At 44.4% G+C, this 273,264-nt stretch overlaps 4 protein-coding genes, 2 long non-coding RNA genes and 122 other non-coding genes across 128 annotated transcripts; 114 read left to right on the top strand and 14 right to left on the bottom strand.

Annotated features, from left to right (window-relative positions):
* The first annotated feature begins 1,278 nt into the window (after positions 1-1,278).
* On the top strand, positions 1,279-1,393 carry LOC127980732 (U5 spliceosomal RNA). Its single transcript, XR_008159741.1, has one exon. It is a non-coding gene; the product is annotated as a U5 spliceosomal RNA (small nuclear RNA).
* A 1,917-nt stretch (positions 1,394-3,310) lies between these two features.
* Positions 3,311-3,425, top strand: LOC127980731 (U5 spliceosomal RNA). Its single transcript, XR_008159740.1, has one exon. It is a non-coding gene; the product is annotated as a U5 spliceosomal RNA (small nuclear RNA).
* A 1,921-nt stretch (positions 3,426-5,346) lies between these two features.
* Positions 5,347-5,461, top strand: LOC127980730 (U5 spliceosomal RNA). The gene has a single exon (XR_008159739.1). It is a non-coding gene; the product is annotated as a U5 spliceosomal RNA (small nuclear RNA).
* Positions 5,462-7,384: 1,923 nt separating this feature from the next.
* On the top strand, positions 7,385-7,499 carry LOC127980729 (U5 spliceosomal RNA). Its single transcript, XR_008159738.1, has one exon. It is a non-coding gene; the product is annotated as a U5 spliceosomal RNA (small nuclear RNA).
* Positions 7,500-8,870: 1,371 nt separating this feature from the next.
* Positions 8,871-8,985, top strand: LOC127980727 (U5 spliceosomal RNA). The gene has a single exon (XR_008159736.1). It is a non-coding gene; the product is annotated as a U5 spliceosomal RNA (small nuclear RNA).
* A 1,926-nt stretch (positions 8,986-10,911) lies between these two features.
* On the top strand, positions 10,912-11,026 carry LOC127980725 (U5 spliceosomal RNA). The gene has a single exon (XR_008159735.1). It is a non-coding gene; the product is annotated as a U5 spliceosomal RNA (small nuclear RNA).
* Positions 11,027-12,406: 1,380 nt separating this feature from the next.
* LOC127980724 (U5 spliceosomal RNA) lies at positions 12,407-12,521 on the top strand. Its single transcript, XR_008159734.1, has one exon. It is a non-coding gene; the product is annotated as a U5 spliceosomal RNA (small nuclear RNA).
* Positions 12,522-13,902: 1,381 nt separating this feature from the next.
* On the top strand, positions 13,903-14,017 carry LOC127980882 (U5 spliceosomal RNA). Its single transcript, XR_008159883.1, has one exon. It is a non-coding gene; the product is annotated as a U5 spliceosomal RNA (small nuclear RNA).
* Positions 14,018-15,933: 1,916 nt separating this feature from the next.
* LOC127980723 (U5 spliceosomal RNA) lies at positions 15,934-16,048 on the top strand. The gene has a single exon (XR_008159733.1). It is a non-coding gene; the product is annotated as a U5 spliceosomal RNA (small nuclear RNA).
* A 1,376-nt stretch (positions 16,049-17,424) lies between these two features.
* Positions 17,425-17,539, top strand: LOC127980722 (U5 spliceosomal RNA). The gene has a single exon (XR_008159732.1). It is a non-coding gene; the product is annotated as a U5 spliceosomal RNA (small nuclear RNA).
* A 3,060-nt stretch (positions 17,540-20,599) lies between these two features.
* LOC127980720 (U5 spliceosomal RNA) lies at positions 20,600-20,714 on the top strand. Its single transcript, XR_008159730.1, has one exon. It is a non-coding gene; the product is annotated as a U5 spliceosomal RNA (small nuclear RNA).
* A 1,380-nt stretch (positions 20,715-22,094) lies between these two features.
* Positions 22,095-22,209, top strand: LOC127980719 (U5 spliceosomal RNA). The gene has a single exon (XR_008159729.1). It is a non-coding gene; the product is annotated as a U5 spliceosomal RNA (small nuclear RNA).
* A 2,962-nt stretch (positions 22,210-25,171) lies between these two features.
* LOC127980718 (U5 spliceosomal RNA) lies at positions 25,172-25,286 on the top strand. The gene has a single exon (XR_008159728.1). It is a non-coding gene; the product is annotated as a U5 spliceosomal RNA (small nuclear RNA).
* Positions 25,287-26,665: 1,379 nt separating this feature from the next.
* LOC127980717 (U5 spliceosomal RNA) lies at positions 26,666-26,780 on the top strand. The gene has a single exon (XR_008159727.1). It is a non-coding gene; the product is annotated as a U5 spliceosomal RNA (small nuclear RNA).
* A 2,965-nt stretch (positions 26,781-29,745) lies between these two features.
* Positions 29,746-29,860, top strand: LOC127981047 (U5 spliceosomal RNA). Its single transcript, XR_008160039.1, has one exon. It is a non-coding gene; the product is annotated as a U5 spliceosomal RNA (small nuclear RNA).
* A 3,062-nt stretch (positions 29,861-32,922) lies between these two features.
* On the top strand, positions 32,923-33,037 carry LOC127980716 (U5 spliceosomal RNA). Its single transcript, XR_008159726.1, has one exon. It is a non-coding gene; the product is annotated as a U5 spliceosomal RNA (small nuclear RNA).
* Positions 33,038-34,412: 1,375 nt separating this feature from the next.
* LOC127980102 (U5 spliceosomal RNA) lies at positions 34,413-34,527 on the top strand. The gene has a single exon (XR_008159140.1). It is a non-coding gene; the product is annotated as a U5 spliceosomal RNA (small nuclear RNA).
* Positions 34,528-38,596: 4,069 nt separating this feature from the next.
* On the top strand, positions 38,597-38,711 carry LOC127980714 (U5 spliceosomal RNA). The gene has a single exon (XR_008159724.1). It is a non-coding gene; the product is annotated as a U5 spliceosomal RNA (small nuclear RNA).
* Positions 38,712-40,088: 1,377 nt separating this feature from the next.
* On the top strand, positions 40,089-40,203 carry LOC127980101 (U5 spliceosomal RNA). The gene has a single exon (XR_008159139.1). It is a non-coding gene; the product is annotated as a U5 spliceosomal RNA (small nuclear RNA).
* Positions 40,204-41,579: 1,376 nt separating this feature from the next.
* On the top strand, positions 41,580-41,694 carry LOC127980100 (U5 spliceosomal RNA). Its single transcript, XR_008159138.1, has one exon. It is a non-coding gene; the product is annotated as a U5 spliceosomal RNA (small nuclear RNA).
* A 3,206-nt stretch (positions 41,695-44,900) lies between these two features.
* Positions 44,901-45,015, top strand: LOC127980959 (U5 spliceosomal RNA). The gene has a single exon (XR_008159956.1). It is a non-coding gene; the product is annotated as a U5 spliceosomal RNA (small nuclear RNA).
* A 1,355-nt stretch (positions 45,016-46,370) lies between these two features.
* Positions 46,371-46,485, top strand: LOC127980713 (U5 spliceosomal RNA). Its single transcript, XR_008159723.1, has one exon. It is a non-coding gene; the product is annotated as a U5 spliceosomal RNA (small nuclear RNA).
* Positions 46,486-90,645: 44,160 nt separating this feature from the next.
* Positions 90,646-96,139, top strand: LOC127979573 (uncharacterized). Its single transcript, XM_052585108.1, has 9 exons — positions 90,646-91,081; positions 91,175-91,258; positions 91,334-91,414; positions 92,095-92,623; positions 92,721-93,048; positions 93,153-93,954; positions 94,280-94,486; positions 94,602-94,948; positions 95,630-96,139. The coding sequence occupies exons 1-9, from the start codon at positions 90,646-90,648 to the stop codon at positions 96,137-96,139; spliced, it is 3,324 nt and encodes a 1,107-aa protein (XP_052441068.1).
* A 2,728-nt stretch (positions 96,140-98,867) lies between these two features.
* On the top strand, positions 98,868-98,939 carry trnap-ugg (transfer RNA proline (anticodon UGG)). Its single transcript has one exon. It is a non-coding gene; the product is annotated as a tRNA-Pro (tRNA).
* A 97-nt stretch (positions 98,940-99,036) lies between these two features.
* Positions 99,037-99,110, top strand: trnai-aau (transfer RNA isoleucine (anticodon AAU)). The gene has a single exon. It is a non-coding gene; the product is annotated as a tRNA-Ile (tRNA).
* A 2,002-nt stretch (positions 99,111-101,112) lies between these two features.
* LOC127978592 (uncharacterized) lies at positions 101,113-101,687 on the top strand. Its single transcript, XR_008158560.1, has 3 exons — positions 101,113-101,195; positions 101,303-101,380; positions 101,503-101,687. It is a non-coding gene; the product is annotated as an uncharacterized LOC127978592 (long non-coding RNA).
* Positions 101,688-101,731: 44 nt separating this feature from the next.
* Positions 101,732-106,730, top strand: LOC127978814 (uncharacterized). The gene is made up of 6 exons (XM_052583729.1): positions 101,732-102,254; positions 102,365-102,692; positions 102,824-103,625; positions 103,749-103,958; positions 104,287-105,389; positions 105,499-106,730. Exons 1-6 carry the CDS (start codon positions 101,833-101,835, stop codon positions 106,624-106,626), a joined length of 3,993 nt encoding a protein of 1,330 aa, XP_052439689.1. The 5' UTR covers positions 101,732-101,832; the 3' UTR covers positions 106,627-106,730.
* Positions 106,731-107,744: 1,014 nt separating this feature from the next.
* On the top strand, positions 107,745-107,816 carry trnaq-uug (transfer RNA glutamine (anticodon UUG)). The gene has a single exon. It is a non-coding gene; the product is annotated as a tRNA-Gln (tRNA).
* An 857-nt stretch (positions 107,817-108,673) lies between these two features.
* Positions 108,674-108,746, bottom strand: trnaa-agc (transfer RNA alanine (anticodon AGC)). Its single transcript has one exon. It is a non-coding gene; the product is annotated as a tRNA-Ala (tRNA).
* A 936-nt stretch (positions 108,747-109,682) lies between these two features.
* trnap-ugg (transfer RNA proline (anticodon UGG)) lies at positions 109,683-109,754 on the top strand. The gene has a single exon. It is a non-coding gene; the product is annotated as a tRNA-Pro (tRNA).
* Positions 109,755-109,851: 97 nt separating this feature from the next.
* trnai-aau (transfer RNA isoleucine (anticodon AAU)) lies at positions 109,852-109,925 on the top strand. Its single transcript has one exon. It is a non-coding gene; the product is annotated as a tRNA-Ile (tRNA).
* A 106-nt stretch (positions 109,926-110,031) lies between these two features.
* Positions 110,032-110,104, top strand: trnaf-gaa (transfer RNA phenylalanine (anticodon GAA)). Its single transcript has one exon. It is a non-coding gene; the product is annotated as a tRNA-Phe (tRNA).
* A 135-nt stretch (positions 110,105-110,239) lies between these two features.
* trnaq-uug (transfer RNA glutamine (anticodon UUG)) lies at positions 110,240-110,311 on the top strand. Its single transcript has one exon. It is a non-coding gene; the product is annotated as a tRNA-Gln (tRNA).
* Positions 110,312-111,168: 857 nt separating this feature from the next.
* Positions 111,169-111,241, bottom strand: trnaa-agc (transfer RNA alanine (anticodon AGC)). The gene has a single exon. It is a non-coding gene; the product is annotated as a tRNA-Ala (tRNA).
* Positions 111,242-112,177: 936 nt separating this feature from the next.
* trnap-ugg (transfer RNA proline (anticodon UGG)) lies at positions 112,178-112,249 on the top strand. Its single transcript has one exon. It is a non-coding gene; the product is annotated as a tRNA-Pro (tRNA).
* Positions 112,250-112,346: 97 nt separating this feature from the next.
* trnai-aau (transfer RNA isoleucine (anticodon AAU)) lies at positions 112,347-112,420 on the top strand. Its single transcript has one exon. It is a non-coding gene; the product is annotated as a tRNA-Ile (tRNA).
* Positions 112,421-112,526: 106 nt separating this feature from the next.
* Positions 112,527-112,599, top strand: trnaf-gaa (transfer RNA phenylalanine (anticodon GAA)). The gene has a single exon. It is a non-coding gene; the product is annotated as a tRNA-Phe (tRNA).
* A 135-nt stretch (positions 112,600-112,734) lies between these two features.
* trnaq-uug (transfer RNA glutamine (anticodon UUG)) lies at positions 112,735-112,806 on the top strand. Its single transcript has one exon. It is a non-coding gene; the product is annotated as a tRNA-Gln (tRNA).
* Positions 112,807-113,663: 857 nt separating this feature from the next.
* On the bottom strand, positions 113,664-113,736 carry trnaa-agc (transfer RNA alanine (anticodon AGC)). The gene has a single exon. It is a non-coding gene; the product is annotated as a tRNA-Ala (tRNA).
* Positions 113,737-114,672: 936 nt separating this feature from the next.
* trnap-ugg (transfer RNA proline (anticodon UGG)) lies at positions 114,673-114,744 on the top strand. The gene has a single exon. It is a non-coding gene; the product is annotated as a tRNA-Pro (tRNA).
* A 97-nt stretch (positions 114,745-114,841) lies between these two features.
* On the top strand, positions 114,842-114,915 carry trnai-aau (transfer RNA isoleucine (anticodon AAU)). The gene has a single exon. It is a non-coding gene; the product is annotated as a tRNA-Ile (tRNA).
* A 106-nt stretch (positions 114,916-115,021) lies between these two features.
* trnaf-gaa (transfer RNA phenylalanine (anticodon GAA)) lies at positions 115,022-115,094 on the top strand. Its single transcript has one exon. It is a non-coding gene; the product is annotated as a tRNA-Phe (tRNA).
* Positions 115,095-115,229: 135 nt separating this feature from the next.
* trnaq-uug (transfer RNA glutamine (anticodon UUG)) lies at positions 115,230-115,301 on the top strand. Its single transcript has one exon. It is a non-coding gene; the product is annotated as a tRNA-Gln (tRNA).
* Positions 115,302-116,158: 857 nt separating this feature from the next.
* trnaa-agc (transfer RNA alanine (anticodon AGC)) lies at positions 116,159-116,231 on the bottom strand. The gene has a single exon. It is a non-coding gene; the product is annotated as a tRNA-Ala (tRNA).
* Positions 116,232-117,167: 936 nt separating this feature from the next.
* On the top strand, positions 117,168-117,239 carry trnap-ugg (transfer RNA proline (anticodon UGG)). Its single transcript has one exon. It is a non-coding gene; the product is annotated as a tRNA-Pro (tRNA).
* A 97-nt stretch (positions 117,240-117,336) lies between these two features.
* On the top strand, positions 117,337-117,410 carry trnai-aau (transfer RNA isoleucine (anticodon AAU)). The gene has a single exon. It is a non-coding gene; the product is annotated as a tRNA-Ile (tRNA).
* Positions 117,411-117,516: 106 nt separating this feature from the next.
* Positions 117,517-117,589, top strand: trnaf-gaa (transfer RNA phenylalanine (anticodon GAA)). The gene has a single exon. It is a non-coding gene; the product is annotated as a tRNA-Phe (tRNA).
* Positions 117,590-117,724: 135 nt separating this feature from the next.
* On the top strand, positions 117,725-117,796 carry trnaq-uug (transfer RNA glutamine (anticodon UUG)). Its single transcript has one exon. It is a non-coding gene; the product is annotated as a tRNA-Gln (tRNA).
* Positions 117,797-119,663: 1,867 nt separating this feature from the next.
* trnap-ugg (transfer RNA proline (anticodon UGG)) lies at positions 119,664-119,735 on the top strand. Its single transcript has one exon. It is a non-coding gene; the product is annotated as a tRNA-Pro (tRNA).
* A 97-nt stretch (positions 119,736-119,832) lies between these two features.
* Positions 119,833-119,906, top strand: trnai-aau (transfer RNA isoleucine (anticodon AAU)). Its single transcript has one exon. It is a non-coding gene; the product is annotated as a tRNA-Ile (tRNA).
* A 106-nt stretch (positions 119,907-120,012) lies between these two features.
* On the top strand, positions 120,013-120,085 carry trnaf-gaa (transfer RNA phenylalanine (anticodon GAA)). The gene has a single exon. It is a non-coding gene; the product is annotated as a tRNA-Phe (tRNA).
* Positions 120,086-120,220: 135 nt separating this feature from the next.
* Positions 120,221-120,292, top strand: trnaq-uug (transfer RNA glutamine (anticodon UUG)). The gene has a single exon. It is a non-coding gene; the product is annotated as a tRNA-Gln (tRNA).
* An 856-nt stretch (positions 120,293-121,148) lies between these two features.
* On the bottom strand, positions 121,149-121,221 carry trnaa-agc (transfer RNA alanine (anticodon AGC)). Its single transcript has one exon. It is a non-coding gene; the product is annotated as a tRNA-Ala (tRNA).
* A 936-nt stretch (positions 121,222-122,157) lies between these two features.
* On the top strand, positions 122,158-122,229 carry trnap-ugg (transfer RNA proline (anticodon UGG)). The gene has a single exon. It is a non-coding gene; the product is annotated as a tRNA-Pro (tRNA).
* A 900-nt stretch (positions 122,230-123,129) lies between these two features.
* trnap-ugg (transfer RNA proline (anticodon UGG)) lies at positions 123,130-123,201 on the top strand. Its single transcript has one exon. It is a non-coding gene; the product is annotated as a tRNA-Pro (tRNA).
* Positions 123,202-124,101: 900 nt separating this feature from the next.
* On the top strand, positions 124,102-124,173 carry trnap-ugg (transfer RNA proline (anticodon UGG)). Its single transcript has one exon. It is a non-coding gene; the product is annotated as a tRNA-Pro (tRNA).
* A 97-nt stretch (positions 124,174-124,270) lies between these two features.
* trnai-aau (transfer RNA isoleucine (anticodon AAU)) lies at positions 124,271-124,344 on the top strand. The gene has a single exon. It is a non-coding gene; the product is annotated as a tRNA-Ile (tRNA).
* Positions 124,345-124,450: 106 nt separating this feature from the next.
* trnaf-gaa (transfer RNA phenylalanine (anticodon GAA)) lies at positions 124,451-124,523 on the top strand. The gene has a single exon. It is a non-coding gene; the product is annotated as a tRNA-Phe (tRNA).
* Positions 124,524-124,658: 135 nt separating this feature from the next.
* trnaq-uug (transfer RNA glutamine (anticodon UUG)) lies at positions 124,659-124,730 on the top strand. Its single transcript has one exon. It is a non-coding gene; the product is annotated as a tRNA-Gln (tRNA).
* Positions 124,731-125,587: 857 nt separating this feature from the next.
* trnaa-agc (transfer RNA alanine (anticodon AGC)) lies at positions 125,588-125,660 on the bottom strand. Its single transcript has one exon. It is a non-coding gene; the product is annotated as a tRNA-Ala (tRNA).
* Positions 125,661-126,596: 936 nt separating this feature from the next.
* Positions 126,597-126,668, top strand: trnap-ugg (transfer RNA proline (anticodon UGG)). The gene has a single exon. It is a non-coding gene; the product is annotated as a tRNA-Pro (tRNA).
* A 97-nt stretch (positions 126,669-126,765) lies between these two features.
* trnai-aau (transfer RNA isoleucine (anticodon AAU)) lies at positions 126,766-126,839 on the top strand. The gene has a single exon. It is a non-coding gene; the product is annotated as a tRNA-Ile (tRNA).
* A 106-nt stretch (positions 126,840-126,945) lies between these two features.
* trnaf-gaa (transfer RNA phenylalanine (anticodon GAA)) lies at positions 126,946-127,018 on the top strand. The gene has a single exon. It is a non-coding gene; the product is annotated as a tRNA-Phe (tRNA).
* A 135-nt stretch (positions 127,019-127,153) lies between these two features.
* trnaq-uug (transfer RNA glutamine (anticodon UUG)) lies at positions 127,154-127,225 on the top strand. The gene has a single exon. It is a non-coding gene; the product is annotated as a tRNA-Gln (tRNA).
* A 1,866-nt stretch (positions 127,226-129,091) lies between these two features.
* On the top strand, positions 129,092-129,163 carry trnap-ugg (transfer RNA proline (anticodon UGG)). The gene has a single exon. It is a non-coding gene; the product is annotated as a tRNA-Pro (tRNA).
* A 97-nt stretch (positions 129,164-129,260) lies between these two features.
* Positions 129,261-129,334, top strand: trnai-aau (transfer RNA isoleucine (anticodon AAU)). Its single transcript has one exon. It is a non-coding gene; the product is annotated as a tRNA-Ile (tRNA).
* A 106-nt stretch (positions 129,335-129,440) lies between these two features.
* Positions 129,441-129,513, top strand: trnaf-gaa (transfer RNA phenylalanine (anticodon GAA)). Its single transcript has one exon. It is a non-coding gene; the product is annotated as a tRNA-Phe (tRNA).
* Positions 129,514-129,648: 135 nt separating this feature from the next.
* trnaq-uug (transfer RNA glutamine (anticodon UUG)) lies at positions 129,649-129,720 on the top strand. The gene has a single exon. It is a non-coding gene; the product is annotated as a tRNA-Gln (tRNA).
* Positions 129,721-130,577: 857 nt separating this feature from the next.
* Positions 130,578-130,650, bottom strand: trnaa-agc (transfer RNA alanine (anticodon AGC)). The gene has a single exon. It is a non-coding gene; the product is annotated as a tRNA-Ala (tRNA).
* Positions 130,651-131,586: 936 nt separating this feature from the next.
* trnap-ugg (transfer RNA proline (anticodon UGG)) lies at positions 131,587-131,658 on the top strand. Its single transcript has one exon. It is a non-coding gene; the product is annotated as a tRNA-Pro (tRNA).
* Positions 131,659-132,558: 900 nt separating this feature from the next.
* trnap-ugg (transfer RNA proline (anticodon UGG)) lies at positions 132,559-132,630 on the top strand. The gene has a single exon. It is a non-coding gene; the product is annotated as a tRNA-Pro (tRNA).
* A 97-nt stretch (positions 132,631-132,727) lies between these two features.
* On the top strand, positions 132,728-132,801 carry trnai-aau (transfer RNA isoleucine (anticodon AAU)). The gene has a single exon. It is a non-coding gene; the product is annotated as a tRNA-Ile (tRNA).
* Positions 132,802-132,907: 106 nt separating this feature from the next.
* Positions 132,908-132,980, top strand: trnaf-gaa (transfer RNA phenylalanine (anticodon GAA)). The gene has a single exon. It is a non-coding gene; the product is annotated as a tRNA-Phe (tRNA).
* Positions 132,981-133,115: 135 nt separating this feature from the next.
* trnaq-uug (transfer RNA glutamine (anticodon UUG)) lies at positions 133,116-133,187 on the top strand. The gene has a single exon. It is a non-coding gene; the product is annotated as a tRNA-Gln (tRNA).
* An 830-nt stretch (positions 133,188-134,017) lies between these two features.
* Positions 134,018-134,090, bottom strand: trnaa-agc (transfer RNA alanine (anticodon AGC)). Its single transcript has one exon. It is a non-coding gene; the product is annotated as a tRNA-Ala (tRNA).
* Positions 134,091-135,026: 936 nt separating this feature from the next.
* trnap-ugg (transfer RNA proline (anticodon UGG)) lies at positions 135,027-135,098 on the top strand. The gene has a single exon. It is a non-coding gene; the product is annotated as a tRNA-Pro (tRNA).
* Positions 135,099-135,998: 900 nt separating this feature from the next.
* Positions 135,999-136,070, top strand: trnap-ugg (transfer RNA proline (anticodon UGG)). Its single transcript has one exon. It is a non-coding gene; the product is annotated as a tRNA-Pro (tRNA).
* Positions 136,071-136,167: 97 nt separating this feature from the next.
* On the top strand, positions 136,168-136,241 carry trnai-aau (transfer RNA isoleucine (anticodon AAU)). Its single transcript has one exon. It is a non-coding gene; the product is annotated as a tRNA-Ile (tRNA).
* A 106-nt stretch (positions 136,242-136,347) lies between these two features.
* On the top strand, positions 136,348-136,420 carry trnaf-gaa (transfer RNA phenylalanine (anticodon GAA)). The gene has a single exon. It is a non-coding gene; the product is annotated as a tRNA-Phe (tRNA).
* Positions 136,421-136,555: 135 nt separating this feature from the next.
* Positions 136,556-136,627, top strand: trnaq-uug (transfer RNA glutamine (anticodon UUG)). The gene has a single exon. It is a non-coding gene; the product is annotated as a tRNA-Gln (tRNA).
* An 830-nt stretch (positions 136,628-137,457) lies between these two features.
* On the bottom strand, positions 137,458-137,530 carry trnaa-agc (transfer RNA alanine (anticodon AGC)). Its single transcript has one exon. It is a non-coding gene; the product is annotated as a tRNA-Ala (tRNA).
* Positions 137,531-138,466: 936 nt separating this feature from the next.
* trnap-ugg (transfer RNA proline (anticodon UGG)) lies at positions 138,467-138,538 on the top strand. The gene has a single exon. It is a non-coding gene; the product is annotated as a tRNA-Pro (tRNA).
* A 900-nt stretch (positions 138,539-139,438) lies between these two features.
* Positions 139,439-139,510, top strand: trnap-ugg (transfer RNA proline (anticodon UGG)). The gene has a single exon. It is a non-coding gene; the product is annotated as a tRNA-Pro (tRNA).
* Positions 139,511-139,607: 97 nt separating this feature from the next.
* On the top strand, positions 139,608-139,681 carry trnan-auu (transfer RNA asparagine (anticodon AUU)). The gene has a single exon. It is a non-coding gene; the product is annotated as a tRNA-Asn (tRNA).
* Positions 139,682-139,787: 106 nt separating this feature from the next.
* trnaf-gaa (transfer RNA phenylalanine (anticodon GAA)) lies at positions 139,788-139,860 on the top strand. Its single transcript has one exon. It is a non-coding gene; the product is annotated as a tRNA-Phe (tRNA).
* Positions 139,861-139,995: 135 nt separating this feature from the next.
* On the top strand, positions 139,996-140,067 carry trnaq-uug (transfer RNA glutamine (anticodon UUG)). The gene has a single exon. It is a non-coding gene; the product is annotated as a tRNA-Gln (tRNA).
* An 857-nt stretch (positions 140,068-140,924) lies between these two features.
* On the bottom strand, positions 140,925-140,997 carry trnaa-agc (transfer RNA alanine (anticodon AGC)). The gene has a single exon. It is a non-coding gene; the product is annotated as a tRNA-Ala (tRNA).
* A 936-nt stretch (positions 140,998-141,933) lies between these two features.
* Positions 141,934-142,005, top strand: trnap-ugg (transfer RNA proline (anticodon UGG)). Its single transcript has one exon. It is a non-coding gene; the product is annotated as a tRNA-Pro (tRNA).
* Positions 142,006-142,102: 97 nt separating this feature from the next.
* Positions 142,103-142,176, top strand: trnai-aau (transfer RNA isoleucine (anticodon AAU)). Its single transcript has one exon. It is a non-coding gene; the product is annotated as a tRNA-Ile (tRNA).
* A 106-nt stretch (positions 142,177-142,282) lies between these two features.
* Positions 142,283-142,355, top strand: trnaf-gaa (transfer RNA phenylalanine (anticodon GAA)). The gene has a single exon. It is a non-coding gene; the product is annotated as a tRNA-Phe (tRNA).
* A 2,422-nt stretch (positions 142,356-144,777) lies between these two features.
* On the top strand, positions 144,778-150,628 carry LOC127979572 (uncharacterized). The gene is made up of 10 exons (XM_052585107.1): positions 144,778-145,256; positions 145,349-145,527; positions 145,621-145,704; positions 145,780-145,860; positions 146,543-147,071; positions 147,169-147,496; positions 147,601-148,402; positions 148,728-148,934; positions 149,050-149,396; positions 150,119-150,628. Exons 1-10 carry the CDS (start codon positions 144,778-144,780, stop codon positions 150,626-150,628), a joined length of 3,546 nt encoding a protein of 1,181 aa, XP_052441067.1.
* Positions 150,629-152,846: 2,218 nt separating this feature from the next.
* Positions 152,847-152,918, top strand: trnap-ugg (transfer RNA proline (anticodon UGG)). The gene has a single exon. It is a non-coding gene; the product is annotated as a tRNA-Pro (tRNA).
* A 97-nt stretch (positions 152,919-153,015) lies between these two features.
* Positions 153,016-153,089, top strand: trnai-aau (transfer RNA isoleucine (anticodon AAU)). Its single transcript has one exon. It is a non-coding gene; the product is annotated as a tRNA-Ile (tRNA).
* Positions 153,090-153,195: 106 nt separating this feature from the next.
* On the top strand, positions 153,196-153,268 carry trnaf-gaa (transfer RNA phenylalanine (anticodon GAA)). The gene has a single exon. It is a non-coding gene; the product is annotated as a tRNA-Phe (tRNA).
* A 135-nt stretch (positions 153,269-153,403) lies between these two features.
* Positions 153,404-153,475, top strand: trnaq-uug (transfer RNA glutamine (anticodon UUG)). Its single transcript has one exon. It is a non-coding gene; the product is annotated as a tRNA-Gln (tRNA).
* Positions 153,476-154,332: 857 nt separating this feature from the next.
* Positions 154,333-154,405, bottom strand: trnaa-agc (transfer RNA alanine (anticodon AGC)). Its single transcript has one exon. It is a non-coding gene; the product is annotated as a tRNA-Ala (tRNA).
* A 407-nt stretch (positions 154,406-154,812) lies between these two features.
* trnap-ugg (transfer RNA proline (anticodon UGG)) lies at positions 154,813-154,884 on the top strand. The gene has a single exon. It is a non-coding gene; the product is annotated as a tRNA-Pro (tRNA).
* Positions 154,885-154,981: 97 nt separating this feature from the next.
* Positions 154,982-155,055, top strand: trnai-aau (transfer RNA isoleucine (anticodon AAU)). The gene has a single exon. It is a non-coding gene; the product is annotated as a tRNA-Ile (tRNA).
* Positions 155,056-155,161: 106 nt separating this feature from the next.
* Positions 155,162-155,234, top strand: trnaf-gaa (transfer RNA phenylalanine (anticodon GAA)). Its single transcript has one exon. It is a non-coding gene; the product is annotated as a tRNA-Phe (tRNA).
* A 135-nt stretch (positions 155,235-155,369) lies between these two features.
* trnaq-uug (transfer RNA glutamine (anticodon UUG)) lies at positions 155,370-155,441 on the top strand. The gene has a single exon. It is a non-coding gene; the product is annotated as a tRNA-Gln (tRNA).
* A 10,464-nt stretch (positions 155,442-165,905) lies between these two features.
* On the top strand, positions 165,906-165,977 carry trnap-ugg (transfer RNA proline (anticodon UGG)). The gene has a single exon. It is a non-coding gene; the product is annotated as a tRNA-Pro (tRNA).
* A 97-nt stretch (positions 165,978-166,074) lies between these two features.
* trnai-aau (transfer RNA isoleucine (anticodon AAU)) lies at positions 166,075-166,148 on the top strand. Its single transcript has one exon. It is a non-coding gene; the product is annotated as a tRNA-Ile (tRNA).
* Positions 166,149-166,254: 106 nt separating this feature from the next.
* On the top strand, positions 166,255-166,327 carry trnaf-gaa (transfer RNA phenylalanine (anticodon GAA)). The gene has a single exon. It is a non-coding gene; the product is annotated as a tRNA-Phe (tRNA).
* A 135-nt stretch (positions 166,328-166,462) lies between these two features.
* Positions 166,463-166,534, top strand: trnaq-uug (transfer RNA glutamine (anticodon UUG)). The gene has a single exon. It is a non-coding gene; the product is annotated as a tRNA-Gln (tRNA).
* An 857-nt stretch (positions 166,535-167,391) lies between these two features.
* Positions 167,392-167,464, bottom strand: trnaa-agc (transfer RNA alanine (anticodon AGC)). Its single transcript has one exon. It is a non-coding gene; the product is annotated as a tRNA-Ala (tRNA).
* Positions 167,465-167,871: 407 nt separating this feature from the next.
* Positions 167,872-167,943, top strand: trnap-ugg (transfer RNA proline (anticodon UGG)). Its single transcript has one exon. It is a non-coding gene; the product is annotated as a tRNA-Pro (tRNA).
* Positions 167,944-168,040: 97 nt separating this feature from the next.
* On the top strand, positions 168,041-168,114 carry trnai-aau (transfer RNA isoleucine (anticodon AAU)). Its single transcript has one exon. It is a non-coding gene; the product is annotated as a tRNA-Ile (tRNA).
* A 106-nt stretch (positions 168,115-168,220) lies between these two features.
* trnaf-gaa (transfer RNA phenylalanine (anticodon GAA)) lies at positions 168,221-168,293 on the top strand. The gene has a single exon. It is a non-coding gene; the product is annotated as a tRNA-Phe (tRNA).
* A 135-nt stretch (positions 168,294-168,428) lies between these two features.
* On the top strand, positions 168,429-168,500 carry trnaq-uug (transfer RNA glutamine (anticodon UUG)). The gene has a single exon. It is a non-coding gene; the product is annotated as a tRNA-Gln (tRNA).
* A 1,553-nt stretch (positions 168,501-170,053) lies between these two features.
* Positions 170,054-170,125, top strand: trnap-ugg (transfer RNA proline (anticodon UGG)). Its single transcript has one exon. It is a non-coding gene; the product is annotated as a tRNA-Pro (tRNA).
* A 97-nt stretch (positions 170,126-170,222) lies between these two features.
* trnai-aau (transfer RNA isoleucine (anticodon AAU)) lies at positions 170,223-170,296 on the top strand. Its single transcript has one exon. It is a non-coding gene; the product is annotated as a tRNA-Ile (tRNA).
* Positions 170,297-170,402: 106 nt separating this feature from the next.
* trnaf-gaa (transfer RNA phenylalanine (anticodon GAA)) lies at positions 170,403-170,475 on the top strand. The gene has a single exon. It is a non-coding gene; the product is annotated as a tRNA-Phe (tRNA).
* Positions 170,476-170,610: 135 nt separating this feature from the next.
* On the top strand, positions 170,611-170,682 carry trnaq-uug (transfer RNA glutamine (anticodon UUG)). Its single transcript has one exon. It is a non-coding gene; the product is annotated as a tRNA-Gln (tRNA).
* Positions 170,683-171,539: 857 nt separating this feature from the next.
* Positions 171,540-171,612, bottom strand: trnaa-agc (transfer RNA alanine (anticodon AGC)). The gene has a single exon. It is a non-coding gene; the product is annotated as a tRNA-Ala (tRNA).
* A 390-nt stretch (positions 171,613-172,002) lies between these two features.
* On the top strand, positions 172,003-172,074 carry trnap-ugg (transfer RNA proline (anticodon UGG)). Its single transcript has one exon. It is a non-coding gene; the product is annotated as a tRNA-Pro (tRNA).
* Positions 172,075-172,171: 97 nt separating this feature from the next.
* On the top strand, positions 172,172-172,245 carry trnai-aau (transfer RNA isoleucine (anticodon AAU)). The gene has a single exon. It is a non-coding gene; the product is annotated as a tRNA-Ile (tRNA).
* Positions 172,246-172,351: 106 nt separating this feature from the next.
* On the top strand, positions 172,352-172,424 carry trnaf-gaa (transfer RNA phenylalanine (anticodon GAA)). Its single transcript has one exon. It is a non-coding gene; the product is annotated as a tRNA-Phe (tRNA).
* Positions 172,425-172,559: 135 nt separating this feature from the next.
* Positions 172,560-172,631, top strand: trnaq-uug (transfer RNA glutamine (anticodon UUG)). The gene has a single exon. It is a non-coding gene; the product is annotated as a tRNA-Gln (tRNA).
* Positions 172,632-183,610: 10,979 nt separating this feature from the next.
* trnap-ugg (transfer RNA proline (anticodon UGG)) lies at positions 183,611-183,682 on the top strand. Its single transcript has one exon. It is a non-coding gene; the product is annotated as a tRNA-Pro (tRNA).
* Positions 183,683-183,779: 97 nt separating this feature from the next.
* trnai-aau (transfer RNA isoleucine (anticodon AAU)) lies at positions 183,780-183,853 on the top strand. Its single transcript has one exon. It is a non-coding gene; the product is annotated as a tRNA-Ile (tRNA).
* Positions 183,854-189,743: 5,890 nt separating this feature from the next.
* Positions 189,744-191,762, top strand: LOC127979556 (uncharacterized). The gene is made up of 2 exons (XM_052585090.1): positions 189,744-190,369; positions 190,479-191,762. Exons 1-2 carry the CDS (start codon positions 190,367-190,369, stop codon positions 191,604-191,606), a joined length of 1,131 nt encoding a protein of 376 aa, XP_052441050.1. The 5' UTR covers positions 189,744-190,366; the 3' UTR covers positions 191,607-191,762.
* Positions 191,763-192,525: 763 nt separating this feature from the next.
* trnaf-gaa (transfer RNA phenylalanine (anticodon GAA)) lies at positions 192,526-192,595 on the top strand. Its single transcript has one exon. It is a non-coding gene; the product is annotated as a tRNA-Phe (tRNA).
* A 135-nt stretch (positions 192,596-192,730) lies between these two features.
* Positions 192,731-192,802, top strand: trnaq-uug (transfer RNA glutamine (anticodon UUG)). Its single transcript has one exon. It is a non-coding gene; the product is annotated as a tRNA-Gln (tRNA).
* Positions 192,803-193,747: 945 nt separating this feature from the next.
* Positions 193,748-206,300, bottom strand: LOC127978723 (uncharacterized). The gene is made up of 3 exons (XR_008158625.1): positions 206,018-206,300; positions 195,402-195,479; positions 193,748-194,312 (listed from the first exon to the last, which is right to left on the bottom strand). It is a non-coding gene; the product is annotated as an uncharacterized LOC127978723 (long non-coding RNA).
* Positions 206,301-219,383: 13,083 nt separating this feature from the next.
* Positions 219,384-219,454, top strand: trnag-gcc (transfer RNA glycine (anticodon GCC)). The gene has a single exon. It is a non-coding gene; the product is annotated as a tRNA-Gly (tRNA).
* A 3,440-nt stretch (positions 219,455-222,894) lies between these two features.
* Positions 222,895-222,965, top strand: trnag-gcc (transfer RNA glycine (anticodon GCC)). Its single transcript has one exon. It is a non-coding gene; the product is annotated as a tRNA-Gly (tRNA).
* A 12,221-nt stretch (positions 222,966-235,186) lies between these two features.
* On the top strand, positions 235,187-235,257 carry trnag-gcc (transfer RNA glycine (anticodon GCC)). The gene has a single exon. It is a non-coding gene; the product is annotated as a tRNA-Gly (tRNA).
* A 9,587-nt stretch (positions 235,258-244,844) lies between these two features.
* trnag-gcc (transfer RNA glycine (anticodon GCC)) lies at positions 244,845-244,915 on the top strand. Its single transcript has one exon. It is a non-coding gene; the product is annotated as a tRNA-Gly (tRNA).
* Positions 244,916-273,264: the final 28,349 nt, after the last annotated feature.

Below are 273,264 nucleotides of genomic sequence, written 5' to 3'. Positions count from 1 at the left end.
GCATAGCTGCCTTCCAAGCAGTTGACCCGGGTTCGATTCCCGGCCAACGCATGTCCTTTGGCTCGGGCTGACGTCGAAGCAGAACTCCTTCTGTGACCTGCGACTCCAACCAAACATTTTGGATGGATCATTCTGAAGACGAAAAGAACCAGCTCTCCCCGTCGGGGAATCGAACCCCGGTCTTCGGCGTGACAGGCGGAGATACTGTCCACTATACTAACGAGGAGCCGTGCATGCTGCCGTTTCTCCCCCAACTGACGGCACTGCACTGACATAACTAAACAATGCATGGCTTCTTCTGACGCAGACCCAGCCCTAGCACCGTAAAATTTCTGATGGACCCATCATTAGCTGAAGTCGCATAACACTTGGAACACTACCCGTAGCAGGGGTCATTGTTTGGACTCTTTTTTTTTTTTTTTTTTTTTTAAATTGCGCTTTAAACAAAAAGTATTGCGTCAATGCAACTGAACAACATTAATTAGGAACACAGTGCGTCAAAAAGCAAAATGACAGTTAAAGGCATTTCGTTATTGAACTCTTTGATGACATCATTCAGCTAAGTTCAGTTTAAATAGTATCTGTGCAATAATTTGCAATCAAGTCAACGATATCGCTGTACATGAAGTGTCCCCAGCTCCGCCTGCCAGAAGCGACAGAGGCAAGAAACCAAAACTCGATCGGTGAAAGGATGGAGAAAAAACCCGGTGAGAAACCAGGCTCAGTCGGGGAGACAGTTCTCCCATTGTCAGACGAAACAGGTAGATCAGCTCCAGGCTGCAGGAATGTCAGACTGTGCAGAAGAATCATCTGTTTCCTGTGGTCTTGTCCAGGTGGTCTTTACAGGGGATTTGTATCTGCGGCTCATCTAGTTGTCACGGTCTCCGCTGTGTTTCTGGGCCATAGAGGTCCTTTCTAGGTGTTGATCCACCATCTTCTCTGGATACGGACTGGATCCGGGTGACTGAAGCGGATACAGACTGGATCTGGTGGCTACGGTGACCTCGGAATAAGGGATTTCTTTAAAAGACTTTTTTTTTCATATAAGATTTTATCCAACTTTTCAGATAGAGGCTTGAGAAAGAGATTGCCTTGATTGGGCTTTTGGTTATTGGTGGACCGAGGGGACTTTTTTGAGTTTTACTCCTCCCTTTTGGAGTAGGGGGGGGGGGGGGTGCTGACGAAACACATGTGGGCAGGCATTGTCACCCTTGATGACCCTTGGCGAGCGTAGTAGTTTAACAGAGGCAGCGCACAGGCCCGAGGGTTTGGAGACACAGCTCGAGTTTCTCTTCATTGTCGCATAAATCTTTCGCCTTTTACTAAAGATTTCCGTGGAGGGGAACTTTTGCGAGTGACCTGTATTTTTGGGTGCTCTGCTCACAGCAGAGCTACATCGAAATGTCAAGAGCAGAATCAGTTTGACCGTCCGGCAGCATGCTGCGAAAGGGCTTGCCACAGGTCATCGTCTGAATAGGCACTCTCTGCGTTTGACCACTTCGTGTTTATTTAGCCGGATGGGAAGGCAGCGCTTTCTTGTACGTGACGGGATGCAAATTCTTGAAGGCTCTCTTTAGTGACGGGTCCAAACAAAGATCTCATCTGCTCCTCTAGCCCTATCGGCGACTCGTGCACTTCGAGCCTTCTTAGTGACGGCGCAAGTTGCTGACTGCGTTGGTGGTATAGTGGTGAGCATAGCTGCCTTCCAAGCAGTTGACCCGGATTCGATTCCCGGCCAACGCATGTCCTTTGGCTCGGGCTGACGTCGAAGCAGAACTCCCTCTGTGACCTGTGCCTCCACCCAAAACTTTTGGATGGAATAATTTCGGATGGACCCATCATTAGCTGAAGTCGCATAACACTTGCAACACTACCCGTAGCAGGGGTCATTGTTTGGACTCTTTTTTTTTTTTTTTTTTAATTGCGCTTTAAACAAAAAGTATTGTGTCAATGCAACTGAACAACATTTATTAGGAACACAGTGCGTCAATAAAGCTACTGACTTCCGCCTGCGTTGGTGTTATAGTGGTGAGCATAGCTGCCTTCCAAGCAGTTGACCCGGGTTCGATTCCCGGCCAACGCATGTCCTTTGGCTCGGGCTGACGTCGAAGCAGAACTCCTTCTGTGACCTGCGACTCCAACCAAACATTTTGGATGGATCATTCTGAAGACGAAAAGAACCAGCTCTCCCCGTCGGGGAATCGAACCCCGGTCTTCGGCGTGACAGGCGGAGATACTGTCCACTATACTAACGAGGAGCCGTGCATGCTGCCGTTTCTCCCCCAACTGACGGCACTGCACTGACATAACTAAACAATGCATGGCTTCTTCTGACGCAGACCCAGCCCTAGCACCGTAAAATTTCTGATGGACCCATCATTAGCTGAAGTCGCATAACACTTGGAACACTACCCGTAGCAGGGGTCATTGTTTGGACTCTTTTTTTTTTTTTTTTTTTTTTTAAATTGCGCTTTAAACAAAAAGTATTGCGTCAATGCAACTGAACAACATTAATTAGGAACACAGTGCGTCAAAAAGCAAAATGACAGTTAAAGGCATTTCGTTATTGAACTCTTTGATGACATCATTCAGCTAAGTTCAGTTTAAATAGTATCTGTGCAATAATTTGCAATCAAGTCAACGATATCGCTGTACATGAAGTGTCCCCAGCTCCGCCTGCCAGAAGCGACAGAGGCAAGAAACCAAAACTCGATCGGTGAAAGGATGGAGAAAAAACCCGGTGAGAAACCAGGCTCAGTCGGGGAGACAGTTCTCCCATTGTCAGACGAAACAGGTAGATCAGCTCCAGGCTGCAGGAATGTCAGACTGTGCAGAAGAATCATCTGTTTCCTGTGGTCTTGTCCAGGTGGTCTTTACAGGGGATTTGTATCTGCGGCTCATCTAGTTGTCACGGTCTCCGCTGTGTTTCTGGGCCATAGAGGTCCTTTCTAGGTGTTGATCCACCATCTTCTCTGGATACGGACTGGATCCGGGTGACTGAAGCGGATACAGACTGGATCTGGTGGCTACGGTGACCTCGGAATAAGGGATTTCTTTAAAAGACTTTTTTTTTCATATAAGATTTTATCCAACTTTTCAGATAGAGGCTTGAGAAAGAGATTGCCTTGATTGGGCTTTTGGTTATTGGTGGACCGAGGGGACTTTTTTGAGTTTTACTCCTCCCTTTTGGAGTAGGGGGGGGGGGGGTGCTGACGAAACACATGTGGGCAGGCATTGTCACCCTTGATGACCCTTGGCGAGCGTAGTAGTTTAACAGAGGCAGCGCACAGGCCCGAGGGTTTGGAGACACAGCTCGAGTTTCTCTTCATTGTCGCATAAATCTTTCGCCTTTTACTAAAGATTTCCGTGGAGGGGAACTTTTGCGAGTGACCTGTATTTTTGGGTGCTCTGCTCACAGCAGAGCTACATCGAAATGTCAAGAGCAGAATCAGTTTGACCGTCCGGCAGCATGCTGCGAAAGGGCTTGCCACAGGTCATCGTCTGAATAGGCACTCTCTGCGTTTGACCACTTCGTGTTTATTTAGCCGGATGGGAAGGCAGCGCTTTCTTGTACGTGACGGGATGCAAATTCTTGAAGGCTCTCTTTAGTGACGGGTCCAAACAAAGATCTCATCTGCTCCTCTAGCCCTATCGGCGACTCGTGCACTTCGAGCCTTCTTAGTGACGGCGCAAGTTGCTGACTGCTGACTGCGTTGGTGGTATAGTGGTGAGCATAGCTGCCTTCCAAGCAGTTGACCCGGATTCGATTCCCGGCCAACGCATGTCCTTTGGCTCGGGCTGACGTCGAAGCAGAACTCCCTCTGTGACCTGTGCCTCCACCCAAAACTTTTGGATGGAATAATTTCGGATGGACCCATCATTAGCTGAAGTCGCATAACACTTGCAACACTACCCGTAGCAGGGGTCATTGTTTGGACTCTTTTTTTTTTTTTTTTTAATTGCGCTTTAAACAAAAAGTATTGTGTCAATGCAACTGAACAACATTTATTAGGAACACAGTGCGTCAATAAAGCTACTGACTTCCGCCTGCGTTGGTGTTATAGTGGTGAGCATAGCTGCCTTCCAAGCAGTTGACCCGGGTTCGATTCCCGGCCAACGCATGTCCTTTGGCTCGGGCTGACGTCGAAGCAGAACTCCTTCTGTGACCTGCGACTCCAACCAAACATTTTGGATGGATCATTCTGAAGACGAAAAGAACCAGCTCTCCCCGTCGGGGAATCGAACCCCGGTCTTCGGCGTGACAGGCGGAGATACTGTCCACTATACTAACGAGGAGCCGTGCATGCTGCCGTTTCTCCCCCAACTGACGGCACTGCACTGACATAACTAAACAATGCATGGCTTCTTCTGACGCAGACCCAGCCCTAGCACCGTAAAATTTCTGATGGACCCATCATTAGCTGAAGTCGCATAACACTTGGAACACTACCCGTAGCAGGGGTCATTGTTTGGACTCTTTTTTTTTTTTTTTTTTTTTTTAAATTGCGCTTTAAACAAAAAGTATTGCGTCAATGCAACTGAACAACATTAATTAGGAACACAGTGCGTCAAAAAGCAAAATGACAGTTAAAGGCATTTCGTTATTGAACTCTTTGATGACATCATTCAGCTAAGTTCAGTTTAAATAGTATCTGTGCAATAATTTGCAATCAAGTCAACGATATCGCTGTACATGAAGTGTCCCCAGCTCCGCCTGCCAGAAGCGACAGAGGCAAGAAACCAAAACTCGATCGGTGAAAGGATGGAGAAAAAACCCGGTGAGAAACCAGGCTCAGTCGGGGAGACAGTTCTCCCATTGTCAGACGAAACAGGTAGATCAGCTCCAGGCTGCAGGAATGTCAGACTGTGCAGAAGAATCATCTGTTTCCTGTGGTCTTGTCCAGGTGGTCTTTACAGGGGATTTGTATCTGCGGCTCATCTAGTTGTCACGGTCTCCGCTGTGTTTCTGGGCCATAGAGGTCCTTTCTAGGTGTTGATCCACCATCTTCTCTGGATACGGACTGGATCCGGGTGACTGAAGCGGATACAGACTGGATCTGGTGGCTACGGTGACCTCGGAATAAGGGATTTCTTTAAAAGACTTTTTTTTTCATATAAGATTTTATCCAACTTTTCAGATAGAGGCTTGAGAAAGAGATTGCCTTGATTGGGCTTTTGGTTATTGGTGGACCGAGGGGACTTTTTTGAGTTTTACTCCTCCCTTTTGGAGTAGGGGGGGGGGGTGCTGACGAAACACATGTGGGCAGGCATTGTCACCCTTGATGACCCTTGGCGAGCGTAGTAGTTTAACAGAGGCAGCGCACAGGCCCGAGGGTTTGGAGACACAGCTCGAGTTTCTCTTCATTGTCGCATAAATCTTTCGCCTTTTACTAAAGATTTCCGTGGAGGGGAACTTTTGCGAGTGACCTGTATTTTTGGGTGCTCTGCTCACAGCAGAGCTACATCGAAATGTCAAGAGCAGAATCAGTTTGACCGTCCGGCAGCATGCTGCGAAAGGGCTTGCCACAGGTCATCGTCTGAATAGGCACTCTCTGCGTTTGACCACTTCGTGTTTATTTAGCCGGATGGGAAGGCAGCGCTTTCTTGTACGTGACGGGATGCAAATTCTTGAAGGCTCTCTTTAGTGACGGGTCCAAACAAAGATCTCATCTGCTCCTCTAGCCCTATCGGCGACTCGTGCACTTCGAGCCTTCTTAGTGACGGCGCAAGTTGCTGACTGCTGACTGCGTTGGTGGTATAGTGGTGAGCATAGCTGCCTTCCAAGCAGTTGACCCGGATTCGATTCCCGGCCAACGCATGTCCTTTGGCTCGGGCTGACGTCGAAGCAGAACTCCCTCTGTGACCTGTGCCTCCACCCAAAACTTTTGGATGGAATAATTTCGGATGGACCCATCATTAGCTGAAGTCGCATAACACTTGCAACACTACCCGTAGCAGGGGTCATTGTTTGGACTCTTTTTTTTTTTTTTTTAATTGCGCTTTAAACAAAAAGTATTGTGTCAATGCAACTGAACAACATTTATTAGGAACACAGTGCGTCAATAAAGCTACTGACTTCCGCCTGCGTTGGTGTTATAGTGGTGAGCATAGCTGCCTTCCAAGCAGTTGACCCGGGTTCGATTCCCGGCCAACGCATGTCCTTTGGCTTGGGCTGACGTCGAAGCAGAACTCCTTCTGTGACCTGCGACTCCAACCAAACATTTTGGATGGATCATTCTGAAGACGAAAAGAACCAGCTCTCCCCGTCGGGGAATCGAACCCCGGTCTTCGGCGTGACAGGCGGAGATACTGTCCACTATACTAACGAGGAGCTGTGCATGCTGCCGTTTCTCCCCCAACTGACGGCACTGCACTGACATAACTAAACAATGCATGGCTTCTTCTGACGCAGACCCAGCCCTAGCACCGTAAAATTTCTGATGGACCCATCATTAGCTGAAGTCGCATAACACTTGGAACACTACCCGTAGCAGGGGTCATTGTTTGGACTCTTTTTTTTTTTTTTTTTTTTTTTAAATTGCGCTTTAAACAAAAAGTATTGCGTCAATGCAACTGAACAACATTAATTAGGAACACAGTGCGTCAAAAAGCAAAATGACAGTTAAAGGCATTTCGTTATTGAACTCTTTGATGACATCATTCAGCTAAGTTCAGTTTAAATAGTATCTGTGCAATAATTTGCAATCAAGTCAACGATATCGCTGTACATGAAGTGTCCCCAGCTCCGCCTGCCAGAAGCGACAGAGGCAAGAAACCAAAACTCGATCGGTGAAAGGATGGAGAAAAAACCCGGTGAGAAACCAGGCTCAGTCGGGGAGACAGTTCTCCCATTGTCAGACGAAACAGGTAGATCAGCTCCAGGCTGCAGGAATGTCAGACTGTGCAGAAGAATCATCTGTTTCCTGTGGTCTTGTCCAGGTGGTCTTTACAGGGGATTTGTATCTGCGGCTCATCTAGTTGTCACGGTCTCCGCTGTGTTTCTGGGCCATAGAGGTCCTTTCTAGGTGTTGATCCACCATCTTCTCTGGATACGGACTGGATCCGGGTGACTGAAGCGGATACAGACTGGATCTGGTGGCTACGGTGACCTCGGAATAAGGGATTTCTTTAAAAGACTTTTTTTTTCATATAAGATTTTATCCAACTTTTCAGATAGAGGCTTGAGAAAGAGATTGCCTTGATTGGGCTTTTGGTTATTGGTGGACCGAGGGGACTTTTTTGAGTTTTACTCCTCCCTTTTGGAGTAGGGGGGGGGGGGGGTGCTGACGAAACACATGTGGGCAGGCATTGTCACCCTTGATGACCCTTGGCGAGCGTAGTAGTTTAACAGAGGCAGCGCACAGGCCCGAGGGTTTGGAGACACAGCTCGAGTTTCTCTTCATTGTCGCATAAATCTTTCGCCTTTTACTAAAGATTTCCGTGGAGGGGAACTTTTGCGAGTGACCTGTATTTTTGGGTGCTCTGCTCACAGCAGAGCTACATCGAAATGTCAAGAGCAGAATCAGTTTGACCGTCCGGCAGCATGCTGCGAAAGGGCTTGCCACAGGTCATCGTCTGAATAGGCACTCTCTGCGTTTGACCACTTCGTGTTTATTTAGCCGGATGGGAAGGCAGCGCTTTCTTGTACGTGACGGGATGCAAATTCTTGAAGGCTCTCTTTAGTGACGGGTCCAAACAAAGATCTCATCTGCTCCTCTAGCCCTATCGGCGACTCGTGCACTTCGAGCCTTCTTAGTGACGGCGCAAGTTGCTGACTGCTGACTGCGTTGGTGGTATAGTGGTGAGCATAGCTGCCTTCCAAGCAGTTGACCCGGATTCGATTCCCGGCCAACGCATGTCCTTTGGCTCGGGCTGACGTCGAAGCAGAACTCCCTCTGTGACCTGTGCCTCCACCCAAAACTTTTGGATGTAATAATTTCGGATGGACCCATCATTAGCTGAAGTCGCATAACACTTGCAACACTACCCGTAGCAGGGGTCATTGTTTGGACTCTTTTTTTTTTTTAATTGCGCTTTAAACAAAAAGTATTGTGTCAATGCAACTGAACAACATTTATTAGGAACACAGTGCGTCAAAAAGCAAAATGACAGTTAAAGGCATTTCGTTATTGAACTCTTTGATGACATCATTCAGCTAAGTTCAGTTTAAATAGTATCTGTGCAATAATTTGCAATCAAGTCAACGATATCGCTGTACATGAAGTGTCCCCAGCTCCGCCTGCCAGAAGCGACAGAGGCAAGAAACCAAAACTCGATCAGTGAAAGGATGGAGAAAAAACCCGGTGAGAAACCAGGCTCAGTCGGGGAGACAGTTCTCCCATTGTCAGACGAAACAGGTAGATCAGCTCCAGGCTGCAGGAATGTCAGACTGTGCAGAAGAATCATCTGTTTCCTGTGGTCTTGTCCAGGTGTTCTTTACAGGGGATTTGTATCTGCGGCTCATCTAGTTGTCACGGTCTCCGCTGTGTTTCTGGGCCATAGAGGTCCTTTCTAGGTGTTGATCCACCATCTTCTCTGGATACGGACTGGATCCGGGTGACTGAAGCGGATACAGACTGGATCTGGTGGCTACGGTGACCTCGGAATAAGGGATTTCTTTAAAAGACTTTTTTTTTCATATAAGATTTTATCCAACTTTTCAGATAGAGGCATGAGAAAGAGATTGCCTTGATTGGGCTTTTGGTTATTGGTGGACCGAGGGGACTTTTTTGAGTTTTACTCCTCCCTTTTGGAATAGGGGGGGGGGTGCTGACGAAACACATGTGGGCAGGCATTGTCACCCTTGATGACCCTTGGCGAGCGTAGTAGTTTAACAGAGGCAGCGCACAGGCCCGAGGGTTTGGAGACACAGCTCGAGTTTCTCTTCATTGTCGCATAAATCTTTCGCCTTTTACTAAAGATTTCCGTGGAGGGGAACTTTTGCGAGTGACCTGTATTTTTGGGTGCTCTGCTCACAGCAGAGCTACATTGAAATGTCAAGAGCAGAATCAGTTTGACCGTCCGGCAGCATGCTGCGAAAGGGCTTGCCACAGGTCATCGTCTGAATAGGCACTCTCTGCGTTTGACCACTTCGTGTTTATTTAGCCGGATGGGAAGGCAGCGCTTTCTTGTACGTGACGGGATGCAAATTCTTGAAGGCTCTCTTTAGTGACGGGTCCAAAGAAAGATCTCATCTGCTCCTCTAGCCCTATCGGCGACTCGTGCACTTCGAGCCTTCTTAGTGACGGCGCAAGTTGCTGATTGCTGACTTCGTTGGTGGTATAGTGGTGAGCATAGCTGCCTTCCAAGCAGTTGACCCGGATTCGATTCCCGGCCAACGCATGTCCTTTGGCTCGGGCTGACGTCGAAGCAGAACTCCCTCTGTGACCTGTGCCTCCACCCAAAACTTTTGGATGGAATAATTTCGGATGGACCCATCATTAGCTGAAGTCGCATAACACTTGCAACACTACCCGTAGCAGGGGTCATTGTTTGGACTCTTTTTTTTTTTTTTTTTAATTGCGCTTTAAACAAAAAGTATTGTGTCAATGCAACTGAACAACATTTATTAGGAACACAGTGCGTCAATAAAGCTACTGACTTCCGCCTGCGTTGGTGTTATAGTGGTGAGCATAGCTGCCTTCCAAGCAGTTGACCCGGGTTCGATTCCCGGCCAACGCATGTCCTTTGGCTCGGGCTGACGTCGAAGCAGAACTCCTTCTGTGACCTGCGACTCCAACCAAACATTTTGGATGGATCATTCTGAAGACGAAAAGAACCAGCTCTCCCCGTCGGGGAATCGAACCCCGGTCTTCGGCGTGACAGGCGGAGATACTGTCCACTATACTAACGAGGAGCCGTGCATGCTGCCGTTTCTCCCCCAACTGACGGCACTGCACTGACATAACTAAACAATGCATGGCTTCTTCTGACGCAGACCCAGCCCTAGCACCGTAAAATTTCTGATGGACCCATCATTAGCTGAAGTCGCATAACACTTGGAACACTACCCGTAGCAGGGGTCATTGTTTGGACTCTTTTTTTTTTTTTTTTTTTTTTAAATTGCGCTTTAAACAAAAAGTATTGCGTCAATGCAACTGAACAACATTAATTAGGAACACAGTGCGTCAAAAAGCAAAATGACAGTTAAAGGCATTTCGTTATTGAACTCTTTGATGACATCATTCAGCTAAGTTCAGTTTAAATAGTATCTGTGCAATAATTTGCAATCAAGTCAACGATATCGCTGTACATGAAGTGTCCCCAGCTCCGCCTGCCAGAAGCGACAGAGGCAAGAAACCAAAACTCGATCGGTGAAAGGATGGAGAAAAAACCCGGTGAGAAACCAGGCTCAGTCGGGGAGACAGTTCTCCCATTGTCAGACGAAACAGGTAGATCAGCTCCAGGCTGCAGGAATGTCAGACTGTGCAGAAGAATCATCTGTTTCCTGTGGTCTTGTCCAGGTGGTCTTTACAGGGGATTTGTATCTGCGGCTCATCTAGTTGTCACGGTCTCCGCTGTGTTTCTGGGCCATAGAGGTCCTTTCTAGGTGTTGATCCACCATCTTCTCTGGATACGGACTGGATCCGGGTGACTGAAGCGGATACAGACTGGATCTGGTGGCTACGGTGACCTCGGAATAAGGGATTTCTTTAAAAGACTTTTTTTTTCATATAAGATTTTATCCAACTTTTCAGATAGAGGCTTGAGAAAGAGATTGCCTTGATTGGGCTTTTGGTTATTGGTGGACCGAGGGGACTTTTTTGAGTTTTACTCCTCCCTTTTGGAGTAGGGGGGGGGGGGGGGGGTGCTGACGAAACACATGTGGGCAGGCATTGTCACCCTTGATGACCCTTGGCGAGCGTAGTAGTTTAACAGAGGCAGCGCACAGGCCCGAGGGTTTGGAGACACAGCTCGAGTTTCTCTTCATTGTCGCATAAATCTTTCGCCTTTTACTAAAGATTTCCGTGGAGGGGAACTTTTGCGAGTGACCTGTATTTTTGGGTGCTCTGCTCACAGCAGAGCTACATCGAAATGTCAAGAGCAGAATCAGTTTGACCGTCCGGCAGCATGCTGCGAAAGGGCTTGCCACAGGTCATCGTCTGAATAGGCACTCTCTGCGTTTGACCACTTCGTGTTTATTTAGCCGGATGGGAAGGCAGCGCTTTCTTGTACGTGACGGGATGCAAATTCTTGAAGGCTCTCTTTAGTGACGGGTCCAAACAAAGATCTCATCTGCTCCTCTAGCCCTATCGGCGACTCGTGCACTTCGAGCCTTCTTAGTGACGGCGCAAGTTGCTGACTGCTGACTGCGTTGGTGGTATAGTGGTGAGCATAGCTGCCTTCCAAGCAGTTGACCCGGATTCGATTCCCGGCCAACGCATGTCCTTTGGCTCGGGCTGACGTCGAAGCAGAACTCCCTCTGTGACCTGTGCCTCCACCCAAAACTTTTGGATGGAATAATTTCGGATGGACCCATCATTAGCTGAAGTCGCATAACACTTGCAACACTACCCGTAGCAGGGGTCATTGTTTGGACTCTTTTTTTTTTTTTTTTATTGCGCTTTAAACAAAAAGTATTGTGTCAATGCAACTGAACAACATTTATTAGGAACACAGTGCGTCAAAAAGCAAAATGACAGTTAAAGACATTTCGTTATTGAACTCTTTGATGACATCATTCAGCTAAGTTCAGTTTAAATAGTATCTGTGCAATAATTTGCAATCAAGTCAACGATATCGCTGTACATGAAGTGTCCCCAGCTCCGCCTGCCAGAAGCGACAGAGGCAAGAAACCAAAACTCGATCGGTGAAAGGATGGAGAAAAAACCCGGTGAGAAACCAGGCTCAGTCGGGGAGACAGTTCTCCCATTGTCAGACGAAACAGGTAGATCAGCTCCAGGCTGCAGGAATGTCAGACTGTGCAGAAAAATCATCTGTTTCCTGTGGTCTTGTCCAGGTGGTCTTTACAGGGGATTTGTATCTGCGGCTCATCTAGTTGTCACGGTCTCCGCTGTGTTTCTGGGCCATAGAGGTCCTTTCTAGGTGTTGATCCACCATCTTCTCTGGATACGGACTGGATCCGGGTGACTGAAGCGGATACAGACTGGATCTGGTGGCTACGGTGACCTCGGAATAAGGGATTTCTTTAAAAGACTTTTTTTTTCATATAAGATTTTATCCAACTTTTCAGATAGAGGCTTGAGAAAGAGATTGCCTTGATTGGGCTTTTGGTTATTGGTGGACCGAGGGGACTTTTTTGAGTTTTACTCCTGCCTTTTGGAGTAGGGGGGGGGGGGGGGGTGCTGACGAAACACATGTGGGCAGGCATTGTCACCCTTGATGACCCTTGGCGAGCGTAGTAGTTTAACAGAGGCAGCGCACAGGCCCGAGGGTTTGGAGACACAGCTCGAGTTTCTCTTCATTGTCGCATAAATCTTTCGCCTTTTACTAAAGATTTCCGTGGAGGGGAACTTTTGCGAGTGACCTGTATTTTTGGGTGCTCTGCTCACAGCAGAGCTACATCGAAATGTCAAGAGCAGAATCAGTTTGACCGTCCGGCAGCATGCTGCGAAAGGGCTTGCCACAGGTCATCGTCTGAATAGGCACTCTCTGCGTTTGACCACTTCGTGTTTATTTAGCCGGATGGGAAGGCAGCGCTTTCTTGTACGTGACGGGATGCAAATTCTTGAAGGCTCTCTTTAGTGACGGGTCCAAACAAAGATCTCATCTACTCCTCTAGCCCTATCGGCGACTCGTGCACTTCGAGCCTTCTTAGTGACGGCGCAAGTTGCTGACTGCTGACTGCGTTGGTGGTATAGTGGTGAGCATAGCTGCCTTCCAAGCAGTTGACCCGGATTCGATTCCCGGCCAACGCATGTCCTTTGGCTCGGGCTGACGTCGAAGCAGAACTCCCTCTGTGACCTGTGCCTCCACCCAAAACTTTTGGATGGAATAATTTCGGATGGACCCATCATTAGCTGAAGTCGCATAACACTTGCAACACTACCCGTAGCAGGGGTCATTGTTTGGACTCTTTTTTTTTTTTTTTAATTGCGCTTTAAACAAAAAGTATTGTGTCAATGCAACTGAACAACATTTATTAGGAACACAGTGCGTCAAAAAGCAAAATGACAGTTAAAGGCATTTCGTTATTGAACTCTTTGATGACATCATTCAGCTAAGTTCAGTTTAAATAGTATCTGTGCAATAATTTGCAATCAAGTCAACGATATCGCTGTACATGAAGTGTCCCCAGCTCCGCCTGCCAGAAGCGACAGAGGCAAGAAACCAAAACTCGATCGGTGAAAGGATGGAGAAAAAACCCGGTGAGAAACCAGGCTCAGTCGGGGAGACAGTTCTCCCATTGTCAGACGAAACAGGTAGATCAGCTCCAGGCTGCAGGAATGTCAGACTGTGCAGAAGAATCATCTGTTTCCTGTGGTCTTGTCCAGGTGGTCTTTACAGGGGATTTGTATCTGCGGCTCATCTAGTTGTCACGGTCTCCGCTGTGTTTCTGGGCCATAGAGGTCCTTTCTAGGTGTTGATCCACCATCTTCTCTGGATACGGACTGGATCCGGGTGACTGAAGCGGATACAGACTGGATCTGGTGGCTACGGTGACCTCGGAATAAGGGATTTCTTTAAAAGACTTTTTTTTTCATATAAGATTTTATCCAACTTTTCAGATAGAGGCTTGAGAAAGAGATTGCCTTGATTGGGCTTTTGGTTATTGGTGGACCGAGGGGACTTTTTTGAGTTTTACTCCTCCCTTTTGGAGTAGGGGGGGGGGGGGGGGGTGCTGACGAAACACATGTGGGCAGGCATTGTCACCCTTGATGACCCTTGGCGAGCGTAGTAGTTTAACAGAGGCAGCGCACAGGCCCGAGGGTTTGGAGACACAGCTCGAGTTTCTCTTCATTGTCGCATAAATCTTTTGCCTTTTACTAAAGATTTCCGTGGAGGGGAACTTTTGCGAGTGACCTGTATTTTTGGGTGCTCTGCTCACAGCAGAGCTACATCGAAATGTCAAGAGCAGAATCAGTTTGACCGTCCGGCAGCATGCTGCGAAAGGGCTTGCCACAGGTCATCGTCTGAATAGGCACTCTCTGCGTTTGACCACTTCGTGTTTATTTAGCCGGATGGGAAGGCAGCGCTTTCTTGTACGTGACGGGATGCAAATTCTTGAAGGCTCTCTTTAGTGACGGGTCCAAACAAAGATCTCATCTGCTCCTCTAGCCCTATCGGCGACTCGTGCACTTCGAGCCTTCTTAGTGACGGCGCAAGTTGCTGACTGCTGACTGCGTTGGTGGTATAGTGGTGAGCATAGCTGCCTTCCAAGCAGTTGACCCGGATTCGATTCCCGGCCAACGCATGTCCTTTGGCTCGGGCTGACGTCGAAGCAGAACTCCCTCTGTGACCTGTGCCTCCACCCAAAACTTTTGGATGGAATAATTTCGGATGGACCCATCATTAGCTGAAGTCGCATAACACTTGCAACACTACCCGTAGCAGGGGTCATTGTTTGGACTCTTTTTTTTTTTTAATTGCGCTTTAAACAAAAAGTATTGTGTCAATGCAACTGAACAACATTTATTAGGAACACAGTGCGTCAATAAAGCTACTGACTTCCGCCTGCGTTGGTGTTATAGTGGTGAGCATAGCTGCCTTCCAAGCAGTTGACCCGGGTTCGATTCCCGGCCAACGCATGTCCTTTGGCTCGGGCTGACGTCGAAGCAGAACTCCTTCTGTGACCTGCGACTCCAACCAAACATTTTGGATGGATCATTCTGAAGACGAAAAGAACCAGCTCTCCCCGTCGGGGAATCGAACCCCGGTCTTCGGCGTGACAGGCGGAGATACTGTCCACTATACTAATGAGGAGCCGTGCATGCTGCCGTTTCTCCCCCAACTGACGGCACTGCACTGACATAACTAAACAATGCATGGCTTCTTCTGACGCAGACCCAGCCCTAGCACCGTAAAATTTCTGATGGACCCATCATTAGCTGAAGTCGCATAACACTTGGAACACTACCCGTAGCAGGGGTCATTGTTTGGACTCTTTTTTTTTTTTTTTTTTTTTTAAATTGCGCTTTAAACAAAAAGTATTGCGTCAATGCAACTGAACAACATTAATTAGGAACACAGTGCGTCAAAAAGCAAAATGACAGTTAAAGGCATTTCGTTATTGAACTCTTTGATGACATCATTCAGCTAAGTTCAGTTTAAATAGTATCTGTGCAATAATTTGCAATCAAGTCAACGATATCGCTGTACATGAAGTGTCCCCAGCTCCGCCTGCCAGAAGCGACAGAGGCAAGAAACCAAAACTCGATCGGTGAAAGGATGGAGAAAAAACCCGGTGAGAAACCAGGCTCAGTCGGGGAGACAGTTCTCCCATTGTCAGACGAAACAGGTAGATCAGCTCCAGGCTGCAGGAATGTCAGACTGTGCAGAAGAATCATCTGTTTCCTGTGGTCTTGTCCAGGTGGTCTTTACAGGGGATTTGTATCTGCGGCTCATCTAGTTGTCACGGTCTCCGCTGTGTTTCTGGGCCATAGAGGTCCTTTCTAGGTGTTGATCCACCATCTTCTCTGGATACGGACTGGATCCGGGTGACTGAAGCGGATACAGACTGGATCTGGTGGCTACGGTGACCTCGGAATAAGGGATTTCTTTAAAAGACTTTTTTTTTCATATAAGATTTTATCCAACTTTTCAGATAGAGGCTTGAGAAAGAGATTGCCTTGATTGGGCTTTTGGTTATTGGTGGACCGAGGGGACTTTTTTGAGTTTTACTCCTCCCTTTTGGAGTAGGGGGGGGGGGGTGCTGACGAAACACATGTGGGCAGGCATTGTCACCCTTGATGACCCTTGGCGAGCGTAGTAGTTTAACAGAGGCAGCGCACAGGCCCGAGGGTTTGGAGACACAGCTCGAGTTTCTCTTCATTGTCGCATAAATCTTTCGCCTTTTACTAAAGATTTCCGTGGAGGGGAACTTTTGCGAGTGACCTGTATTTTTGGGTGCTCTGCTCACAGCAGAGCTACATCGAAATGTCAAGAGCAGAATCAGTTTGACCGTCCGGCAGCATGCTGCGAAAGGGCTTGCCACAGGTCATCGTCTGAATAGGCACTCTCTGCGTTTGACCACTTCGTGTTTATTTAGCCGGATGGGAAGGCAGCGCTTTCTTGTACGTGACGGGATGCAAATTCTTGAAGGCTCTCTTTAGTGACGGGTCCAAACAAAGATCTCATCTGCTCCTCTAGCCCTATCGGCGACTCGTGCACTTCGAGCCTTCTTAGTGACGGCGCAAGTTGCTGACTGCTGACTGCGTTGGTGGTATAGTGGTGAGCATAGCTGCCTTCCAAGCAGTTGACCCGGATTCGATTCCCGGCCAACGCATGTCCTTTGGCTCGGGCTGACGTCGAAGCAGAACTCCCTCTGTGACCTGTGCCTCCACCCAAAACTTTTGGATGGAATAATTTCGGATGGACCCATCATTAGCTGAAGTCGCATAACACTTGCAACACTACCCGTAGCAGGGGTCATTGTTTGGACTCTTTTTTTTTTTTTTTAATTGCGCTTTAAACAAAAAGTATTGTGTCAATGCAACTGAACAACATTTATTAGGAACACAGTGCGTCAAAAAGCAAAATGACAGTTAAAGGCATTTCGTTATTGAACTCTTTGATGACATCATTCAGCTAAGTTCAGTTTAAATAGTATCTGTGCAATAATTTGCAATCAAGTCAACGATATCGCTGTACATGAAGTGTCCCCAGCTCCGCCTGCCAGAAGCGACAGAGGCAAGAAACCAAAACTCGATCGGTGAAAGGATGGAGAAAAAACCCGGTGAGAAACCAGGCTCAGTCGGGGAGACAGTTCTCCCATTGTCAGACGAAACAGGTAGATCAGCTCCAGGCTGCAGGAATGTCAGACTGTGCAGAAGAATCATCTGTTTCCTGTGGTCTTGTCCAGGTGGTCTTTACAGGGGATTTGTATCTGCGGCTCATCTAGTTGTCACGGTCTCCGCTGTGTTTCTGGGCCATAGAGGTCCTTTCTAGGTGTTGATCCACCATCTTCTCTGGATACGGACTGGATCCGGGTGACTGAAGCGGATACAGACTGGATCTGGTGGCTACGGTGACCTCGGAATAAGGGATTTCTTTAAAAGACTTTTTTTTTCATATAAGATTTTATCCAACTTTTCAGATAGAGGCTTGAGAAAGAGATTGCCTTGATTGGGCTTTTGGTTATTGGTGGACCGAGGGGACTTTTTTGAGTTTTACTCCTCCCTTTTGGAGTAGGGGGGGGGGGGTGCTGACGAAACACATGTGGGCAGGCATTGTCACCCTTGATGACCCTTGGCGAGCGTAGTAGTTTAACAGAGGCAGCGCACAGGCCCGAGGGTTTGGAGACACAGCTCGAGTTTCTCTTCATTGTCGCATAAATCTTTCGCCTTTTACTAAAGATTTCCGTGGAGGGGAACTTTTGCGAGTGACCTGTATTTTTGGGTGCTCTGCTCACAGCAGAGCTACATCGAAATGTCAAGAGCAGAATCAGTTTGACCGTCCGGCAGCATGCTGCGAAAGGGCTTGCCACAGGTCATCGTCTGAATAGGCACTCTCTGCGTTTGACCACTTCGTGTTTATTTAGCCGGATGGGAAGGCAGCGCTTTCTTGTACGTGACGGGATGCAAATTCTTGAAGGCTCTCTTTAGTGACGGGTCCAAACAAAGATCTCATCTGCTCCTCTAGCCCTATCGGTGACTCGTGCACTTCGAGCCTTCTTAGTGACGGCGCAAGTTGCTGACTGCTGACTGCGTTGGTGGTATAGTGGTGAGCATAGCTGCCTTCCAAGCAGTTGACCCGGATTCGATTCCCGGCCAACGCATGTCCTTTGGCTCGGGCTGACGTCGAAGCAGAACTCCCTCTGTGACCTGTGCCTCCACCCAAAACTTTTGGATGTAATAATTTCGGATGGACCCATCATTAGCTGAAGTCGCATAACACTTGCAACACTACCCGTAGCAGGGGTCATTGTTTGGACTCTTTTTTTTTTTTAATTGCGCTTTAAACAAAAAGTATTGTGTCAATGCAACTGAACAACATTTATTAGGAACACAGTGCGTCAAAAAGCAAAATGACAGTTAAAGGCATTTCGTTATTGAACTCTTTGATGACATCATTCAGCTAAGTTCAGTTTAAATAGTATCTGTGCAATAATTTGCAATCAAGTCAACGATATCGCTGTACATGAAGTGTCCCCAGATCCGCCTGCCAGAAGCGACAGAGGCAAGAAACCAAAACTCGATCGGTGAAAGGATGGAGAAAAAACCCGGTGAGAAACCAGGCTCAGTCGGGGAGACAGTTCTCCCATTGTCAGACGAAACAGGTAGATCAGCTCCAGGCTGCAGGAATGTCAGACTGTGCAGAAGAATCATCTGTTTCCTGTGGTCTTGTCCAGGTGGTCTTTACAGGGGATTTGTATCTGCGGCTCATCTAGTTGTCACGGTCTCCGCTGTGTTTCTGGGCCATAGAGGTCCTTTCTAGGTGTTGATCCACCATCTTCTCTGGATACGGACTGGATCCGGGTGACTGAAGCGGATACAGACTGGATCTGGTGGCTACGGTGACCTCGGAATAAGGGATTTCTTTAAAAGACTTTTTTTTTCATATAAGATTTTATCCAACTTTTCAGATAGAGGCATGAGAAAGAGATTGCCTTGATTGGGCTTTTGGTTATTATAGGCACTCTCTGCGTTTGACCACTTCGTGTTTATTTAGCCGGATGGGAAGGCAGCGCTTTCTTGTACGTGACGGGATGCAAATTCTTGAAGGCTCTCTTTAGTGACGGGTCCAAACAAAGATCTCATCTGCTCCTCTAGCCCTATCGGCGACTCGTGCACTTCGAGCCTTCTTAGTGACGGCGCAAGTTGCTGACTGCTGACTGCGTTGGTGGTATAGTGGTGAGCATAGCTGCCTTCCAAGCAGTTGACCCGGATTCGATTCCCGGCCAACGCATGTCCTTTGGCTCGGGCTGACGTCGAAGCAGAACTCCCTCTGTGACCTGTGCCTCCACCCAAAACTTTTGGATGGAATAATTTCGGATGGACCCATCATTAGCTGAAGTCGCATAACACTTGCAACACTACCCGTAGCAGGGGTCATTGTTTGGACTCTTTTTTTTTTTTTTTTTTTTTTAATTGCGCTTTAAACAAAAAGTATTGTGTCAATGCAACTGAACAACATTTATTAGGAACAGAGTGCGTCAATAAAGCTACTGACTTCCGCCTGTGTTGGTGGTATAGTGGTGAGCATAGCTGCCTTCCAAGCAGTTGACCCGGGTTCGATTCCCGGCCAACGCATGTCCTTTGGCTCGGGCTGACGTCGAAGCAGAACTCCTTCTGTGACCTGCGACTCCAACCAAACATTTTGGATGGATCATTCGGAAGACGAAAAGAACCAGCTCTCCCCGTCGGGGAATCGAACCCCGGTCTTCCGCGTGACAGGCGGAGATACTGTCCACTATACTAACGAGGAGCCGTGCATGCTGCTGTTTCTCCCCCAACTGACGGCACTGCAATGACATAACTAAACAATGCATGGCTTCTTCTGACGCAGACCCAGCCCTAGCACCGTAAAATTTCTGATGGACCCATCATTAGCTGAAGTCGCATAACACTTGGAACACTACCCGTAGCAGGGGTCATTGTTTGGACTCTTTTTTTTTTTTTTTTTTTTTTTTTAAATTGCGCTTTAAACAAAAAGTATTGCGTCAATGCAACTGAACAACATTAATTAGGAACACAGTGCGTCAAAAAGCAAAATGACAGTTAAAGGCATTTCGTTATTGAACTCTTTGATGACATCATTCAGCTAAGTTCAGTTTAAATAGTATCTGTGCAATAATTTGCAATCAAGTCAACGATATCGCTGTACATGAAGTGTCCCCAGCTCCGCCTGCCAGAAGCGACAGAGGCAAGAAACCAAAACTCGATCGGTGAAAGGATGGAGAAAAAACCCGGTGAGAAACCAGGCTCAGTCGGGGAGACAGTTCTCCCATTGTCAGACGAAACAGGTAGATCAGCTCCAGGCTGCAGGAATGTCAGACTGTGCAGAAGAATCATCTGTTTCCTGTGGTCTTGTCCAGGTGGTCTTTACAGGGGATTTGTATCTGCGGCTCATCTAGTTGTCACGGTCTCCGCTGTGTTTCTGGGCCATAGAGGTCCTTTCTAGGTGTTGATCCACCATCTTCTCTGGATACGGACTGGATCCGGGTGACTGAAGCGGATACAGACTGGATCTGGTGGCTACGGTGACCTCGGAATAAGGGATTTCTTTAAAAGACTTTTTTTTTCATATAAGATTTTATCCAACTTTTCAGATAGAGGCTTGAGAAAGAGATTGCCTTGATTGGGCTTTTGGTTATTGGTGGACCGAGGGGACTTTTTTGAGTTTTACTCCTCCCTTTTGGAGTAGGGGGGGGGGGGGTGCTGACGAAACACATGTGGGCAGGCATTGTCACCCTTGATGACCCTTGGCGAGCGTAGTAGTTTAACAGAGGCAGCGCACAGGCCCGAGGGTTTGGAGACACAGCTCGAGTTTCTCTTCATTGTCGCATAAATCTTTCGCCTTTTACTAAAGATTTCCGTGGAGGGGAACTTTTGCGAGTGACCTGTATTTTTGGGTGCTCTGCTCACAGCAGAGCTACATCGAAATGTCAAGAGCAGAATCAGTTTGACCGTCCGGCAGCATGCTGCGAAAGGGCTTGCCACAGGTCATCGTCTGAATAGGCACTCTCTGCGTTTGACCACTTCGTGTTTATTTAGCCGGATGGGAAGGCAGCGCTTTCTTGTACGTGACGGGATGCAAATTCTTGAAGGCTCTCTTTAGTGACGGGTCCAAACAAAGATCTCATCTGCTCCTCTAGCCCTATCGGCGACTCGTGCACTTCGAGCCTTCTTAGTGACGGCGCAAGTTGCTGACTGCTGACTGCGTTGGTGGTATAGTGGTGAGCATAGCTGCCTTCCAAGCAGTTGACCCGGATTCGATTCCCGGCCAACGCATGTCCTTTGGCTCGGGCTGACGTCGAAGCAGAACTCCCTCTGTGACCTGTGCCTCCACCCAAAACTTTTGGATGGAATAATTTCGGATGGACCCATCATTAGCTGAAGTCGCATAACACTTGCAACACTACCCGTAGCAGGGGTCATTGTTTGGACTCTTTTTTTTTTTTTTTAATTGCGGTTTAAACAAAAAGTATTGTGTCAATGCAACTGAACAACATTTATTAGGAACACAGTGCGTCAAAAAGCAAAATGACAGTTAAAGGCATTTCGTTATTGAACTCTTTGATGACATCATTCAGCTAAGTTCAGTTTAAATAGTATCTGTGCAATAATTTGCAATCAAGTCAACGATATCGCTGTACATGAAGTGTCCCCAGCTCCGCCTGCCAGAAGCGACAGAGGCAAGAAACCAAAACTCGATCGGTGAAAGGATGGAGAAAAAACCCGGTGAGAAACCAGGCTCAGTCGGGGAGACAGTTCTCCCATTGTCAGACGAAACAGGTAGATCAGCTCCAGGCTGCAGGAATGTCAGACTGTGCAGAAGAATCATCTGTTTCCTGTGGTCTTGTCCAGGTGGTCTTTACAGGGGATTTGTATCTGCGGCTCATCTAGTTGTCACGGTCTCCGCTGTGTTTCTGGGCCATAGAGGTCCTTTCTAGGTGTTGATCCACCATCTTCTCTGGATACGGACTGGATCCGGGTGACTGAAGCGGATACAGACTGGATCTGGTGGCTACGGTGACCTCGGAATAAGGGATTTCTTTAAAAGACTTTTTTTTTCATATAAGATTTTATCCAACTTTTCAGATAGAGGCTTGAGAAAGAGATTGCCTTGATTGGGCTTTTGGTTATTGGTGGACCGAGGGGACTTTTTTGAGTTTTACTCCTCCCTTTTGGAGTAGGGGGGGGGGGGGGGGTGCTGACGAAACACATGTGGGCAGGCATTGTCACCCTTGATGACCCTTGGCGAGCGTAGTAGTTTAACAGAGGCAGCGCACAGGCCCGAGGGTTTGGAGACACAGCTCGAGTTTCTCTTCATTGTCGCATAAATCTTTCGCCTTTTACTAAAGATTTCCGTGGAGGGGAACTTTTGCGAGTGACCTGTATTTTTGGGTGCTCTGCTCACAGCAGAGCTACATCGAAATGTCAAGAGCAGAATCAGTTTGACCGTCCGGCAGCATGCTGCGAAAGGGCTTGCCACAGGTCATCGTCTGAATAGGCACTCTCTGCGTTTGACCACTTCGTGTTTATTTAGCCGGATGGGAAGGCAGCGCTTTCTTGTACGTGACGGGATGCAAATTCTTGAAGGCTCTCTTTAGTGACGGGTCCAAACAAAGATCTCATCTGCTCCTCTAGCCCTATCGGCGACTCGTGCACTTCGAGCCTTCTTAGTGACGGCGCAAGTTGCTGACTGCTGACTGCGTTGGTGGTATAGTGGTGAGCATAGCTGCCTTCCAAGCAGTTGACCCGGATTCGATTCCCGGCCAACGCATGTCCTTTGGCTCGGGCTGACGTCGAAGCAGAACTCCCTCTGTGACCTGTGCCTCCACCCAAAACTTTTGGATGTAATAATTTCGGATGGACCCATCATTAGCTGAAGTCGCATAACACTTGCAACACTACCCGTAGCAGGGGTCATTGTTTGGACTCTTTTTTTTTTTTAATTGCGCTTTAAACAAAAAGTATTGTGTCAATGCAACTGAACAACATTTATTAGGAACACAGTGCGTCAAAAAGCAAAATGACAGTTAAAGGCATTTCGTTATTGAACTCTTTGATGACATCATTCAGCTAAGTTCAGTTTAAATAGTATCTGTGCAATAATTTGCAATCAAGTCAACGATATCGCTGTACATGAAGTGTCCCCAGCTCCGCCTGCCAGAAGCGACAGAGGCAAGAAACCAAAACTCGATCGGTGAAAGGATGGAGAAAAAACCCGGTGAGAAACCAGGCTCAGTCGGGGAGACAGTTCTCCCATTGTCAGACGAAACAGGTAGATCAGCTCCAGGCTGCAGGAATGTCAGACTGTGCAGAAGAATCATCTGTTTCCTGTGGTCTTGTCCAGGTGGTCTTTACAGGGGATTTGTATCTGCGGCTCATCTAGTTGTCACGGTCTCCGCTGTGTTTCTGGGCCATAGAGGTCCTTTCTAGGTGTTGATCCACCATCTTCTCTGGATACGGACTGGATCCGGGTGACTGAAGCGGATACAGACTGGATCTGGTGGCTACGGTGACCTCGGAATAAGGGATTTCTTTAAAAGACTTTTTTTTTCATATAAGATTTTATCCAACTTTTCAGATAGAGGCATGAGAAAGAGATTGCCTTGATTGGGCTTTTGGTTATTATAGGCACTCTCTGCGTTTGACCACTTCGTGTTTATTTAGCCGGATGGGAAGGCAGCGCTTTCTTGTACGTGACGGGATGCAAATTCTTGAAGGCTCTCTTTAGTGACGGGTCCAAACAAAGATCTCATCTGCTCCTCTAGCCCTATCGGCGACTCGTGCACTTCGAGCCTTCTTAGTGACGGCGCAAGTTGCTGACTGCTGACTGCGTTGGTGGTATAGTGGTGAGCATAGCTGCCTTCCAAGCAGTTGACCCGGATTCGATTCCCGGCCAACGCATGTCCTTTGGCTCGGGCTGACGTCGAAGCAGAACTCCCTCTGTGACCTGTGCCTCCACCCAAAACTTTTGGATGGAATAATTTCGGATGGACCCATCATTAGCTGAAGTCGCATAACACTTGCAACACTACCCGTAGCAGGGGTCATTGTTTGGACTCTTTTTTTTTTTTTTTTTTTTTTTTAATTGCGCTTTAAACAAAAAGTATTGTGTCAATGCAACTGAACAACATTTATTAGGAACAGAGTGCGTCAATAAAGCTACTGACTTCCGCCTGTGTTGGTGGTATAGTGGTGAGCATAGCTGCCTTCCAAGCAGTTGACCCGGGTTCGATTCCCGGCCAACGCATGTCCTTTGGCTCGGGCTGACGTCGAAGCAGAACTCCTTCTGTGACCTGCGACTCCAACCAAACATTTTGGATGGATCATTCGGAAGACGAAAAGAACCAGCTCTCCCCGTCGGGGAATCGAACCCCGGTCTTCCGCGTGACAGGCGGAGATACTGTCCACTATACTAACGAGGAGCCGTGCATGCTGCCGTTTCTCCCCCAACTGACGGCACTGCAATGACATAACTAAACAATGCATGGCTTCTTCTGACGCAGACCCAGCCCTAGCACCGTAAAATTTCTGATGGACCCATCATTAGCTGAAGTCGCATAACACTTGGAACACTACCCGTAGCAGGGGTCATTGTTTGGACTCTTTTTTTTTTTTTTTTTTTTTTTTTAAATTGCGCTTTAAACAAAAAGTATTGCGTCAATGCAACTGAACAACATTAATTAGGAACACAGTGCGTCAAAAAGCAAAATGACAGTTAAAGGCATTTCGTTATTGAACTCTTTGATGACATCATTCAGCTAAGTTCAGTTTAAATAGTATCTGTGCAATAATTTGAGAAAAAACCCGGTGAGAAACCAGGCTCAGTCGGGGAGACAGTTCTCCCATTGTCAGACGAAACAGGTAGATCAGCTCCAGGCTGCAGGAATGTCAGACTGTGCAGAAGAATCATCTGTTTCCTGTGGTCTTGTCCAGGTGGTCTTTACAGGGGATTTGTATCTGCGGCTCATCTAGTTGTCACGGTCTCCGCTGTGTTTCTGGGCCATAGAGGTCCTTTCTAGGTGTTGATCCACCATCTTCTCTGGATACGGACTGGATCCGGGTGACTGAAGCGGATACAGACTGGATCTGGTGGCTACGGTGACCTCGGAATAAGGGATTTCTTTAAAAGACTTTTTTTTTCATATAAGATTTTATCCAACTTTTCAGATAGAGGCTTGAGAAAGAGATTGCCTTGATTGGGCTTTTGGTTATTGGTGGACCGAGGGGACTTTTTTGAGTTTTACTCCTCCCTTTTGGAGTAGGGGGGGGGGGGTGCTGACGAAACACATGTGGGCAGGCATTGTCACCCTTGATGACCCTTGGCGAGCGTAGTAGTTTAACAGAGGCAGCGCACAGGCCCGAGGGTTTGGAGACACAGCTCGAGTTTCTCTTCATTGTCGCATAAATCTTTCGCCTTTTACTAAAGATTTCCGTGGAGGGGAACTTTTGCGAGTGACCTGTATTTTTGGGTGCTCTGCTCACAGCAGAGCTACATCGAAATGTCAAGAGCAGAATCAGTTTGACCGTCCGGCAGCATGCTGCGAAAGGGCTTGCCACAGGTCATCGTCTGAATAGGCACTCTCTGCGTTTGACCACTTCGTGTTTATTTAGCCGGATGGGAAGGCAGCGCTTTCTTGTACGTGACGGGATGCAAATTCTTGAAGGCTCTCTTTAGTGACGGGTCCAAACAAAGATCTCATCTGCTCCTCTAGCCCTATCGGCGACTCGTGCACTTCGAGCCTTCCTAGTGACGGCGCAAGTTGCTGACTGCTGACTGCGTTGGTGGTATAGTGGTGAGCATAGCTGCCTTCCAAGCAGTTGACCCGGATTCGATTCCCGGCCAACGCATGTCCTTTGGCTCGGGCTGACGTCGAAGCAGAACTCCCTCTGTGACCTGTGCCTCCACCCAAAACTTTTGGATGGAATAATTTCGGATGGACCCATCATTAGCTGAAGTCGCATAACACTTGCAACACTACCCGTAGCAGGGGTCATTGTTTGGACTCTTTTTTTTTTTTTTTAATTGCGGTTTAAACAAAAAGTATTGTGTCAATGCAACTGAACAACATTTATTAGGAACACAGTGCGTCAAAAAGCAAAATGACAGTTAAAGGCATTTCGTTATTGAACTCTTTGATGACATCATTCAGCTAAGTTCAGTTTAAATAGTATCTGTGCAATAATTTGCAATCAAGTCAACGATATCGCTGTACATGAAGTGTCCCCAGCTCCGCCTGCCAGAAGCGACAGAGGCAAGAAACCAAAACTCGATCGGTGAAAGGATGGAGAAAAAACCCGGTGAGAAACCAGGCTCAGTCGGGGAGACAGTTCTCCCATTGTCAGACGAAACAGGTAGATCAGCTCCAGGCTGCAGGAATGTCAGACTGTGCAGAAGAATCATCTGTTTCCTGTGGTCTTGTCCAGGTGGTCTTTACAGGGGATTTGTATCTGCGGCTCATCTAGTTGTCACGGTCTCCGCTGTGTTTCTGGGCCATAGAGGTCCTTTCTAGGTGTTGATCCACCATCTTCTCTGGATACGGACTGGATCCGGGTGACTGAAGCGGATACAGACTGGATCTGGTGGCTACGGTGACCTCGGAATAAGGGATTTCTTTAAAAGACTTTTTTTTTCATATAAGATTTTATCCAACTTTTCAGATAGAGGCTTGAGAAAGAGATTGCCTTGATTGGGCTTTTGGTTATTGGTGGACCGAGGGGACTTTTTTGAGTTTTACTCCTCCCTTTTGGAGTAGGGGGGGGGGGGGGGTGCTGACGAAACACATGTGGGCAGGCATTGTCACCCTTGATGACCCTTGGCGAGCGTAGTAGTTTAACAGAGGCAGCGCACAGGCCCGAGGGTTTGGAGACACAGCTCGAGTTTCTCTTCATTGTCGCATAAATCTTTCGCCTTTTACTAAAGATTTCCGTGGAGGGGAACTTTTGCGAGTGACCTGTATTTTTGGGTGCTCTGCTCACAGCAGAGCTACATCGAAATGTCAAGAGCAGAATCAGTTTGACCGTCCGGCAGCATGCTGCGAAAGGGCTTGCCACAGGTCATCGTCTGAATAGGCACTCTCTGCGTTTGACCACTTCGTGTTTATTTAGCCGGATGGGAAGGCAGCGCTTTCTTGTACGTGACGGGATGCAAATTCTTGAAGGCTCTCTTTAGTGACGGGTCCAAACAAAGATCTCATCTGCTCCTCTAGCCCTATCGGCGACTCGTGCACTTCGAGCCTTCTTAGTGACGGCGCAAGTTGCTGACTGCTGACTGCGTTGGTGGTATAGTGGTGAGCATAGCTGCCTTCCAAGCAGTTGACCCGGATTCGATTCCCGGCCAACGCATGTCCTTTGGCTCGGGCTGACGTCGAAGCAGAACTCCCTCTGTGACCTGTGCCTCCACCCAAAACTTTTGGATGTAATAATTTCGGATGGACCCATCATTAGCTGAAGTCGCATAACACTTGCAACACTACCCGTAGCAGGGGTCATTGTTTGGACTCTTTTTTTTTTTTAATTGCGCTTTAAACAAAAAGTATTGTGTCAATGCAACTGAACAACATTTATTAGGAACACAGTGCGTCAAAAAGCAAAATGACAGTTAAAGGCATTTCGTTATTGAACTCTTTGATGACATCATTCAGCTAAGTTCAGTTTAAATAGTATCTGTGCAATAATTTGCAATCAAGTCAACGATATCGCTGTACATGAAGTGTCCCCAGCTCCGCCTGCCAGAAGCGACAGAGGCAAGAAACCAAAACTCGATCGGTGAAAGGATGGAGAAAAAACCCGGTGAGAAACCAGGCTCAGTCGGGGAGACAGTTCTCCCATTGTCAGACGAAACAGGTAGATCAGCTCCAGGCTGCAGGAATGTCAGACTGTGCAGAAGAATCATCTGTTTCCTGTGGTCTTGTCCAGGTGGTCTTTACAGGGGATTTGTATCTGCGGCTCATCTAGTTGTCACGGTCTCCGCTGTGTTTCTGGGCCATAGAGGTCCTTTCTAGGTGTTGATCCACCATCTTCTCTGGATACGGACTGGATCCGGGTGACTGAAGCGGATACAGACTGGATCTGGTGGCTACGGTGACCTCGGAATAAGGGATTTCTTTAAAAGACTTTTTTTTTCATATAAGATTTTATCCAACTTTTCAGATAGAGGCATGAGAAAGAGATTGCCTTGATTGGGCTTTTGGTTATTATAGGCACTCTCTGCGTTTGACCACTTCGTGTTTATTTAGCCGGATGGGAAGGCAGCGCTTTCTTGTACGTGACGGGATGCAAATTCTTGAAGGCTCTCTTTAGTGACGGGTCCAAACAAAGATCTCATCTGCTCCTCTAGCCCTATCGGCGACTCGTGCACTTCGAGCCTTCTTAGTGACGGCGCAAGTTGCTGACTGCTGACTGCGTTGGTGGTATAGTGGTGAGCATAGCTGCCTTCCAAGCAGTTGACCCGGATTCGATTCCCGGCCAACGCATGTCCTTTGGCTCGGGCTGACGTCGAAGCAGAACTCCCTCTGTGACCTGTGCCTCCACCCAAAACTTTTGGATGGAATAATTTCGGATGGACCCATCATTAGCTGAAGTCGCATAACACTTGCAACACTACCCGTAGCAGGGGTCATTGTTTGGACTCTTTTTTTTTTTTTTTTTTTTTTTTAATTGCGCTTTAAACAAAAAGTATTGTGTCAATGCAACTGAACAACATTTATTAGGAACAGAGTGCGTCAATAAAGCTACTGACTTCCGCCTGTGTTGGTGGTATAGTGGTGAGCATAGCTGCCTTCCAAGCAGTTGACCCGGGTTCGATTCCCGGCCAACGCATGTCCTTTGGCTCGGGCTGACGTCGAAGCAGAACTCCTTCTGTGACCTGCGACTCCAACCAAACATTTTGGATGGATCATTCGGAAGACGAAAAGAACCAGCTCTCCCCGTCGGGGAATCGAACCCCGGTCTTCCGCGTGACAGGCGGAGATACTGTCCACTATACTAACGAGGAGCCGTGCATGCTGCCGTTTCTCCCCCAACTGACGGCACTGCAATGACATAACTAAACAATGCATGGCTTCTTCTGACGCAGACCCAGCCCTAGCACCGTAAAATTTCTGATGGACCCATCATTAGCTGAAGTCGCATAACACTTGGAACACTACCCGTAGCAGGGGTCATTGTTTGGACTCTTTTTTTTTTTTTTTTTTTTTTTTTAAATTGCGCTTTAAACAAAAAGTATTGCGTCAATGCAACTGAACAACATTAATTAGGAACACAGTGCGTCAAAAAGCAAAATGACAGTTAAAGGCATTTCGTTATTGAACTCTTTGATGACATCATTCAGCTAAGTTCAGTTTAAATAGTATCTGTGCAATAATTTGAGAAAAAACCCGGTGAGAAACCAGGCTCAGTCGGGGAGACAGTTCTCCCATTGTCAGACGAAACAGGTAGATCAGCTCCAGGCTGCAGGAATGTCAGACTGTGCAGAAGAATCATCTGTTTCCTGTGGTCTTGTCCAGGTGGTCTTTACAGGGGATTTGTATCTGCGGCTCATCTAGTTGTCACGGTCTCCGCTGTGTTTCTGGGCCATAGAGGTCCTTTCTAGGTGTTGATCCACCATCTTCTCTGGATACGGACTGGATCCGGGTGACTGAAGCGGATACAGACTGGATCTGGTGGCTACGGTGACCTCGGAATAAGGGATTTCTTTAAAAGACTTTTTTTTTCATATAAGATTTTATCCAACTTTTCAGATAGAGGCTTGAGAAAGAGATTGCCTTGATTGGGCTTTTGGTTATTGGTGGACCGAGGGGACTTTTTTGAGTTTTACTCCTCCCTTTTGGAGTAGGGGGGGGGGGGGGGTGCTGACGAAACACATGTGGGCAGGCATTGTCACCCTTGATGACCCTTGGCGAGCGTAGTAGTTTAACAGAGGCAGCGCACAGGCCCGAGGGTTTGGAGACACAGCTCGAGTTTCTCTTCATTGTCGCATAAATCTTTCGCCTTTTACTAAAGATTTCCGTGGAGGGGAACTTTTGCGAGTGACCTGTTATTTTGGGTGCCCTGCTCACAGCAGAGCTACATCGAAATGTCAAGAGCAGAATCAGTTTGACCGTCCGGCAGCATGCTGCGAAAGGGCTTGCCACAGGTCATCGTCTGAATAGGCACTCTCTGCGTTTGACCACTTCGTGTTTATTTAGCCGGATGGGAAGGCAGCGCTTTCTTGTACGTGACGGGATGCAAATTCTTGAAGGCTCTCTTTAGTGACGGGTCCAAACAAAGATCTCATCTGCTCCTCTAGCCCTATCGGCGACTCGTGCACTTCGAGCCTTCTTAGTGACGGCGCAAGTTGCTGACTGCTGACTGCGTTGGTGGTATAGTGGTGAGCATAGCTGCCTTCCAAGCAGTTGACCCGGATTCGATTCCCGGCCAACGCATGTCCTTTGGCTCGGGCTGACGTCGAAGCAGAACTCCCTCTGTGACCTGTGCCTCCACCCAAAACTTTTGGATGTAATAATTTCGGATGGACCCATCATTAGCTGAAGTCGCATAACACTTGCAACACTACCCGTAGCAGGGGTCATTGTTTGGACTCTTTTTTTTTTTTAATTGCGCTTTAAACAAAAAGTATTGTGTCAATGCAACTGAACAACATTTATTAGGAACACAGTGCGTCAAAAAGCAAAATGACAGTTAAAGGCATTTCGTTATTGAACTCTTTGATGACATCATTCAGCTAAGTTCAGTTTAAATAGTATCTGTGCAATAATTTGCAATCAAGTCAACGATATCGCTGTACATGAAGTGTCCCCAGCTCCGCCTGCCAGAAGCGACAGAGGCAAGAAACCAAAACTCGATCGGTGAAAGGATGGAGAAAAAACCCGGTGAGAAACCAGGCTCAGTCGGGGAGACAGTTCTCCCATTGTCAGACGAAACAGGTAGATCAGCTCCAGGCTGCAGGAATGTCAGACTGTGCAGAAGAATCATCTGTTTCCTGTGGTCTTGTCCAGGTGGTCTTTACAGGGGATTTGTATCTGCGGCTCATCTAGTTGTCACGGTCTCCGCTGTGTTTCTGGGCCATAGAGGTCCTTTCTAGGTGTTGATCCACCATCTTCTCTGGATACGGACTGGATCCGGGTGACTGAAGCGGATACAGACTGGATCTGGTGGCTACGGTGACCTCGGAATAAGGGATTTCTTTAAAAGACTTTTTTTTTCATATAAGATTTTATCCAACTTTTCAGATAGAGGCATGAGAAAGAGATTGCCTTGATTGGGCTTTTGGTTATTATAGGCACTCTCTGCGTTTGACCACTTCGTGTTTATTTAGCCGGATGGGAAGGCAGCGCTTTCTTGTACGTGACGGGATGCAAATTCTTGAAGGCTCTCTTTAGTGACGGGTCCAAACAAAGATCTCATCTGCTCCTCTAGCCCTATCGGCGACTCGTGCACTTCGAGCCTTCTTAGTGACGGCGCAAGTTGCTGACTGCTGACTGCGTTGGTGGTATAGTGGTGAGCATAGCTGCCTTCCAAGCAGTTGACCCGGATTCGATTCCCGGCCAACGCATGTCCTTTGGCTCGGGCTGACGTCGAAGCAGAACTCCCTCTGTGACCTGTGCCTCCACCCAAAACTTTTGGATGGAATAATTTCGGATGGACCCATCATTAGCTGAAGTCGCATAACACTTGCAACACTACCCGTAGCAGGGGTCATTGTTTGGACTCTTTTTTTTTTTTTTTTTTTTTTTTAATTGCGCTTTAAACAAAAAGTATTGTGTCAATGCAACTGAACAACATTTATTAGGAACAGAGTGCGTCAATAAAGCTACTGACTTCCGCCTGTGTTGGTGGTATAGTGGTGAGCATAGCTGCCTTCCAAGCAGTTGACCCGGGTTCGATTCCCGGCCAACGCATGTCCTTTGGCTCGGGCTGACGTCGAAGCAGAACTCCTTCTGTGACCTGCGACTCCAACCAAACATTTTGGATGGATCATTCGGAAGACGAAAAGAACCAGCTCTCCCCGTCGGGGAATCGAACCCCGGTCTTCCGCGTGACAGGCGGAGATACTGTCCACTATACTAACGAGGAGCCGTGCATGCTGCCGTTTCTCCCCCAACTGACGGCACTGCAATGACATAACTAAACAATGCATGGCTTCTTCTGACGCAGACCCAGCCCTAGCACCGTAAAATTTCTGATGGACCCATCATTAGCTGAAGTCGCATAACACTTGGAACACTACCCGTAGCAGGGGTCATTGTTTGGACTCTTTTTTTTTTTTTTTTTTTTTTTTTAAATTGCGCTTTAAACAAAAAGTATTGCGTCAATGCAACTGAACAACATTAATTAGGAACACAGTGCGTCAAAAAGCAAAATGACAGTTAAAGGCATTTCGTTATTGAACTCTTTGATGACATCATTCAGCTAAGTTCAGTTTAAATAGTATCTGTGCAATAATTTGCAATCAAGTCAACGATATCGCTGTACATGAAGTGTCCCCAGCTCCGCCTGCCAGAAGCGACAGAGGCAAGAAACCAAAACTCGATCGGTGAAAGGATGGAGAAAAAACCCGGTGAGAAACCAGGCTCAGTCGGGGAGACAGTTCTCCCATTGTCAGACGAAACAGGTAGATCAGCTCCAGGCTGCAGGAATGTCAGACTGTGCAGAAGAATCATCTGTTTCCTGTGGTCTTGTCCAGGTGGTCTTTACAGGGGATTTGTATCTGCGGCTCATCTAGTTGTCACGGTCTCCGCTGTGTTTCTGGGCCATATAGGTCCTTTCTAGGTGTTGATCCACCATCTTCTCTGGATACGGACTGGATCCGGGTGACTGAAGCGGATACAGACTGGATCTGGTGGCTACGGTGACCTCGGAATAAGGGATTTCTTTAAAAGACTTTTTTTTTCATATAAGATTTTATCCAACTTTTCAGATAGAGGCTTGAGAAAGAGATTGCCTTGATTGGGCTTTTGGTTATTGGTGGACCGAGGGGACTTTTTTGAGTTTTACTCCTCCCTTTTGGAGTAGGGGGGGGGGGGGTGCTGACGAAACACATGTGGGCAGGCATTGTCACCCTTGATGACCCTTGGCGAGCGTAGTAGTTTAACAGAGGCAGCGCACAGGCCCGAGGGTTTGGAGACACAGCTCGAGTTTCTCTTCATTGTCGCATAAATCTTTCGCCTTTTACTAAAGATTTCCGTGGAGGGGAACTTTTGCGAGTGACCTGTATTTTTGGGTGCTCTGCTCACAGCAGAGCTACATCGAAATGTCAAGAGCAGAATCAGTTTGACCGTCCGGCAGCATGCTGCGAAAGGGCTTGCCACAGGTCATCGTCTGAATAGGCACTCTCTGCGTTTGACCACTTCGTGTTTATTTAGCCGGATGGGAAGGCAGCGCTTTTTTGTACGTGACGGGATGCAAATTCTTGAAGGCTCTCTTTAGTGACGGGTCCAAACAAAGATCTCATCTGCTCCTCTAGCCCTATCGGCGACTCGTGCACTTCGAGCCTTCTTAGTGACGGCGCAAGTTGCTGACTGCTGGGTGGTATAGTGGTGAGCATAGCTGCCTTCCAAGCAGTTGACCCGGATTCGATTCCCGGCCAACGCATGTCCTTTGGCTCGGGCTGACGTCGAAGCAGAACTCCCTCTGTGACCTGTGCCTCCACCCAAAACTTTTGGATGGAGTAATTTCGGATGGACCCATCATTAGCTGAAGTCGCATAACACTTGCAACACTACCCGTAGCAGGGGTCATTGTTTGGACTCTTTTTTTTTTTTTTTTTTTTTTAATTGCGCTTTAAACAAAAAGTATTGTGTCAATGCAACTGAACAACATTTATTAGGAACACAGTGCGTCAAAAAGCAAAATGACAGTTAAAGGCATTTCGTTATTGAACTCTTTGATGACATCATTCAGCTAAGTTCAGTTTAAATAGTATCTGTGCAATAATTTGCAATCAAGTCAACGATATCGCTGTACATGAAGTGTCCCCAGCTCCGCCTGCCAGAAGCGACAGAGGCAAGAAACCAAAACTCGATCGGTGAAAGGATGGAGAAAAAACCCGGTGAGAAACCAGGCTCAGTCGGGGAGACAGTTCTCCCCTTGTCAGACGAAACAGGTAGATCAGCTCCAGGCTGCAGGAATGTCAGACTGTGCAGAAGAATCATCTGTTTCCTGTGGTCTTGTCCAGGTGGTCTTTACAGGGGATTTGTATCTGCGGCTCATCTAGTTGTCACGGTCTCCGCTGTGTTTCTGGGCCATAGAGGTCCTTTCTAGGTGTTGATCCACCATCTTCTCTGGATACGGACTGGATCCGGGTGACTGAAGCGGATACAGACTGGATCTGGTGGCTACGGTGACCTCGGAATAAGGGATTTCTTTAAAAGACTTTTTTTTTCATATAAGATTTTATCCAACTTTTCAGATAGAGGCATGAGAAAGAGATTGCCTTGATTGGGCTTTTGGTTATTGGTGGACCGAGGGGACTTTTTTGAGTTTTACTTCTCCCTTTTGGAGTAGGGGGGGGGGGGTGCTGACGAAACACATGTGGGCAGGCATTGTCACCCTTGATGACCCTTGGCGAGCGTAGTAGTTTAAAAGAGGCAGCGCACAGGCCCGAGGGTTTGGAGACACAGCTCGTGTTTCTCTTCATTGTCGCATAAATCTTTCGCCTTTTACTAAAGATTTCCGTGGAGGGGAACTTTTGCGAGTGACCTGTATTTTTGGGTGCTCTGCTCACAGCAGAGCTACATCGAAACGTCAAGAGCAGAATCAGTTTGACCGTCCGGCAGCATGCTGCGAGAGGGCTTGCCACTGGTCATCGTCTGAATAGGCACTCTCTGCGTTTGACCACTTCGTGTTTATTTAGCCGGATGGGAAGGCAGCGCTTTCTTGTACGTGACGGGATGCAAATTCTTGAAGGCTCTCTTTAGTGACGGGTCCAAACAAAGATCTCATCTGCTCCTCTAGCCCTATCGGCGACTCGTGCACTTCGAGCCTTCTTAGTGACGGCGCAAGTTGCTGACTGCTGACTGCGTTGGTGGTATAGTGGTGAGCATAGCTGCCTTCCAAGCAGTTGACCCGGATTCGATTCTCGGCCAACGCATGTCCTTTGGCTCGGGCTGACGTCGAAGCAGAACTCCCTCTGTGACCTGTGCCTCCACCCAAAACTTTTGGATGGAATAATTTCGGATGGACCCATCATTAGCTGAAGTCGCATAACACTTGCAACACTACCCGTAGCAGGGGTCATTGTTTGGACTCTTTTTTTTTTTTTTTTTTTTTTTTTAATTGCGCTTTAAACAAAAATAATTGTGTCAATGCAACTGAACAACATTAATTAGGAACACAGTGCGTCAATAAAGCTACTGACTTCCGCCTGCGTTGGTGGTATAGTGGTGAGCATAGCTGCCTTCCAAGCAGTTGACCCGGGTTCGATTCCCAGCCAACGCATGTCCTTTGGCTCGGGCTGACGTTGAAGCAGAACTCCTTCTGTGACCTGTGACTCCAACCAAACATTTTGGATGGATCGTTCGGAAGACGAAAAGAAACAGCTCTCCCCGTCGGGGAATCGAACCCCGGTCTTCCGCGTGACAGGCGGAGATACTGTCCACTATACTAACGAGGAGCCGTGCATGCTGCCGTTTCTCCCCCAACTGACGGCACTGCACTGACATAACTAAACAATGCATGGCTTCTTCTGACGCAGACCCAGCCCTAAAAATTTCTAAAATTTCTGATGGACCCATCATTAGCTGAAGTCGCATAACACTTGGAACACTACCCGTAGCAGGGGTCATTGTTTGGACTCTTTTTTTTTTTTTAATTGCGCTTTAAACAAAAAGTATTGCGTCAATGCAACTGAACAACATTAATTAGAAACACAGTGCGTCAATAAAGCTACTGACTTCCGCCTGCGTTGGTGGTATAGTGGTGAGCATAGCTGCCTTCCAAGCAGTTGACCCGGGTTTGATTCCCTTCCAACGCATGTCCTTTGGCTCGGGCTGACGTCGAAGCAGAACTCCTTCTGTGACCTGCGACTCCAACCAAACATTTTGGATGGATCGTTCGGAAGACGAAAAGAAACAGCTCTCCCCGTCGGGGAATCGAACCCCCGTCTTCCGCGTGACAGGCGGAGATACTGTCCACTATACTAACGAGGAGCCGTGCATGCTGCCGTTTCTCCCCCAACTGACGGCACTGCACTGACATAACTAAACAATGCATGGCTTCTTCTGACGCAGACCCAGCCCTAAAAATTTCTAAAATTTCTGATGGACCCATCATTAGCTGAAGTCGCATAACACTTGCAACACTACCCGTAGCAGGGGTCATTGTTTGGACTCTTTTTTTTTTTTTTTTTTTTTTTTTTAATTGCGCTTTAAACAAAAAGTATTGCGTCAATGCAACTGAACAACATTAATTAGGAACACAGTGCGTCAAAAAGCAAAATGACAGTTAAAGGCATTTCGTTATTGAACTCTTTGATGACATCATTCAGCTAAGTTCAGTTTAAATAGTATCTGTGCAATAATTTGCAATCAAGTCAACGATATCGCTGTACATGAAGTGTCCCCAGCTCCGCCTGCCAGAAGCGACAGAGGCAAGAAACCAAAACTCGATCGGTGAAAGGATGGAGAAAAAACCCGGTGAGAAACAAGGCTCAGTCGGGGAGACAGTTCTCCCCTTGTCAGACGAAACCAGTAGATCAGCTCCAGGCTGCAGGAATGTCAGACTGTGCAGAAGAATCATCTGTTTCCTGTGGTCTTGTCCAGGTGGTCTTTACAGGGGATTTGTATCTGCGGCTCATCTAGTTGTCACGGTCTCCGATGTGTTTCTGGGCCATAGAGGTCCTTTCTTCGTGTTTATTTAGCCGGATGGGAAGGCAGCGCTTTCTTGTACGTGACGGGATGCAAATTCTTGAAGGCTCTCTTTAGTGACGGGTCCAAACAAAGATCTCATCTGCTCCTCTAGCCCTATCGGCGACTCGTGCACATTGAGCCTTCTTATTGATGGCGCAAGTTGCTGACTGCTGACTGCGTTGGTGGTATAGTGGTGAGCATAGCTGCCTTCCAAGCAGTTGACCCGGATTCGATGCTCGGGCTGACGTCGAAGCAGAACTCCCTCTGTGACCTGTGCCTCCACCCAAAACTTTTGGATGGAATAATTTCGGATGGACCCATCATTAGCTGAAGTCGCATAACACTTGCAACACTACCCGTAGCAGGGGTCATTGTTTGGACTCTTTTGTTTTTTTTGTTTTTTTTTAAATGCGCTTTAAACAAAAAGTATTGTGCAAACATTTTGGATGGATCGTTCGGAAGACGAAAAGAAACAGCTCTCCCCGTCAGGGAATCGAACCCCTGTCTTCCGCGTGACAGGCGGAGATACTGTCCACTATACTAACGAGGAGCCGTGCATGCTGCCGTTTCTCCCCCAACTGACGGCACTGCACTGACATAACTAAACAATGCATGGCTTCTTCTGACGCAGACCCAGCCCTAAAAATTTCTAAAATTTCTGATGGACCCATCATTAGCTGAAGTCGCATAACACTTGCAACACTACCCGTAGCAGGGGTCATTGTTTGGACTCTTTTGTTTTTTTTGTTTTTTTTTAAATGCGCTTTAAACAAAAAGTATTGTGCAAACATTTTGGATGGATCGTTCGGAAGACGAAAAGAAACAGCTCTCCCCGTCAGGGAATCGAACCCCGGTCTTCCGCGTGACAGGCGGAGATACTGTCCACTATACTAACGAGGAGCCGTGCATGCTGCCGTTTCTCCCCCAACTGACGGCACTGCAATGACATAACTAAACAATGCATGGCTTCTTCTGACGCAGACCCAGCCCTAGCACCGTAAAATTTCTGATGGACCCATCATTAGCTGAAGTCGCATAACACTTGGAACACTACCCGTAGCAGGGGTCATTGTTTGGACTCTTTTTTTTTTTTTTTTTTTTTTTTTTAAATTGCGCTTTAAACAAAAAGTATTGCGTCAATGCAACTGAACAACATTAATTAGGAACACAGTGCGTCAAAAAGCAAAATGACAGTTAAAGGCATTTCGTTATTGAACTCTTTGATGACATCATTCAGCTAAGTTCAGTTTAAATAGTATCTGTGCAATAATTTGCAATCAAGTCAACGATATCGCTGTACATGAAGTGTCCCCAGCTCCGCCTGCCAGAAGCGACAGAGGCAAGAAACCAAAACTCGATCGGTGAAAGGATGGAGAAAAAACCCGGTGAGAAACCAGGCTCAGTCGGGGAGACAGTTCTCCCATTGTCAGACGAAACAGGTAGATCAGCTCCAGGCTGCAGGAATGTCAGACTGTGCAGAAGAATCATCTGTTTCCTGTGGTCTTGTCCAGGTGGTCTTTACAGGGGATTTGTATCTGCGGCTCATCTAGTTGTCACGGTCTCCGCTGTGTTTCTGGGCCATATAGGTCCTTTCTAGGTGTTGATCCACCATCTTCTCTGGATACGGACTGGATCCGGGTGACTGAAGCGGATACAGACTGGATCTGGTGGCTACGGTGACCTCGGAATAAGGGATTTCTTTAAAAGACTTTTTTTTTCATATAAGATTTTATCCAACTTTTCAGATAGAGGCTTGAGAAAGAGATTGCCTTGATTGGGCTTTTGGTTATTGGTGGACCGAGGGGACTTTTTTGAGTTTTACTCCTCCCTTTTGGAGTAGGGGGGGGGGGGGGTGCTGACGAAACACATGTGGGCAGGCATTGTCACCCTTGATGACCCTTGGCGAGCGTAGTAGTTTAACAGAGGCAGCGCACAGGCCCGAGGGTTTGGAGACACAGCTCGAGTTTCTCTTCATTGTCGCATAAATCTTTCGCCTTTTACTAAAGATTTCCGTGGAGGGGAACTTTTGCGAGTGACCTGTATTTTTGGGTGCTCTGCTCACAGCAGAGCTACATCGAAATGTCAAGAGCAGAATCAGTTTGACCGTCCGGCAGCATGCTGCGAAAGGGCTTGCCACAGGTCATCGTCTGAATAGGCACTCTCTGCGTTTGACCACTTCGTGTTTATTTAGCCGGATGGGAAGGCAGCGCTTTCTTGTACGTGACGGGATGCAAATTCTTGAAGGCTCTCTTTAGTGACGGGTCCAAACAAAGATCTCATCTGCTCCTCTAGCCCTATCGGCGACTCGTGCACTTCGAGCCTTCTTAGTGACGGCGCAAGTTGCTGACTGCTGGGTGGTATAGTGGTGAGCATAGCTGCCTTCCAAGCAGTTGACCCGGATTCGATTCCCGGCCAACGCATGTCCTTTGGCTCGGGCTGACGTCGAAGCAGAACTCCCTCTGTGACCTGTGCCTCCACCCAAAACTTTTGGATGGAGTAATTTCGGATGGACCCATCATTAGCTGAAGTCGCATAACACTTGCAACACTACCCGTAGCAGGGGTCATTGTTTGGACTCTTTTTTTTTTTTTTTTTTTTTTAATTGCGCTTTAAACAAAAAGTATTGTGTCAATGCAACTGAACAACATTTATTAGGAACACAGTGCGTCAAAAAGCAAAATGACAGTTAAAGGCATTTCGTTATTGAACTCTTTGATGACATCATTCAGCTAAGTTCAGTTTAAATAGTATCTGTGCAATAATTTGCAATCAAGTCAACGATATCGCTGTACATGAAGTGTCCCCAGCTCCGCCTGCCAGAAGCGACAGAGGCAAGAAACCAAAACTCGATCGGTGAAAGGATGGAGAAAAAACCCGGTGAGAAACCAGGCTCAGTCGGGGAGACAGTTCTCCCCTTGTCAGACGAAACAGGTAGATCAGCTCCAGGCTGCAGGAATGTCAGACTGTGCAGAAGAATCATCTGTTTCCTGTGGTCTTGTCCAGGTGGTCTTTACAGGGGATTTGTATCTGCGGCTCATCTAGTTGTCACGGTCTCCGCTGTGTTTCTGGGCCATAGAGGTCCTTTCTAGGTGTTGATCCACCATCTTCTCTGGATACGGACTGGATCCGGGTGACTGAAGCGGATACAGACTGGATCTGGTGGCTACGGTGACCTCGGAATAAGGGATTTCTTTAAAAGACTTTTTTTTTCATATAAGATTTTATCCAACTTTTCAGATAGAGGCATGAGAAAGAGATTGCCTTGATTGGGCTTTTGGTTATTGGTGGACCGAGGGGACTTTTTTGAGTTTTACTTCTCCCTTTTGGAGTAGGGGGGGGGGGGGGTGCTGACGAAACACATGTGGGCAGGCATTGTCACCCTTGATGACCCTTGGCGAGCGTAGTAGTTTAAAAGAGGCAGCGCACAGGCCCGAGGGTTTGGAGACACAGCTCGTGTTTCTCTTCATTGTCGCATAAATCTTTCGCCTTTTACTAAAGATTTCCGTGGAGGGGAACTTTTGCGAGTGACCTGTATTTTTGGGTGCTCTGCTCACAGCAGAGCTACATCGAAACGTCAAGAGCAGAATCAGTTTGACCGTCCGGCAGCATGCTGCGAGAGGGCTTGCCACTGGTCATCGTCTGAATAGGCACTCTCTGCGTTTGACCACTTCGTGTTTATTTAGCCGGATGGGAAGGCAGCGCTTTCTTGTACGTGACGGGATGCAAATTCTTGAAGGCTCTCTTTAGTGACGGGTCCAAACAAAGATCTCATCTGCTCCTCTAGCCCTATCGGCGACTCGTGCACTTCGAGCCTTCTTAGTGACGGCGCAAGTTGCTGACTGCTGGGTGGTATAGTGGTGAGCATAGCTGCCTTCCAAGCAGTTGACCCGGATTCGATTCCCGGCCAACGCATGTCCTTTGGCTCGGGCTGACGTCGAAGCAGAACTCCCTCTGTGACCTGTGCCTCCACCCAAAACTTTTGGATGGAGTAATTTCGGATGGACCCATCATTAGCTGAAGTCGCATAACACTTGCAACACTACCCGTAGCAGGGGTCATTGTTTGGACTCTTTTTTTTTTTTTTTTTTTTTTAATTGCGCTTTAAACAAAAAGTATTGTGTCAATGCAACTGAACAACATTTATTAGGAACACAGTGCGTCAAAAAGCAAAATGACAGTTAAAGGCATTTCGTTATTGAACTCTTTGATGACATCATTCAGCTAAGTTCAGTTTAAATAGTATCTGTGCAATAATTTGCAATCAAGTCAACGATATCGCTGTACATGAAGTGTCCCCAGCTCCGCCTGCCAGAAGCGACAGAGGCAAGAAACCAAAACTCGATCGGTGAAAGGATGGAGAAAAAACCCGGTGAGAAACCAGGCTCAGTCGGGGAGACAGTTCTCCCCTTGTCAGACGAAACAGGTAGATCAGCTCCAGGCTGCAGGAATGTCAGACTGTGCAGAAGAATCATCTGTTTCCTGTGGTCTTGTCCAGGTGGTCTTTACAGGGGATTTGTATCTGCGGCTCATCTAGTTGTCACGGTCTCCGCTGTGTTTCTGGGCCATAGAGGTCCTTTCTAGGTGTTGATCCACCATCTTCTCTGGATACGGACTGGATCCGGGTGACTGAAGCGGATACAGACTGGATCTGGTGGCTACGGTGACCTCGGAATAAGGGATTTCTTTAAAAGACTTTTTTTTTCATATAAGATTTTATCCAACTTTTCAGATAGAGGCATGAGAAAGAGATTGCCTTGATTGGGCTTTTGGTTATTGGTGGACCGAGGGGACTTTTTTGAGTTTTACTTCTCCCTTTTGGAGTAGGGGGGGGGGGGGTGCTGACGAAACACATGTGGGCAGGCATTGTCACCCTTGATGACCCTTGGCGAGCGTAGTAGTTTAAAAGAGGCAGCGCACAGGCCCGAGGGTTTGGAGACACAGCTCGTGTTTCTCTTCATTGTCGCATAAATCTTTCGCCTTTTACTAAAGATTTCCGTGGAGGGGAACTTTTGCGAGTGACCTGTATTTTTGGGTGCTCTGCTCACAGCAGAGCTGCATCGAAACGTCAAGAGCAGAATCAGTTTGACCGTCCGGCAGCATGCTGCGAGAGGGCTTGCCACTGGTCATCGTCTGAATAGGCACTCTCTGCGTTTGACCACTTCGTGTTTATTTAGCCGGATGGGAAGGCAGCGCTTTCTTGTACGTGACGGGATGCAAATTCTTGAAGGCTCTCTTTAGTGACGGGTCCAAACAAAGATCTCATCTGCTCCTCTAGCCCTATCGGCGACTCGTGCACTTCGAGCCTTCTTAGTGACGGCGCAAGTTGCTGACTGCTGACTGCGTTGGTGGTATAGTGGTGAGCATAGCTGCCTTCCAAGCAGTTGACCCGGATTCGATTCTCGGCCAACGCATGTCCTTTGGCTCGGGCTGACGTCGAAGCAGAACTCCCTCTGTGACCTGTGCCTCCACCCAAAACTTTTGGATGGAATAATTTCGGATGGACCCATCATTAGCTGAAGTCGCATAACACTTGCAACACTACCCGTAGCAGGGGTCATTGTTTGGACTCTTTTTTTTTTTTTTTTTTTTTTTTTTAATTGCGCTTTAAACAAAAATAATTGTGTCAATGCAACTGAACAACATTAATTAGGAACACAGTGCGTCAATAAAGCTACTGACTTCCGCCTGCGTTGGTGGTATAGTGGTGAGCATAGCTGCCTTCCAAGCAGTTGACCCGGGTTCGATTCCCAGCCAACGCATGTCCTTTGGCTCGGGCTGACGTTGAAGCAGAACTCCTTCTGTGACCTGTGACTCCAACCAAACATTTTGGATGGATCGTTCGGAAGACGAAAAGAAACAGCTCTCCCCGTCGGGGAATCGAACCCCGGTCTTCCGCGTGACAGGCGGAGATACTGTCCACTATACTAACGAGGAGCCGTGCATGCTGCCGTTTCTCCCCCAACTGACGGCACTGCACTGACATAACTAAACAATGCATGGCTTCTTCTGACGCAGACCCAGCCCTAAAAATTTCTAAAATTTCTGATGGACCCATCATTAGCTGAAGTCGCATAACACTTGGAACACTACCCGTAGCAGGGGTCATTGTTTGGACTCTTTTTTTTTTTTTAATTGCGCTTTAAACAAAAAGTATTGCGTCAATGCAACTGAACAACATTAATTAGAAACACAGTGCGTCAATAAAGCTACTGACTTCCGCCTGCGTTGGTGGTATAGTGGTGAGCATAGCTGCCTTCCAAGCAGTTGACCCGGGTTTGATTCCCTTCCAACGCATGTCCTTTGGCTCGGGCTGACGTCGAAGCAGAACTCCTTCTGTGACCTGCGACTCCAACCAAACATTTTGGATGGATCGTTCGGAAGACGAAAAGAAACAGCTCTCCCCGTCGGGGAATCGAACCCCCGTCTTCCGCGTGACAGGCGGAGATACTGTCCACTATACTAACGAGGAGCCGTGCATGCTGCCGTTTCTCCCCCAACTGACGGCACTGCACTGACATAACTAAACAATGCATGGCTTCTTCTGACGCAGACCCAGCCCTAAAAATTTCTAAAATTTCTGATGGACCCATCATTAGCTGAAGTCGCATAACACTTGCAACACTACCCGTAGCAGGGGTCATTGTTTGGACTCTTTTTTTTTTTTTTTTTTTTTTTTTAATTGCGCTTTAAACAAAAAGTATTGCGTCAATGCAACTGAACAACATTAATTAGGAACACAGTGCGTCAAAAAGCAAAATGACAGTTAAAGGCATTTCGTTATTGAACTCTTTGATGACATCATTCAGCTAAGTTCAGTTTAAATAGTATCTGTGCAATAATTTGCAATCAAGTCAACGATATCGCTGTACATGAAGTGTCCCCAGCTCCGCCTGCCAGAAGCGACAGAGGCAAGAAACCAAAACTCGATCGGTGAAAGGATGGAGAAAAAACCCGGTGAGAAACAAGGCTCAGTCGGGGAGACAGTTCTCCCCTTGTCAGACGAAACCAGTAGATCAGCTCCAGGCTGCAGGAATGTCAGACTGTGCAGAAGAATCATCTGTTTCCTGTGGTCTTGTCCAGGTGGTCTTTACAGGGGATTTGTATCTGCGGCTCATCTAGTTGTCACGGTCTCCGATGTGTTTCTGGGCCATAGAGGTCCTTTCTTCGTGTTTATTTAGCCGGATGGGAAGGCAGCGCTTTCTTGTACGTGACGGGATGCAAATTCTTGAAGGCTCTCTTTAGTGACGGGTCCAAACAAAGATCTCATCTGCTCCTCTAGCCCTATCGGCGACTCGTGCACATTGAGCCTTCTTATTGATGGCGCAAGTTGCTGACTGCTGACTGCGTTGGTGGTATAGTGGTGAGCATAGCTGCCTTCCAAGCAGTTGACCCGGATTCGATGCTCGGGCTGACGTCGAAGCAGAACTCCCTCTGTGACCTGTGCCTCCACCCAAAACTTTTGGATGGAATAATTTCGGATGGACCCATCATTAGCTGAAGTCGCATAACACTTGCAACACTACCCGTAGCAGGGGTCATTGTTTGGACTCTTTTGTTTTTTTTGTTTTTTTTTAAATGCGCTTTAAACAAAAAGTATTGTGCAAACATTTTGGATGGATCGTTCGGAAGACGAAAAGAAACAGCTCTCCCCGTCAGGGAATCGAACCCCTGTCTTCCGCGTGACAGGCGGAGATACTGTCCACTATACTAACGAGGAGCCGTGCATGCTGCCGTTTCTCCCCCAACTGACGGCACTGCACTGACATAACTAAACAATGCATGGCTTCTTCTGACGCAGACCCAGCCCTAAAAATTTCTAAAATTTCTGATGGACCCATCATTAGCTGAAGTCGCATAACACTTGGAACACTACCCGTAGCAGGGGTCATTGTTTGGACTCTAGGTGTTGATGCACCATCTTCTCTGGATACGGACTGGATCCGGGTGACTGAAGCGGATACAGACTGGATCTGGTGGCCACGGTGACCTCGGAATAAGGGATTTCTTTAAAAGACTTTTTTTTTCATATAAGATTTTATCCAACTTTTCAGATAGAGGCATGAGAAAGAGATTGCCTTGATTGGGCTTTTGGTTATTGGTGGACCGAGGGGACTTTTTTGAGTTTTACTCCTCCCTTTTGGAGTAGGGGGGGGGGGGTGCTGACGAAACACATGTGGGCAGGCGTTGTCACCCTTGATGACCCTTGGCGAGCGTAGTAGTTTAACAGAGGCAGCGCACAGGCCCGAGGGTTTGGAGACACAGCTTGAGTTTCTCTTCATTGTCGCATAAATCTTTCGCCTTTTACTAAAGATTTCCGTGGAGGGGAACTTTTGCGAGTGACCTGTATTTTTGGGTGCTCTGCTCACAGCAGAGCTACATCGAAATGTCAAGAGCAGAATAACTTTGACCGTCCGCCAGCATGCTGCGAGAGGGCTTGCCACTGGTCATCGTCTGAATAGGCACTCTCTGCGTTTGACCACTTCGTGTTTATTTAGCCGGATGGGAAGGCAGCGCTTTCTTGTACGTGACGGGATGCAAATTCTTGAAGGCTCTCTTTAGTGACGGGTCCAAACAAAGATCTCATCTGCTCCTCTAGCCCTATCGGCGACTCGTGCACTTCGAGCCTTCTTAGTGACGGCGCAAGTTGCTGACTGCTGACTGCGTTGGTGGTATAGTGGTGACGGCCAACGCTCGGGCTGATGTCGAAGCAGAACTCCCTCTGTGACCTGTGCCTCCACCCAAAACTTTTGGATGGAATAATTTCGGATGGACCCATCATTAGCTGAAGTCGCATAACACTTGCAACACTACCCGTAGCAGGGGTCATTGTTTGGACTTTTTTTTTTTTTTAATTGCGCTTTAAACAAAAAGTATTGTGTCAATGCAACTGAACAACATTAATTAGGAACACAGTGCGTCAATAAAGCTACTGACTTCCGCCTGCGTTTGTGGTATAGTGGTGAGCATAGCTGCCTTCCAAGCAGTTGACCCGGGTTCGATTCCCGGCCAACGCATGTCCTTTGGCTCGGGCTGACGTCGAAGCAGAACTCCTTCTGTGACCTGCGACTCCAACCAAACATTTTGGATGGATCGTTCGGAAGACGAAAAGAAACCGCTCTCCCCGTCGGGGAATCGAACCCCGGTCTTCCGCGTGACAGGCGGAGATACTGTCCACTATACTAACGAGGAGCCATGCATGCTGCCTTTTCTCCCCCAACTTACGGCACTGCACTGACATAACTAAACAATGCATGGCTTCTTCTGACGCAGACCCAGCCCTAAAAATTTCTAAAATTTCTTATGGACCCATCATTAGCTGAAGTCGCATAACACTTGGAACACTACCCGTAGCAGGGGTCATTGTTTGGACTCTAGGTGTTGATGCACCATCTTCTCTGGATACGGACTGGATCCGGGTGACTGAAGCGGATACAGACTGGATCTGGTGGCTACGGTGACCTCGGAATAAGGGATTTCTTTAAAAGACTTTTTTTTCATATAAGATTTTATCCAACTTTTCAGATAGAGGCATGAGAAAGAGATTGCCTTGATTGGGCTTTTGGTTATTGGTGGACCGAGGGGACTTTTTTGAGTTTTACTCCTCCCTTTTGGAGTAGGGGGGGGGGGTGCTGACGAAACACATGTGGGCAGGCGTTGTCACCCTTGATGACCCTTGGCGAGCGTAGTAGTTTAACAGAGGCAGCGCACAGGCCCGAGGGTTTGGAGACACAGCTCGAGTTTCTCTTCATTGTCGCATAAATCTTTCGCCTTTTACTAAAGATTTCCGTGGAGGGGAACTTTTGCGAGTGACCTGTATTTTTGGGTGCTCTGCTCACAGCAGAGCTACATCGAAATGTCAAGAGCAGAATAACTTTGACCGTCCGCCAGCATGCTGCGAGAGGGCTTGCCACTGGTCATCGTCTGAATAGGCACTCTCTGCGTTTGACCACTTCGTGTTTATTTAGCCGGATGGGAAGGCAGCGCTTTCTTGTACGTGACGGGATGCAAATTCTTGAAGGCTCTCTTTAGTGACGGGTCCAAACAAAGATCTCATCTGCTCCTCTAGCCCTATCGGCGACTCGTGCACTTCGAGCCTTCTTAGTGACGGCGCAAGTTGCTGACTGCTGACTGCGTTGGTGGTATAGTGGTGACGGCCAACGCTCGGGCTGATGTCGAAGCAGAACTCCCTCTGTGACCTGTGCCTCCACCCAAAACTTTTGGATGGAATAATTTCGGATGGACCCATCATTAGCTGAAGTCGCATAACACTTGCAACACTACCCGTAGCAGGGGTCATTGTTTGGACTTTTTTTTTTTTTTAATTGCGCTTTAAACAAAAAGTATTGTGTCAATGCAACTGAACAACATTAATTAGGAACACAGTGCGTCAATAAAGCTACTGACTTCCGCCTGCGTTGGTGGTATAGTGGTGAGCATAGCTGCCTTCCAAGCAGTTGACCCGGGTTTGATTCCCGGCCAACGCATGTCCTTTGGCTCGGGCTGACGTCGAAGCAGAACTCCTTCTGTGACCTGCGACTCCAACCAAACATTTTGGATGGATCATTCGGAAAACGAAAAGAACCAGCTCTTCCCGTCGGGGAATCGATCCGAAATGCACCCGGGGAGCAGTTGGGGGTTCGATGCCTTGCTCAAGGGCACCTAAGTCATGGTATTGAAGGTGGAGACAGAGCTGTTCATGCACTACCCCCACCCACAATTCCGTCCGGCACGAGACTAGAACTCACAACCCTTCGATTGGGAGTCCAACCCTCTAACCATTAGGCCACGACTTCCCCTTAACGAGAGAGAGAGAGAGAGAGAGAGAGAGAGAGAGAGAGAGAGAGAGAGAGAGAGAGAGAGAGAGAGAGAGAGAGAGAGAGAGAGAGAGAGAGAGAGAGAGAGAGAGAGAGAGAGAGAGAGAGAGAGAGAGAGAGAGAGAGAGAGAGAGAGAGACTTTTTGACTTTTGAGGTCTTCTTTAATAATTCAATAAAACAAAAGACCTATATTTTTTAAATTCAAAAACCTTCAAACATACATATATGTACAATTTTCACATACATAAAAACAAAAAAAAGATAATAAAAAAAAAAAAATAATAATAAATAAAAACCTTAAACACTCAAAAATTAAACACTAAATCTCCCTGATCATCAGCTTCACATAAAAAACCATCAACACCCCACACATGAAAAAAACAATTGACATTATTAATGAGGCTATAAAAAGCATATTCCATAATTAATCTTTTCTTTATAAACCCTCTCATCATCAGAATAGCATCCACATTTTCCCTCCCTTCTACTTTATTTTTCCTTGTACACCAGATTGCCAACTTTGCTGCACCAAATAAGAAATTTAATAAAACAACTTTAGATTTTTTTTGTTTTAAATATTTAGGACCAAAAATAAACAATTCTTGATTAAAATTTCCTGTAAACTGTACACTCCAGCTTTCCATTAAGCCCAAAATTTGATCCAAACGTGGACATTCAATAAAAATATGGAAAACAGTTTCAGACACCCCACAAAAAGGACAACCCTCATCATCTGAACCATTAAGGAGTGCTTTGTGTCTGTTTGTAGCTAAAATCCCATGTACAACTCTCCACTGAAGATCACCCACCCTCTTTTCAATGGGTCTTTTGTACAGGGACCGCCAACTACCTTTCGGGGAAGAGCCTGATTCAAACACGGTTGTCCATTTAATATCTCTTACAGTTTTGAGATGTTGATAATTAATGGTTTTCACACATGCTCTGTAAAGTGTTTGTCTGTTCAAAATACTAAAATGATTCAGTTCTGGTGTGTCCAAGGACAGTAATTTTCTGTCATCTTCTTGCCAGTCTTCTTTTTTTATGGATACATGCAATTCAGGAAACCAAGCTTTCCCTCCATCAATGCAATTCTCCACATGAGAAACTTTCATAAAATCCCTTATTGGAGCAGGGAAGACCTCCTCAAGATCATGTAACAACTTCTCAATTATGCGTTCAGACCTGAATCCCAGCATACGTGTCAAAACCTCTGCAGGTATCCAGTTCAGTCCCCTTCGAAGATGGCATATTTTTGAGACTCCTGCCTTCAACATTGCCGACCTAACAGTGGCAGAACACAGCAACTCAACAGAGATAAGTGGATTGAAAAACAGAGGCTCTTCATATACCCAGTGATTGGATTCATCCCATTCTCTTGAAAAGGATAACGTCTGCCAAGCTTGCAACACACCCTGATAGAATATTGTCAATCCTTCTGAATCTATTCCTTCAAGGGACATGACAAATAATTGCTTATCCAGACCCATTCTTCTATTTTTCCGCAACAGAGCACATGCAACATCCATCCACTGCTGATGCTGATAGTACAAAAGACGCTGGGCTACTTGCAGACGGAAAACAGCAATCCTAGAAAAAATGTCAATTAGTCCTTGTCCTCCCTCATGAACTGGAAGATAGAGGATGGCAGCTTTTAGCCAGTGCTGTCCTGACCAGAAAAACTTAACAAGATTCTTTTGAATGTCTTCAATTATGTTTCTTGGAAGATCCAAAACCATCAACTTATGCCAAAGGGTGGAAGCAATAAGATTATTAGCTATCAGGACTCTTCCCCTATAGGATAACTGGGGTAGCAGCCATTTCCATTTAGACAACTTAGCAAGCACTCCCTCTACTAATCCTTCCCAATTTTTCATCCTATATTCCTCTTTTCCAAGATATACTCCTAAGAATTTAATACCTGTCTTCCCCCACTTTACATTTTCCGGGAGTTCAGGTAAAGGGCTTCTTTCAGAGCCACACCATAGAGCCTCTGTTTTTTCCCAATTTAGTTTGGCTGATGAAGCCCCTTCATAAATCTTTAAAGCTTCCTTTAAAACTTGAACATCATATTTATTTCTGACCATAACAGTTATATCATCTGCATAGGCTGAGAGCTTAATAGCTTCAGCTTCTGGCCTCTCACTTACTAAAATACCTGTTAATTTAGTTCTTAATAAATTAAGTAGAGGCTCTATTGCCAAAGCATATAGCTGACCAGACATAGGGCACCCTTGTCTTATCCCTCTTTTCATTAGAATTGGTACACTTAAACCTCCTCCAATTTTAACCATACTTACAGCGTCGGTATATAATATTCTTATCCATGATAAAAAATGTTCTCCAAACCCATAACACTCAAGAACCTTGAAAAGGTAATTATGGTCCACACGATCAAAAGCTTTCTCCTGATCTAGAGAAAGCACACCAAAATCAACATTGTATATTCTTGCATAATCCATAATATCTCTCATTAAAAACAAATTATCATAAATAGACCTTTTGGGTATACAATATGTTTGGTCTTTCTGTATTAACACATCAAGAACACATTTAAGTCTGTTTGCCAAACACTTTGATAAAATTTTATAATCAGAACATAAAACAGCAACTGGTCTCCAATTTTTTAGCAAACAAAGATCACCCTTCTTTGGAATCAGAGAGAGCACTGCTCGTTGACAACTTTTCGGTAGAACCTTTGCTTTGTAACTTTCCTGTAAAACTTGTAAAAAGTCTCTTCCAATTATCCCCCAAAAAGTTTTGTAAAATTCTGCTGGAATTCCATCGATTCCTGGTGCACGACCAGATGAGAGTTGATTCACTGCCTTTGTAACTTCCTCAAACGTCAGATCAGAGTCTAAGTTATTTGCATTTCCTTCATCCAGCGTAGGTAAGTTATTAAAAAGTTCATCTGCAACAACGTTTCCGGTGCATTCTTTAGCATATAAGTCCACATAGAAATCAACAGCCAGTCTCCTCATTTCCAAAGGATCTGAGGTCAGATTTCCATCAGGTGTACGTAATGCATGCATATAATTAGTAGTATGATTAAACTTCTTATTCAAGTTGAAAAAATATTTTGTAGGAGCATCCATATCCTGTAAGGATACAAAATGTGAACTAACAAGAGCACTTTTAACTCTTTTATTTAACATATTACTTAACTCTTGTCTCCTCTGACTAAGATCTTCTCTTAGATTCATAACATTTTGATCAATTAACATATTCTGAATCTTTGAAATATCATTCTCCAATTTTTTTATTTCATATTTAATTTTACAGGAAGTGTGTTCCACAAACTGTTGACAGAAAAGCTTAATCTGAGTTTTTCATATCTCCCACCACTGAAGAAGATTATCATAATCATTTTTTGCCTCAACCCAACAATTCCAAAACAATTTAAAATTCTCATAGAAATTTACATCTTGAATTAATTTAATATCAAAACGCCAATAAAAGAACTGTGGTTTTGTTTCTGATAAAATAACATTCACAGTAATAAGCTGATGATCAGAGATAATACATGGTGTGATATAAGCCCCTATAACTCTATTACACTGATTATTATGTAAATAAAATCGATCTAAACGTGCTGCACTAATTCTACCTACTGCTGCTTTAATCCAACTATATTGCCTAACATTTTTATTTTTTTCTCTCCACACATCTACTAACCCTAACTGAGTAATCATTGCTTTTAAAACTTTAGCAGAAGCAGGATGTGGTTCTTCTCCATTCCTATCAATAACAAAGTCAAGGGTGCAATTAAAGTCTCCACCAATTATTAAAAAATCCTCTTGTGAAAGGGATACAAGAGTATTTTTTAGCATCTCAAAAAGCTTAATTCTGTCCTTACCAATATTTGGTGCATAAATATTAACAAAGACAAAACTTCTCTCTTTTATTTTAGCTTTAATTAAAAGGAGCCGCCCATTTTCTAATTCATTAATAGATAAAATTCTTACATTTAAATCAGCAGAAAACAATATTGCCACACCTGCACTTAAATTTGTTCCATGACTAAGAACAAATTTACCATCAGACCACAAACCCCAATCTACCTCATTATTTACATCGCTGTGTGTTTCTTGTAGAAACATCACACTAATCTCTTTTAGTTTTATACTTTCTTTTAGTAATAACCATTTGTTTCTATCCCTTATCCCATTTACATTAAGAGACCCAACTCTTAGGACATCCATAATAAGATAGGAAAAAGGAAAAAAACAGTAGTATGAGAAGAAAACCAAAACAAAGACTGAGACCCATTGTGCACTTATTTCAGTCTACACTTCACTGCCCGGCGTTTCGCCCTGACCGGTTTTGCTCCTTGCCTAATTGCGGTTAAGTATTTTTTTAACCTAAACCTTTTCTGCTGAGATAACACTTCTAGGCTACATTCTTGTCTAACTTTCATAACAGATAACACAAATTTATCTAAATCTGGAAAAAACTTACCAATTTCAACTTTTTTACCCTTTGTCTCGTCCAAGAATGCATTAATCTGCTCAACCGAATACAAATCACTCCCACAATTAGCCACATCAAAGTCAGCACATGAATCATCATCTCTACAGCTTTCTACCGTCGTTTCTGACAAATCATCAAATTCTTCACTTTGCCCATCATGTGTCTCATTTTCCTGGATCATTTGTTCTGGATCACAACAAACATCTCCCTTACTAACAACATCGCTACAACTTGGAAGCTCAGCATCATTCACAATACTATCAGAAGCACTTTGCCTTACCTCAGTGATAGTACCTGCCTTTTCAGGTTGTAGCGGTGTATTCTCCGTCGCAATCTGTGGCCTATTGACTGGGCCTTCAGACGAGCCTTCCTCTTCATGATTACGCGCTTTGTGCGGACAAGTGAACCGTTTGTGACCAAAATCCCCGCACTCAAAGCACCGTAAAGTCTCCGTACTAGCATACACCATATATGAACCTTCTCCATGAGATACCCGGAAAGACACATCGAGCGTTTTAGCGGGAGAGCTCAAAAACATGTAAACATGTCTTCTAAAAGATAGCACATGTTTAAGTGCAGCGTTCTTACAACCCAACGAAATTTCTTTTACAGCACGGGCAATTTTGCCGAATCTAGTCAGCTCTTTAACGATACTCTCATTACCAACGAACGGGGGTACGTTAGATATGATAATTTTAGTTGCCGGTGCGGACAATGGTGTAATAGGCACGTAGGTTTCATTGATCCATATTCCGCTTTCAATCAAGGTTTTCACCTGATTTTCATTTTTTTTAAAAACGACTACTGCCTTATTCATTCTTGAAGCCGAGCTAATATTTTCATGGCCAACTTTGGCTCCAACGGCAAGGAGAACATCCTCAATAGACGTGTTCGCCTCCGGTGTACACCTGAAGCCATTCCGGAGGGTGAGAGGCGACGCTACCCCCGCAGGGGTGGACGTCATGTTGCCTCACACTCGCACCCCACACGAAATAACAATAAAACCTTCCCTAAAAAAGTGTTTTGAAAGGTGAAAGAAAATGGAAAAAAATAATAATAAATAAATAAATAAGAAAAAACGAAAAAGCAATTATATAGCTTAAAGGAAACTGAAAAATGCCAGACGCTCTCACACACGTGTCTCTCACACACGCACTCGTTCCCAGCATCCACTCCGATAGAGGGAGAGAGAGAGAGAGAGAGAGAGAGAGAGAGAGAGAGAGAGAGATTTTGATTTTTACAATTACTTTATTAAAACAGTTGTAAGAACAACATTCAATCAAGTAAAATCACATTAAATCAACACACTCTTGAAAATGAGATTATTCTCTACAATAGAGCAAAGCACATCCATGTAACACCAAATAATGGAAAACTTTCCCAAATCGTTCATCAATCTGTAGTAATTAAAATCGATTCGTAAACGTGATTTCACCATTTTCACAAATACAAAAACAGCATCATCATCTGTAAATCCTTCAACCTTATTTCGTCTACTCATATACACAGCCATCTTTGCTCTTCCCAAAATAAAATTAAAGAGTTGACACTGCTCCCTCTTTTTTTGGGAATACCTGTACCCTAAGATAAACAACTGTTTGGAAAAACTACACCAAACAATTTAAACAGCTCTTCCAACATGGAGAACAGTGGCACAAGACGACAACAGTCTATAAAACAGTGAAAAACTGTCTCACGAAGAGTGCAAAAAGGACAGTCATGATTAACATCAGGGTTTAAAACAAAGATAAAAGAGTTAACAGCCACAGCGGTGTGTAAAACTCTCCACTGCAAGTCTGCAACCTTCTTCAGCAATGGTGGTTTATACAGCGATCTCCATTCAGGTCCAACACCGTCTATCAGACCTAAGCGAGCTCTCCATGGAGTGTCAGTTTTTCCATTTAACTTATCTTTGTTCAAGATTTTTACAATCAATCTGTAGATTATTTCTTATCGGTATCATGAATAGACAGACAGGGATTATTGATTCCTAAAAAAAACCCTGTACAATCCTTAAAGTCTGGGAGAACCTTCATCAAGGGAAAGGAATCATCAACACTATGTTGAACAGAATCACCACCATAAAAATGCAGCAATGTGCGCTCTGCATCTGTTAAAGCCTCTTTCCACTTTTTGAGCATCAATTCTATCATGCGAACAGAATGCACCTTTAAATGAGAAGCAAGGAGTTGAGCATTGTCCATGTTTGCACCTGTAAAGTGAATTACATTCCCCAAAGTCACAACATTGGACAAACAGAACTGTTTGAGTAAACTGGGACCTATTGGACAGGCCGCACTCAAACGCGTCCCATACACCACTGGCTCTTGAAGAAGCCAATAGAGTGATGTGTGATGCTCTGTCCTCTCCGTTTTAAACAGATTCCAGACTCTGAACAGCCCACGGTAGAAACTTGGCAATCCACTGGTGTTGAGCTGCTTTAAGTCCATCAGAAACAGTGTTCTGTTTAGGCCAAGTCCACCTAATTGGTTCAAGATCGTACATGCCAACGGTCTCCACACTAGGTCTACGGGACCACACAGAAACCTCTGCACGAACTGAAAACGTAAAGTTGCCCCTCTACTGTTCAGATGAATTAAACCTTGTCCTCCTTCATCCTTCGGCAAAAATAACACACTTTGAGGTGTCCAATGCAGACGATCCCAGAAGAAGTCAACAAGAAGTGCCTGAATCTTTGACAGCAAATCTGGGGGAGGATCTACACATGAAAGACGATGCCATAATGTGGATGAAATCAGATTGTTAATGACAAGAACTCTACCTCTATAAGACATTTTCGGTAAAATCCACTTCCATCTGGCAAAACAACCTTTAGTCCTTTCAAGAACATTATCCCAGTTTTTAAGGACAAAGGTTTCATTGCCCAAAAAAACACCTAAATATTTTAACCCCCCGTCTGTCTTCCAATTTAATCCCACCGGTAACTGAAAATTGTTTTCCATCACTCCTATACGGAGAGCTTCGCTTTTGTTCCAGTTAACTCTGGCTGAAGAGATGACACCATATTGATCTATAACATTAGTTAGCATATCAATATCCTGTTGGTTATCCACCATGACAACTAAGTCATCTGCATATGCAGATAACTTTAAAGGTAAACTGCACCCTGGTAAAATCACACCTTGTAAGACAGATCTAAGCTTATGTAAAAACGGTTCAAAAGCCAGAGAGTATAACATGCCAGAGAGGGCACAACCCTGTCTAATTCCCCGCTGGACCTGAAAAGGAGTGCTCAAAACACCATTGACTTTTAAAACACTCTGAACATCACAGTACAAAGTCTTGATCTTGTTGATAAAACCAGAAGTAAACCCAAAGGCGATCATTGTTTGCCATAGATATATGTGTTCAACACGATCAAAAGCTTTTTCCTGATCGATTGAAATAATTCCCATTTTAAGACTAAAAAGCTTAGAGATTTCTAACAAGTCTCGAATGAGAACAATGTTATCAGAAATCAACCTGCCAGGAACGCAATAGGTCTGATCAGGCAAAACAATTTGATCCATCACTTTAACAAGCCTATTTGCCAAAACTTTGGATAGTAACTTATAATCAGTACAAAGCAGGGACACAGGCCTCCAGTTTTTTAAGAGCTGCAGGTCACCTTTTTTAGGTAGCAAAGTAAGAACTGCCCTCCTGCAACTTAAAGGCAGACGTCCATTGGCTAAGCTATCCTTTAGCACTGCCAGGAGATCTTCTCCAATTATGAAGCAAAAACACTTGTAAAAATCAACAGGTAAACCGTCTAGTCCAGGAGTTTTCCTGCTCTGCATACTCTGCAAAGCTACATACAGCTCCCCCAGGGAAATATCTGCTTCCAACACCACATTACTTTCCTGTTTAACCTGGGGAAGACCAGAGTAAAAACTCTGAGCTAACATCTGCTCTTCTTGGTGTTCACATTTATACAAATCACTATAAAAACTGACAGCAAGCTTACGGATAGCAGCATGATCAGACAGCACATGTCCGGAGTCAGACTTTAGACTGTGAATATACCTCTTTTGACCATTTTTCTGCTCCAATCCAAAAAAAAAGTGTGAAGGAACATCCATTTCTGCCACACTCTTAAAGCGGGACCTAATAAGAGCTCCTTGAGCTGATACACCAAGCAGGGACGTTAACACAGACTTTTTTATCTCAAGAGCTTCAAGATAACATTGATCCTTTGTGGCTTCAGCCAAGACCTGAAGCTCTTCTACTTCAGCCTCCAGAGCTTTTACTGATTTCAATAAACCTTTGGTAACATTACAATTATACTGTTGACATAACTGTTTTGTTTGAACTTTTCCAAAGTCCCACCATTGTTGTAAAGACATAAAATCATTTTTTGTACTTTGGTGATTTTTCCAAAAAGAGACAAAAGTGTCTTTAAAATTTGAATCTTCGAGTAGAGAAGTATTAAAATGCCAATAGGCGCTACTGGGCTTTACACACTTCAGAAAGACACAAATCACAACAAGTGAGTGATCAGAAAAACCGGCAGGGCTAATAAAGCTATTTTTAACAACACTAGAATGATGCTTAAAACAATAAAAACGATCAAGTCTGGCCATAGACAATAAATTGTCTTTACAATGAGTCCAGGTATACTGCCTGTGATTGTCATGTAACCCTCTCCACACATCATGTAGCTCATGAGTCTCTAACATCCGAATCAGAAGAGTACGAGAGGCAGGATGAGGCTCTACATGATTTCTGTCAAGTCTACTCTCTGTGCAATTCCAGTCTCCACCTAGAAATAAAAACTCTTTATCATTACAATCTCTAATGACATCATTTACCTTTTCTAAAAAAGTCAATCTCTCTTTACCAACAGCCGGGGCATATACAGTGATAAATACAAATTGTACATTTTCATATAATACTCTGACTTTTAATAGTCGACCTTCAATAAACTCTTCACATTCAACAGATTGAGGATTGAAACTTTTGGAAAAAAGAACACCCACTCCACAACTGTTGCTAGTTTTGTGACTTAAAAAAACATCACCCTCCCATTCTCTCTTCCAATCGACTTCATTATCAACAGTACTGTGTGTCTCTTGTACAAAGATAACATCTAATTTTTTAAGGGAGCACAGTCTGAAAAATGTAGCTCTTTTTCTCTCATCTCTAGCTCCATTCAAATTCAGACTGCCTATTTTTAACTCACTCATAAAACAAAAGAAAAAAAGAAAACCAAAAGAGAAACAGGAAATAAACAAATATGAAAAACTAAACATAATTGCCAACTTCTAACTGTCTTCTAACTTTTAAAACAAGTTTCTTTAAGCGAAACCTCTCTTGATCAGTAAAGATTTTGTCCCCTGCACTTTCAGAACTTTTCTGAAAATTCTTAACTGAATCAATAAAAAGTTGCAGATCAGGAAACACATTCTCAAGTCTAACATTCCTAGCTCCTTTAGTGCTCTTAAGAAACTTCTTAATACTCAACATAGAGTAGCCCCCTCTTTCCAGGGGCAAGGATTGTGAGGAAACTACAGATTCTGCATCAGAGTCTACCTCAACGTCACTATAAGAAGTTTGGGAGCAATCATGAAGAGAAATCTTTTCCTGAAACTCATCTCTTGCTTTTTTTTCCTTAACAATATCATCGTCATATTTGTCATCTACCAGCATCTCACTTTCTTCAGTCAAAGGACATTCCACTTCCTCTACTCCTTTCTGAGTGCTATTTCTGGCCTTTTCCATATCATGCCGTCGACTGTTTTTAACTGGAGATGGGGCCTGAAAAAGCTCTTCATTCCTCTGTCTTGATCTTTTATTTTGTTCAAGCTTCTGAGCTTTGTGTGATTTTTCAGTTTTTAACCCGTCTGATTCATTACGTTTTAGTCCCTGAAAAAATTGTAATTCATTCTGTTTTTTCCCCTGAGTTTTATCTGATTCACTCGGTTTCTGTCCCTGAATCTCATGTGATTCACTCGGTTTCTGTCCCTGAATTTCATGTGATTCACTCGGTTTCTGTCCCTGAATTTCATGTGATTCACTCGGTTTCTGTCCCTGAATCTCATGTGATTCACTCGGTTTCTGTCCCTGAATCTCATGTGATTCACTCGGTTTCTGTCCCTGAATCTCATGTGATTCACTCTGTTTCTGTCCCTGAATCTCATGTGATTCACTCGGTTTCTGTCCCTGAATCTCATGTGATTCACTCGGTTTCTGTCCCTGAATTTCATGTGATTCACTCGGTTTCTGTCCCTGAATTTCATGTGATTCACTCGGTTTCTGTCCCTGAATCTCATGTGATTCACTCTGTTTCTGTCCCTGAATCTCATGTAATTCACTCGGTTTCTGTCCCTGAATCTCATGTGATTCACTCGGTTTCTGTCCCTGAATCTCATGTGATTCACTCTGTTCCTGTCCCTGAATCTCATGTGATTCACTCTGCTTTTGTCCCTGCGTTTCAATTAATTTGCTCTGCTTTTGCCCCTGTATTTCAATTAACTCACTTTGTTTTTGCCCTTGATTTTCATTTGATTCACTTTGTTTTTGTCCCTGAGATTCGTTTGATTCATTGTTTTTTTGTCTCTGTGGTTTACTTGACTCACCCTGTTCTATGGTATTATTATTAATCACAACAGGGAATTTCTTTGGGCATGATCGTATAAGATGGCCCTCCATTGCACATCCTAGACATTTCATTCTTCCAGACGTTACATAAACATTGTAATCATAATCATCCACTCTGAACTTGAACACTAAATTTAATTCTTCACTGTTGTTTTTAAGGATCATGAAAACCTGTCTTCTAAAAGAGACAACATGTCTCAAATGGGGAGATTTACAGCCAAGGCCAATTGTTTTAATCGGCGACATTAGCTGTCCATGTCTCGACAGTTCTCCCTCTAACATTTCATTACTTATAAATGGAGGGACTTGCGACAGAATTACCTTTTTTGCCGGATTAACGAGCGGCACCGCTTGAATCAAGATATCTTTGATCGTTACTCCTTGTTCAACAATTGTTGCAACTTTATCAAAACTATCAACAAAGATCACGACGCCGTTGTTCATCCTTGACGCGGATTTAACACTTTCATAACCAACAATCTCCCCGACTGCCAAAGCGCAATCCTCCACAGAACAGTCAATACTTAAAGTTTAAAAGCATGTCTACGCGTGAGCGTTTCAAGCCCCGCTCCTCCTCCAACACCGCGAACCGGCATGACTCCCGGTTACACCGGTCGACGCCTCCACTAGAACCACGAACCCACTTAAACTACACCACTAATAATGAACTAAATAAAACTAAAACAACATAGAAGAAAAAATAGAAAAGTAAAGATAGAGAAAAAAAGAACCACGCTCCCAATCTCACATTTACTCACGCAAACCGCTCTCTCCCACGCACCTGCACCTGCAACCACACCCTCGCGCAACAGTCACACCGGAAAGTGAGACAGAGAGAGAGAGAGAGAGAGAGAGAGAGAGAGAGAGAGAAGAGAGATTTTTTTTTTTTGAGATTTCAAACCTCTTTATTTTTCAAAACATGAGTTCTCTACAACACAAATAAACCCATTTCTGAAACGAAAAAGAAAAAAGCATGATTTAACTCAGAACAGTCCCAAAAAACAAGACATTTTCCACTACAGAACATAAAACATTTTTAAGACACCAAATGTTTATGAACTCCTCTACATTATTTGTGGTACTGTAGAAATCAAAATCAACTTTCAATCTAGCTTTCACCATTCTAACAAAAACAGTATTTATGTCAAAGTCTAAGGACTCTTCAATCTTATTTCTTCTACTGAGGTAGATAGCCATTTTTGCTTGACCAAATACAAAGTTAAACAATTGACATTTCACTCTCCTTTTTTGACTATAACTAAAACCAAGAATAAATAAATTCTTAGAAAATTTCTCTCCAAACATCATGAACATTTGTTGCAACAACTGAAAAAAAGAGCACAATCTGCTACAATCTAAAAAGCAGTGGTAAACTGTTTCCCTCTGCAAACAAAAAGGGCACTCTTCACTTACATTAGGATTAATGATGGAAATAAAAGCATTAACAGCCACACTACCGTGTAGGATTCTCCACTGTAAATCCCCAACCCTTTTGGTCAACGGTGGTTTGTAAATCGCTCTCCATACTGGTCTGACCTCATTGTCAAGCCCCAAATGGGCTCTCCAAGGAGTGTCAGCCCGACCACTTAATTTGACTTTATTTACAATTTTTACAAACATTTTATACATAGTTTTTCCTCCCATGTCTTCAAATTCATTTGTGAGAGTCTCTCTGGACTCTAACAGTTCACCAGTACAGTCTTTAAAATCAGGAGATAGAATCAATGCAGGAAAAGAATCATCAACAACTGGTTGACCTTGTCCATTACTGTAGTCATTTAGCAAAGATAATTCAGTCTTTGTGAGTTCGCACTTCCAAGTGCTAAGCATTTGATTTATGATCCTGATCGATCGAACTCCAACACGAGAAGCTAGAGCTGCAGTGTCGATCAAATTTGGTCCACACAGATCAACCACATGTCTCAGTGTAACAATCCCAGCCGTACAGAACGACTGCATCACAAAAGGTCCGGTTATGTGTTTTAAGTTGAAACGAGTGCCATTCACCACTGGCTCTTTCAACAGCCATGACAGGGACTCACAGCTTGCCACTCTCTTTTTATGGAACATCCCCCACACGGTGAACAGTCCATGGTAGAACTTTGGAAGGTTAGACAGCTTTTGAGCACTCAAGTCCATTAAAAACAAAGGCTCAGCAAGACCCAAATTCCCGCCTCGGATCAATATGGTTCTGGCTAAGGGTCTCCAGACAAGATCTACGGGCCCAACAAGAAGTCTCTGGATAAACTGAAGTCGGAAAGTGGCGCCCCTACTGGCGAGATGAATAAGTCCCTGCCCTCCTTCCTCTTTTGGCAGAAACAGTACACTCTGTGGGACCCAGTGCAGCCGGTCCCAGAAAAATTCCACCAACACTGCCTGTATCTTAGCCAGCAGTTGTGCAGGAGGGTCTACGCATGATAACCGGTGCCACAACATTGATGACACTAAATTGTTGATCACTAGTGTTCGGCCCCTAAAGGACATGTGTGGCAAGATCCATTTCCATTTTTTGAGACGTCCTTCGACTTTCTCTAAAACATTTTCCCAATTTTTACATAGAAAAGTATCATCTCCAAGATAAACACCAAGGTATTTAAAACCACCCTTGTTCCAAATTAACCCGGCAGGTAAAACAAGTTTTCTGCTCAACTCATTACTATTCGTTAAAGCTTTGCTTTTCTCCCAGTTAATTTTGGCAGAGGACAATACGCCAAACCCATTAATATTTTCTACAAGGGTGTCAATATCTTCTTGTCTTTTGACAACAACAACAACATCATCGGCATAAGCAGATAATTTAAAAGAGGTTTCACATCCAGGAAGGTTTACACCAATAAGAGATTTTCTTAGTTTGTGCAGAAGAGGCTCTATGGCCAAGGAGTACAGCATGCCAGATAATGAACATCCTTGTCTGACCCCCCTATGAACTTTAAAAGGAGCACTTAAACCACCGTTGATCTTTACAATACTCTCAATGTCACTATACAAGACTCGAATCATGTTTATTAAACCAGAGCTAAAACCAAACGCACCTAACGTTTGCCACAAATACTGGTGCTCGACTCTGTCAAAAGCCTTTTCTTGGTCTATTGAAATCATACAAATTTCACAACCCAATGAATTGGAGAGGTCCAAAACGTCACGAATTAAAATAACATTGTCAGATATCAACCTATTGGGTATGCAATACGTCTGGTCAACATGGATAACATGCTGCATAACATTTTTCAGTCTCATTGCCAACACCTTCGACAAAAGTTTGTAATCAGTGCAAAGCAGAGCAACTGGCCTCCAGTTCTTTATCTCTTGTAAATCTCCTTTTTTGGGGAGAAGAGTGAGGATTGCTCTCCTACAACTCAAAGGTAAATGTCCTTTTCTTAAACTGTCTCTGAGAACAAGCAACAAATCTTTGCCAATCACAGACCAGAAAACTTTATAAAAGTCCACAGGAAGTCCATCAATGCCCGGAGATTTACCGCTTTGTAGACTTTGCAACGCAGAATATAATTCATCAGCGGAGATCGGTGCATCCAACTCCATGTTGGCCTCTTCGGAAACCTTAGGTAAGCCCTCATAGAAAGACTGCGCCACCTCTGGTCTCTCTTGGAACTCACTCTTAAAAAGCTTCTCATAAAAAACAACTACAGATTTACGAATGTCCACAGACTCCTGCAGCAATTGTCCAGTACTGGCAGACCGCAGAGAGTGCATTAGTCTCCTTTGTCCATTTTTTTGTTCAAGGCCAAAAAAAAAATGAGAAGGTGCATCCATTTTGGCTATATTTTGATGACGTGAGCGAACCAGAGCACCTTGACCAGAGAAACCCAACAGGTTAGATAGAGCTGACTTTTTCCTTTTTAAAGCTTTAAAATGTTCTACTTCTCTTGTTGAGTCTGCCAAATCTTGCAGCTTTACTATTTCACTCTCCAATGCTTTCATAGATCTAGTCATGTCTCTTGTGACATTAAGAGTATATTGTAGGCACAGCTGTTTTATTTTGACCTTCCCTATGTCCCACCACTGTTGTAATGAAGTGTACTCAGATTTTTCTTTTGTGTAACCACTCCAGAAATACTTAAAAGTATCTTTAAAAGCATGATCAGAAAGCAAGGATACATTAAAATGCCAATAGGCACTTTTACATTTAACATCCTTAACAAAGATATCAACTTGTACGAGACAATGATCTGAAATGCCAACAGGGTGTATTGAACACCCTTTTAGTACATTACTCTGATGTTTGAAACAGTAGACTCTATCAAGCCTAGCCAAAGACAAAAAATTATCTTTAACATGAGACCAAGTATACTGCCGCTGAGTGGTGTGAAAAAACCTCCAAACATCACATAAATCATTCATCTCAATTACTTTTACAAGACAATTCTTACTGGCTCCATGTGGTTCTGGGTGGTTTCTGTCTAGAGCTGCGTTCTCAGTGCAGTTAAAATCACCACCCAGGAACATGTATCCATCAGCACTACAGTTGCTCATTACATCATTGAGAGTGTTTAAAAAGACCACTCTTTCTGGGCCTACAGTAGGAGCATAAACATTTATGAAAGTCATTTTTACACATTCAAACACAGCTTGTATTTTTAACAAGCGACCTGGAATTATTTCCTCAGTAACACAAGAGATGGGTAAAAAATCTTTAGAAAACAAGATACCCACTCCACCACTATTACTACACTTATGACTGAGAAAAACTTCCCCATCCCAATCTTTCTTCCAGGCAGTTTCATTTTCAGCTGTGCTATGAGTTTCTTGTAAAAAAATTACATTCAGTTTTTTAACTTTAAACAAACTGATGAGGGAAACTCTCTTCACATCCTCTCTCGCACCATTAACGTTTAAAGAACCCAACTTTATGTCACACATAGAAAATGTTAAGTTGCATTTAAACAGAACAGAGAGGTTAACACAAACAAAGAAAAAGAAAAACAAAAGGCACTTAACCATCATTAGCTAATTGTGCTCTCGCTTTTATCATTAATTTTTTTAAACGAAAAATTTCCTGGTCTGTAAAGGTCAGTTGGCCTGAGTTTTCTTTATTTTTCATGAAAAACTTGACTGAGTCAATGAACAACTTTAAATCTGGAAAAAACTCATCAATTTTAACTGATCTCAAACCTTTGGTTCTTTGTAAAAAAGACTGAATTTTAGTGAAAGGGTAAGCACTCTCCACGTTCATCTGTGTGTCTCCACTAACATCACTTTCAGACTCTTGTGTGCTCATCAACACATCATCTGACTGAGAAGAAATGCTCATTGGATTCGTTTTTGATACTTTTGTAACTTGTTCAGTGTTTGATTTATTTTCTGGATTTTTTCTCTTGGTTGACAGTTTTGAAATTTCAGCATCCAACAAAGCATCTTCTTCATTAAACAACACTGACTCAGCTACTCTAGTCGCGGTTTGACTAACATTTTGATCCTCTTTTAAAACATCTTGTGCGTTTTGATCACTCGCTACACTTTCTGTCTGCTCATTCTCCTGATCACTATCATCTCCGTTTTCTTCCTGGACCGTTCTCTGCGGTTCGACGGGTAAAGAAGTTTCGCTTTCGGCCCGTACGGGCGGCAGATCCGCTACAGCCCGCACCGCACCTGCTCTCTCTGGGCACGAGCGAATCACGTGACCAACAATTCCGCACCCAAAGCATTTCATCGTCTCTGATGTTACATGAACGGTGTAATCAAAGTCATCAACCTTAAACTTAAACACTAAATTTAACTCTTCATCGCTCTTTTTAAGAATCATGTGCACATGTCTCCTAAAAGACACAACATGTTTAAGATGAGGAGATTTACAGCTGATAGGGATCATCTTTATCGGAGTCACTAGTTTTCCGTGTCTCCCTAGTTCTTTTTCCAAAAGTTCATTTTTCATAAACGGAGGTACATTCGAAATGATGACTTTTTTGGCAGGGTTCACTAGAGACAAAACTGGTGTGTATGTATCTTGAATCACAACTCCACTTTCAAGTATCTGATTTACTTTGTCCACACTGTCTAAAAAAATCACAACGGCACTATTCATCCTAGAAGCCGATTTAATACTGTCATATCCGACAATCTCACCCACCGCTAGACTACAATCTTCAACCGAACACCCGTTAGGCGGAGAAAGTTTGATAGCGTGTCGGCGCGTGAGCTTGTGCAAACTACTGTGTTCACCTGCAGCAGCCATGCTGACCAGCCACGCCGGCAGCCGCCGCCTCCACCAAACAAACACAAACGATCCCCAATAAACACTGTCCCTCTAAAAAACTTCTCAAAGCATCAACAGAGAGAGAAAAAAAAGAGAATTAGAAAACTCACATTCAGCACGCTCTCAGCAGCAATCACTCCCAACACGCACCCACACCCTCGCGCAACAGTCACACCGGAAAGTGAGAAAGGGAGAGAGAGAGAGAGAGAGAGAGAGAGAGAGAGGATTAAGACACTTTTATTTTATCAACAATTATAAACAGACATGTTTGTTCAACACAATATGATGATGATGACGACAATCATTCATCATCACAACAAATAAATAAATAAACATTAAAATTTCAACACCAATTCATCTTCATAAACTGTACATAAGACATGGTTTATCCCCCAAATTTCCATAAAATGCTCTAAACGCCCAACCAATTTGTAGTATGCATATTCCACTCTGAGACGAGAATCTTATTTTTTCTAGTTTTCCAGATGGCTAATTTTGCATTTCCAAAAAGGAAATTAAGTAATACCAGAACATTCTTTTGCTCAATGGTGTACTTTGGACCAAAAATAAACAACTGAAAAGAAAAGGTTTCACCCAAAGATGTAACCCACTCTGTTAACAAAGAAAACAAATCCATCAACCTTGTACATTGCATGAACAAATGAAAGACAGATTCAGTCTCTACACAAAAAGGACAACCCACATTAACACTAGGATCAAGATGCACCACATGTCTGTTTGTAGCTATACATCCATGTACAATCCTCCACTGGAGGTCACCAGTCCGCTGGTCAATCGGACGTTTGTACAGGATACGCCAACTACCTTTAGGGGAAGAGTCAATACCAAAAACCTCTGTCCATTTTGTCGAAAGAACCCCAGTCAAAGAGTGTAAATTACACACCTTTACACAGGTAACATAAAGGGCTTTCTTTCCCACTGACTCAAATCTATCCATTTGTGGAGTTCTGAAAGACAGTAGAGCTTTCTTCTGTTCCTGCCAGTCCCCCACTGCAGCTCTTACAGTCAGAGAGGGGAGACAGTACTCGCATCCACTTCTCCATTCATCTAATATAGCCGGATTGTCCAGGAAAGAACGAAAATTAAAATCCAGTTCTCCAATCACCTCTGTGATGAGCTTTTGTAATATTCTGGTTGACTTAACTCCAGCTTTCCTACCCAAGGTTTCCAAACTGGTGTGTAGTAAATGCCCAAGCTTCGTACACCCGGCAGACTGTAGACGTGCACGCAGAAAGGCTGAGGATAGAAGTCTCGAAGGCAGGAAAGAGTTAAGAAACAATGGCTCCTCCAGCAGCCACATCCCTGCAGGTGTTTCAGGTGATCTTGAAAATGCAAAAACTTTCCAGGCTTCCAGAACAGATTTATAGAAAGGAGTCAGATCTGTAAGCTCATTCTCTTCTAGCTTCATCAGAAACAAATGCTTATCAAGTCCCATTCCACCAGCTCTTCTCAAAAGTACCACTGCGGTGTCAGACCAAGCACTATCATTGTTGTATAATAGTCTCTGGGCAGCTTGTAAACGAAAAGTCATTAGCCTGGATCTGATATCCACCAAACTGTGGCCTCCTTCTTGTATTGGAAGAAACAGTACAGACGAACGCACCCAATGTTGTCCGGACCAGAAAAAGTTCACTAACTTCCTTTGTACTTCTTGTACTAGTCCAGCCGGTGGTTGTAACACATTAAATCTGTGCCACAATGTGGAAGCAACCAGATTATTGACAATCAAGACTCTCCCCCTGTAGGATAGTTTGGGTAGCAGCCAATTCCAGCGAGACAATCGGGTGCATACTTTCTCCATAACACCCTCCCAGTTTAACTTCTGAAAGTCATCTGAACCAAAATGAACTCCCAAGATTTTTAACCCTGATTTACCCCAATCAAGCTTTCCTGGCAGTGATGGCAAACAATGTAGAGGATCTTGACCTGCCCAAAAAGCCTTACTTTTTGCCCAATTTACCTTTGCTGATGAAGCCTTCTCATATAGATTAAGGACTTCAGACAGAGCAGTAATATCTTGCCCACCACTAACCAACACAGTCACATCATCAGCATAAGCAGTAATAGAAACATTTGTATTCTGAATCACATTTGGTATTGAGAACCCACATAAAATCTTTCTTAGATTAAAAAGTAGAGGTTCAATAGCAATACTGTACAACAAACCAGACAGCGGGCAACCTTGTCGTATTCCTCTTTGAACAGAAATTGGTTTACTCAAACCACCCCCAACTTTTACCATACATGAAGCACCAGCATAAAGGAGTTGTATCCAATTTAAAAAGCTTTCCCCAAAACCAAAAACTTTAAGTAAATTGAATAAGTAACCATGATCTACCCGATCAAAAGCTTTTTCCTGATCTAGGGCAACTAATCCAACTCCTAAATTAAATGTTTTACAAATATCTAAAATGTCTCTTACTAAAAATAAATTATCCATTATTGACCTATTTGGTATGCAATATGTCTGATCTTTATGCACTATTGTGTGTACGTATTTCTTTAACCTATTGGCAAGACATTTTGACAAAATCTTATATTCTATGGTCAATAATGCAACAGGCCTCCAGTTCTTTAACAAAGATAGATCTCCCTTTTTAGGAAGCAAAGAAAGAACAGCACGGCGACATGTGACAGGCAAAAACCCATCTTTAAAACATTCACAGAAAACCTCATAGAGATCAACACCAAAAAGGTCCCAAAAATGTTTATAAAACTCTGATGTCAACCCATCAACACCAGGGGAACGTCCCGAGCTGAGCTGTGTAGCAGCAGATGTAAGTTCATCAAACATTAAAAAAGAGTCCAAGGCAGTCTTAGAATCAGAGTCCAATTTAGGAAGGCCTTTAAATAACTGTTCAGCACAGTCCAAATCACAATGTTCTGTGGTATATAGACAGGAGTAAAAATCCACTGCATGATGGCGCATTTCTGCAATGTCAGTGGTGACCCTTCCATCAGGCAGACGGAGGCAGACCATTTGTTTCTGCTGTGCTACTGAACGTTCCAAGTTAAAAAAATACGCACTTGGGGCATCCATCTCATTTACTGCAATAAACCGAGACCTCACCAAGGCTCCTTTCACCCTTTCATTTAAAAAGGACCCCAACTCACTCTTTTTCTGTTGTAAACAGTAAGATAAACCAGGATCATGTCTATCTAACAAGTCTTTCTCTATTGAATCTATAGATCGTTCAAGAGTTTGAATAGCTTTCTTTATCATATTTGTGGAATTAACAGTATATTGCTGACAAAACATTCGTATTTGTGTTTTTCCAATCTCCCACCATTGTCTTAATTTTTCAAAAGTATGTTTTTTTTTTTTCCAACATTCCCAAAAAACTTCAAAATGTTTACAGAAATTAACATCTTGTAATAATTTGGCGTTAAAGTGCCAATATGAAGATTTCCTTGCAGACTTGGATAACACCAATGACATTAAAACCATATGATGGTCTGAAAACCCCACTGGAAAAAAAGAGCACTCAACAACCCGATTACTAAAACATTTAGATATATAAATTCTGTCCAAACGGGCAGCACTCACTCTATCATCAGATACTTTTAACCAAGTATATTGTCTGGCAGTATTATGTTTAATCCTCCACATATCTAACAGTTCAGCTTCTTTTACTATTTTAGACAAATAAATGGAAGATTGCATATGAGGTTCCTCAGAAGTTCGATCAATGGTAAAATTTTCTGTGCAATTCCAGTCTCCCCCAACTATCACATTATCATTGTTGTCATACTGTTTCAATATTCCACTTAAAATTTTAAAAAACCTAATTCTCTCATGTCCCACATTTGGTACATACACATTTATGAAACAAAAAGAAAAACCTTCAATTTCAACCTTCACTAAGACAAGACGACCTTTTATAACTTCTTCAGAACTTAAAATATTAACTCTAGTTTCTGGAGAGAAAAGAATCGCCACACCTGCACTAAGATTTGTCCCATGACTAAGTATTTGTTGCCCCTTCCAGCACATTTTCCAATCAGCTTCATTATCTACATCACTATAAGTTTCCTGAAGCAATACAACATTTAGTCTTTTTAGCTTTATGCTTTCTAATAGCAAATCACGTTTATGTCTATCCCTCCCACCATTAACATTAATGGAGCCTACCCTCAAACTAGCCATACATGTATTTGAAAGGAGAAAAGACAGACATAACAGAAAAAGAAAAGAAAAAGAAAAGAAACCCATGTGATGCATTCCTGATCAGTTTAAGAACTTTTTTTCCCTTTCCTACATTTTCTTATCACTGTAAGATGCTTCTTTAGTCGAAAACGCTTCTTTTCACTCAAAATATCAAAACCAACTGTTTTTTGAAAGACTGTGACAGATCTAACAAACTTGTCAATATCTGGGAAAAAATCTTTGACATTCACCTGTTTGCCAAAAGTATCATCCAAAAAGTGATTTATTTCCTCAAGGGGATATAAGGAGATTTCCTTTTGAAGATCTCCCTGTGAGCTCTCAATGTCAACTGAATCTGTATCATCAGACATGGCATCAATGCTATCATTGCCTGTACACTTTAATAACCCGCTCGGATTAATTTCATCAGATTCTTCATCATTATAGTTACTTTGCTCAATAACGCTATTTCCAGCTGTGGGGTTCTCAGCATTCCCGCTGCGAGTGACGTCACAAGCGCTGTGCTCAGCTGACTGTATCGGCACCGCAGACACTGGTTCAGAGATGACACGCGCTATTGTATCAGTATCTGACTGTAACCCAGAAGGACCTGCGATTTCATTATCACCTGGGATGATCACAACATCAACCTCCCCCTCTGAAACTATCGGTTTCGCTCCTCCATGCTCTTTGCGTGGACACGCAATCCGCTTATGCCCTACGTCACCACAAATAAAACATCTCAAATTACCAGTACTTGCATAAACCATATATGATCTCCCTTCATGTTTTACACGGAAAGAAACATCCAAAGTATTTTCTGGAGAGTCCAAAAACATGTACACTTGTCTTCTAAAAGACTGCACATGTTTTAAAGACGGATGTTTACAACCTAAAGAGATCGTTCTAAACTCGCTAGCAAATTTACCGAATCTCACTAATTCACGTTCCAACGCCTCATTAGAAATGAAAGGCGGAATATTTGAAATAATGATTTTGCTAGAAGGTGCATGAAGCGGAGTAACCTGCACAAGATTATCACGTATGACAATACCATTTTCAATCAACCTACAAGCAGCGTTTTTCTCTTTTACAAATACAACAACCGCTTTATTCATTCGGGAGGCATAAACAATGCTTTCAAACCCTACCTCATCTCCCACTGCCACGAGAACGTCCTCTACCATAACACCGTCATCAGGTACACACCGCACACCATGCTGCAGAGATAGAGGTGGCGTCTCAGGAGACGCCATCCTATCACGCAACCCAGGTGCGCTCAAAAATTAACCGCTTGTTTTTTTTAAAAAAAACTGTCAGAACATGCAAAAAAAGAAAAGAAAAAAGGTAAAAAGAAAAAGACAAGAAAAAAGGAAGAAAAAAGGAGTTTTGCAGATCAGTTCTCACTCAACGCCACTCTCACCCCAAAAAAACCCCGGCATGCACCAGAGAGAGAGAGAGAGAGAGAGAGAGAGAGAGAGAGAGATTTTTGAGATTTTACAATTACTTTATTAAAACAGTTGTAAGAACAACATTCAATCAAGTAAAATCACATTAAATCAACACACTCTTGAAAATGAGATTATTCTCTACAATAGAGCAAAGCACATCCATGTAACACCAAATAATGGAAAACTTTCCCAAATCGTTCATCAATCTGTAGTAATTAAAATCGATTCGTAAACGTGATTTCACCATTTTCACAAATACAAAAACAGCATCATCATCTGTAAATCCTTCAACCTTATTTCGTCTACTCATATACACAGCCATCTTTGCTCTTCCCAAAATAAAATTAAAGAGTTGACACTGCTCCCTCTTTTTTTGGGAATACCTGTACCCTAAGATAAACAACTGTTTGGAAAAAACTACACCAAACAATTTAAACAGCTCTTCCAACATGGAGAACAGTGGCACAAGACGACAACAGTCTATAAAACAGTGAAAAACTGTCTCACGAAGAGTGCAAAAAGGACAGTCATGATTAACATCAGGGTTTAAAACAAAGATAAAAGAGTTAACAGCCACAGCGGTGTGTAAAACTCTCCACTGCAAGTCTGCAACCTTCTTCAGCAATGGTGGTTTGTACAGCGATCTCCATTCAGGTCCAACACCGTCTATCAGACCTAAGCGAGCTCTCCATGGAGTGTCAGTTTTACCATTTAACTTCTCTTTGTTCAAGATTTTTACAATCAATCTGTATAACAATTTCTTATCGGCATCATGAATAGACAGACAGGGATTATTGATTCCTAAAAAAAACCCTGTACAATCCTTAAAGTCTGGGAGAACCTTCATCAAGGGAAAGGAATCATCAACACTATGTTGAACAGAATCACCACCATAAAAATGCAGCAATGTGCGCTCTGCATCTGTTAAAGCCTCTTTCCACTTTTTGAGCATCAATTCTATCATGCGAACAGAATGCACCTTTAAATGAGAAGCAAGGAGTTGAGCATTGTCCATGTCTGCACCTGTAAAGTGAATTACATTCCCCAAAGTCACAACATTGGACAAACAGAACTGTTTGAGTAAACTGGGACCTATTGGACAGGCCGCACTCAAACGCGTCCCATACACCACTGGCTCTTGAAGAAGCCAATAGAGTGATGTGTGATGCTCTGTCCTCTCCGTTTTAAACAGATTCCAGACTCTGAACAGCCCACGGTAGAAACTTGGCAATCCACTGGTGTTGAGCTGCTTTAAGTCCATCAGAAACAGTGTTCTGTTTAGGCCAAGTCCACCTAATTGGTTCAAGATCGTACATGCCAACGGTCTCCACACTAGGTCTACGGGACCACACAGAAACCTCTGCACGAACTGAAAACGTAAAGTTGCCCCTCTACTGTTCAGATGAATTAAACCTTGTCCTCCTTCATCCTTCGGCAAAAATAACACACTTTGAGGTGTCCAATGCAGACGATCCCAGAAGAAGTCAACAAGAAGTGCCTGAATCTTTGACAGCAAATCTGGGGGAGGATCTACACATGAAAGACGATGCCATAATGTGGATGAAATCAGATTGTTAATGACAAGAACTCTACCTCTATAAGACATTTTCGGTAAAATCCACTTCCATCTGGCAAAACAACCTTTAGTCCTTTTCAAGAACATTATCCCAGTTTTTAAGGACAAAGGTTTCATTGCCCAAAAAAACACCTAAATATTTTAACCCCCCGTCTGTCTTCCAATTTAATCCCACCGGTAACTGAAAATTGTTTTCCATCACTCCTATACGGAGAGCTTCGCTTTTGCTCCAGTTAACTCTGGCTGAAGAGATGACACCATATTGATCTATAACATTAGTTAGCATATCAATATCCTGTTGGCTATCCACCATGACAACTAAGTCATCTGCATATGCAGATAACTTTAAAGGTAAACTGCACCCTGGTAAAATCACACCTTGTAAAACAGATCTAAGCTTATGTAAAAACGGTTCAAAGGTCAGAGAGTATAACATGCCAGAGAGGGCACAACCCTGTCTAATTCTCCGCTGGACCTGAAAAGGAGAGCTCAAAACACCATTGACTTTTAAAACACTCTGAACATCACAATACAAAGTCTTGATCTTGTTGATAAAACCAGAAGTAAACCCAAAGGCGATCATTGTTTGCCATAGATATATGTGTTCAAAACGATCAAAAGCTTTTTCCTGATCGATTGAAATAATTCCCATTTTAAGACCAAAAAGCTTAGAGATTTCTAACAAGTCTCGAATGAGAACAATGTAATCAGAAATCAACCTGCCAGGAACGCAATAGGTCTGATCAGGCAAAACAATTTGATCCATCACTTTAACAAGCCTATTTGCCAAAACTTTGGATAGTAACTTATAATCAGTACAAAGCAGGGACACAGGCCTCCAGTTTTTTAAGAGCTGCAGGTCACCTTTTTTAGGCAGCAAAGTAAGAACTGCCCTCCTGCAACTTAAAGGCAGACGTCCATTGGCTAAGCTATCCTTTAGCACTGCCAGGAGATCTTCTCCAATTATGAAGCAAAAACACTTGTAAAAATCAACAGGTAAACCGTCTAGTCCAGGAGTTTTCCTGCTCTGCATACTCTGCAAAGCTACATACAGCTCCCCCAGGGAAATATCTGCTTCCAACACCACATTACTTTCCTGTTTAACCTGGGGAAGACCAGAGTAAAAACTCTGAGCTAACATCTGCTCTTCTTGGTGTTCACATTTATACAAATCACTATAAAAACTGACAGCAAGCTTACGGATAGCAGCATGATCAGACAGCACATGTCCAGAGTCAGATTTTAGACTGTGAATATACCTCTTTTGACAATTTTTCTGCTCCAATCCAAAAAAAAGTGTGAAGGAACATCCATTTCTGCCACACTCTTAAAGCGGGACCTAATAAGAGCCTTTGTGGCTTCAGCCAAGACCTGAAGCTCTTCTACTTCAGCCTCCAGAGCTTTTACTGACTTCAATAAACCTTTGGTAACATTACAATTATACTGTTGACATAACTGTTTTGTTTGAACTTTTCCAAAGTCCCACCATTGTTGTAAAGACATAAAATCATTTTTTGTACTTTGGTGATTTTTCCAAAAAGAGACAAAAGTGTCTTTAAAATTTGAATCTTCGAGTAGAGAAGTATTAAAATGCCAATACGCGCTACTGGGCTTTACACACTTCAGAAAGACACAAATCACAACAAGTGAGTGATCAGAAAAACCGGCAGGGCTAATAAAGCTATTTTTAACAACACTAGAATGATGCTTAAAACAATAAAAACGATCAAGTCTGGCCATAGACAATAAATTGTCTTTACAATGAGTCCAGGTATACTGCCTGTGATTGTCATGTAACCCTCTCCACACATCATGTAGCTCATGAGTCTCTAACATCTGAATCAGAAGAGTACGAGAGGCAGGATGAGGCTCTACATGATTTCTGTCAAGTCTACTCTCTGTGCAATTCCAGTCTCCACCTAGAAATAAAAACTCTTTATCATTACAATCTCTAATGACATCATTTACCTTTTCTAAAAAAGTCAATCTCTCTTTACCAACAGCCGGGGCATATACAGTGATAAATACAAATTTTACATTTTCATATAATACTCTGACTTTTAATAGTCGACCTTCAATAAACTCTTCACATTCAACAGATTGAGGATTGAAACTTTTGGAAAAAAGAACACCCACTCCACAACTGTTGCTAGTTTTGTGACTTAAAAAAACATCACCCTCCCATTCTCTCTTCCAATCGACTTCATTATCAACAGTACTGTGTGTCTCTTGTACAAAGATAACATCTAATTTTTTAAGGGAGCACAGTCTGAAAAATGTAGCTCTTTTTCTTTCATCTCTAGCTCCATTCAAATTCAGACTGCCTATTTTCAACTCACTCATAAAACAAAAGAAAAAAAGAAAACCAAAAGAGAAACAGGAAATAAACAAATATGAAATACTAAACATATTCGCCATCTTCTAACTGTCTTCTAACTTTTAAAACAAGTTTCTTTAAGCGAAACCTCTCTTGATCAGTAAAGATTTTTTCCCCTGCACTTTCAGAACTTTTCTGAAAATTCTTAACTGAATCAATAAAAAGTTGCAGATCAGGAAACACATTCTCAAGTCTAACATTCCTAGCTCCTTTAGTGCTCTTAAGAAACTTCTTAATACTCAACATAGAGTAGCCCCCTCTTTCCAGGGGCAAGGATTGTGAGGAAACTACAGAATCTGCATCAGAGGTTACCTCAACGTCACTATAAGAAGTTTGGGAGCAATCATGAAGAGAAATCTTTTCTTGAAACTCATCTCTTGCTTTTTTTTCCTTAACAATATCGTCGTCATATTTGTCATCTACCAGCATCTCACTTTCTTCAGTCAAAGGACATTCCACTTCCTCTACTACTTTCTGAGTGCTATTTCTGGCCTTTTCCATATCATGCCGTCGACTGTTTTTAACTGGAGATGGGGCCTGAAAAAGCTCTTCATTCCTCTGTCTTGATCTTTTATTTTGTTCAAGCTTCTGAGCTTTGTGTGATTTTTCAGTTTTTAACCCGTCTGATTCATTACGTTTTAGTCCCTGAAAAAATTGTAATTCATTCTGTTTTTTCCCCTGAGTTTTATCTGATTCACTCTGTTTCTGTCCCTGAATCTCATGTGATTCACTCGGTTTCTGTCCCTGAATCTCATGTGATTCACTCGGTTTCTGTCCCTGAATCTCATGTGATTCACTCGGTTTCTGTCCCTGAATCTCATGTGATTCACTCGGTTTCTGTCCCTGAATCTCATGTGATTCACTCGGTTTCTGTCCCTGAATCTCATGTGATTCACTCTGTTTCTGTCCCTGAATCTCATGTGATTCACTCGGTTTCTGTCCCTGAATCTCATGTGATTCACTCTGCTTTTGTCCCTGCTTTTCAATTAATTTGGTCTGCTTTTGCCCCTGTATTTCAATTAACTCACTTTGTTTTTGCCCTTGATTTTCATTTGATTCACTTTGTTTTTGTCCCTGAGATTCGTTTGACTCATTGTTTTTTTGTCTCTGTGGTTTACTTGACTCACCCTGTTCTATGGTCTTATTATTAATCACAACAGGGAATTTCTTTGGGCATGATCGTATAAGATGGCCCTCCATTGCACATCCTAGACATTTCATTCTTCCAGACGTTACATAAACATTGTAATCATAATCATCCACTCTGAACTTGAACACTAAATTTAATTCTTCACTGTTGTTTTTAAGGATCATGAAAACCTGTCTTCTAAAAGAGACAACATGTCTCAAATGGGGAGATTTACAGCCAAGGCCAATTGTTTTAATCGGCGACATTAGCTGTCCATGTCTCGACAGTTCTCTCTCTAACATTTCATTACTTATAAATGGAGGGACTTGCGACAGAATTACCTTTTTTGCCGGATTAACGAGCGGCACCGCTTGAATCAAGATATCTTTGATCGTTACTCCTTGTTCAACAATTGTTGCAACTTTATCAAAACTATCAACAAAGATCACGACGCCGTTGTTCATCCTTGACGCGGATTTAACACTTTCATAACCAACAATCTCCCCGACTGCCAAAGCGCAATCCTCCACAGAACAGTCAATACTTAAACAAAGTTTAAAAGCATGTCTACGCGTGAGCGTTTCAAGCCCCGCTCCTCCTCCAACACCGCGAACCGGCATGACTCCCGGTTACACCGGTCGACGCCTCCACTAGAACCACGAACCCACTTAAACTACACCACTAATAATGAACTAAATAAAACTAAAACAACATAGAAGAAAAAATAGAAAAGTAAAGATAGAGAAAAAAAGAACCACGCTCCCAATCTCACATTTACTCACGCAAACCGCTCTCTCCCATGCACCTGCACCTGCAACCACACCCTCGCGCAACAGTCACACCGGAAAGTGAGACAGACAGAGAGAGAGACAGAGAGAGAGAGAGAGAGAGAGAGAGAGAGAGAGAGAGAGACTTGACTTTGACAATCCTTTAATTTACCATTTTTCGGACAAATTACATAATTACATTACTACACATAATATAACTACACACAAATTCCACCACACCATACATAATAAATATTACAATTAAAAAATTTTCTAAACACCTCACAGTTTAAAAACAGATCAGAAAAACAAACCATTCGTTGTTTAAGAGAAATAAAAACAATTAAAAATTAATTTGCAGAGAACCATCAATATCAATTTCACATAAACACTTTTCCACTCCCCAAGTATATTTAAATGTTTCTATGTCTTTAATCAGTTGATAGTACGCATGTTCCACCGTTAGCCTTGATTTGACTAAACCCTTTAAGATAGCCACTGCATCGGTTGACCCCACACCATTTAGTTTACCTTTACGTGACAGCCATATTGCCATTTTGGCCTGCCCAAACAAAAAGTTTAGCATCACGTGGATCTGCTTTCTATTTTTTTTATACATGGGTCCATAAATAAAAAGTACAGGTGAGAACACTTCTCCTAAATTTCTACACCATTCTTCTATTTGAGATAGCAAAGCTTCAAGTCTACCACAGTAAAAAAACAAATGCAAAACAGTTTCTATTTGCCCACAAAATAGACATTCCTCCCCTACCTGTGGATCAATGTGTGCTCTGTATCTGTTTGTGGCTATTAAACCATGCACAATTCTCCACTGAAGGTCCCCGCACCTTTTTTCAATGGGAGGTTTGTACAAGGTCCCCCAGCTTCTTTTAGGGGAAGTGCCTGGTCCAAAATCCTCCTGCCATTTAGATTCTTTTAGTCCTTCTAAAGAGTTCATATGTGAGACTTTGACACATGTGACATACAGTGCTTTTTTCCCAGTTTCACTGAAAAGTTCCATTTCAGGAGTCTTGAAGGTAAGCAAAATCCCTTCCCTTTCTTGAAAAGCATTAAAAGCAGGTGCAATTTTTAACTCTGGGAAAGGAACATCTATATCTTCATTTGATGTCTCCAAACCACGTTTAAAATCCGTTGGCAAACGTTCAAAGAGCTCATTCAACAGTCTCTGTGTCAAGCGAATTGACCTCACCCCCAGCTTAGCGGCCAGCATCTCAGCAGACATCCATTCATTCGTTGTTATTAAATGTCCAATCTTTGTTATTCCAACATTCCTTAAAACAGTCCTCATTGTTGATGACTTCAAATTGTCCAAGTCCACAACAGGGTTGTACAGCAGGGGTTCTTCTCTCATCCAAAGGCCTCTCACATCCTGGAGATTCCTTGATACATTTAATATTTTCCAGGCTTTCAACATAGACTGATAAAAAGGTGTCAGTCCAGACAAATCCATTCCTTGAGTGTCCATTAGAAAGAAATGTCGGTCTAGCCCCATATTGCCTGCTTTTCTTAAGAGGGCACAAGCTACTCCAGTCCAGCTTACATCTTTTCCATAAAGTAGTCTTTTTGCCGTCTGAAGCCTGAAAGTCTTTATTCTGCTTCTAATGTCCACCAATCCTTGGCCTCCTTCTTGTCTAGGTAGATATAACGCAGATGCTCTCAGCCAATGTTGACCAGACCAGAAGAAATTCACCAGACGTTTTTGAACACTTTCCACCAATTCCTCAGGGGGTTCTAAGACAGTCATTTTATGCCATAAGGATGAGGCAACAAGGTTGTTGCAGACCAAAACTCTTCCCCTGTACGATAGCTGGGGGAGCAGCCAATGCCAGTGAGACAACCTTGCACTCACCTTTTCCATCAGGCCCTCCCAATTCTGTTTCTTATATTCCTCTCTACCTAAAAATACCCCTAAGTACTTTAACCCAGCCCTTCCCCACTGTAATCTAGCTGGAAGCTGCGGTCCATTATAATCCACACCACACCATAGTGCATCACTTTTATCCCAATTTACTTTGGCAGATGAAGCTTTCCCATAACTCAGCAAAATATCTTTTAAAACCTGAACATCATATCCACTTCTTAAAACCACAGTGATATCATCAGCATATGCTGAGATTTTCACACAATCATTACAATTTAGAACATTTGTCTGTAACCCCGTTAGCTTTTCTCTCAATTTACAGAGGAGAGGTTCAATGACCAAACTATATAGTTGCCCTGAGAGTGGGCATCCCTGTCTTATGCCTCTTTGTACCTTAACAGGAACACTTAGTCCACCCGCCATTTTTATCATACATGTGGCATTATTATACAACAATTTTATCAATGAAACAAACTTGTCTCCAAAACCAAAAGCCTTTAAAACCTTGAAAAGAAACTGGTGATCAACTCGATCAAAAGCCTTTTCCTGATCTAATGATAAAATTCCTATATCAACATTATTTTCCAAGGCATAATCAATAACATCACGCACTAAATGCAAATTATCAGTGATACATCTATCCTTTATACAATAGGATTGATCTTTGTGTATAATTCTGTGCATTATCTTGTTTAACCTGTTAGCCAAACACTTTGATATTAGTTTATATTCGGAACATAAAAGTGCAACCGGTCTCCAGTTCTTTATTAAGGTAAGATCACCTTTCTTGGGAAGTAGGGTTAAAACTGCTCGTTGACAGCTTTTAGGCATCAAACCTATTCGAAAAACTTCTTTTAGTACTTCGTGGAAATCAGTTCCAATTAAGGTCCAGAAGTGCTTATAAAACTCGCCAGGTAGACCATCTATACCTGGGGTACGACCTGAGGCAAGTCCTGATACCGCAGCACTTAATTCACCAAAGGTAAGTTCTGATTCCAAAGTTTTTTTATCTTCAGCGTTTAAACAGGGAAGGTTCTGTAAAAGTTCATTCTGGCTCTTCTCATCTGTGTTTTCAGCAGAATATAACTTAGAATAAAAGTCCACTGCCAATCTTCGCATTTCTACGGGATCGCTTGTATCATGACCATTACTGTTTTTCAAACTAAGCATTTTATTTTCTTGTACACTTTTATGTTCCAAGTTAAAAAAAAAAGAAGTAGGCCCATCCATATCTTTCAATAACATAAACCTGCTCCTCACAAGAGCACCCTTAACTTTCTCATTTAGAACAGAACTCAACTTTAATTTCTTATCACTCCACTCTTGTACATACGCATCAAGATCTCTCATCATGTTCTCTTCAATGACTAGAATTTCTTTCTCAATCCCTTCCAAAGTTCGTTTCAAACACAAAGTTGAGTAAGATGTATATTGTTGACAATATTCTCTTATATGCGTTTTACCAATTTCCCACCAGAGAATTATGTTTTCATATCTGCATTTTTCGCTTTTCCAAGTTTCCCAAAAATGCTTAAAAGATTCACAAAAAAACTTATCTTGAAGTAACTTTACATTAAAATGCCAATATGACCTCTTATTTCTTCTCGATATCAAAGTACAGTCAACAGTAATAAGCTTGTGATCAGTAAAATATGTGGGGATAATAGCTGTATGTACAACTCTATTTTTCATATTATTTGATAAATACAATCTATCTAAACGTGCAGCTGAAATTCTCCCCTCATTCACCTTTACCCAAGTATATTGTTTTACCATAGGATTGTTTTCTCTCCAACTATCCGTGAAGTTAGAAATTTTTACAATGTTAGCTAAAACCGTAGGTGACTGAAAATTAGGTTCTTCTCCATTTCTATCAAGAGATGGATCAAGTGTACAGTTCCAATCCCCTCCTAAAATGATCAAATCATTAACCTGCTGTTGTTTTAAGAAGATCTTCAATTTATTAAAAATATTTATCCTATCAGATCCAATATTAGGTGCATATATATTAACAAAAACAAAAAACAGACCATTAATATCAGCTCTAACTGCCAATAACCGTCCTGGTTCAATTTCTTTTTTTGACAGAATTCTAACTTTAGTGGTAGGAGAAAAAAGAATTGCAGCTCCTGCACTCAGGTTAGTCCCATGAGTAAGAACACACTCATTACCCCACCACAGTCGCCAGTCAACCTCATTATTCATATCACTATGAGTTTCTTGCAGGAAAATCACATCTAAATTTTTCAACCTGATAAATTCTATTATATTTCCTGCCTTCTTCCTATCCCTCATCCCATTAACATTTAAGGATCCCACCCGTAAAGTGTCCATCAGAAGAAGAGAGAGAAAAAAGACAGACAATAAGAAAAGCGTATTACCCATAGTGATTATTAGTTAGATTTTTTACCCCTCTTTGGTCCAAATTTTTCAGTTTTACCTTTATGTCGAATTGCAGTGATGTGTTTTCTTAGTCCAAAACGCTTCTGCTGTGAAAGCTCTTCATGATTGCTATGTCTCCTTGCCCACATAACAGATGTTATAAACTTCTCCAAGTCTGGAAAAAAATCACTAACTTCAACTTTTCTACCCTTCGTTTCATCAAGAAATTCACTGATTTCAGCCACAGTATACAAATCTTCCTTCGCCACTGTTGGCATATCTACACCTTCCACCCATTGATCATCATCTTTCATGCTATCATCTGTACATTGAGACATTCCATCCAACTCATCTACTGAGCCTTCCTCCACTGTTTGTACATCTGTCTGTGTCACATTCTCAACCACATCTTCAACTTCATGATTTGAATGCCTGACAACAGCATAACTACATCCAGCTTTCTCACCATCGCTTTCACTCACCTCATTATCCCCGATGATTCGTTCAGCAGGCCTTTTCTCTGTCACTTTTTTTCCTGCCGTTGTAATTTCCACGATATCCGAACTGTTGTTATCTTTTGACGATCCGCTCTCGGTTGAAACGACAGGCAAAGGCTGTTCATTGTCCACTTTTTTGTGCGGGCAATAGAAACGTTTGTGGCCCAAATTTCCACATTCGAAACACTTAAGATTATCAGTACTCGCATACAGCATATATGAACTTTCTCCATGACTCACGCGGAACGAAATCTCTAAAGTGCGCTCGGGAGAAGTGAGAAACATCAAAACCTGCCGCCTGAACGAAAGGACGTGTTTCAATGCCGTGTTTTTACATCCCAGCGGGATCATTCTAACTGGACTAGCAATTTTTCCATAACGAATCAACTCTTTAATGATGGCTTCATTTGAGATGAAAGGTGGCACGTTTGAAATTGTTACTTTCGTGGCCGGAGCCGCCAAGGGAGTCACAGGCACAAAAGTTTCATTGATCCAAATCCCGCTCTCTGTCAGCTGATTCACTAACTGTTCCGTTTTTAGAAACACTACAATCGCCTTGTTCATTCGTGATGCTGAGAGAATATTCTCAAAACCAATCAATTCTCCCACCACCACGAGAACTTCCTCCACGCTAACACCGGGCTCGACCACACACCTGCACCCATTTCGCATGGACACGTGTGGGTTTGCCTGTGCAGTGTCAGATGCCATACCGTCATGCGACAAAAGCCGCGAGCGGCTAAAAATACAAAAGTACTTTTACTAAATAATAATTAAATTTAACACCGAAGAGGGGAAAAAAGAAAAAATTAGATAAGAAGAAAAGTTTTTACGCTCGCTCAAACCAACACACTCCACTCTTCCACCACACTCGCACATGCGCAGAGAGAGAGAGAGAGAGAGAGAGAGAGAGAGAGAGAGAGAGAGAGAGAGAGAGAGAGAGAGAGAGAGAGAGAGAGAGAGAGGAGTCCTTTTTTTTTTTTTGATTTTTCAAAAAAACATTTATTACATAAAATGGAACCGGCTACAATACATCACCTATTTCCAAAAGGATAAAAAAAATCACCTTAACAAAAATGAAAAATACAACTCTTCTTCAACAATCTCACAAAGAACCCCATTTATGCACCAAATTGACTCAAACAATAAAAGATCATGCATTAATTTATAATAATGGAAGTCAATCAAAATCCTAGATTTCACAAGTCTTAAAAAAACAGCTACTAAATCACTGAAAACATTGGTCTCCATTTTTTCTTTTCTAGTGACGTAATTTGCCATTTTTGCCTGACCAAGCAAAAAGTTCAACAACTGAGACTTTTGACGATAACTTTTTAAAAACTTAAAACCACAAATAAATATTTTCATTGTAAAAAACACATTAAAAGAATTGAAAAGCATTCCCAAAATATCAAATAAAGGTTTTAGCCTTTCACAGTGCATGAATGCATGAAAAACAGTTTCTTTTTGTAAACAAAAAGGACAACCTTCATTACAATCAGACTTAAACAAAGATACAAAGGCATTGACTGCAACTGCACCATGCAACAGTCTCCACTGTAAATCACCCGTTTTTTTGATCAATGGTGACTTGTATAAGACTCTCCACTCTGGTTTTTCGTTAACATCAAGTTTAAGAACCTCTCTCCAGGCTGTATCACACCTGTTATTTAAAAAGTTCTTATTAAACACTTTAACACAGTTCTTATACAATTCTTTCCCAGATGCAACCTCTGAGTCCACAATCTTTAAATTCTCACAATTGAGTAACATGCCATTACATTCTCCCATAACTGGATATACACATAATTTAGGAAAAGGATCATTACAATCAGGGTTTTTAGACCCTTTTGAATATTGTTCCAGCAACACTTTTTCTTCACCAGTAAGAGCTGATCTCCAACTTTCAAGTGCTTTTGTTACAATACGGCATGATTTGAGTCCTAAACACTCAGCAACTGTGTACACATCTTTAAAATCCAGTCCTGCTATTTGATGTAAGTGACCTATTGTTGTCACTTTAGTGTTCAATAAAGTCCTTTCTGGTACAGCAAAAGATGCTTCATGTGTTAGGTCCAAACGTGAACCAAAAACTAAAGGTTCTTGGAGTAACCAAAAGAGGGAGGGAGCACTGTTGTCCCTGTTAGTCTTAAATAAAGACCAGACTTTGAACAAGTTGCGATAAAAAACCGGAAGGTCACAAAGTCTTAGCCTATGAGAGTCCAGCCAAAACAAAGCTTTGTCCAAGCCTAGGCCTTCAATGCTTCGAAGAATTGCACAGGCAGCACCCATCCAACTTGAATCTTTAGAGCACATCAGAAGTCTTTGTACATACTGTAGGCGAAATGCAGCAGTTCTGCTCTGCAAGTGTACTAGACCAAGTCCACCTTCTTCTTTCGTCAGGTACAACACACTTTTCGGCACCCAATGCAATTTGTCCCAAAAGAAGTCAATTAAAATTGACTGGATTTTTGTTAAAATATCAACTGGGGGATCTATACAAGCTAAACGGTGCCAAAGTGCAGATGCAACTAGATTATTAATAATCAAAACACGTCCTTTATAGGACATTTTGGGAAGTAAAAACTTCCACTTATCCAGTCGTCCTTTTACTTTTTCAACAGTGCCTTCAAAATTCATTTTCACAACATTCTCACTCCCTAAAAAAACTCCAAGATATTTGAAACCATCTCTGGTCCACTTTAAGTCTTCAGGAAGCTTTGGTTCACCTGTTAGCCACTTTCCAACCAGTATAGCTTCACTTTTTTTCCAGTTCACTTTGGCGGATGAAAGAAAATTAAAATCATTTAAGGTCTTTAACAACACATTTACATCATTTGATCCACTAATTATAACAATCACATCATCAGCATAAGCTGATAATTTAAAATTGTTGGTACAATTTGGTATACACAGTCCACACACAACAGTTCGTAATTTATTTAACAGAGGTTCTATGGCCAAAGTGTATAACATTCCTGACAGTGCACAGCCCTGTCTCACACCTCTATACACTCCAAAAGGAGAGCACAAGTCACCATTAATCTTTAAAACACCCTCAACGCCACAGTATAAGACTTTAACCATTGAAATAAAACTTGAGCTAAAACCAAAAGCTTCTAAAACACTCCATAAGTACATGTGCTCGACTCTATCAAAAGCTTTTTCTTGGTCAATTGATATCAGCCCAAAATCTAAATTAAAAATTATTCCACAGTCTAAAATATCTCTAATAAAGGAGACATTGTCAAAAATTTTCCTGCCTGGCACACAATAAGATTGATCTGGATGTATAATATATTCAAGAACTTTACCTACTCTAACCGCTAAGGTTTTGGAAAGTATTTTGTAATCATTACATAATAAACTTATTGGTCTCCAGTTTGATATATCATTTAAATCTCCTTTCTTGGGGAGTAAGGTTATAATCGCTCTACGGCAACTCCGTGGCAATTGCCCCTTTTTTAAACTCTCATTAAAAACGGTTAACAATTCTGGGCCAACCTCTGACCAAAAGGTTTTGTAAAATTCAATTGTGATACCATCTATACCAGGTGTTTTACCACTTTCCATTTTGCTAAGGGCATCTTTCAGTTCGCTTAAACTCAGTGTTTTACTTACTTCCTTATCAACATCTTCCGTTATTTGTGGTAAGTTCTGAAAAAACCCAGAAATATTGTCTTTTACTTCTGAGATTCCATTCTTATACAAATCGTTATAAAATTTTACAGCTCTTGTTCTAATATCACAAGCATCAGTTAGTAAAACTCCGGTCTCGGACCGCAAGGCATGAATCAATTTTTTCTGACCGTTCTTTTTTTCCAAATTGAAAAAAAACTTTGAAGGTGCATCCATTAATTCGGCACTTTGAAATCTAGATCTAATTAAAGCACCTTGTGTTGATAATCCTAGCATTTCACCCAATATTTTTTTCTTTTCTTTAACTTGCTCCATAAAATTAACATCTTTTGTTGAATCTACTTGTTCTTGTAACTTCATTAAGTCTTCTTCTAACAAACTCACCGACCCTTTAATATCTCTTGTAGCGTTGAGAGTGTAATGTTGACACAATTGTTTAATCTGTAACTTCACAAAATCCCACCACTGCTGTAATGTCAAAAAAGAGGATTTTATAGCTTTAGCATTTATCCAGAACGCTTTAAAAGCTTCTCTAAAAAGAGAGTCACATAGCAGGCTATTATTAAAATGCCAATAGGCACTTTTTGATTTGACACGATTTTTTGCCATAACACATTTGACCAAATTATGGTCAGAAAAACATACAGGAAATATTGAGCATTCTCTAAACATACTCGATTGGTGTTTGAAACCATAAAATCTGTCAAGCCTTGCCAATGACACCTGACCGTCATGAACATGAGCCCATGTATACTGTCTCTGTGTGTCATGAAAGTTTCTCCAAACATCAAAAATACTATGAGACTTTATTAGTTGAGTTAACCTCTTTCTTGATTGCTTGTGTGGTTCAACATGATTCCTATCCAAAGCATTTTCAGTACAATTGAAGTCTCCTCCCAACAATAAAAAATCATCAGTATTACAATCATTTAAAACATTGTCTAATGTATTCAGAAAAATCATTCTTTCCAATGCCACAGTTGGGGTATATACACATACAAAAACAAAAGAAACATTTTCAAATGAAGCTTTAACTTTCAACAGCCTTCCTTTAATTACTTCTTCAACATTATAAAAGTGTGGAATAAAATGTTTTGAAAATAACACAGCAACTCCCCCACTAAGAGAGGTATAATGGCTTAAAACCACCAATCCATTAAATTCTTTAACCCAATCTATGCCATTTAAAACGTCACTGTGAGTCTCTTGCAAAAACAACACATCAATCTTTTTACTTTTCATTAATTCAAAGATTTGAGCTCTCTTCTTGATGTCTCTTGCACCATTGACATTTAAGGATGCAAAATGTATTTCCCCCATCAAAAAAGAAAGAAGAGAGCAAAAGAGGCAAAAAAGCCAATAAGAATTTTCCAAACTGCCCATTCTAGCTATTTTCACTTGACTCACTTAACTGGTTTAACTTTGTCACAATTTTTTTCAGCCGATAAACCTCTTGATCAGTGAAGCAGCTTTCACTTCTAAAAAGCTTAACTTTTTCAGTAAACTGCATTATATCAGGAAAATATTCATCTATTTTCACCTTCCTCAGATTTTTGGTCACTTTTAAGAAAGTCCTTATGTCATCAACAGTGTACGTTTGGCTGGAGAAGCCACTTTGAGGCAGACTGGCACTAAAACTACACTCTGAGATATCACTTTCACTGTCAGTGTCAGTCTGACTCACACTGACGTTATCCGCTTTTTTTGCTTGTTTATCAGTGTGACAAGTTATCAGTTTTCTTTTTTGGGGAGTTTTAAAAAAGCACCCTTCATCCCCTAACACGGGGGCATCGATTAATGGATTTACCAGTTCAATTGCCATATCCTTATTTTCGCCATTACTGCTTTCCGACTCGTCAGATTCACATTCAATTTCTTTTTCAACAGAGGAGTTTTTGATTGTTTCAGCTCCGTCTGTAATTAATCCGTTTTTAACAACATTGCTACTTTCTAAACTCTCAGGACTGTTATGTGTATTTTCTGAAACAGCAACTGGTGCTTTGCTCGGACCCGGCATTTCAGCGTCACGTTCCCTAACGACATTCTGCACTTCAGTCACATTATCAGAAACTGATACGTTCGGTTCATTCACTTTTTTTGGACAGGCACGGATGAGATGTCCATTATCTCCGCACGCATAACACCTCATTGTGTTTGTTGAGGCATATATGACATAATTAAAATCCTCATGACGAAAGTTGAGAGTCAAATCGAGTTCATCAGTATTATCTTTCAAAACCATATACACGAATCGCCTGAAAGACACAACATGTTTCAAAATCGAAGACTTGCTTCCGATTGGAATCATCTTTATTGGAGATATCAGTTTTCCATACCTGGCGAGCATTCCAGCCAAAGCATCATTTTTGATAAACGGCGGCACGTTTGATAGCGTGACCTTCTTTGAAGGAGTAGAAAGGGGAAGCACTGATGTAAAAATGCCACCAATCTCAACACCGCTCTCTACTACCAAATTTGCCAGGTCTATGGTCTTAAGAAAAATGACAATAGCATTGTTCATCCGTGAAGCTGACAGAACATTCTCATGTCCAGCTAAAGCAGCCACCGCTAAAACACACTCTTCTAAATTAGCGGTAGTATCAATTTTCACTCCGTGGCGCCTCGTTAAAAACTCCAAACTCCCTGCACCTGGAGCAGCCATGCTCCCAGTACACCGACTGGGAGCGGAAAACCCTCCCTTAAACAATCACCTCCTTTGACTATCTTTACCACAAATCACAATTTACACTGACACAGTTAAAGAAGATAGGTAAAGGTAGAAAAAGAAGTTTTCAAACACTCGTACCTCACACCGCAATCAAACGCTCCACATCCACGCTCCACGCTCACACCCACTCTACGCATGCGCACGAGAGAGAGAGAGAGAGAGAGAGAGAGAGTGAGAGAGAGAGTGAGAGAGAGTGAGAGAGAGAGTGAGAGAGAGAGAGAGAGAGAGAGAGAGAGAGATGTTCAGAGAGGAGTCTGTTGGATGTTTAGTTTTATGGACTCAGTGTTGAAAATGTAAAACATTTCAAACACTGTTGGCAGAAGTGAAAAATAAATAATTTTATGAAAGTTACAATTTTGTTTGATTCCATGATGTATTTTACTGAACATGAGTATTTACAATGCAAATCCAAATTATTTTACTTTACTGACAGTTACTTATATCTTGTCTTTTAACTTTATTAAGATCAGATTATGCAGGTAAAATAACAATATTAAGGTGACTTGACTTGGACTTGACTTGACATAGCTTGTGACTTGACTTGACTTGACATGCCCAAGAAAAAAATACTTGGGACTTACTTGAGACTTGAAGGTTAAGACTTAAGACTTACTTGAGACTTGCACATGTGTGACTTGGTCCCATCTCTGGTTAAGTGTGTAACAATAATTTAACAAGTTACGCATAAACTATATTATTGTGGTAATAAACATGGCCATGACATAAACTGTCCTGAAGATGAGTTTTCTACAAAGGACAGGAATCCCTGACATATAAAATATGTAACGTCAATATGAAGTCTGAAATTTCCTTTTATTTTCAATGCTGTCATCTTAAACCATGACTACACACACCAGGCTATAAAATATTACATTAAATATATCATACTTCAAATGTGGTCATCTTACCCCAGGGTTCCACCAGGTGCTTTTACCTCTTAAAATCTTTTTCAGTGTTTTTAACTTTCTGGTCTACCTAAATTAAAATGAGCACAATTCCCACATACTTTGGCTCATATGGATTTATGTGGCCTTTTTTGTTTGTTTTTAGTTAAGACTCTCAATGTTTTATTTATAAAAAAAGTAGTTATTATTACTTTATTTTAGAAAATATAAATTTATTTCTTGGTAAATGCAGTTTTCCATATCTCCACAACAATTTGGTAACGATTTTTACATTTAAAATGTGTGTGTGTTATTATGTGTTGTTATCAAATATAAATGTAAATAGTTTAATCGTTATTTTCATTCAAAGGGCCCAGAAACCATGACTTCTAAGACAATACACACATCATTGTTGACAGTAGCATAGCTTAATTAGCTGACGGTCGATAACTTTAACTTATCTGATCATTTATCATGTGAAAAGTTACAGGTTCACAGGTACTGAAGAAAGCATGAACTGTATGCTAGCTAGCTATACTGACACGATTCATTTTCCAAAAATACACACTGTATATGAACAAATAATGACCAGTTTTCAATGAATGAAGTAACAGCCTTACCTTTAACAAAGATGACAATAACAATGACCGGCGATTGGTCAAAAGGAGGCCACAGGAGAGAAACGCGATTGGAGGAAAGTAAGCAACGGAAGAGAAACGCGATTGGAGGAAAGTAAGCCCCGGAAGAGAAACGCGATTGATCAAAAGTAAGCCACAGGTGAAATGCGATTGGTCAAAAGTAAGCCACAGGTGAAATGCGATTGGTTCATGTGGGCTTACTTTTGGCTTACTTCGCCTCAGTGGGTGGAAAGCAGTAGTTGCGCCTACTGCTTTCCACCGACTGAGCCGAAGTTAGCCCAAAGTAAGCCCACATGAACCAATCGCGTTTCGCCTGTGGCTTACTTTTGACAAATCGCGTTTCGCCTGTGGCTTACTTTTGACAAATCGTGTTTCGCCTGTGGCTTACTTTTGACAAATCGCGTTTTGCCTGTGGCTTACTTTTGATCAATCGAGTTTCTCTTCCGGGGTTTACTTTCCTCCAATCGCGTTTCTCTCCCGTGGCCTCCTTTTGACCAATCGCCGGTCGTTGTCATTGTCATCTTTGTTAAAGGTAAGGCTATTACTTCATTCATTGAAAACTGGTCATTATTGGTTAATATACAGTGTGTATTTTTTGAAAACGAATCGTGTCAGTATAGCTAGCTAGCATACAGTTCATGCTTTCTTCAGTACCTGTGAACCTGTAACTTTTCACATGATAAATGATCAGATAAGTTAAAGTTATCGACCGTCAGCTAATTAAGCTATGCTACTGTCAACAATGATGTGTGTATTGTCTAAGAAGTCATGGTTTCTGGGTCCTATGAATGAAAATAACGATTAAACTATTTACATTTATATTTGGTTATAACACATAATAACACACACACATTTTGATTGTAAAAATCGTTACCAAATTGTTGTGGAGATATGGAAAAATGCATTTACCAAGAAATACATTTATATTTTCTAAAATAATATAATAATGACTTTTTTATAAATAAAACATTGAGAGTCTTAACTAAAAACAAACAAAAAAGGCCAAATGTATCCATATGAGCAAAAGTATATGGGAATAGTGCTCATTTTAATTTGGGTAGACCAGAAAGTTAAAAACACTTAAAAAGATTTTAAGAGGTAAAAGCACCTGGTGTAACCCTGGGGTAAGATGACCACTTTTGAAGTATTATATATTTAATGTAATATTTTATAGCCTGGTGTGTGTAGTCATGGTTTAAGATGAAAGCATTGGAAATAAAAGGAAATTTCAGACTTCATACTGACATTACATATTTTATATGTCAGGGATTCCTGTCCTTTGTAGAAAACTCATCTTCAGGACAGTTTATGTCATGGCCAAGTTTATTACCACAGTAATATAGTTTATGCGTAGCTTGTTAAATTATTGTTACACACTTAACATACAGGTGTCTTTCAGATTGCAAAAGATAGTAGTCTTTTTCTGATTTTCATTTCAGAAAATGTATGCATATCCCTCTTTTCAACGGCAATCGGCAACATCAAGCCGACTCCTCATGGCGCCTTCGGCGGAGGCGAAGCGCCTTGAAAATTTGGAGTCTGGAAGGGCCAAACCTAAGGAGGAGGTGGAGGTGGAACAGTGGAGACCCCAGTGACCCCAGTGACCAGTTTTTAGTACTGGCTCACTGCAAACTTCAGTTTGGGAAGTACCAGGGCCAGAGATTTAGATGGCTCCTGGAAAACTCTCTGGGGTATGCCGTGTATTTGGTGCTCAGCATTTCCACTGAGACAGCGCAGACAACACCCCTGTCACAAAATAAACAACTGTTCCTACAGTACACTTCTCAAATTAGAGAGATGGCAGAAGAAGTGGAAAAGTATCAGAGGAAGCAGGAAATGCAGGCAGAAGCCCGGGCAACTGGAGACCAGGGCTGCTTGATGGTGGAGTTTGGTGACTTCCAGGGCCGCTCCATGAAAGATGTTTATGAGGACCAGAGCAAGGAGGCTCAAGCCCTCATCAGGTACCTCATTAAGGCAGATGCCAGGCCCAAAACCAACATGGCCATTTTCAAGACATATGTCCTGAAAAGACGGGCTTCTGCTGTGGTCACCAGCGTACGTCAGCCTGCACCTCACGCTGCAACCTCCAGTGCTTCTGCAACCACTGCACCTCCACCTGCACCTATCCAAACTGGTGTACAGAAGACCGCAACTGTGAAAGCGCTGTTGGCGCGTGGCAAAAATTTGTCTCCTTCACAGCTGGCGAAAAAACTCACGTCACCAGCTAAACCCTGTGAGTAGGAGTGTGAATATAGAATTTTACCTACAGCATTTCTTCATATATTAATTTATCATTATGGCAAACTTGTCAACTTGCTGTTTCCAGATCCATTATTGCAGTCCACTTTACCTCCTCCAGCAGCAGAACCCCCAGCCAAACATTTGACCCCGATACAGCTTTTCGCTACTGGTAAGTAAGCACCATCTTACATATGTTTGTCTCTGTGTATTGTTCACAATGATAGTTTTAACATTTGTGCTCCAGGCAAGTCCGTTCCCACTGCTGAAGATGACGATGAGGAGCTGGTATTTGCTGCATCACAATGTGAAGCACAGCTAAATACAGGTGTGGCATATGACACAAATGCAAATATTACAAGAATGTTTTGTAAAACACAATGAGAAGCGTTATTTCTTGGGGGAAAATATTCAACATTTTAAAATATTTTTTGTTTACAATACAGAATTATGTCATGTCATGCCTCAAGCGGGATGCTTTCTTGAGTGCACTTCTTCAAAACCGTAAGGATGTCCAAAGGTGTCAGTGTATTTATTTGCGTTTCCGAACTTATCCGTTGTTAGATAATCACTAGATAACTTTTTCACACCGCTTGCTCTTCTCACTCACTCTTCATCTCCCCCTGAGCAGACAGGATGGTGGAGATTCATTGTTCTAATGTTAACAGTTTTTCCTTACTCTATCTGTGTGTATGCTTCATGTCCGTGGGCTTCGTTGCTTTACACTTAATTCATCACACCACATTTTCCTTCCTCCATTCCATCTGATCCTCATTCTCAGTCAGCTGCACTGATTCCATTCTCCTTAAATTAATAAAGTGTATGCTGGGTTATGTGCTTCCTTAACACTAGTACCACTTTCTTCACTCTCGTTCCTAAAAATAACATAATAATTATGAATACTTGTCCAAAAATTGTGCTTTGCAGGCTATTTGTGCGCTGCATTTATGGCATATTACTATCAAATGCAACAGTCATCCTTATTGTTTTTTTTTACTATTCACTCAGAGGACTGTGCTGCTCCATCTCCATCAGTGGAAACTGCCAAGGCACCAGCTCCTTCACATCACCGGCCACCAGCTGAGCTTCCAAGTCACTGGAAAGATCAACTTCCACCTTTCCAGCATGAGTGGATCCGGAACACACTGTTTAAGGCCAACCCACGAACCGGCAAGCCAGAACTAGTGTCCCAGCTGAAACTTTGGTGGTATCCTCCTCAGCCCCCTTTAATAAACACTCAGCCCCCTGCCTCACCTGACCTCTTCTTCTGTCGGCCCCTTTTCTTATGGATGCCGCTGAAGATGTGGTTATTTCCTCTCGTCTGTGTTCGCCCAGACTGTGGTAGGCACAGACTAACTGCGGCAGGAATTTACCGTACCGTGCGTAAGGTCTTGGACATCGACGGGTGGTATGACCTTGCCACTGAGTATCTGGAGTGCAAACGCTGCAAAAAGAAATATCCTGCCTGGTCCGAGGACATCCTAGGACAGCTGGATATGGGCCACCGCAGTCAGTTTCCAGCTTTGCTGACATACAGGTAATTCATAATGACAATCATTCATTATTAGGTGCTTTTATGTGGGTTATTTTTTACCAGCTAAAGCATTTGCATGATTATACTGTTGTTTCCTTAGATACTCATGTGACAACCGGGTGCTGAGGATGATGAGGGAGAGGACACTGGGCAACAGTGTGACTCAGCTTTACAGGAAGCTGATGGAACAGCACAGTGAGGCATGGACACAGCGTGTCTTGCAGTACCTGACTGCCTGTGAACCATTCACAAGGTCCTCCCTTGTGCAGCCTCCTGTGTTTGCTGATCCTCCACTTTTACCTGCTTTGCCTAAACCTAAGTGGCTGTTAGCCGTGTATGCCAGGGATGTTCTGGGGCGACTGCACGAGGTCAAGGCCAAATTAACATCTGTCTTTGGCTGTGTTCTCAAGATGGATTCGACAAAAAAGGTATCAAAGCCCTGTTTATATCCAGAAATTTGCCAGATATGGATATGGCACGGATATGGCACAGATATGGCACATTTTTTTTACTCTTTTATTTTTCCCAATAGGTCACAAAGAAACTTGCCGGTGCTGCTTCAGGAACAGCTGCCTGGTGCACAAATGTCGGAAACGAACACGGCCAGGTCCTTGTCTCTGTGCTGACAGCTGCCGAGGGACATGGACTGGACTCCATGGCAGCTGGTCTGATGAAACGCTACCGAGAGGCAGGAGAGGCAGCCCCAAAAGTGATGTACGTGGACAGGGACTGCTGCAGTCAGTACGGCCAATCGCGGGTGAAGATCATGTTTTTGGAGTGGGATGAGCTTGTAGTGCGCCTCGACATCTGGCACTTCATGCGGCGATTTGCTGCAGGTGTCACGACAGAGGCTCATCCGCTCTATGGGATCTTCATGGCACGTCTGTCCCCGTGCATCTTTCAGTGGGATCCAGAGGATGTGGCTGCTCTTCGCTCCGCAAAAGAGGGTGACCTGGCGGCAAAGAAGACTGGCCACATCTCAGAAAAGGCGGTCAGTGCTCGCATTACCCGGAGGGAGTTGGCACTGCACTGCCGGAGGAGGACCAGGGGGGTGGAGGAGACCACCAGATTGATTGGGTCACTGATTGATCAGTTTGACAGTGCGGATGGGAAGGACACCCTGGGAGTTCCTCTGCTGGACCACGAACGGATCCAGCAGATATGGAAGGAACAGCGCAAGCACGTCCAGTGTATCCAAGACCCAGAGGACTTTCCGCTGTACATGAAGACAGGGACACTGAAGAAAGGCGGCGTGGAGCTGTGCTGCTACAGGTGTGCTCGTGGCTCTACCTCCTTGGAGTCATTCCACCTCCACCTGAACCGTTTTATTCCAGGTATTACATGCATATGGATTATTCATTTTTCTGTAGAAAATATAAGCACTGTAACTGCTTCCATCACTTTAAAGTAATGCCGCATTAATAAATGTCACACTCTACATTATACTTTTTAATGTCATAAGCATTGACAAAGCTGTCTTTACTAACAAGTCACTAGTAACACATGACTAAGTGACAATCATTTTTAATATAGTTACAAAACTCTATTAAATGTAGTATACAAATTACTTCAGAGCACCTTATGTGTAGTACATATATTGTACATATGTGACATATAAAACCCTTTTTTATATATTTTTTGATATTATTTAACTTTTAGGAACCAGTGCCAGCGATGCGCATTTTCAGGCCTATCTCCTTGAGGGCTTGATGCGTTGGAATGATGACCGAATGGAAGACGCCATAAAACGGGCGTCCTCCATTCGGACATATGGCAGTGCCATGAGCGAGGCTGTGGACCGGCTTAGCCGAACAGTCTTTGGGAAGCCCTGGGATGAGCGCTATCGCCCTCCTGGAGCATATACAGGTAAGACATTTAATTATTTCTTTTGCAATATTCTATTAAGTTATTAGAGTATTAGAGCCTCCAATGTACTTGATCAATTATTAAGAACACTTTTTTTATTATTTTATTATTGTAGGTGAATTGCTGGGAATCGAGTACCTTTACAGCCAGACTGGCAAAACACTGACTCCAGTGCTCCAGAACCCAGAGGAGGAAGACCGGTTGGTGGAGGAGGTTGATGATCAGGACCTGCTAGATGAGGGGTTTGAGGAAGAGAGCATGGAGGACATCACAGTTCCAGTGCTGTATGAGGATGACCCCTGCCTCAGAAACACCCCCTCATCTTTGCCTCTGCCTCAGTCCCCAGCATCACTGGCTGAGCCGTCCACATCATCTGGAGGAGAGGGACAGCATCTCGCCCCTGCCTCTTCAGTGCTGTCACAGACATCTGACACTGGAAGCAGTGTCTCCGGCAAGGCTCAGGTACGACACTCTAAGGGCTTTATTTAGTTTCAGTTTTTTTTTTTTACTTTATTATTATTATTATTATAAGGTTAAAAATAGCTTCTAGAGATTTTTGTTTAGGTTTCTTTGATGAATAGAAAGTTCAGTGTATATTGTAAGATTATAAATGTCTTTATCATCAATTTAATGCGTCCTTGCTAAATAAAAGTATTAATTTCTATAATTTAATAATAAATATATAATGATTTAAATGTTCTGACTCCACACTTTTGAAGGGTATAGTGTATAATATTAAAAAAGCTTTTTATTACAGATAAATTCTTATCTTGGATCCTTCTATTCATCAAAGAATCTTGAACAAAATGTACACAACTGTTGTAAATATTGATAATAATATCAATAAAAAAAGGTTTCTAGAACAACAAATTTCTGAAGATCATGTGACACTGAAGACTGGAGGAATGATGCTGAAAATACAGCTGTGCATCACAGGAATAAATTACACTTTAAACTATATTCAAATAGAAAGCATTTTTATTTTAAATATTAAAATTATTTCACAATATAATGGCTTTTGCTGTATTTTGAATAAAATAAATGCAGGCTTGTTGAGCAGAATTCTTTAAAAAATGTCAAAAATATTTCTGTTCAAAGGCTTTTGACTGGAAGTGTATATTAACACTAATCTGCATTTACTAGGGAGCAGTCATTGGACCTGATGGCATCGCTGGGTGGGACAAGGTCCAGGATCTGGCTGGTTTCCTGGTGGGTCTTCGTGAGGCTCCTTACCTCACCGACCTGCAGGTTACAGAGGCCATCCAGCTGTGGACCGCTCTCCCTGATGTTGATAAACAGCGGGTCAACTATCAGCCTCGACATCAGCCTCAGCTGACACATGGGCGCTTTAAGGCACCGAAGCGGTCCGGAGTCACACCGGGTGTGGAGAGTGTGAAACGGTGTCTAATTGGACATCCTGGGGGTCCAGCACAGTGGCCCAGCACCAGCCGCTTGGTTGAGGCCATTTGTATGAAGCTGTGTGCTTTACACAAGTCACCGACCAAGAAGGCTGGAGTTTCCACCCCCAGGTGGTCTAAAATCCTTTCGGATTACCACCACATCCGAGAGCTGGTGCTTAACAATCAAAGGCTGATGGATGAAACAATGATCCAGCTGTTTGAGCTGAACCAGAGGACACTCATTCAGTGGTAAGCAAGGCACATTATTTGGTTCCAGTGAACTGAATACTTCTGTACACACACACAAACACACACACACACACACACATATATATATATATATATATATATATATATATATATATATATATATATATATATATTTTACAAGTAATTTACTTTCAGGTTTCAACGGCAGCAGAAGAATCAGGAATTGAGTGTCCTCGTCCAGGGACTGACTCCATCTGACCCAATAGATGTGGCTGATGTGCAGCTTCCTCTGCCGAGGGAAAAATTGGATGACGTGCCATCAACATCAGGCCCAAAACATCAATTTATCCTTCCGCCAAATCGAGAAGGACAGGCTCCAATTCTGCGACCGGGTCGCCGGCCAGCTGCTGCCAAAAGGGAGTGCCCTATCGCACCCGTCCCCACAGCAGCAGGAGTTGTGCAGCCCATTTCAGCACCTGGGTCACTGTTAGGCACACTAGTGCTTAACCCGGACATGACTGTGTCAATAGTGATTCCATCTGCTGGTGCTTTGACATCCGGTCCAGGCCCAGCTCCGCCTGCTCCAGTGCCTGCTCCAGTGCCTGCTCCAGTGCCTGCTCCAGTGTCTGCTCCAGTGCCTGCTCCAGTGCCTGCTCCAGTGCCTGCTCAAGTGCCTGCTCCAGTGTCTGCTCCAGTGTCTGCTCCAGTGCCTGCTACAGTGCCTGCTCCAGTGCCTGCTCAAGTGCCTGCTCCAGTGCCTGCTCCAGTGCCTGCTCCAGTGTCTGCTCCAGTGTCTGCTCCAGTGCCTGCTCCAGTGCCTGCTCCAGTGCCTGCTGCTCCTGTGTCCCGTTACACCCAGAGGAACAGGCGCCGGCGGGCCCTGGAGACGGAAAGCGGAGTCCATAAGAGGAAGTATGTGCGAGGGGTTACTTTTAACACATGCAGCAAATGTGGGCAGCCCAAAACTAAAGAGTTTGGTCATAGCCGATATGGGAATGCCACATTTTGCTCACGCTCCTCTAATGGAAAAACTTTAGATGATTGGTTGGCAGAACAGCGGCAGGCAAAATAAATGACAAACTCCGCCTCCATTGTAAATAATGTGTATATTTTGTATATATTATATGGGCCCACTCTTTTCATATATATTTTTTAATATAAGTAGTACATAATATCTTTCCTGTATATATAAATATTGTTTATATTATATGGGCCCACTCTTTTCATATTTTTTTATATTGTGTGTATGTATGTGTGTGTGTTCATTTTAATAAAACATTTTGTATATATCACTTGGGCCCACTCTTTCGTATTGTGCTTTTTATATTCTGTGTATGTACAGTATGTGTTTGTACTAATTTTAATAGAACATTTTTTTGATAAGATAAAAAAAAATCTGCTAAATCATATCAATCAAATCATATCCACACACACAAAACGTATTTGAAGAAACGTTTTTTATTAATTTTATTTAAACACAAACATTTAAATAATACACACACACAAATCTATGTAAAATAAAATCAATCAATTGTGTCATAGATAACAAAATAAAAGTCTCGGTTTATTGCATGCTTAAAAATACACGTCGAGGACATATGACGTCACGGCTCATCCGAGAGAGCACGGGTTCGAATCCAGGCCGCGGAGGGTAGAGTTGTCTCACATGTAATTAAAACTCTTCAAAACGAAGAGAAATATACCCCGAGTATTGCAGCAGGGGAAATCTTTCGGCGTTTTCACGTGTTCTGCGTCTTTTTCGCTTGCGGGCGGGGCTCAAAGATTGGACCCCTTCCTTTGCGCAGCGAGCGCTCTACCATTTGAGCTAATTCCCCTGGCCTTTCAAGAATGACGAGCATAGCTGCGAATGACCGGCTTGATGCAAAGAGGCCGTCCCTCCTCTGGGCTTGCACCTTTGCACTGGCCGCGATTGTGTTGTCGAATTAACAAAGAGATTTAGCTTTTGTGTTAAAGGACCTTCTCGGTCTTGTTACACCAGTATGCATGTGCGGATTCTTGTATTATGCAGACCACCTTGCATCACTCGGGTCACGCAGACAACTTCTCACCTCTTTTTCTCACACTGACTTAAAGAATAAGGAAGCGGTTCTCCATTCCAGTCCTCGCTCCCCAAAGGTCTGCATATTTTGCATGTCTCTCTTTGTTAGCACACCTGATTTGGATAATCAGCTCATTAGAAGTGAGCTCCTTGCGATTGACATGGTCCCTACACAGTGTTCATTGCTCCCCACTCCCTGAGCAGGGGAAATCCGTCGAAGTTTACTTCACTTTGGAACATTGGTTCACGGATTTGCGCTGCGCAACGTCTTCACACATGGACAAGTGTGACATCATATACCTCTGTATACCTCTGTACACCTCTGTGTTAGTCACTTTGAACTGAACGTACACATACGCTCTGAACTTGAATCACGGAGGGATGTCATGTGATGTCCACTTCTCAGGGCACTTACGTTTGAATGGAACAAATGTCTGAAGCTATACGAGAAACATACAAAATCTGAAGAGCAGGGGGCTCGAGGACTGGAATTGAGAACCGCTGGTCTAAGTGACATCTGACAGTTTCAGCTGTCCTCCCTAACATCCCTCTACATGTTAGATACAGCCACATTTTTAGGTCAGTTAAGAGGCCAACTTGCGTTCGTTAGCCTTTAACACTGTCTCGAGGTCTTTGATTGCTTCCACGTTAGTTCATGTTCCTTCTTTTATTGATGCTCCAGTAGCTCTTTTCTCTCCGCCCAGCACAGGAAGGCTCGTTGGTCTAGGGGTATGATTCTCGCTTTGGGTGCGAGAGGTCCCTGGTTCAAATCCCGGACGAGCCCTTGGTCGGGATAAAACGTGAAGCTTTGTTGTCTCATTGCGTTCACTAACATTGAGGCAGTTTTTTATTCAATCGGGTAGAGACAGATGGCTAAGGGAGGCCGGTTAGCTCAGATGGTTAGAGCGTGGTGCTAATAACGCCAAGGTCGCGGGTTCGATCCCCGTACTGGCCAGCTGTTTTTATTGTCTGGGGGCTCATCTCTGCTCTGCTCTTCTCCTGTGACAAAGAGTAGGGTGATCTCACTGAAATCCCTGCTTGCTAAGCAGGAGCTTGTTGTGGCTGAAATAGCTCTACCTGACAACCACAAGTCTGTAAAATTAATCCAATAGTATGCCGACTTCTATCTTTTAAAAACCAATCACGTTATGACCTCTATCTTTTGAAAACCAATCACGTTACGACCTCTATCTTTTGAAAACCAATCACGTTACGACTTCTATCTTTTAAAAACCAATCACGTTACGACTTCTATCTTTTATAAATCAATCACGTTGCGATCTCTATTTTTCCGCGTCCAATGAAATGGCAAGGTCTATTTCTCATACACCAATCACGCACGTCCTCGCCAATTGCATGTAATCTCCGCTCAGGTAACGTTAAATCATTTACATTCCGCTCATGTATGTTATTTATATCTTGATATGAATGAAATGGTTTAGGATTTTTGTTCTTTAGGAATAGCAAGATTGGCCATGTAAATTAGCCTATGATTACCGCTTGATACTACGTAACGTCAACTGTCACTGATGTGTAAATACTATTACGACCGGAGCTAACGTAACTGTAAATATGTCGAATTTAACCGATTAACAAGTTTTCTCAATGAAAAAAAAATGCTTTTTATTTAATTGTAATAAGGTTCCACAGCTTTTTCCAAATGCGGCATTTGAACACACAAAATAAATTTGGAAAATGTTAATGTTTTGTTTAACTTTTACACGTATGTTATATGTTTGTACATATGTTATGACCAGTCAAAAGAAGTGAATGGATAAGTTTATACATTCAGGTTCATGCCCTTATCACATGGACACAGTTGAAAGACCACAATATGTTTAATCTGAGTATTTGTTTTAGTCAAATTAATCCATAATGCTATATATTTATTTATTTATTTATACTCATAAACGTGTTGTATGAGCCTAGGTCATTGAGACATACAGCCATAATAGAAAGATCTATCACAATCTTATTATATGTATTTTTTTATATTTGTACAAACATACACACATACATACAAACATATATATATATATATATATATATATATATATATATATATATATATATATATATATATATATATATATATATAAATGTTATATAATTGTTTTGACATTATATATATGACTGAATTGTGCAATTGAAATGTTTCCTCTTGGCATGAATATAGCCCCTGCTGCTGACATGGCATTAAATAATAAATAAATAAATCACAACATGTTATATGTAAGATAATATGTGTATTATAATGAACTTATAATCTGCTATAATATGGCGGTCGTTCTGGACCAGGAACACAACTAGCTATCATGAAATGAACACAACAGGAGGGTAAATGCTACAGGCTACAATGGCAGTTAGTGTAACGTGTTATGTAGTGTTTCAGGCAACGACATGGCTTCAGCTAAGTCTCACAAAGGCATGAGTAATGCTGAATGGCTTGCGCGTCTGGAGAGTTTTGCCCAAACAGGAGTTTGGCCATCTACACAGGGGAATAGACCTTCTCCCCGACAAAAAAGATGGCATGAGATGTATCAGAAGGTAAGTTATGCAGCTAGATTCATGGGCAAACTAACAAACTTTTTTGACAATACATTGTGGTATTTTTATTTATGTGTATGGTTAAGTAATTACATGTAAATACAATGTTATATTGATATAATTATGATGACTTATTGCTGTTTTGAGATCCAGTGTCAGAGGTATAATTCATGTTCACAGATAGAAAAGTGCCCTCTGCAAATGAGGGGACAGACCACTCTTCTGAAGGAAGCTCAGACATGTATTTGTGGCTTTCACAAGGTAACTTCAATTAGCCTGGTTCAAGTTGCATAAATAGATAGATGTGTTTGCAACATCAATGTGTCTTTATATCTAAAATCACATTAGGAAGACTGTTTTGTACTTTATGCATGTGTCACAGGTTCATCCACCAGTCACAGGGGAAACATCACAGAGCACCCCGGCCCAAAGCACACCCTCTGTCAGCGATGTGTCATGTCCTGCAAAGAGACCTAAACTGACATTGTCAATGGTAAGCAGACCACACTATTGCATGCATCACTGCAGATACTGAAACATCTCAACCTTTAACTATAGTGTTAGGGTTTTGTTATCACTAACCATGACAAATCTTTTTAGTTTGAAAAGTCAAGGTTTGGAGGCTCACATGTGGCAGCAGCAAAACCTAATTTGAGCACCCAGAGGAAAACCTCTCAGGTTAATATTAAAAGACATCAAGACTTTTATAATGTCATCATGACTTTATCACTATGTAATTTTAATGTATTAAAAACATGGCAATCCCCTTAATAAATTATTCATAATGTTTGACTCCACAGATGTTAGAGCACTCCAGTTCAGCTACAGTTTCATGTCCACCCTCTGATCCTCATCCTCCTCCATCCCCCAAACCTCATCAGCCCGTCATCCAGTCCTCCTCTTCCTTCTTCCTTCCTCCACCTCAGAGTTCACAACGCATCAAAAAAACAGCAACGCCATCAACTGTTTCTGAGAATACTGTTGTGAGGAGCCTAGTAAGATCTCATTCAAAATATATACATGTCTTCATCATTTAATGCTCTCTTAGCTTTTATTTAAACCAGTGTTTTTTATAATATCAGCAGGTCTCATCTCAGCCAGAAGATCTCCCCCTTCTGTGGCCACAGACAATGCCACAGCAAGACCAGAAGTGGGTGTCAGAAGCACTTTTTAGGGTTGGTGCAAAGGGAAAGCTGGAGCTGCGTGAAAACCTACAGTTGTGGTATCACCCCCCACCACCAGCCCTGTTGTACCACCAAGCTCCAACACCTGATAGGTTTTTTTCACAGCGTCTCTTGCTCTGGATGCCATATAAGCTGTGGAAGGTGCGGCTCCAGTGTACTAACCCTGCCTGTGCCAGGCAACAGCTGTGTGGTGGTGGACTGCACAGGAGGGTACGACAGGTGTTAGACATTGACAGATACTACAACCTGGTGACAGAGACCCTGATCTGCACCAGGTGTAGAACCAGCTATCTGTCCTGGAGTCAAGCTGTGCTGCAGCAGTTGGACCTGGCCCATCGATCTGAATTCAGGGTCATCCTCACACGCAAGTAATTATTTTGCAGTCATTTTCACTTATGTGCTACCCTTTCTGATAAATATTTCCTACAATAATTAGATACCTTATAATAAGATACTTAAATGAATGCTTTTTTCCAAGGTATGCCTGTGACATTCGGGTTCTTCGCTTGCTGCGTGAGAGGGGCATGGGGAATGGCCCAGTGAGGATCATCGGCCAGCTGAGAGAGAACCACAGTGAGGAGTGGTTGAAACGTGCGCTTCGGTACACATCAGAGTGTGTGGCCTTTTTTGATAATCGTGGCCTGCATCCGCTGCACTTCCAGGAGCCACCACCACTTGCTTCAGTACCCAGCTACAAATGGCTCCTCACTGTATATAGTCAGGACATTCTCAACAGGCTCGATCACATAAAGGCCAGCATAACATCCACGTATGGATCAATCTTAAAAATGGATTCAACTAAGAAGGTCAGATAAGCTGCTTAATTGACTGTACCCTTATCTATAATGTATTGTTAGACCAAGAGAGCTTTATTTTTTTCAGTGTAACTGATTTGGATGCATGTTGTATTATTTGCTATGCTTATTGTTTCTTTCAGATCACCAAGAAGTTGAGTGGGCCTGCGAAAGGCACAGCACAGTGGCTTACCTCAGTGGGCAATGAGATAGGTCAGGTGCTGATGAGTGTCCTGACTGCGAATGAAGGGGCTGGGTTAGACCTCATGGCTGCAGGGCTCATGGAGCGATACCGGAGTGCTGGTGTTGATCCTCCCACTATCATTTATGTGGACTGTGATTGTTGCAAGAAAGTGGGAGAGACTAAATTGAAGAGGCGGTTCAGCGGCTGGCCAGATGTCATCGTCCGCCTAGACATTTGGCATTTTATGCGACGTCTGGCAGTAGGGTGCACCACTGACGCCCACCAGTTGTACCCTACTTTTATGGCAAGGCTGTCATCCTGTATTTTTGAGTGGGATGCAGGGGATCTCACTCTGCTGAGACAGGCCAAAAGGGAGCAACTCATCCAACAGGGCTGGCCTACTCTGTCGGAGGCAGAACTGGACCATCATTTAACTAAAGCTGAGCTGCTCCAGCACTGCAGGAGGAGAACACGGGGAGAAGAAACCACTTACCGCCTCCTTGATATGCTCATCAGAGAGCTCATGGGTGGCAAGGGGAATGATGCTCTTGGTGTTCCTCTTCTTGACAGTGTGAGAATGCAGCACATCTGGAATGTCCAGAGGCGGCACATCACCTGTATCCAAGACCCTCCAAATGTGCCGCTCTATACTGAAACTGGAACTACAAGCAAGGGTGGGGTGGTTCTAAAAACTTATCGTTGTGCCAGAGGCTCCACATCCCTGGAATCATTTCACTGCCACCTAAACAGATTTATTCCAGGTTTGTCATGTCAGAATATACCACATTTTGCCACTAATTCCTGTTTATCAAGATATTTGCAGATTAAATTTTATGTTTTGCATTTTCTCAAAGCAATATTTGGCTTTCTATTTCTTTTTCTAGGGAACAGCGCAAACAGCCTGAACTTCCAGATTTATCTCCTGGAAGGTTTATTACGCTGGAATCAGGACCGGGCTGAAGCTGCTGTTGCAGATGGAGGTTCAACTCTGCGCTCTTACACAGGGGAGCTGGTTTACTCTGTCAATGAGAACTACAATAAGTTGTATGGCAGGAAATTGGTCCCTAGCTTCACTCCACCTGCAGTATACACAGGTAAAAATATTTTGATAAATGCAGCTCATGATGTAGCATGTTTTTGGTAAAATTACAAGTGCTTTTGGACAATAATAATGTAATTTTGACATATCAGAGAAAAATTATACTACCAGAATATTTATACATTATTCTGTGTTCTAGGTTTCAGGGCAGAAAATAAAATACATAGTAGAATATAGAGTAATCCTGTCTTTTTATGATACCCTCTGAATTAGATATATATTGTTCATACAGAAGTGGACAACAAAATATTTACTGCATTTCTAAATAAACCTTTCTGCATAATTTCCATTAAAAATGTTTCCTGTTACAAATATTTCCTCAGGGGAGCTCATTGGAGTACAGTACTTGTTGAGGCAGAATAGTCAGCCCCTGGAGGACATGTGCCCTACCTCTGATAGGACCTCTCAATTGCTGGAGGAGATAGATGTGGAGGAGCAAGTGGAAAAGGATGAGGGTTTCATTGATTTCTTTGGAGAGGAAGCCACAGTGGCAAATCTTGTGGCATCAGATGACTTAGTCCTTTCAGGTCCACCAGTTCTACCAGCTGCACCAGTTCCCAGTGTCCAGGCTCCTACAGCTGCACCACTGCCCAGTGTCAAAATTCCACCACTGCCCATTGTCCAGACTCCACCACTGCACAGTGTCCAGACTCCACCATTGCCCAGTGTCCAGACTCCACCACTGCCTAGTGTCCAGACTCCACCATTGCCCAGTGTCCAGACTCCACCATTGCCCAGTGTCCAAACTCCACCACTGCCCAGTGTCCAGACTCCACCACTGCCCAGTGTCCAGGCTCCACCACTGCTCAGAGTCCGGGCTCCTTCAACTGCACCAGTGCCCAGTGTAGCTGCATCACTGCTCAGTGTCCAGGCTCCACCATTGTTCAGAGTCCGGGCTCCTTCAGCTGCACCAGTGCCCAGTGTCCAGGCTCCACCACTGCTCAGAGTCCGGGCTCCTTCAGCTGCACCAGTGCCCAGTGTAGCTGCACCACTGCCCAGTGTCCAGACTCCACCACTGCCCAGTGTCCAGGCTCCACCACTGCTCAGAGTCCGAGCTCCTTCAGCTGCACCAGTGCCCAGTGTAGCTGCACCACTGCCCAGTGTCCAGACTCCACCACTGCCCAGTGTCCAGGCTCCACCACTGCTCAGAGTCCGGGCTCCTTCAGCTGCACCAGTGCCCAGTGTAGCTGCATCACTGCTCAGTGTCCAGGCTCCACCACTGCCCAGTGTCCAGGCTCCACCACTGCTCAGAGTCCGGGCTCCTTCAGCTGCACCAGTGCCCAGTGTAGCTGCATCACTGCTCAGTGTCCAGGCTCCACCACTGCCCAGTGTCCAGGCTCCACCACTGCTCAGAGTCCGGGCTCCTTCAGCTGCACCAGTACCCAGTGTCCAGGATCCTTTAGATACACCAGTGCCCTCAGCAATGGTAAAATTTCCTTTTCTATACGAATTGTCACTCATTTAGTTATCTGCCATTAAGCAGTAAACTTACTTAACAGCATGTAAATACCTAACCAACAGTTATATATTTCCAGGCTGTTGACGAACACTGCATTCCTGGAATGGACCGGGTGGATGCGTTGGCAGAGTGTCTGGTGGAGCTGCGCACACAGACAAGCCTCACACTTACCAACCAACAAGTTGCGACCATTGTGGGTCTGTGGCAGAACCTGGACAAATTTGATAAAGACAGGGTGGTGTATGCTGCTCGTCATCAAGACAGGCTACTTACAGGACGTTTTAGGTCCCCAAAAAAGAAAGCTGTCTTCACTCCTGGTGTCGACAGCACAAAAAGGTGTGTTTTGGGTTCTAGCGGCTCTCCAGCACAGTGGCCTAATTGCTGTCGCCTTGTTGAAATGATTTTCATAAGGTTATGTAACATCCACCGAAGCCCCAAGAAACAGCGGACAGAATCTCTGTCTAGATGGGATCTCATTCTTCGTGATTACAGAAAAATTCGGCAGCTAATCCTGAGCAATGGAACGGTGATGAATGACACAACCCTTCAGCTAGTTGAGGTAAATCAGAGGACCCTTACGACATGGCACAATAACCGTTTAAAGGGTCAGGAGGTCTCCTTGCTGTTGCAAGGGCTGGACCTTCCAGAGGCACGTCCAGTGGCTTTGGATGTTTTGCCTCCAGCACGAGTACAGCCTGTTGTGCCTCCACAATATAGCCACCAGTTGCATACCTACCAGATGCCACCAGACACAGCTGGACAGGCAAAGACAAAGTTTAGAAAGATTGCGCCCTCAGCTACCTGTACATCTGCCACAGCAACTTCAATCTGGCCATCAGCCGTACACCCTCAGCGTTCAGCCACGTCCAGCCAGCTAAGGACAATTTGTCCCAGGCCGACAGCACCACACCCATTGGTTCCTGACACACCCACTGCCCCTGTTGTGTCTCAGATGTTTCTGGTGCCCTGCCCAGCCCCATTTTCCACCATTAACCCTGGAGCAATTTCCTCTGAGCCACCTGCAAATGACACAGCCACTCCAACCAAACGATCGTACAATCGCACTGTAAAAGCAAATTCGTGCAGAAAGTGTGGCCAATTTCGTACTCAAGAAACTGGCCATAGCCAGTACAAAGGCAAAATATATTGCCCTAATAAAGAAACAATTACGAAGGAGCAGTGGTTACAGATTATGAGAAGATAACTCATTTATTTATGTGTGATACATTCATTTTGTTCTCTTGGTTGGATCTGTTCTGTTTTTTATCTTCCAGCCATATTTAATGTTAAAGAGTTATACTGTGCACTTTTTTTTATCTTGTATTATTATTATTATTATTATTATTATTATTATAAACATGTGGGTATGTATGTGAATACACTATAATACATATGGAAATATATATACATATTAAATAAAGTTAAACTATTATTATTATTATTATAGAAAGGTTTATGTGTAGAGGAAGCAGTATAAAGTAAAATACCAAAATGTGTAGATTTTGATGTATATATTTATATATTTTTTTGTACTTATTTTATATAGCGTGTGCACTTAAAATTCTTAATTTTATATTGAATTTAGTACTTTTCCTACATTTTTTTAAATATGTATATAGTTAATAAATATATTTCTCTTTGACTGGTGTGTTGTATTTATTTGTTTTATTGAATGTAATGACATTCAGTTTACAGTTAAATTCAGTGTCACGTGTAGCTTTGCAGTAAGTAATATGATACAATAAAGTGTGAATGCCGTAATAAGGAGGTTATTTTGTCCCTACTGCCACAGGAAATGATTGCCTTAATAAATGCACTTTGACTAATGATAATGATAATGAGAATAAAATAAAAATCAATCTTAGAAACGAAAGAATTATTAAATCAAAAACATTACTGTCAAAATCAATCTTAGAAACGAAACAATAATTAAATTCAAATACATTACTTTTAAAATCAAACTTGGACACGAAACAATCGATTTACGATTTTTAACAAATACACGCATAACTTTATGTGACAGCGTGGATTCGAACCTACGATTTCCTGAATTTCTCGCGCTTCTCTTCCTCCCTCTCCCCTCTTCCCCCCCTTCTTATACAGACAATTGTTCCCCAGCTTTGGCGGAGTTGGGAGAGCGTTAGACTGAAGATCTAAAGGTTCATGGTTCAATCCCGGGTTTCGGCAAAATCTCCCACTCTTTTCCGTTTTTTGAGGCGGGCCAGTGACCAAAAATCACTGGGTTCCAACTTCTCTGTATAACTGCTTCCCCACTGCCACGGAGCTATCTGTTTCCCAGTTGGCCACCAAACAAGCAGTTTCGGTTCCATGGTGTAATGGTCAGCACTCTGGGCTTTGAATCCAGCGATCTGAGTTCGAATCTCGGTGGAACCTGTGTGCTTTCTTGCCGCAGGAAAAGATAAAAACAGCACTAGGTTGGCACTGGTGACAGTCTTTGTGGCCCTGTGAGCAACGGCTGCTCCAGGTAAGGTTTCATGGTGTAATGGTTAGCACTCTGAATCCAGTGATCCGAGTTCAAATCGCGGTGGGACCACTTTTTGCAACCAATTTGCGCAGGACCATGTCTGAAATACTTTTTGGCAGCTTTGAGTCCAAAAAAATTAACTAACGTAGAGACTGTGGCAGCATTGCATCGATGCCCAGTCGGTCTCTTTAGGGCACTGGTTCTCAAACCTGTCCTGGAGGCACCCCTGCCCTGCACAGTTTGATTGTCTGCCTTATTAGACACACCCAAATAAGGTCTTGCGGTCTCTATCAATGAGTTGATGATTTGAAACAGGTGTGATAGATGAGGGAAACATTCAAAATGTGTAGGGCAGGGGTGCCTCCAGGACAGGTTTGAAAACCACTGCTTTAGGGAACTGTGTGTAAAATGGCAATGTTTTGCAACCAATTTGCACAGGACCATGTCTGAAATACTTTTTGGCAGCTGTGAGCCCCAAAAAAAGCTAACGTGGGAGTGTCGCAGCATTGCGTCAGTGCTCAGTCGGTCTCTTTAGGGCAATGGTTTTCAAACCTTTCCTGGAGGCAACCCTGTCCTGAACATTTCGTATGTCTCCCTTATTAGACACACCCAAATCAGGTCTTGCAGTCTCTATTAATGAGCTGATGATTTGAAACTGGTGTGTTAGATGAGGGGAAATGCAAAATGTGCAGGGCAGGGATGCCTCCAGGACAGGATTGAAAACCACTGATTTAGGGATGTGTGAGTAAAAGGGCAGGAGCCAACTTGGAGAATGCGGGCATCGATCCCGCTACCTCTCGCATGCTAAGCGAGCGCTCTACCATTTGAGCTAATTCCCCTGGCCTTTCAAGAATGACGAGCATAGCTGCGAATGACCGGCTTGATGCAAAGAGGCCGTCCCTCCTCTGGGCTTGCACCTTTGCACTGGCCGCGATTGTGTTGTCGAATTAACAAAGAGATTTAGCTTTTGTGTTAAAGGACCTTCTCGGTCTTGTTACGCCAGTATGCATGTGCGGATTCTTGTATTATGCAGACCACCTTGCATCACTCGGGTCACGCAGACAACTTCTCACCTCTTTTTCTCACACTGACTTAAAGAATAAGGAAGCGCATCTCCATTCCAGTCCTCGCTCCCCAAAGGTCTGAATATTTTGCATGTCTCTCTTTGTTAGCACACCTGATTTGGATAATCAGCTCATTAGAAGTGAGCTCCTTGCGATTGACATGGTCCCTACACAGTGTTCATTGCTCCCCACTCCCTGAGCAGGGGAAATCCGTCGAAGTTTACTTCACTTTGGAACATTGGTTCACGGATTTGTGCTGCGCAACGTCTTCACACATGGACAAGTGTGACATCATATACCTCTGTATACCTCTGTACACCTCTGTGTTAGTCACTTTGAACTGAACGTACACATACGCTCTGAACTTGAATCACGGAGGGATGTCATGTGATGTCCACTTCTCAGGGCACTTACGTTTGAATGGAACAAATGTCTGAAGCTATACGAGAAACATACAAAATCTGAAGAGCAGGGGGCTCGAGGACTGGAATTGAGAACCGCTGGTCTAAGTGACATCTGACAGTTTCAGCTGTCCTCCCTAACATCCCTCTACATGTTAGATACAGCCACATTTTTAGGTCAGTTAAGAGGCCAACTTGCGTTCGTTAGCCTTTAACACTGTCTCGAGGTCTTTGATTGCTTCCACGTTAGTTCATGTTCCTTCTTTTATTGATGCTGCAGTAGCTCTTTTTTCTCAGCCCAGCACAGGAAGGCTCGTTGGTCTAGGGGTATGATTCTCGCTTTGGGTGCGAGAGGTCCCGGGTTCAAATCCCGGACGAGCCCTTGGTCGGGATAAAACGTGAAGCTTTGTTGTCTCATTGCGTTCACTAACATTGAGGCAGTTTTTTATTCAATCGGGTAGAGACAGATGGCTAAGGGAGGCCGGTTAGCTCAGATGGTTAGAGCGTGGTGCTAATAACGCCAAGGTCGCGGGTTCGATCCCCGTACTGGCCAGCTGTTTTTATTGTCTGGGGGCTCATCTCTGCTCTGCTCTTCTCCTGTGACAAAGAGTAGGGTGATCTCACTGAAATCCCTGCTTGCTAAGCAGGAGCTTGTTGTGGCCGAAATAGCTCAGTTGGGAGAGCGTTAGACTGAAGATCTAAAGGTCCCTGGTTCGATCCCGGGTTTCGGCAAAATCTCCCACTCTTTTCCGTTTTTTGAGGCGGGCCAGTGACCAAAAATCACTGGGTTCCAACTTCTCTGTATAACTGCTTCCCCACTGCCACGGAGCTATCTGTTTCCCAGTTGGCCACCAAACAAGCAGTTTCGGTTCCATGGTGTAATGGTCAGCACTCTGGGCTTTGAATCCAGCGATCTGAGTTCGAATCTCGGTGGAACCTGTGTGCTTTCTTGCCGCAGGAAAAGATAAAAACAGCACTAGGTTGGCACTGGTGACAGTCTTTGTGGCCCTGTGAGCAACGGCTGCTCCAGGTAAGGTTTCATGGTGTAATGGTTAGCACTCTGAATCCAGTGATCCGAGTTCAAATCGCGGTGGGACCACTTTTTGCAACCAATTTGCGCAGGACCATGTCTGAAATACTTTTTGGCAGCTTTGAGTCCAAAAAAATTAACTAACGTAGAGACTGTGGCAGCATTGCATCGATGCCCAGTCGGTCTCTTTAGGGCACTGGTTCTCAAACCTGTCCTGGAGGCACCCCTGCCCTGCACAGTTTGATTGTCTGCCTTATTAGACACACCCAAATAAGGTCTTGCGGTCTCTATCAATGAGTTGATGATTTGAAACAGGTGTGATAGATGAGGGAAACATTCAAAATGTGTAGGGCAGGGGTGCCTCCAGGACAGGTTTGAAAACCACTGCTTTAGGGAACTGTGTGTAAAATGGCAATGTTTTGCAACCAATTTGCACAGGACCATGTCTGAAATACTTTTTGGCAGCTGTGAGCCCCAAAAAAAGCTAACGTGGGAGTGTCGCAGCATTGCGTCAGTGCTCAGTCGGTCTCTTTAGGGCAATGGTTTTCAAACCTTTCCTGGAGGCAACCCTGTCCTGAACATTTCGTATGTCTCCCTTATTAGACACACCCAAATCAGGTCTTGCAGTCTCTATTAATGAGCTGATGATTTGAAACTGGTGTGTTAGATGAGGGGAAATGCAAAATGTGCAGGGCAGGTATGCCTCCAGGACAGGATTGAAAACCACTGATTTAGGGATGTGTGAGTAAAAGGGCAGGAGCCAACTTGGAGAATGCGGGCATCGATCCCGCTACCTCTCGCATGCTAAGCGAGCGCTCTACCATTTGAGCTAATTCCCCTGGCCTTTCAAGAATGACGAGCATAGCTGCGAATGACCGGCTTGATGCAAAGAGGCCGTCCCTCCTCTGGGCTTGCACCTTTGCACTGGCCGCGATTGTGTTGTCGAATTAACAAAGAGATTTAGCTTTTGTGTTAAAGGACCTTCTCGGTCTTGTTACGCCAGTATGCATGTGCGGATTCTTGTATTATGCAGACCACCTTGCATCACTCGGGTCACGCAGACAACTTCTCACCTCTTTTTCTCACACTGACTTAAAGAATAAGGAAGCGCATCTCCATTCCAGTCCTCGCTCCCCAAAGGTCTGAATATTTTGCATGTCTCTCTTTGTTAGCACACCTGATTTGGATAATCAGCTCATTAGAAGTGAGCTCCTTGCGATTGACATGGTCCCTACACAGTGTTCATTGCTCCCCACTCCCTGAGCAGGGGAAATCCGTCGAAGTTTACTTCACTTTGGAACATTGGTTCACGGATTTGTGCTGCGCAACGTCTTCACACATGGACAAGTGTGACATCATATACCTCTGTATACCTCTGTACACCTCTGTGTTAGTCACTTTGAACTGAACGTACACATACGCTCTGAACTTGAATCACGGAGGGATGTCATGTGATGTCCACTTCTCAGGGCACTTACGTTTGAATGGAACAAATGTCTGAAGCTATACGAGAAACATACAAAATCTGAAGAGCAGGGGGCTCGAGGACTGGAATTGAGAACCGCTGGTCTAAGTGACATCTGACAGTTTCAGCTGTCCTCCCTAACATCCCTCTACATGTTAGATACAGCCACATTTTTAGGTCAGTTAAGAGGCCAACTTGCGTTCGTTAGCCTTTAACACTGTCTCGAGGTCTTTGATTGCTTCCACGTTAGTTCATGTTCCTTCTTTTATTGATGCTGCAGTAGCTCTTTTTTCTCAGCCCAGCACAGGAAGGCTCGTTGGTCTAGGGGTATGATTCTCGCTTTGGGTGCGAGAGGTCCCGGGTTCAAATCCCGGACGAGCCCTTGGTCGGGATAAAACGTGAAGCTTTGTTGTCTCATTGCGTTCACTAACATTGAGGCAGTTTTTTATTCAATCGGGTAGAGACAGATGGCTAAGGGAGGCCGGTTAGCTCAGATGGTTAGAGCGTGGTGCTAATAACGCCAAGGTCGCGGGTTCGATCCCCGTACTGGCCAGCTGTTTTTATTGTCTGGGGGCTCATCTCTGCTCTGCTCTTCTCCTGTGACAAAGAGTAGGGTGATCTCACTGAAATCCCTGCTTGCTAAGCAGGAGCTTGTTGTGGCCGAAATAGCTCAGTTGGGAGAGCGTTAGACTGAAGATCTAAAGGTCCCTGGTTCGATCCCGGGTTTCGGCAAAATCTCCCACTCTTTTCCGTTTTTTGAGGCGGGCCAGTGACCAAAAATCACTGGGTTCCAACTTCTCTGTATAACTGCTTCCCCACTGCCACGGAGCTATCTGTTTCCCAGTTGGCCACCAAACAAGCAGTTTCGGTTCCATGGTGTAATGGTCAGCACTCTGGGCTTTGAATCCAGCGATCTGAGTTCGAATCTCGGTGGAACCTGTGTGCTTTCTTGCCGCAGGAAAAGATAAAAACAGCACTAGGTTGGCACTGGTGACAGTCTTTGTGGCCCTGTGAGCAACGGCTGCTCCAGGTAAGGTTTCATGGTGTAATGGTTAGCACTCTGAATCCAGTGATCCGAGTTCAAATCGCGGTGGGACCACTTTTTGCAACCAATTTGCGCAGGACCATGTCTGAAATACTTTTTGGCAGCTTTGAGTCCAAAAAAATTAACTAACGTAGAGACTGTGGCAGCATTGCATCGATGCCCAGTCGGTCTCTTTAGGGCACTGGTTCTCAAACCTGTCCTGGAGGCACCCCTGCCCTGCACAGTTTGATTGTCTGCCTTATTAGACACACCCAAATAAGGTATTGCGGTCTCTATCAATGAGTTGATGATTTGAAACAGGTGTGATAGATGAGGGAAACATTCAAAATGTGTAGGGCAGGGGTGCCTCCAGGACAGGTTTGAAAACCACTGCTTTAGGGAACTGTGTGTAAAATGGCAATGTTTTGCAACCAATTTGCACAGGACCATGTCTGAAATACTTTTTGGCAGCTGTGAGCCCCAAAAAAAGCTAACGTGGGAGTGTCGCAGCATTGCGTCAGTGCTCAGTCGGTCTCTTTAGGGCAATGGTTTTCAAACCTTTCCTGGAGGCAACCCTGTCCTGAACATTTCGTATGTCTCCCTTATTAGACACACCCAAATCAGGTCTTGCAGTCTCTATTAATGAGCTGATGATTTGAAACTGGTGTGTTAGATGAGGGGAAATGCAAAATGTGCAGGGCAGGGATGCCTCCAGGACAGGATTGAAAACCACTGATTTAGGGATGTGTGAGTAAAAGGGCAGGAGCCAACTTGGAGAATGCGGGCATCGATCCCGCTACCTCTCGCATGCTAAGCGAGCGCTCTACCATTTGAGCTAATTCCCCTGGCCTTTCAAGAATGACGAGCATAGCTGCGAATGACCGGCTTGATGCAAAGAGGCCGTCCCTCCTCTGGGCTTGCACCTTTGCACTGGCCGTGATTGTGTTGTCGAATTAACAAAGAGATTTAGCTTTTGTGTTAAAGGACCTTCTCGGTCTTGTTACGCCAGTATGCATGTGCGGATTCTTGTATTATGCAGACCACCTTGCATCACTTGGGTCACGCAGACAACTTCTCACCTCTTTTTCTCACACTGACTTAAAGAATAAGGAAGCGGTTCTCCATTCCAGTCATCGCTCCCCAAAGGTCTGCATATTTTGCATGTCTCTCTTTGTTAGCACACCTGATTTGGATAATCAGCTCATTAGAAGTGAGCTCCTTGCGATTGACATGGTCCCTACACAGTGTTCATTGCTCCCCACTCCCTGAGCAGGGGAAATCCGTCGAAGTTTACTTCACTTTGGAACATTGGTTCACGGATTTGCGCTGCGCAACGTCTTCACACATGGACAAGTGTGACATCATATACCTCTGTATACCTCTGTACACCTCTGTGTTAGTCACTTTGAACTGAACGTACACATACGCTCTGAACTTGAATCACGGAGGGATGTCATGTGATGTCCACTTCTCAGGGCACTTACGTTTGAATGGAACAAATGTCTGAAGCTATACGAGAAACATACAAAATCTGAAGAGCAGGGGGCTCGAGGACTGGAATTGAGAACCGCTGGTCTAAGTGACATCTGACAGTTTCAGCTGTCCTCCCTAACATCCCTCTACATGTTAGATACAGCCACATTTTTAGGTCAGTTAAGAGGCCAACTTGCGTTCGTTAGCCTTTAACACTGTCTCGAGGTCTTTGATTGCTTCCACGTTAGTTCATGTTCCTTCTTTTATTGATGCTGCAGTAGCTCTTTTTTCTCAGCCCAGCACAGGAAGGCTCGTTGGTCTAGGGGTATGATTCTAGCTTTGGGTGCGAGAGGTCCCGGGTTCAAATCCCGGACGAGCCCTTGGTCGGGATAAAACGTGAAGCTTTGTTGTCTCATTGCGTTCACTAACATTGAGGCAGTTTTTTATTCAATCGGGTAGAGACAGATGGCTAAGGGAGGCCGGTTAGCTCAGATGGTTAGAGCGTGGTGCTAATAACGCCAAGGTTGCGGGTTCGATCCCCGTACTGGCCAGCTGTTTTTATTGTCTGGGGGCTCATCTCTGCTCTGCTCTTCTCCTGTGACAAAGAGTAGGGTGATCTCACTGAAATCCCTGCTTGCTAAGCAGGAGCTTGTTGTGGCCGAAATAGCTCAGTTGGGAGAGCGTTAGACTGAAGATCTAAAGGTCCCTGGTTCGATCCCGGGTTTCGGCAAAATCTCCCACTCTATTCCGTTTTTTGAGGCGGGCCAGTGACCAAAAATCACTGGGTTCCAACTTCTCTGTATAACTGCTTCCCCACTGCCACGGAGCTATCTGTTTCCCAGTTGGCCACCAAACAAGCAGTTTCGGTTCCATGGTGTAATGGTCAGCACTCTGGGCTTTGAATCCAGCGATCTGAGTTCGAATCTCGGTGGAACCTGTGTGCTTTCTTGCCGCAGGAAAAGATAAAAACAGCACTAGGTTGGCACTGGTGACAGTCTTTGTGGCCCTGTGAGCAACGGCTGCTCCAGGTAAGGTTTCATGGTGTAATGGTTAGCACTCTGAATCCAGTGATCCGAGTTCAAATCACGGTGGGACCACTTTTTGCAACCAATTTGCGCAGGACCATGTCTGAAATACTTTTTGGCAGCTTTGAGTCCAAAAAAATTAACTAACGTAGAGACTGTGCCAGCATTGCATCGATGCCCAGTCGGGCTCTTTAGGGCACTGGTTCTCAAACCTGTCCTGGAGGCACCCCTGCCCTGCACAGTTTGATTGTCTGCCTTATTAGACACACCCAAATAAGGTCTTGCGGTCTCTATCAATGAGTTGATGATTTGAAACAGGTGTGATAGATGAGGGAAACATTCAAAATGTGTAGGGCAGGGGTGCCTCCAGGACAGGTTTGAAAACCACTGCTTTAGGGAACTGTGTGTAAAATGGCAATGTTTTGCAACCAATTTGCACAGGACCATGTCTGAAATACTTTTTGGCAGCTGTGAGCCCCAAAAAAAGCTAACGTGGGAGTGTCGCAGCATTGCGTCAGTGCTCAGTCGGTCTCTTTAGGGCAATGGTTTTCAAACCTTTCCTGGAGGCAACCCTGTCCTGAACATTTCGTATGTCTCCCTTATTAGACACACCCAAATCAGGTCTTGCAGTCTCTATTAATGAGCTGATGATTTGAAACTGGTGTGTTAGATGAGGGGAAATGCAAAATGTGCAGGGCAGGGATGCCTCCAGGACAGGATTGAAAACCACTGATTTAGGGATGTGTGAGTAAAAGGGCAGGAGCCAACTTGGAGAATGCGGGCATCGATCCCGCTACCTCTCGCATGCTAAGCGAGCGCTCTACCATTTGAGCTAATTCCCCTGGCCTTTCAAGAATGACGAGCATAGCTGCGAATGACCGGCTTGATGCAAAGAGGCCGTCCCTCCTCTGGGCTTGCACCTTTGCACTGGCCGCGATTGTGTTGTCGAATTAACAAAGAGATTTAGCTTTTGTGTTAAAGGACCTTCTCGGTCTTGTTACGCCAGTATGCATGTGCGGATTCTTGTATTATGCAGACCACCTTGCATCACTTGGGTCACGCAGACAACTTCTCACCTCTTTTTCTCACACTGACTTAAAGAATAAGGAAGCGGTTCTCCATTCCAGTCCTCGCTCCCCAAAGGTCTGCATATTTTGCATGTCTCTCTTTGTTAGCACACCTGATTTGGATAATCAGCTCATTAGAAGTGAGCTCCTTGCGATTGACATGGTCCCTACACAGTGTTCATTGCTCCCCACTCCCTGAGCAGGGGAAATCCGTCGAAGTTTACTTCACTTTGGAACATTGGTTCACGGATTTGCGCTGCGCAACGTCTTCACACATGGACAAGTGTGACATCATATACCTCTGTATACCTCTGTACACCTCTGTGTTAGTCACTTTGAACTGAACGTACACATACGCTCTGAACTTGAATCACGGAGGGATGTCATGTGATGTCCACTTCTCAGGGCACTTACGTTTGAATGGAACAAATGTCTGAAGCTATACGAGAAACATACAAAATCTGAAGAGCAGGGGGCTCGAGGACTGGAATTGAGAACCGCTGGTCTAAGTGACATCTGACAGTTTCAGCTGTCCTCCCTAACATCCCTCTACATGTTAGATACAGCCACATTTTTAGGTCAGTTAAGAGGCCAACTTGCGTTCGTTAGCCTTTAACACTGTCTCGAGGTCTTTGATTGCTTCCACGTTAGTTCATGTTCCTTCTTTTATTTATGCTGCAGTAGCTCTTTTTTCTCAGCCCAGCACAGGAAGGCTCGTTGGTCTAGGGGTATGATTCTCGCTTTGGGTGCGAGAGGTCCCGGGTTCAAATCCCGGACGAGCCCTTGGTCGGGATAAAACGTGAAGCTTTGTTGTCTCATTGCGTTCACTAACATTGAGGCAGTTTTTTATTCAATCGGGTAGAGACAGATGGCTAAGGGAGGCCGGTTAGCTCAGATGGTTAGAGCGTGGTGCTAATAACGCCAAGGTCGCGGGTTCGATCCCCGTACTTGCCAGCTGTTTTTATTGTCTGGGGGCTCATCTCTGCTCTGCTCTTCTCCTGTGACAAAGAGTAGGGTGATCTCACTGAAATCCCTGCTTGCTAAGCAGGAGCTTGTTGTGGCCGAAATAGCTCAGTTGGGAGAGCGTTACACTGAAGATCTAAAGGTCCCTGGTTCGATCCCGGGTTTCGGCAAAATCTTCCACTCTCTTCCGTTTTTTGAGGCGGGCCAGTGACCAAAAATCACTGGGTTCCAACTTCTCTGTATAACTGCTTCCCCACTGCCACGGAGCTATCTGTTTCCCAGTTGGCCACCAAACAAGCAGTTTCGGTTCCATGGTGTAATGGTCAGCACTCTGGGCTTTGAATCCAGCGATCTGAGTTCGAATCTCGGTGGAACCTGTGTGCTTTCTTGCCGCAGGAAAAGATAAAAACAGCACTAGGTTGGCACTGGTGACAGTCTTTGTGGCCCTGTGAGCAACGGCTGCTCCAGGTAAGGTTTCATGGTGTAATGGTTAGCACTCTGAATCCAGTGATCCGAGTTCAAATCACGGTGGGACCACTTTTTGCAACCAATTTGCGCAGGACCATGTCTGAAATACTTTTTGGCAGCTTTGAGTCCAAAAAAATTAACTAACGTAGAGACTGTGCCAGCATTGCATCGATGCCCAGTCGGTCTCTTTAGGGCACTGGTTCTCAAACCTGTCCTGGAGGCACCCCTGCCCTGCACAGTTTGATTGTCTGCCTTATTAGACACACCCAAATAAGGTCTTGCGGTCTCTATCAATGAGTTGATGATTTGAAACAGGTGTGATAGATGAGGGAAACATTCAAAATGTGTAGGGCAGGGGTGCCTCCAGGACAGGTTTGAAAACCACTGCTTTAGGGAACTGTGTGTAAAATGGCAATGTTTTGCAACCAATTTGCACAGGACCATGTCTGAAATACTTTTTGGCAGCTGTGAGCCCCAAAAAAAAGCTAACGTGGGAGTGTCGCAGCATTGCGTCAGTGCTCAGTCGGTCTCTTTAGGGCAATGGTTTTCAAACCTTTCCTGGAGGCAACCCTGTCCTGAACATTTCGTATGTCTCCCTTATTAGACACACCCAAATCAGGTCTTGCAGTCTCTATTAATGAGCTGACTATTTGAAACTGGTGTGTTAGATGAGGGGAAATGCAAAATGTGCAGGGCAGGGATGCCTCCAGGACAGGATTGAAAACCACTGATTTAGGGATGTGTGAGTAAAAGGGCAGGAGCCAACTTGGAGAATGCGGGCATCGATCCCGCTACCTCTCACATGCTAAGCGAGCGCTCTACCATTTGAGCTAATTCCCCTGGCCTTTCAAGAATGACGAGCATAGCTGCGAATGACCGGCTTGATGCAAAGAGGCCGTCCCTCCTCTGGGCTTGCACCTTTGCACTGGCCGCGATTGTGTTGTCGAATTAACAAAGAGATTTAGCTTTTGTGTTAAAGGACCTTCTCGGTCTTGTTACGCCAGTATGCATGTGCGGATTCTTGTATTATGCAGACCACCTTGCATCACTCGGGTCACGCAGACAACTTCTCACCTCTTTTTCTCACACTGACTTAAAGAATAAGGAAGCGCATCTCCATTCCAGTCCTCGCTCCCCAAAGGTCTGAATATTTTGCATGTCTCTCTTTGTTAGCACACCTGATTTGGATAATCAGCTCATTAGAAGTGAGCTCCTTGCGATTGACATGGTCCCTACACAGTGTTCATTGCTCCCCACTCCCTGAGCAGGGGAAATCCGTCGAAGTTTACTTCACTTTGGAACATTGGTTCACGGATTTGCGCTGCGCAACGTCTTCACACATGGACAAGTGTGACATCATATACCTCTGTATACCTCTGTACACCTCTGTGTTAGTCACTTTGAACTGAACGTACACATACGCTCTGAACTTGAATCACGGAGGGATGTCATGTGATGTCCACTTCTCAGGGCACTTACGTTTGAATGGAACAAATGTCTGAAGCTATACGAGAAACATACAAAATCTGAAGAGCAGGGGGCTCGAGGACTGGAATTGAGAACCGCTGGTCTAAGTGACATCTGACAGTTTCAGCTGTCCTCCCTAACATCCCTCTACATGTTAGATACAGCCACATTTTTAGGTCAGTTAAGAGGCCAACTTGCGTTCGTTAGCCTTTAACACTGTCTCGAGGTCTTTGATTGCTTCCACGTTAGTTCATGTTCCTTCTTTTATTGATGCTGCAGTAGCTCTTTTTTCTCAGCCCAGCACAGGAAGGCTCGTTGGTCTAGGGGTATGATTCTCGCTTTGGGTGCGAGAGGTCCCGGGTTCAAATCCCGGACGAGCCCTTGGTCGGGATAAAACGTGAAGCTTTGTTGTCTCATTGCGTTCACTAACATTGAGGCAGTTTTTTATTCAATCGGGTAGAGGCAGATGACTAAGGGAGGCCGGTTAGCTCAGATGGTTAGAGCGTGGTGCTAATAACGCCAAGGTCGCGGGTTCGATCCCCGTACTGGCCAGCTGTTTTTATTGTCTGGGGGCTCATCTCTGCTCTGCTCTTCTCCTGTGACAAAGAGTAGGGTGATCTCACTGAAATCCCTGCTTGCTAAGCAGGAGCTTGTTGTGGCCGAAATAGCTCAGTTGGGAGAGCGTTAGACTGAAGATCTAAAGGTCCCTGGTTCGATCCCGGGTTTCGGCAAAATCTCCCACTCTTTTCCGTTTTTTGAGGCGGGCCAGTGACCAAAAATCACTGGGTTCCAACTTCTCTGTATAACTGCTTCCCCACTGCCACGGAGCTATCTGTTTCCCAGTTGGCCACCAAACAAGCAGTTTCAGTTCCATGGTGTAATGGTCAGCACTCTGGGCTTTGAATCCAGCGATCTGAGTTCGAATCTCGGTGGAACCTGTGTGCTTTCTTGCCGCAGGAAAAGATAAAAACAGCACTAGGTTGGCACTGGTGACAGTCTTTGTGGCCCTGTGAGCAACGGCTGCTCCAGGTAAGGTTTCATGGTGTAATGGTTAGCACTCTGAATCCAGTGATCCGAGTTCAAATCGTGGTGGGACCACTTTTTGCAACCAATTTGCGCAGGACCATGTCTGAAATACTTTTTGGCAGCTTTGAGTCCAAAAAAATTAACTAACGTAGAGACTGTGGCAGCATTGCATCGATGCCCAGTCGGTCTCTTTAGGGCACTGGTTCTCAAACCTGTCCTGGAGGCACCCCTGCCCTGCACAGTTTGATTGTCTGCCTTATTAGACACACCCAAATAAGGTCTTGCGGTCTCTATCAATGAGTTGATGATTTGAAACAGGTGTGATAGATGAGGGAAACATTCAAAATGTGTAGGGCAGGGGTGCCTCCAGGACAGGTTTGAAAACCACTGCTTTAGGGAACTGTGTGTAAAATGGCAATGTTTTGCAACCAATTTGCACAGGACCATGTCTGAAATACTTTTTGGCAGCTGTGAGCCCAAAAAAAGCTAACGTGGGAGTGTCGCAGCATTGCGTCAGTGCTCAGTCGGTCTCTTTAGGGCAATGGTTTTCAAACCTTTCCTGGAGGCAACCCTGTCCTGAACATTTCGTATGTCTCCCTTATTAGACACACCCAAATCAGGTCTTGCAGTCTCTATTAATGAGCTGATGATTTGAAACTGGTGTGTTAGATGAGGGGAAATGCAAAATGTGCAGGGCAGGGATGCCTCCAGGACAGGATTGAAAACCACTGATTTAGGGATGTGTGAGTAAAAGGGCAGGAGCCAACTTGGAGAATGCGGGCATCGATCCCGCTACCTCTCGCATGCTAAGCGAGCGCTCTACCATTTGAGCTAATTCCCCTGGCCTTTCAAGAATGACGAGCATAGCTGCGAATGACCGGCTTGATGCAAAGAGGCCGTCCCTCCTCTGGGCTTGCACCTTTGCACTGGCCGCGATTGTGTTGTCGAATTAACAAAGAGATTTAGCTTTTGTGTTAAAGGACCTTCTCGGTCTTGTTACGCCAGTATGCATGTGCGGATTCTTGTATTATGCAGACCACCTTGCATCACTTGGGTCACGCAGACAACTTCTCACCTCTTTTTCTCACACTGACTTAAAGAATAAGGAAGCGGTTCTCCATTCCAGTCCTCGCTCCCCAAAGGTCTGCATATTTTGCATGTCTCTCTTTGTTAGCACACCTGATTTGGATAATCAGCTCATTAGAAGTGAGCTCCTTGCGATTGACATGGTCCCTACACAGTGTTCATTGCTCCCCACTCCCTGAGCAGGGGAAATCCGTCGAAGTTTACTTCACTTTGGAACATTGGTTCACGGATTTGCGCTGCGCAACGTCTTCACACATGGACAAGTGTGACATCATATACCTCTGTATACCTCTGTACACCTCTGTGTTAGTCACTTTGAACTGAACGTACACATACGCTCTGAACTTGAATCACGGAGGGATGTCATGTGATGTCCACTTCTCAGGGCACTTACGTTTGAATGGAACAAATGTCTGAAGCTATACGAGAAACATACAAAATCTGAAGAGCAGGGGGCTCGAGGACTGGAATTGAGAACCGCTGGTCTAAGTGACATCTGACAGTTTCAGCTGTCCTCCCTAACATCCCTCTACATGTTAGATACAGCCACATTTTTAGGTCAGTTAAGAGGCTAACTTGCGTTCGTTAGCCTTTAACACTGTCTCGAGGTCTTTGATTGCTTCCACGTTAGTTCATGTTCCTTCTTTTATTGATGCTGCAGTAGCTCTTTTTTCTCAGCCCAGCACAGGAAGGCTCGTTGGTCTAGGGGTATGATTCTCGCATTGGGTGCGAGAGGTCCCGGGTTCAAATCCCGGACGAGCCCTTGGCTTGATGCAAAGAGGCCGTCACTCCTCTGGGCTTGCACCTTTGCACTGGCCGCGATTGTGTTGTCGAATTAACAAAGAGATTTAGCTTTTGTGTTAAAGGACCTTCTCGGTCTTGTTACGCCAGTATGCATGTGCGGATTCTTGTATTATGCAGACCACCTTGCATCACTTGGGTCACGCAGACAACTTCTCACCTCTTTTTCTCACACTGACTTAAAGAATAAGGAAGCGGTTCTCCATTCCAGTCCTCGCTCCCCAAAGGTCTGCATATTTTGCATGTCTCTCTTTGTTAGCACACCTGATTTGGATAATCAGCTCATTAGAAGTGAGCTCCTTGCGATTGACATGGTCCCTACACAGTGTTCATTGCTCCCCACTCCCTGAGCAGGGGAAATCCGTCGAAGTTTACTTCACTTTGGAACATTGGTTCACGGATTTGCGCTGCGCAACGTCTTCACACATGGACAAGTGTGACATCATATACCTCTGTATACCTCTGTACACCTCTGTGTTAGTCACTTTGAACTGAACGTACACATACGCTCTGAACTTGAATCACGGAGGGATGTCATGTGATGTCCACTTCTCAGGGCACTTACGTTTGAATGGAACAAATGTCTGAAGCTATTCGAGAAACATACAAAATCTGAAGAGCAGGGGGCTCGAGGACTGGAATTGAGAACCGCTGGTCTAAGTGACATCTAACAGTTTCAGCTGTCCTCCCTAACATCCCTCTACATGTTAGATACAGCCACATTTTTAGGTCAGTTAAGAGGCCAACTTGCGTTCGTTAGCCTTTAACACTGTCTCGAGGTCTTTGATTGCTTCCACGTTAGTTCATGTTCCTTCTTTTATTGATGCTGCAGTAGCTCTTTTTTCTCAGCCCAGCACAGGAAGGCTCGTTGGTCTAGGGGTATGATTCTCGCTTTGGGTGCGAGAGGTCCCGGGTTCAAATCCCGGACGAGCCCTTGGCTTGATGCAAAGAGGCCGTCACTCCTCTGGGCTTGCACCTTTGCACTGGCCGCGATTGTGTTGTCGAATTAACAAAGAGATTTAGCTTTTGTGTTAAAGGACCTTCTCGGTCTTGTTACGCCAGTATGCATGTGCGGATTCTTGTATTATGCAGACCACCTTGCATCACTTGGGTCACGCAGACAACTTCTCACCTCTTTTTCTCACACTGACTTAAAGAATAAGGAAGCGGTTCTCCATTCCAGTCCTCGCTCCCCAAAGGTCTGCATATTTTGCATGTCTCTCTTTGTTAGCACACCTGATTTGGATAATCAGCTCATTAGAAGTGAGCTCCTTGCGATTGACATGGTCCCTACACAGTGTTCATTGCTCCCCACTCCCTGAGCAGGGGAAATCCGTCGAAGTTTACTTCACTTTGGAACATTGGTTCACGGATTTGCGCTGCGCAACGTCTTCACACATGGACAAGTGTGACATCATATACCTCTGTATACCTCTGTACACCTCTGTGTTAGTCACTTTGAACTGAACGTACACATACGCTCTGAACTTGAATCACGGAGGGATGTCATGTGATGTCCACTTCTCAGGGCACTTACGTTTGAATGGAACAAATGTCTGAAGCTATTCGAGAAACATACAAAATCTGAAGAGCAGGGGGCTCGAGGACTGGAATTGAGAACCGCTGGTCTAAGTGACATCTAACAGTTTCAGCTGTCCTCCCTAACATCCCTCTACATGTTAGATACAGCCACATTTTTAGGTCAGTTAAGAGGCCAACTTGCGTTCGTTAGCCTTTAACACTGTCTCGAGGTCTTTGATTGCTTCCACGTTAGTTCATGTTCCTTCTTTTATTGATGCTGCAGTAGCTCTTTTTTCTCAGCCCAGCACAGGAAGGCTCGTTGGTCTAGGGGTATGATTCTCGCTTTGGGTGCGAGAGGTCCCGGGTTCAAATCCCGGACGAGCCCTTGGTCGGGATAAAACGTGAAGCTTAGTTGTCTCATTGCGTTCACTAACATTGAGGCAGTTTTTTATTCAATCGGGTAGAGACAGATGGCTAAGGGAGGCCGGTTAGCTCAAATGGTTAGAGCGTGGTGCTAATAACGCCAAGGTCGCGGGTTCGATCCCCGTACTGGACAGCTGTTTTTATTGTCTGGGGGCTCATCTCTGCTCTGCTCTTCTCCTGTGACAAAGAGTAGGGTGATCTCACTGAAATCCCTGCTTGCTAAGCAGGAGCTTGTTGTGGCCGAAATAGCTCAGTTGGGAGAGCGTTAGACTGAAGATCTAAAGGTCCCTGGTTCGATCCCGGGTTTCGGCAAAATCTCCCACTCTTTTCCGTTTTTTGAGGCGGGCCAGTGACCAAAAATCACTGGGTTCCAACTTCTCTGTATAACTGCTTCCCCACTGCCACGGAGCTATCTGTTTCCCAGTTGGCCACCAAACAAGCAGTTTCGGTTCCATGGTGTAATGGTCAGCACTCTGGGCTTTGAATCCAGCGATCTGAGTTCGAATCTCGGTGGAACCTGTGTGCTTTCTTGCCACAGGAAAAGATAAAAACAGCACTAGGTTGGCACTGGTGACAGTCTTTGTGGCCCTGTGAGCAACGGCTGCTCCAGGTAAGGTTTCATGGTGTAATGGTTAGCACTCTGAATCCAGTGATCCGAGTTCAAATCGCGGTGGGACCACTTTTTGCAACCAATTTGCGCAGGACCATGTCTGAAATACTTTTTGGCAGCTTTGAGTCCAAAAAAATTAACTAACGTAGAGACTGTGGCAGCATTGCATCGATGCCCAGTCGGTCTCTTTAGGGCACTGGTTCTCAAACCTGTCCTGGAGGCACCCCTGCCCTGCACAGTTTGATTGTCTGCCTTATTAGACACACCCAAATAAGGTCTTGCGGTCTCTATCAATGAGTTGATGATTTGAAACAGGTGTGATAGATGAGGGAAACATTCAAAATGTGTAGGGCAGGGGTGCCTCCAGGACAGGTTTGAAAACCACTGCTTTAGGGAACTGTGTGTAAAATGGCAATGTTTTGCAACCAATTTGCACAGGACCATGTCTGAAATACTTTTTGGCAGCTGTGAGCCCCAAAAAAAGCTAACGTGGGAGTGTCGCAGCATTGCGTCAGTGCTCAGTCGGTCTCTTTAGGGCAATGGTTTTCAAACCTTTCCTGGAGGCAACCCTGTCCTGAACATTTCGTATGTCTCCCTTATTAGACACACCCAAATCAGGTCTTGCAGTCTCTATTAATGAGCTGATGATTTGAAACTGGTGTGTTAGATGAGGGGAAATGCAAAATGTGCAGGGCAGGGATGCCTCCAGGACAGGATTGAAAACCACTGATTTAGGGATGTGTGAGTAAAAGGGCAGGAGCCAACTTGGAGAATGCGGGCATCGATCCCGCTACCTCTCGCATGCTAAGCGAGCGCTCTACCATTTGAGCTAATTCCCCTGGCCTTTCAAGAATGACGAGCATAGCTGCGAATGACCGGCTTGATGCAAAGAGGCCGTCCCTCCTCTGGGCTTGCACCTTTGCACTGGCCGCGATTGTGTTGTCGAATTAACAAAGAGATTTAGCTTTTGTGTTAAAGGACCTTCTCGGTCTTGTTACGCCAGTATGCATGTGCGGATTCTTGTATTATGCAGACCACCTTGCATCACTTGGGTCACGCAGACAACTTCTCACCTCTTTTTCTCACACTGACTTAAAGAATAAGGAAGCGGTTCTCCATTCCAGTCCTCGCTCCCCAAAGGTCTGCATATTTTGCATGTCTCTCTTTGTTAGCACACCTGATTTGGATAATCAGCTCATTAGAAGTGAGCTCCTTGCGATTGACATGGTCCCTACACAGTGTTCATTGCTCCCCACTCCCTGAGCAGGGGAAATCCGTCGAAGTTTACTTCACTTTGGAACATTGGTTCACGGATTTGCGCTGCGCAACGTCTTCACACATGGACAAGTGTGACATCATATACCTCTGTATACCTCTGTACACCTCTGTGTTAGTCACTTTGAACTGAACGTACACATACGCTCTGAACTTGAATCACGGAGGGATGTCATGTGATGTCCACTTCTCAGGGCACTTACGTTTGAATGGAACAAATGTCTGAAGCTATACGAGAAACATACAAAATCTGAAGAGCAGGGGGCTCGAGGACTGGAATTGAGAACCGCTGGTCTAAGTGACATCTGACAGTTTCAGCTGTCCTCCCTAACATCCCTCTACATGTTAGATACAGCCACATTTTTAGGTCAGTTAAGAGGCCAACTTGCGTTCGTTAGCCTTTAACACTGTCTCGAGGTCTTTGATTGCTTCCACGTTAGTTCATGTTCCTTCTTTTATTTATGCTGCAGTAGCTCTTTTTTCTCAGCCCAGCACAGGAAGGCTCGTTGGTCTAGGGGTATGATTCTCGCTTTGGGTGCGAGAGGTCCCGGGTTCAAATCCCGGACGAGCCCTTGGTCGGGATAAAACGTGAAGCTTTGTTGTCTCATTGCGTTCACTAACATTGAGGCAGTTTTTTATTCAATCGGGTAGAGACAGATGGCTAAGGGAGGCCGGTTAGCTCAGATGGTTAGAGCGTGGTGCTAATAACGCCAAGGTCGCGGGTTCGATCCCCGTACTTGCCAGCTGTTTTTATTGTCTGGGGGCTCATCTCTGCTCTGCTCTTCTCCTGTGACAAAGAGTAGGGTGATCTCACTGAAATCCCTGCTTGCTAAGCAGGAGCTTGTTGTGGCCGAAATAGCTCAGTTGGGAGAGCGTTACACTGAAGATCTAAAGGTCCCTGGTTCGATCCCGGGTTTCGGCAAAATCTTCCACTCTCTTCCGTTTTTTGAGGCGGGCCAGTGACCAAAAATCACTGGGTTCCAACTTCTCTGTATAACTGCTTCCCCACTGCCACGGAGCTATCTGTTTCCCAGTTGGCCACCAAACAAGCAGTTTCGGTTCCATGGTGTAATGGTCAGCACTCTGGGCTTTGAATCCAGCGATCTGAGTTCGAATCTCGGTGGAACCTGTGTGCTTTCTTGCCGCAGGAAAAGATAAAAACAGCACTAGGTTGGCACTGGTGACAGTCTTTGTGGCCCTGTGAGCAACGGCTGCTCCAGGTAAGGTTTCATGGTGTAATGGTTAGCACTCTGAATCCAGTGATCCGAGTTCAAATCACGGTGGGACCACTTTTTGCAACCAATTTGCGCAGGACCATGTCTGAAATACTTTTTGGCAGCTTTGAGTCCAAAAAAATTAACTAACGTAGAGACTGTGCCAGCATTGCATCGATGCCCAGTCGGTCTCTTTAGGGCACTGGTTCTCAAACCTGTCCTGGAGGCACCCCTGCCCTGCACAGTTTGATTGTCTGCCTTATTAGACACACCCAAATAAGGTCTTGCGGTCTCTATCAATGAGTTGATGATTTGAAACAGGTGTGATAGATGAGGGAAACATTCAAAATGTGTAGGGCAGGGGTGCCTCCAGGACAGGTTTGAAAACCACTGCTTTAGGGAACTGTGTGTAAAATGGCAATGTTTTGCAACCAATTTGCACAGGACCATGTCTGAAATACTTTTTGGCAGCTGTGAGCCCCAAAAAAAGCTAACGTGGGAGTGTCGCAGCATTGCGTCAGTGCTCAGTCGGTCTCTTTAGGGCAATGGTTTTCAAACCTTTCCTGGAGGCAACCCTGTCCTGAACATTTCGTATGTCTCCCTTATTAGACACACCCAAATCAGGTCTTGCAGTCTCTATTAATGAGCTGACGATTTGAAACTGGTGTGTTAGATGAGGGGAAATGCAAAATGTGCAGGGCAGGGATGCCTCCAGGACAGGATTGAAAACCACTGATTTAGGGATGTGTGAGTAAAAGGGCAGGAGCCAACTTGGAGAATGCGGGCATCGATCCCGCTACCTCTCACATGCTAAGCGAGCGCTCTACCATTTGAGCTAATTCCCCTGGCCTTTCAAGAATGACGAGCATAGCTGCGAATGACCGGCTTGATGCAAAGAGGCCGTCCCTCCTCTGGGCTTGCACCTTTGCACTGGCCGCGATTGTGTTGTCGAATTAACAAAGAGATTTAGCTTTTGTGTTAAAGGACCTTCTCGGTCTTGTTACGCCAGTATGCATGTGCGGATTCTTGTATTATGCAGACCACCTTGCATCACTCGGGTCACGCAGACAACTTCTCACCTCTTTTTCTCACACTGACTTAAAGAATAAGGAAGCGCATCTCCATTCCAGTCCTCGCTCCCCAAAGGTCTGAATATTTTGCATGTCTCTCTTTGTTAGCACACCTGATTTGGATAATCAGCTCATTAGAAGTGAGCTCCTTGCGATTGACATGGTCCCTACACAGTGTTCATTGCTCCCCACTCCCTGAGCAGGGGAAATCCGTCGAAGTTTACTTCACTTTGGAACATTGGTTCACGGATTTGCGCTGCGCAACGTCTTCACACATGGACAAGTGTGACATCATATACCTCTGTATACCTCTGTACACCTCTGTGTTAGTCACTTTGAACTGAACGTACACATACGCTCTGAACTTGAATCACGGAGGGATGTCATGTGATGTCCACTTCTCAGGGCACTTACGTTTGAATGGAACAAATGTCTGAAGCTATACGAGAAACATACAAAATCTGAAGAGCAGGGGGCTCGAGGACTGGAATTGAGAACCGCTGGTCTAAGTGACATCTGACAGTTTCAGCTGTCCTCCCTAACATCCCTCTACATGTTAGATACAGCCACATTTTTAGGTCAGTTAAGAGGCCAACTTGCGTTCGTTAGCCTTTAACACTGTCTCGAGGTCTTTGATTGCTTCCACGTTAGTTCATGTTCCTTCTTTTATTGATGCTGCAGTAGCTCTTTTTTCTCAGCCCAGCACAGGAAGGCTCGTTGGTCTAGGGGTATGATTCTCGCTTTGGGTGCGAGAGGTCCCGGGTTCAAATCCCGGACGAGCCCTTGGTCGGGATAAAACGTGAAGCTTTGTTGTCTCATTGCGTTCACTAACATTGAGGCAGTTTTTTATTCAATCGGGTAGAGGCAGATGACTAAGGGAGGCCGGTTAGCTCAGATGGTTAGAGCGTGGTGCTAATAACGCCAAGGTCGCGGGTTCGATCCCCGTACTGGCCAGCTGTTTTTATTGTCTGGGGGCTCATCTCTGCTCTGCTCTTCTCCTGTGACAAAGAGTAGGGTGATCTCACTGAAATCCCTGCTTGCTAAGCAGGAGCTTGTTGTGGCCGAAATAGCTCAGTTGGGAGAGCGTTAGACTGAAGATCTAAAGGTCCCTGGTTCGATCCCGGGTTTCGGCAAAATCTCCCACTCTTTTCCGTTTTTTGAGGCGGGCCAGTGACCAAAAATCACTGGGTTCCAACTTCTCTGTATAACTGCTTCCCCACTGCCACGGAGCTATCTGTTTCCCAGTTGGCCACCAAACAAGCAGTTTCAGTTCCATGGTGTAATGGTCAGCACTCTGGGCTTTGAATCCAGCGATCTGAGTTCGAATCTCGGTGGAACCTGTGTGCTTTCTTGCCGCAGGAAAAGATAAAAACAGCACTAGGTTGGCACTGGTGACAGTCTTTGTGGCCCTGTGAGCAACGGCTGCTCCAGGTAAGGTTTCATGGTGTAATGGTTAGCACTCTGAATCCAGTGATCCGAGTTCAAATCGCGGTGGGACCACTTTTTGCAACCAATTTGCGCAGGACCATGTCTGAAATACTTTTTGGCAGCTTTGAGTCCAAAAAAATTAACTAACGTAGAGACTGTGGCAGCATTGCATCGATGCCCAGTCGGTCTCTTTAGGGCACTGGTTCTCAAACCTGTCCTGGAGGCACCCCTGCCCTGCACAGTTTGATTGTCTGCCTTATTAGACACACCCAAATAAGGTCTTGCGGTCTCTATCAATGAGTTGATGATTTGAAACAGGTGTGATAGATGAGGGAAACATTCAAAATGTGTAGGGCAGGGGTGCCTCCAGGACAGGTTTGAAAACCACTGCTTTAGGGAACTGTGTGTAAAATGGCAATGTTTTGCAACCAATTTGCACAGGACCATGTCTGAAATACTTTTTGGCAGCTGTGAGCCCAAAAAAAAGCTAACGTGGGAGTGTCGCAGCATTGCGTCAGTGCTCAGTCGGTCTCTTTAGGGCAATGGTTTTCAAACCTTTCCTGGAGGCAACCCTGTCCTGAACATTTCGTATGTCTCCCTTATTAGACACACCCAAATCAGGTCTTGCAGTCTCTATTAATGAGCTGATGATTTGAAACTGGTGTGTTAGATGAGGGGAAATGCAAAATGTGCAGGGCAGGGATGCCTCCAGGACAGGATTGAAAACCACTGATTTAGGGATGTGTGAGTAAAAGGGCAGGAGCCAACTTGGAGAATGCGGGCATCGATCCCGCTACCTCTCGCATGCTAAGCGAGCGCTCTACCATTTGAGCTAATTCCCCTGGCCTTTCAAGAATGACGAGCATAGCTGCGAATGACCGGCTTGATGCAAAGAGGCCGTCCCTCCTCTGGGCTTGCACCTTTGCACTGGCCGCGATTGTGTTGTCGAATTAACAAAGAGATTTAGCTTTTGTGTTAAAGGACCTTCTCGGTCTTGTTACGCCAGTATGCATGTGCGGATTCTTGTATTATGCAGACCACCTTGCATCACTTGGGTCACGCAGACAACTTCTCACCTCTTTTTCTCACACTGACTTAAAGAATAAGGAAGCGGTTCTCCATTCCAGTCCTCGCTCCCCAAAGGTCTGCATATTTTGCATGTCTCTCTTTGTTAGCACACCTGATTTGGATAATCAGCTCATTAGAAGTGAGCTCCTTGCGATTGACATGGTCCCTACACAGTGTTCATTGCTCCCCACTCCCTGAGCAGGGGAAATCCGTCGAAGTTTACTTCACTTTGGAACATTGGTTCACGGATTTGCGCTGCGCAACGTCTTCACACATGGACAAGTGTGACATCATATACCTCTGTATACCTCTGTACACCTCTGTGTTAGTCACTTTGAACTGAACGTACACATACGCTCTGAACTTGAATCACGGAGGGATGTCATGTGATGTCCACTTCTCAGGGCACTTACGTTTGAATGGAACAAATGTCTGAAGCTATACGAGAAACATACAAAATCTGAAGAGCAGGGGGCTCGAGGACTGGAATTGAGAACCGCTGGTCTAAGTGACATCTGACAGTTTCAGCTGTCCTCCCTAACATCCCTCTACATGTTAGATACAGCCACATTTTTAGGTCAGTTAAGAGGCTAACTTGCGTTCGTTAGCCTTTAACACTGTCTCGAGGTCTTTGATTGCTTCCACGTTAGTTCATGTTCCTTCTTTTATTGATGCTGCAGTAGCTCTTTTTTCTCAGCCCAGCACAGGAAGGCTCGTTGGTCTAGGGGTATGATTCTCGCATTGGGTGCGAGAGGTCCCGGGTTCAAATCCCGGACGAGCCCTTGGCTTGATGCAAAGAGGCCGTCACTCCTCTGGGCTTGCACCTTTGCACTGGCCGCGATTGTGTTGTCGAATTAACAAAGAGATTTAGCTTTTGTGTTAAAGGACCTTCTCGGTCTTGTTACGCCAGTATGCATGTGCGGATTCTTGTATTATGCAGACCACCTTGCATCACTTGGGTCACGCAGACAACTTCTCACCTCTTTTTCTCACACTGACTTAAAGAATAAGGAAGCGGTTCTCCATTCCAGTCCTCGCTCCCCAAAGGTCTGCATATTTTGCATGTCTCTCTTTGTTAGCACACCTGATTTGGATAATCAGCTCATTAGAAGTGAGCTCCTTGCGATTGACATGGTCCCTACACAGTGTTCATTGCTCCCCACTCCCTGAGCAGGGGAAATCCGTCGAAGTTTACTTCACTTTGGAACATTGGTTCACGGATTTGCGCTGCGCAACGTCTTCACACATGGACAAGTGTGACATCATATACCTCTGTATACCTCTGTACACCTCTGTGTTAGTCACTTTGAACTGAACGTACACATACGCTCTGAACTTGAATCACGGAGGGATGTCATGTGATGTCCACTTCTCAGGGCACTTACGTTTGAATGGAACAAATGTCTGAAGCTATTCGAGAAACATACAAAATCTGAAGAGCAGGGGGCTCGAGGACTGGAATTGAGAACCGCTGGTCTAAGTGACATCTAACAGTTTCAGCTGTCCTCCCTAACATCCCTCTACATGTTAGATACAGCCACATTTTTAGGTCAGTTAAGAGGCCAACTTGCGTTCGTTAGCCTTTAACACTGTCTCGAGGTCTTTGATTGCTTCCACGTTAGTTCATGTTCCTTCTTTTATTGATGCTGCAGTAGCTCTTTTTTCTCAGCCCAGCACAGGAAGGCTCGTTGGTCTAGGGGTATGATTCTCGCTTTGGGTGCGAGAGGTCCCGGGTTCAAATCCCGGACGAGCCCTTGGTCGGGATAAAACGTGAAGCTTAGTTGTCTCATTGCGTTCACTAACATTGAGGCAGTTTTTTATTCAATCGGGTAGAGACAGATGGCTAAGGGAGGCCGGTTAGCTCAAATGGTTAGAGCGTGGTGCTAATAACGCCAAGGTCGCGGGTTCGATCCCCGTACTGGACAGCTGTTTTTATTGTCTGGGGGCTCATCTCTGCTCTGCTCTTCTCCTGTGACAAAGAGTAGGGTGATCTCACTGAAATCCCTGCTTGCTAAGCAGGAGCTTGTTGTGGCCGAAATAGCTCAGTTGGGAGAGCGTTAGACTGAAGATCTAAAGGTCCCTGGTTCGATCCCGGGTTTCGGCAAAATCTCCCACTCTTTTCCGTTTTTTGAGGCGGGCCAGTGACCAAAAATCACTGAGTTCCAACTTCTCTGTATAACTGCTTCCCCACTGCCACGGAGCTATCTGTTTCCCAGTTGGCCACCAAACAAGCAGTTTCGGTTCCATGGTGTAATGGTCAGCACTCTGGGCTTTGAATCCAGCGATCTGAGTTCGAATCTCGGTGGAACCTGTGTGCTTTCTTGCCACAGGAAAAGATAAAAACAGCACTAGGTTGGCACTGGTGACAGTCTTTGTGGCCCTGTGAGCAACGGCTGCTCCAGGTAAGGTTTCATGGTGTAATGGTTAGCACTCTGAATCCAGTGATCCGAGTTCAAATCGCGGTGGGACCACTTTTTGCAACCAATTTGCGCAGGACCATGTCTGAAATACTTTTTGGCAGCTTTGAGTCCAAAAAAATTAACTAACGTAGAGACTGTGGCAGCATTGCATCGATGCCCAGTCGGTCTCTTTAGGGCACTGGTTCTCAAACCTGTCCTGGAGGCACCCCTGCCCTGCACAGTTTGATTGTCTGCCTTATTAGACACACCCAAATAAGGTCTTGCGGTCTCTATCAATGAGTTGATGATTTGAAACAGGTGTGATAGATGAGGGAAACATTCAAAATGTGTAGGGCAGGGGTGCCTCCAGGACAGGTTTGAAAACCACTGCTTTAGGGAACTGTGTGTAAAATGGCAATGTTTTGCAACCAATTTGCACAGGACCATGTCTGAAATACTTTTTGGCAGCTGTAAGCCCCAAAAAAAGCTAACCTGGGAGTGTCGCAGCATTGCGTCAGTGCTCAGTCGGTCTCTTTGAGGCAACCCTGTCCTGAACATTTCGTATGTCTCCCTTATTAGACACACCCAAATCAGGTCTTGCAGTCTCTATTAATGAGCTGATGATTTGAAACTGGTGTGTTAGATGAGGGGAAATGCAAAATGTGCAGGGCAGGGATGCCTCCAGGACAGGATTGAAAACCACTGATTTAGGGATGTGTGAGTAAAAGGACAGGAGCCAACTTGGAGAATGCGGGCATCGATCCCGCTACCTCTCGCATGCTAAGCGAGCGCTCTACCATTTGAGCTAATTCCCCTGGCCTTTCAAGAATGACGAGCATAGCTGCGAATGACCGGCTTGATGCAAAGAGGCCGTCCCTCCTCTGGGCTTGCACCTTTGCACTGGCCGCGATTGTGTTGTCGAATTAACAAAGAGATTTAGCTTTTGTGTTAAAGGACCTTCTCGGTCTTGTTACGCCAGTATGCATGTGCGGATTCTTGTATTATGCAGACCACCTTGCATCACTTGGGTCACGCAGACAACTTCTCACCTCTTTTTCTCACACTGACTTAAAGAATAAGGAAGCGGTTCTCCATTCCAGTCCTCGCTCCCCAAAGGTCTGCATATTTTGCATGTCTCTCTTTGTTAGCACACCTGATTTGGATAATCAGCTCATTAGAAGTGAGCTCCTTGCGATTGACATGGTCCCTACACAGTGTTCATTGCTCCCCACTCCCTGAGCAGGGGAAATCCGTCGAAGTTTACTTCACTTTGGAACATTGGTTCACGGATTTGCGCTGCGCAACGTCTTCACACATGGACAAGTGTGACATCATATACCTCTGTATACCTCTGTACACCTCTGTGTTAGTCACTTTGAACTGAACGTACACATACGCTCTGAACTTGAATCACGGAGGGATGTCATGTGATGTCCACTTCTCAGGGCACTTACGTTTGAATGGAACAAATGTCTGAAGCTATACGAGAAACATACAAAATCTGAAGAGCAGGGGGCTCGAGGACTGGAATTGAGAACCGCTGGTCTAAGTGACATCTGACAGTTTCAGCTGTCCTCCCTAACATCCCTCTACATGTTAGATACAGCCACATTTTTAGGTCAGTTAAGAGGCTAACTTGCGTTCGTTAGCCTTTAACACTGTCTCGAGGTCTTTGATTGCTTCCACGTTAGTTCATGTTCCTTCTTTTATTGATGCTGCAGTAGCTCTTTTTTCTCAGCCCAGCACAGGAAGGCTCGTTGGTCTAGGGGTATGATTCTCGCTTTGGGTGCGAGAGGTCCCGGGTTCAAATCCCGGACGAGCCCTTGGCTTGATGCAAAGAGGCCGTCACTCCTCTGGGCTTGCACCTTTGCACTGGCCGCGATTGTGTTGTCGAATTAACAAAGAGATTTAGCTTTTGTGTTAAAGGACCTTCTCGGTCTTGTTACGCCAGTATGCATGTGCGGATTCTTGTATTATGCAGACCACCTTGCATCACTTGGGTCACGCAGACAACTTCTCACCTCTTTTTCTCACACTGACTTAAAGAATAAGGAAGCGGTTCTCCATTCCAGTCCTCGCTCCCCAAAGGTCTGCATATTTTGCATGTCTCTCTTTGTTAGCACACCTGATTTGGATAATCAGCTCATTAGAAGTGAGCTCCTTGCGATTGACATGGTCCCTACACAGTGTTCATTGCTCCCCACTCCCTGAGCAGGGGAAATCCGTCGAAGTTTACTTCACTTTGGAACATTGGTTCACGGATTTGCGCTGCGCAACGTCTTCACACATGGACAAGTGTGACATCATATACCTCTGTATACCTCTGTACACCTCTGTGTTAGTCACTTTGAACTGAACGTACACATACGCTCTGAACTTGAATCACGGAGGGATGTCATGTGATGTCCACTTCTCAGGGCACTTACGTTTGAATGGAACAAATGTCTGAAGCTATTCGAGAAACATACAAAATCTGAAGAGCAGGGGGCTCGAGGACTGGAATTGAGAACCGCTGGTCTAAGTGACATCTAACAGTTTCAGCTGTCCTCCCTAACATCCCTCTACATGTTAGATACAGCCACATTTTTAGGTCAGTTAAGAGGCCAACTTGCGTTCGTTAGCCTTTAACACTGTCTCGAGGTCTTTGATTGCTTCCACGTTAGTTCATGTTCCTTCTTTTATTGATGCTGCAGTAGCTCTTTTTTCTCAGCCCAGCACAGGAAGGCTCGTTGGTCTAGGGGTATGATTCTCGCTTTGGGTGCGAGAGGTCCCGGGTTCAAATCCCGGACGAGCCCTTGGTCGGGATAAAACGTGAAGCTTAGTTGTCTCATTGCGTTCACTAACATTGAGGCAGTTTTTTATTCAATCGGGTAGAGACAGATGGCTAAGGGAGGCCGGTTAGCTCAAATGGTTAGAGCGTGGTGCTAATAACGCCAAGGTCGCGGGTTCGATCCCCGTACTGGACAGCTGTTTTTATTGTCTGGGGGCTCATCTCTGCTCTGCTCTTCTCCTGTGACAAAGAGTAGGGTGATCTCACTGAAATCCCTGCTTGCTAAGCAGGAGCTTGTTGTGGCCGAAATAGCTCAGTTGGGAGAGCGTTAGACTGAAGATCTAAAGGTCCCTGGTTCGATCCCGGGTTTCTGCAAAATCTCCCACTCTTTTCCGTTTTTTGAGGCGGGCCAGTGACCAAAAATCACTGGGTTCCAACTTCTCTGTATAACTGCTTCCCCACTGCCACGGAGCTATCTGTTTCCCAGTTGGCCACCAAACAAGCAGTTTCGGTTCCATGGTGTAATGGTCAGCACTCTGGGCTTTGAATCCAGCGATCTGAGTTCGAATCTCGGTGGAACCTGTGTGCTTTCTTGCCACAGGAAAAGATAAAAACAGCACTAGGTTGGCACTGGTGACAGTCTTTGTGGCCCTGTGAGCAACGGCTGCTCCAGGTAAGGTTTCATGGTGTAATGGTTAGCACTCTGAATCCAGTGATCCGAGTTCAAATCGCGGTGGGACCACTTTTTGCAACCAATTTGCGCAGGACCATGTCTGAAATACTTTTTGGCAGCTTTGAGTCCAAAAAAATTAACTAACGTAGAGACTGTGGCAGCATTGCATCGATGCCCAGTCGGTCTCTTTAGGGCACTGGTTCTCAAACCTGTCCTGGAGGCACCCCTGCCCTGCACAGTTTGATTGTCTGCCTTATTAGACACACCCAAATAAGGTCTTGCGGTCTCTATCAATGAGTTGATGATTTGAAACAGGTGTGATAGATGAGGGAAACATTCAAAATGTGTAGGGCAGGGGTGCCTCCAGGACAGGTTTGAAAACCACTGCTTTAGGGAACTGTGTGTAAAATGGCAATGTTTTGCAACCAATTTGCACAGGACCATGTCTGAAATACTTTTTGGCAGCTGTAAGCCCCAAAAAAAGCTAACCTGGGAGTGTCGCAGCATTGCGTCAGTGCTCAGTCGGTCTCTTTGAGGCAACCCTGTCCTGAACATTTCGTATGTCTCCCTTATTAGACACACCCAAATCAGGTCTTGCAGTCTCTATTAATGAGCTGATGATTTGAAACTGGTGTGTTAGATGAGGGGAAATGCAAAATGTGCAGGGCAGGGATGCCTCCAGGACAGGATTGAAAACCACTGATTTAGGGATGTGTGAGTAAAAGGGCAGGAGCCAACTTGGAGAATGCGGGCATCGATCCCGCTACCTCTCGCATGCTAAGCGAGCGCTCTACCATTTGAGCTAATTCCCCTGGCCTTTCAAGAATGACGAGCATAGCTGCGAATGACCGGCTTGATGCAAAGAGGCCGTCCCTCCTCTGGGCTTGCACCTTTGCACTGGCCGCGATTGTGTTGTCGAATTAACAAAGAGATTTAGCTTTTGTGTTAAAGGACCTTCTCGGTCTTGTTACGCCAGTATGCATGTGCGGATTCTTGTATTATGCAGACCACCTTGCATCACTTGGGTCACGCAGACAACTTCTCACCTCTTTTTCTCACACTGACTTAAAGAATAAGGAAGCGGTTCTCCATTCCAGTCCTCGCTCCCCAAAGGTCTGCATATTTTGCATGTCTCTCTTTGTTAGCACACCTGATTTGGATAATCAGCTCATTAGAAGTGAGCTCCTTGCGATTGACATGGTCCCTACACAGTGTTCATTGCTCCCCACTCCCTGAGCAGGGGAAATCCGTCGAAGTTTACTTCACTTTGGAACATTGGTTCACGGATTTGCGCTGCGCAACGTCTTCACACATGGACAAGTGTGACATCATATACCTCTGTATACCTCTGTACACCTCTGTGTTAGTCACTTTGAACTGAACGTACACATACGCTCTGAACTTGAATCACGGAGGGATGTCATGTGATGTCCACTTCTCAGGGCACTTACGTTTGAATGGAACAAATGTCTGAAGCTATACGAGAAACATACAAAATCTGAAGAGCAGGGGGCTCGAGGACTGGAATTGAGAACCGCTGGTCTAAGTGACATCTGACAGTTTCAGCTGTCCTCCCTAACATCCCTCTACATGTTAGATACAGCCACATTTTTAGGTCAGTTAAGAGGCTAACTTGCGTTCGTTTGCCTTTAACACTGTCTCGAGGTCTTTGATTGCTTCCACGTTAGTTCATGTTCCTTCTTTTATTGATGCTGCAGTAGCTCTTTTTTCTCAGCCCAGCACAGGAAGGCTCGTTGGTCTAGGGGTATGATTCTCGCTTTGGGTGCGAGAGGTCCCGGGTTCAAATCCCGGACGAGCCCTTGGCTTGATGCAAAGAGGCCGTCACTCCTCTGGGCTTGCACCTTTGCACTGGCCGCGATTGTGTTGTCGAATTAACAAAGAGATTTAGCTTTTGTGTTAAAGGACCTTCTCGGTCTTGTTACGCCAGTATGCATGTGCGGATTCTTGTATTATGCAGACCACCTTGCATCACTTGGGTCACGCAGACAACTTCTCACCTCTTTTTCTCACACTGACTTAAAGAATAAGGAAGCGGTTCTCCATTCCAGTCCTCGCTCCCCAAAGGTCTGCATATTTTGCATGTCTCTCTTTGTTAGCACACCTGATTTGGATAATCAGCTCATTAGAAGTGAGCTCCTTGCGATTGACATGGTCCCTACACAGTGTTCATTGCTCCCCACTCCCTGAGCAGGGGAAATCCGTCGAAGTTTACTTCACTTTGGAACATTGGTTCACGGATTTGCGCTGCGCAACGTCTTCACACATGGACAAGTGTGACATCATATACCTCTGTATACCTCTGTACACCTCTGTGTTAGTCACTTTGAACTGAACGTACACATACGCTCTGAACTTGAATCACGGAGGGATGTCATGTGATGTCCACTTCTCAGGGCACTTACGTTTGAATGGAACAAATGTCTGAAGCTATACGAGAAACATACAAAATCTGAAGAGCAGGGGGCTCGAGGACTGGAATTGAGAACCGCTGGTCTAAGTGACATCTGACAGTTTCAGCTGTCCTCCCTAACATCCCTCTACATGTTAGATACAGCCACATTTTTAGGTCAGTTAAGAGGCCAACTTGCGTTCGTTAGCCTTTAACACTGTCTCGAGGTCTTTGATTGCTTCCACGTTAGTTCATGTTCCTTCTTTTATTGATGCTGCAGTAGCTCTTTTTTCTCAGCCCAGCACAGGAAGGCTCGTTGGTCTAGGGGTATGATTCTCGCTTTGGGTGCGAGAGGTCCCGGGTTCAAATCCCGGACGAGCCCTTGGTCGGGATAAAACGTGAAGCTTAGTTGTCTCATTGTGTTCACTAACATTGATGCAGTTTTTTATTCAATCGGGTAGAGACAGATGGCTAAGGGAGGCCGGTTAGCTCAAATGGTTAGAGCGTGGTGCTATTAACGCCAAGGTCGCGGGTTCGATCCCCGTACTGGACAGCTGTTTTTATTGTCTGGGGGCTCATCTCTGCTCTGCTCTTCTCCTGTGACAAAGAGTAGGGTGATCTCACTGAAATCCCTGCTTGCTAAGCAGGAGCTTGTTGTGGCCGAAATAGCTCAGTTGGGAGAGCGTTAGACTGAAGATCTAAAGGTCCCTGGTTCGATCCCGGGTTTCGGCAAAATCTCCCACTCTTTTCCGTTTTTTGAGGCGGGCCAGTGACCAAAAATCACTGGGTTCCAACTTCTCTGTATAACTGCTTCCCCACTGCCACGGAGCTATCTGTTTCCCAGTTGGCCACCAAACAAGCAGTTTCGGTTCCATGGTGTAATGGTCAGCACTCTGGGCTTTGAATCCAGCGATCTGAGTTCGAATCTCGGTGGAACCTGTGTGCTTTCTTGCCGCAGGAAAAGATAAAAACAGCACTAGGTTGGCACTGGTGACAGTCTTTGTGGCCCTGTGAGCAACGGCTGCTCCAGGTAAGGTTTCATGGTGTAATGGTTAGCACTCTGAATCCAGTGATCCGAGTTCAAATCGCGGTGGGACCACTTTTTGCAACCAATTTGCGCAGGACCATGTCTGAAATACTTTTTGGCAGCTTTGAGTCCAAAAAAATTAACTAACGTAGAGACTGTGGCAGCATTGCATCGATGCCCAGTCGGTCTCTTTAGGGCACTGGTTCTCAAACCTGTCCTGGAGGCACCCCTGCCCTGCACAGTTTGATTGTCTGCCTTATTAGACACACCCAAATAAGGTCTTGCGGTCTCTATCAATGAGTTGATGATTTGAAACAGGTGTGATAGATGAGGGAAACATTCAAAATGTGTAGGGCAGGGGTGCCTCCAGGACAGGTTTGAAAACCACTGCTTTAGGGAACTGTGTGTAAAATGGCAATGTTTTGCAACCAATTTGCACAGGACCATGTCTGAAATACTTTTTGGCAGCTGTGAGCCCCAAAAAAAGCTAACGTGGGAGTGTCGCAGCATTGCGTCAGTGCTCAGTCGGTCTCTTTAGGGCAATGGTTTTCAAACCTTTCCTGGAGGCAACCCTGTCCTGAACATTTCGTATGTCTCCCTTATTAGACACACCCAAATCAGGTCTTGCAGTCTCTATTAATGAGCTGATGATTTGAAACTGGTGTGTTAGATGAGGGGAAATGCAAAATGTGCAGGGCAGGGATGCCTCCAGGACAGGATTGAAAACCACTGATTTAGGGATGTGTGAGTAAAAGGGCAGGAGCCAACTTGGAGAATGCGGGCATCGATCCCGCTACCTCTCGCATGCTAAGCGAGCGCTCTACCATTTGAGCTAATTCCCCTGGCCTTACAAGAATGACGAGCATAGCTGCGAATGACCGGCTTGATGCAAAGAGGCCGTCCCTCCTCTGGGCTTGCACCTTTGCACTGGCCGCGATTGTGTTGTCGAATTAACAAAGAGATTTAGCTTTTGTGTTAAAGGACCTTCTCGGTCTTGTTACGCCAGTATGCATGTGCGGATTCTTGTATTATGCAGACCACCTTGCATCACTTGGGTCACGCAGACAACTTCTCACCTCTTTTTCTCACACTGACTTAAAGAATAAGGAAGCGGTTCTCCATTCCAGTCCTCGCTCCCCAAAGGTCTGCATATTTTGCATGTCTCTCTTTGTTAGCACACCTGATTTGGATAATCAGCTCATTAGAAGTGAGCTCCTTGCGATTGACATGGTCCCTACACAGTGTTCATTGCTCCCCACTCCCTGAGCAGGGGAAATCAGTCGAAGTTTACTTCACTTTGGAACATTGGTTCACGGATTTGCGCTGCGCAACGTCTTCACACATGGACAAGTGTGACATCATATACCTCTGTATACCTCTGTACACCTCTGTGTTAGTCACTTTGAACTGAACGTACACATACGCTCTGAACTTGAATCACGGAGGGATGTCATGTGATGTCCACTTCTCAGGGCACTTACGTTTGAATGGAACAAATGTCTGAAGCTATACGAGAAACATACAAAATCTGAAGAGCAGGGGGCTCGAGGACTGGAATTGAGAACCGCTGGTCTAAGTGACATCTGACAGTTTCAGCTGTCCTCCCTAACATCCCTCTACATGTTAGATACAGCCACATTTTTAGGTCAGTTAAGAGGCCCACTTGCGTTCGTTAGCCTTTAACACTGTCTCGAGGTCTTTGATTGCTTCCACATTAGTTCATGTTCCTTCTTTTATTGATGCTGCAGTAGCTCTTTTTTCTCGGCCCAGCACAGGAAGGCTCGTTGGTCTAGGGGTATGATTCTCGCTTTGGGTGCGAGAGGTCCCGGGTTCAAATCCCGGACGAGCCCTTGGTCGGGATAAAACGTGAAGCTTTGTTGTCTCATTGCGTTCACTAACATTGAGGCAGTTTTTTATTCAATCGGGTAGAGACAGATGGCTAAGGGAGGCCGGTTAGCTCAGATGGTTAGAGCGTGGTGCTAATAACGCCAAGGTCGCGGGTTCGATCCCCGTACTGGCCAGCAGATTTTATTGTCTGGGGGCTCATCTCTGCTCTGCTCTTCTCCTATGACAAAGAGTAGGGTGATCTCACTGAAATCCCTGCTTGCTAAGCAGGAGCTTGTTGTGGCCGAAATAGCTCAGTTGGGAGAGCGTTAGACTGAAGATCTAAAGGTCCCTGGTTCGATCCCGGGTTTCGGCAAAATCTCCCACTCTTTTCCGTTTTTTGAGGCGGGCCAGTGACCAAAAATCACTGGGTTCCAACTTCTCTGTATAACTGCTTCCCCACTGCCACGGAGCTATCTGTTTCCCAGTTGGCCACCAAACAAGCAGTTTCGGTTCCATGGTGTAATGGTCAGCACTCTGGGCTTTAAATCCAGCGATCTGAGTTCGAATCTCGGTGGAACCTGTGTGCTTTCTTGCCGCAGGAAAAGATAAAAACAGCACTAGGTTGGCACTGGTGACAGTCTTTGTGGCCCTGTGAGCAACGGCTGCTCCAGGTAAGGTTTCATGGTGTAATGGTTAGCACTCTGAATCCAGTGATCCGAGTTCAAATCGCGGTGGGACCACTTTTTGCAACCAATTTGCGCAGGACCATGTCTGAAATACTTTTTGGCAGCTTTGAGTCCAAAAAAATTAACTAACGTAGAGACTGTGGCAGCATTGCATCGATGCCCAGTCGGTCTCTTTAGGGCACTGGTTCTCAAACCTGTCCTGGAGGCACCCCTGCCCAGCACAGTTTGATTGTCTGCCTTATTAGACACACCCAAATAAGGTCTTGCGGTCTCTATCAATGAGTTGATGATTTGAAACAGGTGTGATAGATGAGGGAAACATTCAAAATGTGTAGGGCAGGGGTGCCTCCAGGACAGGTTTGAAAACCACTGCTTTAGGGAACTGTGTGTAAAATGGCAATGTTTTGCAACCAATTTGCACAGGACCATGTCTGAAATACTTTTTGGCAGCTGTGAGCCCCAAAAAAAGCTAACGTGGGAGTGTCGCAGCATTGCGTCAGTGCTCAGTCGGTCTCTTTAGGGCGATGGTTTTCAAACCTTTCCTGGAGGCAACCCTGTCCTGAACATTTCGTATGTCTCCCTTATTAGACACACCCAAATCAGGTCTTGCAGTCTCTATTAATGAGCTGATGATTTGAAACTGGTGTGTTAGATGAGGGGAAATGCAAAATGTGCAGGGCAGGGATGCCTCCAGGACAGGATTGAAAACCACTGATTTAGGGATGTGTGAGTAAAAGGGCAGGAGCCAACTTGGAGAATGCGGGCATCGATCCCGCTACCTCGCGCCTACTGCTTTCCACCGACTGAGCCGAAGTAAGCCCAAAATAAGCCCACATGAACCAATCGCGTTTCGCCTGTGGCTTACTTTTGACAAATCGCGTTTCGCCTGTGGCTTACTTTTGACAAATCGCGTTTCGCCTGTGGCTTACTTTTGACAAATCGCGTTTCGCCTGTGGCTTACTTTTGACAAATCGCGTTTCGCCTGTGGCTTACTTTTGACAAATCGCGTTTCGCCTGTGGCTTACTTTTGATCAATCGAGTTTCTCTTCCGGGGCTTACTTTCCTCCAATCGCGTTTCTCTCCCGTGGCCTCCTTTTGACCAATCGCCGGTCGTTGTCATTGTCATCTTTGTTAAAGGTAAGGCTATTACTTCATTCATTGAAAACTGGTCATTATTGGTTAATATACAGTGTGTATTTTTTGAAAACGAATCGTGTCAGTATAGCTAGCTAGCATACAGTTCATGCTTTCTTCAGTACCTGTGAACCTGTAACTTTTCACATGATAAATGATCAGATAAGTTAAAGTTATCGACCGTCAGCTAATTAAGCTATGCTACTGTCAACAATGATGTGTGTATTGTCTAAGAAGTCATGGTTTCTGGGTCCTATGAATGAAAATAACGATTAAACTATTTACATTTATATTTGGTTATAACACATAATAACACACACACATTTTGATTGTAAAAATCGTTACCAAATTGTTGTGGAGATATGGAAAAATGCATTTACCAAGAAATACATTTATATTTTCTAAAATAATATAATAATGACTTTTTTTATAAATAAAACATTGAGAGTCTTAACTAAAAACAAACTAAAAAGGCCAAATGTATCCATATGAGCAAAAGTATATGGGAATAGTGCTCATTTTAATTTGGGTAGACCAGAAAGTTAAAAACACTGAAAAATGGCTGAGATTTTAAGAGGTAAAAGCACCTGGTGTAACCCTGGGGTAAGATGACCACTTTTGAAGTATTATATATTTAATGTAATATTTTATAGCCTGGTGTGTGTAGTCATGGTTTAAGATGAAAGCATTGGAAATAAAAGGAAATTTCAGACTTCATACTGACATTACATATTTTATATGTCAGGGATTCCTGTCCTTTGTAGAAAACTCATCTTCAGGACAGTTTATGTCATGGCCAAGTTTATTACCACAGTAATATAGTTTATGCGTAGCTAGTTAAATTATTGTTACACACTTAACATACAGGTGTCTTTCAGATTGCAAAAGATAATAGTCTTTTTCTGATTTTCATTTCAGAAAATGTATGCATATCCCTCTTTTCAACGCCAATCGGCAACATCAAGCTGACTCCTCATGGCGCCTTCGGCGGAGGCGAAGCGCCTTGAAAATTTGGAGTCTGGAAGGGCCAAACCTAAGGAGGAGGTGCTGTCAGAGGCCAGTACTTTTGTCAGCACGAACGGTGGAGACCCCAGTGACCAGTTTTTAGTACTGGCTCACTGCAAACTTCAGTTTGGGAAGTACCAGGGCCAGAGATTTAGATGGCTCCTGGAAAACTCTCTGGGGTATGCCGTGTATTTGGTGCTCAGCATTTCCACTGAGACAGCGCAGACAACACCCCTGTCACAAAATAAACAACTGTTCCTACAGTACACTTCTCAAATTAGAGAGATGGCAGAAGAAGTGGAAAAGTATCAGAGGAAGCAGGAAATGCAGGCAGAAGCCCGGGCAACTGGAGACCATGGCTGCTTGATGGTGGAGTTTGGTGACTTCCAGGGCCGCTCCATGAAAGATGTTTATGAGGACCAGAGCAAGGAGGCTCAAGCCCTCATCAGGTACCTCATTAAGGCAGATGCCAGGCCCAAAACATACATGGCCATTTTCAAGACATATGTCCTGAAAAGACGGCTTCTGCTGTGGTCACCAGCGTACGTCAGCCTGCACCTCACGCTGCAACCTCCAGTGCTTCTGCAACCACTGCACCTCCACCTGCACCTATCCAAACTGGTGTACAGAAGACCGCAACTGTGAAAGCGCTGTTGGCGCGTGGCAAAAATTTGTCTCCTTCACAGCTGGCGAAAAAACTCACGTCACCAGTTAAACCCTGTGAGTAGGAGTGTGAATATAGAATTTTACCTACAGCATTTCTTCATATATTAATTTATCATTATGGCAAACTTGTCAACTTGCTGTTTCCAGATCCATTATTGCAGTCCACTTTACCTCCTCCAGCAGCAGAACCCCCAGCCAAACATTTGACCCCGATACAGCTTTTCGCTACTGGTAAGTAAGCACCATCTTACATATGTTTGTCTCTGTGTATTGTTCACAATGATAGTTTTAACATTTGTGCTCCAGGCAAGTCCGTTCCCACTGCTGAAGATGACGATGAGGAGCTGGTATTTGCTGCATCACAATGTGAAGCACAGCTAAATACAGGTGTGGCATATGACACAAATGCAAATATTACAAGAATGTTTTGTAAAAACACAATGAGAAGCGTTATTTCTTGGGGGAAAATAATCAACATTTTAAAATATTTTTTGTTTACAATACAGAATTATGTCATGTCATGCCTCAAGCGGGATGCTTTCTTGAGTGCACTTCTTCAAAACCGTAAGGATGTCCAAAGGTGTCAGTGTATTTATTTGCGTTTCCGAACTTATCCGTTGTTAGATAATCACTAGATAACTTTTTCACACCGCTTGCTCTTCTCACTCACTCTTCATCTCCCCCTGAGCAGACAGGATGGTGGAGATTCATTGTTCTAACGTTAACAGTTTTTCCTTACTCTATCTGTGTGTATGCTTCATGTCCGTGGGCTTCGTTGCTTTACACTTAATTCATCACACCACATTTTCCTTCCTCCATTCCATCTGATCCTCATTCTCAGTCAGCTGCACTGATTCCATTCTCCTTAAATTAATAAAGTGTATGCTGGGTTATGTGCTTCCTTAACACTAGTACCACTTTCTTCACTCTCGTTCCTAAAAATAACATAATAATTATGAATACTTGTCCAAAAATTGTGCTTTGCAGGCTATTTGTGCGCTGCATTTATGGCATATTACTATCAAATGCAACAGTCATCCTTATTGTTTTTTTTTTACTATTCACTCAGAGGACTGTGCTGCTCCATCTCCATCAGTGGAAACTGCCAAGGCACCAGCTCCTTCACATCACCGGCCACCAGCTGAGCTTCCAAGTCACTGGAAAGATCAACTTCCACCTTTCCAGCATGAGTGGATCCGGAACACACTGTTTAAGGCCAACCCACGAACCGGCAAGCCAGAACTAGTGTCCCAGCTGAAACTTTGGTGGTATCCTCCTCAGCCCCCTTTAATAAACACTCAGCCCCCTGCCTCACCTGACCTCTTCTTCTGTCGGCCCCTTTTCTTATGGATGCCGCTGAAGATGTGGTTATTTCCTCTCGTCTGTGTTCGCCCAGACTGTGGTAGGCACAGACTAACTGCGGCAGGAATTTACCATACCGTGCGTAAGGTCTTGGACATCGACGGGTGGTATGACCTTGCCACTGAGTATCTGGAGTGCAAACGCTGCAAAAAGAAATATCCTGCCTGGTCCGAGGACATCCTAGGACAGCTGGATATGGGCCACCGCAGTCAGTTTCCAGCTTTGCTGACATACAGGTAATTCATAATGACAATCATTCATTATTAGGTGCTTTTATGTGGGTTATTTTTTACCAGCTAAAGCATTTGCATGATTATACTGTTGTTTCCTTAGATACTCATGTGACAACCGGGTGCTGAGGATGATGAGGGAGAGGACACTGGGCAACAGTGTGACTCAGCTTTACAGGAAGCTGATGGAACAGCACAGTGAGGCATGGACACAGCGTGTCTTGCAGTACCTGACTGCCTGTGAACCATTCACAAGGTCCTCCCTTGTGCAGCCTCCTGTGTTTGCTGATCCTCCACTTTTACCTGCTTTGCCTAAACCTAAGTGGCTGTTAGCCGTGTATGCCAGGGATGTTCTGGGGCGACTGCACGAGGTCAAGGCCAAATTAACATCTGTCTTTGGCTGTGTTCTCAAGATGGATTCGACAAAAAAGGTATCAAAGCCCTGTTTATATCCAGAAATTTGCCAGATATGGATATGGCACGGATATGGCACAGATATGGCACATTTTTTTTACTCTTTTATTTTTCCCAATAGGTCACAAAGAAACTTGCCGGTGCTGCTTCAGGAACAGCTGCCTGGTGCACAAATGTCGGAAACGAACACGGCCAGGTCCTTGTCTCTGTGCTGACAGCTGCCGAGGGACATGGACTGGACTCCATGGCAGCTGGTCTGATGAAACGCTACCGAGAGGCAGGAGAGGCAGCCCCAAAAGTGATGTACGTGGACAGGGACTGCTGCAGTCAGTACGGCCAATCGCGGGTGAAGATCATGTTTTTGGAGTGGGATGAGCTTGTAGTGCGGCTCGACATCTGGCACTTCATGCGGCGATTTGCTGCAGGTGTCACGACAGAGGCTCATCCGCTCTATGGGATCTTCATGGCACGTCTGTCCACGTGCATTTTTCAGTGGGATCCAGAGGATGTGGCTGCTCTTCGCTCCGCAAAAGAGGGTGACCTGGCGGCAAAGAAGACTGGCCACATCTCAGAAAAGGCGGTCAGTGCTCGCATTACCCGGAGGGAGTTGGCACTGCACTGCCGGAGGAGGACCAGGGGGGTGGAGGAGACCACCAGATTGATTGGGTCACTGATTGATCAGTTTGACAGTGCGGATGGGAAGGACACCCTGGGAGTTCCTCTGCTGGACCACGAACGGATCCAGCAGATATGGAAGGAACAGCGCAAGCACGTCCAGTGTATCCAAGACCCAGAGGACTTTCCGCTGTACATGAAGACAGGGACACTGAAGAAAGGCGGCGTGGAGCTGTGCTGCTACAGGTGTGCTCGTGGCTCTACCTCCTTGGAGTCATTCCACCTCCACCTGAACCGTTTTATTCCAGGTATTACATGCATATGGATTATTCATTTTTCTGTAGAAAATATAAGCACTGTAACTGCTTCCATCACTTTAAAGTAATGCCGCATTAATAAATGTCACACTCTACATTATACTTTTTAATGTCATAAGCATTGACAAAGCTGTCTTTACTAACAAGTCACTAGTAACACATGACTAAGTGACAATCATTTTTAATATAGTTACAAAACTCTATTAAATGTAGTATACAAATTACTTCAGAGCACCTTATGTGTAGTACATATATTGTACATATGTGACATATAAAACCCTTTTTTATATATTTTTTGATATTATTTAACTTTTAGGAACCAGTGCCAGCGATGCGCATTTTCAGGCCTATCTCCTTGAGGGCTTGATGCGTTGGAATGATGACCGAATGGAAGACGCCATAAAACGGGCGTCCTCCATTCGGACATATGGCAGTGCCATGAGCGAGGCTGTGGACCGGCTTAGCCGAACAGTCTTTGGGAAGCCCTGGGATGAGCGCTATCGCCCTCCTGGAGCATATACAGGTAAGACATTTAATTATTTCTTTTGCAATATTCTATTAAGTTATTAGAGTATTAGAGCCTCCAATGTACTTGATCAATTATTAAGAACACTTTTTTTATTATTTTATTATTGTAGGTGAATTGCTGGGAATCGAGTACCTTTACAGCCAGACTGGCAAAACACTGACTCCAGTGCTCCAGAACCCAGAGGAGGAAGACCGGTTGGTGGAGGAGGTTGATGATCAGGACCTGCTAGATGAGGGGTTTGAGGAAGAGAGCATGGAGGACATCACAGTTCCAGTGCTGTATGAGGATGACCCCTGCCTCAGAAACACCCCCTCATCTTTGCCTCTGCCTCAGTCCCCAGCATCACTGGCTGAGCCGTCCACATCATCTGGAGGAGAGGGACAGCATCTCGCCCCTGCCTCTTCAGTGCTGTCACAGACATCTGACACTGGAAGCAGTATCTCCGGCGAGGCTCAGGTACGACACTCTAAGGGCTTTATTTCGTTTCAGTCTCGTTTTATTCCACATACACTACAAGCAAGTTTTTTTTTTTTTTTTTTTTTTTTTACTTTATTATTATTATTATAATGTTAAAAATAGCTTCTAGAGATTTTTGTTTAGGTTTCTTTGATGAATAGAAAGTTCAGTGTATATTGTAAGATTATAAATGTCTTTATCATCAATTTAATGCGTCCTTGCTAAATAAAAGTATTAATTTCTATAATTTAATAATAAATATATAATGATTTAAATGTTCTGACTCCACACTTTTGAAGGGTATAGTGTATAATATTAAAAAAGCTTTTTATTACAGATAAATTCTTATCTTGGATCCTTCTATTCATCAAAGAATCTTGAACAAAATGTACACAACTGTTTTAAATATTGATAATAATATCAATAAAAAAGGTTTCTAGAACAACAAATTTCTGAAGATCATGTGACACTGAAGACTGGAGGAATGATGCTGAAAATACAGCTGTGCATCACAGGAATAAATTACACTTTAAACTATATTCAAATAGAAAGCATTTTTATTTTAAATAGTAAAATTATTTCACAATATAATGGCTTTTGCTGTATTTTGAATAAAATAAATGCAGGCTTGTTGAGCAGAATTCTTTAAAAAATGTCAAAAATATTTCTGTTCAAAGGCTTTTGACTGGAAGTGTATATTAACACTAATCTGCATTTACTAGGGAGCAGTCATTGGACCTGATGGCATCGCTGGGTGGGACAAGGTCCAGGATCTGGCTGGTTTCCTGGTGGGTCTTCGTGAGGCTCCTTACCTCACCGACCTGCAGGTTACAGAGGCCATCCAGCTGTGGACCGCTCTCCCTGATGTTGATAAACAGCGGGTCAACTATCAGCCTCGACATCAGCCTCAGCTGACACATGGGCGCTTTAAGGCACCGAAGCGGTCCGGAGTCACACCGGGTGTGGAGAGTGTGAAACGGTGTCTAATTGGACATCCTGGGGGTCCAGCACAGTGGCCCAGCACCAGCCGCTTGGTTGAGGCCATTTGTATGAAGCTGTGTGCTTTACACAAGTCACCGACCAAGAAGGCTGGAGTTTCCACCCCCAGGTGGTCTAAAATCCTTTCGGATTACCACCACATCCGAGAGCTGGTGCTTAACAATCAAAGGCTGATGGATGAAACAATGATCCAACTGTTTGAGCTGAACCAGAGGACACTCATTCAGTGGTAAGCAAGGCACATTATTTGGTTCCAGTGAACTGAATACTTCTGTACACAAACACACACACACACACACACACACACACACACATATATATATATATATATATATATATATATATATATATATATATATATATATATATATATATATATATTTTACAAGTAATTTACTTTCAGGTTTCAACGGCAGCAGAAGAATCAGGAATTGAGTGTCCTCGTCCAGGGACTGACTCCATCTGACCCAATAGATGTGGCTGATGTGCAGCTTCCTCTGCCGAAGGAAAAATTGGATGACGTGCCATCAACATCAGGCCCAAAACATCAATTTATCCTTCCGCCAAATCGAGAAGGACAGGCTCCAATTCTGCGACCGGGTCGCCGGCCCGCTGCTGCCAAAAGGGAGTGCCCTATCGCACCCGTCCCCACAGCAGCAGGAGTTGTGCAGCCCATTTCAGCACCTGGGTCACTGTTAGCCACACTAGTGCTTAACCCAGACATGACTGTGTCAATAGTGATTCCATCTGCTGGTGCTTTGACATCCGGTCCAGGCCCAGCTCCGCCTGCTCCAGTGCCTGCTCCAGTGCCTGCTCCAGTGCCTGCTCCAGTGTCTGCTCCAGTGCCTGCTCCAGTGCCTGCTCCAGTGCCTGCTCAAGTGCCTGCTCCAGTGCCTGCTCAAGTGCCTGCTCAAGTGCCTGCTCAAGTGCCTGCTCCAGTGCCTGCTCCAGTGCCTGCTCCAGTGCCTGCTCCAGTGTCTGCTCCAGTGCCTGCTCCAGTGCCTGCTCAAGTGCCTGCTCCAGTGCCTGCTCCAGTGCCTGCTGCTCCTGTGTCCCGTTACACCCAGAGGAACAGGCGCCGGCGGGCCCTGGAGACGGAAAGCGGAGTCCATAAGAGGAAGTATGTGCGAGGGGTTACTTTTAACACATGCAGCAAATGTGGGCAGCCCAAAACTAAAGAGTTTGGTCATAGCCGATATGGGAATGCCACATTTTGCTCACGCTCCTCTAATGGAAAAACTTTAGATGATTGGTTGGCAGAACAGCGGCAGGCAAAATAAATGACAAACTCCACCTCCATTGTAAATAATGTGTATATTTTGTATATATTATATGGGCCCACTCTTTTCATATATATTTTTTAATATAAGTAGTACATAATATCTTTCCTGTATATATAAATATTGTTTATATTATATGGGCCCACTCTTTTCATATTTTTTTTTATATTGTGTGTATGTATGTGTGTGTGTTCATTTTAATAAAACATTTTGTATATATTACTTGGGCCCACTCTTTCGTATTGTGCTTTTTATATTCTGTGTATGTACAGTATGTGTTTGTACTAATTTTAATAGAACATTTTTTTGATAAGATAAAAAAAATCTGCTAAATCATATCAATCAAATGATATCCACACACACAAGACGTATTTGAAGAAACGTTTTTTATTAATTTTATTTAAACACAAACATTTAAATAATACACACACACAAATCTATGTAATATAAAATCAATCAATTGTGTCATAGATAACAAAATAAAAGTCTCGGTTTATTGCATGCTTAAAAATACACGTCGAGGACATATGACGTCACGGCTCATCCGAGAGAGCACGGGTTCGAATCCAGGCCGCGGAGGGTAGAGTTGTCTCACATGTAATTAAAACTCTTCAAAATGAAGAGAAATATACCCCGAGTATTGCAGCAGGGGAAATCTTTCGGCATTTTCACGTGTTCTGCGTCTTTTTCGCTTGCGGGCGGGGCTCAAAGATTGGACCCCTTCCTTTGCGCAGCGAGCGCTCTACCATTTGAGCTAATTCCCCTGGCCTTTCAAGAATGACGAGCATAGCTGCGAATGACCGGCTTGATGCAAAGAGGCCGTCCCTCCTCTGGGCTTGCACCTTTGCACTGGTCGCGATTGTGTTGTCGAATTAACAAAGAGATTTAGCTTTTGTGTTAAAGGACCTTCTCGGTCTTGTTACGCCAGTATGCATGTGCGGATTCTTGTATTATGCAGACCACCTTGCATCACTTGGGTCACGCAGACAACATCCTCCCTAACATCCCTCTACATGTTAGATACAGCCACATTTTTAGGTCAGTTAAGAGGCCAACTTGCGTTCGTTAGCCTTTAACACTGTCTCGAGGTCTTTGATTGCTTCCACGTTAGTTCATGTTCCTTCTTTTATTGATGCTGCAGTAGCTCTTTTTTCTCAGCCCAGCACAGGAAGGCTCGTTGGTCTAGGGGTATGATTCTCGCTTTGGGTGCGAGAGGTCCCGGGTTCAAATCCCGGACGAGCCCTTGGTCGGGATAAAACGTGAAGCTTTGTTGTCTCATTGCGTTCACTAACATTGAGGCAGTTTTTTATTCAATCGGGTAGAGAAAGATGGCTAAGGGAGGCCGGTTAGCTCAGATGGTTAGAGCGTGGTGCTAATAACGCCAAGGTTGCGGGTTCGATCCCCGTACTGGACAGCTGTTTTTATTGTCTGGGGGCTCATCTCTGCTCTGCTCTTCTCCTGTGACAAAGAGTAGGGTGATCTCACTGAAATCCCTGCTTGCTAAGCAGGAGCTTGTTGTGGCCGAAATAGCTCAGTTGGGAGAGCGTTAGACTGAAGATCTAAAGGTCCCTGGTTCGATCCCGGGTTTCGGCAAAATCTCCCACTCTTTTCCGTTTTTTGAGGCGGGCCAGTGACCAAAAATCACTGGGTTCCAACTTCTCTGTATAACTGCTTCCCCACTGCCACGGAGCTATCTGTTTCCCAGTTGGCCACCAAACAAGCAGTTTCGGTTCCATGGTGTAATGGTCAGCACTCTGGGCTTTGAATCCAGCGATCTGAGTTCGAATCTCGGTGGAACCTGTGTGCTTTCTTGCCGCAGGAAAAGATAAAAACAGCACTAGGTTGGCACTGGTGACAGTCTTTGTGGCCCTGTGAGCAACGGCTGCTCCAGGTAAGGTTTCATGGTGTAATGGTTAGCACTCTGAATCCAGTGATCCGAGTTCAAATCGCGGTGGGACCACTTTTTGCAACCAATTTGCGCAGGACCATGTCTGAAATACTTTTTGGCAGCTTTGAGTCCAAAAAAATTAACTAACGTAGAGACTGTGGCAGCATTGCATCGATGCCCAGTCGGTCTCTTTAGGGCACTGGTTCTCAAACCTGTCCTGGAGGCACCCCTGCCCTGCACAGTTTGATTGTCTGCCTTATTAGACACACCCAAATAAGGTCTTGCGGTCTCTATCAATGAGTTGATGATTTGAAACAGGTGTGATAGATGAGGGAAACATTCAAAATGTGTAGGGCAGGGGTGCCTCCAGGACAGGTTTGAAAACCACTGCTTTAGGGAACTGTGTGTAAAATGGCAATGTTTTGCAACCAATTTGCACAGGACCATGTCTGAAATACTTTTTGGCAGCTGTGAGCCCCAAAAAAAGCTAACGTGGGAGTGTCGCAGCATTGCGTCAGTGCTCAGTCGGTCTCTTTAGGGCAATGGTTTTCAAACCTTTCCTGGAGGCAACCCTGTCCTGAACATTTCGTATGTCTCCCTTATTAGACACACCCAAATCAGGTCTTGCAGTCTCTATTAATGAGCTGATGATTTGAAACTGGTGTGTTAGATGAGGGGAAATGCAAAATGTGCAGGGCAGGGATGCCTCCAGGACAGGATTGAAAACCACTGATTTAGGGATGTGTGAGTAAAAGGGCAGGAGCCAACTTGGAGAATGCGGGCATCGATCCCGCTACCTCTCGCATGCTAAGCGAGCGCTCTACCATTTGAGCTAATTCCCCTGGCCTTTCAAGAATGACGAGCATAGCTGCGAATGACCGGCTTGATGCAAAGAGGCCGTCCCTCCTCTGGGCTTGCACCTTTGCACTGGCCGCGATTGTGTTGTCGAATTAACAAAGAGATTTAGCTTTTGTGTTAAAGGACCTTCTCGGTCTTGTTACGCCAGTATGCATGTGCGGATTCTTGTATTATGCAGACCACCTTGCATCACTTGGGTCACGCAGACAACATCCTCCCTAACATCCCTCTACATGTTAGATACAGCCACATTTTTAGGTCAGTTAAGAGGCCAACTTGCGTTCGTTAGCCTTTAACACTGTCTCGAGGTCTTTGATTGCTTCCACGTTAGTTCATGTTCCTTCTTTTATTGATGCTGCAGTAGCTCTTTTTTCTCGGCCCAGCACAGGAAGGCTCGTTGGTCTAGGGGTATGATTGTCGCTTTGGGTGCGAGAGGTCCCGGGTTCAAATCCCGGATGAGCCCTTGGTCGGGATAAAATGTGAAGCTTTGTTGTCTCATTGCATTCACTAACATTGAGGCAGTTTTTTATTCAATCGTGTAGAGACAGATGGCTAAGGGAGGCCCGTTAGCTCAGATGGTTAGAGCGTGGTGCTAATAACGCCAAGGTCGCGGGTTCGATCCCCGTACTGGACAGCTGTTTTTATTGTCTGGGGGCTCATCTCTGCTCTGCTCTTCTCCTGTGACAAAGAGTAGGGTGATCTCACTGAAATCCCTGCTTGCTAAGCAGGAGCTTGTTGTGGCCGAAATAGCTCAGTTGGGAGAGCGTTAGACTGAAGATCTAAAGGTCCCTGGTTCAATCCCGGGTTTCGGCAAAATCTCCCACTCTTTTCCGTTTTTTGAGGCGGGCCAGTGACCAAAAATCACTGGGTTCCAACTTCTCTGTATAACTGCTTCCCCACTGCCACGGAGCTATCTGTTTCCCAGTTGGCCACCAAACAAGCAGTTTCGGTTCCATGGTGTAATGGTCAGCACTCTGGGCTTTGAATCCAGCGATCTGAGTTTGAATCTCGGTGGAACCTGTGTGTAACACTCGGTGTAACCCTGGGGTAAGATGACCACTTTTGAAGTATTATATATTTAATGTAATATTTTATAGCCTGGTGTGTGTAGTCATGGTTTAAGATGAAAGCATTGGAAATAAAAGGAAATTTCAGACTTCATACTGACATTACATAATGGTCAGCACTCTGGGCTTTGAATCCAGCGATCTGAGTTTGAATCTCGGTGGAACCTGTGTGCTTTCTTGCCGCAGGAAAAGATAAAAACAGCACTAGGTTGGCACTGGTGACAGTCTTTGTGGCCCTGTGAGCAACGGCTGCTCCAGGTAAGGTTTCATGGTGTAATGGTTAGCACTCTGAATCCAGTGATCCGAGTTCAAATCGCGGTGGGACCACTTTTTGCAACCAATTTGCGCAGGACCATGTCTGAAATACTTTTTGGCAGCTTTGAGTCCAAAAAAATTAACTAACGTAGAGACTGTGGCAGCATTGCATCGATGCCCAGTCGGTCTCTTTAGGGCACTGGTTCTCAAACCTGTCCTGGAGGCACCCCTGCCCTGCACAGTTTGATTGTCTGCCTTATTAGACACACCCAAATAAGGTCTTGCGGTCTCTATCAATGAGTTGATGATTTGAAACAGGTGTGATAGATGAGGGAAACATTCAAAATGTGTAGGGCAGGGGTGCCTCCAGGACAGGTTTGAAAACCACTGCTTTAGGGAACTGTGTGTAAAATGGCAATGTTTTGCAACCAATTTGCACAGGACCATGTCTGAAATACTTTTTGGCAGCTGTGAGCCCCAAAAAAAGCTAACGTGGGAGTGTCGCAGCATTGCGTCAGTGCTCAGTCGGTCTCTTAGGGCAATGGTTTTCAAACCTTTCCTGGAGGCAACCCTGTCCTGAACATTTCGTATGTCTCCCTTATTAGACACACCCAAATCAGGTCTTGCAGTCTCTATTAATGAGCTGATGATTTGAAACTGGTGTGTTAGATGAGGGGAAATGCAAAATGTGCAGGGCAGGGATGCCTCCAGGACAGGATTGAAAACCACTGATTTAGGGATGTGTGAGTAAAAGGGCAGGAGCCAACTTGGAGAATGCGGGCATCGATCCCGCTACCTCTCGCTTGCGCCTACTGCTTTCCACCGACTGAGCCGAAGTAAGCCCAAAGTAAGCCCACATGAACCAATCGCGTTTCGCCTGTGGCTTACTTTTGACAAATCACGTTTCGCCTGTGGCTTACTTTTGACAAATCGCGTTTCGCCTGTGGCTTACTTTTGACAAATCGCGTTTCGCCTGTGGCTTACTTTTGACAAATCGCGTTTCGCCTGTGGCTTACTTTTGACAAATCGCGTTTCGCCTGTGGCTTACTTTTGATCAATCGAGTTTCTCTTCCGGGGCTTACTTTCCTCCAATCGCGTTTCTCTCCCGTGGCTTCCTTTTGACCAATCGCCGGTCGTTGTCATTGTCATCTTTGTTAAAGGTAAGGCTATTACTTCATTCATTGAAAACTGGTCATTATTGGTTAATATACAGTGTGTATTTTTTGAAAACGAATCGTGTCAGTATAGCTAGCTAGCATACAGTTCATGCTTTCTTCAGTACCTGTGAACCTGTAACTTTTCACATGATAAATGATCAGATAAGTTAAAGTTATCGACTGTCAGCTAATTAAGCTATGCTACTGTCAACAATGATGTGTGTATTGTCTAAGAAGTCATGGTTTCTGGGTCCTATGAATGAAAATAACGATTAAACTATTTACATTTATATTTGGTTATAACACATAATAACACACACACATTTTGATTGTAAAAATCGTTACCAAATTGTTGTGGAGATATGGAAAAATGCATTTACCAAGAAATAAATTTATATTTTCTAAAATAATATAATAATGACTTTTTTATAAATAAAACATTGAGAGTCTTAACTAAAAACAAACAAAAAAGGCCAAATGTATCCATATGAGCAAAAGTATATGGGAATAGTGCTCATTTTAATTTGGGTAGACCAGAAAGTTAAAAACACTGAAAAATGGCTGAGATTTTAAGAGGTAAAAGCACCTGGTGTAACCCTGGGGTAAGATGACCACTTTTGAAGTATTATATATTTAATGTAATATTTTATAGCCTGGTGTGTGTAGTCATGGTTTAAGATGAAAGCATTGGAAATAAAAGGAAATTTCAGACTTCATACTGACATTACATATTTTATATGTCAGGGATTCCTGTCCTTTGTAGAAAACTCATCTTCAGGACAGTTTATGTCATGGCCAAGTTTATTACCACAGTAATATAGTTTATGCGTAGCTTGTTAAATTATTGTTACACACTTAACATACAGGTGTCTTTCAGATTGCAAAAGATAGTAGTCTTTTTCTGATTTTCATTTCAGAAAATGTATGCATATCCCTCTTTTCAACGCCAATCGGCAACATCAAGCCGACTCCTCATGGCGCCTTCGGCGGAGGCGAAGCGCCTTGAAAATTTGGAGTCTGGAAGGGCCAAACCTAAGGAGGAGGTGCTGTCAGAGGCCAGTACTTTTGTCAGCACGAACGGTGGAGACCCCAGTGACCAGTTTTTAGTACTGGCTCACTGCAAACTTCAGTTTGGGAAGTACCAGGGCCAGAGATTTAGATGGCTCCTGGAAAACTCTCTGGGGTATGCCGTGTATTTGGTGCTCAGCATTTCCACTGAGACAGCGCAGACAACACCCCTGTCACAAAATAAACAACTGTTCCTACAGTACACTTCTCAAATTAGAGAGATGGCAGAAGAAGTGGAAAAGTATCAGAGGAAGCAGGAAATGCAGGCAGAGGCCCGGGCAACTGGAGACCAGGGCTGCTTGATGGTGGAGTTTGGTGACTTCCAGGGCCGCTCCATGAAAGATGTTTATGAGGACCAGAGCAAGGAGGCTCAAGCCCTCATCAGGTACCTCATTAAGGCAGATGCCAGGCCCAAAACCAACATGGCCATTTTCAAGACATATGTCCTGAAAAGACGGGCTTCTGCTGTGGTCACCAGCGTACGTCAGCCTGCACCTCACGCTGCAACCTCCAGTGCTTCTGCAACCACTGCACCTCCACCTGCACCTATCCAAACTGGTGTACAGAAGACCGCAACTGTGAAAGCGCTGTTGGCGCGTGGCAAAAATTTGTCTCCTTCACAGCTGGCGAAAAAACTCACGTCACCAGTTAAACCCTGTGAGTAGGAGTGTGAATATAGAATTTTACCTACAGCATTTCTTCATATATTAATTTATCATTATGGCAAACTTGTCAACTTGCTGTTTCCAGATCCATTATTGCCGTCCACTTTACCTCCTCCAGCAGCAGAACCCCCAGCCAAACATTTGACCCCGATACAGCTTTTCGCTACTGGTAAGTAAGCACCATCTTACATATGTTTGTCTCTGTGTATTGTTCACAATGATAGTTTTAACATTTGTGCTCCAGGCAAGTCCGTTCCCACTGCTGAAGATGACGATGAGGAGCTGGTATTTGCTGCATCACAATGTGAAGCACAGCTAAATACAGGTGTGGCATATGACACAAATGCAAATATTACAAGAATGTTTTGTAAAAACACAATGAGAAGCGTTATTTCTTGGGGGAAAATAATCAACATTTTAAAATATTTTTTGTTTACAATACAGAATTATGTCATGTCATGCCTCAAGCGGGATGCTTTCTTGAGTGCACTTCTTCAAAACCGTAAGGATGTCCAAAGGTGTCAGTGTATTTATTTGCGTTTCCGCAAATGTTAGATAATCACTAGATAACTTTTTCACACCGCTTGCTCTTCTCACTCACTCTTCATCTCCACCTGAGCAGACAGGATGGTGGAGATTCATTGTTCTAATGATTAGAGGAACAGTTTTTCCTTACTCTATCTGTGTGTATGCTTCATGTCCGTGGGCTTCGTTGCTTTACACTTAATTCATCACACCACATTTTCCTTCCTCCATTCCATCTGATCCTCATTCTCAGTCAGCTGCACTGATTCCATTCTCCTTAAATTAATAAAGTGTATGCTGGGTTATGTGCTTCCTTAACACTAGTACCACTTTCTTCACTCTCGTTCCTAAAAATAACATAATAATTATGAATACTTGTCCAAAAATTGTGCTTTGCAGGCTGTTTGTGCGCTGCATTTATGGCATATTACTATCAAATGCAACAATCATCCTTATTGTTTTTTTTTACTATTCACTCAGAGGACTGTGCTGCTCCATCTCCATCAGTGGAAACTGCCAAGGCACCAGCTCCTTCACATCACCGGCCACCAGCTGAGCTTCCAAGTCACTGGAAAGATCAACTTCCACCTTTCCAGCATGAGTGGATCCGGAACACACTGTTTAAGGCCAACCCACGAACCGGCAAGCCAGAACTAGTGTCCCAGCTGAAACTTTGGTGGTATCCTCCTCAGCCCCGTTTAATAAACACTCAGCCCCCTGCCTCACCTGACGGCCCCTTTTCTTATGGATGCCGCTGAAGATGTGGTTATTTCCTCTCGTCTGTGTTCGCCCAGACTGTGGTAGGCACAGACTAACTGCGGCAGGAATTTACCATACCGTGCGTAAGGTCTTGGACATCGACGGGTGGTATGACCTTGCCACTGAGTATCTGGAGTGCAAACGCTGCAAAAAGAAATATCCTGCCTGGTCCGAGGACATCCTAGGACAGCTGGATATGGGCCACCGCAGTCAGTTTCCAGCTTTGCTGACATACAGGTAATTCATAATGACAATCATTCATTATTAGGTGCTTTTATGTGGGTTATTTTTTACCAGCTAAAGCATTTGCATGATTATACTGTTGTTTCCTTAGATACTCATGTGACAACCGGGTGCTGAGGATGATGAGGGAGAGGACACTGGGCAACAGTGTGACTCAGCTTTACAGGAAGCTGATGGAACAGCACAGTGAGGCATGGACACAGCGTGTCTTGCAGTACCTGACTGCCTGTGAACCATTCACAAGGTCCTCCCTTGTGCAGCCTCCTGTGTTTGCTGATCCTCCACTTTTACCTGCTTTGCCTAAACCTAAGTGGCTGTTAGCCGTGTATGCCAGGGATGTTCTGGGGCGACTGCACGAGGTCAAGGCCAAATTAACATCTGTCTTTGGCTGTGTTCTCAAGATGGATTCGACAAAAAAGGTATCAAAGCCCTGTTTATATCCAGAAATTTGCCAGATATGGATATGGCACGGATATGGCACAGATATGGCACATTTTTTTTACTCTTTTATTTTTCCCAATAGGTCACAAAGAAACTTGCCGGTGCTGCTTCAGGAACAGCTGCCTGGTGCACAAATGTCGGAAACGAACACGGCCAGGTCCTTGTCTCTGTGCTGACAGCTGCCGAGGGACATGGACTGGACTCCATGGCAGCTGGTCTGATGAAACGCTACCGAGAGGCAGGAGAGGCAGCCCCAAAAGTGATGTACGTGGACAGGGACTGCTGCAGTCAGTACGGCCAATCGCGGGTGAAGATCATGTTTTTGGAGTGGGATGAGCTTGTAGTGCGGCTCGACATCTGGCACTTCATGCGGCGATTTGCTGCAGGTGTCACGACAGAGGCTCATCCGCTCTATGGGATCTTCATGGCACGTCTGTCCACGTGCATTTTTCAGTGGGATCCAGAGGATGTGGCTGCTCTTCGCTCCGCAAAAGAGGGTGACCTGGCGGCAAAGAAGACTGGCCACATCTCAGAAAAGGCGGTCAGTGCTCGCATTACCCGGAGGGAGTTGGCACTGCACTGCCGGAGGAGGACCAGGGGGGTGGAGGAGACCACCAGATTGATTGGGTCACTGATTGATCAGTTTGACAGTGCGGATGGGAAGGACACCCTGGGAGTTCCTCTGCTGGACCACGAACGGATCCAGCAGATATGGAAGGAACAGCGCAAGCACGTCCAGTGTATCCAAGACCCAGAGGACTTTCCGCTGTACATGAAGACAGGGACACTGAAGAAAGGCGGCGTGGAGCTGTGCTGCTACAGGTGTGCTCGTGGCTCTACCTCCTTGGAGTCATTCCACCTCCACCTGAACCGTTTTATTCCAGGTATTACATGCATATGGATTATTCATTTTTCTGTAGAAAATATAAGCACTGTAACTGCTTCCATCACTTTAAAGTAATGCCGCATTAATAAATGTCACACTCTACATTATACTTTTTAATGTCATAAGCATTGACAAAGCTGTCTTTACTAACAAGTCACTAGTAACACATGACTAAGTGACAATCATTTTTAATATAGTTACAAAACTCTATTAAATGTAGTATACAAATTACTTCAGAGCACCTTATGTGTAGTACATATATTGTACATATGTGACATATAAAACCCTTTTTTATATATTTTTTGATATTATTTAACTTTTAGGAACCAGTGCCAGCGATGCGCATTTTCAGGCCTATCTCCTTGAGGGCTTGATGCGTTGGAATGATGACCGAATGGAAGACGCCATAAAACGGGCGTCCTCCATTCGGACATATGGCAGTGCCATGAGCGAGGCTGTGGACCGGCTTAGCCGAACAGTCTTTGGGAAGCCCTGGGATGAGCGCTATCGCCCTCCTGGAGCATATACAGGTAAGACATTTAATTATTTCTTTTGCAATATTCTATTAAGTTATTAGAGTATTAGAGCCTCCAATGTACTTGATCAATTATTAAGAACACTTTTTTTATTATTTTATTATTGTAGGTGAATTGCTGGGAATCGAGTACCTTTACAGCCAGACTGGCAAAACACTGACTCCAGTGCTCCAGAACCCAGAGGAGGAAGACCGGTTGGTGGAGGAGGTTGATGATCAGGACCTGCTAGATGAGGGGTTTGAGGAAGAGAGCATGGAGGACATCACAGTTCCAGTGCTGTATGAGGATGACCCCTGCCTCAGAAACACCCCCTCATCTTTGCCTCTGCCTCAGTCCCCAGCATCACTGGCTGAGCCGTCCACATCATCTGGAGGAGAGGGACAGCATCTCGCCCCTGCCTCTTCAGTGCTGTCACAGACATCTGACACTGGAAGCAGTATCTCCGGCGAGGCTCAGGTACGACACTCTAAGGGCTTTATTTCGTTTCAGTCTCGTTTTATTCCACATACACTACAAGCAAGTTTTTTTTTTTTTTTTTTTTTTTTTACTTTATTATTATTATTATAATGTTAAAAATAGCTTCTAGAGATTTTTGTTTAGGTTTCTTTGATGAATAGAAAGTTCAGTGTATATTGTAAGATTATAAATGTCTTTATCATCAATTTAATGCGTCCTTGCTAAATAAAAGTATTAATTTCTATAATTTAATAATAAATATATAATGATTTAAATGTTCTGACTCCACACTTTTGAAGGGTATAGTGTATAATATTAAAAAAGCTTTTTATTACAGATAAATTCTTATCTTGGATCCTTCTATTCATCAAAGAATCTTGAACAAAATGTACACAACTGTTTTAAATATTGATAATAATATCAATAAAAAAGGTTTCTAGAACAACAAATTTCTGAAGATCATGTGACACTGAAGACTGGAGGAATGATGCTGAAAATACAGCTGTGCATCACAGGAATAAATTACACTTTAAACTATATTCAAATAGAAAGCATTTTTATTTTAAATAGTAAAATTATTTCACAATATAATGGCTTTTGCTGTATTTTGAATAAAATAAATGCAGGCTTGTTGAGCAGAATTCTTTAAAAAATGTCAAAAATATTTCTGTTCAAAGGCTTTTGACTGGAAGTGTATATTAACACTAATCTGCATTTACTAGGGAGCAGTCATTGGACCTGATGGCATCGCTGGGTGGGACAAGGTCCAGGATCTGGCTGGTTTCCTGGTGGGTCTTCGTGAGGCTCCTTACCTCACCGACCTGCAGGTTACAGAGGCCATCCAGCTGTGGACCGCTCTCCCTGATGTTGATAAACAGCGGGTCAACTATCAGCCTCGACATCAGCCTCAGCTGACACATGGGCGCTTTAAGGCACCGAAGCGGTCCGGAGTCACACCGGGTGTGGAGAGTGTGAAACGGTGTCTAATTGGACATCCTGGGGGTCCAGCACAGTGGCCCAGCACCAGCCGCTTGGTTGAGGCCATTTGTATGAAGCTGTGTGCTTTACACAAGTCACCGACCAAGAAGGCTGGAGTTTCCACCCCCAGGTGGTCTAAAATCCTTTCGGATTACCACCACATCCGAGAGCTGGTGCTTAACAATCAAAGGCTGATGGATGAAACAATGATCCAACTGTTTGAGCTGAACCAGAGGACACTCATTCAGTGGTAAGCAAGGCACATTATTTGGTTCCAGTGAACTGAATACTTCTGTACACAAACACACACACACACACACACACACACACACACACACACACACACATATATATATATATATATATATATATATATATATATATATATATTTTACAAGTAATTTACTTTCAGGTTTCAACGGCAGCAGAAGAATCAGGAATTGAGTGTCCTCGTCCAGGGACTGACTCCATCTGACCCAATAGATGTGGCTGATGTGCAGCTTCCTCTGCCGAAGGAAAAATTGGATGACGTGCCATCAACATCAGGCCCAAAACATCAATTTATCCTTCCGCCAAATCGAGAAGGACAGGCTCCAATTCTGCGACCGGGTCGCCGGCCCGCTGCTGCCAAAAGGGAGTGCCCTATCGCACCCGTCCCCACAGCAGCAGGAGTTGTGCAGCCCATTTCAGCACCTGGGTCACTGTTAGCCACACTAGTGCTTAACCCAGACATGACTGTGTCAATAGTGATTCCATCTGCTGGTGCTTTGACATCCGGTCCAGGCCCAGCTCCGCCTGCTCCAGTGCCTGCTCCAGTGCCTGCTCCAGTGCCTGCTCCAGTGTCTGCTCCAGTGCCTGCTCCAGTGCCTGCTCCAGTGCCTGCTCAAGTGCCTGCTCCAGTGCCTGCTCCAGTGCCTGCTCAAGTGCCTGCTCAAGTGCCTGCTCCAGTGCCTGCTCCAGTGCCTGCTCCAGTGTCTGCTCCAGTGCCTGCTCCAGTGCCTGCTCAAGTGCCTGCTCCAGTGCCTGCTCCAGTGCCTGCTGCTCCTGTGTCCCGTTACACCCAGAGGAACAGGCGCCGGCGGGCCCTGGAGACGGAAAGCGGAGTCCATAAGAGGAAGTATGTGCGAGGGGTTACTTTTAACACATGCAGCAAATGTGGGCAGCCCAAAACTAAAGAGTTTGGTCATAGCCGATATGGGAATGCCACATTTTGCTCACGCTCCTCTAATGGAAAAACTTTAGATGATTGGTTGGCAGAACAGCGGCAGGCAAAATAAATGACAAACTCCACCTCCATTGTAAATAATGTGTATATTTTGTATATATTATATGGGCCCACTCTTTTCATATATATTTTTTAATATAAGTAGTACATAATATCTTTCCTGTATATATAAATATTGTTTATATTATATGGGCCCACTCTTTTCATATTTTTTTTTATATTGTGTGTATGTATGTGTGTGTGTTCATTTTAATAAAACATTTTGTATATATTACTTGGGCCCACTCTTTCGTATTGTGCTTTTTATATTCTGTGTATGTACAGTATGTGTTTGTACTAATTTTAATAGAACATTTTTTTGATAAGATAAAAAAAATCTGCTAAATCATATCAATCAAATGATATCCACACACACAAGACGTATTTGAAGAAACGTTTTTTATTAATTTTATTTAAACACAAACATTTAAATAATACACACACACAAATCTATGTAATATAAAATCAATCAATTGTGTCATAGATAACAAAATAAAAGTCTCGGTTTATTGCATGCTTAAAAATACACGTCGAGGACATATGACGTCACGGCTCATCCGAGAGAGCACGGGTTCGAATCCAGGCCGCGGAGGGTAGAGTTGTCTCACATGTAATTAAAACTCTTCAAAACGAAGAGAAATATACCCCGAGTATTGCAGCAGGGGAAATCTTTCGGCATTTTCACGTGTTCTGCGTCTTTTTCGCTTGCGGGCGGGGCTCAAAGATTGGACCCCTTCCTTTGCGCAGCGAGTGCTCTACCATTTGAGCTAATTCCCCTGGCCTTTCAAGAATGACGAGCATAGCTGCGAATGACCGGCTTGATGCAAAGAGGCCGTCCCTCCTCTGGGCTTGCACCTTTGCACTGGTCGCGATTGTGTTGTCGAATTAACAAAGAGATTTAGCTTTTGTGTTAAAGGACCTTCTCGGTCTTGTTACGCCAGTATGCATGTGCGGATTCTTGTATTATGCAGACCACCTTGCATCACTTGGGTCACGCAGACAACATCCTCCCTAACATCCCTCTACATGTTAGATACAGCCACATTTTTAGGTCAGTTAAGAGGCCAACTTGCGTTCGTTAGCCTTTAACACTGTCTCGAGGTCTTTGATTGCTTCCACGTTAGTTCATGTTCCTTCTTTTATTGATGCTGCAGTAGCTCTTTTTTCTCAGCCCAGCACAGGAAGGCTCGTTGGTCTAGGGGTATGATTCTCGCTTTGGGTGCGAGAGGTCCCGGGTTCAAATCCCGGACGAGCCCTTGGTCGGGATAAAACGTGAAGCTTTGTTGTCTCATTGCGTTCACTAACATTGAGGCAGTTTTTTATTCAATCGGGTAGAGAAAGATGGCTAAGGGAGGCCGGTTAGCTCAGATGGTTAGAGCGTGGTGCTAATAACGCCAAGGTCGCGGGTTCGATCCCCGTACTGGACAGCTGTTTTTATTGTCTGGGGGCTCATCTCTGCTCTGCTCTTCTCCTGTGACAAAGAGTAGGGTGATCTCACTGAAATCCCTGCTTGCTAAGCAGGAGCTTGTTGTGGCCGAAATAGCTCAGTTGGGAGAGCGTTAGACTGAAGATCTAAAGGTCCCTGGTTCGATCCCGGGTTTCGGCAAAATCTCCCACTCTTTTCCGTTTTTTGAGGCGGGCCAGTGACCAAAAATCACTGGGTTCCAACTTCTCTGTATAACTGCTTCCCCACTGCCACGGAGCTATCTGTTTCCCAGTTGGCCACCAAACAAGCAGTTTCGGTTCCATGGTGTAATGGTCAGCACTCTGGGCTTTGAATCCAGCGATCTGAGTTCGAATCTCGGTGGAACCTGTGTGCTTTCTTGCCGCAGGAAAAGATAAAAACAGCACTAGGTTGGCACTGGTGACAGTCTTTGTGGCCCTGTGAGCAACGGCTGCTCCAGGTAAGGTTTCATGGTGTAATGGTTAGCACTCTGAATCCAGTGATCCGAGTTCAAATCGCGGTGGGACCACTTTTTGCAACCAATTTGCGCAGGACCATGTCTGAAATACTTTTTGGCAGCTTTGAGTCCAAAAAAATTAACTAACGTAGAGACTGTGGCAGCATTGCATCGATGCCCAGTCGGTCTCTTTAGGGCACTGGTTCTCAAACCTGTCCTGGAGGCACCCCTGCCCTGCACAGTTTGATTGTCTGCCTTATTAGACACACCCAAATAAGGTCTTGCGGTCTCTATCAATGAGTTGATGATTTGAAACAGGTGTGATAGATGAGGGAAACATTCAAAATGTGTAGGGCAGGGGTGCCTCCAGGACAGGTTTGAAAACCACTGCTTTAGGGAACTGTGTGTAAAATGGCAATGTTTTGCAACCAATTTGCACAGGACCATGTCTGAAATACTTTTTGGCAGCTGTGAGCCCCAAAAAAAGCTAACGTGGGAGTGTCGCAGCATTGCGTCAGTGCTCAGTCGGTCTCTTTAGGGCAATGGTTTTCAAACCTTTCCTGGAGGCAACCCTGTCCTGAACATTTCGTATGTCTCCCTTATTAGACACACCCAAATCAGGTCTTGCAGTCTCTATTAATGAGCTGATGATTTGAAACTGGTGTGTTAGATGAGGGGAAATGCAAAATGTGCAGGGCAGGGATGCCTCCAGGACAGGATTGAAAACCACTGATTTAGGGATGTGTGAGTAAAAGGGCAGGAGCCAACTTGGAGAATGCGGGCATCGATCCCGCTACCTCTCGCATGCTAAGCGAGCGCTCTACCATTTGAGCTAATTCCCCTGGCCTTTCAAGAATGACGAGCATAGCTGCGAATGACCGGCTTGATGCAAAGAGGCCGTCCCTCCTCTGGGCTTGCACCTTTGCACTGGCCGCGATTGTGTTGTCGAATTAACAAAGAGATTTAGCTTTTGTGTTAAAGGACCTTCTCGGTCTTGTTACGCCAGTATGCATGTGCGGATTCTTGTATTATGCAGACCACCTTGCATCACTTGGGTCACGCAGACAACATCCTCCCTAACATCCCTCTACATGTTAGATACAGCCACATTTTTAGGTCAGTTAAGAGGCCAACTTGCGTTCGTTAGCCTTTAACACTGTCTCGAGGTCTTTGATTGCTTCCACGTTAGTTCATGTTCCTTCTTTTATTGATGCTGCAGTAGCTCTTTTTTCTCGGCCCAGCACAGGAAGGCTCGTTGGTCTAGGGGTATGATTGTCGCTTTGGGTGCGAGAGGTCCCGGGTTCAAATCCCGGATGAGCCCTTGGTCGGGATAAAATGTGAAGCTTTGTTGTCTCATTGCATTCACTAACATTGAGGCAGTTTTTTATTCAATCGTGTAGAGACAGATGGCTAAGGGAGGCCCGTTAGCTCAAATGGTTAGAGCGTGGTGCTAATAACGCCAAGGTCGCGGGTTCGATCCCCGTACTGGACAGCTGTTTTTATTGTCTGGGGGCTCATCTCTGCTCTGCTCTTCTCCTGTGACAAAGAGTAGGGTGATCTCACTGAAATCCCTGCTTGCTAAGCAGGAGCTTGTTGTGGCCGAAATAGCTCAGTTGGGAGAGCGTTAGACTGAAGATCTAACTGTCCCTGGTTCAATCCCGGGTTTCGGCAAAATCTCCCACTCTTTTCCGTTTTTTGAGGCGGGCCAGTGACCAAAAATCACTGGGTTCCAACTTCTCTGTATAACTGCTTCCCCACTGCCACGGAGCTATCTGTTTCCCAGTTGGCCACCAAACAAGCAGTTTCGGTTCCATGGTGTAATGGTCAGCACTCTGGGCTTTGAATCCAGCGATCTGAGTTTGAATCTCGGTGGAACCTGTGTGTAACACTCGGTGTAACCCTGGGGTAAGATGACCACTTTTGAAGTATTATATATTTAATGTAATATTTTATAGCCTGGTGTGTGTAGTCATGGTTTAAGATGAAAGCATTGGAAATAAAAGGAAATTTCAGACTTCATACTGACATTACATAATGGTCAGCACTCTGGGCTTTGAATCCAGCGATCTGAGTTTGAATCTCGGTGGAACCTGTGTGCTTTCTTGCCGCAGGAAAAGATAAAAACAGCACTAGGTTGGCACTGGTGACAGTCTTTGTGGCCCTGTGAGCAACGGCTGCTCCAGGTAAGGTTTCATGGTGTAATGGTTAGCACTCTGAATCCAGTGATCCGAGTTCAAATCGCGGTGGGACCACTTTTTGCAACCAATTTGCGCAGGACCATGTCTGAAATACTTTTTGGCAGCTTTGAGTCCAAAAAAATTAACTAACGTAGAGACTGTGGCAGCATTGCATCGATGCCCAGTCGGTCTCTTTAGGGCACTGGTTCTCAAACCTGTCCTGGAGGCACCCCTGCCCTGCACAGTTTGATTGTCTGCCTTATTAGACACACCCAAATAAGGTCTTGCGGTCTCTATCAATGAGTTGATGATTTGAAACAGGTGTGATAGATGAGGGAAACATTCAAAATGTGTAGGGCAGGGGTGCCTCCAGGACAGGTTTGAAAACCACTGCTTTAGGGAACTGTGTGTAAAATGGCAATGTTTTGCAACCAATTTGCACAGGACCATGTCTGAAATACTTTTTGGCAGCTGTGAGCCCCAAAAAAAGCTAACGTGGGAGTGTCGCAGCATTGCGTCAGTGCTCAGTCGGTCTCTTAGGGCAATGGTTTTCAAACCTTTCCTGGAGGCAACCCTGTCCTGAACATTTCGTATGTCTCCCTTATTAGACACACCCAAATCAGGTCTTGCAGTCTCTATTAATGAGCTGATGATTTGAAACTGGTGTGTTAGATGAGGGGAAATGCAAAATGTGCAGGGCAGGGATGCCTCCAGGACAGGATTGAAAACCACTGATTTAGGGATGTGTGAGTAAAAGGGCAGGAGCCAACTTGGAGAATGCGGGCATCGATCCCGCTACCTCTCGCTTGCGCCTACTGCTTTCCACCGACTGAGCCGAAGTAAGCCCAAAGTAAGCCCACATGAACCAATCGCGTTTCGCCTGTGGCTTACTTTTGACAAATCACGTTTCGCCTGTGGCTTACTTTTGACAAATCGCGTTTCGCCTGTGGCTTACTTTTGACAAATCGCGTTTCGCCTGTGGCTTACTTTTGACAAATCGCGTTTCGCCTGTATGCATGTGCGGATTCTTGTATTATGCAGACCACCTTGCATCACTTGGGTCACGCAGACAACATCCTCCCTAACATCCCTCTACATGTTAGATACAGCCACATTTTTAGGTCAGTTAAGAGGCCAACTTGCGTTCGTTAGCCTTTAACACTGTCTCGAGGTCTTTGATTGCTTCCACGTTAGTTCATGTTCCTTCTTTTATTGATGCTGCAGTAGCTCTTTTTTCTCAGCCCAGCACAGGAAGGCTCGTTGGTCTAGGGGTATGATTCTCGCTTTGGGTGCGAGAGGTCCCGGGTTCAAATCCCGGACGAGCCCTTGGTCGGGATAAAACGTGAAGCTTTGTTGTCTCATTGCGTTCACTAACATTGAGGCAGTTTTTTATTCAATCGGGTAGAGAAAGATGGCTAAGGGAGGCCGGTTAGCTCAGATGGTTAGAGCGTGGTGCTAATAACGCCAAGGTCGCGGGTTCGATCCCCGTACTGGACAGCTGTTTTTATTGTCTGGGGGCTCATCTCTGCTCTGCTCTTCTCCTGTGACAAAGAGTAGGGTGATCTCACTGAAATCCCTGCTTGCTAAGCAGGAGCTTGTTGTGGCCGAAATAGCTCAGTTGGGAGAGCGTTAGACTGAAGATCTAAAGGTCCCTGGTTCGATCCCGGGTTTCGGCAAAATCTCCCACTCTTTTCCGTTTTTTGAGGCGGGCCAGTGACCAAAAATCACTGGGTTCCAACTTCTCTGTATAACTGCTTCCCCACTGCCACGGAGCTATCTGTTTCCCAGTTGGCCACCAAACAAGCAGTTTCGGTTCCATGGTGTAATGGTCAGCACTCTGGGCTTTGAATCCAGCGATCTGAGTTCGAATCTCGGTGGAACCTGTGTGCTTTCTTGCCGCAGGAAAAGATAAAAACAGCACTAGGTTGGCACTGGTGACAGTCTTTGTGGCCCTGTGAGCAACGGCTGCTCCAGGTAAGGTTTCATGGTGTAATGGTTAGCACTCTGAATCCAGTGATCCGAGTTCAAATCGCGGTGGGACCACTTTTTGCAACCAATTTGCGCAGGACCATGTCTGAAATACTTTTTGGCAGCTTTGAGTCCAAAAAAATTAACTAACGTAGAGACTGTGGCAGCATTGCATCGATGCCCAGTCGGTCTCTTTAGGGCACTGGTTCTCAAACCTGTCCTGGAGGCACCCCTGCCCTGCACAGTTTGATTGTCTGCCTTATTAGACACACCCAAATAAGGTCTTGCGGTCTCTATCAATGAGTTGATGATTTGAAACAGGTGTGATAGATGAGGGAAACATTCAAAATGTGTAGGGCAGGGGTGCCTCCAGGACAGGTTTGAAAACCACTGCTTTAGGGAACTGTGTGTAAAATGGCAATGTTTTGCAACCAATTTGCACAGGACCATGTCTGAAATACTTTTTGGCAGCTGTGAGCCCCAAAAAAAGCTAACGTGGGAGTGTCGCAGCATTGCGTCAGTGCTCAGTCGGTCTCTTTAGGGCAATGGTTTTCAAACCTTTCCTGGAGGCAACCCTGTCCTGAACATTTCGTATGTCTCCCTTATTAGACACACCCAAATCAGGTCTTGCAGTCTCTATTAATGAGCTGATGATTTGAAACTGGTGTGTTAGATGAGGGGAAATGCAAAATGTGCAGGGCAGGGATGCCTCCAGGACAGGATTGAAAACCACTGATTTAGGGATGTGTGAGTAAAAGGGCAGGAGCCAACTTGGAGAATGCGGGCATCGATCCCGCTACCTCTCGCATGCTAAGCGAGCGCTCTACCATTTGAGCTAATTCCCCTGGCCTTTCAAGAATGACGAGCATAGCTGCGAATGACCGGCTTGATGCAAAGAGGCCGTCCCTCCTCTGGGCTTGCACCTTTGCACTGGCCGCGATTGTGTTGTCGAATTAACAAAGAGATTTAGCTGCTCGGTCTTGTTACGCCAGTATGCATGTGCGGATTCTTGTATTATGCAGACCACCTTGCATCACTTGGGTCACGCAGACAACATCCTCCCTAACATCCCTCTACATGTTAGATACAGCCACATTTTTAGGTCAGTTAAGAGGCCAACTTGCGTTCGTTAGCCTTTAACACTGTCTCGAGGTCTTTGATTGCTTCCACGTTAGTTCATGTTCCTTCTTTTATTGATGCTGCAGTAGCTCTTTTTTCTCGGCCCAGCACAGGAAGGCTCGTTGGTCTAGGGGTATGATTGTCGCTTTGGGTGCGAGAGGTCCCGGGTTCAAATCCCGGATGAGCCCTTGGTCGGGATAAAATGTGAAGCTTTGTTGTCTCATTGCATTCACTAACATTGAGGCAGTTTTTTATTCAATCGTGTAGAGACAGATGGCTAAGGGAGGCCCGTTAGCTCAGATGGTTAGAGCGTGGTGCTAATAACGCCAAGGTCGCGGGTTCGATCCCCGTACTGGCCAGCTGTTTTTATTGTCTGGGGGCTCATCTCTGCTCTGCTCTTCTCCTGTGACAAAGAGTAGGGTGATCTCACTGAAATCCCTGCTTGCTAAGCAGGAGCTTGTTGTGGCCGAAATAGCTCAGTTGGGAGACCGTTAGACTGAAGATCTAAAGGTCCCTGGTTCAATCCCGGGTTTCGGCAAAATCTCCCACTCTTTTCCGTTTTTTGAGGCGGGCCAGTGACCAAAAATCACTGGGTTCCAACTTCTCTGTATAACTGCTTCCCCACTGCCACGGAGCTATCTGTTTCCCAGTTGGCCACCAAACAAGCAGTTTCGGTTCCATGGTGTAATGGTCAGCACTCTGGGCTTTGAATCCAGCGATCTGAGTTTGAATCTCGGTGGAACCTGTGTGTAACACTCGGTGTAACCCTGGGGTAAGATGACCACTTTTGAAGTATTATATATTTAATGTAATATTTTATAGCCTGGTGTGTGTAGTCATGGTTTAAGATGAAAGCATTGGAAATAAAAGGAAATTTCAGACTTCATACTGACATTACATAATGGTCAGCACTCTGGGCTTTGAATCCAGCGATCTGAGTTTGAATCTCGGTGGAACCTGTGTGCTTTCTTGCCGCAGGAAAAGATAAAAACAGCACTAGGTTGGCACTGGTGACAGTCTTTGTGGCCCTGTGAGCAACGGCTGCTCCAGGTAAGGTTTCATGGTGTAATGGTTAGCACTCTGAATCCAGTGATCCGAGTTCAAATCGCGGTGGGACCACTTTTTGCAACCAATTTGCGCAGGACCATGTCTGAAATACTTTTTGGCAGCTTTGAGTCCAAAAAAATTAACTAACGTAGAGACTGTGGCAGCATTGCATCGATGCCCAGTCGGTCTCTTTAGGGCACTGGTTCTCAAACCTGTCCTGGAGGCACCCCTGCCCTGCACAGTTTGATTGTCTGCCTTATTAGACACACCCAAATAAGGTCTTGCGGTCTCTATCAATGAGTTGATGATTTGAAACAGGTGTGATAGATGAGGGAAACATTCAAAATGTGTAGGGCAGGGGTGCCTCCAGGACAGGTTTGAAAACCACTGCTTTAGGGAACTGTGTGTAAAATGGCAATGTTTTGCAACCAATTTGCACAGGACCATGTCTGAAATACTTTTTGGCAGCTGTGAGCCCCAAAAAAAGCTAACGTGGGAGTGTCGCAGCATTGCGTCAGTGCTCAGTCGGTCTCTTAGGGCAATGGTTTTCAAACCTTTCCTGGAGGCAACCCTGTCCTGAACATTTCGTATGTCTCCCTTATTAGACACACCCAAATCAGGTCTTGCAGTCTCTATTAATGAGCTGATGATTTGAAACTGGTGTGTTAGATGAGGGGAAATGCAAAATGTGCAGGGCAGGGATGCCTCCAGGACAGGATTGAAAACCACTGATTTAGGGATGTGTGAGTAAAAGGGCAGGAGCCAACTTGGAGAATGCGGGCATCGATCCCGCTACCTCTCGCTTGCGCCTACTGCTTTCCACCGACTGAGCCGAAGTAAGCCCAAAGTAAGCCCACATGAACCAATCGCGTTTCGCCTGTGGCTTACTTTTGACAAATCACGTTTCGCCTGTGGCTTACTTTTGACAAATCGCGTTTCGCCTGTGGCTTACTTTTGACAAATCGCGTTTCGCCTGTGGCTTACTTTTGACAAATCGCGTTTCGCCTGTGGCTTACTTTTGACAAATCGCGTTTCGCCTGTGGCTTACTTTTGATCAATCGAGTTTCTCTTCCGGGGCTTACTTTCCTCCAATCGCGTTTCTCTCCCGTGGCTTCCTTTTGACCAATCGCCGGTCGTTGTCATTGTCATCTTTGTTAAAGGTAAGGCTATTACTTCATTCATTGAAAACTGGTCATTATTGGTTAATATACAGTGTGTATTTTTTGAAAACGAATCGTGTCAGTATAGCTAGCTAGCATACAGTTCATGCTTTCTTCAGTACCTGTGAACCTGTAACTTTTCACATGATAAATGATCAGATAAGTTAAAGTTATCGACTGTCAGCTAATTAAGCTATGCTACTGTCAACAATGATGTGTGTATTGTCTAAGAAGTCATGGTTTCTGGGTCCTATGAATGAAAATAACGATTAAACTATTTACATTTATATTTGGTTATAACACATAATAACACACACACATTTTGATTGTAAAAATCGTTACCAAATTGTTGTGGAGATATGGAAAAATGCATTTACCAAGAAATAAATTTATATTTTCTAAAATAATATAATAATGACTTTTTTATAAATAAAACATTGAGAGTCTTAACTAAAAACAAACAAAAAAGGCCAAATGTATCCATATGAGCAAAAGTATATGGGAATAGTGCTCATTTTAATTTGGGTAGACCAGAAAGTTAAAAACACTGAAAAATGGCTGAGATTTTAAGAGGTAAAAGCACCTGGTGTAACCCTGGGGTAAGATGACCACTTTTGAAGTATTATATATTTAATGTAATATTTTATAGCCTGGTGTGTGTAGTCATGGTTTAAGATGAAAGCATTGGAAATAAAAGGAAATTTCAGACTTCATACTGACATTACATATTTTATATGTCAGGGATTCCTGTCCTTTGTAGAAAACTCATCTTCAGGACAGTTTATGTCATGGCCAAGTTTATTACCACAGTAATATAGTTTATGCGTAGCTTGTTAAATTATTGTTACACACTTAACATACAGGTGTCTTTCAGATTGCAAAAGATAGTAGTCTTTTTCTGATTTTCATTTCAGAAAATGTATGCATATCCCTCTTTTCAACGCCAATCGGCAACATCAAGCCGACTCCTCATGGCGCCTTCGGCGGAGGCGAAGCGCCTTGAAAATTTGGAGTCTGGAAGGGCCAAACCTAAGGAGGAGGTGCTGTCAGAGGCCAGTACTTTTGTCAGCACGAACGGTGGAGACCCCAGTGACCAGTTTTTAGTACTGGCTCACTGCAAACTTCAGTTTGGGAAGTACCAGGGCCAGAGATTTAGATGGCTCCTGGAAAACTCTCTGGGGTATGCCGTGTATTTGGTGCTCAGCATTTCCACTGAGACAGCGCAGACAACACCCCTGTCACAAAATAAACAACTGTTCCTACAGTACACTTCTCAAATTAGAGAGATGGCAGAAGAAGTGGAAAAGTATCAGAGGAAGCAGGAAATGCAGGCAGAGGCCCGGGCAACTGGAGACCAGGGCTGCTTGATGGTGGAGTTTGGTGACTTCCAGGGCCGCTCCATGAAAGATGTTTATGAGGACCAGAGCAAGGAGGCTCAAGCCCTCATCAGGTACCTCATTAAGGCAGATGCCAGGCCCAAAACCAACATGGCCATTTTCAAGACATATGTCCTGAAAAGACGGGCTTCTGCTGTGGTCACCAGCGTACGTCAGCCTGCACCTCACGCTGCAACCTCCAGTGCTTCTGCAACCACTGCACCTCCACCTGCACCTATCCAAACTGGTGTACAGAAGACCGCAACTGTGAAAGCGCTGTTGGCGCGTGGCAAAAATTTGTCTCCTTCACAGCTGGCGAAAAAACTCACGTCACCAGTTAAACCCTGTGAGTAGGAGTGTGAATATAGAATTTTACCTACAGCATTTCTTCATATATTAATTTATCATTATGGCAAACTTGTCAACTTGCTGTTTCCAGATCCATTATTGCCGTCCACTTTACCTCCTCCAGCAGCAGAACCCCCAGCCAAACATTTGACCCCGATACAGCTTTTCGCTACTGGTAAGTAAGCACCATCTTACATATGTTTGTCTCTGTGTATTGTTCACAATGATAGTTTTAACATTTGTGCTCCAGGCAAGTCCGTTCCCACTGCTGAAGATGACGATGAGGAGCTGGTATTTGCTGCATCACAATGTGAAGCACAGCTAAATACAGGTGTGGCATATGACACAAATGCAAATATTACAAGAATGTTTTGTAAAAACACAATGAGAAGCGTTATTTCTTGGGGGAAAATAATCAACATTTTAAAATATTTTTTGTTTACAATACAGAATTATGTCATGTCATGCCTCAAGCGGGATGCTTTCTTGAGTGCACTTCTTCAAAACCGTAAGGATGTCCAAAGGTGTCAGTGTATTTATTTGCGTTTCCGCAAATGTTAGATAATCACTAGATAACTTTTTCACACCGCTTGCTCTTCTCACTCACTCTTCATCTCCACCTGAGCAGACAGGATGGTGGAGATTCATTGTTCTAATGATTAGAGGAACAGTTTTTCCTTACTCTATCTGTGTGTATGCTTCATGTCCGTGGGCTTCGTTGCTTTACACTTAATTCATCACACCACATTTTCCTTCCTCCATTCCATCTGATCCTCATTCTCAGTCAGCTGCACTGATTCCATTCTCCTTAAATTAATAAAGTGTATGCTGGGTTATGTGCTTCCTTAACACTAGTACCACTTTCTTCACTCTCGTTCCTAAAAATAACATAATAATTATGAATACTTGTCCAAAAATTGTGCTTTGCAGGCTGTTTGTGCGCTGCATTTATGGCATATTACTATCAAATGCAACAATCATCCTTATTGTTTTTTTTTACTATTCACTCAGAGGACTGTGCTGCTCCATCTCCATCAGTGGAAACTGCCAAGGCACCAGCTCCTTCACATCACCGGCCACCAGCTGAGCTTCCAAGTCACTGGAAAGATCAACTTCCACCTTTCCAGCATGAGTGGATCCGGAACACACTGTTTAAGGCCAACCCACGAACCGGCAAGCCAGAACTAGTGTCCCAGCTGAAACTTTGGTGGTATCCTCCTCAGCCCCGTTTAATAAACACTCAGCCCCCTGCCTCACCTGACGGCCCCTTTTCTTATGGATGCCGCTGAAGATGTGGTTATTTCCTCTCGTCTGTGTTCGCCCAGACTGTGGTAGGCACAGACTAACTGCGGCAGGAATTTACCGTACCGTGTGTAAGGTCTTGGACATCGACGGGTGGTATGACCTTGCCACTGAGTATCTGGAGTGCAAACGCTGCAAAAAGAAATATCCTGCCTGGTCCGAGGACATCCTAGGACAGCTGGATATGGGCCACCGCAGTCAGTTTCCAGCTTTGCTGACATACAGGTAATTCATAATGACAATCATTCATTATTAGGTGCTTTTATGTGTGTTATTTTTTACCAACTAAAGCATTTGCATGATTATACTGTTGTTTCCTTAGATACTCATGTGACAACCGGGTGCTGAGGATGATGAGGGAGAGGACACTGGGCAACAGTGTGACTCAGCTTTACAGGAAGCTGATGGAACAGCACAGTGAGGCATGGACACAGCGTGTCTTGCAGTACCTGACTGCCTGTGAACCATTCACAAGGTCCTCCCTTGTGCAGCCTCCTGTGTTTGCTGATCCTCCACTTTTACCTGCTTTGCCTAAACCTAAGTGGCTGTAAGCCGTGTATGCCAGGGATGTTCTGGGGCGACTGCACGAGGTCAAGGCCAAATTAACATCTGTCTTTGGCTGTGTTCTCAAGATGGATTCGACAAAAAAGGTATCAAAGCCCTGTTTATATCCAGAAATTTGCCAGATAGGGATATGGCACGGATATGGCACATTTTTTTACCCTTTTATTTTTCCCAATAGGTCACAAAGAAACTTGCCGGTGCTGCTTCAGGAACAGCTGCCTGGTGCACAAATGTCGGAAACGAACATGGCCAGGTCCTTGTCTCTGTGCTGACAGCTGCCGAGGGACATGGACTGGACTCCATGGCAGCTGGTCTGATGAAACGCTACCGAGAGGCAGGAGAGGCAGCCCCAAAAGTGATGTACGTGGACAGGGACTGCTGCAGTCAGCATGGCCAATCGCGGGTGAAGATCATGTTTTTGGAGTGGGATGAGCTTGTAGTGCGCCTCGACATCTGGCACTTCATGCGGCGATTTGCTGCAGGTGTCACGACAGAGGCCCATCCGCTCTATGGGATCTTCATGGCACGTCTGTCCACGTGCATCTTTCAGTGGGATCCAGAGGATGTGGCTGCTCTTCGCTCCGCAAAAGAGGGTGACCTGGCGGCAAAGAAGACTGGCCACATCTCAGAAAAGGCGGTCAGTGCTCGCATTACCCGGAGGGAGTTGGCACTGCACTGCCGGAGGAGGACCAGGGGGGTGGAGGAGACCACCAGATTGATTGGGTCACTGATTGATCAGTTTGACAGTGCGGATGGGAAGGACACCCTGGGAGTTCCTCTGCTGGACCACGAACGGATCCAGCAGATATGGAAGGAACAGCGCAAGCACGTCCAGTGTATCCAAGACCCAGAGGACTTTCCGCTGTACATGAAGACAGGGACACTGAAGAAAGGCGGCGTGGAGCTGTGCTGCTACAGGTGTGCTCGTGGCTCTACCTCCTTGGAGTCATTCCACCTCCACCTGAACCGTTTTATTCCAGGTATTACATGCATATGGATTATTCATTTTTCTGTAGAAAATATAAGCACTGTAACTGCTTCCATCACTTTAAAGTAATGCCGCATTAATAAATGTCACACTCTACATTATACTTTTTAATGTCATAAGCATTGACAAAGCTGTCTTTACTAACAAGTCACTAGTAACACATGACTAAGTGACAATCATTTTTAATATAGTTACAAAACTCTATTAAATGTAGTATACAAATTACTTCAGAGCACCTTATGTGTAGTACATATATTGTACATATGTGACATATAAAACCCTTTTTTATATATTTTTTGATATTATTTAACTTTTAGGAACCAGTGCCAGCGATGCGCATTTTCAGGCCTATCTCCTTGAGGGCTTGATGCGTTGGAATGATGACCGAATGGAAGACGCCATAAAACGGGCGTCCTCCATTCGGACATATGGCAGTGCCATGAGCGAGGCTGTGGACCGGCTTAGCCGAACAGTCTTTGGGAAGCCCTGGGATGAGCACTATCGCCCTCCTGGAGCATATACAGGTAAGACATTTAATTATTTCTTTTGCAATATTCTATTAAGTTATTAGAGTATTAGAGCCTCCAATGTGCTTGATCAATTATTAAGAACACTTTTTTTATTATTTTATTATTGTAGGTGAATTGCTGGGAATCGAGTACCTTTACAGCCAGACTGGCAAAACACTGACTCCAGTGCTCCAGAACCCAGAGGAGGAAGACCGGTTGGTGGAGGAGGTTGATGATCAGGACCTGCTAGATGAGGGGTTTGAGGAAGAGAGCATGGAGGACATCACAGTTCCAGTGCTGTATGAGGATGACCCCTGCCTCAGAAACACCCCCTCATCTTTGCCTCTGCCTCAGTCCCCAGCATCACTGGCTGAGCCGTCCACATCATCTGGAGGAGAGGGACAGCATCTCGCCCCTGCCTCTTCAGTGCTGTCACAGACATCTGACACTGGAAGCAGTGTCTCCGGCGAGACTCAGGTACGACACTCTAAGGGCTTTATTTCGTTTCAGTCTCGTTTTATTCCACATACACTACAAGCAAGTTTTTTTTTTTTTTTTTTTTACTTTATTATTATTATTATTATTATAAGGTTAAAAATAGCTTCTAGAGATTTTTGTTTAGGTTTCTTTGATGAATAGAAAGTTCAGTGTATATTGTAAGATTATAAATGTCTTTATCATCAATTTAATGCGTCCTTGCTAAATAAAAGTATTAATTTCTATAATTTAATAATAAATATATAATGATTTAAATGTTCTGACTCCACACTTTTGAAGGGTATAGTGTATAATATTAAAAAAGCTTTTTATTACAGATAAATTCTTATCTTGGATCCTTCTATTCATCAAAGAATCTTGAACAAAATGTACACAACTGTTTTAAATATTGATAATAATATCAATAAAAAAAGGTTTCTAGAACAACAAATTTCTGAAGATCATGTGACACTGAAGACTGGAGGAATGATGCTGAAAATACAGCTGTGCATCACAGGAATAAATTACACTTTAAACTATATTCAAATAGAAAGCATTTTTATTTTAAATAGTAAAATTATTTCACAATATAATGGCTTTTGCTGTATTTTGAATAAAATAAATGCAGGCTTGTTGAGCAGAATTCTTTAAAAAATGTCAAAAATATTTCTGTTCAAAGGCTTTTGACTGGAAGTTTATATTAACACTAATCTGCATTTACTAGGGAGCAGTCATTGGACCTGATGGCATCGCTGGGTGGGACAAGGTCCAGGATCTGGCTGGTTTCCTGGTGGGTCTTCGTGAGGCTCCTTACCTCACCGACCTGCAGGTTACAGAGGCCATCCAGCTGTGGACCGCTCTCCCTGATGTTGATAAACAGCGGGTCAACTATCAGCCTCGACATCAGCCTCAGCTGACACATGGGCGCTTTAAGGCACCGAAGCGGTCCGGAGTCACACCGGGTGTGGAGAGTGTGAAACGGTGTCTAATTGGACATCCTGGGGGTCCAGCACAGTGGCCCAGCACCAGCCGCTTGGTTGAGGCCATTTGTATGAAGCTGTGTGCTTTACACAAGTCACCGACCAAGAAGGCTGGAGTTTCCACCCCCAGGTGGTCTAAAATCCTTTCGGATTACAACCACATCCGAGAGCTGGTGCTTAACAATCAAAGGCTGATGGATGAAACAATGATCCAACTGTTTGAGCTGAACCAGAGGACACTCATTCAGTGGTAAGCAAGGCACATTATTTGGTTCCAGTGAACTGAATACTTCTGTACACACACACAAACACACACACACACACACACACACACACACACACATACATATATATATATATATATATATATATATATATATATATATATATATATATATATATATATATATATATATATATTATACAAGTAATTTACTTTCAGGTTTCAACGGCAGCAGAAGAATCAGGAATTGAGTGTCCTCGTCCAGGGACTGACTCCATCTGACCCAATAGATGTGGCTGATGTGCAGCTTCCTCTGCCGAGGGAAAAATTGGATGACGTGCCATCAACATCAGGCCCAAAACATCAATTTATCCTTCCGCCAAATCGAGAAGGACAGGCTCCAATTCTGTGACCGGGTCGCCGGCCCGCTGCTGCCAAAAGGGAGTGCCCTATCGCACCCGTCCCCACAGCAGCAGGAGTTGTGCAGCCCATTTCAGCACCTGGGTCACTGTTAGGCACACTAGTGCTTAACCCAGACATGACTGTGTCAATAGTGATTCCATCTGCTGGTGCTTTGACATCCGGTCCAGGCCCAGCTCTGCCTTCTCCAGTGCCTGCTCCAGTGCCTGCTCCAGTGCCTGCTCCAGTGTCTGCTCCAGTGCCTGCTCCAGTGCCTGCTCCAGTGTCTTCTCCAGTGCCTGCTCCAGTGCCTGCTCCAGTGCCTGCTCCAGTGTCTGCTCCAGTGCCTGCTCCAGTGCCTGCTCCAGTGCCTGCTCAAGTGCCTGCTCCAGTGCCTGCTCCAGTGCCTGCTGCTCCTGTGTCCCGTTACACCCAGAGGAACAGGCGCCGGCGGGCCCTGGAGACGGAAAGCGGAGTCCATAAGAGGAAGTATGTGCGAGGGGTTACTTTTAACACATGCAGCAAATGTGGGCAGCCCAAAACTAAAGAGTTTGGTCATAGCCGATATGGGAATGCCACATTTTGCTCACGCTCCTCTAATGGAAAAACTTTAGATGATTGGTTGGCAGAACAGCGGCAGGCAAAATAAATGACAAACTCCGCCTCCATTGTAAATAATGTGTATATTTTGTATATATTATATGGGCCCACTCTTTTCATATATATTTTTTAATATAAGTAGTACATAATATCGTTCCTGTATATATAAATATTGTTTATATTATATGGGCCCACTCTTTTCATATTTTTTTTTTATATTGTGTGTATGTATGTGTGTGTGTTCATTTTAATAAAACATTTTGTATATATTACTTGGGCCCACTCTTTCGTACTGTGCTTTTTATATTCTGTGTATGTACAGTATGTGTTTGTACTAATTTTAATAGAACATTTTTTTGATAAGATAAAAAAAAATTTGCTAAATCATATCAATCAAATCATATCCACACAAACAAAACGTATTTGAAGAAACGTTTTTTATTAATTTTATTTAAACACAAACATTTAAATAATACGCACACACAAATCTATGTAATATAAAATCAATCAATTGTGTCATAGATAACAAAATAAAAGTCTCGGTTTATTGCATGCTTAAAAAAACACGTCGAGGACATATGACGTCACGGCTCATCCGAGAGAGCACGGGTTCGAATCCAGGCCGCGGAGGGTAGAGTTGTCTCACATGTAATTAAAACTCTTCAAAACGAAGAGAAATATACCCCGAGTATTGCAGCAGGGGAAATCTTTCGGCGTTTTCACGTGTTCTGCGTCTTTTTCGCTTGCGGGCGGGGCTCAAAGATTGGACCCCTTCCTTTGCGCAGCGAGCGCTCTACCATTTGAGCTAATTCCCCTGGCCTTTCAAGAATGACGAGCATAGCTGCGAATGACCGGCTTGATGCAAAGAGGCCGTCCCTCCTCTGGGCTTGCACCTTTGCACTGGCCGCGATTGTGTTGTCGAATTAACAAAGAGATTTAGCTTTTGTGTTAAAGGACCTTCTCGGTCTTGTTACGCCAGTATGCATGTGCGGATTCTTGTATTATGCAGACCACCTTGCATCACTCGGGTCACGCAGACAACTTCTCACCTCTTTTTCTCACACTGACTTAAAGAATAAGGAAGCGGTTCTCCATTCCAGTCCTCGCTCCCCAAAGGTCTGCATATTTTGCATGTCTCTCTTTGTTAGCACACCTGATTTGGATAATCAGCTCATTAGAAGTGAGCTCCTTGCGATTGACATGGTCCCTACACAGTGTTCATTGCTCCCCACTCCCTGAGCAGGGGAAATCCGTCAAAGTTTACTTCACTTTGGAACATTGGTTCACGGATTTGCGCTGCGCAACGTCTTCACACATGGACAAGTGTGACATCATATACCTCTGTATACCTCTGTACACCTCTGTGTTAGTCACTTTGAACTGAACGTACACATACGCTCTGAACTTGAATCACGGAGGGATGTCATGTGATGTCCACTTCTCAGGGCACTTACGTTTGAATGGAACAAATGTCTGAAGCTATACGAGAAACATACAAAATCTGAAGAGCAGGGGGCTCGAGGACTGGAATTGAGAACCGCTGGTCTAAGTGACATCTGACAGTTTCAGCTGTCCTCCCTAACATCCCTCTACATGTTAGATACAGCCACATTTTTAGGTCAGTTAAGAGGCCAACTTGCGTTCGTTAGCCTTTAACACTGTCTCGAGGTCTTTGATTGCTTCCACGTTAGTTCATGTTCCTTCTTTTATTGATGATGCAGTAGCTCTTTTTTCTCGGCCCTGCACAGGAAGGCTCGTTGGTCTAGGGGTATGATTCTCGCTTTGGGTGCGAGAGGTCCCGGGTTCAAATCCTGGACGAGCCCTTGGTCGGGATAAAACGTGAAGCTTTGTTGTCTCATTGCGTTCACTAACATTGAGGCAGTTTTTTATTCAATCGGGTAGAGACAGATGGCTAAGGGAGGCCGGTTAGCTCAGATGGTTAGAGCATGGTGCTAATAACGCCAAGGTCGCGGGTTCGATCCCCGTACTGGCCAGCTGTTTTTATTGTCTGGGGGCTCATCTCTGCTCTGCTCTTCTCCTGTGACAAAGAGTAGGGTGATCTCACTGAAATCCCTGCTTGCTAAGCAGGAGCTTGTTGTGGCCGAAATGGCGGTACCTGACAACCACAAGTCTGTAAAATTAATCCAATAGTATGCCGACTTCTATCTTTTAAAAACCAATCACGTTATGACCTCTATCTTTTGAAAACCAATCACGTTACGACCTCTATCTTTTGAAAACCAATCACGTTACGACTTCTATCTTTTAAAAACCAATCACGTTACGACTTCTATCTTTTATAAATCAATCACGTTGCGATCTCTATTTTTCCGCGTCCAATGAAATGGCAAGGTCTATTTCTCATACACCAATCACGCACGTCCTCGCCAATTGCATGTAATCTCCGCTCAGGTAACGTTAAATTATTTACATTCCGCTCATGTATGTTATTTATATCTTGATATGAATGAAATGGTTTAGGATTTTTGTTCTTTAGGAATAGCAAGATTGGCCATGTAAATTAGCCTATGATTACCGCTTGATACTACGTAACGTCAACTGTCACTGATGTGTAAATACTATTACGACCGGAGCTAACGTAACTGTAAATATGTCGAATTTAACCGATTAACAAGTTTTCTCAATGAAAAAAAAAATGCTTTTTATTGAATTGTAATAAGGTTCCACAGCTTTTTCCAAATGCGGCATTTGAACACACAAAATAAATTTGGAAAATGTTAATGTTTTGTTTAACTTTTACACGTATGTTATATGTTTGTACATATGTTATGACCAGTCAAAAGAAGTGAATGGATAAGTTTATACATTCAGGTTCATGCCCTTATCACATGGACACAGTTGAAAGACCACAATATGTTTAATCTGAGTATTTGTTTTAGTCAAATTAATCCATAATGCTATATATTTATTTATTGATTTATACTCATAAACGTGTTGTATGAGCCTAGGTCATTGAGACATACAGCCATAATAGAAAGATCTATCACAACTTGTTAAGACTCTATGTAATTGTTCTTATACTTTTATTCTTGTTATAATCTTATTATATGTATTTTTTTATATTTGTACAAACATACACACATACATACAAACATATATATATATATATATATATATATATATATATATATATATATATATATATAAATGTTATATAATTGTTTTGACATTATATATATGACTGAATTGTGCAATTGAAATGTTTCCTCTTGGCATGAATATAGCCCCTGCTGCTGACATGGCATTAAATAATAAATAAATAAATCACAACATGTTATATGTAAGATAATATGTGTATTATAATGAACTTATAATCTGCTATAATATGGCGGTCGTTCTGGACCAGGAACACAACTAGCTATCATGAAATGAACACAGCAGGAGGGTAAATGCTACAGGCTACAATGGCAGTTAGTGTAACGTGTTATGTAGTGTTTCAGGCAACGACATGGCTTCAGCTAAGTCTCACAAAGGCATGAGTAATGCTGAATGGCTTGCGCGTCTGGAGAGTTTTGCCCAAACAGGAGTTTGGCCATCTACACAGGGGAATAGACCTTCTCCCCGACAAAAAAGATGGCATGAGATGTATCAGAAGGTAAGTTATGCAGCTAGATTCATGGGCAAACTAACAAACTTTTTTGACAATACATTGTGGTATTTTTATTTATGTGTATGGTTAAGTAATTACATGTAAATACAATGTTATATTGATATAATTATGATGACTTATTGCTGTTTTGAGATCCAGTGTCAGAGGTATAATTCATGTTCACAGATAGAAAAGTGCCCTCTGCAAATGAGGGGACAGACCACTCTTCTGAAGGAAGCTCAGACATGTATTTGTGGCTTTCACAAGGTAACTTCAATTAGCCTGGTTCAAGTTGCATAAATAGATAGATGTGTTTGCAACATCAATGTGTCTTTATATCTAAAATCACATTAGGAAGACTGTTTTGTACTTTATGCATGTGTCACAGGTTCATCCACCAGTCACAGGGGAAGCATCACAGAGCACCCCGGCCCAAAGCACACCCTCTGTCAGCGATGTGTCATGTCCTGCAAAGAGACCTAAACTGACATTGTCAATGGTAAGCAGACCACACTATTGCATGCATCACTGCAGATACTGAAACATCTCAACCTTTAACTATAGTGTTAGGGTTTTGTTATCACTAACCATGACAAATCTTTTTAGTTTGAAAAGTCAAGGTTTGGAGGCTCACATGTGGCAGCAGCAAAACCTAATTTGAGCACCCAGAGGAAAACCTCTCAGGTTAATATTAAAAGACATCAAGACTTTTATAATGTCATCATGACTTTATCACTATGTAATTTTAATGTATTAAAAACATGGCAATCCCCTTAATAAATTATTCATAATGTTTGACTCCACAGATGTTAGAGCACTCCAGTTCAGCTACAGTTTCATGTCCACCCTCTGATCCTCATCCTCCTCCATCCCCCAAACCTCATCAGCCCGTCATCCAGTCCTCCTCTTCCTTCTTCCTTCCTCCACCTCAGAGTTCACAACGCATCAAAAAAACAGCAACGCCATCAACTGTTTCTGAGAATACTGTTGTGAGGAGCCCAGTAAGATCTCATTCAAAATATATACATGTCTTCATCATTTAATGCTCTCTTAGCTTTTATTTAAACCAGTGTTTTTTATAATATCAGCAGGTCTCATCTCAGCCAGAAGATCTCCCCCTTCTGTGGCCACAGACAATGCCACAGCAAGACCAGAAGTGGGTGTCAGAAGCACTTTTTAGGGTTGGTGCAAAGGGAAAGCTGGAGCTGCGTGAAAACCTACAGTTGTGGTATCACCCCCCACCACCAGCCCTGTTGTACCACCAAGCTCCAACACCTGATAGGTTTTTTTCACAGCGTCTCTTGCTCTGGATGCCATATAAGCTGTGGAAGGTGCGGCTCCAGTGTACTAACCCTGCCTGTGCCAGGCAACAGCTGTGTGGTGGTGGACTGCACAGGAGGGTACGACAGGTGTTAGACATTGACAGATACTACAACCTGGTGACAGAGACCCTGATCTGCACCAGGTGTAGAACCAGCTATCTGTCCTGGAGTCAAGCTGTGCTGCAGCAGTTGGACCTGGCCCATCGATCTGAATTCAGGGTCATCCTCACACGCAAGTAATTATTTTGCAGTCATTTTCACTTATGTGCTACCCTTTCTGATAAATATTTCCTACAATAATTAGATACCTTATAATAAGATACTTAAATGAATGCTTTTTTCCAAGGTATGCCTGTGACATTCGGGTTCTTCGCTTGCTGCGTGAGAGGGGCATGGGGAATGGCCCAGTGAGGATCATCGGCCAGCTGAGAGAGAACCACAGTGAGGAGTGGTTGAAACGTGCGCTTCGGTACACATCAGAGTGTGTGGCCTTTTTTGATAATTGTGGCCTGCATCCGCTGCACTTCCAGGAGCCACCACCACTTGCTTCAGTACCCAGCTACAAATGGCTCCTCACTGTATATAGTCAGGACATTCTCAACAGGCTCGATCACATAAAGGCCAGCATAACATCCACGTATGGATCAATCTTAAAAATGGATTCAACTAAGAAGGTCAGATAAGCTGCTTAATTGACTGTACCCTTATCTATAATGTATTGTTAGACCAAGAGAGCTTTATTTTTTTCAGTGTAACTGATTTGGATGCATGTTGTATTATTTGCTATGCTTATTGTTTCTTTCAGATCACCAAGAAGTTGAGTGGGCCTGCGAAAGGCACAGCACAGTGGCTTACCTCAGTGGGCAATGAGATAGGTCAGGTGCTGATGAGTGTCCTGACTGCGAATGAAGGGGCTGGGTTAGACCTCATGGCTGCAGGGCTCATGGAGCGATACCGGAGTGCTGGTGTTGATCCTCCCACTATCATTTATGTGGACTGTGATTGTTGCAAGAAAGTGGGAGAGACTAAATTGAAGAGGCGGTTCAGCGGCTGGCCAGATGTCATCGTCCGCCTAGACATTTGGCATTTTATGCGACGTCTGGCAGTAGGGTGCACCACTGACGCCCACCAGTTGTACCCTACTTTTATGGCAAGGCTGTCATCCTGTATTTTTGAGTGGGATGCAGGGGATCTCACTCTGCTGAGACAGGCCAAAAGGGAGCAACTCATCCAACAGGGCTGGCCTACTCTGTCGGAGGCAGAACTGGACCATCATTTAACTAAAGCTGAGCTGCTCCAGCACTGCAGGAGGAGAACACGGGGAGAAGAAACCACTTTCCGCCTCCTTGATATGCTCATCAGAGAGCTCATGGGTGGCAAGGGGAATGATGCTCTTGGTGTTCCTCTACTTGACAGTGTGAGAATGCAGCACATCTGGAATGTCCAGAGGCGGCACATCACCTGTATCCAAGACCCTCCAAATGTGCCGCTCTATACTGAAACTGGAACTACAAGCAAGGGTGGGGTGGTTCTAAAAACTTATCGTTGTGCCAGAGGCTCCACATCCCTGGAATCATTTCACTGCCACCTAAACAGATTTATTCCAGGTTTGTCATGTCAGAATATACCACATTTTGCCACTAATTCCTGTTTATCAAGATATTTGCAGATTAAATTTTATGTTTTGCATTTTCTCAAAGCAATATTTGGCTTTCTATTTCTTTTTCTAGGGAACAGCGCAAACAGCCTGAACTTCCAGATTTATCTCCTGGAAGGTTTATTACGCTGGAATCAGGACCGGGCTGAAGCTGCTGTTGCAGATGGAGGTTCAACTCTGCGCTCTTACACAGGGGAGCTGGTTTACTCTGTCAATGAGAACTACAATAAGTTGTATGGCAGGAAATTGGTCCCTAGCTTCACTCCACCTGCAGTATACACAGGTAAAAATATTTTGATAAATGCAGCTCATGATGTAGCATGTTTTTGGTAAAATTACAAGTGCTTTTGGACAATAATAATGTAATTTTGACATATCAGAGAAAAATTATACTACCAGAATATTTATACATTATTCTGTGTTCTAGGTTTCAGGGCAGAAAATAAAATACATAGTAGAATATAGAGTAATCCTGTCTTTTTATGATACCCTCTGAATTAGATATATATTGTTCATACAGAAGTGGACAACAAAATATTTACTGCATTTCTAAATAAACCTTTCTGCATAATTTCCATTAAAAATGTTTCCTGTTACAAATATTTCCTCAGGGGAGCTCATTGGAGTACAGTACTTGTTGAGGCAGAATAGTCAGCCCCTGGAGGACATGTGCCCTACCTCTGATAGGACCTCTCAATTGCTGGAGGAGATAGATGTGGAGGAGCAAGTGGAAAAGGATGAGGGTTTCATTGATTTCTTTGGAGAGGAAGCCACAGTGGCAAATCTTGTGGCATCAGATGACTTAGTCCTTTCAGGTCCACCAGTTCTACCAGCTGCACCAGTTCCCAGTGTCCAGGCTCCTACAGCTGCACCACTGCCCAGTGTCAAAATTCCACCACTGCCCATTGTCCAGACTCCACCACTGCCCAGTGTCCAGACTCCACCATTGCCCAGTGTCCAGACTCCACCACTGCCCAGTGTCCAGACTCCACCATTGCCCAGTGTCCAGACTCCACCATTGCCCAGTGTCCAAACTCCACCACTGCCCAGTGTCCAGACTCCACCACTGCTCAGAGTCCGGGCTCCTTCAACTGCACCAGTGCCCAGTGTAGCTGCATCACTGCTCAGTGTCCAGGCTCCACCATTGTTCAGAGTCCGGGCTCCTTCAGCTGCACCATTGCCCAGTGTCCAGACTCCACCATTGCCCAGTGTCCAAACTCCACCATTGCCCAGTGTCCAGACTCCACCATTGCCCAGTGTCCAAACTCCACCACTGCCCAGTGTCCAGACTCCACCACTGCTCAGAGTCCGGGCTCCTTCAACTGCACCAGTGCCCAGTGTAGCTGCATCACTGCTCAGTGTCCAGGCTCCACCATTGTTCAGAGTCCGGGCTCCTTCAGCTGCACCAGTGCCCAGTGTCCAGGCTCCACCACTGCTCAGAGTCCGGGCTCCTTCAGCTGCACCAGTGCCCAGTGTAGCTGCACCACTGCCCAGTGTCCAGACTCCACCACTGCCCAGTGTCCAGGCTCCACCACTGCTCAGAGTCCGGGCTCCTTCAGCTGCACCAGTGCCCAGTGTAGCTGCACCACTGCCCAGTGTCCAGACTCCACCACTGCCCAGTGTCCAGGCTCCACCACTGCTCAGAGTCCGAGCTCCTTCAGCTGCACCAGTGCCCAGTGTAGCTGCACCACTGCCCAGTGTCCAGACTCCACCACTGCCCAGTGTCCAGGCTCCACCACTGCTCAGAGTCCGGGCTCCTTCAGCTGCACCAGTGCCCAGTGTAGCTGCATCACTGCTCAGTGTCCAGGCTCCACCACTGCCCAGTGTCCAGGCTCCACCACTGCTCAGAGTCCGGGCTCCTTCAGCTGCACCAGTACCCAGTGTCCAGGATCCTTTAGATACACCAGTGCCCTCAGCAATGGTAAAATTTCCTTTTCTATACGAATTGTCACTCATTTAGTTATCTGCCATTAAGCAGTAAACTTACTTAACAGCATGTAAATACCTAACCAACAGTTATATATTTCCAGGCTGTTGACGAACACTGCATTCCTGGAATGGACCGGGTGGATGCGTTGGCAGAGTGTCTGGTGGAGCTGCGCACACAGACAAGCCTCACACTTACCAACCAACAAGTTGCGACCATTGTGGGTCTGTGGCAGAACCTGGACAAATTTGATAAAGACAGGGTGGTGTATGCTGCTCGTCATCAAGACAGGCTACTTACAGGACGTTTTAGGTCCCCAAAAAAGAAAGCTGTCTTCACTCCTGGTGTCGACAGCACAAAAAGGTGTGTTTTGGGTTCTAGCGGCTCTCCAGCACAGTGGCCTAATTGCTGTCGCCTTGTTGAAATGATTTTCATAAGGTTATGTAACATCCACCGAAGCCCCAAGAAACAGCGGACAGAATCTCTGTCTAGATGGGATCTCATTCTTCGTGATTACAGAAAAATTCGGCAGCTAATCCTGAGCAATGGAACGGTGATGAATGACACAACCCTTCAGCTAGTTGAGGTAAATCAGAGGACCCTTACGACATGGCACAATAACCGTTTAAAGGGTCAGGAGGTCTCCTTGCTGTTGCAAGGGCTGGACCTTCCAGAGGCACGTCCAGTGGCTTTGGATGTTTTGCCTCCAGCACGAGTACAGCCTGTTGTGCCTCCACAATATAGCCACCAGTTGCATACCTACCAGATGCCACCAGACACAGCTGGACAGGCAAAGACAAAGTTTAGAAAGATTGCGCCCTCAGCTACCTGTACATCTGCCACAGCAACTTCAATCTGGCCATCAGCCGTACACCCTCAGCGTTCAGCCACGTCCAGCCAGCTAAGGACAATTTGTCCCAGGCCGACAGCACCACACCCATTGGTTCCTGACACACCCACTGCCCCTGTTGTGTCTCAGATGTTTCTGGTGCCCTGCCCAGCCCCATTTTCCACCATTAACCCTGGAGCAATTTCCTCTGAGCCACCTGCAAATGACACAGCCACTCCAACCAAACGATCGTACAATCGCACTGTAAAAGCAAATTCGTGCAGAAAGTGTGGCCAATTTCGTACTCAAGAAACTGGCCATAGCCAGTACAAAGGCAAAATATATTGCCCTAATAAAGAAACAATTACGAAGGAGCAGTGGTTACAGATTATGAGAAGATAACTCATTTATTTATGTGTGATACATTCATTTTGTTCTCTTGGTTGGATCTGTTCTGTTTTTTATCTTCCAGCCATATTTAATGTTAAAGAGTTATACTGTGCACTTTTTTTTATCTTGTATTATTATTATTATTATTATTATTATTATTATTATAAACATGTGGGTATGTATGTGAATACACTGTAATACATATGGAAATATATATACATATTAAATAAAGTTAAACTATTATTATTATTATTATAATAGAAAGGTTTATGTGTAGAGGAAGCAGTATAAAGTAAAATACCAAAATGTGTAGATTTTGATGTATATATTTATATATTTTTTTGTACTTATTTTATATAGCGTGTGCACTTAAAATTCTTAATTTTATATTGAATTTAGTACTTTTCCTACATTTTTTTAAATATGTATATAGTTAATAAATATATTTCTCTTTGACTGGTGTGTTGTATTTATTTGTTTTATTGAATGTAATGACATTCAGTTTACAGTTAAATTCAGTGTCACGTGTAGCTTTGCAGTAAGTAATATGATACAATAAAGTGTGAATGCCGTAATAAGGAGGTTATTTTGTCCCTACTGCCACAGGAAATGATTGCCTTAATAAATGCACTTTGACTAATGATAATGATAATGAGAATAAAATAAAAATCAATCTTAGAAACGAAAGAATTATTAAATCAAAAACATTACTGTCAAAATCAATCTTAGAAACGAAACAATAATTAAATTCAAATACATTACTTTTAAAATCAAACTTGGACACGAAACAATCGATTTACGATTTTTAACAAATACACGCATAACTTTATGTGACAGCGTGGATTCGAACCTACGATTTCCTGAATTTCTCGCGCTTCTCTTCCTCCCTCTCCCCTCTTCCCCCCCTTCTTATACAGACAATTGTTCCCCAGCTTTAGCTCAGTTGGGAGAGCGTTAGACTGAAGATCTAAAGGTCCCTGGTTCGATCCCGGGTTTCGGCAATATCTCCCACTCTTTTCCGTTTTTTGAGGCGGGCCAGTGACCAAAAATCACTGGGTTCCAACTTCTCTGTATAACTGCTTCCCCACTGCCACGGAGCTATCTGTTTCCCAGTTGGCCACCAAACAAGCAGTTTCGGTTCCATGGTGTAATGGTCAGCACTCTGGGCTTTGAATCCAGCGATCTGAGTTCGAATCTCGGTGGAACCTGTGTGCTTTCTTGCCGCAGGAAAAGATAAAAACAGCACTAGTTTGGCACTGGTGACAGTCTTTGTGGCCCTGTGAGCAACGGCTGCTTCAGGTAAGGTTTCATGGTGTAATGGTTAGCACTCTGAATCCAGTGATCCGAGTTCAAATCGCGGTGGGACCACTTTTTGCAACCAATTTGAGCAGGACCATGTCTGAAATACTTTTTGGCAGCTTTGAGTCCAAAAAAATTAACTACCAAAGACCTCTCGCGGGGGCCAGCCGCGAATAGTTGTCATGCGCTGACAGCCAATCAGACTGCAGCAGCTGGCCAAAGAGCGGAAATTACGTCACAGCCAATCAGATTTTTTCATGGATTTATTTGGACCGGGGTTCAAATCCCACTCACGCAGGTCTAAACTATTATTAAACTCAGCTTTATGCTTTTTAATAAATAAGAAAAATCTAACATTTAACAACACCTTACAGCTACAAAGTTTTTTAAATTTATGTCTTGCCTTTTTGGATTACATAGCAAAGGATTATATAAAATAAACACAGTAAAATAATGCTAGTATGCATTACATGATTATATAAAAAACACAAATGGTTATATTAAATTACTTTTCAAATGTAAATTGAAGAAAATTTAATTTAACTGAGTAATATTCAAGTACTGAGTGAAAATTGATTGATGGAATAAAGTAAGTCACACTTAAGATAACTGATCAAGTAAGAGTTTTCAAAACCATAGACACTGTAAAATATTAGTCATACGAAGTGGAAACAGCACTCGTGAAGCAATTTGTATTTTTCAGTTGTGTGTATTAAATGCTTTTAGCACCTTTTAAGATCAAGCCAAAATAATTAAATAGAAAAAATAATTCTGACAATATAACTAGATATTACAATCTCACACTGAAAAATTAAAATATACAGTATATAAATATTGCTAAATAAGCTGCAAATTAATATCTCGTATTTTTCTTTAGACTCTTTCCAGGTCACCTCTTTCTCAATGCCCTTATGTTGGTAAATAAAGAAGACTTTAGCTTTACTTTTTATCAAAAACTTTTTTGAACTTATTTCAGGATAGCCTGTGTGTGTGTGTGTGTGTGTGTGTGTGTGAGGACTGTTTGGATCCTGGCTAAGTTCCATTTCACAAAATCTGCACAAATGAACAACGTGTTCATCTCCAGGCCTTTCGTGTTTTTGCAGTCCCGTTTCTTTGTGTCCTTCAGTTCAGTCTAAAGTGCTCCATTTCCATAAAGTCTTGGAATGACATCCTGGTGTTTACTTCTCTGCAGTCGTGTTTAATGAAGAACTGGTGTTCAGCAGTGTGGTCAGGTGCTTGACATAATGTGACGTGTAGTTTTGTGGTCATATGGAGCGTGCTGTTAGGATGTCTTCCTGTGGTGTTTATTAAGCACGTTGTCGATAGGCTCAGCGTTCGTTGTCCAGTACAAACATCCTGTCAGCAGTCTTCACAGGTCAGGTACGGCCAGCACATGCAGAGGTGACATACATGTAGCTCCTATACAGAGGGGAAACATGTGATCAATTTCTGCATCATGAACATTCAGAGTGAGGCTCCACATGAGACCAATGAGATGAGGACAGCGAGGACACAGACAGAGAACCAGTGGGGTCTACAACAAGCTGAATATTGAGTTTAATGTGTAAGGAAACAGAGTTTCTTCAGGTTTATGAAGGTGAAGTTAAGACCTTTTTAAAACCAAGCAAATCAAATTTGAGGAACAAATGAGGAAAAACACAAATATGTTCTGTAAATGGAAATGTCTGGATAGTAGTATTAACTTCAGAGTTTGAAAACACAACTTCCAACAGATATTCATAATTTAATTTGACAGAAACACACTGAAAGCCTCTGCTCCCAGACACTACAACATTTCATATGTTACTGTACGTTCAGATCATGCTGCAAAACAGGCTGTTCTTCCTCAGTGTTTTTGCCTTGTTTTCCAGTGAACATGCATAAATATTATTAAATAAAGATACATTTACTGGAGATACAAAATTACATGAAATACAAAGACTTGTTTGAAAGAATTGTGTGATTATAACAAGAAGTAATATCTGCCATTTGGGGAAAAAAGTCACCTAAATTCAAAGAAAAGTTATAGTAAATCATTGACAAATACTTTTTTATTGTTTTAAGTGTAAACTAAGGAGCCCCGCACATGACATGCAAGAAAAAAATAAATAAATTGTGTGCATGCTTTACTAATTTGCTGGCAATAGTAAATCGAGGGAACGCTATAGTAATCGTGTGCACGTTTTAGTAAATTGAGGGAATGAATTAGTTAATCATACAAACGTTTTAGCCTTATATTTTTTCTTGCATGTCATGTGCGAGGCTCCTTAGTAAACTCATTTAATTAGTGTTACATTTTTCAAGACTTCATTTTACATTTGCATCATAAATTACATATTGATTGAAAGATATCTGCACTGGAAAACAAGACAAAACTCAGAGGAAGTGATTCATTCCTTTCAAACTTTCTTAAGGCATTAATTTGTGTAAGGGTAAATTAAGACATTTTAAGACTTTAAAACCTGCAGGAACTCTTGTGTGTTTGTTGTTAATGTGTTAAATATTCACCTGTCTCTGACTGAAGATCTGCTCGGGTCCCAGGAAAAGATAACAGCAAAGACACAATCAGTGAAGAAGCAGTGCTCTCTGAAAGAACAACAACAATATAGCAATATTAAAAAAGGAATAATTATATATTAATATATACTATATATATAATAACTATATTACAGACACAAACAAACACACTAACACACATAAATAATACTTAAATTGATACACATAATATTAAATATATATATATATATATATATATATATATATATATATATATATATATATGTGTGTGTGTGTGTGTGTGTGTGTGTCTCTGTGTGTGTGTAAGCATTGGGACTGTATGATATTCACAAATAAAAGTTTTTAAATCCTGTAAGACTGTACCCAGCTAACAGGGAACGTTCCCACAACATTCACTAATGTTCTTTAAAAGTTGTATAAATGTTAGTACAAAACGTTATTGAAATAATGTTTTTGGAACGTTCTTATAACGTTGTTAATGTTCTTGTAAGGTTAATAGAAAACGTTCTTAGAACAATGTTCTCGGAACGTCTTTAGGACGTTATTTGTACTTGATGAATGTTCTTATAAGGTCGCTAGAAAACGTTCTTAGAACAACGTTCTTGGAACGTCTTTAGGATGTTATCTGTCCTTGATGAATGTTCTAATAAGGTTTACAGAAAACGTTCTTAGAACAACGTTCTCAGAACGTCTTCAGGACGTTATCTATACTTGATGAATGTTCTTCTAAGGTTGACAGAAAACGTTCTTAGAACAGCGTTCTCGGAACGTCTTTAGGATGTTATGTGTACTTGATGGATGTTCTTCTAAGGTCGCTAGAAAACGTTCTTAGAACAACGTTCTTGGAACGTCTTTAGGACGTTATCTGTCCTTGATGAATGTTCTTCTAAGGTTGACAGAAAACGTTCTTAGAACAGCGTTCTCGGAACGTCTTTAGGACGTTATGTGTACTTGATGGATGTTCTTCTAAGGTTGCCTGAAAACGTTCTTAGAACAACGTTCTTGGAACGTCTTTAGGACGTTATTTGTACTTGATGAATGTTCTTATAAGGTCGCTAGAAAACGTTCTTAGAACAACGTTCTTGGAACATCTTTAGGATGTTATCTGTCCTTGATGAATGTTCTAATAAGGTTTACAGAAAACGTTCTTAGAACATGGTTCTCGGAATGTCTTTAGGACGTTATGTGTACTTGATGGATGTTCTTCTAAGGTCGCTAGAAAACGTTCTTAGAACAACGTTCTTGGACCGTCTTTAGGACGTTATCTGTCCTTGATGAATGTTCTTCTAAGGTTGACAGAAAACGTTCTTAGAACAGCGTTCTCGGAACGTCTTTAGGACGTTATGTGTACTTGATGGATGTTCTTCTAAGGTCGCCTGAAAACGTTCTTAGAACAACGTTCTTGGAACGTCTTTAGGACGTTATCTGTACTTGATGAATGTTCTCATAAGGTGGCTAGAAAACGTTCTTAGAACAACGTTCTTGGAACGTCTTTAGGACGTTATCTATACTTGATGAATGTTCTTATAAGGTCGCTAGAAAACATTCTAAGAACAACGTTCTTGGAACGTCTTCAGGACGTTATCTGTCCTTGATGAATGTTCTTCTAAGGTTGACAGAAAACGTTCTTAGAAAAGCGTTCTCGGAACATCTTTAGGAAGTTATTTGTACTTGATGAATGTTCTTATAAGGTCGATAGAAAACGTTCTTAGAACGTCTTTAGGACGTTATCTGTACTTGATGGATGTTCTTCTAAGGTTGACAGAAAACGTTCTTAGACCATTGTTCCCGGAACGTCTTTAGGACGTTATCTATACTTGATGAATGTTCTTATAAGGTCGCTAGAAAACATTCTAAGAACAACGTTATTGGAACATCTTCAGGACGTTATCTGTCCTTGATGAATGTTCTTCTAAGGTTGACAGAAAACGTTCTTAGAACAGCGTTCTCGGAACGTCTTTAGGATGTTATTTGTACTTGATGAATGTTCTTATAAGGTCGATAGAAAACGTTCTTAGAACAACGTTCTTGGAACATCTTTAGGACGTTATCTATACTTGATGGATGTTCTTCTAAGGTTGACAGAAAACGTTCTTAGACCAATGTTCCCGGAACGTCTTTAGGACGTTATATGTCCTTGATGAATGTTCTTATAAGGTTGACAGAAAACGTTCTTAGAACAACGTTCTCAGAACGTCTTCAGGACGTTATCTGTACTTGATGAATGTTCTTCTAAGGTTGACAGAAAACATTCTTAGAACAACTTTCACTGAACGTCTTTAGGACGTTATTTGTACTTGATGAATGTTCTTATAAGGTCGCTAGAAAACGTTCTTAGAACAATGTTCTTGGAACGTCTTTAGGACGTTATCTGTACTTGATGAATGTTCTTCTAAGGTTGACAGAAAAAGTTCTTAGAACAACGCTCTCGGAATGTCTTTAGGACGTTATCTGTACTTGATGGATGTTCTTATAAGGTCTCTAGAAAACGTTCTTAGACCAATGTTCCCGGAACGTCTTTAGGACCTTATCGGTACTTGATGAATGTTCTAAGAAGGTTGACAGTAAACATTATTTGAACAACATTCTCGGAACGTCTTTAGGACATTATCTGTACTTGATGAATGTTCTTATAGGGTCACTAGAAAACGTTCTTAGAACAACTTTCTCTGAATGTCTTTAGGACGTTATCTGTACTTGATGAATGTTCTTATAACGTTGTTAATGTTCTTGTAAGGTTGATAGATAATGTTCTTGGCACAATGATATCTGAACATCTTTAAGATGTTATTTGTACTCAATTAATTTTCTCAATGTTGAGAGAAAACAATTTTAGAACAATATTCTTAGAGCTTTTAATTTTATTAATGTAATTTCTAAATTAATTAATTGCTAAATGTTGTTATGGTGTTATCCTAAAATATTATGATAACAGCATGTCCTTATATTTTCAGGTTATTATGAACGTTATCATAATGTTGAGAGAAACTTCTTTCTTATAGGCTATATAAAACATGAATAGAATACAATGAAATACATTAGGATAGAAAAATAAATGTATTTAAATATGAAACTACAACCTTTAGTATGTGGTGGCTAATCGCCTGAATGTAATTTATAATTATTAACTATATATCATTTTGAATTTATTGAAGTCACTTCGGGGTATTACTTGATTGGCATACACTGTAAGTGTCAGTGAAATTTGCCAATTGAAGTTAATTAATTTAACTCAAAAATGTAAAAGATTATTTCATCTTAATTTGTGATTTGAACTCAAAAGCTATTTAGGTTAAGCAGAAATCAAAGCTAAAAAAATACATATTAATTTATTGAATCTACCATACAATCTATTCTTTTTAAGTATAAATGGCTGACCACAAAATATTTAAAAGAATAATGAACATAATTCGTGTTTTCAAACAGAGTAAAAAAGTAATTATTTTACTCGACAAAATAATATCCGTGTGTTTTTCAAAAACCGCGCGCATTTTTCAGTCAGTCACATCACGTGCAATCTGCTCATCCACACTGGACCGCACTCACTCACTCGCTGATGGGATCACAGCACAGCAGGATTAACGTTATTCGCGAGACACGACACGGTCATGGTAAAAAATACAGGTACGTTACCGTTAAGCATTTCGAGCTTCTTTAAACCCATTTAAAGCACTCTAAAGTCAACTTTATCTGAAAATTAAGAAGCTTAATTATCAAAATGTGTGTAACTCTAGCTAAGGTTAGCACAGGAGCAAGGTGATAACGCACCATTAAGTTATATCAAAGTTATCAACGGTGTTAAGTGTTAAATATGCAGTATCATACACAACAGTTCGTCATTGGTAAATTAAGAAGTATTTTTGCGGTTTATCACATTAAGACAGCGTAAGACGAGTCCCGCAAAGTGTAACGTTATTTTCAAACTAATGTTACCGTTAGAGAGACGCTGATCTCTAACCGTCACTCCCTACACAGATCTGAAGTGAGGTAAAGCGAACACACATTCAATGCATTAAAACACTTTAACCTTTGTGTTCAGTATTACTGAATATCTGTAGGTTTCATCTAGAATGTCCCATCTGATGCTGATCAAGTTTACTAAATCCGCCGAATGTTTAACAAAGGGGCTGAAGAGCGTTTATAATGGCTGTTTAACGTTAGTTAACATTTTACAGTTATTTGCTCCTCACGTTGTCTTATTTAAAATTCATACTAACAAATTGCTGTCATACTTTGAAATCAATGTTTTCAGTGCAAAGGCAGAGAGGGAAGGTGTGGTGGTATTGGCAGCAAGAAGGCTGCAATAATATGGGCCTGAAATGAAGTACCGGTAAGTACTATTCACATTAAACAAATTGATGGGCTTTAGTGTTGTACCAGATGTAATTTGTCACGTTAAAAACAGTTATCTAAATACATCGTACTTTTGTTTTTATTTTTTGATGATTTGCTATTAATGCAGATGTAATGGTGACCAGAAATGACCAGCAGCACAAATGTTAAGTCTTCTGAAGCAATTCTATACTTTTTTTTTTTTTATAAGTTCTATATTTCTAATCCAATTGAATATTAGATTAATCAAATCATTAATACACAGATGAAAAATAACAAACCTCAACTAAAGTCCAACAAGAATGACATCATGACATCTAAGAACCAGTCATGTTTGATTCAGATTAGGGCTTGGCGATATGTGAAAAAATCTTGATATTGGCAAATTTTTTATGATATTCAATATATATCTTTATATATTTTATATTATATATATAGATAATATAAATTTAATTCCTATAAGTAATTACACATTGCCATGTTTTTACACATGATTATAAAAATAAGCTGTCCATAAATGTTACTTAATTGTGAGTTAAATTTCTCTAATTTTCTCTAGTTTTGTCTTCAGGAACATTATCAGTCATTCAAGCTATGATATCCTGGCAGATCTATATCCTGAAAAGAAGACTCGGCAGATCTTTTCAAGACACACTAGGTAGGACACAGTTCAGGACAACTTTGGGTGTACTCACACTAAGCACGGTTGCCATGAACCGGGCCAGAGTACGATTGTCCCCCCTCCCCACTCCCCCTCTGGCCTGCACTCACATATAGGGTTTCAGCATTCGTGCCGGAGCACGCTTACGTCATTATGGTGCGACTGTTTCGGGATAAACAGGAAGAGCGGCGCTCTCTGAACACAATGGAGTCCATCGCTCTGTTTTCTTTGTGGATAATTTTGTGTCGTGTGGTCCACAGCGTCTCACAGTTAAACAGGTGTGTCGCCTTAGTGGCGCGAAAATTTTCACGTAATCGTGCTGCTCGTATGAGGATGTTTGCAAGGTACCAGCTGAAGTGCAGCAAGGACTTTGCAGTTTTTAGTTTTTATGCGTTTTGCACCTCATAAAAAGGTGCAAAACGGCTTTCCCTGCCATGTTGGTTTTGGAGCGTCGCAAAACCGTGACGCAACGCGTCCTTTTCCATGCTCCGGCACGGTTAGCGCTCACACTGCATGCGAACCGCGCCCGAGTCCAACTGAACCGTGCCCTGGCCCACCTCTTCCAAGCGGGCCAGGGCCGGCTAATCGAGCCGCGCCCGGGCACGGTTTGGAGCACTCACACTAGTCAAACGAACCGCGCTTTGGTGGTCAAATGCACTCGGGCACGGTTCAAACTGGCTAGTGTGAGTACACCCTTTATATTTACTTGGCAACATTTTTCTGAAATCAGCAGAAATTACTGAATAGTTGATCTAGGGATGTTCATTTTAACCGGTTAACCGTTAACCAACCGTCAAGGATTTTGACAAAATTAAATTACAAAGTAATTTATAAAAATATTTTAAAAGGTTTGCTGCATAGTTAAAATATGCTACTCGTTTAATTTTTATTTTATTTTTATTTTTTGAGAGAAAAAAAAACAAGTCACTTATTATTTCATTCAGAAATAGGCCTAAAGGCTATTTTAGTTCCCCTCACTCCCCAACAAATCATTTCAATTAAATGTATTTATTCAACGCAAATTTAAATGTTTCCATATTCACTATGTATTTGAATAAATCATATTTATTATGTACTTAGTTTGCATTCTATTTAGGGATGTGCATTTCAAGCAAAAGTAATAATCGATAATCGCTTTGTATTATTCGATTAGTGGTCAATAATCGCCCCCCCTCCTGCGCATGCACCCACACACGCATAAACACACACACATAAATAAAAGTCCGGTTTATTTAAGTTATTGCGGGTAAGTACTGAAAAGTTAAGTTTGCTTAATTTTCTATAATTAAAAGATTAATTAAATTAATGTTTTATGTGTTTAATGTGCATCTATTTTAAACCCCAATTGAATGGCACTTAAATGCACTTAATTTAACTTTATATATAACTTTATTGTCATTGTTCACAGTACAAGTACAGACAGAGAAACAATGGGTAGTGATTAAATGTTTATTTTTGATGTATGCATTGCATTCTATGCATTTAAAAAATATTATTTTTTATATATATAAAAGGAAACTTAGTTGTTCATTTTAAGAGACCCAGGAGTCTTATTTTCTCTTGCATAATTAATATTGCACTTTAATTGAGCAAAAACGCATTTTAACTGATTACTCGATTAATTGATGGAATTTTTGGTAGAATACTCGATTTCTTAAATATTTGATAGCTAAGTGAAGTGAAGTGAAGTGAAGTGACATTCAGCCAAGTATGGTGACCCATACTCAGAATTTGTGCTCTGCATTTAACCCATCCGAAATGCACACACACAGAGCAGTGAACACACACACACACACTGTGAGCACACACCCGGAGCAGTGGGCAGCCATTTATGCTGCGGCGCCCGGGGAGCAGTTGGGGGTTCGATGCCTTGCTCAAGGGCACCTAAGTCGTGGTATTGAAGGTGGAGAGAGAGCTGTTCATGCACTCCCCCCACCCACAATTCCGTCCGGCCCGAGACTAGAACTCACAACCCTTCGATTTGGAGTCCAACCCTCTAACCATTAGGCCACAACTTCCCCAGGCCTAGATTAAAACGTTACATATTATTTCCAAGCTTACCATAATTAAAAGCATGCGAATAGTCACATAACATGTTATGTGAACATAAAAACATAACATGTTCATATGTAAAAATCAACATAACAAGAGTAAAATTTTTGAATGGTTTAAAAACATTTTATGGTTATCAAACCAGTGTAATATTACATTTTAGTCCTTCAACAAATAACAAATCATTTTAATGCAGCTAGCTCATAATCACGAATTATGTGGGAAACAGGAAGTTTCTCGCTCTGCACAGTGGAGTGGAGTGTTGTCATGGTACCAAAATTTCAGTATTCGGTACCGATACCAGTGAAAATCCACGGTTATCGGTACCAAAGCAAAACACAAAAATATTCAAAAAAAAAAAAAAAAACTTTTTAGCACTAAAAATAAAACCAATGCCATTCTTTGTACTTATTTACAATTTGGTTTAAAGTTTTTCTACAATTTACATAATTATGAAAAACAGTAAACAAGTTTCACCCAAATTTAATTTGTCTTTTAATTTATGAAATGTAAACACATTTTATTTCTGGTAAATAAAGGGGTTTTTCTAGTAAAATTAAAACGTGGAAGAAATATTGTGATTTATTTCTTTAAAAAATAAAGTTTTATAAATTATTGCTTTGAATTATAAATTGCTTTATAATTCTATGGCATTTGCCCCTCCAAAATTTTCAATTAATCATGCTGCACGTGTCAGTAGTTCCCTGGCGCGGTTGCTCACACTTCAGGTGTACAGCACACTAATTAAACTGAACTGCGTTCTGGCCCACTTTTACCAACCAATCGCGTCCGAGCGCAGCACAGAGCAATCACAGTCACCCGAACTGGGTTTTGGGGGTAAGAGATGCTCGGGCACGGTTCACATCCTTAGAAAATAATCGCACAGCCTAATCAATAATCGGTCATTAAATCAACTAATCGAATATTCAAAAATCATGACCCATCCCTAATTCTAATATCAAATATGTTTAGCATAACATTACGCTGGTACGGTAATAACACTTAACAGCACTAATTTTACTGTATTTTTAAACGGAGCAGTGTGGCTGCATTGTCCAAGTAGAAAGTTTAACTGTGTCACCCTCATGTTGTTCACACCCATTTAGACAATAATTTTTATTTTTTTATAATCTTTCATCATTTTTGTCTTTCCATTGAAAGTCTAGGCAGTAGACTTATTATTTCATAGGAATTTTGTAATAACACAGTTTGTAACATCAGCTAATCTGTTTACTTTACAGATGGAGCGCGGAGAGACCGGACAGTTCCCACAGTGCTAGTTTTTCAGCACCCACACCCCAAACACAAATTCATATAGATGTTTTCAATAATAAAAAGTTCATATGATAGTTTATATTTAGCTATGAAGCAATAGTTTATTGTCATAAATATTAAACTAAATATTAAAGTCCTTCTGTAGTGAAAATCAAGTTTTTATGCTGTTTTTTTGTCTTTGTGGCATTAAATATTGCTACATCACAATCCAATAACCAATCACATCTAAGAATAATTTCCTTTAGCATGCCAATACCAGCGCACAAGCACAAAGCTAAAGACAAATTATAGCAAAAGAAATAGATTAAATATTTGACTACAGGGGACTTTCATTTTTTTTTTACAAGATATGAAATTTTCACCAGTCTGTTCAATGTGTTGAAAGTGAAAGTGATTATCTTTAATAATTCAGATACCTGTTGAAATGCACATGTAATAAAATGCGTGCTTGGATCTGGAATGTTGTGTTAATAAATGTTATGCTGAAAGAGAATGTTGCAACAGTGCTAACCTGAAAATAAAATTTTATTAAGCTACACTTTGTAATGTTCAAATTAAAGTTTATACAATGTTTTATTCTTAATAAAATTTAAGTGGAAAGAACATTGTAGGCACATTATGCTGACCATAAAATAAAATTCCAACATTTTAACGTTCTTGGAATTTTCCAAATAAATGTTAATAGAATTGTGTTTAAATGAAAATTAGGTTGCAGGAACATTATGCTGACCATACTGTAAAATAACGTTCTAGCAACGTTAAGCAAACTGGACATTTTAACGTTATTGGAATGTTCAAAATAAATGTTCATAGAACGTTATATTTTTTATGATATGTAAGTTTCAAGAACGTTGTAGGGACGTTATGCTGACCATAAAATAACATTCTGGGAACATTAAGCAAACTGGATATTTCAACGTTTTTGGAACATTCTAATTAAACGTTCATAGAACGTTATATTCTTTTGTGAAATGTAACTTTCAAGAACGTTGTAGGAACGTTATGGTGACCATAAAATAACGTTCTGGGAACGTTAAGCAAACTGGACATTTCAAAGTTTTTGGAACATTCTAAATAAACGTTCATAGAACGTTATATTTTTTATGAAAGTTAAGTTTCAAGAACGTTGTAGGAACGTTATACTTACCATAAAAACGTTCTGGGAACATTAAGCAAACTGGACATTTCAATGTTTTTGGAACATTCTAAATAAACGTTCATAGAACGTTATATTTTTTATGAAATGTAAGTTTCAAAAACGTTGTAGGAACGTTATACTAACCATAAAAAAACGTTCTGGGAACATTAAGCAAACTGGACATTTCAACGTTTTTGGAACATTCTAAATAAACGTTCATAGAACGTTATATTTTTTATGAAATTTAAGTTTCAAGAACGTTGTAGGAACGTTATACTAACCATAAAAAAACGTTCTGGGAACATTAAGCAAACTGGACATTTCAACGTTTTTGGAACATTCTAAATAAACATTCATAGAACGTTATATTTTTAATTAAATTTAAGTTTCAAGAACGTTGTAGGAACGTTATACTAACCATAAAAAACGTTCTGGGAACATTAAGCAAACTGGACATTTCAACGTTTTTGGAACATTCTAAAAAAACGTTCATAGAACGTTATATTTTTAATGAAATTTAAGTTTCAAGAACGTTGTAGGAACGTTATACTAACCATAAAATAAAGTTCTGGGAACATTAAACAAACTGGACATTTCAACGTTATTTGCAACGTTCAAAATAACGTTTCCACAACCAAAAGGGAACGTTAGGAAAACATTCTTACAACATAAATTTGTTAGCTGGGTATGCAGTTTCATTGTAAAACTATAGTAATCTTGCTGTTCTTGGCAGACTGATATTCATTTAAAGTCTCATGACTGTCCTGTAAATATAATGCCAATGCAATAACAACAATAGCACATTTATTGTCGTGATTCTACTAGTGATTCTACTAAAATAACATGGCTAAATTATGGTTAATATAGTAAAACCATAGTCAGAAAACATTTTTGAACTGTGGAATACATGTAATCTCATCACAAAAGTGAGAATAATGTTTACTTCATTCATAATTCAACTTGTAATCAACAGATAACATGTTAATGATGACAAACAATAGACAGAAACGTAAATCATGGCTATGTTCATTCATAATTTGCAAACAAATCTATCTAGGCTGAACTATAGTAAACCGTTTAGAAACGAGCAAAGTTTATCAACGTGATTTCATCATTAACGGTAACGAAACGTCAGCTAAAGTATCTTACCTTTGATAGACGCTTGAGAATGCGTTGAATTTAACAACGGAGGCGATCGCTGTTGTGTGTTTTCTTCTTCTCCTTCTTCTGCGAATTCAAACTTCCCGCGGTGCCGAAAACCGGAAGAGCGCCACGAGAGCGCTAGCGGCCGAAAGTATATTACATCCGTAGTGGTTTAGCACTACCATTGAGAATGAATGGGAAACGGTTTAGGGCCGTTTAGCTAAACAATTCAAGGCCGCGGCGCGGGAGACCCGGGTCCGATTCCCGGCCAATGCAGCAGAGGTTGTGTTTTTAAGGCCATGTTAGTCGTTCTTCATAAACGGCAGCTGTCCCCAGAGCCACGAGCACAGCGCAGCTTCACTCACTGGTGGCTGAATGTCAGAGATGTTGTTTCCCGCGCAGGAGACCCAGGTTCGATTCCCAGCAGAAGCAAAGCAGTGTATCTTGCTACTTTAGAAGTGGGCAACTTATCAGTGTTTTACAGGGAACTAGTGGAAGCACTCTAGACAATGCTTTTCCATGCTTGTTCAACGAAGTACAAGCAATTATGGCTCATGCACCTGTGAAAAACTCCTGAAGGCAATAAAGAGGCTGCAGGCAAGAAAGGTCATGCTTAAAGAAACCAATGAGAGTAAACTGACCTGTTTGTTGTCTCTAAAAAACACCAGAAGAAAAATGTCCAGGGTCAATGCAGACCTGCATGAAAGTGGAATAAACTGCAAGGTAAGTAATGTAAGATCCCCAAGGCAGCGCTACAAGGTCACAGTTGGACAGTGGCTTGTTGGAAGAGCAGGGTAATGACTCCCAGCAAGAACTGACAAATCTGGTGCAGTCCAGGAGGCTGAGGTGCCCTGTGGTTCTTAAGGGAGCTGGTGGCCACAGAAGTTAACGCCTCTCACTTTTGATATTGACCTCCCCCACTCCCCTTTGCTCAGAGACACTTTTGCTCATATCAGTTCATCAAATACCCATGGAACTTGATCAGTTTGTCTGTCAGTTGTTCAGCTTTATCATTGGTCGATATTACCCAGTTGAAGAGATGCATTTTCCACATAAATTCGTAGAATTCTTGCAGAAATAGAGCATTGGTGGTTCAGTGGTAGAATTCTCGCCTGCCACGCGGGAGACCCGGGTCCGATTCCCGGCCAATGCAGCAGAGGTCGTGTTTTTAAGGCCATGTTAGTCGTTCTTCATAAGCGGCAGCTGTCCCCAGAGCCATGAGCACAGCGCAGCTTCACTGACTGGTGGCTGAATGTCAGAGTTGTTGTTTCCCGCGCAGGAGACCCAGGTTCGATTCCCAGCAGAAGCAAAGCAGTGTATCTTGCTACTTTAGAAGTGGGCAACTTATCAGTGTTTTACAGGGAACTAGTGGAAGCACTCTAGACAATGCTTTTCCATGCTTGTTCAACGAAGTACAAGCAATTATGGCTCATGCACCTGTGAAAAACTCCTGAAGGCAATAAAGAGGCTGCAGGCAAGAAAGGTCATGCTTAAAGAAACCAATGAGAGTAAACTGACCTGTTTGTTGTCTCTAAAAAACACCAGAAGAAAAATGTCCAGGGTCAATGCAGACCTGCATGAAAGTGGAATAAACTGCAAGGTAAGTAATGTAAGATCCCCAAGACAGCGCTACAAGGTCACAGTTGGACAGTGGCTTGTTGGAAGAGCAGGGTAATGACTCCCAGCAAGAACTGACAAATCTGGTGCAGTCCAGGAGGCTGAGGTGCCCTGTGGTTCTTAAGGGAGCTGGTGGCCACAGAAGTTAACGCCTCTCACTTTTGATATTGACCTCCCCCACTCCCCTTTGCTCAGAGACACTTTTGCTCATATCAGTTCATCAAATACCCATGGAACTTGATCAGTTTGTCTGTCAGTTGTTCAGCTTTAGCATTGGTCGATATTACCCAGTTGAAGAGATGCATTTTCCACATAAATTCGTAGAATTCTTGCAGAAATAGAGCATTGGTGGTTCAGTGGTAGAATTCTCGCCTGCCACGCGGGAGACCCGGGTCCGATTCCCGGCCAATGCAGCAGAGGTCGTGTTTTTAAGGCCATGTTAGTCGTTCTTCATAAGCGGCAGCTGTCCCCAGAGCCACGAGCACAGCGCAGCTTCACTCACTGGTGGCTGAATGTCAGAGATGTTGTTTCCCGTGCAGGAGACCCAGGTTCGATTCCCAGCAGAAGCAAAGCAGTGTATCTTGCTACTTTAGAAGTGGGCAACTTATCAGTGTTTTACAGGGAACTAGTGGAAGCACTCTAGACAATGCTTTTCCATGCTTGTTCAACGAAGTACAAGCAATTATGGCTCATGCACCTGTGAAAAACTCCTGAAGGCAATAAAAAGGCTGCAGGCAAGAAAGGTCAGGCTTAAAGAAACCAATGAGAGTAAACTGACCTGTTTGTTGTCTCTAAAAAACACCAGAAGAAAAATGTCCAGGGGGTCAATGCTGATCTGCATGAAAGTGGAATAAACTGCAAGGTAAGTAATGTAAGATCCCCAAGACAGCGCTACAAGGTCACAGTTGGACAGTGGCTTGTTGGAAGAGCAGGGTAATGACTCCCAGCAAGAACTGACAAATCTGGTGCAGTCCAGGAGGCTGAGGTGCCCTGTGGTTCTTAAGGGAGCTGGTGGCCACAGAAGTTAACGCCTCTCACTTTTGATATTGACCTCCCCCACTCCCCTTTGCTCAGAGACACTTTTGCTCATATCAGTTCATCAAATACCCATGGAACTTGATCAGTTTGTCTGTCAGTTGTTCAGCTTTAGCATTGGTCGATATTACCCAGTTGAAGAGATGCATTTTCCACATAAATTCGTAGAATTCTTGCAGAAATAGAGCATTGGTGGTTCAGTGGTAGAATTCTCGCCTGCCACGCGGGAGACCCGGGTCCGATTCCCGGCCAATGCAGCAGAGGTCGTGTTTTTAAGGCCACGTTAGTCGTTCTTCATAAGCGGCAGCTGTCCCCAGAGCCACGAGCACAGCGCAGCTTCACTCACTGGTGGCTGAATGTCAGAGATGTTGTTTCCCGCGCAGGAGACCCAGGTTCGATTCCCAGCAGAAGCAAAGCAGTGTATCTTGCTACTTTAGAAGTGGGCAACTTATCAGTGTTTTACAGGGAACTAGTGGAAGCACTCTAGACAATGCTTTTCCATGCTTGTTCAACGAAGTACAAGCAATTATGGCTCATGCACCTGTGAAAAACTCCTGAAGGCAATAAAAAGGCTGCAGGCAAGAAAGGTCAGGCTTAAAGAAACCAATGAGAGTAAACTGACCTGTTTGTTGTCTCTAAAAAACACCAGAAGAAAAATGTCCAGGGGGTCAATGCTGATCTGCATGAAAGTGGAATAAACTGCAAGGTAAGTAATGTAAGATCCCCAAGACAGCGCTACAAGGTCACAGTTGGACAGTGGCTTGTTGGAAGAGCAGGGTAATGACTCCCAGCAAGAACTGACAAATCTGGTGCAGTCCAGGAGGCTGAGGTGCCCTGTGGTTCTTAAGGGAGCTGGTGGCCACAGAAGTTAACGCCTCTCACTTTTGATATTGACCTCCCCCACTCCCCTTTGCTCAGAGACACTTTTGCTCATATCAGTTCATCAAATACCCATGGAACTTGATCAGTTTGTTTGTCAGTTGTTCAGCTTTAGCATTGGTCGATATTACCCAGTTGAAGAGATGCATTTTCCACATAAATTCGTAGAATTCTTGCAGAAATAGAGCATTGGTGGTTCAGTGGTAGAATTCTCGCCTGCCACGCGGGAGACCCGGGTCCGATTCCCGGCCAATGCAGCAGAGGTCGTGTTTTTAAGGCCACGTTAGTCGTTCTTCATAAGCGGCAGCTGTCCCCAGAGCCATGAGCACAGCGCAGCTTCACTCACTGGTGGCTGAATGTCAGAGTTGTTGTTTCCCGCGCAGGAGACCCAGGTTCGATTCCCAGCAAAAGCAAAGCAGTGTATCTTGCTACTTTAGAAGTGGGCAACTTATCAGTGTTTTACAGGGGACTAGTGGAAGCACTCTAGACAATGCTTTTCCATGCTTGTTCAACGAAGTACAAGCAATTATGGCTCATGCACCTGTGAAAAACTCCTGAAGGCAATAAAAAGGCTGCAGGCAAGAAAGGTCATGCTTAAAGAAACCAATGAGAGTAAACTGACCTGTTTGTTGTCTCTAAAAAACACCAGAAGAAAAATGTCCAGGGTCAAAGCTGACCTGCATGAAAGTGGAATAAACTGCAAGGTAAGTAATGTAAGATCCCCAAGACAGCGCTACAAGGTCACAGTTGGACAGTGGCTTGTTGGAAGAGCAGGGTAATGACTCCCAGCAAGAACTGACAAATCTGGTGCAGTCCAGGAGGCTTAGGTGCCCTGTGGTTCTTAAGGGAGCTGGTGGCCACAGAAGTTAACGCCTCTCACTTTTGATATTGACCTCCCCCACTCCCCTTTGCTCAGAGACACTTTTGCTCATATCAGTTCATCAAATACCCATGGAACTTGATCAGTTTGTCTGTCAGTTGTTCAGCTTTAGCATTGGTCGATATTACCCAGTTGAAGAGATGCATTTTCCACATAAATTCGTAGAATTCTTGCAGAAATAGAGCATTGGTGGTTCAGTGGTAGAATTCTCGCCTGCCACGCGGGAGACCCGGGTCCGATTCCCGGCCAATGCAGCAGAGGTCGTGTTTTTAAGGCCATGTTAGTCGTTCCTCATAAGCGGCAGCTGTCCCCAGAGCCACGAGCACAGCGCAGCTTCTCTCACTGGTGGCTGAATGTCAGAGTTGTTGTTTCCCGCGCAGGAGACCCAGGTTCGATTCCCAGCAGAAGAAAAGCAGTGTATCTTGCTACTTTAGAAGTGGGCAACTTATCAGTGTTTTACAGGGAACTAGTGGAAGCACTCTAGACAATGCTTTTCCATGCTTGTTCAACGAAGTACAAGCAATTATGGCTCATGCACCTGTGAAAAACTCCTGAAGGCAATAAAAAGGCTGCAGGCAAGAAAGGTCATGCTTAAAGAAACCAATGAGAGTAAACTGACCTGTTTGTTGTCTCTAAAAAACACCAGAAGAAAAATGTCCAGGGTCAATGCTGATCTGCATGAAAGTGGAATAAACTGCAAGGTAAGTAATGTAAGATCCCCAAGACAGCGCTACAAGGTCACAGTTGGACAGTGGCTTGTTGGAAGAGCAGGGTAATGACTCCCAGCAAGAACTGACAAATCTGGTGCAGTCCAGGAGGCTGAGGTGCCCTGTGGTTCTTAAGGGAGCTGGTGGCCACAGAAGTTAACGCCTCTCACTTTTGATATTGACCTCCCCCACTCCCCTTTGCTCAGAGACACTTTTGCTCATATCAGTTCATCAAATACCCATGGAACTTGATCAGTTTGTCTGTCAGTTGTTCAGCTTTAGCATTGGTCGATATTACCCAGTTGAAGAGATGCATTTTCCACATAAATTCGTAGAATTCTTGCAGCAATAGAGCATTGGTGGTTCAGTGGTAGAATTCTCGCCTGCCACGCGGGAGACCCGGGTCCGATTCCCGGCCAATGCAGCAGAGGTCGTGTTTTTAAGGCCATGTTAGTCGTTCTTCATAAGCGCCAGCTGTCCCCAGAGCCATGAGCACAGCGCAGCTTCACTCACTGGTGGCTGAATGTCAGAGATGTTGTTTCCCGCGCAGGAGACCCAGGTTCGATTCCCAGCAGAAGCAAAGCAGTGTATCTTGCTACTTTAGAAGTGGGCAACTTATCAGTGTTTTACAGGGAACTAGTGGAAGCACTCTAGACAATGCTTTTCCATGCTTGTTCAACGAAGTACAAGCAATTATGGCTCATGCACCTGTGAAAAACTCCTGAAGGCAATAAAAAGGCTGCAGGCAAGAAAGGTCAGGCTTAAAGAAACCAATGAGAGTAAACTGACCTGTTTGTTGTCTCTAAAAAACACCAGAAGAAAAATGTCCAGGGGGTCAATGCTGATCTGCATGAAAGTGGAATAAACTGCAAGGTAAGTAATGTAAGATCCCCAAGACAGCGCTACAAGGTCACAGTTGGACAGTGGCTTGTTGGAAGAGCAGGGTAATGACTCCCAGCAAGAACTGACAAATCTGGTGCAGTCCAGGAGGCTGAGGTGCCCTGTGGTTCTTAAGGGAGCTGGTGGCCACAGAAGTTAACGCCTCTCACTTTTGATATTGACCTCCCCCACTCCCCTTTGCTCAGAGACACTTTTGCTCATATCAGTTCATCAAATACCCATGGAACTTGATCAGTTTGTCTGTCAGTTGTTCAGCTTTAGCATTGGTCGATATTACCCAGTTGAAGAGATGCATTTTCCACATAAATTCGTAGAATTCTTGCAGAAATAGAGCATTGGTGGTTCAGTGGTAGAATTCTCGCCTGCCACGCGGGAGACCCGGGTCCGATTCCCGGCCAATGCAGCAGAGGTCGTGTTTTTAAGGCCACGTTAGTCGTTCTTCGTAAGCGGCAGCTGTCCCCAGAGCCATGAGCACAGCGCAGCTTCACTCACTGGTGGCTGAATGTCAGAGTTGTTGTTTCCCGCGCAGGAGACCCAGGTTCGATTCCCAGCAAAAGCAAAGCAGTGTATCTTGCTACTTTAGAAGTGGGCAACTTATCACTGTTTTACAGGGAACTAGTGGAAGCACTCTAGACAATGCTTTTCCATGCTTGTTCAACGAAGTACAAGCAATTATGGCTCATGCACCTGTGAAAAACTCCTGAAGGCAATAAAAAGGCTGCAGGCAAGAAAGGTCAGGCTTAAAGAAACCAATGAGAGTAAACTGACCTGTTTGTTGTCTCTAAAAAACACCAGAAGAAAAATGTCCAGGGTCAAAGCTGACCTGCATGAAAGTGGAATAAACTGCAAGGTAAGTAATGTAAGATCCCCAAGACAGCGCTACAAGGTCACAGTTGGACAGTGGCTTGTTGGAAGAGCAGGGTAATGACTCCCAGCAAGAACTGACAAATCTGGTGCAGTCCAGGAGGCTGAGGTGCCCTGTGGTTCTTAAGGGAGCTGGTGGCCACAGAAGTTAACGCCTCTCACTTTTGATATTGACCTCCCCCACTCCCCTTTGCTCAGAGACACTTTTGCTCATATCAGTTCATCAAATACCCATGGAACTTGATCAGTTTGTCTGTCAGTTGTTCAGCTTTAGCATTGGTCGATATTACCCAGTTGAAGAGATGCATTTTCCACATAAATTCATAGAATTCTTGCAGAAATAGAGCATTGGTGGTTCAGTGGTAGAATTCTCGCCTGCCACGCGGGAGACCCGGGTCCGATTCCCGGCCAATGCAGCAGAGGTCGTGTTTTTAAGGCCATGTTAGTCGTTCTTCATAAGCGGCAGCTGTCCCCAGAGCCATGAGCACAGCGCAGCTTCACTGACTGGTGGCTGAATGTCAGAGTTGTTGTTTCCCGCGCAGGAGACCCAGGTTCGATTCCCAGCAGAAGCAAAGCAGTGTATCTTGCTACTTTAGAAGTGGGCAACTTATCAGTGTTTTACAGGGAACTAGTGGAAGCACTCTAGACAATGCTTTTCCATGCTTGTTCAACGAAGTACAAGCAATTATGGCTCATGCACCTGTGAAAAACTCCTGAAGGCAATAAAGAGGCTGCAGGCAAGAAAGGTCATGCTTAAAGAAACCAATGAGAGTAAACTGACCTGTTTGTTGTCTCTAAAAAACACCAGAAGAAAAATGTCCAGGGTCAATGCAGACCTGCATGAAAGTGGAATAAACTGCAAGGTAAGTAATGTAAGATCCCCAAGACAGCGCTACAAGGTCACAGTTGGACAGTGGCTTGTTGGAAGAGCAGGGTAATGACTCCCAGCAAGAACTGACAAATCTGGTGCAGTCCAGGAGGCTGAGGTGCCCTGTGGTTCTTAAGGGAGCTGGTGGCCACAGAAGTTAACGCCTCTCACTTTTGATATTGACCTCCCCCACTCCCCTTTGCTCAGAGACACTTTTGCTCATATCAGTTCATCAAATACCCATGGAACTTGATCAGTTTGTCTGTCAGTTGTTCAGCTTTATCATTGGTCGATATTACCCAGTTGAAGAGATGCATTTTCCACATAAATTCGTAGAATTCTTGCAGAAATAGAGCATTGGTGGTTCAGTGGTAGAATTCTCGCCTGCCACGCGGGAGACCCGGGTCCGATTCCCGGCCAATGCAGCAGAGGTCGTGTTTTTAAGGCCATGTTAGTCGTTCTTCATAAGCGGCAGCTGTCCCCAGAGCCATGAGCACAGCGCAGCTTCACTGACTGGTGGCTGAATGTCAGAGTTGTTGTTTCCCGCGCAGGAGACCCAGGTTCGATTCCCAGCAGAAGCAAAGCAGTGTATCTTGCTACTTTAGAAGTGGGCAACTTATCAGTGTTTTACAGGGAACTAGTGGAAGCACTCTAGACAATGCTTTTCCATGCTTGTTCAACGAAGTACAAGCAATTATGGCTCATGCACCTGTGAAAAACTCCTGAAGGCAATAAAGAGGCTGCAGGCAAGAAAGGTCATGCTTAAAGAAACCAATGAGAGTAAACTGACCTGTTTGTTGTCTCTAAAAAACACCAGAAGAAAAATGTCCAGGGTCAATGCAGACCTGCATGAAAGTGGAATAAACTGCAAGGTAAGTAATGTAAGATCCCCAAGACAGCGCTACAAGGTCACAGTTGGACAGTGGCTTGTTGGAAGAGCAGGGTAATGACTCCCAGCAAGAACTGACAAATCTGGTGCAGTCCAGGAGGCTGAGGTGCCCTGTGGTTCTTAAGGGAGCTGGTGGCCACAGAAGTTAACGCCTCTCACTTTTGATATTGACCTCCCCCACTCCCCTTTGCTCAGAGACACTTTTGCTCATATCAGTTCATCAAATACCCATGGAACTTGATCAGTTTGTCTGTCAGTTGTTCAGCTTTAGCATTGGTCGATATTACCCAGTTGAAGAGATGCATTTTCCACATAAATTCGTAGAATTCTTGCAGAAATAGAGCATTGGTGGTTCAGTGGTAGAATTCTCGCCTGCCACGCGGGAGACCCGGGTCCGATTCCCGGCCAATGCAGCAGAGGTCGTGTTTTTAAGGCCATGTTAGTCGTTCTTCATAAGCGGCAGCTGTCCCCAGAGCCACGAGCACAGCGCAGCTTCACTCACTGGTGGCTGAATGTCAGAGATGTTGTTTCCCGTGCAGGAGACCCAGGTTCGATTCCCAGCAGAAGCAAAGCAGTGTATCTTGCTACTTTAGAAGTGGGCAACTTATCAGTGTTTTACAGGGAACTAGTGGAAGCACTCTAGACAATGCTTTTCCATGCTTGTTCAACGAAGTACAAGCAATTATGGCTCATGCACCTGTGAAAAACTCCTGAAGGCAATAAAAAGGCTGCAGGCAAGAAAGGTCAGGCTTAAAGAAACCAATGAGAGTAAACTGACCTGTTTGTTGTCTCTAAAAAACACCAGAAGAAAAATGTCCAGGGGGTCAATGCTGATCTGCATGAAAGTGGAATAAACTGCAAGGTAAGTAATGTAAGATCCCCAAGACAGCGCTACAAGGTCACAGTTGGACAGTGGCTTGTTGGAAGAGCAGGGTAATGACTCCCAGCAAGAACTGACAAATCTGGTGCAGTCCAGGAGGCTGAGGTGCCCTGTGGTTCTTAAGGGAGCTGGTGGCCACAGAAGTTAACGCCTCTCACTTTTGATATTGACCTCCCCCACTCCCCTTTGCTCAGAGACACTTTTGCTCATATCAGTTCATCAAATACCCATGGAACTTGATCAGTTTGTCTGTCAGTTGTTCAGCTTTAGCATTGGTCGATATTACCCAGTTGAAGAAATGCATTTTCCACATAAATTCGTAGAATTCTTGCAGAAATAGAGCATTGGTGGTTCAGTGGTAGAATTCTCGCCTGCCACGCGGGAGACCCGGGTCCGATTCCCGGCCAATGCAGCAGAGGTTGTGTTTTTAAGGCCATGTTAGTCGTTCTTCATAAGCGGCAGCTGTCCCCAGAGCCACGAGCACAGCGCAGCTTCACTCACTGGTGGCTGAATGTCAGAGATGTTGTTTCCCGCGCAGGAGACCCAGGTTCGATTCCCAGCAGAAGCAAAGCAGTGTATCTTGCTACTTTAGAAGTGGGCAACTTATCAGTGTTTTACAGGGAACTAGTGGAAGCACTCTAGACAATGCTTTTCCATGCTTGTTCAACGAAGTACAAGCAATTATGGCTCATGCACCTGTGAAAAACTCCTGAAGGCAATAAAAAGGCTGCAGGCAAGAAAGGTCAGGCTTAAAGAAACCAATGAGAGTAAACTGACCTGTTTGTTGTCTCTAAAAAACACCAGAAGAAAAATGTCCAGGGGGTCAATGCTGATCTGCATGAAAGTGGAATAAACTGCAAGGTAAGTAATGTAAGATCCCCAAGACAGCGCTACAAGGTCACAGTTGGACAGTGGCTTGTTGGAAGAGCAGGGTAATGACTCCCAGCAAGAACTGACAAATCTGGTGCAGTCCAGGAGGCTGAGGTGCCCTGTGGTTCTTAAGGGAGCTGGTGGCCACAGAAGTTAACGCCTCTCACTTTTGATATTGACCTCCCCCACTCCCCTTTGCTCAGAGACACTTTTGCTCATATCAGTTCATCAAATACCCATGGAACTTGATCAGTTTGTCTGTCAGTTGTTCAGCTTTAGCATTGGTCGATATTACCCAGTTGAAGAGATGCATTTTCCACATAAATTCGTAGAATTCTTGCAGAAATAGAGCATTGGTGGTTCAGTGGTAGAATTCTCGCCTGCCACGCGGGAGACCCGGGTCCGATTCCCGGCCAATGCAGCAGAGGTCGTGTTTTTAAGGCCACGTTAGTCGTTCTTCATAAGCGGCAGCTGTCCCCAGAGCCATGAGCACAGCGCAGCTTCACTCACTGGTGGCTGAATGTCAGAGTTGTTGTTTCCCGCGCAGGAGACCCAGGTTCGATTCCCAGCAAAAGCAAAGCAGTGTATCTTGCTACTTTAGAAGTGGGCAACTTATCAGTGTTTTACAGGGAACTAGTGGAAGCACTCTAGACAATGCTTTTCCATGCTTGTTCAACGAAGTACAAGCAATTATGGCTCATGCACCTGTGAAAAACTCCTGAAGGCAATAAAAAGGCTGCAGGCAAGAAAGGTCATGCTTAAAGAAACCAATGAGAGTAAACTGACCTGTTTGTTGTATCTAAAAAACACCAGAAGAAAAATGTCCAGGGTCAATGCTGACCTGCATGAAAGTGGAATAAACTGCAAGGTAAGTAATGTAAGATCCCCAAGACAGCGCTACAAGGTCACAGTTGGACAGTGGCTTGTTGGAAGAGCAGGGTAATGACTCCCAGCAAGAACTGACAAATCTGGTGCAGTCCAGGAGGCTGAGGTGCCCTGTGGTTCTTAAGGGAGCTGGTGGCCACAGAAGTTAACGCCTCTCACTTTTGATATTGACCTCCCCCACTCCCCATTGCTCAGAGACACTTTTGCTCATATCAGTTCATCAAATACCCATGGAACTTGATCAGTTTGTCTGTCAGTTGTTCAGCTTTAGCATTGGTCGATATTACCCAGTTGAAGAGATGCATTTTCCACATAAATTCGTAGAATTCTTGCAGAAATAGAGCATTGGTGGTTCAGTGGTAGAATTCTCGCCTGCCACGCGGGAGACCCGGGTCCGATTCCCGGCCAATGCAGCAGAGGTTGTGTTTTTAAGGCCATGTTAGTCGTTCTTCATAAGCGGCAGCTGTCCCCAGAGCCACGAGCACAGCGCAGCTTCACTCACTGGTGGCTGAATGTCAAAGATGTTGTTTCCCGCGCAGGAGACCCAGGTTCGATTCCCAGCAGAAGCAAAGCAGTGTATCTTGCTACTTTAGAAGTGGGCAACTTATCAGTGTTTTACAGGGAACTAGTGGAAGCACTCTAGACAATGCTTTTCCATGCTTGTTCAACGAAGTACAAGCAATTATGGCTCATGCACCTGTGAAAAACTCCTGAAGGCAATAAAAAGGCTGCAGGCAAGAAAGGTCAGGCTTAAAGAAACCAATGAGAGTAAACTGACCTGTTTGTTGTCTCTAAAAAACACCAGAAGAAAAATGTCCAGGGGGTCAATGCTGATCTGCATGAAAGTGGAATAAACTGCAAGGTAAGTAATGTAAGATCCCCAAGACAGCGCTACAAGGTCACAGTTGGACAGTGGCTTGTTGGAAGAGCAGGGTAATGACTCCCAGCAAGAACTGACAAATCTGGTGCAGTCCAGGAGGCTGAGGTGCCCTGTGGTTCTTAAGGGAGCTGGTGGCCACAGAAGTTAACGCCTCTCACTTTTGATATTGACCTCCCCCACTCCCCTTTGCTCAGAGACACTTTTGCTCATATCAGTTCATCAAATACCCATGGAACTTGATCAGTTTGTCTGTCAGTTGTTCAGCTTTAGCATTGGTCGATATTACCCAGTTGAAGAGATGCATTTTCCACATAAATTCGTAGAATTCTTGCAGAAATAGAGCATTGGTGGTTCAGTGGTAGAATTCTCGCCTGCCACGCGGGAGACCCGGGTCCGATTCCCGGCCAATGCAGCAGAGGTCGTGTTTTTAAGGCCACGTTAGTCTTTCTTCATAAGCAGCAGCTGTCCCCAGAGCCATGAGCACAGCGCAGCTTCACTCACTGGTGGCTGAATGTCAGAGTTGTTGTTTCCCGCGCAGGAGACCCAGGTTCGATTCCCAGCAAAAGCAAAGCAGTGTATCTTGCTACTTTAGAAGTGGGCAACTTATCAGTGTTTTACAGGGAACTAGTGGAAGCACTCTAGACAATGCTTTTCCATGCTTGTTCAATGAAGTACAAGCAATTATGGCTCATGCACCTTTGAAAAACTCCTGAAGGCAATAAAAAGGCTGCAGGCAAGAAAGGTCAGGCTTAAAGAAACCAATGAGAGTAAACTGACCTGTTTGTTGTCTCTAAAAAACACCAGAAGAAAAATGTCCAGGGTCAAAGCTGACCTGCATGAAAGTGGAATAAACTGCAAGGTAAGTAATGTAAGATCGCCAAGACAGCGCTACAAGGTCACAGTTGGACAGTGGCTTGTTGGAAGAGCAGGGTAATGACTCCCAGCAAGAACTGACAAATCTGGTGCAGTCCAGGAGGCTGAGGTGCCCTGTGGTTCTTAAGGGAGCTGGTGGCCACAGAAGTTAACGCCTCTCACTTTTGATATTGACCTCCCCCACTCCCCTTTGCTCAGAGACACTTTTGCTCATATCAGTTCATCAAATACCCATGGAACTTGATCAGTTTGTCTGTCAGTTGTTCAGCTTTAGCATTGGTCGATATTACCCAGTTGAAGAAATGCATTTTCCACATAAATTCGTAGAATTCTTGCAGAAATAGAGCATTGGTGGTTCAGTGGTAGAATTCTCGCCTGCCAAGCGGGAGACCCGGGTCCGATTCCCGGCCAATGCAGCAGAGGTTGTGTTTTTAAGGCCATGTTAGTCGTTCTTCATAAGCGGCAGCTGTCCCCAGAGCCACGAGCACAGCGCAGCTTCACTCACTGGTGGCTGAATGTCAGAGATGTTGTTTCCCGCGCAGGAGACCCAGGTTCGATTCCCAGCAGAAGCAAAGCAGTGTATCTTGCTACTTTAGAAGTGGGCAACTTATCAGTGTTTTACAGGGAACTAGTGGAAGCACTCTAGACAATGCTTTTCCATGCTTGTTCAACGAAGTACAAGCAATTATGGCTCATGCACCTGTGAAAAACTCCTGAAGGCAATAAAAAGGCTGCAGGCAAGAAAGGTCAGGCTTAAAGAAACCAATGAGAGTAAACTGACCTGTTTGTTGTCTCTAAAAAACACCAGAAGAAAAATGTCCAGGGGGTCAATGCTGATCTGCATGAAAGTGAAATAAACTGCAAGGTAAGTAATGTAAGATCCCCAAGACAGCGCTACAAGGTCACAGTTGGACAGTGGCTTGTTGGAAGAGCAGGGTAATGACTCCCAGCAAGAACTGACAAATCTGGTGCAGTCCAGGAGGCTGAGGTGCCCTGTGGTTCTTAAGGGAGCTGGTGGCCACAGAAGTTAACGCCTCTCACTTTTGATATTGACCTCCCCCACTCCCCTTTGCTCAGAGACACTTTTGCTCATATCAGTTCATCAAATACCCATGGAACTTGATCAGTTTGTCTGTCAGTTGTTCAGCTTTAGCATTGGTCGATATTACCCAGTTGAAGAGATGCATTTTCCACATAAATTCGTAGAATTCTTGCAGAAATAGAGCATTGGTGGTTCAGTGGTAGAATTCTCGCCTGCCACGCGGGAGACCCGGGTCCGATTCCCGGCCAATGCAGCAGAGGTCGTGTTTTTAAGGCCACGTTAGTCGTTCTTCATAAGCGGCAGCTGTCCCCAGAGCCATGAGCACAGCGCAGCTTCACTCACTGGTGGCTGAATGTCAGAGTTGTTGTTTCCCGCGCAGGAGACCCAGGTTCGATTCCCAGCAAAAGCAAAGCAGTGTATCTTGCTACTTTAGAAGTGGGCAACTTATCAGTGTTTTACAGGGAACTAGTGGAAGCACTCTAGACAATGCTTTTCCATGCTTGTTCAACGAAGTACAAGCAATTATGGCTCATGCACCTGTGAAAAACTCCTGAAGGCAATAAAAAGGCTGCAGGCAAGAAAGGTCAGGCTTAAAGAAACCAATGAGAGTAAACTGACCTGTTTGTTGTCTCTAAAAAACACCAGAAGAAAAATGTCCAGGGTCAAAGCTGACCTGCATGAAAGTGGAATAAACTGCAAGGTAAGTAATGTAAGATCCCCAAGACAGCGCTACAAGGTCACAGTTGGACAGTGGCTTGTTGGAAGAGCAGGGTAATGACTCCCAGCAAGAACTGACAAATCTGGTGCAGTCCAGGAGGCTGAGGTGCCCTGTGGTTCTTAAGGGAGCTGGTGGCCACAGAAGTTAACGCCTCTCACTTTTGATATTGACCTCCCCCACTCCCCTTTGCTCAGAGACACTTTTGCTCATATCAGTTCATCAAATACCCATGGAACTTGATCAGTTTGTCTGTCAGTTGTTCAGCTTTAGCATTGGTCGATATTACCCAGTTGAAGAGATGCATTTTCCACATAAATTCGTAGAATTCTTGCAGAAATAGAGCATTGGTGGTTCAGTGGTATAATTCTCGCCTACCACGCGGGAGACCAGGGGTCCGATTCCCGGCCAATGCAGCAGAGGTCGTGTTTTTAAGGCCATGTTAGTCGTTCTTCATAAGCGGCAGCTGTCCCCAGAGCCATGAGCACAGCGCAGCTTCACTGACTGGTGGCTGAATGTCAGAGATGTTGTTTCCCGCGCAGGAGACCCAGGTTCGATTCCCAGCAGAAGCAAAGCAGTGTATCTTGCTACTTTAGAAGTGGGCAACTTATCAGTGTTTTACAGGGAACTAGTGGAAGCACTCTAGACAATGCTTTTCCATGCTTGTTCAACGACGTACAAGCAATTATGGCTCATGCACCTGTGAAAAACTCCTGAAGGCAATAAAAAGGCTGCAGGCAAGAAAGGTCAGGCTTAAAGCAACCAATGAGAGTAAACTGACCTGTTTGTTGTCTCTAAAAAACAACAGAAGAAAAATGTCCAGGGTCAAAGCTGACCTGCATGAAAGTGGAATAAACTGCAAGGTAAGTAATGTAAGATCCCCAAGACAGCGCTACAAGGTCACAGTTGGACAGTGGCTTGTTGGAAGAGCAGGGTAATGACTCCCAGCAAGAACTGACAAATCTGGTGCAGTCCAGGAGGCTGAGGTGCCCTGTGGTTCTTAAGGGAGCTGGTGGCCACAGAAGTTAACGCCTCTCACTTTTGATATTGACCTCCCCCACTCCCCTTTGCTCAGAGACACTTTTGCTCATATCAGTTCATCAAATACCCATGGAACTTGATCAGTTTGTCTGTCAGTTGTTCAGCTTTAGCATTGGTCGATATTACCCAGTTGAAGAGATGCATTTTCCACATAAATTCGTAGAATTCTTGCAGAAATAGAGCATTGGTGGTTCAGTGGTAGAATTCTCACCTGCCACGCGGGAGACCCGGGTCCGAATCCCGGCCAATGCAGCAGAGGTCATGTTTTTAAGGCCATGTTAGTCGTTCTTCATAAGCGGCAGCTGTCCCCAGAGCCATGAGCACAGCGCAGCTTCACTGACTGGTGGCTGAATGTCAGAGATGTTGTTTCCCGCGCAGGAGACCCAGGTTCGATTCCCAGCAGAAGCAAAGCAGTGTATCTTGCTACTTTAGAAGTGGGCAACTTATCAGTGTTTTACAGGGAACTAGTGGAAGCACTCTAGACAATGCTTTTCCATGCTTGTTCAACGAAGTACAAGCAATTATGGCTCATGCACCTGTGAAAAACTCCTGAAGGCAATAAAAAGGCTGCAGGCAAGAAAGGTCAGGCTTAAAGCAACCAGTGAGAGTAAACTGACCTGTTTGTTGTCTCTAAAAAACAACAGAAGAAAAATGTCCAGGGTCAAAGCTGACCTGCATGAAAGTGGAATAAACTGCAAGGTAAGTAATGTAAGATCCCCAAGACAGCGCTACAAGGTCACAGTTGGACAGTGGCTTGTTGGAAGAGCAGGGTAATGACTCCCAGCAAGAACTGACAAATCTGGTGCAGTCCAGGAGGCTGAGGTGCCCTGTGGTTCTTAAGGGAGCTGGTGGCCACAGAAGTTAACGCCTCTCACTTTTGATATTGACCTCCCCCACTCCCCTTTGCTCAGAGACACTTTTGCTCATATCAGTTCATCAAATACCCATGGAACTTGATCAGTTTGTCTGTCAGTTGTTCAGCTTTAGCATTGGTCGATATTACCCAGTTGAAGAGATGCATTTTCCACATAAATTCGTAGAATTCTTGCAGAAATAGAGCATTGGTGGTTCAGTGGTAGAATTCTCGCCTGCCACGCGGGAGACCCGGGTCCGAATCCCGGCCAATGCAGCAGAGGTCATGTTTTTAAGGCCATGTTAGTCGTTCTTCATAAGCGGCAGCTGTCCCCAGAGCCATGAGCACAGCGCAGCTTCACTCACTGGTGGCTGAATGTCAGAGTTGTTTTTTCCCGCGCAGGAGACCCAGGTTCGATTCCCAGCAAAATCAAAGCAGTGTATCTTGCTACTTTAGAAGTGGGCAACTTATCAGTGTTTTACAGGGAACTAGTGGAAGCACTCTAGACAATGCTTTTCCATGCTTGTTCAACGAAGTACAAGCAATTATGGCTCATGCACCTGTGAAAAACTCCTCAAGGCAATAAAAAGGCTGCAGGCAAGAAAGGTCAGGCTTAAAGAAACCAATGAGAGTAAACTGACCTGTTTGTTGTCTCTAAAAAACACCAGAAGAAAAATGTCCAGGGTCAAAGCTGACCTGCATGAAAGTGGAATAAACTGCAAGGTAAGTAATGTAAGATCCCCAAGACAGCGCTACAAGGTCACAGTTGGACAGTGGCTTGTTGGAAGAGCAGGGTAATGACTCCCAGCAAGAACTGACAAATCTGGTGCAGTCCAGGAGGCTGAGGTGCCCTGTGGTTCTTAAGGGAGCTGGTGGCCACAGAAGTTAACGCCTCTCACTTTTGATATTGACCTCCCCCACTCCCCTTTGCTCAGAGACACTTTTGCTCATATCAGTTCATCAAATACCCATGGAACTTGATCAGTTTGTCTGTCAGTTGTTCAGCTTTAGCATTGGTCGATATTACCCAGTTGAAGAGATGCATTTTCCACATAAATTCGTAGAATTCTTGCAGAAATAGCGCATTGGTGGTTCAGTGGTAGAATTCTCACCTGCCACGCAGGAGACCTGGGTCCGAATCCCGGCCAATGCAGCAGAGGTCCTGTTTTTAAGGCCATGTTAGTCGTTCTTCATAAGCGGCAGCTGTCCCCAGAGCCATGAGCACAGCGCAGCTTCACTCACTGGTGGCTGAATGTCAGAGTTGTTGTTTCCCGCGCAGGAGACCCAGGTTCGATTCCCAGCAAAAGCAAAGCAGTGTATCTTGCTACTTTAGAAGTGGGCAACTTATCAGTGTTTTACAGGGAACTAGTGGAAGCACTCTAGACAATGCTTTTCCATGCTTGTTCAACGAAGTACAAGCAATTATGGCTCATGCACCTGTGAAAAACTCCTGAAGGCAATAAAAAGGCTGCCGGCAAGAAAGGTCATGCTTAAAGAAACCAATGAGAGTAAACTGACCTGTTTGTTGTATCTAAAAAACACCAGAAGAAAAATGTCCAGGGTCAATGCTGACCTGCATGAAAGTGGAATAAACTGCAAGGTAAGTAATGTAAGATCCCCAAGACAGCGCTACAAGGTCACAGTTGGACAGTGGCTTGTTGGAAGAGCAGGGTAATGACTCCCAGCAAGAACTGACAAATCTGGTGCAGTCCAGGAGGCTGAGGTGCCCTGTGGTTCTTAAGGGAGCTGGTGGCCACAGAAGTTAACGCCTCTCACTTTTGATATTGACCTCCCCCACTCCCCATTGCTCAGAGACACTTTTGCTCATATCAGTTCATCAAATACCCATGGAACTTGATCAGTTTGTCTGTCAGTTGTTCAGCTTTAGCATTGGTCGATATTACCCAGTTGAAGAGATGCATTTTCCACATAAATTCGTAGAATTCTTGCAGAAATAGAGCATTGGTGGTTCAGTGGTAGAATTCTCGCCTGCCACGCGGGAGACCCGGGTCCGATTCCCGGCCAATGCAGCAGAGGTTGTGTTTTTAAGGCCATGTTAGTCGTTCTTCATAAGCGGCAGCTGTCCCCAGAGCCGCGAGCACAGCGCAGCTTCACTCACTGGTGGCTGAATGTCAGAGATGTTGTTTCCCGCGCAGGAGACCCAGGTTCGATTCCCAGCAGAAGCAAAGCAGTGTATCTTGCTACTTTAGAAGTGGGCAACTTATCAGTGTTTTACAGGGAACTAGTGGAAGCACTCTAGACAATGCTTTTCCATGCTTGTTCAACGAAGTACAAGCAATTATGGCTCATGCACCTGTGAAAAACTCCTGAAGGCAATAAAAAGGCTGCAGGCAAGAAAGGTCAGGCTTAAAGAAACCAATGAGAGTAAACTGACCTGTTTGTTGTCTCTAAAAAACACCAGAAGAAAAATGTCCAGGGGGTCAATGCTGATCTGCATGAAAGTGGAATAAACTGCAAGGTAAGTAATGTAAGATCCCCAAGACAGCGCTACAAGGTCACAGTTGGACAGTGGCTTGTTGGAAGAGCAGGGTAATGACTCCCAGCAAGAACTGACAAATCTGGTGCAGTCCAGGAGGCTGAGGTGCCCTGTGGTTCTTAAGGGAGCTGGTGGCCACAGAAGTTAACGCCTCTCACTTTTGATATTGACCTCCCCCACTCCCCTTTGCTCAGAGACACTTTTGCTCATATCAGTTCATCAAATACCCATGGAACTTGATCAGTTTGTCTGTCAGTTGTTCAGCTTTAGCATTGGTCGATATTACCCAGTTGAAGAGATGCATTTTCCACATAAATTCGTAGAATTCTTGCAGAAATAGAGCATTGGTGGTTCAGTGGTAGAATTCTCGCCTGCCACGCGGGAGACCCGGGTCCGATTCCCGGCCAATGCAGCAGAGGTCGTGTTTTTAAGGCCACGTTAGTCTTTCTTCATAAGCAGCAGCTGTCCCCAGAGCCATGAGCACAGCGCAGCTTCACTCACTGGTGGCTGAATGTCAGAGTTGTTGTTTCCCGCGCAGGAGACCCAGGTTCGATTCCCAGCAAAAGCAAAGCAGTGTATCTTGCTACTTTAGAAGTGGGCAACTTATCAGTGTTTTACAGGGAACTAGTGGAAGCACTCTAGACAATGCTTTTCCATGCTTGTTCAATGAAGTACAAGCAATTATGGCTCATGCACCTGTGAAAAACTCCTGAAGGCAATAAAAAGGCTGCAGGCAAGAAAGGTCAGGCTTAAAGAAACCAATGAGAGTAAACTGACCTGTTTGTTGTCTCTAAAAAACACCAGAAGAAAAATGCCCAGGGTCAAAGCTGACCTGCATGAAAGTGGAATAAACTGCAAGGTAAGTAATGTAAGATCGCCAAGACAGCGCTACAAGGTCACAGTTGGACAGTGGCTTGTTGGAAGAGCAGGGTAATGACTCCCAGCAAGAACTGACAAATCTGGTGCAGTCCAGGAGGCTGAGGTGCCCTGTGGTTCTTAAGGGAGCTGGTGGCCACAGAAGTTAACGCCTCTCACTTTTGATATTGACCTCCCCCACTCCCCTTTGCTCAGAGACACTTTTGCTCATATCAGTTCATCAAATACCCATGGAACTTGATCAGTTTGTCTGTCAGTTGTTCAGCTTTAGCATTGGTCGATATTACCCAGTTGAAGAAATGCATTTTCCACATAAATTCGTAGAATTCTTGCAGAAATAGAGCATTGGTGGTTCAGTGGTAGAATTCTCGCCTGCCACGCGGGAGACCCGGGTCCGATTCCCGGCCAATGCAGCAGAGGTTGTGTTTTTAAGGCCATGTTAGTCGTTCTTCATAAGCGGCAGCTGTCCCCAGAGCCACGAGCACAGCGCAGCTTCACTCACTGGTGGCTGAATGTCAGAGATGTTGTTTCCCGCGCAGGAGACCCAGGTTCGATTCCCAGCAGAAGCAAAGCAGTGTATCTTGCTACTTTAGAAGTGGGCAACTTATCAGTGTTTTACAGGGAACTAGTGGAAGCACTCTAGACAATGCTTTTCCATGCTTGTTCAACGAAGTACAAGCAATTATGGCTCATGCACCTGTGAAAAACTCCTGAAGGCAATAAAAAGGCTGCAGGCAAGAAAGGTCAGGCTTAAAGAAACCAATGAGAGTAAACTGACCTGTTTGTTGTCTCTAAAAAACACCAGAAGAAAAATGTCCAGGGGGTCAATGCTGATCTGCATGAAAGTGGAATAAACTGCAAGGTAAGTAATGTAAGATCCCCAAGACAGCGCTACAAGGTCACAGTTGGACAGTGGCTTGTTGGAAGAGCAGGGTAATGACTCCCAGCAAGAACTGACAAATCTGGTGCAGTCCAGGAGGCTGAGGTGCCCTGTGGTTCTTAAGGGAGCTGGTGGCCACAGAAGTTAACGCCTCTCACTTTTGATATTGACCTCCCCCACTCCCCTTTGCTCAGAGACACTTTTGCTCATATCAGTTCATCAAATACCCATGGAACTTGATCAGTTTGTCTGTCAGTTGTTCAGCTTTAGCATTGGTCGATATTACCCAGTTGAAGAGATGCAATTTCCACATAAATTCGTAGAATTCTTGCAGAAATAGAGCATTGGTGGTTCAGTGGTAGAATTCTCGCCTGCCACGCGGGAGACCCGGGTCCGATTCCCGGCCAATGCAGCAGAGGTCGTGTTTTTAAGGCCACGTTAGTCGTTCTTCATAAGCGGCAGCTGTCCCCAGAGCCATGAGCACAGCGCAGCTTCACTCACTGGTGGCTGAATGTCAGAGTTGTTGTTTCCCGCGCAGGAGACCCAGGTTCGATTCCCAGCAAAAGCAAAGCAGTGTATCTTGCTACTTTAGAAGTGGGCAACTTATCAGTGTTTTACAGGGAACTAGTGGAAGCACTCTAGACAATGCTTTTCCATGCTTGTTCAACGAAGTACAAGCAATTATGGCTCATGCACCTGTGAAAAACTCCTGAAGGCAATAAAAAGGCTGCAGGCAAGAAAGGTCAGGCTTAAAGAAACCAATGAGAGTAAACTGACCTGTTTGTTGTCTCTAAAAAACAACAGAAGAAAAATGTCCAGGGGGTCAATGCTGATCTGCATGAAAGTGGAATAAACTGCAAGGTAAGTAATGTAAGATCCCCAAGACAGCGCTACAAGGTCACAGTTGGACAGTGGCTTGTTGGAAGAGCAGGGTAATGACTCCCAGCAAGAACTGACAAATCTGGTGCAGTCCAGGAGGCTGAGGTGCCCTGTGGTTCTTAAGGGAGCTGGTGGCCACAGAAGTTAACGCCTCTCACTTTTGATATTGACCTCCCCCACTCCCCTTTGCTCAGAGACACTTTTGCTCATATCAGTTCATCAAATACCCATGGAACTTGATCAGTTTGTCTGTCAGTTGTTCAGCTTTAGCATTGGTCGATATTACCCAGTTGAAGAAATGCATTTTCCACATAAATTCGTAGAATTCTTGCAGAAATAGAGCATTGGTGGTTCAGTGGTAGAATTCTCGCCTGCCACGCGGGAGACCCGGGTCCGATTCCTGGCCAATGCAGCAGAGGTTGTGTTTTTAAGGCCATGTTAGTCGTTCTTCATAAGCGGCAGCTGTACCCAGAGCCACGAGCACAGCGCAGCTTCACTCACTGGTGGCTGAATGTCAGAGATGTTGCTTCCCGCGCAGGAGACCCAGGTTCGATTCCCAGCAGAAGCAAAGCAGTGTATCTTGCTACTTTAGAAGTGGGCAACTTATCAGTGTTTTACAGGGAACTAGTGGAAGCACTCTAGACAATGCTTTTCCATGCTTGTTCAACGAAGTACAAGCAATTATGGCTCATGCACCTGTGAAAAACTCCTGAAGGCAATAAAAAGGCTGCAGGCAAGAAAGGTCAGGCTTAAAGAAACCAATGAGAGTAAACTGACCTGTTTGTTGTCTCTAAAAAACACCAGAAGAAAAATGTCCAGGGGGTCAATGCTGATCTGCATGAAAGTGGAATAAACTGCAAGGTAAGTAATGTAAGATCCCCAAGACAGCGCTACAAGGTCACAGTTGGACAGTGGCTTGTTGGAAGAGCAGGGTAATGACTCCCAGCAAGAACTGACAAATCTGGTGCAGTCCAGGAGGCTGAGGTGCCCTGTGGTTCTTAAGGGAGCTGGTGGCCACAGAAGTTAACGCCTCTCACTTTTGATATTGACCTCCCCCACTCCCCTTTGCTCAGAGACACTTTTGCTCATATCAGTTCATCAAATACCCATGGAACTTGATCAGTTTGTCTGTCAGTTGTTCAGCTTTAGCATTGGTCGATATTACCCAGTTGAAGAGATGCATTTTCCACATAAATTCGTAGAATTCTTGCAGAAATAGAGCATTGGTGGTTCAGTGGTAGAATTCTCGCCTGCCACGCGGGAGACCCGGGTCCGATTCCCGGCCAATGCAGCAGAGGTCGTGTTTTTAAGGCCACGTTAGTCGTTCTTCATAAGCGGCAGCTGTCCCCAGAGCCATGAGCACAGCGCAGCTTCACTCACTGGTGGCTGAATGTCAGAGTTGTTGTTTCCCGCGCAGGAGACCCAGGTTCGATTCCCAGCAAAAGCAAAGCAGTGTATCTTGCTACTTTAGAAGTGGACAACTTATCAGTGTTTTACAGGGAACTAGTGGAAGCACTCTAGACAATGCTTTTCCATGCTTGTTCAACGAAGTACAAGCAATTATGGCTCATGCACCTGTGAAAAACTCCTGAAGGCAATAAGAAGGCTGCAGGCAAGAAAGGTCAGGCTTAAAGAAACCAATGAGAGTAAACTGACCTGTTTGTTGTCTCTAAAAAACACCAGAAGAAAAATGTCCAGGGTCAAAGCTGACCTGCATGAAAGTGGAATAAACTGCAAGGTAAGTAATGTAAGATCCCCAAGACAGCGCTACAAGGTCACAGTTGGACAGTGGCTTGTTGGAAGAGCAGGGTAATGACTCCCAGCAAGAACTGACAAATCTGGTGCAGTCCAGGAGGCTGAGGTGCCCTGTGGTTCTTAAGGGAGCTGGTGGCCACAGAAGTTAACGCCTCTCACTTTTGATATTGACCTCCCCCACTCCCCTTTGCTCAGAGACACTTTTGCTCATATCAGTTCATCAAATACCCATGGAACTTGATCAGTTTGTCTGTCAGTTGTTCAGCTTTAGCATTGGTCGATATTACCCAGTTGAAGAGATGCATTTTCCACATAAATTCGTAGAATTCTTGCAGAAATAGAGCATTGGTGGTTCAGTGTTAGAATTCTCGCCTGCCACGCGGGAGACCCGGGTCCGATTCCCGGCCAATGCAGCAGAGGTCGTGTTTTTAAGGCCACGTTAGTCGTTCTTCATAAGCGGCAGCTGTCCCCAGAGCCATGAGCACAGCGCAGCTTCACTCACTGGTGGCTGAATGTCAGAGTTGTTGTTTCCCGCGCAGGAGACCCAGGTTCGATTCCCAGCAAAAGCAAAGCAGTGTATCTTGCTACTTTAGAAGTGGGCAACTTATCAGTGTTTTACAGGGAACTAGTGGAAGCACTCTAGACAATGCTTTTCCATGCTTGTTCAACGAAGTACAAGCAATTATGGCTCATGCACCTGTGAAAAACTCCTGAAGGCAATAAAAAGGCTGCAGGCAAGAAAGGTCATGCTTAAAGAAACCAATGAGAGTAAACTGACCTGTTTGTTGTATCTAAAAAACACCAGAAGAAAAATGTCCAGGGTCAATGCTGACCTGCATGAAAGTGGAATAAACTGCAAGGTAAGTAATGTAAGATCCCCAAGACAGCGCTACAAGGTCACAGTTGGACAGTGGCTTGTTGGAAGAGCAGGGTAATGACTCCCAGCAAGAACTGACAAATCTGGTGCAGTCCAGGAGGCTGAGGTGCCCTGTGGTTCTTAAGGGAGCTGGTGGCCACAGAAGTTAACGCCTCTCACTTTTGATATTGACCTCCCCCACTCCCCATTGCTCAGAGACACTTTTGCTCATATCAGTTCATCAAATACCCATGGAACTTGATCAGTTTGTCTGTCAGTTGTTCAGCTTTAGCATTGGTCGATATTACCCAGTTGAAGAGATGCATTTTCCACATAAATTCGTAGAATTCTTGCAGAAATAGAGCATTGGTGGTTCAGTGGTAGAATTCTCGCCTGCCACGCGGGAGACCCGGGTCCGATTCCCGGCCAATGCAGCAGAGGTTGTGTTTTTAAGGCCATGTTAGTCGTTCTTCATAAGCGGCAGCTGTCCCCAGAGCCACGAGCACAGCGCAGCTTCACTCACTGGTGGCTGAATGTCAAAGATGTTGTTTCCCGCGCAGGAGACCCAGGTTCGATTCCCAGCAGAAGCAAAGCAGTGTATCTTGCTACTTTAGAAGTGGGCAACTTATCAGTGTTTTACAGGGAACTAGTGGAAGCACTCTAGACAATGCTTTTCCATGCTTGTTCAACGAAGTACAAGCAATTATGGCTCATGCACCTGTGAAAAACTCCTGAAGGCAATAAAAAGGCTGCAGGCAAGAAAGGTCAGGCTTAAAGAAACCAATGAGAGTAAACTGACCTGTTTGTTGTCTCTAAAAAACACCAGAAGAAAAATGTCCAGGGGGTCAATGCTGATCTGCATGAAAGTGGAATAAACTGCAAGGTAAGTAATGTAAGATCCCCAAGACAGCGCTACAAGGTCACAGTTGGACAGTGGCTTGTTGGAAGAGCAGGGTAATGACTCCCAGCAAGAACTGACAAATCTGGTGCAGTCCAGGAGGCTGAGGTGCCCTGTCGTTCTTAAGGGAGCTGGTGGCCACAGAAGTTAACGCCTCTCACTTTTGATATTGACCTCCCCCACTCCCCTTTGCTCAGAGACACTTTTGCTCATATCAGTTCATCAAATACCCATGGAACTTGATCAGTTTGTCTGTCAGTTGTTCAGCTTTAGCATTGGTCGATATTACCCAGTTGAAGAGATGCATTTTCCACATAAATTCGTAGAATTCTTGCAGAAATAGAGCATTGGTGGTTCAGTGGTAGAATTCTCGCCTGCCACGCGGGAGACCCGGGTCCGATTCCCGGCCAATGCAGCAGAGGTTGTGTTTTTAAGGCCATGTTAGTCGTTCTTCATAAGCGGCAGCTGTCCCCAGAGCCATGAGCACAGCGCAGCTTCACTGACTGGTGGCTGAATGTCAGAGATGTTGTTTCCCGCGCAGGAGACCCAGGTTCGATTCCCAGCAGAAGCAAAGCAGTGTATCTTGCTACTTTAGAAGTGGGCAACTTATCAGTGTTTTACAGGGAACTAGTGGAAGCACTCTAGACAATGCTTTTCCATGCTTGTTCAACGAAGTACAAGCAATTATGGCTCATGCACCTGTGAAAAACTCCTGAAGGCAATAAAAAGGCTGCAGGCAAGAAAGGTCAGGCTTAAAGAAACCAATGAGAGTAAACTGACCTGTTTGTTGTCTCTAAAAAACACCAGAAGAAAAATGTCCAGGGGGTCAATGCTGATCTGCATGAAAGTGGAATAAACTGCAAGGTAAGTAATGTAAGATCCCCAAGACAGCGCTACAAGGTCACAGTTGGACAGTGGCTTGTTGGAAGAGCAGGGTAATGACTCCCAGCAAGAACTGACAAATCTGGTGCAGTCCAGGAGGCTGAGGTGCCCTGTCGTTCTTAAGGGAGCTGGTGGCCACAGAAGTTAACGCCTCTCACTTTTGATATTGACCTCCCCCACTCCCCTTTGCTCAGAGACACTTTTGCTCATATCAGTTCATCAAATACCCATGGAACTTGATCAGTTTGTCTGTCAGTTGTTCAGCTTTAGCATTGGTCGATATTACCCAGTTGAAGAGATGCATTTTCCACATAAATTCGTAGAATTCTTGCAGAAATAGAGCATTGGTGGTTCAGTGGTAGAATTCTCGCCTGCCACGCGGGAGACCCGGGTCCGATTCCCGGCCAATGCAGCAGAGGTTGTGTTTTTAAGGCCATGTTAGTCGTTCTTCATAAGCGGCAGCTGTCCCCAGAGCCATGAGCACAGCGCAGCTTCACTCACTGGTGGCTGAATGTCAGAGTTGTTGTTTCCCGCGCAGGAGACCCAGGTTCGATTCCCAGCAAAAGCAAAGCAGTGTATCTTGCTACTTTAGAAGTGGGCAACTTATCAGTGTTTTACAGGGAACTAGTGGAAGCACTCTAGACAATGCTTTTCCATGCTTGTTCAACGAAGTACAAGCAATTATGGCTCATGCACCTGTGAAAAACTCCTGAAGGCAATAAAAAGGCTGCAGGCAAGAAAGGTCATGCTTAAAGAAACCAATGAGAGTAAACTGACCTGTTTGTTGTATCTAAAAAACACCAGAAGAAAAATGTCCAGGGTCAATGCTGACCTGCATGAAAGTGGAATAAACTGCAAGGTAAGTAATGTAAGATCCCCAAGACAGCGCTACAAGGTCACAGTTGGACAGTGGCTTGTTGGAAGAGCAGGGTAATGACTCCCAGCAAGAACTGACACATCTGGTGCAGTCCAGGAGGCTGAGGTGCCCTGTGGTTCTTAAGGGAGCTGGTGGCCACAGAAGTTAACGCCTCTCACTTTTGATATTGACCTCCCCCACTCCCCATTGCTCAGAGACACTTTTGCTCATATCAGTTCATCAAATACCCATGGAACTTGATCAGTTTGTCTGTCAGTTGTTCAGCTTTAGCATTGGTCGATATTACCCAGTTGAAGAGATGCATTTTCCACATAAATTCGTAGAATTGTTGCAGAAATAGAGCATTGGTGGTTCAGTGGTAGAATTCTTGCCTGCCACGCGGGAGACCCGGGTCCGATTCCCGGCCAATGCAGCAGAGGTTGTGTTTTTAAGGCCATGTTAGTCGTTCTTCATAAGCGGCAGCTGTCCCCAGAGCCACGAGCACAGCGCAGCTTCACTCACTGGTGGCTAAATGTCAGAGATGTTGTTTCCCGCGCAGGAGACCCAGGTTCGATTCCCAGCAGAAGCAAAGCAGTGTATCTTGCTACTTTAGAAGTGGGCAACTTATCAGTGTTTTACAGGGAACTAGTGGAAGCACTCTAGACAATGCTTTTCCATGCTTGTTCAACGAAGTACAAGCAATTATGGCTCATGCACCTGTGAAAAACTCCTGAAGGCAATAAAAAGGCTGCAGGCAAGAAAGGTCAGGCTTAAAGAAACCAATGAGAGTAAACTGACCTGTTTGTTGTCTCTAAAAAACACCAGAAGAAAAATGTCCAGGGGGTCAATGCTGATCTGCATGAAAGTGGAATAAACTGCAAGGTAAGTAATGTAAGATCCCCAAGACAGCGCTACAAGGTCACAGTTGGACAGTGGCTTGTTGGAAGAGCAGGGTAATGACTCCCAGCAAGAACTGACAAATCTGGTGCAGTCCAGGAGGCTGAGGTGCCCTGTGGTTCTTAAGGGAGCTGGTGGCCACAGAAGTTAACGCCTCTCACTTTTGATATTGACCTCCCCCACTCCCCTTTGCTCAGAGACACTTTTGCTCATATCAGTTCATCAAATACCCATGGAACTTGATCAGTTTGTCTGTCAGTTGTTCAGCTTTAGCATTGGTCGATATTACCCAGTTGAAGAGATGCATTTTCCACATAAATTCGTAGAATTCTTGCAGAAATAGAGCATTGGTGGTTCAGTGGTAGAATTCTCGCCTGCCACGCGGGAGACCCGGGTCCGATTCCCGGCCAATGCAGCAGAGGTCGTGTTTTTAAGGCCACGTTAGTCTTTCTTCATAAGCAGCAGCTGTCCCCAGAGCCATGAGCACAGCGCAGCTTCACTCACTGGTGGCTGAATGTCAGAGTTGTTGTTTCCCGCGCAGGAGACCCAGGTTCGATTCCCAGCAAAAGCAAAGCAGTGTATCTTGCTACTTTAGAAGTGGGCAACTTATCAGTGTTTTACAGGGAACTAGTGGAAGCACTCTAGACAATGCTTTTCCATGCTTGTTCAATGAAGTACAAGCAATTATGGCTCATGCACCTGTGAAAAACTCCTGAAGGCAATAAAAAGGCTGCAGGCAAGAAAGGTCAGGCTTAAAGAAACCAATGAGAGTAAACTGACCTGTTTGTTGTCTCTAAAAAACACCAGAAGAAAAATGTCCAGGGTCAAAGCTGACCTGCATGAAAGTGGAATAAACTGCAAGGTAAGTAATGTAAGATCGCCAAGACAGCGCTACAAGGTCACAGTTGGACAGTGGCTTGTTGGAAGAGCAGGGTAATGACTCCCAGCAAGAACTGACAAATCTGGTGCAGTCCAGGAGGCTGAGGTGCCCTGTGGTTCTTAAGGGAGCTGGTGGCCACAGAAGTTAACGCCTCTCACTTTTGATATTGACCTCCCCCACTCCCCTTTGCTCAGAGACACTTTTGCTCATATCAGTTCATCAAATACCCATGGAACTTGATCAGTTTGTCTGTCAGTTGTTCAGCTTTAGCATTGGTCGATATTACCCAGTTGAAGAAATGCATTTTCCACATAAATTCGTAGAATTCTTGCAGAAATAGAGCATTGGTGGTTCAGTGGTAGAATTCTCGCCTGCCAAGCGGGAGACCCGGGTCCGATTCCCGGCCAATGCAGCAGAGGTTGTGTTTTTAAGGCCATGTTAGTCGTTCTTCATAAGCGGCAGCTGTCCCCAGAGCCACGAGCACAGCGCAGCTTCACTCACTGGTGGCTGAATGTCAGAGATGTTGTTTCCCGCGCAGGAGACCCAGGTTCGATTCCCAGCAGAAGCAAAGCAGTGTATCTTGCTACTTTAGAAGTGGGCAACTTATCAGTGTTTTACAGGGAACTAGTGGAAGCACTCTAGACAATGCTTTTCCATGCTTGTTCAACGAAGTACAAGCAATTATGGCTCATGCACCTGTGAAAAACTCCTGAAGGCAATAAAAAGGCTGCAGGCAAGAAAGGTCAGGCTTAAAGAAACCAATGAGAGTAAACTGACCTGTTTGTTGTCTCTAAAAAACACCAGAAGAAAAATGTCCAGGGGGTCAATGCTGATCTGCATGAAAGTGAAATAAACTGCAAGGTAAGTAATGTAAGATCCCCAAGACAGCGCTACAAGGTCACAGTTGGACAGTGGCTTGTTGGAAGAGCAGGGTAATGACTCCCAGCAAGAACTGACAAATCTGGTGCAGTCCAGGAGGCTGAGGTGCCCTGTGGTTCTTAAGGGAGCTGGTGGCCACAGAAGTTAACGCCTCTCACTTTTGATATTGACCTCCCCCACTCCCCTTTGCTCAGAGACACTTTTGCTCATATCAGTTCATCAAATACCCATGGAACTTGATCAGTTTGTCTGTCAGTTGTTCAGCTTTAGCATTGGTCGATATTACCCAGTTGAAGAGATGCATTTTCCACATAAATTCGTAGAATTCTTGCAGAAATAGAGCATTGGTGGTTCAGTGGTAGAATTCTCGCCTGCCACGCGGGAGACCCGGGTCCGATTCCCGGCCAATGCAGCAGAGGTCGTGTTTTTAAGGCCACGTTAGTCGTTCTTCATAAGCGGCAGCTGTCCCCAGAGCCATGAGCACAGCGCAGCTTCACTCACTGGTGGCTGAATGTCAGAGTTGTTGTTTCCCGCGCAGGAGACCCAGGTTCGATTCCCAGCAAAAGCAAAGCAGTGTATCTTGCTACTTTAGAAGTGGGCAACTTATCAGTGTTTTACAGGGAACTAGTGGAAGCACTCTAGACAATGCTTTTCCATGCTTGTTCAACGAAGTACAAGCAATTATGGCTCATGCACCTGTGAAAAACTCCTGAAGGCAATAAAAAGGCTGCAGGCAAGAAAGGTCAGGCTTAAAGAAACCAATGAGAGTAAACTGACCTGTTTGTTGTCTCTAAAAAACACCAGAAGAAAATGTCCAGGGTCAAAGCTGACCTTCATGAAAGTGGAATAAACTGCAAGGTAAGTAATGTAAGATCCCCAAGACAGCGCTACAAGGTCACAGTTGGACAGTGGCTTGTTGGAAGAGCAGGGTAATGACTCCCAGCAAGAACTGACAAATCTGGTGCAGTCCAGGAGGCTGAGGTGCCCTGTGGTTCTTAAGGGAGCTGGTGGCCACAGAAGTTAACGCCTCTCACTTTTGATATTGACCTCCCCCACTCCCCTTTGCTCAGAGACACTTTTGCTCATATCAGTTCATCAAATACCCATGGAACTTGATCAGTTTGTCTGTCAGTTGTTCAGCTTTAGCATTGGTCGATATTACCCAGTTGAAGAGATGCATTTTCCACATAAATTCATAGAATTCTTGCAGAAATAGAGCATTGGTGGTTCAGTGGTAGAATTCTCGCCTGCCACGCGGGAGACCCGGGTCCGATTCCCGGCCAATGCAGCAGAGGTCGTGTTTTTAAGGCCACGTTAGTCGTTCTTCATAAGCGGCAGCTGTCCCCAGAGCCATGAGCACAGCGCAGCTTCACTCACTGGTGGCTGAATGTCAGAGTTGTTGTTTCCCGCGCAGGAGACCCAGGTTCGATTCCCAGCAAAAGCAAAGCAGTGTATCTTGCTACTTTAGAAGTGGGCAACTTATCAGTGTTTTACAGGGAACTAGTGGAAGCACTCTAGACAATGCTTTTCCATGCTTGTTCAACGAAGTACAAGCAATTATGGCTCATGCACCTGTGAAAAACTCCTGAAGGCAATAAAAAGGCTGCAGGCAAGAAAGGTCATGCTTAAAGAAACCAATGAGAGTAAACTGACCTGTTTGTTGTATCTAAAAAACACCAGAAGAAAAATGTCCAGGGTCAATGCTGACCTGCATGAAAGTGGAATAAACTGCAAGGTAAGTAATGTAAGATCCCCAAGACAGCGCTACAAGGTCACAGTTGGACAGTGGCTTGTTGGAAGAGCAGGGTAATGACTCCCAGCAAGAACTGACAAATCTGGTGCAGTCCAGGAGGCTGAGGTGCCCTGTGGTTCTTAAGGGAGCTGGTGGCCACAGAAGTTAACGCCTCTCACTTTTGATATTGACCTCCCCCACTCCCCATTGCTCAGAGACACTTTTGCTCATATCAGTTCATCAAATACCCATGGAACTTGATCAGTTTGTCTGTCAGTTGTTCAGCTTTAGCATTGGTCGATATTACCCAGTTGAAGAGATGCATTTTCCACATAAATTCGTAGAATTCTTGCAGAAATAGAGCATTGGTGGTTCAGTGGTAGAATTCTCGCCTGCCACGCGGGAGACCCGGGTCCGATTCCCGGCCAATGCAGCAGAGGTTGTGTTTTTAAGGCCATGTTAGTCGTTCTTCATAAGCGGCAGCTGTCCCCAGAGCCACGAGCACAGCGCAGCTTCACTCACTGGTGGCTGAATGTCAAAGATGTTGTTTCCCGCGCAGGAGACCCAGGTTCGATTCCCAGCAGAAGCAAAGCAGTGTATCTTGCTACTTTAGAAGTGGGCAACTTATCAGTGTTTTACAGGGAACTAGTGGAAGCACTCTAGACAATGCTTTTCCATGCTTGTTCAACGAAGTACAAGCAATTATGGCTCATGCACCTGTGAAAAACTCCTGAAGGCAATAAAAAGGCTGCAGGCAAGAAAGGTCAGGCTTAAAGAAACCAATGAGAGTAAACTGACCTGTTTGTTGTCTCTAAAAAACACCAGAAGAAAAATGTCCAGGGGGTCAATGCTGATCTGCATGAAAGTGGAATAAACTGCAAGGTAAGTAATGTAAGATCCCCAAGACAGCGCTACAAGGTCACAGTTGGACAGTGGCTTGTTGGAAGAGCAGGGTAATGACTCCCAGCAAGAACTGACAAATCTGGTGCAGTCCAGGAGGCTGAGGTGCCCTGTGGTTCTTAAGGGAGCTGGTGGCCACAGAAGTTAACGCCTCTCACTTTTGATATTGACCTCCCCCACTCCCCTTTGCTCAGAGACACTTTTGCTCATATCAGTTCATCAAATACCCATGGAACTTGATCAGTTTGTCTGTCAGTTGTTCAGCTTTAGCATTGGTCGATATTACCCAGTTGAAGAGATGCATTTTCCACATAAATTCGTAGAATTCTTGCAGAAATAGAGCATTGGTGGTTCAGTGGTAGAATTCTCGCCTGCCACGCGGGAGACCCGGGTCCGATTCCCGGCCAATGCAGCAGAGGTTGTGTTTTTAAGGCCATGTTAGTCGTTCTTCATAAGCGGCAGCTGTCCCCAGAGCCATGAGCACAGCGCAGCTTCACTGACTGGTGGCTGAATGTCAGAGATGTTGTTTCCCGCGCAGGAGACCCAGGTTCGATTCCCAGCAGAAGCAAAGCAGTGTATCTTGCTACTTTAGAAGTGGGCAACTTATCAGTGTTTTACAGGGAACTAGTGGAAGCACTCTAGACAATGCTTTTCCATGCTTGTTCAACGAAGTACAAGCAATTATGGCTCATGCACCTGTGAAAAACTCCTGAAGGCAATAAAAAGGCTGCAGGCAAGAAAGGTCAGGCTTAAAGAAACCAATGAGAGTAAACTGACCTGTTTGTTGTCTCTAAAAAACACCAGAAGAAAAATGTCCAGGGGGTCAATGCTGATCTGCATGAAAGTGGAATAAACTGCAAGGTAAGTAATGTAAGATCCCCAAGACAGCGCTACAAGGTCACAGTTGGACAGTGGCTTGTTGGAAGAGCAGGGTAATGACTCCCAGCAAGAACTGACAAATCTGGTGCAGTCCAGGAGGCTGAGGTGCCCTGTGGTTCTTAAGGGAGCTGGTGGCCACAGAAGTTAACGCCTCTCACTTTTGATATTGACCTCCCCCACTCCCCTTTGCTCAGAGACACTTTTGCTCATATCAGTTCATCAAATACCCATGGAACTTGATCAGTTTGTCTGTCAGTTGTTCAGCTTTAGCATTGGTCGATATTACCCAGTTGAAGAGATGCATTTTCCACATAAATTCATAGAATTCTTGCAGAAATAGAGCATTGGTGGTTCAGTGGTAGAATTCTCGCCTGCCACGCGGGAGACCCGGGTCCGATTCCCGGCCAATGCAGCAGAGGTCGTGTTTTTAAGGCCACGTTAGTCGTTCTTCATAAGCGGCAGCTGTCCCCAGAGCCATGAGCACAGCGCAGCTTCACTCACTGGTGGCTGAATGTCAGAGTTGTTGTTTCCCGCGCAGGAGACCCAGGTTCGATTCCCAGCAAAAGCAAAGCAGTGTATCTTGCTACTTTAGAAGTGGGCAACTTATCAGTGTTTTACAGGGAACTAGTGGAAGCACTCTAGACAATGCTTTTCCATGCTTGTTCAACGAAGTACAAGCAATTATGGCTCATGCACCTGTGAAAAACTCCTGAAGGCAATAAAAAGGCTGCAGGCAAGAAAGGTCATGCTTAAAGAAACCAATGAGAGTAAACTGACCTGTTTGTTGTATCTAAAAAACACCAGAAGAAAAATGTCCAGGGTCAATGCTGACCTGCATGAAAGTGGAATAAACTGCAAGGTAAGTAATGTAAGATCCCCAAGACAGCGCTACAAGGTCACAGTTGGACAGTGGCTTGTTGGAAGAGCAGGGTAATGACTCCCAGCAAGAACTGACAAATCTGGTGCAGTCCAGGAGGCTGAGGTGCCCTGTGGTTCTTAAGGGAGCTGGTGGCCACAGAAGTTAACGCCTCTCACTTTTGATATTGACCTCCCCCACTCCCCATTGCTCAGAGACACTTTTGCTCATATCAGTTCATCAAATACCCATGGAACTTGATCAGTTTGTCTGTCAGTTGTTCAGCTTTAGCATTGGTCGATATTACCCAGTTGAAGAGATGCATTTTCCACATAAATTCGTAGAATTCTTGCAGAAATAGAGCATTGGTGGTTCAGTGGTAGAATTCTCGCCTGCCACGCGGGAGACCCGGGTCCGATTCCCGGCCAATGCAGCAGAGGTTGTGTTTTTAAGGCCATGTTAGTCGTTCTTCATAAGCGGCAGCTGTCCCCAGAGCCACGAGCACAGCGCAGCTTCACTCACTGGTGGCTGAATGTCAAAGATGTTGTTTCCCGCGCAGGAGACCCAGGTTCGATTCCCAGCAGAAGCAAAGCAGTGTATCTTGCTACTTTAGAAGTGGGCAACTTATCAGTGTTTTACAGGGAACTAGTGGAAGCACTCTAGACAATGCTTTTCCATGCTTGTTCAACGAAGTACAAGCAATTATGGCTCATGCACCTGTGAAAAACTCCTGAAGGCAATAAAAAGGCTGCAGGCAAGAAAGGTCAGGCTTAAAGAAACCAATGAGAGTAAACTGACCTGTTTGTTGTCTCTAAAAAACACCAGAAGAAAAATGTCCAGGGGGTCAATGCTGATCTGCATGAAAGTGGAATAAACTGCAAGGTAAGTAATGTAAGATCCCCAAGACAGCGCTACAAGGTCACAGTTGGACAGTGGCTTGTTGGAAGAGCAGGGTAATGACTCCCAGCAAGAACTGACAAATCTGGTGCAGTCCAGGAGGCTGAGGTGCCCTGTGGTTCTTAAGGGAGCTGGTGGCCACAGAAGTTAACGCCTCTCACTTTTGATATTGACCTCCCCCACTCCCCTTTGCTCAGAGACACTTTTGCTCATATCAGTTCATCAAATACCCATGGAACTTGATCAGTTTGTCTGTCAGTTGTTCAGCTTTAGCATTGGTCGATATTACCCAGTTGAAGAGATGCATTTTCCACATAAATTCGTAGAATTCTTGCAGAAATAGAGCATTGGTGGTTCAGTGGTAGAATTCTCGCCTGCCACGCGGGAGACCCGGGTCCGATTCCCGGCCAATGCAGCAGAGGTTGTGTTTTTAAGGCCATGTTAGTCGTTCTTCATAAGCGGCAGCTGTCCCCAGAGCCATGAGCACAGCGCAGCTTCACTGACTGGTGGCTGAATGTCAGAGATGTTGTTTCCCGCGCAGGAGACCCAGGTTCGATTCCCAGCAGAAGCAAAGCAGTGTATCTTGCTACTTTAGAAGTGGGCAACTTATCAGTGTTTTACAGGGAACTAGTGGAAGCACTCTAGACAATGCTTTTCCATGCTTGTTCAACGAAGTACAAGCAATTATGGCTCATGCACCTGTGAAAAACTCCTGAAGGCAATAAAAAGGCTGCAGGCAAGAAAGGTCAGGCTTAAAGAAACCAATGAGAGTAAACTGACCTGTTTGTTGTCTCTAAAAAACACCAGAAGAAAAATGTCCAGGGGGTCAATGCTGATCTGCATGAAAGTGGAATAAACTGCAAGGTAAGTAATGTAAGATCCCCAAGACAGCGCTACAAGGTCACAGTTGGACAGTGGCTTGTTGGAAGAGCAGGGTAATGACTCCCAGCAAGAACTGACAAATCTGGTGCAGTCCAGGAGGCTGAGGTGCCCTGTGGTTCTTAAGGGAGCTGGTGGCCACAGAAGTTAACGCCTCTCACTTTTGATATTGACCTCCCCCACTCCCCTTTGCTCAGAGACACTTTTGCTCATATCAGTTCATCAAATACCCATGGAACTTGATCAGTTTGTCTGTCAGTTGTTCAGCTTTAGCATTGGTCGATATTACCCAGTTGAAGAGATGCATTTTCCACATAAATTCGTAGAATTCTTGCAGAAATAGAGCATTGGTGGTTCAGTGGTAGAATTCTCGCCTGCCACGCGGGAGACCCGGGTCCGATTCCCGGCCAATGCAGCAGAGGTTGTGTTTTTAAGGCCATGTTAGTCGTTCTTCATAAGCGGCAGCTGTCCCCAGAGCCATGAGCACAGCGCAGCTTCACTCACTGGTGGCTGAATGTCAGAGTTGTTGTTTCCCGCGCAGGAGACCCAGGTTCGATTCCCAGCAAAAGCAAAGCAGTGTATCTTGCTACTTTAGAAGTGGGCAACTTATCAGTGTTTTACAGGGAACTAGTGGAAGCACTCTAGACAATGCTTTTCCATGCTTGTTCAACGAAGTACAAGCAATTATGGCTCATGCACCTGTGAAAAACTCCTGAAGGCAATAAAAAGGCTGCAGGCAAGAAAGGTCATGCTTAAAGAAACCAATGAGAGTAAACTGACCTGTTTGTTGTATCTAAAAAACACCAGAAGAAAAATGTCCAGGGTCAATGCTGACCTGCATGAAAGTGGAATAAACTGCAAGGTAAGTAATGTAAGATCCCCAAGACAGCGCTACAAGGTCACAGTTGGACAGTGGCTTGTTGGAAGAGCAGGGTAATGACTCCCAGCAAGAACTGACACATCTGGTGCAGTCCAGGAGGCTGAGGTGCCCTGTGGTTCTTAAGGGAGCTGGTGGCCACAGAAGTTAACGCCTCTCACTTTTGATATTGACCTCCCCCACTCCCCTTTGCTCAGAGACACTTTTGCTCATATCAGTTCATCAAATACCCATGGAACTTGATCAGTTTGTCTGTCAGTTGTTCAGCTTTAGCATTGGTCGATATTACCCAGTTGAAGAGATGCATTTTCCACATAAATTCGTAGAATTCTTGCAGAAATAGAGCATTGGTGGTTCAGTGGTAGAATTCTTGCCTGCCACGCGGGAGACCCGGGTCCGATTCCCGGCCAATGCAGCAGAGGTTGTGTTTTTAAGGCCATGTTAGTCGTTCTTCATAAGCGGCAGCTGTCCCCAGAGCCACGAGCACAGCGCAGCTTCACTCACTGGTGGCTAAATGTCAGAGATGTTGTTTCCCGCGCAGGAGACCCAGGTTCGATTCCCAGCAGAAGCAAAGCAGTGTATCTTGCTACTTTAGAAGTGGGCAACTTATCAGTGTTTTACAGGGAACTAGTGGAAGCACTCTAGACAATGCTTTTCCATGCTTGTTCAACGAAGTACAAGCAATTATGGCTCATGCACCTGTGAAAAACTCCTGAAGGCAATAAAAAGGCTGCAGGCAAGAAAGGTCAGGCTTAAAGAAACCAATGAGAGTAAACTGACCTGTTTGTTGTCTCTAAAAAACACCAGAAGAAAAATGTCCAGGGGGTCAATGCTGATCTGCATGAAAGTGGAATAAACTGCAAGGTAAGTAATGTAAGATCCCCAAGACAGCGCTACAAGGTCACAGTTGGACAGTGGCTTGTTGGAAGAGCAGGGTAATGACTCCCAGCAAGAACTGACAAATCTGGTGCAGTCCAGGAGGCTGAGGTGCCCTGTGGTTCTTAAGGGAGCTGGTGGCCACAGAAGTTAACGCCTCTCACTTTTGATATTGACCTCCCCCACTCCCCTTTGCTCAGAGACACTTTTGCTCATATCAGTTCATCAAATACCCATGGAACTTGATCAGTTTGTCTGTCAGTTGTTCAGCTTTAGCATTGGTCGATATTACCCAGTTGAAGAGATGCATTTTCCACATAAATTCGTAGAATTCTTGCAGAAATAGAGCATTGGTGGTTCAGTGGTAGAATTCTCGCCTGCCACGCGGGAGACCCGGGTCCGATTCCCGGCCAATGCAGCAGAGGTCGTGTTTTTAAGGCCACGTTAGTCTTTCTTCATAAGCAGCAGCTGTCCCCAGAGCCATGAGCACAGCGCAGCTTCACTCACTGGTGGCTGAATGTCAGAGTTGTTGTTTCCCGCGCAGGAGACCCAGGTTCGATTCCCAGCAAAAGCAAAGCAGTGTATCTTGCTACTTTAGAAGTGGGCAACTTATCAGTGTTTTACAGGGAACTAGTGGAAGCACTCTAGACAATGCTTTTCCATGCTTGTTCAATGAAGTACAAGCAATTATGGCTCATGCACCTGTGAAAAACTCCTGAAGGCAATAAAAAGGCTGCAGGCAAGAAAGGTCAGGCTTAAAGAAACCAATGAGAGTAAACTGACCTGTTTGTTGTCTCTAAAAAACACCAGAAGAAAAATGTCCAGGGTCAAAGCTGACCTGCATGAAAGTGGAATAAACTGCAAGGTAAGTAATGTAAGATCGCCAAGACAGCGCTACAAGGTCACAGTTGGACAGTGGCTTGTTGGAAGAGCAGGGTAATGACTCCCAGCAAGAACTGACAAATCTGGTGCAGTCCAGGAGGCTGAGGTGCCCTGTGGTTCTTAAGGGAGCTGGTGGCCACAGAAGTTAACGCCTCTCACTTTTGATATTGACCTCCCCCACTCCCCTTTGCTCAGAGACACTTTTGCTCATATCAGTTCATCAAATACCCATGGAACTTGATCAGTTTGTCTGTCAGTTGTTCAGCTTTAGCATTGGTCGATATTACCCAGTTGAAGAAATGCATTTTCCACATAAATTCGTAGAATTCTTGCAGAAATAGAGCATTGGTGGTTCAGTGGTAGAATTCTCGCCTGCCAAGCGGGAGACCCGGGTCCGATTCCCGGCCAATGCAGCAGAGGTTGTGTTTTTAAGGCCATGTTAGTCGTTCTTCATAAGCGGCAGCTGTCCCCAGAGCCACGAGCACAGCGCAGCTTCACTCACTGGTGGCTGAATGTCAGAGATGTTGTTTCCCGCGCAGGAGACCCAGGTTCGATTCCCAGCAGAAGCAAAGCAGTGTATCTTGCTACTTTAGAAGTGGGCAACTTATCAGTGTTTTACAGGGAACTAGTGTAAGCACTCTAGACAATGCTTTTCCATGCTTGTTCAACGAAGTACAAGCAATTATGGCTCATGCACCTGTGAAAAACTCCTGAAGGCAATAAAAAGGCTGCAGGCAAGAAAGGTCAGGCTTAAAGAAACCAATGAGAGTAAACTGACCTGTTTGTTGTCTCTAAAAAACACCAGAAGAAAAATGTCCAGGGGGTCAATGCTGATCTGCATGAAAGTGAAATAAACTGCAAGGTAAGTAATGTAAGATCCCCAAGACAGCGCTACAAGGTCACAGTTGGACAGTGGCTTGTTGGAAGAGCAGGGTAATGACTCCCAGCAAGAACTGACAAATCTGGTGCAGTCCAGGAGGCTGAGGTGCCCTGTGGTTCTTAAGGGAGCTGGTGGCCACAGAAGTTAACGCCTCTCACTTTTGATATTGACCTCCCCCACTCCCCTTTGCTCAGAGACACTTTTGCTCATATCAGTTCATCAAATACCCATGGAACTTGATCAGTTTGTCTGTCAGTTGTTCAGCTTTAGCATTGGTCGATATTACCCAGTTGAAGAGATGCATTTTCCACATAAATTCGTAGAATTCTTGCAGAAATAGAGCATTGGTGGTTCAGTGGTAGAATTCTCGCCTGCCACGCGGGAGACCCGGGTCCGATTCCCGGCCAATGCAGCAGAGGTCGTGTTTTTAAGGCCACGTTAGTCGTTCTTCATAAGCGGCAGCTGTCCCCAGAGCCATGAGCACAGCGCAGCTTCACTCACTGGTGGCTGAATGTCAGAGTTGTTGTTTCCCGCGCAGGAGACCCAGGTTCGATTCCCAGCAAAAGCAAAGCAGTGTATCTTGCTACTTTAGAAGTGGGCAACTTATCAGTGTTTTACAGGGAACTAGTGGAAGCACTCTAGACAATGCTTTTCCATGCTTGTTCAACGAAGTACAAGCAATTATGGCTCATGCACCTGTGAAAAACTCCTGAAGGCAATAAAAAGGCTGCAGGCAAGAAAGGTCAGGCTTAAAGAAACCAATGAGAGTAAACTGACCTGTTTGTTGTCTCTAAAAAACACCAGAAGAAAATGTCCAGGGTCAAAGCTGACCTGCATGAAAGTGGAATAAACTGCAAGGTAAGTAATGTAAGATCCCCAAGACAGCGCTACAAGGTCACAGTTGGACAGTGGCTTGTTGGAAGAGCAGGGTAATGACTCCCAGCAAGAACTGACAAATCTGGTGCAGTCCAGGAGGCTGAGGTGCCCTGTGGTTCTTAAGGGAGCTGGTGGCCACAGAAGTTAACGCCTCTCACTTTTGATATTGACCTCCCCCACTCCCCTTTGCTCAGAGACACTTTTGCTCATATCAGTTCATCAAATACCCATGGAACTTGATCAGTTTGTCTGTCAGTTGTTCAGCTTTAGCATTGGTCGATATTACCCAGTTGAAGAGATGCATTTTCCACATAAATTCGTAGAATTCTTGCAGAAATAGAGCATTGGTGGTTCAGTGGTATAATTCTCGCCTACCACGCGGGAGACCAGGGGTCCGATTCCCGGCCAATGCAGCAGAGGTCGTGTTTTTAAGGCCATGTTAGTCGTTCTTCATAAGCGGCAGCGGTCCCCAGAGCCATGAGCACAGCGCAGCTTCACTGACTGGTGGCTGAATGTCAGAGATGTTGTTTCCCGCGCAGGAGACCCAGGTTCGATTCCCAGCAGAAGCAAAGCAGTGTATCTTGCTACTTTAGAAGTGGGCAACTTATCAGTGTTTTACAGGGAACTAGTGGAAGCACTCTAGACAATGCTTTTCCATGCTTGTTCAACGACGTACAAGCAATTATGGCTCATGCACCTGTGAAAAACTCCTGAAGGCAATAAAAAGGCTGCAGGCAAGAAAGGTCAGGCTTAAAGCAACCAATGAGAGTAAACTGACCTGTTTGTTGTCTCTAAAAAACAACAGAAGAAAATTGTCCAGGGTCAAAGCTGACCTGCATGAAAGTGGAATAAACTGCAAGGTAAGTAATGTAAGATCCCCAAGACAGCGCTACAAGGTCACAGTTGGACAGTGGCTTGTTGGAAGAGCAGGGTAATGACTCCCAGCAAGAACTGACAAATCTGGTGCAGTCCAGGAGGCTGAGGTGCCCTGTGGTTCTTAAGGGAGCTGGTGGCCACAGAAGTTAACGCCTCTCACTTTTGATATTGACCTCCCCCACTCCCCTTTGCTCAGAGACACTTTTGCTCATATCAGTTCATCAAATACCCATGGAACTTGATCAGTTTGTCTGTCAGTTGTTCAGCTTTAGCATTGGTCGATATTACCCAGTTGAAGAGATGCATTTTCCACATAAATTCGTAGAATTCTTGCAGAAATAGAGCATTGGTGGTTCAGTGGTAGAATTCTCACCTGCCACGCGGGAGACCCGGGTCCGAATCCTGGCCAATGCAGCAGAGGTCATGTTTTTAAGGCCATGTTAGTCGTTCTTCATAAGCGGCAGCTGTCCCCAGAGCCATGAGCACAGCGCAGCTTCACTGACTGGTGGCTGAATGTCAGAGATGTTGTTTCCCGCGCAGGAGACCCAGGTTCGATTCCCAGCAGAAGCAAAGCAGTGTATCTTGCTACTTTAGAAGTGGGCAACTTATCAGTGTTTTACAGGGAACTAGTGGAAGCACTCTAGACAATGCTTTTCCATGCTTGTTCAACGAAGTACAAGCAATTATGGCTCATGCACCTGTGAAAAACTCCTGAAGGCAATAAAAAGGCTGCAGGCAAGAAAGGTCAGGCTTAAAGCAACCAGTGAGAGTAAACTGACCTGTTTGTTGTCTCTAAAAAACAACAGAAGAAAAATGTCCAGGGTCAAAGCTGACCTGCATGAAAGTGGAATAAACTGCAAGGTAAGTAATGTAAGATCCCCAAGACAGCGCTACAAGGTCACAGTTGGACAGTGGCTTGTTGGAAGAGCAGGGTAATGACTCCCAGCAAGAACTGACAAATCTGGTGCAGTCCAGGAGGCTGAGGTGCCCTGTGGTTCTTAAGGGAGCTGGTGGCCACAGAAGTTAACGCCTCTCACTTTTGATATTGACCTCCCCCACTCCCCTTTGCTCAGAGACACTTTTGCTCATATCAGTTCATCAAATACCCATGGAACTTGATCAGTTTGTCTGTCAGTTGTTCAGCTTTAGCATTGGTCGATATTACCCAGTTGAAGAGATGCATTTTCCACATAAATTCGTAGAATTCTTGCAGAAATAGAGCATTGGTGGTTCAGTGGTAGAATTCTCACCTGCCACGCGGGAGACCCGGGTCCGAATCCCGGCCAATGCAGCAGAGGTCATGTTTTTAAGGCCATGTTAGTCGTTCTTCATAAGCGGCAGCTGTCCCCAGAGCCATGAGCACAGCGCAGCTTCACTCACTGGTGGCTGAATGTCAGAGTTGTTGTTTCCCGCGCAGGAGACCCAGGTTCGATTCCCAGCAAAATCAAAGCAGTGTATCTTGCTACTTTAGAAGTGGGCAACTTATCAGTGTTTTACAGGGAACTAGTGGAAGCACTCTAGACAATGCTTTTCCATGCTTGTTCAACGAAGTACAAGCAATTATGGCTCATGCACCTGTGAAAAACTCCTCAAGGCAATAAAAAGGCTGCAGGCAAGAAAGGTCAGGCTTAAAGAAACCAATGAGAGTAAACTGACCTGTTTGTTGTCTCTAAAAAACACCAGAAGAAAAATGTCCAGGGTCAAAGCTGACCTGCATGAAAGTGGAATAAACTGCAAGGTAAGTAATGTAAGATCCCCAAGACAGCGCTACAAGGTCACAGTTGGACAGTGGCTTGTTGGAAGAGCAGGGTAATGACTCCCAGCAAGAACTGACAAATCTGGTGCAGTCCAGGAGGCTGAGGTGCCCTGTGGTTCTTAAGGGAGCTGGTGGCCACAGAAGTTAACGCCTCTCACTTTTGATATTGACCTCCCCCACTCCCCTTTGCTCAGAGACACTTTTGCTCATATCAGTTCATCAAATACCCATGGAACTTGATCAGTTTGTCTGTCAGTTGTTCAGCTTTAGCATTGGTCGATATTACCCAGTTGAAGAGATGCATTTTCCACATAAATTCGTAGAATTCTTGCAGAAATAGCGCATTGGTGGTTCAGTGGTAGAATTCTTACCTGCCACGCAGGAGACCTGGGTCCGAATCCCGGCCAATGCAGCAGAGGTCGTGTTTTTAAGGCCATGTTAGTCGTTCTTCATAAGCGGCAGCTGTCCCCAGAGCCATGAGCACAGCGCAGCTTCACTCACTGGTGGCTGAATGTCAGAGTTGTTGTTTCCCGCGCAGGAGACCCAGGTTCGATTCCCAGCAAAAGCAAAGCAGTGTATCTTGCTAATTTAGAAGTGGGCAACTTATCAGTGTTTTACAGGGAACTAGTGGAAGCACTCTAGACAATGCTTTTCCATGCTTGTTCAACGAAGTACAAGCAATTATGGCTCATGCACCTGTGAAAAACTCCTGAAGGCAATAAAAAGGCTGCAGGCAAGAAAGGTCATGCTTAAAGAAACCAATGAGAGTAAACTGACCTGTTTGTTGTATCTAAAAAACACCAGAAGAAAAATGTCCAGGGTCAATGCTGACCTGCATGAAAGTGGAATAAACTGCAAGGTAAGTAATGTAAGATCCCCAAGACAGCGCTACAAGGTCACAGTTGGACAGTGGCTTGTTGGAAGAGCAGGGTAATGACTCCCAGCAAGAACTGACAAATCTGGTGCAGTCCAGGAGGCTGAGGTGCCCTGTGGTTCTTAAGGGAGCTGGTGGCCACAGAAGTTAACGCCTCTCACTTTTGATATTGACCTCCCCCACTCCCCATTGCTCAGAGACACTTTTGCTCATATCAGTTCATCAAATACCCATGGAACTTGATCAGTTTGTCTGTCAGTTGTTCAGCTTTAGCATTGGTCGATATTACCCAGTTGAAGAGATGCATTTTCCACATAAATTCGTAGAATTCTTGCAGAAATAGAGCATTGGTGGTTCAGTGGTAGAATTCTCGCCTGCCACGCGGGAGACCCGGGTCCGATTCCCGGCCAATGCAGCAGAGGTTGTGTTTTTAAGGCCATGTTAGTCGTTCTTCATAAGCGGCAGCTGTCCCCAGAGCCGCGAGCACAGCGCAGCTTCACTCACTGGTGGCTGAATGTCAGAGATGTTGTTTCCCGCGCAGGAGACCCAGGTTCGATTCCCAGCAGAAGCAAAGCAGTGTATCTTGCTACTTTAGAAGTGGGCAACTTATCAGTGTTTTACAGGGAACTAGTGGAAGCACTCTAGACAATGCTTTTCCATGCTTGTTCAACGAAGTACAAGCAATTATGGCTCATGCACCTGTGAAAAACTCCTGAAGGCAATAAAAAGGCTGCAGGCAAGAAAGGTCAGGCTTAAAGAAACCAATGAGAGTAAACTGACCTGTTTGTTGTCTCTAAAAAACACCAGAAGAAAAATGTCCAGGGGGTCAATGCTGATCTGCATGAAAGTGGAATAAACTGCAAGGTAAGTAATGTAAGATCCCCAAGACAGCGCTACAAGGTCACAGTTGGACAGTGGCTTGTTGGAAGAGCAGGGTAATGACTCCCAGCAAGAACTGACAAATCTGGTGCAGTCCAGGAGGCTGAGGTGCCCTGTGGTTCTTAAGGGAGCTGGTGGCCACAGAAGTTAACGCCTCTCACTTTTGATATTGACCTCCCCCACTCCCCTTTGCTCAGAGACACTTTTGCTCATATCAGTTCATCAAATACCCATGGAACTTGATCAGTTTGTCTGTCAGTTGTTCAGCTTTAGCATTGGTCGATATTACCCAGTTGAAGAGATGCATTTTCCACATAAATTCGTAGAATTCTTGCGGAAATAGAGCATTGGTGGTTCAGTGGTAGAATTCTCGCCTGCCACGCGGGAGACCCGGGTCCGATTCCCGGCCAATGCAGCAGAGGTTGTGTTTTTAAGGCCATGTTAGTCGTTCTTCATAAGTGGCAGCTGTCCCCAGAGCCCTGAGCACAGCGCAGCTTCACTCACTGGTGGCTGAATGTCAGAGTTGTTGTTTCCCGCGCAGGAGACCCAGGTTCGATTCCCAGCAAAAGCAAAGCAGTGTATCTTGCTACTTTAGAAGTGGGCAACTTATCAGTGTTTTACAGGGAACTAGTGGAAGCACTCTAGACAATGCTTTTCCATGCTTGTTCAACGAAGTACAAGCAATTATGGCTCATGCACCTGTGAAAAACTCCTGAAGGCAATAAAAAGGCTGCAGGCAAGAAAGGTCATGCTTAAAGAAACCAATGAGAGTAAACTGACCTGTTTGTTGTATCTAAAAAACACCAGAAGAAAAATGTCCAGGGTCAATGCTGACCTGCATGAAAGTGGAATAAACTGCAAGGTAAGTAATGTAAGATCCCCAAGACAGCGCTACAAGGTCACAGTTGGACAGTGGCTTGTTGGAAGAGCAGGGTAATGACTCCCAGCAAGAACTGACACATCTGGTGCAGTCCAGGAGGCTGAGGTGCCCTGTGGTTCTTAAGGGAGCTGGTGGCCACAGAAGTTAACGCCTCTCACTTTTGATATTGACCTCCCCCACTCCCCTTTGCTCAGAGACACTTTTGCTCATATCAGTTCATCAAATACCCATGGAACTTGATCAGTTTGTCTGTCAGTTGTTCAGCTTTAGCATTGGTCGATATTACCCAGTTGAAGAGATGCATTTTCCACATAAATTCGTAGAATTCTTGCAGAAATAGAGCATTGGTGGTTCAGTGGTAGAATTCTCACCTGCCACGCGGGAGACCCGGGTCCGAATCCCGGCCAATGCAGCAGAGGTCATGTTTTTAAGGCCATGTTAGTCGTTCTTCATAAGCGGCAGCTGTCCCCAGAGCCATGAGCACAGCGCAGCTTCACTGACTGGTGGCTGAATGTCAGAGATGTTGTTTCCCGCGCAGGAGACCCAGGTTCGATTCCCAGCAGAAGCAAAGCAGTGTATCTTGCTACTTTAGAAGTGGGCAACTTATCAGTGTTTTACAGGGAACTAGTGGAAGCACTCTAGACAATGCTTTTCCATGCTTGTTCAACGAAGTACAAGCAATTATGGCTCATGCACCTGTGAAAAACTCCTGAAGGCAATAAAAAGGCTGCAGGCAAGAAAGGTCAGGCTTAAAGCAACCAGTGAGAGTAAACTGACCTGTTTGTTGTCTCTAAAAAACAACAGAAGAAAAATGTCCAGGGTCAAAGCTGACCTGCATGAAAGTGGAATAAACTGCAAGGTAAGTAATGTAAGATCCCCAAGACAGCGCTACAAGGTCACAGTTGGACAGTGGCTTGTTGGAAGAGCAGGGTAATGACTCCCAGCAAGAACTGACAAATCTGGTGCAGTCCAGGAGGCTGAGGTGCCCTGTGGTTCTTAAGGGAGCTGGTGGCCACAGAAGTTAACGCCTCTCACTTTTGATATTGACCTCCCCCACTCCCCTTTGCTCAGAGACACTTTTGCTCATATCAGTTCATCAAATACCCATGGAACTTGATCAGTTTGTCTGTCAGTTGTTCAGCTTTAGCATTGGTCGATATTACCCAGTTGAAGAGATGCATTTTCCACATAAATTCGTAGAATTCTTGCAGAAATAGAGCATTGGTGGTTCAGTGGTAGAATTCTCACCTGCCACGCGGGAGACCCGGGTCCGAATCCCGGCCAATGCAGCAGAGGTCATGTTTTTAAGGCCATGTTAGTCGTTCTTCATAAGCGGCAGCTGTCCCCAGAGCCATGAGCACAGCGCAGCTTCACTCACTGGTGGCTGAATGTCAGAGTTGTTGTTTCCCGCGCAGGAGACCCAGGTTCGATTCCCAGCAAAATCAAAGCAGTGTATCTTGCTACTTTAGAAGTGGGCAACTTATCAGTGTTTTACAGGGAACTAGTGGAAGCACTCTAGACAATGCTTTTCCATGCTTGTTCAACGAAGTACAAGCAATTATGGCTCATGCACCTGTGAAAAACTCCTCAAGGCAATAAAAAGGCTGCAGGCAAGAAAGGTCAGGCTTAAAGAAACCAATGAGAGTAAACTGACCTGTTTGTTGTCTCTAAAAAACACCAGAAGAAAAATGTCCAGGGTCAAAGCTGACCTGCATGAAAGTGGAATAAACTGCAAGGTAAGTAATGTAAGATCCCCAAGACAGCGCTACAAGGTCACAGTTGGACAGTGGCTTGTTGGAAGAGCAGGGTAATGACTCCCAGCAAGAACTGACAAATCTGGTGCAGTCCAGGAGGCTGAGGTGCCCTGTGGTTCTTAAGGGAGCTGGTGGCCACAGAAGTTAACGCCTCTCACTTTTGATATTGACCTCCCCCACTCCCCTTTGCTCAGAGACACTTTTGCTCATATCAGTTCATCAAATACCCATGGAACTTGATCAGTTTGTCTGTCAGTTGTTCAGCTTTAGCATTGGTCGATATTACCCAGTTGAAGAGATGCATTTTCCACATAAATTCGTAGAATTCTTGCAGAAATAGCGCATTGGTGGTTCAGTGGTAGAATTCTCACCTGCCACGCAGGAGACCTGGGTCCGAATCCCGGCCAATGCAGCAGAGGTCCTGTTTTTAAGGCCATGTTAGTCGTTCTTCATAAGCGGCAGCTGTCCCCAGAGCCATGAGCACAGCGCAGCTTCACTCACTGGTGGCTGAATGTCAGAGTTGTTGTTTCCCGCGCAGGAGACCCAGGTTCGATTCCCAGCAAAAGCAAAGCAGTGTATCTTGCTAATTTAGAAGTGGGCAACTTATCAGTGTTTTACAGGGAACTAGTGGAAGCACTCTAGACAATGCTTTTCCATGCTTGTTCAACGAAGTACAAGCAATTATGGCTCATGCACCTGTGAAAAACTCCTGAAGGCAATAAAAAGGCTGCAGGCAAGAAAGGTCATGCTTAAAGAAACCAATGAGAGTAAACTGACCTGTTTGTTGTATCTAAAAAACACCAGAAGAAAAATGTCCAGGGTCAATGCTGACCTGCATGAAAGTGGAATAAACTGCAAGGTAAGTAATGTAAGATCCCCAAGACAGCGCTACAAGGTCACAGTTGGACAGTGGCTTGTTGGAAGAGCAGGGTAATGACTCCCAGCAAGAACTGACAAATCTGGTGCAGTCCAGGAGGCTGAGGTGCCCTGTGGTTCTTAAGGGAGCTGGTGGCCACAGAAGTTAACGCCTCTCACTTTTGATATTGACCTCCCCCACTCCCCATTGCTCAGAGACACTTTTGCTCATATCAGTTCATCAAATACCCATGGAACTTGATCAGTTTGTCTGTCAGTTGTTCAGCTTTAGCATTGGTCGATATTACCCAGTTGAAGAGATGCATTTTCCACATAAATTCGTAGAATTCTTGCAGAAATAGAGCATTGGTGGTTCAGTGGTAGAATTCTCGCCTGCCACGCGGGAGACCCGGGTCCGATTCCCGGCCAATGCAGCAGAGGTTGTGTTTTTAAGGCCATGTTAGTCGTTCTTCATAAGCGGCAGCTGTCCCCAGAGCCGCGAGCACAGCGCAGCTTCACTCACTGGTGGCTGAATGTCAGAGATGTTGTTTCCCGCGCAGGAGACCCAGGTTCGATTCCCAGCAGAAGCAAAGCAGTGTATCTTGCTACTTTAGAAGTGGGCAACTTATCAGTGTTTTACAGGGAACTAGTGGAAGCACTCTAGACAATGCTTTTCCATGCTTGTTCAACGAAGTACAAGCAATTATGGCTCATGCACCTGTGAAAAACTCCTGAAGGCAATAAAAAGGCTGCAGGCAAGAAAGGTCAGGCTTAAAGAAACCAATGAGAGTAAACTGACCTGTTTGTTGTCTCTAAAAAACACCAGAAGAAAAATGTCCAGGGGGTCAATGCTGATCTGCATGAAAGTGGAATAAACTGCAAGGTAAGTAATGTAAGATCCCCAAGACAGCGCTACAAGGTCACAGTTGGACAGTGGCTTGTTGGAAGAGCAGGGTAATGACTCCCAGCAAGAACTGACAAATCTGGTGCAGTCCAGGAGGCTGAGGTGCCCTGTGGTTCTTAAGGGAGCTGGTGGCCACAGAAGTTAACGCCTCTCACTTTTGATATTGACCTCCCCCACTCCCCTTTGCTCAGAGACACTTTTGCTCATATCAGTTCATCAAATACCCATGGAACTTGATCAGTTTGTCTGTCAGTTGTTCAGCTTTAGCATTGGTCGATATTACCCAGTTGAAGAGATGCATTTTCCACATAAATTCGTAGAATTCTTGCAGAAATAGAGCATTGGTGGTTCAGTGGTAGAATTCTCGCCTGCCACGCGGGAGACCCGGGTCCGATTCCCGGCCAATGCAGCAGAGGTTGTGTTTTTAAGGCCATGTTAGTCGTTCTTCATAAGTGGCAGCTGTCCCCAGAGCCATGAGCACAGCGCAGCTTCACTCACTGGTGGCTGAATGTCAGAGTTGTTGTTTCCCGCGCAGGAGACCCAGGTTCGATTCCCAGCAAAAGCAAAGCAGTGTATCTTGCTACTTTAGAAGTGGGCAACTTATCAGTGTTTTACAGGGAACTAGTGGAAGCACTCTAGACAATGCTTTTCCATGCTTGTTCAACGAAGTACAAGCAATTATGGCTCATGCACCTGTGAAAAACTCCTGAAGGCAATAAAAAGGCTGCAGGCAAGAAAGGTCATGCTTAAAGAAACCAATGAGAGTAAACTGACCTGTTTGTTGTATCTAAAAAACACCAGAAGAAAAATGTCCAGGGTCAATGCTGACCTGCATGAAAGTGGAATAAACTGCAAGGTAAGTAATGTAAGATCCCCAAGACAGCGCTACAAGGTCACAGTTGGACAGTGGCTTGTTGGAAGAGCAGGGTAATGACTCCCAGCAAGAACTGACACATCTGGTGCAGTCCAGGAGGCTGAGGTGCCCTGTGGTTCTTAAGGGAGCTGGTGGCCACAGAAGTTAACGCCTCTCACTTTTGATATTGACCTCCCCCACTCCCCATTGCTCAGAGACACTTTTGCTCATATCAGTTCATCAAATACCCATGGAACTTGATCAGTTTGTCTGTCAGTTGTTCAGCTTTAGCATTGGTCGATATTACCCAGTTGAAGAGATGCATTTTCCACATAAATTCGTAGAATTCTTGCAGAAATAGAGCATTGGTGGTTCAGTGGTAGAATTCTTGCCTGCCACGCGGGAGACCCGGGTCCGATTCCCGGCCAATGCAGCAGAGGTTGTGTTTTTAAGGCCATGTTAGTCGTTCTTCATAAGCGGCAGCTGTCCCCAGAGCCACGAGCACAGCGCAGCTTCACTCACTGGTGGCTAAATGTCAGAGATGTTGTTTCCCGCGCAGGAGACCCAGGTTCGATTCCCAGCAGAAGCAAAGCAGTGTATCTTGCTACTTTAGAAGTGGGCAACTTATCAGTGTTTTACAGGGAACTAGTGGAAGCACTCTAGACAATGCTTTTCCATGCTTGTTCAACGAAGTACAAGCAATTATGGCTCATGCACCTGTGAAAAACTCCTGAAGGCAATAAAAAGGCTGCAGGCAAGAAAGGTCAGGCTTAAAGAAACCAATGAGAGTAAACTGACCTGTTTGTTGTCTCTAAAAAACACCAGAAGAAAAATGTCCAGGGGGTCAATGCTGATCTGCATGAAAGTGGAATAAACTGCAAGGTAAGTAATGTAAGATCCCCAAGACAGCGCTACAAGGTCACAGTTGGACAGTGGCTTGTTGGAAGAGCAGGGTAATGACTCCCAGCAAGAACTGACAAATCTGGTGCAGTCCAGGAGGCTGAGGTGCCCTGTGGTTCTTAAGGGAGCTGGTGGCCACAGAAGTTAACGCCTCTCACTTTTGATATTGACCTCCCCCACTCCCCTTTGCTCAGAGACACTTTTGCTCATATCAGTTCATCAAATACCCATGGAACTTGATCAGTTTGTCTGTCAGTTGTTCAGCTTTAGCATTGGTCGATATTACCCAGTTGAAGAGATGCATTTTCCACATAAATTCGTAGAATTCTTGCAGAAATAGAGCATTGGTGGTTCAGTGGTAGAATTCTCGCCTGCCACGCGGGAGACCCGGGTCCGATTCCCGGCCAATGCAGCAGAGGTCGTGTTTTTAAGGCCACGTTAGTCTTTCTTCATAAGCAGCAGCTGTCCCCAGAGCCATGAGCACAGCGCAGCTTCACTCACTGGTGGCTGAATGTCAGAGTTGTTGTTTCCCGCGCAGGAGACCCAGGTTCGATTCCCAGCAAAAGCAAAGCAGTGTATCTTGCTACTTTAGAAGTGGGCAACTTATCAGTGTTTTACAGGGAACTAGTGGAAGCACTCTAGACAATGCTTTTCCATGCTTGTTCAATGAAGTACAAGCAATTATGGCTCATGCACCTGTGAAAAACTCCTGAAGGCAATAAAAAGGCTGCAGGCAAGAAAGGTCAGGCTTAAAGAAACCAATGAGAGTAAACTGACCTGTTTGTTGTCTCTAAAAAACACCAGAAGAAAAATGTCCAGGGTCAAAGCTGACCTGCATGAAAGTGGAATAAACTGCAAGGTAAGTAATGTAAGATCGCCAAGACAGCGCTACAAGGTCACAGTTGGACAGTGGCTTGTTGGAAGAGCAGGGTAATGACTCCCAGCAAGAACTGACAAATCTGGTGCAGTCCAGGAGGCTGAGGTGCCCTGTGGTTCTTAAGGGAGCTGGTGGCCACAGAAGTTAATGCCTCTCACTTTTGATATTGACCTCCCCCACTCCCCTTTGCTCAGAGACACTTTTGCTCATATCAGTTCATCAAATACCCATGGAACTTGATCAGTTTGTCTGTCAGTTGTTCAGCTTTAGCATTGGTCGATATTACCCAGTTGAAGAAATGCATTTTCCACATAAATTCGTAGAATTCTTGCAGAAATAGAGCATTGGTGGTTCAGTGGTAGAATTCTCGCCTGCCACGCGGGAGACCCGGGTCCGATTCCCGGCCAATGCAGCAGAGGTTGTGTTTTTAAGGCCATGTTAGTCGTTCTTCATAAGCGGCAGCTGTCCCCAGAGCCACGAGCACAGCGCAGCTTCACTCACTGGTGGCTGAATGTCAGAGATGTTGTTTCCCGCGCAGGAGACCCAGGTTCGATTCCCAGCAGAAGCAAAGCAGTGTATCTTGCTACTTTAGAAGTGGGCAACTTATCAGTGTTTTACAGGGAACTAGTGGAAGCACTCTAGACAATGCTTTTCCATGCTTGTTCAACGAAGTACAAGCAATTATGGCTCATGCACCTGTGAAAAACTCCTGAAGGCAATAAAAAGGCTGCAGGCAAGAAAGGTCAGGCTTAAAGAAACCAATGAGAGTAAACTGACCTGTTTGTTGTCTCTAAAAAACACCAGAAGAAAAATGTCCAGGGGGTCAATGCTGATCTGCATGAAAGTGGAATAAACTGCAAGGTAAGTAATGTAAGATCCCCAAGACAGCGCTACAAGGTCACAGTTGGACAGTGGCTTGTTGGAAGAGCAGGGTAATGACTCCCAGCAAGAACTGACAAATCTGGTGCAGTCCAGGAGGCTGAGGTGCCCTGTGGTTCTTAAGGGAGCTGGTGGCCACAGAAGTTAACGCCTCTCACTTTTGATATTGACCTCCCCCACTCCCCTTTGCTCAGAGACACTTTTGCTCATATCAGTTCATCAAATACCCATGGAACTTGATCAGTTTGTCTGTCAGTTGTTCAGCTTTAGCATTGGTCGATATTACCCAGTTGAAGAGATGCAATTTCCACATAAATTCGTAGAATTCTTGCAGAAATAGAGCATTGGTGGTTCAGTGGTAGAATTCTCGCCTGCCACGCGGGAGACCCGGGTCCGATTCCCGGCCAATGCAGCAGAGGTCGTGTTTTTAAGGCCACGTTAGTCGTTCTTCATAAGCGGCAGCTGTCCCCAGAGCCATGAGCACAGCGCAGCTTCACTCACTGGTGGCTGAATGTCAGAGTTGTTGTTTCCCGCGCAGGAGACCCAGGTTCGATTCCCAGCAAAAGCAAAGCAGTGTATCTTGCTACTTTAGAAGTGGGCAACTTATCAGTGTTTTACAGGGAACTAGTGGAAGCACTCTAGACAATGCTTTTCCATGCTTGTTCAACGAAGTACAAGCAATTATGGCTCATGCACCTGTGAAAAACTCCTGAAGGCAATAAAAAGGCTGCAGGCAAGAAAGGTCAGGCTTAAAGAAACCAATGAGAGTAAACTGACCTGTTTGTTGTCTCTAAAAAACACCAGAAGAAAAATGTCCAGGGTCAAAGCTGACCTGCATGAAAGTGGAATAAACTGCAAGGTAAGTAATGTAAGATCCCCAAGACAGCGCTACAAGGTCACAGTTGGACAGTGGCTTGTTGGAAGAGCAGGGTAATGACTCCCAGCAAGAACTGACAAATCTGGTGCAGTCCAGGAGGCTGAGGTGCCCTGTGGTTCTTAAGGGAGCTGGTGGCCACAGAAGTTAACGCCTCTCACTTTTGATATTGACCTCCCCCACTCCCCTTTGCTCAGAGACACTTTTGCTCATATCAGTTCATCAAATACCCATGGAACTTGATCAGTTTGTCTGTCAGTTGTTCAGCTTTAGCATTGGTCGATATTACCCAGTTGAAGAGATGCATTTTCCACATAAATTCGTAGAATTCTTGCAGAAATAGAGCATTGGTGGTTCAGTGGTATAATTCTCGCCTGCCACGCGGGAGACCAGGGGTCCGATTCCCGGCCAATGCAGCAGAGGTCGTGTTTTTAAGGCCATGTTAGTCGTTCTTCATAAGCGGCAGCTGTCCCCAAAGCCATGAGCACAGCGCAGCTTCACTGACTGGTGGCTGAATGTCAGAGATGTTGTTTCCCGCGCAGGAGACCCAGGTTCGATTCCCAGCAGAAGCAAAGCAGTGTATCTTGCTACTTTAGAAGTGGGCAACTTATCAGTGTTTTACAGGGAACTAGTGGAAGCACTCTAGACAATGCTTTTCCATGCTTGTTCAACGAAGTACAAGCAATTATGGCTCATGCACCTGTGAAAAACTCCTGAAGGCAATAAAAAGGCTGCAGGCAAGAAAGGTCAGGCTTAAAGCAACCAATGAGAGTAAACTGACCTGTTTGTTGTCTCTAAAAAACAACAGAAGAAAAATGTCCAGGGTCAAAGCTGACCTGCATGAAAGTGGAATAAACTGCAAGGTAAGTAATGTAAGATCCCCAAGACAGCGCTACAAGGTCACAGTTGGACAGTGGCTTGTTGGAAGAGCAGGGTAATGACTCCCAGCAAGAACTGACAAATCTGGTGCAGTCCAGGAGGCTGAGGTGCCCTGTGGTTCTTAAGGGAGCTGGTGGCCACAGAAGTTAACGCCTCTCACTTTTGATATTGACCTCCCCCACTCCCCTTTGCTCAGAGACACTTTTGCTCATATCAGTTCATCAAATACCCATGGAACTTGATCAGTTTGTCTGTCAGTTGTTCAGCTTTAGCATTGGTCGATATTACCCAGTTGAAGAGATGCATTTTCCACATAAATTCGTAGAATTCTTGCAGAAATAGAGCATTGGTGGTTCAGTGGTAGAATTCTCACCTGCCACGCGGGAGACCCGGGTCCGAATCCCGGCCAATGCAGCAGAGGTCATGTTTTTAAGGCCACGTTAGTCGTTCTTCATAAGCGGCAGCTGTCCCCAGAGCCATGAGCACAGCGCAGCTTCACTCACTGGTGGCTGAATGTCAGAGTTGTTGTTTCCCGCGCAGGAGACCCAGGTTCGATTCCCAGCAAAAGCAAAGCAGTGTATCTTGCTACTTTAGAAGTGGGCAACTTATCAGTGTTTTACAGGGAACTAGTGGAAGCACTCTAGACAATGCTTTTCCATGCTTGTTCAACGAAGTACAAGCAATTATGGCTCATGCACCTGTGAAAAACTCCTGAAGGCAATAAAAAGGCTGCAGGCAAGAAAGGTCAGGCTTAAAGAAACCAATGAGAGTAAACTGACCTGTTTGTTGTCTCTAAAAAACACCAGAAGAAAATGTCCAGGGTCAAAGCTGACCTGCATGAAAGTGGAATAAACTGCAAGGTAAGTAATGTAAGATCCCCAAGACAGCGCTACAAGGTCACAGTTGGACAGTGGCTTGTTGGAAGAGCAGGGTAATGACTCCCAGCAAGAACTGACAAATCTGGTGCAGTCCAGGAGGCTGAGGTGCCCTGTGGTTCTTAAGGGAGCTGGTGGCCACAGAAGTTAACGCCTCTCACTTTTGATATTGACCTCCCCCACTCCCCTTTGCTCAGAGACACTTTTGCTCATATCAGTTCATCAAATACCCATGGAACTTGATCAGTTTGTCTGTCAGTTGTTCAGCTTTAGCATTGGTCGATATTACCCAGTTGAAGAGATGCATTTTCCACATAAATTCGTAGAATTCTTGCAGAAATAGAGCATTGGTGGTTCAGTGGTATAATTCTCGCCTACCACGCGGGAGACCAGGGGTCCGATTCCCGGCCAATGCAGCAGAGGTCGTGTTTTTAAGGCCATGTTAGTCGTTCTTCATAAGCGGCAGCGGTCCCCAGAGCCATGAGCACAGCGCAGCTTCACTGACTGGTGGCTGAATGTCAGAGATGTTGTTTCCCGCGCAGGAGACCCAGGTTCGATTCCCAGCAGAAGCAAAGCAGTGTATCTTGCTACTTTAGAAGTGGGCAACTTATCAGTGTTTTACAGGGAACTAGTGGAAGCACTCTAGACAATGCTTTTCCATGCTTGTTCAACGACGTACAAGCAATTATGGCTCATGCACCTGTGAAAAACTCCTGAAGGCAATAAAAAGGCTGCAGGCAAGAAAGGTCAGGCTTAAAGCAACCAATGAGAGTAAACTGACCTGTTTGTTGTCTCTAAAAAACAACAGAAGAAAAATGTCCAGGGTCAAAGCTGACCTGCATGAAAGTGGAATAAACTGCAAGGTAAGTAATGTAAGATCCCCAAGACAGCGCTACAAGGTCACAGTTGGACAGTGGCTTGTTGGAAGAGCAGGGTAATGACTCCCAGCAAGAACTGACAAATCTGGTGCAGTCCAGGAGGCTGAGGTGCCCTGTGGTTCTTAAGGGAGCTGGTGGCCACAGAAGTTAACGCCTCTCACTTTTGATATTGACCTCCCCCACTCCCCTTTGCTCAGAGACACTTTTGCTCATATCAGTTCATCAAATACCCATGGAACTTGATCAGTTTGTCTGTCAGTTGTTCAGCTTTAGCATTGGTCGATATTACCCAGTTGAAGAGATGCATTTTCCACATAAATTCGTAGAATTCTTGCAGAAATAGAGCATTGGTGGTTCAGTGGTAGAATTCTCACCTGCCACGCGGGAGACCCGGGTCCGAATCCCGGCCAATGCAGCAGAGGTCATGTTTTTAAGGCCATGTTAGTCGTTCTTCATAAGCGGCAGCTGTCCCCAGAGCCATGAGCACAGCGCAGCTTCACTGACTGGTGGCTGAATGTCAGAGATGTTGTTTCCCGCGCAGGAGACCCAGGTTCGATTCCCAGCAGAAGCAAAGCAGTGTATCTTGCTACTTTAGAAGTGGGCAACTTATCAGTGTTTTACAGGGAACTAGTGGAAGCACTCTAGACAATGCTTTTCCATGCTTGTTCAACGAAGTACAAGCAATTATGGCTCATGCACCTGTGAAAAACTCCTGAAGGCAATAAAAAGGCTGCAGGCAAGAAAGGTCAGGCTTAAAGCAACCAGTGAGAGTAAACTGACCTGTTTGTTGTCTCTAAAAAACAACAGAAGAAAAATGTCCAGGGTCAAAGCTGACCTGCATGAAAGTGGAATAAACTGCAAGGTAAGTAATGTAAGATCCCCAAGACAGCGCTACAAGGTCACAGTTGGACAGTGGCTTGTTGGAAGAGCAGGGTAATGACTCCCAGCAAGAACTGACAAATCTGGTGCAGTCCAGGAGGCTGAGGTGCCCTGTGGTTCTTAAGGGAGCTGGTGGCCACAGAAGTTAACGCCTCTCACTTTTGATATTGACCTCCCCCACTCCCCTTTGCTCAGAGACACTTTTGCTCATATCAGTTCATCAAATACCCATGGAACTTGATCAGTTTGTCTGTCAGTTGTTCAGCTTTAGCATTGGTCGATATTACCCAGTTGAAGAGATGCATTTTCCACATAAATTCGTAGAATTCTTGCAGAAATAGAGCATTGGTGGTTCAGTGGTAGAATTCTCACCTGCCACGCGGGAGACCCGGGTCCGAATCCCGGCCAATGCAGCAGAGGTCATGTTTTTAAGGCCATGTTAGTCGTTCTTCATAAGCGGCAGCTGTCCCCAGAGCCATGAGCACAGCGCAGCTTCACTCACTGGTGGCTGAATGTCAGAGTTGTTGTTTCCCGCGCAGGAGACCCAGGTTCGATTCCCAGCAAAATCAAAGCAGTGTATCTTGCTACTTTAGAAGTGGGCAACTTATCAGTGTTTTACAGGGAACTAGTGGAAGCACTCTAGACAATGCTTTTCCATGCTTGTTCAACGAAGTACAAGCAATTATGGCTCATGCACCTGTGAAAAACTCCTCAAGGCAATAAAAAGGCTGCAGGCAAGAAAGGTCAGGCTTAAAGAAACCAATGAGAGTAAACTGACCTGTTTGTTGTCTCTAAAAAACACCAGAAGAAAAATGTCCAGGGTCAAAGCTGACCTGCATGAAAGTGGAATAAACTGCAAGGTAAGTAATGTAAGATCCCCAAGACAGCGCTACAAGGTCACAGTTGGACAGTGGCTTGTTGGAAGAGCAGGGTAATGACTCCCAGCAAGAACTGACAAATCTGGTGCAGTCCAGGAGGCTGAGGTGCCCTGTGGTTCTTAAGGGAGCTGGTGGCCACAGAAGTTAACGCCTCTCACTTTTGATATTGACCTCCCCCACTCCCCTTTGCTCAGAGACACTTTTGCTCATATCAGTTCATCAAATACCCATGGAACTTGATCAGTTTGTCTGTCAGTTGTTCAGCTTTAGCATTGGTCGATATTACCCAGTTGAAGAGATGCATTTTCCACATAAATTCGTAGAATTCTTGCAGAAATAGCGCATTGGTGGTTCAGTGGTAGAATTCTCACCTGCCACGCAGGAGACCTGGGTCCGAATCCCGGCCAATGCAGCAGAGGTCCTGTTTTTAAGGCCATGTTAGTCGTTCTTCATAAGCGGCAGCTGTCCCCAGAGCCATGAGCACAGCGCAGCTTCACTCACTGGTGGCTGAATGTCAGAGTTGTTGTTTCCCGCGCAGGAGACCCAGGTTCGATTCCCAGCAAAAGCAAAGCAGTGTATCTTGCTACTTTAGAAGTGGGCAACTTATCAGTGTTTTACAGGGAACTAGTGGAAGCACTCTAGACAATGCTTTTCCATGCTTGTTCAACGAAGTACAAGCAATTATGGCTCATGCACCTGTGAAAAACTCCTGAAGGCAATAAAAAGGCTGCAGGCAAGAAAGGTCATGCTTAAAGAAACCAATGAGAGTAAACTGACCTGTTTGTTGTATCTAAAAAACACCAGAAGAAAAATGTCCAGGGTCAATGCTGACCTGCATGAAAGTGGAATAAACTGCAAGGTAAGTAATGTAAGATCCCCAAGACAGCGCTACAAGGTCACAGTTGGACAGTGGCTTGTTGGAAGAGCAGGGTAATGACTCCCAGCAAGAACTGACAAATCTGGTGCAGTCCAGGAGGCTGAGGTGCCCTGTGGTTCTTAAGGGAGCTGGTGGCCACAGAAGTTAACGCCTCTCACTTTTGATATTGACCTCCCCCACTCCCCATTGCTCAGAGACACTTTTGCTCATATCAGTTCATCAAATACCCATGGAACTTGATCAGTTTGTCTGTCAGTTGTTCAGCTTTAGCATTGGTCGATATTACCCAGTTGAAGAGATGCATTTTCCACATAAATTCGTAGAATTCTTGCAGAAATAGAGCATTGGTGGTTCAGTGGTAGAATTCTCGCCTGCCACGCGGGAGACCCGGGTCCGATTCCCGGCCAATGCAGCAGAGGTTGTGTTTTTAAGGCCATGTTAGTCGTTCTTCATAAGCGGCAGCTGTCCCCAGAGCCGCGAGCACAGCGCAGCTTCACTCACTGGTGGCTGAATGTCAGAGATGTTGTTTCCCGCGCAGGAGACCCAGGTTCGATTCCCAGCAGAAGCAAAGCAGTGTATCTTGCTACTTTAGAAGTGGGCAACTTATCAGTGTTTTACAGGGAACTAGTGGAAGCACTCTAGACAATGCTTTTCCATGCTTGTTCAACGAAGTACAAGCAATTATGGCTCATGCACCTGTGAAAAACTCCTGAAGGCAATAAAAAGGCTGCAGGCAAGAAAGGTCAGGCTTAAAGAAACCAATGAGAGTAAACTGACCTGTTTGTTGTCTCTAAAAAACACCAGAAGAAAAATGTCCAGGGGGTCAATGCTGATCTGCATGAAAGTGGAATAAACTGCAAGGTAAGTAATGTAAGATCCCCAAGACAGCGCTACAAGGTCACAGTTGGACAGTGGCTTGTTGGAAGAGCAGGGTAATGACTCCCAGCAAGAACTGACAAATCTGGTGCAGTCCAGGAGGCTGAGGTGCCCTGTGGTTCTTAAGGGAGCTGGTGGCCACAGAAGTTAACGCCTCTCACTTTTGATATTGACCTCCCCCACTCCCCTTTGCTCAGAGACACTTTTGCTCATATCAGTTCATCAAATACCCATGGAACTTGATCAGTTTGTCTGTCAGTTGTTCAGCTTTAGCATTGGTCGATATTACCCAGTTGAAGAGATGCATTTTCCACATAAATTCGTAGAATTCTTGCAGAAATAGAGCATTGGTGGTTCAGTGGTAGAATTCTCGCCTGCCACGCGGGAGACCCGGGTCCGATTCCCGGCCAATGCAGCAGAGGTTGTGTTTTTAAGGCCATGTTAGTCGTTCTTCATAAGTGGCAGCTGTCCCCAGAGCCATGAGCACAGCGCAGCTTCACTCACTGGTGGCTGAATGTCAGAGTTGTTGTTTCCCGCGCAGGAGACCCAGGTTCGATTCCCAGCAAAAGCAAAGCAGTGTATCTTGCTACTTTAGAAGTGGGCAACTTATCAGTGTTTTACAGGGAACTAGTGGAAGCACTCTAGACAATGCTTTTCCATGCTTGTTCAACGAAGTACAAGCAATTATGGCTCATGCACCTGTGAAAAACTCCTGAAGGCAATAAAAAGGCTGCAGGCAAGAAAGGTCATGCTTAAAGAAACCAATGAGAGTAAACTGACCTGTTTGTTGTATCTAAAAAACACCAGAAGAAAAATGTCCAGGGTCAATGCTGACCTGCATGAAAGTGGAATAAACTGCAAGGTAAGTAATGTAAGATCCCCAAGACAGCGCTACAAGGTCACAGTTGGACAGTGGCTTGTTGGAAGAGCAGGGTAATGACTCCCAGCAAGAACTGACACATCTGGTGCAGTCCAGGAGGCTGAGGTGCCCTGTGGTTCTTAAGGGAGCTGGTGGCCACAGAAGTTAACGCCTCTCACTTTTGATATTGACCTCCCCCACTCACCATTGCTCAGAGACACTTTTGCTCATATCAGTTCATCAAATACCCATGGAACTTGATCAGTTTGTCTGTCAGTTGTTCAGCTTTAGCATTGGTCGATATTACCCAGTTGAAGAGATGCATTTTCCACATAAATTCGTAGAATTCTTGCAGAAATAGAGCATTGGTGGTTCAGTGGTAGAATTCTTGCCTGCCACGCGGGAGACCCGGGTCCGATTCCCGGCCAATGCAGCAGAGGTTGTGTTTTTAAGGCCATGTTAGTCGTTCTTCATAAGCGGCAGCTGTCCCCAGAGCCACGAGCACAGTGCAGCTTCACTCACTGGTGGCTAAATGTCAGAGATGTTGTTTCCCGCGCAGGAGACCCAGGTTCGATTCCCAGCAGAAGCAAAGCAGTGTATCTTGCTACTTTAGAAGTGGGCAACTTATCAGTGTTTTACAGGGAACTAGTGGAAGCACTCTAGACAATGCTTTTCCATGCTTGTTCAACGAAGTACAAGCAATTATGGCTCATGCACCTGTGAAAAACTCCTGAAGGCAATAAAAAGGCTGCAGGCAAGAAAGGTCAGGCTTAAAGAAACCAATGAGAGTAAACTGACCTGTTTGTTGTCTCTAAAAAACACCAGAAGAAAAATGTCCAGGGGGTCAATGCTGATCTGCATGAAAGTGGAATAAACTGCAAGGTAAGTAATGTAAGATCCCCAAGACAGCGCTACAAGGTCACAGTTGGACAGTGGCTTGTTGGAAGAGCAGGGTAATGACTCCCAGCAAGAACTGACAAATCTGGTGCAGTCCAGGAGGCTGAGGTGCCCTGTGGTTCTTAAGGGAGCTGGTGGCCACAGAAGTTAACGCCTCTCACTTTTGATATTGACCTCCCCCACTCCCCTTTGCTCAGAGACACTTTTGCTCATATCAGTTCATCAAATACCCATGGAACTTGATCAGTTTGTCTGTCAGTTGTTCAGCTTTAGCATTGGTCGATATTACCCAGTTGAAGAGATGCATTTTCCACATAAATTCGTAGAATTCTTGCAGAAATAGAGCATTGGTGGTTCAGTGGTAGAATTCTCGCCTGCCACGCGGGAGACCCGGGTCCGATTCCCGGCCAATGCAGCAGAGGTCGTGTTTTTAAGGCCACGTTAGTCTTTCTTCATAAGCAGCAGCTGTCCCCAGAGCCATGAGCACAGCGCAGCTTCACTCACTGGTGGCTGAATGTCAGAGTTGTTGTTTCCCGCGCAGGAGACCCAGGTTCGATTCCCAGCAAAAGCAAAGCAGTGTATCTTGCTACTTTAGAAGTGGGCAACTTATCAGTGTTTTACAGGGAACTAGTGGAAGCACTCTAGACAATGCTTTTCCATGCTTGTTCAATGAAGTACAAGCAATTATGGCTCATGCACCTGTGAAAAACTCCTGAAGGCAATAAAAAGGCTGCAGGCAAGAAAGGTCAGGCTTAAAGAAACCAATGAGAGTAAACTGACCTGTTTGTTGTCTCTAAAAAACACCAGAAGAAAAATGTCCAGGGTCAAAGCTGACCTGCATGAAAGTGGAATAAACTGCAAGGTAAGTAATGTAAGATCGCCAAGACAGCGCTACAAGGTCACAGTTGGACAGTGGCTTGTTGGAAGAGCAGGGTAATGACTCCCAGCAAGAACTGACAAATCTGGTGCAGTCCAGGAGGCTGAGGTGCCCTGTGGTTCTTAAGGGAGCTGGTGGCCACAGAAGTTAACGCCTCTCACTTTTGATATTGACCTCCCCCACTCCCCTTTGCTCAGAGACACTTTTGCTCATATCAGTTCATCAAATACCCATGGAACTTGATCAGTTTGTCTGTCAGTTGTTCAGCTTTAGCATTGGTCGATATTACCCAGTTGAAGAAATGCATTTTCCACATAAATTCGTAGAATTCTTGCAGAAATAGAGCATTGGTGGTTCAGTGGTAGAATTCTCGCCTGCCACGCGGGAGACCTGGGTCCGATTCCCGGCCAATGCAGCAGAGGTTGTGTTTTTAAGGCCATGTTAGTCGTTCTTCATAAGCGGCAGCTGTCCCCAGAGCCACGAGCACAGCGCAGCTTCACTCACTGGTGGCTGAATGTCAGAGATGTTGTTTCCCGCGCAGGAGACCCAGGTTCGATTCCCAGCAGAAGCAAAGCAGTGTATCTTGCTACTTTAGAAGTGGGCAACTTATCAGTGTTTTACAGGGAACTAGTGGAAGCACTCTAGACAATGCTTTTCCATGCTTGTTCAACGAAGTACAAGCAATTATGGCTCATGCACCTGTGAAAAACTCCTGAAGGCAATAAAAAGGCTGCAGGCAAGAAAGGTCAGGCTTAAAGAAACCAATGAGAGTAAACTGACCTGTTTGTTGTCTCTAAAAAACACCAGAAGAAAAATGTCCAGGGGGTCAATGCTGATCTGCATGAAAGTGGAATAAACTGCAAGGTAAGTAATGTAAGATCCCCAAGACAGCGCTACAAGGTCACAGTTGGACAGTGGCTTGTTGGAAGAGCAGGGTAATGACTCCCAGCAAGAACTGACAAATCTGGTGCAGTCCAGGAGGCTGAGGTGCCCTGTGGTTCTTAAGGGAGCTGGTGGCCACAGAAGTTAACGCCTCTCACTTTTGATATTGACCTCCCCCACTCCCCTTTGCTCAGAGACACTTTTGCTCATATCAGTTCATCAAATACCCATGGAACTTGATCAGTTTGTCTGTCAGTTGTTCAGCTTTAGCATTGGTCGATATTACCCAGTTGAAGAGATGCAATTTCCACATAAATTCGTAGAATTCTTGCAGAAATAGAGCATTGGTGGTTCAGTGGTAGAATTCTCGCCTGCCACGCGGGAGACCCGGGTCCGATTCCCGGCCAATGCAGCAGAGGTCGTGTTTTTAAGGCCACGTTAGTCGTTCTTCATAAGCGGCAGCTGTCCCCAGAGCCATGAGCACAGCGCAGCTTCACTCACTGGTGGCTGAATGTCAGAGTTGTTGTTTCCCGCGCAGGAGACCCAGGTTCGATTCCCAGCAAAAGCAAAGCAGTGTATCTTGCTACTTTAGAAGTGGGCAACTTATCAGTGTTTTACAGGGAACTAGTGGAAGCACTCTAGACAATGCTTTTCCATGCTTGTTCAACGAAGTACAAGCAATTATGGCTCATGCACCTGTGAAAAACTCCTGAAGGCAATAAAAAGGCTGCAGGCAAGAAAGGTCAGGCTTAAAGAAACCAATGAGAGTAAACTGACCTGTTTGTTGTCTCTAAAAAACACCAGAAGAAAAATGTCCAGGGTCAAAGATGACCTGCATGAAAGTGGAATAAACTGCAAGGTAAGTAATGTAAGATCCCCAAGACAGCGCTACAAGGTCACAGTTGGACAGTGGCTTGTTGGAAGAGCAGGGTAATGACTCCCAGCAAGAACTGACAAATCTGGTGCAGTCCAGGAGGCTGAGGTGCCCTGTGGTTCTTAAGGGAGCTGGTGGCCACAGAAGTTAACGCCTCTCACTTTTGATATTGACCTCCCCCACTCCCCTTTGCTCAGAGACACTTTTGCTCATATCAGTTCATCAAATACCCATGGAACTTGATCAGTTTGTCTGTCAGTTGTTCAGCTTTAGCATTGGTCGATATTACCCAGTTGAAGAGATGCATTTTCCACATAAATTCGTAGAATTCTTGCAGAAATAGAGCATTGGTGGTTCAGTGGTATAATTCTCGCCTGCCACGCGGGAGACCAGGGGTCCGATTCCCGGCCAATGCAGCAGAGGTCGTGTTTTTAAGGCCATGTTAGTCGTTCTTCATAAGCGGCAGCTGTCCCCAGAGCCATGAGCACAGCGCAGCTTCACTGACTGGTGGCTGAATGTCAGAGATGTTGTTTCCCGCGCAGGAGACCCAGGTTCGATTCCCAGCAGAAGCAAAGCAGTGTATCTTGCTACTTTAGAAGTGGGCAACTTATCAGTGTTTTACAGGGAACTAGTGGAAGCACTCTAGACAATGCTTTTCCATGCTTGTTCAACGAAGTACAAGCAATTATGGCTCATGCACCTGTGAAAAACTCCTCAAGGCAATAAAAAGGCTGCAGGCAAGAAAGGTCAGGCTTAAAGCAACCAATGAGAGTAAACTGACCTGTTTGTTGTCTCTAAAAAACAACAGAAGAAAAATGTCCAGGGTCAAAGCTGACCTGCATGAAAGTGGAATAAACTGCAAGGTAAGTAATGTAAGATCCCCAAGACAGCGCTACAAGGTCACAGTTGGACAGTGGCTTGTTGGAAGAGCAGGGTAATGACTCCCAGCAAGAACTGACAAATCTGGTGCAGTCCAGGAGGCTGAGGTGCCCTGTGGTTCTTAAGGGAGCTGGTGGCCACAGAAGTTAACGCCTCTCACTTTTGATATTGACCTCCCCCACTCCCCTTTGCTCAGAGACACTTTTGCTCATATCAGTTCATCAAATACCCATGGAACTTGATCAGTTTGTCTGTCAGTTGTTCAGCTTTAGCATTGGTCGATATTACCCAGTTGAAGAGATGCATTTTCCACATAAATTCGTAGAATTCTTGCAGAAATAGAGCATTGGTGGTTCAGTGGTAGAATTCTCACCTGCCACGCGGGGGCCAGCCGCGAATAGTTGTCATGCGCTGACAGCCAATCAGACTGCAGCAGCTGGCCAAAGAGCGGAAATTACATCACAGCCAATCAGATTTTTTCATGCATTCATTTGGACCGGGGTTCGAATCCCACTCACACAGGTCTAAACTATTATTTAACTCAGCTTTATGCTTTTTAATAAATAAAAAAAAAAATCTAACATTTAACAACACCTTACAGCTACAAAGTTTTTGAAATTTATGTCTTTCCTTTTTGGATTACAAAGCAAAGGATTATATAAAATAAACACAGTAAAATAATGCTAGTATACATTACATGATTATATAAAAACACAAATGGTTATATTAAATTACTTTTCAAACGTAAATTGAAGAAAATTTAATTTAACTGAGTAATATTCAAGTACTGAGTGAAAATTGATTGATGGAATAATGTAAGTCACACTTAAGATAACTGATCAAGTAAGAGTTTTCAAAACCATAGACACTGTAAAATATTAGTCATACGAAGTGGAAACAGCACTCGTGAAGCAATTTGTATTTTTCAGTTGTGTTTATTAAATGCTTTTAGCACTATTTTAAGATCAAGCCAAAATAATTAAATAGAAAAAAGAATTCTGACAATATAAATAGATATTACAATCTCACACTGAAAAATTAAAATATACAGTATATACATGAGTTAAATATTGCTAAATAAGCTGCAAATTAATATCTCGTATTTTTCTTTAGACTCTTTTCAGGTCACCTCTTTCTCAATGCCCTGATGTTGGTAAATAAAGAAGACTTTAGCTTTACTTTTTTTCAAAAACTTTTTTGAACTTATTTCAGGATAGCCTGTGTGTGTGTGTGTGTGTGTGTGTGTGTGTGTGAGGACTGTTTGGATCCTGGCTAAGTTCCATTTCACAAAATCTGCACAAGTGAACAACGTGTTCATCTCCAGGCCTTTCGTGTTTTTGCAGTCCCGTTTCTTTGTGTCCTTCAGTTCAGTCTAAAGTGCTCCATTTCCATAAAGTCTTGGAATGACATCCTGGTGTTTACTTCTCTGCAGTCGTGTTTAATGAAGAACTGGTGTTCAGCAGTGTGGTCAGGTGCTTGACATAATGTGACGTGTAGTTTTGTGGTCATATGGAGCGTGCTGTTAGGATGTCTTCCTGTGGTGTTTATTAAGCACGTTGTCGATAGGCTCAGCGTTCGTTGTCCAGTACAAACACCCTGGATCAGGTACGGCCAGCACATGCAGAGGTGACATACATGTAGCTCCTATACAGAGGGGAAACATGTGATCAATTTCTGCATCATGAACATTCAGAGTGAGGCTCCACATGAGACCCATGAGATGAGGACAGCGAGGACACAGACAGAGAACCAGTGGGGTCTACAACAAGCTGAATATTGAGTTTAATGTGTAAGGAAACAGAGTTTCTTCAGGTTTATGAAGGTGAAGTTAAGACCTTTTTAAAACCAAGCAAATCAAATTTGAGGAACAAATGAGGAAAAACACAAATATGTTCTGTAAATGGAAATGTCTGGATAGTAGTATTAACTTCAGAGTTGAAAACACAACTTCCAACAGTTATCATAATTTAATTTGACAGAAACACACTGAAAGCCTCTGCTGCCAGACACTACAACATTTCATATGTTACTGTACGTTCAGATCATGCTGCAAAACAGGCTGTTCTTCATCAGTGTTTTTGCCTTGTTTTCCAGTGAACATGCATAAATATTATTAAATAAAGATACATTTACTGGAGATACAAAATTACATGAAATACAAAGACTTGTTTGAAAGAATTGTGTGATTATAACAAGAAGTAATATCTGCCATTTGGGGAAAAAAAGTCACCTAAATTCAAAGAAAAGTTATAGTAAATCATTGACAAATATTTTTTTATTGTTTTAAGTGTAAACTAAGGAGCCCCGCACATGACATGCAAGAAAAAAATAAATAAATTGTGTGCATGCTTTACTAATTTGCTGGCAATAGTAAATCGAGGGAACGCTATAGTAATCGTGTGCACGTTTTAGTACATTGAGGGAATGAATTAGTA

Source organism: Carassius gibelio, chromosome B19 (assembly GCF_023724105.1).
Source record: "Carassius gibelio isolate Cgi1373 ecotype wild population from Czech Republic chromosome B19, carGib1.2-hapl.c, whole genome shotgun sequence".
NCBI lineage: Eukaryota > Metazoa > Chordata > Actinopteri > Cypriniformes > Cyprinidae > Carassius > Carassius gibelio.
Note: the sequence above shows the minus strand (reverse complement) of the source record. Positions and strands in the feature narration are given on the sequence as shown.

Bases quoted from the DNA above. Each gene is read 5' to 3' on its own strand.
- LOC127979573 (XM_052585108.1), top strand. From the start codon at position 90,646: ATGGCAGAAGAAGTGGAAAAGTATCAGAGGAAGCAGGAAATGCAGGCA. The intron at 91,415-92,094 runs GTGTGGCATATG...CTATTCACTCAG, and splicing joins TGAAGCACAGCTAAATACAG to AGGACTGTGCTGCTCCATCT. The intron at 93,955-94,279 runs GTATTACATGCA...TTTAACTTTTAG, and splicing joins CCTGAACCGTTTTATTCCAG to GAACCAGTGCCAGCGATGCG.
- LOC127978814 (XM_052583729.1), top strand. From the start codon at position 101,833: ATGCCACAGCAAGACCAGAAGTGGGTGTCAGAAGCACTTTTTAGGGTT. The intron at 102,255-102,364 runs GTAATTATTTTG...CTTTTTTCCAAG, and splicing joins AGGGTCATCCTCACACGCAA to GTATGCCTGTGACATTCGGG. The intron at 103,626-103,748 runs GTTTGTCATGTC...TTCTTTTTCTAG, and splicing joins CCTAAACAGATTTATTCCAG to GGAACAGCGCAAACAGCCTG.
- LOC127979572 (XM_052585107.1), top strand. From the start codon at position 144,778: ATGGCGCCTTCGGCGGAGGCGAAGCGCCTTGAAAATTTGGAGTCTGGA. The intron at 145,861-146,542 runs GTGTGGCATATG...CTATTCACTCAG, and splicing joins TGAAGCACAGCTAAATACAG to AGGACTGTGCTGCTCCATCT. The intron at 148,403-148,727 runs GTATTACATGCA...TTTAACTTTTAG, and splicing joins CCTGAACCGTTTTATTCCAG to GAACCAGTGCCAGCGATGCG.